At 36.8% G+C, this 279,516-nt stretch overlaps 3 protein-coding genes across 7 annotated transcripts; 2 read left to right on the top strand and 1 right to left on the bottom strand.

Annotated features, from left to right (window-relative positions):
* The first annotated feature begins 58,881 nt into the window (after positions 1-58,881).
* On the top strand, positions 58,882-70,459 carry zmp:0000000521 (spindlin-W). The gene is made up of 5 exons (XM_067362397.1): positions 58,882-58,985; positions 60,278-60,319; positions 63,154-63,401; positions 65,136-65,369; positions 67,605-70,459. The coding sequence occupies exons 2-5, from the start codon at positions 60,300-60,302 to the stop codon at positions 67,808-67,810; spliced, it is 708 nt and encodes a 235-aa protein (XP_067218498.1). The 5' UTR covers positions 58,882-58,985; positions 60,278-60,299; the 3' UTR covers positions 67,811-70,459.
* A 2,074-nt stretch (positions 70,460-72,533) lies between these two features.
* hsd11b1lb (hydroxysteroid (11-beta) dehydrogenase 1-like b) lies at positions 72,534-82,414 on the top strand. Its single transcript, XM_067363272.1, has 7 exons — positions 72,534-72,737; positions 76,446-76,576; positions 76,707-76,818; positions 77,720-77,811; positions 77,908-78,001; positions 79,197-79,362; positions 81,148-82,414. Exons 1-7 carry the CDS (start codon positions 72,662-72,664, stop codon positions 81,332-81,334), a joined length of 858 nt encoding a protein of 285 aa, XP_067219373.1. The 5' UTR covers positions 72,534-72,661; the 3' UTR covers positions 81,335-82,414.
* An 18,265-nt stretch (positions 82,415-100,679) lies between these two features.
* Positions 100,680-277,011, bottom strand: LOC137003917 (CUGBP Elav-like family member 5). 5 transcript variants are annotated; one of them, XM_067364213.1, is made up of 13 exons: positions 276,910-276,974; positions 276,608-276,807; positions 263,040-263,122; positions 191,384-191,432; positions 182,941-182,945; positions 140,989-141,115; positions 138,900-138,979; positions 128,817-128,975; positions 112,962-113,106; positions 104,993-105,202; positions 103,351-103,443; positions 102,738-102,881; positions 100,680-100,807 (listed from the first exon to the last, which is right to left on the bottom strand). In XM_067364213.1, exons 1-13 carry the CDS (start codon positions 276,972-276,974, stop codon positions 100,680-100,682), a joined length of 1,488 nt encoding a protein of 495 aa, XP_067220314.1. The 5 variants fall into 5 exon arrangements, with proteins under 5 accessions (XP_067220314.1, XP_067220316.1, XP_067220313.1 ...); XM_067364214.1 differs by lacking the exon at positions 100,680-100,807 and adding an exon at positions 112,728-112,731 and having other exon boundaries at positions 102,827-102,840; positions 104,993-105,109; positions 112,951-113,106; XM_067364215.1 differs by lacking the exon at positions 182,941-182,945 and adding an exon at position 112,807 and having other exon boundaries at positions 112,939-113,106; positions 140,989-141,117; positions 276,608-277,011.
* Positions 277,012-279,516: the final 2,505 nt, after the last annotated feature.

Genomic DNA, 279,516 nt, shown 5'->3' with positions numbered 1-279,516 from the left:
GTTCTGGAAAGAGTTAAGGAACAATGAGGCGTCACTCTTTTAATGATCTTAGCTGGTGGGTGGGAGCATATTGACTCATTCCAATAGGAATCCCCATGCAGATTTGACTAATTTTCAAGTGGGCCACTTGAATTCACCATACTGACCAACAAAAAAGTTCATGACATTTCACTGAAATATCACTAATGTGACCGCACCTTTTCCACTACTAGATTTAACGTCTCCGCTAGAGTCACGAGGTCGGATGCCTCGACTCCACCCGCTAGTGTAGCTAGTGCCGCCCCTGTACAGCTTCTGATGCTCTTAATATATTTGTCTTTATCGTCCCGAGTGAAAGGGAGAAATCCTGTCGTGTGTTACATGGTGTTTTCCATAGAGTTCCTACAATGCAATCGGGCGACTAGAAAATCAGGGACTTGCAAGAGATGACAATGATGCTTTGTGAACGCGTTTTGGAACGTCTCCATTCTTTCTGTATAAGCTGTACTTGTAGCAATCTAATTAACTGTCTTTCACTTTGTTGTAAAATATCAATGAAAAAACGTGTAATGGACCGCTGGTCGATCTTATATCTTAATGTAAATAAGGAGGTTAAAAAGGGAAAAAAAACAAACAAGTTATAATAGAAAACACACAAATTGTATTTACTCGAAAACCAAAGTTGAGCTTGAACACAAGTTTTGGTTGTGTCTGTGTCAACTGAGAAAAACAAGTCAAATGGAAACATCCTCTATTTAACTGCCTTGATTCCGAGTTTAGAAGCCATATACATGGTCTGTTTGTGCGCGTGCGTGTGTATTTGTGCACATATGCTTATTATTGTGTTTTATCGAACGGGAGTGTGATGCTTGCATTTTTACGTCGTTTCGTCAGGCGTGTCGATAAAGGCAATACTTCACTGCATCGGGGTTGCACTGAGAGTTGAGACTTGAATGCAATGGGTCTTTTGCAGAACTTGTTTAAATTAGCAGGCAAACCAAAATAATCATGCTGTTTTCTGTGATCCATGTTGATCTGTACATGCAATATAATTCTGCAATATCCTTGCCCTGCCTTTTATATGAAAGCTTCATATCGCGGCATAAGCAATTTAATCAGCGTCATTCAGAGAATGTTTGAAACCTCATCTTTTAAGGCACTGGATAAGGTTGTGCAGCTTTCGCAATATGTTATAAAGTTTGTCTTTGTTTTCTAAAGTCCAGCAGTACATGTAATTTGTCACTTTATGTTTGTAAGGGTCTACGCAGTTGTGCGTTTCAGTGATGAAAACGGGTTTTATGGTCTTTGTTTATTTATTTATTATTGCTGGGAAGCACTACAGTCACAATAAAATAAAAAAAGTCACAATTTTGAAAGTCAGAAAAGGTCAGAAAGGTTGGTAAAACGTAAGAAATCGTAATACTAATATAATATAAAATAATAAAAAAAGAGTATTATCTATATAATGTGATATTATTGTAAAAATATAATATCTTCTATATCTATTCATTTATATTATACAGTTTAACAGTGGCATTTTATAACATTGCGTGTTCTCCTATTGTCGCAAAAATAGATTCTGATTTGCACAAATGACTGAGTATTTAAAACATGCTGCATATTAATGGCCTGTAAACATAATACAAAGTTCATGTGTGGGCTCAGTTTGCAGGCCTGTGAGCGCTGGCTGAATAGTTAATTCGTTGATTGAATAGATGTAAACTATTGGGTTGATTTATGAACTCTACAAGAATGTAGTTGTGTTCGTTTTATTGTCAATTGCTGCAGATTTTTCTCACTTGAACTTTGAAATTGTAAATATGACGCTGTAAATTATTTTATGTGCAAACCCGGGCAGTAACCTTGAAAAAAAAAAAAAAAAAGATTTTAGAAAAACAAAAATGAGATTGGTGCATAATGGGTTTTGAATGTATGTCGAATGGCATTAATGATGTGACCTGAATATTAACAACTGCCATGTAAATAGATCAGTGATAATTCATGCAAAATGGAAATTGTGTGTATTTGCTGATTGTTTGTAGCGGTCACGTCCTAATTACTCTAACCAGAAACGTCTCAAATTCTTTTATTTTTCTAAGTCTTGTTTCTCTGACGGTGGTCCATATGTGGATTACCGTAACACAAAGCACACTGTGTCCCTTTATCGCCCTCTATAGGACAGGTATCACCACATTCCCAGGATGTACTAAATGATTTTTGAGATCGAAACAGGCAGCTTAAACAATTGAAACAAAACCAGCAAACAAACGTTTATCATCAACAAGATTCCCCGAAACAACAATTGATTACTATCTATTAACTTTTGCATGCCTGCATTTACACTAAAAAACCAATTCTGATTTTGTCTCACTGATATGCACAGATCAGATCATGTTGCATACATGCACAGAGCAGATCATATTTTCTACATCTGATCTGGGTCGCTTTAAATGTGGTTCTGGATCGATTATATATCTGATGTGTTTGGTCATCTGGTCGAAATCTAAACACTTGTATCCAATGGTCTAAAATAATCACTTGCTTAGTTAGTGAGTGCATTGGAATTTCTGCAACACCTGTTGAGTATTAAAGGGTTAGTTCACCCAAAAATGAAAATTCTATTATCATTTACTCACCCCTCATGTCATTCCAAACCTGTAAGCCTTTCATTCATCTTTGGAACACAAATGAAGAGAGATTTTTATCCCTCTACTCAAAAAGTTTATAAAAGAAATCCATATGAATCGAGCGGTTTAATCTAAGTCTTCTGAAGAGAACTGATCACTTTATAAGACGAATAGATTTAATATTCGTACACATCAAATATTTTGAAGCATCAGAGTGTTGGTGAATAGACCTTCAATGAAGTAACAAGAACTTTGTGTTCCAGAGATGAATGAAAGCCTAAAGGGTTTGAAGCGATATGAACTATTCCTTTAAGTGAATGCCAGCATTTTGGATCTGTGCATTAGGCTTTGCAGTGTAAATGCAGCACAACACCGTGTCTACACTGGAAACGCATATAAATTAAATGACAAGATAACAGAAATATCACAAACTGGCTTTGATGTAATTGTCAAACAATTAAATACATGAACTGACTTTACTTTTATGCATTTGGCAGATGTTTTATTCCCCTTCAAAGCAGCTTGCATTGCATTTGCTCAGTTCATGCATTCACTGAGAACCGAACCCATAACCTTGGTGTTGCAGCACCATGCTGTTACTGTTTGAGCAACAGGAAAAAATAATGCTTCCCCCGCCGGCATTTAAAAAAAAAAAAAAAAGTCGCCAGCCACTGCCAGCATTTTTGATCATTTTCACAAAACTTTGGCCTCCAGAATATTTTGTTGTTTGAACAGAGTTGGGGAAAGTTACTTTTTAAAGTAATCAGTACAATATTGCAGTAATCATTATTTAAAGTAATCATTACAATGTCCCTAAAAAAAGTAACTAATTGCTTTACTTAGTTACTTTGCATGGAAAGTAATGAGTTACATTACTTTTGGTAAGTGTTATTAAAAAAAGCAACATTTTGAACAAAAAGCTGAGAAAAATTCGTTTTTGTCAAAGAGTCTGTCCGGATGGGATTCAGAACAATGATTTCTTCCACCAACACCACCACAACAAGCTTCACAGTCCTTTCTCTCGCCCTGGGACAACATTTCGTTCAGTAACGTTTGGCAGTTTGGATTTATATGCTGTTAATGTTTGATTATTGCATTATTTTACATGTGCATAAGCAATGCTTCCATCAATTGTTTCTGCTTCTTCTTCTCCTGTGTTTTGATCTGGAGATTCTGTACTCTTTCAGAAAATGTGTAATAGCGCCCCCTACCATATTGGATTGCTGAAAAATTGTCATTGGCTGAGAAAGAGTTCATTAAAAACATTATTTCAGACAGAAATAAATGCTCTGTGCAGCATGCTAGAAATAGTAAAAAGGGCATTTGTCAACTGAAGACATTGCTGCCATTGTAAACAGCTCTGTTGATTATAATGACAGTTATTTGGTTTTGAAATGTAGCTACGCAGCGCTCGCGTCTGGTGTAGACACGGTGTAAAAGCATAATTTCAATCAGACCTAAAAATCCCCAATAAAGCCAGTTAACTGAACCTCCACACACATCTTCTGTAACATAAGAGTCTGATGATATTAATCTGAGAAAGGAAGCTAGGAAGTGACAGTCCGTCGACCAAAAGGCTCAATGAAACTTTATCACAGGTTTGCAATGTAATCTCTCTTATTTGGTTTCCCAGTAGGCACATTTAGTGCTGTTCAATTTCCTGCGAATAAACCTTTCAGTTCTGCTAGGGCTTTATGTTCTTTTGCCCAAGGACACAAACTGTGTTTTTATTTGTATCAAATGCAACATCCACAACCGTTGGTTGATAAGGAAGGGTATGGCAGTGAATGTACATGAATAACTGGACCGTTTTATTTACATATGTACACACACTTGCATATGTAACGGTTTTAGCCCTAATTAAGCTGCTGTCTGATTGTTTGAATGGAGATCGCAGCCAAATATGAGTATTTTAGCGTCGCTCTACAGCAGACTCATATTGTACCCGTTCACGCTCACCACAGGCCTCGTCTGCCACTGCTGTTAAGTCATCTGTGTGGAAAATGTGACAGTTTTATTCTGCTTTTCCAGCGCGGAAAGGCTGGCAGATGTGAGCGAGGCAATCTTCCCTGCAAGCGCTTGAAGGACAGGCGAACAGATTGACTGAACATTCCTCCATATTTCCCGGCATCAAATGTAAATCAGGGTACTTTATGTTTCTGTTATGAGAAGTGTTTTTTTTTCTCTCTCTCTCTGTCTGTCTGTTTATTTTCTGTTTTGACAATGTGCCCCAATGCACAATGTACTGTAAATACCTAGTGCCTAGTATATCTAGTTTCCAAATAGTCTATTTTTAGTCGTATGTGGCTCTACGAAAGACAAAATGCAAAGTTTATGTGTCTTTTCTTTTTTATGAAGGGAATGTTCACCCAAAAATTGTTTTAAAGCACCTTCATGCAGCTCTTTTCTGTACAAAGTTCATCATGACCAAGTTTATCAAACTCCAAATAAATAATAAAAAAAACATAAAAACATGCAAAAAAAAAAAAAAAAAAATTCTTACTCAGTATTTTGTCTTGTTTCCAGTACAAATATCTGCACATTCTTAAATCAATTTTAAGTCTTGTTTTTTTCTAAGAAAAAATAGAATCAAAATGAAGTGAGTTTATGCTTAAAACAAGAATGAATATCTGCCAATAGGTTAGAAAACTAAACTTAAAGTTTTAGTTCACCCAAAAATGAAAATTCTGTCATTAATTACCTCACGTCGTTCCACACCCATAAGACCTTTGTTCATTTTCAGAACACAAATTAAAATCCTATGGCCTGCATTGAGAGCAAGTTAATTTACACTTTCAAATGCCCAGAAAGCTAGTAAAGATATATTTAAAACAGTTCATGTGACTACAGTGGTTCAACCTTAATGTTTTGAAGCGACAACTTTTTGTATGCCAAAAAAAACCCCAACATAACGACTTTATGGCAATATCTAGTGATGAGCGATTTCAAAACACTGCTTCATGAAGCTTTACAAATCTTTTGTTTCGAATCAGTGGTTTGGAGCGTATATCAAACTGCCAAAAGTCGTTATTTAGTTTTTTTGCCGCACAAAAAGTATTCTCGACGCTTCATAACATTAAGGTTGAACCACTGTAGTCACATGAACTGATTTAAATATATTCTTAGTACATTTCTGGGCATTTGTTAATTAACTTGCTCTCAATGCAGGCCTCACAAGCCATCGGATGAACGAAGGTGAACGAAGGTTTTACGGGTGTGGAGCGACTTGAGAGTGAGTAATTAATGACAGAATTTTCATTTTTGGGTGAACTAACCCTTTAATTCTTACCCCGCTGACGTTAATTTAAATATAAACTCACTTTAGATTTTTAAATTTTGAACAAGACTTTACTTCTCAAGTGAAATGATCTTGATTTAAGAATTTTTTGATGTTTGTAATGGAGAACAAGACAAAAATATACATAAGAAAATCATTTTGTACAGATTTCATGTCTTCTAAAGTCACACAGATTTTAATTTAGGTTGTTATTTATGAGTGAATGAACCACTTTTTTTTGAAGCTTGACAGACATCGATCTATGAACTGCCGTTGTATGAATAAGCTGCGTGAAGATTCTTCAAAGTTTCTCCTTTTGTGCTCGATGGGAAAAAAACAACAGTATACAGATTTGGAATGCCATAAGGGAGACTAAATAGACAGCATTTTTATTTTTGGGTGAATTAATCCTTTTAACCTTGCAATATATGTACAGTAGCTGCTAATTAGTGTTAGTGAAACCAATAACCCAGCATAACCTCCTCATGTGAGGAAACACGACTTGCACATTTCTGTTTGTCTGGAACCCTGAGCTGCATGTCTGTGTACAGGACACTGAGTGAGAAGTTGTTTTGGATCTACCAAAAGCCAGACTTTGCTTTCTCACAGCTCTGGTAAGATGTTCTGGGGGTTTTGCTGTTGCAGATCATAGACATCACAGCAGATATAATGATGATGAGACTTTTCAGCACACAGGTTGTTTTTCAGGTTGTCTTATTAGTGATTTCGAGCACAATTGCACAAATAAACAGCAAATGCAATAAGATGTTAATATCACAATTGTATCACAAACCTTCTTGCATTTGTCTCGTTTTCTATTAAAAATTATGTCTAAAAATTCTTAAATCAAGATACAAGATACAGTCTTGTTTTCTAGGTGGAAAAAATCATCAAAATTCACAGGGAATACAAAATTATTTTTCTTATCCCACTGGCAGATATTTTTTCTTGTTTGCAGCATAAACTCTCTTAATTTTGATTATTTTTTCCAGTAAACAAGACTTAATATCTGAAGTCATTTTGCTTCTTAAGTATTTGTAACTTGATTTAAGAATGTTTAGATATTTGTACAGGAAAACAGGACAAAAAAAAAAAACTTTCAGTATCAGTGTTGGGTTACTAATTTATCAACATTTTTATTCTGATGAATGAATTTTACTTCCACAATGTGACGTATGAGTGCAACAGGATATTGGGAATTGCTTGGGCTGGTGAAAAATTCAGTCCACACCAGACATGGAAAGTGATTTTGGAGTGAATCATTATGAACTTTCTTGAAAACCAGAAAATAAAAACTGAAGGTCAAGTTGCTCAACTTTCCATATTACTGTTAACTGCCATCAGAAAGATTATAGCTAATTTGACCTACAACAGTTGCCTAAAACAACAGATATTTGGCTATTAGTTAACATGAATCAATAGCCATTTTTATGCAAGATTTAAGAGTTTTCACTTGGAATAACATACACCGCAATAAGACCAGGAAAGTAAATAGATTCAACATCATATTATACATTAAAATGAACTAGTTGTAAAAATTTAGACAATTTAGACTATTTGAAAGCTATTTTTAAAGTGCTGTCAGATGGGAGAACAGCAGCAAAGCCTTGTTTTTGTGTAATGTGGACCCAGTTCTGTTCAGAGACGTGATTTTATATGTAAAGCCAGATGACGGTTTTTGTGTGAATATTAATGCGGGAGCTTCCAGCTTTGTCAGAGTGTTAACGCAGCATCAAAAAGTGTTTAAACAAACTGACTTTGATAGCGCATATACATCCTTAGCGCCGTGACTTCTCAAAGCTGTCTCACTCTGTCTTTAGTACCGTGTGTCTCTCTTTCTATCCGCTGTCGTTTCCCATACAAGCCATCCAATTAAACATGGTTCAATGAAACGTCAGATTAGGCTGGTGTGGACTAAATGGATCCGGATTTGTGTCTATTTCTGCTGACCCAAACCTAGCGAAAGCTCTGATGTGACTAATGCTGCTGTGTCCTCTGCCTGTTATTCTTTTCGGCTTTAAAGGCTGTATGGAAAGTGAAGTGATATTTGTCTCACTTACAAAAACGTTCTGGGGCGGTACCAAGGTATCAGATACTAATGTCACTCTGTTTTGAAATATACAGTATATACTATGGTACTGATTTAGCATACCATGGTATATAATTGGTGCAAACAGACATAAATTTGGCTTAAAAAATATATATTCTGATTATTTTAACTATTGCAATTAAGATTTATATTTGTGAAAAATATTCTCCAATTCTATTTAGTTAGTTATTTGTTTTATTTTTAAATTATTTTATGGTACAATTTGATAAGGCTGTGACTCAAATAAATATAAGGGACTAAATAAATATATAATTTTCGATATATCGACCGATATATCATGCATCCCTAACATATCCCTAATATAAGAAATAAGAATATTATATATTTACATATTTAGCATCCCTAATATATATATATATATGCAATATATGGAATGCACAAAATATTGTATCGGTCGATAAATGTTCATTTTTAATGTTATCGTTATTGGCCCATTAAGAAAATTTGCTCGATGTATTAAATACGACAAATAATGGATTATTTCCTTCAGCTGAGACACTTCAGATGCACACTGTCCACCATGATGGTTTTGAATTGCTTGAAATATGATTGAAATCTCTTCAAAAAAAGAAAATACAGTTAAGTGCAACATGTGCATCGCAAGTCTGTCATATAGGCTATATAATATTAAAACGAGAACATTATAATTGTGTGCTTGGGACATGGCTTTTAATGGTGACATTTTTGTCTAAATAATCAGGCTCTCAAAAATTATATAAAAATTTGGATTTAGAATTATCGGCCAATATGTTGGTTATTGGCTTTCAGATATAAAGAATGATCGGTTATCTGTATCAGCCAAAATTTTCATATTGGTGCATCCCTAATATATATATAAATTTAGAATATTTAAAATATTTATTTAATTAAATCACAGCCTTTTGCCATATAGCAATTCGGATTGTATTTTGATGAATAATTAATTGTGCAATCGTAACTTCAAAGAAAAGCATGTATAAGTATCACTTTTTGCATGGTATATTTTTATGGTAAAACCATGATTCTGTTCTGTAAGCGATGAGTCTGGTCTGGCTTTGTTGCTGTACTCCTGCTGATAATGTGTTGTATTTTTGCGTAAGAATGCGTGTTCTCTGCATGGCCCTGAGCTTTAATCACTGTTTGCACTGTTTATGTGTGATTCCCTCCTCTGAATGTACTCTCACTCACTCCATTGTGCAGATATTAGTCAGCCGTCCCCTTTGAAGGTCACACGAGGTGCACTGGGCTAGAGCGGTTTTGGTCCAATTGGCAGCATGATGAGTCCCTGGCACCCACTTCGTCACTCCATGTGCCAGAATCATTCCTGCAGCAGACCCATCCCTCTTAGTATTAAACCATAATGGTTCCAACTCCAAACGCTGCTTACGTCATTCAGAGGGCTGCGACAGCTTTGTTCTAATAACTGCCCATAGTTCCAGCCTGTTTCACTGTGTTTACTCAACAGGACTGGAGGGAGAAAACAAAATAGCAGCTCATGAGACCTCCTGCAGAAGCGCAACATCATAATCTGCTTGTCGTTTATGACCTGTGGTGGTGTCGTGCCAAATCCGACCTCTCATCAAAATACAGCGCCTGTTGAACCGCTAATGGCAGCAGTGTATCTGTAAATACAGTCATTCATAATACGTGATATATTATCCCATTCAGCAAAAATTAGTTTCTGACCAAAATTGATTTCAGATAGATGGCTAAACATGCTGGAGACAGCACAGCTTAATGAAATATATTTTTCAATTGTTTAAACATTGAAATGCCAAATATATATATATATATATATATATATATATATATATATATATATATATATATATATATATATATATATATATATATATTAAAAGGGAAGGAAAATAAATAAATAATAAATTATCCAATGTACTGCAAGAGGCAAAAAAAAAGAAAAAAAAAGTCCAGTATTAAAATACATTTTCGGTAAATGCTAAATATTTATAGAGGAGAAGTACATTTAAAGTGAAACTATGAAAACTAATGGGGATATGCCAGCTGATGTCTATGACTGCAATACGCAAAGTCTCCTGCTAATAAATATTACCCCTTTTCAGTAATCTGATACATCAGTGACGATGTTGTTGAAGCGTTCCTTACAAATATTGACTTGTTGTGCAATAAAAGATAACATTGGCATACAAAATTACTTTGTTTTATTGTTCTCGCTGCGTCTTGTCATGTTTTTTTTAGAAGTCAAATTACTGTATAATTTGGTGTATTTACTCCATCAACCAATATTTTTATGTTGTTGCATGTGTAAACAGGAAATGGCTATCTGTGAATTAAGCATGATGTGGAGACAAAGAACGACTTGATGCAATGTGAAGTGCATTCACATCATTTAATGCACAGCTAGCCGTGGTTTATCCTGATTATACCATGGTCATTTGCTAGCATTGATAAGTTAAAACTGTTATTGATGTTTGCAGTGCAATAATTGACTGGAAGGGTAAAATGACAGTTATTTTCATCACTTGCTGCTCGTTAGATCTAGCATTCTGCCCACTTTAAATTAGACATAAAGAGATAAAGTAGTGCAGTACAATTACATTTATTTGAATGAATGAATAATAGCATTTATTTGAATTAATTATCAAAAGGAGTGTGTGTGAACTACCTGCGTCTGTTCAGCATCTCTCTCTACTAGCAATGAAACTGTGAGTTTAATTACTTCAAAAACAGCAATGTTACCTCCTCATTACTTGTAAAAAAAAAATGTAGCGATTTAGTAGCAAAGCTTTTTAATTAATAAATGCCACTGGGCAGTGTTGATAAAAAGTTTCTCCTGAATGTTTCCTGAACAATCTCTTGGATCTCTCTCTCTCTCTGTGTTTTTGTGTGTTCTTTAATGAAAGAAGCGCATTAATATAGAATATAGAAATATTACGCAATTCAGGTTGTATTATACTCATTAATACAAGCATTTTTAAAATGTAATAAAATGAAAACTAAAAGACTTTCAAATCACATGAGCCAATATTTTATTCACAACAGAACATAGATAACATAACAAATGTTTAAACTGAGAAATTTTACAATTTTATGCACAAAATGAGCTCATTTCCAATTTGATGCCTGCTACAGGTCTCAAAATAGTTGGGACGGGGGCATGTTTACAATGGTGTAGCATCTCCTCTTCTTCTCAAAACAGTTTGAAGATGTCTGGGCATCGAGGTTTTGAGTTTCTGGAGTTTTGGTGTTGGAATTTGGTCCGATTCTTACCTGATATAATTTTCCAGCTTCTGAAGAGTTTGTGGTCGTCTTTGACGTATTTTTCTCTATAGGTGAAAGATCTGGACTGCAGGCAGGCCGATTCAACACCCGGACTCTTCTATGACAAAGCCATGCTGTTGTAATTGCTGCAGTATGTGGTTTTGCATTGTCCTGCTGAAATACACAAGGCCTTCCCTGAAATAGGCGTCGTCTGCAGAGGAGCATCTGTTGCGCTAAAACCTTTATATACCTTTCAGCATTCATAATGCCTTCCAAAACATGCAAGCTGCCCATATTGTATGCACTTATGCACCCCCATACCATCAGAGATGCTGGCTTTTGAACTGAACACTGATAACAAGCGGGAAGGTCTCCCTCCTCTTTATCCCGGGGGACACGGTGTCCGTGATTTCCAACAAGAATGTCAAATTTGGACTCGCCATAGAACACTTTTCCACTTTGAAACAGTCTATTTTAAATGAGCCTTGGCCAACAGGACATGACGGGGCTTCTGGACCATGTTCACATTTGGCTTCCTTTTTGCATGATAGAGCTTTAGTTGGCATCTGCAGATGGCACGGCGGATTGTGTTTACCGACAGTGGTTTCTGGAAGTATTCCTGGGCACATTTAGTAAAGTCATTGACACAATCATGCTGATGAGTGATGTAGTCTCGTATACCACGGGCATCCAATAAAGGTCTTCGGCCTTGTGCCTTACGCACAGAGATTTCTCTAGCTCTCTGAATCTTTTGATGATGTTATGCACTGTAGATGATGAGATTTGCAAAGCCTTTGCAATTTGATGTTGAGGAACATTGTTTTTAAAGTATTCCACAATATTTTTACGCACTCTTTCACAGATTGGAGAGCTTTTGTTGATCTTTACTTCTGAGAGACTCTGCCTCCTTTTATAACTAGAGCAACAAATATGAAATGAGCCCATTTAGTGGATGAAATTGTAAAACTTTAAACATTTGTTTTGTTATCTATGTTCTATTGTAAATAAAATATTGGATTATGTTATTTGAAAGTCTTTTAGTTTTCATTTTATTAAAATTTAAAAAACGTCCCAACATTTCCGGAATTCGGGTTGTATGAGTAAACTGTCTGGAACCACCTGTGCACTAAACCATTTTAATGCACACCTTCCAGCCAATCAGAATTGAGCATTTAGTCAGCCCATGGTGTATGTGTGTATATGTATATATATATATATATATATATATATATATATATATATATATTGATTTGTGGCCTCTGCCATCTTGGTTGTTTTTTGTCATGGAGGAATCTCCGCATTTGTTGCCCAAAACAAGGTAACTTTCCATAACAGGTAAGATTCCATAACAGCCTTTGTGTGGGGAGTGCACCGATGATGTCTTAGAATGCTGCTTACGTAGGCAGCTTTCTCTGGGTTTTGCTACAGAGCCTCTCTCTCTGTAGACGGTGGCTGTGCTGCATCAATGATGAGGTGTCTATGTCTCAAAGCCTCCCAGCGGAGCGTGTCAGTGCTGAGGTCAGCCCAAGGACTCACTCCACTAGTGTGGACACCCACACACGTTTATGAGCAAGAACAATCACAGCGATGCACACACAAACACACATATGCAGGACAGCTCTATTAGTGGTCCTGTGAAACCGCGTGTGGCTCTCTGGGCCATGTTAGTCATACAGATTCATGTAGCAGGGAAAACTAGGCCAGTATTTACATCTCGGACAGCACGATGAATTAGAGATTTTGAGGTTTATCGCGCTGATAAACAAGGGCTAATTTATTAATTTACTCAACTCTCAAGGAAAACAACCCTCCCTCTCTGTCTCTATCTCTATCGTTTCTGGTTGTTTTCATCGTATCCTGTTGGCCTATTTCCATTAATCAGCTATCTCTTCCACTTCTGTTTGTCTTTTTTTTCCCCCTTCCATAATCCTTTTGATAAATAACAAAAAGATTTTCCAGAATCCAGGCAGACATTGCGGTGATCTACTCTGACGGTCTCCATCTCTTTCATCAGCCAAGTTCAGCCCAATTCTGAATGTCAAAATTAGCATTTCATCACTTAGCCCTAAAATAATGGGAGAAGTAGAGAGGACAGGCAGAAGACAAAGAGGACGTGACAGGGGGAATTTAATCATCTGCGATGTTGAGGAACTGCACAGTCTTATGTGAAGAGTACTAGTGTACTGCTTACTGCGCAGTATATACTGTATACTATTTTAAAAATATAGTGTTAACCTTTTCTCAGTATCTCTTAGAAAAAAGATTCTATAGAACCTTCAGACGTTCTGTCAGGTGCTTTTAGGAGTTCCCATCATGAGATAATTTTATGGATTTAATTTTAATTCATTCTTTTGTTTAAATTCATTTTCATATTAATGACATTTTGTGAATAAAAAAGCTTGTAAACATATTTTAGCACTAAAAACAAATTGAAATAATCCATTAAACATGAAAGTATTGTGCAACAATTTAAGACATTTCTCCTTATATAGAACCTTTTTGGCATAAAGGGTTCTTTAAAATTGAATCAAGAACTCAAGAGTTCTACAGTATATAGACCCTTTCCTTTTCAGAATGATGCAATGATAAACATTTTGTACAGTACTATGCTACATTTTGTACATGGAAATTAGTTATATTGCATTCTGTATCTTTGATCAAATATTTAGTAGAAGCAGCCGTTAATGGTAAAGTGTTTAATCCAAAAGTGAAAATGACTATTTTCAAACAGGTTTCCCAAAGTCAGACCACTAAATCAACCTGGCTATGTTTGGAATGGAGAACTAGTTTCTACACTGTAACATACAGTAACCTCATTATGATGCAAGTAAGTGGCTTCCATTAATTTTGCATTATTAGGGGTTCGTGTGCATAGCGCTTAAAAACCCTGTTGTAACTATTAAAATGTCCAAGCATCAGCATTCTCCACTAAAAGTGATCGTGCAGACCAAACCTTAAAGGATTAGTCCACTTTTAAATACACTTTTCCTGATAAATTTACTCACCCCCATGTCATCCAAGATGTTCATGTCTTTCTTTTTTCGTTCGAAAAGAAATGAAGGCTTTTGAGGAAAACATTCTAGGATTTTTCTCCATATAGTGGATTTCAATAGCTACCAGCAGGTTGCCTTCCCTATTCTACTTATGGAAAAAAAAACGTTCGTAGGACATTCAGCGTAAGCGTTATGAAGAATGCGGGAACGGAAAGTACGTTCAAGGCGATATTTTGTTTAGAAAGCATGAACTGTTGTATTTTTTTCGAAAATGAATGGAGAAAAATCCTGGAATGTTTTCCTCAAAAACCTTCATTTCTTTTCGACTGCCGAAAGAAAGACATGAACATCTTCGATGACATTAAAGTAAATTTAATTTAAAAAAAAAAAGTAAATTTATCAGGAAAAGTGTATTTAAAAGTGGACTAATCCTTTAAGTCGTAGAGACTTGAAACTTTGAGGACTGGTAGTACTCACACTGTCTACAATGTCACCAAGGCTCGCCCCGATCGGCCTGTCAAGGGCGCTACAGCAAGAAGTCAAATATACAAAATGGCTCATAATTCCTAAACCATTACGCTATAGGCTCAATTGTGTTTTCGGGTATTTTGGATTTATTGAAAAACCTACTTTTGCGAACTAGTCCTAGGTTTTTGACCCGATTGGAACCAAACCAGTGCAGCAAGATTCTGGAGTCTGATTGTCAATAGTTACATAAAAATAGTTTAAATCCTGATTCACGGTCCCTAAGGGCCGCCAAAACGTTCAAAGTGGGTGGAGCCACTTTTATTAAAATGGCTATAACTCGTGAACAGAATGAGATATTTTCACCAAACTCAGCACACCTGTGTGTGGTCACGTGAAAAAGCATGCAGCGACTGGCCACTTGGTGGCGCTATAACAGGAAAAAAATACTTCACAGTTAGTCTGATTGGCTTGAAAATTGGTATGCAGTGTCTTTGTCCAAGGTGCCATGACTTTCTATGAGGACATTGACGTATCTCAAAAAACATGTCCGTCATCAGCCACTGAAGTTTGAGCAGCTATCAGACAAGGTTAACAGAGGCCGATCGAAACAAAACTCACTGAGCCTGTTTGACTCACGGCCTTGGAGGCCTGTGAGAAATTCGAAATAAATCGGCCTTCGCGTTTAGCATGTGCGTAAAGGGTCGTGTATTGCATGATCATTCGTACCACATGGAAGAACTCCTCATTCTGAGCAGCTTTGCCTCTAAGACTGCCGCTGTTCACCGAATCATTCGTTAAATATTTGAGATTATTTCAAAAAACAACATTGGCGAACTAGTCCTAGGTTTTTGGCTCAACTTCGATAACTGTTAAAAAGCTTTAAAACCTATGTATTTCCTATGGTAAATTGCCTCTAATTACTGTAAATGGTCTTTTGCATCCATTATAGAGATGGTTACAGGCTTGCAAATCTAAACATAATACCTTTTTATGCATGTGCTAAAGACCTTAAAGTGCTTGAACCCCGATAATTTTTGGTCGCAGCTATATTATTTCATTTATTACTAGCAGCTTAGAGATCATCTAAAATTTATTATTTTGCCTTATGGAAAGTTGTGTGGATTTGGAACAACATGTATGGGTGAGTAAATAATGAAAAGTCATTTTTGGTGAACTGTCACTTTAAGAACATCCACAGGCATGTGACCATTGCTAGAATGCTTATTTTGTTTGGTTTATGAAATATTAAATCTGAATTGTTTGAATAACACAATAACAAAACTTCCTCTTTTACTTGTACTTCCTCTCATGTTCAACAATTTAAGACACAGAGCATTATAAATTCCTCTTCCTAATGCAGGTCATCTGTTAATGCAATAAGTCCAGTCCAAATGTGTGAAATAAAGCTCTGTCCAGAATTACTGGGTCATTACTCTATGCTCAAACAAGCAGAACACCGTAGTCATGCCATTACCATAATCAAAACAACATAATTCACCACAAGTGCTCCAATTCATTATAGAGCGGACGGCTAAATGGAGGCCACATTTCCATAGATTACAGCTGCATCTCATCTACTGTGCGGAGGCTCTGCCAGCGGTCAGCTGTACTCATCCACGTGGAGGACTTTTACGGTAATTAGCCTCATTGGCAGCACCCAATGTTTCTAGAAATAAACTGTAGCACAGAAAGAGAACATGTGTAAGGTGCTTTGTCAGCGGTATATGCTCCAGCCGGCAGGGAGAGCAGATAAATGCTTGACCTCCCTGAGGAGCCGTTCAGACACTGTAATACCTGTATTCAGCTCCCGCTGGTTGCCTCGTACAGATAAATACAGTACCCAGCCAAAAAAAGTCGCTGTTTAGATTTAAATAGGCAAATGCTTTAGAGTCTATATGATTGGATCATTATTGCAGTGATTATTAGTGTGCTTGATTATTATATGTGCTGGAGGAGACTTTACAGAGTGCTCGACTCTTGCATTGTCAATACAAGATCTTGACCAAAAATTGATGCACCTCTTGATGGAAATAACATCACAACAATTATTTCCATCAAGATGTGCATTCATTTTTGGTCAAGATCTTGTATTGACAATGCAAGAGTCGAGCACTCTGTAAAGTCTTCTCCAGCACATCCCAAAGACTTTCAATGAATTTAAAGTCTGGACTCAGAGGTGCCAATTCATGTGTGAAAATGATTCTTCATGCTCACTCCCAACCATTCTTTCACATTTTGACCCTGATAAATCTTTGCTTTGTCATCTTGGAATTGGAATTTTAACCCAATGTTGGGTTGAAACAACCCAGTATTTTTTAGAGTGGCTAGAAACATAGTATTCTCTGCAATAATGATCCAATCATCGACTCTTAAGCATTTGCCATTTAAATCCAAACAGTGACTTTTTTTGGCCGGGCAGTGTATGTAAGTGGCAATTACTTAAAGGATTAGTTCACTTCAGAATTCAAATTTCCTGATAATTTCCTCACCCCCATTCAAGGTGTTTATGACTTTCGTTCTTCAGTCAAAAAGAAATTAAGGTTTTTGAGGAAAACATTCCAGGATTTTTCTCCATATAGTGGACTTCACTGGGGTTCAACGGGTTGAAGGTCCAAATGTCAGTTTCAGTGCAGCTTCAAAGAGCTCTACATGATCCCAGACAACAACAATTGGTCATTTTCTAAAAAAAACTATAAAATGTATATACTTTTTAACCACAAATGCTCATCTTACACTGCTCTGCGATGCTCCACACAATACGTAATCACATTGGAAAAGTCACGCGTGACGTAGGCAAAAGTACTGCGGTAGGGCGAAAAACTTCACTTCATTTTCTCCTCCAACTTCAAAATCATCCGACATCACTGTTTTACCTTTTTTTGTAAAGGGCGTTTGACTTTGTAAACACGCGTGACCTTCCAACATGATTACGTAATGCGTGGCACACGCAGAGCTAGTGCAAGATGAGCATCTGTGGTTAAATATATATATATATATATATATATATATATATATATATATATATATATATATATATATATATATATATATATATATGAGCAATATCACACAAGTAGCCATGCCATATGGCTGTATATCAGCACGCTGCGATTCGTCCGTAGGCACGAGGCCGCAGGTAATCACAGCGTGCTGATATACAGCCATATCGCACGGCTACGAGTGTGATATTGCGTTTATACAACAGTTCGACGGCACGAGTGTGTAAATAAATAAGAACAACAACGGAGTGTCTTGAAAACCCTCTTTTGTGCAGCACTACTTCCTTCCGCCACGGATTCAAATCTCAATTTGACAGTTGGACCAAGCCTCCGTTACTAATTCTAAAACGTCACTTCAGAACTAGTAACGAAGGAACGTTTCAAAACTCAAGTTGTCAGTTGAACCAAGCCTCCGTTGCTAACTCTAAAATGTCACTTTAGAACTAGTAACGAAGGAACGTTGAGTCGCTTCATTGAAACACATGCTGCGTCCCAATTTGCCTACTTATACTACGTCCTAAAAATATGTACTGTTTTTGTAAAGAAAAAGTACATACTTTTGAGTGTGTAAAGAGTATGCAAGTTTTGGGACATACTACCTGGTCATAACTGCGTTTTTAACGGACGTTCTGTTGCTTAGTTACTCAACCTGTAACTGTTTAAACTACCCTGTCAATCATCTTGTCACAGTTAAAATCCTCCACATTGAATTAAATTTATTTTCCTACCGTTTCGGAGAGAAATGTAGTCGCACGTTGATCTGCCAGTCATGAGTCTTTCATGCAGAGAACTCTCCTCATCTTTGCATAATGATGCATTTAAAAGTTAATGACCAAACACATCGTTATAAAAGTTCACAATGCTGTTGCAGATGAAATATAATGTGGATAACATTGAATTTTCTACAGTATTAGAGAGAGAGAGAGAGAGAGAGAGAGCGAGAGAAAAATAGTAGGCAATTACCTGTGTCTGGTATATTGCATTACATTCATTCATCAAGTCGATGTCCATAATATTACATCCTTTATACAAGTCCGTTTGAATGTCCGCTGAGGTAAGCGATCTTTGTATTTGTCTTTTTTTCAGCTTTGGGAATTTTCCATCCATAACACCACAGCACTAAAACAACTTCCTTTTGCAAAAGTTCCTTTCAATTTAAAAGTCTCTTGTGACTCACTGACTAATTCTCCTGTAAAGTGTTGCCGCCATCTAATGGCGTATTAATGTAATGTTCACTCAATCCATATTACTTGATGGACATATTTATATAAAATAATATTTATTGAACAACCTAAGCACAATTGTACAGTTCAGTCAAACATAAAGCACTAGTTATTAAAACAAATTAGGTCACCTTGTGGGTTTTACAAATATTTAACGAATGAAAAGGATTTTAAAGACCTTGTGACAAAACCTCCTAACTCCATTGGATCCTCAAACTGTCAATCAAGCCTCATTAATCCGCCTCCCCTCCTGAATGAAGTCTGCACGCAGTTTGGACATCTCTGTGCAATGCAAAGGTAAATAAAGATCTGATGTTTGAAAAAAAAAATTGTAAAGCGTTTTCTTTACTCAAAAAAACATATGTTTATAAAGTTTAATGTTTTACATATTTGAAGCGGAGAAGAGTCTGATATGTCCCGTCTAGTTGTAGCCAATATGCTATATAAGGATGTAACGTAACGTTTATTATTATCAAATTTAATATAGCACAATTCGACTTGCTCTGTAACAAATAATAGATTAATAAGACCAAAGATCGCCCGTTCTATGTACTCAAATGGAATTATGTCTCGTGTTTAACCACTATAAGAGCCAGCGGCAAATCCCAGAGGCACTGGCCGAGATGAAGCTGTTCTCGGCGGTTACAGAAGCACTGAATGGCCGCTGACGCACTCGAGCTCGCATCTCCGAAAACATCAAAACAAATTGTAAAATAGGCGCTGTATATAATTTATTTTTAAATGGCCGATTGTTTCACTAGATAAGACCCTTATTCCTTGTCTGGGATCATGTAGAGGCCTTTGAAGCTGCACTGAAACTGACATTTGACCTTTATATGGAGAAAAATCCTGGAATGTCATAAACATCTTGGATGACATGGGGGTGAGGAAATTATCAGGAAATTTTAATTCGGAAGTGAACTAATCCTTTAAGACTGCATGTGATGGGAAGAATTTTTTTTTTTTTTTATACAGTGAATGGAGGAGTCTTTAACTATTTTTAATGTTTGAACTGTAAAAAAATTGTGCTCATGTCAAGAAATCCTGAAAAACAACACAATGCATCAGAGCAGTTGGATATTTATATAGTCAATTAAAAAGATATACTCAAGAATGTGTCCTATAGAGGTGTTTTGGTGGAGAATGCAGCTAATGGAGTGCTGGAACAGTGTGTGAAGAGCCTGTAAATGCTGTAAATGTCTCAGTATGACCTAGAGGACTGTAGTGTAGTGTCACTCTAATTTCTCACTGTGGTTCTGGAAGAGATAGACTTAATGAGTGAGAGATAGAAAGAGAGAAGATAAAAGTGCTGGTGTTCTCCCTAGGGTTTCTCTTTAAAGGCCCGACTCGCACAATCCACCGACAATACACTGAACGCCTGAATAAATCATGTTTGCTTCCCCAGGCTGACCCCTTTCCTGTCAGAGAGAGAGAGCGTGAGCTGTCGGTCCTTTTCTCCTCACCTGCCCCGTCCGTTTAAAGATCTGAGTGATGGCTTTTGGTTGGCTAATTACTCCGCAACAAAACGCAGCTTTGAACTAGGTGTGAGCGAGAAATGAATAGACGTGAGTGAGCATGCACACTTGCTTTTGTTGATGAGATATTTCGGCAAACGTGTTGCACCAGTCATCAAATGTGAAGTCTTATGATGTCAATGGTGAGTCAGACACCTTCAGGCCACATAAATTGATTTTCCCGCAAATCACCAATGCCACCTAATTCCATGAAACGGATCCATTCAATCAACATGAGGAATCGTTCTCGAGATCCTCTGTCCTTGATATTCTCTCTTCATGTGCTTGCTGAAATGTTTAAGTTTTTCCATCAGGGCTAAAAGGTGTTTAAAACCTATATATGCTTTGCAGTGACAAGGCAAACGGAGGTCATTTGTTCTCAAAGCGAGTCGGCAATCTTCAGGGACGTGAAAGACAGCAACTGTTGGCTGCTGCAACAAAGTTGAGAACAGTTTACTTTATGCAAATGAGCAGTGGTGCAGTGCGTCAAAGCTGTTTCAAAAGGTAAGATATATTCTTTCTTTATTTCAATAGTCCTCTTTAGACATTCTATAAGTAACTGCAACTGCATATAAACTAAATGGCATTAACTTGCAGCAACATGACAACTAACTCTCATTAGAGTGTTATTAGACTGTTTGGTTAGGTGTTAAAGGGTTAGTTCACCCAAAAATGAAAATGTTGTCATTAATTACTCACCCTCATGCCGTTCTACACCCTTAAGACCTTCGTAAATCTTCAGAACACAAATTAAGATATTTTAGTTGAAATCCGATGGCTCCGTGAGTCCTCCATTGGGTGCAATGGACACTTCCTCTCTCAAGATCCATAAAGGTACTAAAAACATATTTAAATCAGTTCATGTGAGTACAGTGGTTCAATATTAATATTATAAAGCGATGAGAATATTTTTGAAGCGCCAAAAAAAAACTAAATAACAACTTATTTAGTGATGGCCGATTTCAAAACACTGCTTCAGGAAGCATCGGAGCACAGATGAATCAGTGTGTCGAATCTGCTGTTCGGAGCGCCAAAGTCACGTGATTTCAGCCGTTGGCAGTTTGAACCATGATCTGAATCATGATTTGACACACTGATTCATTTGTGCTCCAAAGCTTCCTGAGGCAGTGTTTTGAAATTGGCCATCACTAAATAAGTCGTTATTTTCCGTTAGTCGTTATATCCTCCACGTTTATTGCGATCTCAGAATTCAGGCCAGTTGATAATACCCACAATATCAAAATCAACTGAAGGCGGCAGATCCTTCTCCTATTTAGCACCTAAACTCTGGAACAATCTTCCTAGCATTGTTCGGGAAGCAGACACACTCTGTCAGTTTAAGTCTAGACTAAAAAAACATCTCTTTGCTCTTGCATACACATAACACATTATCAATACATTAACATTTTTCAAATCCGTTAAAGGATTGTTACGCTGCAATAATTAGGTCGGCCGGAATCGAGAACATTTCCTATAACACTAGATATACCTGTACGTCAGAATAAGAATGGCATCTACGCTAATATCTGTCTCTCTGCTTATCCTGAGGTTTGCCGGGTGCTGGATCCAGGCCGTATCCAGATCAGATGGAGAACCTGTGTCTGGACCTGACTACAACGTAGCCCAGGAGACAATGGGCCTAAAGATCCAGTTCTGGCTGCATCTATAATTCAGATTTTTAATCCCTGTATCCGCTTACATATATTTATAAATAATCGATTTTTAATCTCTATAATAAAAATGTATAATTCAGATTTTGATCTCCATATCTATTTACATATATTATATATATCTTCCAAGAGGTTTTTTTCCCTCCTAGGACTTTTTTCCCAGTGCTAGCACGCTGGGTTTTTCTCCTAGGGTTTTTTTTTCCACCCCTGGGAGTCGGCCGACATTGGCTTAATTTAGCACCATCTTGTATATGTTACATTTTACCACGCTTGTTTGTACAGCTTATTTTTAACCACTTCCTTTTTTTCTGTGCTTCTAATATGTAAAGCTGCTTTGAAACAATTACCAATTGTAAAAGTGCTATATAAATAAATTTGACTTGACTTGACTTTTGTTTTTTTGGTGCTCCAAAAATATTCTCGTCACTTTATAATATTAATATTGAACCACTGTACTCACATGAACCGATTTAAATATGTTTTTAGTACCTTTATGGATCTTGAGAGAGGAAGTGTCCATTGCTCCCAATGGAGAACTCACGGAGCCATCAGATTTCAACTAAAATATCTTAATTTGTGTTCTGAAGATTAATGAAAGTCTTAAGGGTGTGGAACGGCATGAGGGTAAGTAATAAATGACAGAATTTTTCATTTTTGGGTGAACTAACCCTTTAAGGTTAGTAGATTAAGTAGACATACTTGCAAAGTTACTTACAGTCAATAGAATGTCTATTGGGGAGCATCAAAATAAAGTGTTATCAGATATTAAGCAGACAATCTACTAATACTCTAATGACTGCTAGTTGCGAAGTTAGTAGAAACTCTAAAGTGGAATAAAGTGTTACCCAAATTTGAAGGCAGATTTGTTGCTATACTTTGAAGAGAAAGCAATCCCATAATGCATTGTGCAAGTGAAAGCAAGTTCAGTGAAAAAGTCCATTAAAGATGGCAGATGAAGCAAGAGATCTTGTTAAAAATGTAATATTTTACAATTATTTCTGTGTGCGCTATGTATGCTTATTAAAGGGGACCTATTATGCCCCATTTCACAAGATGTAATATAAGTCTCTTGTGTCCCCAGAATGTGTCAGCTCAAAATACCCCACAGATCGTTTATTGTAGCTTGACAAATTTGCCCCTATTTGTCACGGTACACACGAAGACAAGGATAGTAGATCCAATCGCAGCATAAGCATTTATTGGGGAAATCCAGAAACGTAATCCAAAACCAGGCAAGGGTCAAAATCCATGTAGACAGTCCAAACAAACAGGAACAAAAAATAACACAAAGAAAACCAAACAAGAAAACCAGGGAATCAGAAGTACACATAACATGAAGACAACGAACCACACCAAGGACAGAAACAACTCAGTATAAATAGACAGACACTAATAACATAATACAAAACAGGTGTGTGCAATGAAGTGATCATGAGATAATGAGTCCGGCAGTGCGTTATGGGTAATGTAGTTCATGGGGTGAAAACAAGAGTCCAGGATGGAGTGCCCTCTAGTGACTGATACGGGCACTCTCACTGACGGTCGTGACACTATTTGGCTGTTTTTGTGTGTGTCCCTTTAAATGCAAATGAGCTGCTGCTCCCGGCCTCTTTCCAGAAGAGGGCGGAGCTTTAACAGCTCAACAACAAAGCTGGAGAATCTCACGCAGACAAAATGAGGATTGTCAGTAACGGTGTTCAGCCTTACATTGTTCAAACCGGAGTCGACACTGATGGAGAGACTCAGGAAGAAGTTACAACTTTTAGAATGAAACTGGACGTTTCTGAATGGTTAGTGGATACATTTATGTAGTTGCTGTGGAGTTGATTCAATTCATTGACTAGCATGTGTCGTCATGTTCATCTTTTGTGTTGAATTGACCCTCATTTGTGAAGCAGTCCAGCGAAAAATGACAACATGACAAAAACACTCTACTACTGCATCTCTTCCTCCTCTCTATAGCAACCCAACATGGCCTCAATTTTAGGGTTAGTGATGTCACTAACCGGGGAAGAAGCTTGTTGTAGTCCCTACCATCCTTTTGCATTGAACTTTTGAGCGTTGTAACTTTACAGATGTTGTTTATGCTCAAACAGCAACTTTACACACTAACTAAAGTTAAAACATTTAAATCATAATCAAGGACACCTTTAAAGGATCATGTAGAGTATCACTTAGCAACATACACTTGTAATAATTTAAGTCAATTCTGCTGTCTGCTTTGCACAAGAAACATTCCATGTATGATGCAGATTTGTTTATGTACAGTGATTCAAATCTCACTTTGGTTGTATTTTAGTTAGGATGTATTCCTGTAGCGAAGTCAAGCCTTTATTCCTCTAACTCAGTATAGTGTTAGGTCATGGTTTCAAGTCTCTGGCAAAGCATGAAATATGTTTACTGTACCTTGAATGCATTGTAAGTCATTATGGATAAAAGCATGTGCTAAATGCATACATTTAAATGGAAGATGCAACAGAATTAATGATGCATGGAAAAAGCATGTCAGAAATAGTTTTATTCTTGCTTTTATAATTGTTCAAGATCTGCCTCATTACGCACTGCTGCAATCTATATACAATTGCTTTTCCTGCCAAAATGTTCATGTTTAGTAGCCGGAGAACTGATTTATTGTTGAATTAGCCTGTTAACATGTTGTTTTTGTTCTGCAATACATCCCACTTGTGATCAGATTTTAAAAAGCTACAGTATGCCTGGTTGTGGTGTCCGCCAGTTATCAGCATGCTAATGTGCTCTATTCTGTCAGGATTCTGTATTCTCCACCTGCCTCAGCATGACGTGTTTTCCATACTAATCATTCCCTCTTGCATATCATTTGCATAAATGAGTCTCAATATTTGTCACTTCAATAATTTAAAAATTCAAATAGCATTGTGAGATATATGCAGTGTAAAGCCTGACGGTACGACATCAGCAGTCTGTGACACAAACTTCAAAAGGACACAAACTTAAATGACGGTTGATCTGTTTGATGCCACACTGTAATATTGTCAATTCTAATATCATTTAAAGTGCTCCTGTTATGCTTTTTCATATATTACCTTTCATGAAGTGTGTAATATAGCTGTTTTTGAATGTAAAAGGTCTGCAAAGTTTTAAAGATCAAAGTGCAAGACAAAAAAGTTATCTCCTAAAAGAAAAAATCTGCCGAAACGAGTCATCAGCAGTCTCGCTTCCCGTAACAATGTAACAAATTTGCATAATGCCAGCCTATGGTTTTCATTGGCTGCCCATGAACAATGTCTACTTTGCCCCGTCCTCAAACACTGTACACTCTAAAAAATGCTGGGTTAAAAACAACCCAAGTTGGGTTGAAAATGGACAAACCCAGCAATTGGGTTGTTTTAACCCAGCGGTAGGGTTAAATGTTTGCCCAACCTGCTGGGTATTTTTATTTAACTCAACTGTTGTATAATAATTACTGTATTGCTTAATTAAAATTAACCTAAAGTATGTTGGAAATGAACATTTATTAATGTTCAATGAATAATTATTAAACAATAAACATTTATTAAATTGCTTATTAATAAATGTATAGTAATAAACTATTAAATTTATATTAATAAAATATTAAAGCTTATTAATAAACATTCACCTTTTTGTCTATTATTGTTGTCTCTAATTGCATCCCAACTATTTTGGGTTCATTTTAAGCTAGCCATATAGCAATTTTTAAATAATAGTTGGTTTAAATAAAACTACCCAGCAGGTTGGGCAAACATTTAACCCAACCGCTGGGTTAAAACAACCCAATCGCTGGGTTTGTCCATTTTCAACCCAACTTGGGTTGTTTTTAACCCAGCATTTTTTAGAGTGTAGTTGTATCTGAGACTGGAAGAGTTTGCTTCGTGTTATCTGCATGTCAAGAAGACGCTGTTTTCAGTGCTGCTAATCCACTTTGCCGCACCTCTAAAGGATGAGGACTGGTGCTGGAATTGATACGGGAAAAAAACTAAAACTATGTGATTTTTACTGTTTGTATCACTGTGCATACAGGTGTTGATCATATAATTAGAATATCGTGAAAAAGTTCATTTTTTTATTGTAAATTATTTTTAAAAAATGAAACTTTCATTTATACTACAGTAGATTCCCTACATGTAAAGTAAAACATTAAGTAAAACAAGTTTTTTTTTTCTAATCAACTATGTTGATTAGAGCGTACAGCTAATGAAAGTCCAAATTCCAGTATCTCAAAATATTAAAATATTTACATTTGAGTTTCATTAAATGACCATCCCTACAGTATAAATTCCGGGTATCTCTTGTTCTTTGAAACCACCTTAATGGGGAAGACTGCTGACTTGGCAATGGTCCAGGAGACAATCATTGACACCCTCCACAAAGAGTGTAAGTCACAGATGGTCATTACTGAATGGGGTGGCTGTTTACAGAGTGATGTATCGAAGCATATTAAATGCAAAGTTGACTACAAGGAAGAAATTGGGTAGGCAAAGGTGCACAAGCAACAGGGATGACCACAAGCTTGAGAATACTGTCAAGTAAAGCCAATTCAAACACTTGGGAGAGCTTCACAATGAGTCAAATGAAGCCGGAGTCAGCGCATCAAGAGCCACCACACTCAGACATCTTCAGGAAAAGGACTACCAAGCCACTTCTGAAACAGAAACAACGTCAGAAGCATCTTACCTGGGCTAAGGAGAAAAAGAACTGGGCAGTGAACAGTGGTCGAAAGTCCTCTTTTCAGATAAAAGTAAATTTTGCATTTCATGTTGAAATCATGGTCCCAGAGTCTGAAGGAAGACTGGAGAGGGACAGAATCCAAGCTGCTTGAAGTCTAGTGGGAAGTTTCTGAAGTCAGTAATAATTTGGGGGGCCGTGACGTCTGCTGGTGTTGGTCCATTGTGTTTTATCAAGTGCAAAGTCAATGCAGCTATCTTCCAGGAGATTTTGGAGCACTTTATGCTTCCATCTGCTGACAAGCTTTATGGAGATGCTGATTTCCTTTTCCAGCAGGACTTTAGCACCTACCTACAGAGCAAAAACCACTTCCAAGTGGTTTGCTGACCATGATATTACTGTGCTTTATTGGCCAGCCAACATGCCTTTTCTTGAATCTATGGGATATTTTCAAGAGAAAGATGAGAAACAGTCGATCCAACAATATACAGATGATCTGAAGGCTCAATAGTGCCTCAGCAGTGCCACAGGCTGATCACTTCCATGCCACACTTCACTGATGCTGTAATTTGTGCTAGGAGCAAGTCATTTGCTGTAATATGTGCTGCCGACCAAGTATTGAGTGTACAAATGAACATACTTTAAAGAACTTGAAATCTTCTGTTTTGCAAATCCATTTTTTGATTGATCTTAGGAAATATTCTAATATTTTGATATTTTGGACTTTCATGAGCTGTATGCTCTAATCATCAAAAGTTAATTGTTTAAATGTTTTACTTTACATGTAGGGAATCTAGAATAATGAAAGTTTCATTTTTAAAAATAATTTACAATAAAAAATTATTATTTTTTTTTTTATTTGCACAAAAGATTAACATGACGACACATGCTAGTGGATGAATTGAATCAACTCCACAGCAGCTACATCTTTATCCACTAACCATTCAGAAACGTCCAGTTTCATTCTAAAAGTTGTAACTTCTTCCTGAGTCTCTCCATCAGTGTCGACTCCGGTTTGAACAATGTAAGGCTGAACACCGTTACTGACAATCCTCATTTTGTCTGCGTGAGATTCTCCAGCTTTGTTGTTGTTGAGCAACTGAAGCGTGACCCGGTAAAGCTCCACCCCTTTCTGGAAAGGGGGCCAGGAGCAGCAGCTCATTTGCATTTAAAGGGACACACAAAAACTGTGTGTTTTTGCTCACACCCAAATAGAGGCAAATTTGACAAGCTATAATAAATGATCTGTGGGGTATTTTGAGCTGAAACTTCACAGACACATTCTGGGGACACCAGAGACTTATATTACTTTGTGCAAAAGGGGCAATATAGGTCCCCTTTAAGGCTACTGTTTTTTCTCCAAAAAGTGTACAAACCTTATCTACACTTGAGTGAGCAATGCAACAGGAATATTAGCACTTAATTTTTATTTATATTTTTACTTTTCTTCTTTCGATTTATATTTTCTTTCTCCATCTATTCGTGTATATAAAAAAAAACAAAAAAACAAAAACCTTGCTACAAGCACTTTGCTGATGAAACTGGTACTTGACATGGCACTTACATTGTACTCATGTTGATTTGATTGCTTCTACTATTCTCATTTGTAAGTCGCTTTGGAGAAAAGCATCTGCTAAATGACTAAATGTAAATGTAACGAAACAAAACACTTAACTTGCTTGTGTCCCAATCACATTCTTTCTGTCCTAAATGTTGTATGAAATTAGAATGAATGTGCCCTAGATCATAGTATGTTAAAAAGAGTACGTGTGCATTTACTGTGCATGAATTCATGTATGTTTTTAGCAGTGCATACAGTACAGTAGTGGCCAAAAGTGATGTCTGGCCTTGAAAAATTGACATCTTCACCCTTTATTAAAATATTTTTAAACATTTGTTAAACATTTTGTAAGCATATTGCGTAGATGTGCTTGGAGGATGCCAGCAATGCATTGAAACATGCCATATTGTGTGGATTTTTGGCCAGGCTGTCATAGACAAAGACAATTATAATAAAATAATAAAATAAAATATTTTCCATATTTTCCAATATTTTCTAATGGACTGTTTGAAATGTGTGATTACAGACCTTTAGAAACCTGTAGAAACCAGCTTGGTTTACAGATAAGACAAGCAAGCAGTACATGCTTTTAGTGCATATTATGTGAATTGGGATGCAGCCATGAATTACCCAACATCAGCTTTACTGTGTCTGTCTTTGCAGTCATGTTCTGCTGCTTCACACAGAAGCTTAGATGATCATTTTCTGCCTGTTGGTGTATGTGCTGTCTGTGCCTGGTTCAGCACAAACAAACATCAGCTAACACCCTTGCATTTGCTGTGACAAGCTCTTATGTCCGATATCCACGTCTCTCTCTCTCTCTCCCTCGCTGTGTATTTTTCAAAGAGTTAGAGCTGATGTGATATTACATTTCATATTCACAGCTGAGCTCCTCTCTCTTTCTAAGACTAATGAGTTTTGGGACAGGGTTTTTGGCCCCTGGATTCATCTCATTTATTTTTCTGAATCAAGCTTTGGATGTTTACCCGAGACAGAGCCTCTCTTGCTCCCTAGCCTCAGATCCAGACGGCTGCTCACTGACCGCATTATGTATGCTGAATAGATGCATGACAGGAGCGATCAGAAATCACCAGTTCCAATCTGATTAAAAAAATTTTGCTGATGAAATTTCTTGGAATGACAGTTTCTGTTTTTTTTTTGTTTTTTCCAGACCATGCAGAAATTTCAAGGAAAAAATCATTAGATTTAAGAGGTGTATAACATTGACTCTTACAAAGATATTTGGAATGGGCAAAAATTCTCATCACAAGTCTACACACATTACCTAAGAATATTTCTTCATTGTTTGCTCTACAGGGTTCCACTCATGAAGACTGACTTTATTGCTCACTATTCAATTACTTTTTTTAATCATTTATTTTCAGACCTAAATGGCATTTCTCGCTTAGACACAACCACCACCAAAATTCTATATACTTTCACATCATTTTTCACATTTACATATTTTTAAAGCTGTAGTCTGTAACATTTTTTGGTTGAAATGTATCCAAAATAAATTTTTGAGCATGTACCTAACCAGCCAGTGTTCAAAACTATCTCCTTACCTTAGCCTGACTCACAGCAGTAAGCTTGTAATAATGTTTTATAATAAAATCGGTAATGGTGGGTTTCCGTGGGAAATTTGAGCCACTCATCTTTACATCATTAGCCTGCATCACATCTGTTTACATGAAGGAGTCCCAGACAGTAGGCTATATGTGAGGATGCTACTGATAGCGGATCATAGTGTTTTTTCACAGCAGCTGGAATAATTAAACTTATCATTTTGATGGCGATGAATCCAGAAAGGTCCAAACGACAACCATCAGTGACAACTGGAGATTCACCCGTAGTCAAAAGCAAAAGACTTTTCAACTGCGCAGTGGCTAGAGAAATTGAAATCTACAGATAACGCTAACACACACTAAATACAGTCATGCAATGTTGTTAACATTAACAATTTGAGAACAAAGTATAACTATAATAATAATTTGACGTGATCCGAGCTGAGCGATCGTTAGATTTAATCACCATTGGCAGCTAGATTTATTGTAATGCTTTTTTTTCTCCGTTGGTCAGAACAAAAGTGGCAGAAATGTTACTCAGATGACATTTTCCGGTGAAAATTCTTATTTTGATCATACTTCCAAGACTACAATCTGTGATTCCGAATTAAAGTATCCACACTGATGTGGTGACTGACAGCAAACATTGATTCATCCACGCTGAAGAGCCGCAATATCAAGGTCCCGCCCACACTCCTGCAGAATCGCTGCAATATGTAATATTTTTGCAGTAAAATATCCAAAAACCACTAGGCCAGTGTTATATATTTTGTTCACTTGAGTACTTACAATATCCTAAATGTTTGCAACTATTTGTAAATCTTGAGAAAATTGCAATTTTAACTCCATACCTGCGTTACCCTCGGTCTGCCTCGGTTTCCGGTTTTTATTTTGTAGAAACCATGGAAACACCAAAGACGCTTTAATATATTACATGTTTTAATAGACAAAGGAACAACTGTTTTGATATATTTATTGACAGAAAATTAATTATTGTTATATAGCTCAACACCTTTAGTTTTATTGTTTAAATCTAATTTTCTTGATTTTTTGCGAGTACCATGACTTACCATGCCTCAGAGAAAAACATTATTTTGTGAAGTAGCTAACATAGCATAATCAGATGCAGCTTTATTTTTTAGTAACAATAATACAGAATTTTCTCCATCATACCATATGTTTTAAAATGAATTGCATGCCATTTATCAACACAAGCCATCCAGCATTTAATATGATATTGTAAAATCGATCTATCTTACTGCAGTGTGTAACAGTGTCTCACAGCAGCTGCCGAGCGAACGCACAGAGTAACGTTATAACATCATTTTCAACACTCTCAAATGTATCTAATACGATAAACAGAGCTGTGTTACCTCATACTCATGACCTGAAAAGCGGAAGCAGTGCCGGCGACTGTGTCATAATAAAAGTTCTCCTGCTTGTGAAGCGCGTGTTGATCAATCGCTCCAGCTCCTCGTTCAGCTCCACAACACTCGCTCCTGCTCTGCTTCATACTACAGTAACTTGTATAGCATCAAATAACTAACTTAAAACTAACTTAAAGAAAGAACACTTTAACTATCAGTATGATTAAAAATGACAAAAAACATTTTTGGAAGAAAAAATATTTGATGCGTAATTTGACTGTTAAGTTTGTCTCATGTTCATTACATTACATGGAGAGGGCGGGGTTTATGACCTATACTGCATCCAGCCACCTGGGGGAAATGTAGACGCTTTGGCTTCACTTTTCAGGACTTGTGTGGCACGCTTGAACAAAACAAATATTGCGCCATTGCCTTTTGAGTCATTGAGTTTTTGTTGGTCAATGGAGCAGTTTATTTCAAATGCCTCAAAATAGCAACGCGCCAGCAATGCGCCTGAACACGCCTCTTTTTCAGACCAGCACTCCCATGGGCGCACAAATGGCCACAAATGCATTTGCTATTCAAACAACACTTGTGTCGCGCCTGTGTGCCAAACATTTAAGAGTGGAAAAATCACTGTATAGTCTCTTATTGCTTTATTTTAGGAAGTATAAAAACAGATTCATTCTGTTTTCATTCTGCAGCTGACCAGAATAGCCCAGTGTCTGTGAGCTCTGTGGTCATTATTCCCCGGAGAACAACCAAACTCGGTTTCTAAAAGCTGAGCTTTAGGAAACTAGACAAGGTAGAGAACATAATAGCAAACGGGACACTTTAGAATCGTCTACTGTGCCATTCAACTCTCTTTTCTATTGTTCTCCTGACATCTGCTTCATTCACCACACTGAGGCTGCTTTCATTGAGGAAAAATCTGGGAGCGAAACCTGCGAATGTCTCACTTCCAGAGTCCCACACTGTGAGGACAGGACACCCATGGTCCAGGAATGCAAAAACTAAATTCCTCAGAAACACAATGGCAGTTTGAAAACTACATTTGCAAAATTTCTGGAGAGAATGTGAGTGGTTTGTGCCCATGAAAACTGTACTGCACTCTAAAAAATGCTGGGTTAAAAAAACCCAAGCTGGGTAAAATATGGACAAACCCAGCAGGTTGGGTTAAAAGGCACTATTATGCCCTCTTTCACATGATGTAATATAAGTCAATGGTCTGGTCAAGTTTCAGCTTAAAATGCCCCACAAATTTGCCCCTATTTGGGGGTGAGCAAAAACATGCCTTTAACTATATTAATATATTGCTGGCTAAAAAAATAAATCCAAAATTGGTTGAAAAAAATGGCTGGGTGAAAACAACCCAATCCCTGGTTTTGTCCATATTTATAGCAGTTTTTAACAGTGTGAGGTGTTTTCAGCATGTTGGTATGTGGATGCTAGAGTACAAACTTTATTTTGGAAATCATTTCAGTCATGTGGTCTCTCTGTTTTTATTTTTATATCATTTTATTAGTGCTGAGTTCAATGAAATTATACATTTGAGTTAAAGAAGGCGATTGATTTAATCGACATATACTCAAAATATTATGTTATCTGAACCACATTAATTATATAAGTTTATTTGACAAAAGAAAAAATGCTGTGATAACAAATCATGAAAATATTTTTTTTACAGTGTAATATATATAGTGTAGTGTATATATATATATATATATATATATATATAAATATATATAAACTTTTATGTCACAATTAATCGATTTGTCAGCACTAAATTTAATACTTTATTTAACAAATGCATCACCAGATGTGACAATTTCATCAGTCGTGTTCATTTGTTGTGCTTTTGTCATTTTTATTAATTTTTAAATGTCTATAATTTTTATTAATTTTTATTTAGTATTTTATTTAAGTACATCAAGTTAAACAATGAAAATGAGAAATTTAGCTTAAATTGGCAACTAGCTGAATTTTATTTCAAGTAACATTTTGTTTTCATCATGCTTTTTGTTTTAGTTTTACTTAACTATAACAACCCTGCTGAATTGTGAAAGCTCTTCTTTCTCATATATATTTGAACAGTGAAGTATGATTGGTCTTTTCTTTCTGCTGCTGTTTGACCATCACCTGTCCTGCATCTGTTTAACCATCGTTGTCATGACAACAACAAAGCACCTCTGGTGCTGGATTTCATTTACACTGAACCAAAGATTAAAACCTAAACTTACCTGAACTTTGCAGGTAATGCTATTTCCTTCTATTTATTTTGATAGGTATGTTATTAATCAATCTAATTGAAATATTATGCACATGGCTGTTGACCACTGTTTATATATATATATATATATATATATATATATATATATATATATATATATATATATATATATATATATATATATATATATATATATATATACACTCATATAATATGCTCATATTAATATATATATAAAATAAACTAATTAATTAATTAATTAAATTATATTTATTTATTTTTTGAAGGTGTTAAGGGGCCTATATGACCCTGATGATTTGATATAGTTCATGCTCTGTCGATGTCCAGGGCTCTTGGAAGTGGATTAGCTGCAGATGTGTGTTCTGGTTGTTCAAATAGCCCTCAGCCATAATTACACACCTGTCCGCTCTGTTAATATGTCCATTTTAATTAAGAGACTCTGGTTCTTTGTAATGTGTCCTGAAGAGCGTCCAATCAACCGGCATCACTCAGCACTCTGCTCAAGTGCAGAGTTCAGATGTCTAAGGTTATATGAGTTTATTTCTATTTTATTTATCACACTATTTTCAAGGTGTGTTCTATGTATATTGTGCACATGTGAAATGTCTGTTTTCTTATCTTGACTCATTTCAGTGGACTGACTAAACTTATGACATTTATTTTCAAGATGATAAATATATGCTGTACACTCTTAGAAAAGTCCTTAAAAATAGTGCACAATGTTCTGTTAATAGGATGGAATTTTCTGACTGATTTTTCACATGTTTACCGTATTTTGAATTATGCATTGCACTTTGTTGTGTTTTAGGATTAAAGGAAATGTGTGTAAACTTGCACCAATGTATCGGCCGCCAATATGTATTGGCCAATTTTTGATCAATTTAAAACCAGCTTTATGGTTTATTAATTAACTGCATGAAGGCACTGAGTTTTATTATGTCTGTTGCATAATCCAATGGTTTTTCTGGTTAAAGCAATTAAATACTTGCCAAAACAAAATTAAATCTGTACAAAATACACAAGGGCTCAACAATAAGGACTGCCTGGGACTCGGGACAATTGATGGAACTGTCCCTGTCCCGATCAGGCCAGTGCTGCATCTTCATAGAAGTTTATTCTTTGTCTTTAAGCTGTACAAATTTAAATATTCAAATGCAAATAGACACACTGTTTATTTGCATCTTTGTTCTGTTGTATTTATGTATTTATTTATGCCTGTTGAATGTTAAATGGATCCAATCCATGTTCAATAGAAATTATTTTAAGATGCAGCAATAAATAAACTAGAATACCTTAATGCATGTGTTCTTGAACATTGCTGCTTCAAAACATGATCAAAACACTAAACTATTTTAATGACAATTAAATAAGAGAGCAAGTGACAAATATTGGAATCAGCTAATAGTTGTTTGTTAAAATTTGTATCAGACAAAAAAAAAAAACATTTCTATGGTGCAAAAAATAAAAACTATTGCTATTGCACCATAGGATTATAATTTTTTTATACAATACTGATTTTAAAGGCACAATATGTAATTTTGTAATTTTTGCCTCTAGAGGTCACTCCTCTAGAGGCCACAGTATGACTTGCTAGTTTGGGACCAGATGTTGGGAACTTTTCTAATAAATTAAAGAAAAAAAAACAAATTCAAAACAAAGGCATAACTTGATAACACCTTGATTTCACAGAATCATGGGAGGTGTTGTCTTCACGTGTACAGCCAGTGGAAAATAATCCGACGGGACTAGGGCAGAATTAATATTCATGGATGAGCAAATGTATTAAAGACTTATTATCAATACTGTAGTATGAAGCAGGGTTTGGCTGAAAACCGTTGGAGTGGAACGAGGCCACTGGAGCAATTGCTAATGAGAGACGAGCGCGACACACGGCTCAAGAGCTTCTGCTTCATATGGTGGGGTTATGCAGCGCTGTTTATCATAGATACATTTTTGTGTTGAAAGTTGCTATAGTGCTACTGCTAGGAGACACTTGTTGCACACTGCATTAAGCTAGATCAATGTCTTTGGTGTTTCCATGATTTTAACGCGGTATGATGTCATTGAATGGCTTATTTCTCCGGATTATACATTCTTGGAAACATTTGGGATCATGTAAGTACACATGTCAACCAAATATACAACACTGTTCTAGTAGTTTTTGGATATTTTAATTAAAAAATCTTACATATTGTGTCTTTAATAAACAACTATAGGCCAATTCTGATATTTGTCACTTGCTCTCTAATATAGAGTAGCGGCTATTACTGGCCATCATTTTTAACGCTGACGTCTAAATCTATAAAGCCACTGACATCTGCTGCATTACTACAAAATAAGTTTGACTCATATACATTCGAAACCTATTGCTCATTGTCTTATTTTTCTAAGATGCGCCAAACATCTAGATGAAAAATCAAGGCCATAAAGTGATTCATTCCCTCATATGGTGTTTTTTCTATTAGCATTCTGATATTCTTCTGCCCTTCACAGAACAAGAGAACGAAGGAGAGGGTTTTGTGCACGTGTCCCGTGGCTGGGCAGCAGCCAAATCAATTACCTGCGTTCGTTTGTCTTTCTGTCCTAATCTGTCTTTGTGGCTTTTGCCTTTACTTGATTTTGTCATTTCATTACTAAATAGATTTTGTTTTCTTATGCTGAAGAAAGGAGTGCTGCTTTGCCTGTGCAAAACAAGCTGCTGCGTTGCTGAAGTGTTCTGGGTGGATGCAAGGGCATTGCCTGTGTGTCCCTGTGCTGGTTGTTTTGACAAACATGACATTTCCTGTCATCTGGTCCATAACATTTACATAGAGCTGAGTCATACTGAACTACGACAGAAATCCCCCATCACTCACTCACTGCCCTCTGTAGTGTACACTACAAAGGCTTTCTATTTATGGAGCTGCTTTGTTCAGGCTCTGGAGGGAATCGCCATCCATTGTGTGACGAGACTCTCTGTAGTTTTCAGTTGTTCTATGATTGAAATTTCTGTTGTCTACAAAAGGGTCAGTGAAAGGATGTGCATAACTTTCAAAATGTATTGTTCATCCACATCAGGAGGTCAAACTAAAAATGGTACTTCTTGTTGTATTTACTGTTTATTTTATAAGAGGTTTGCTAGAATGGGTAACAGAATTTCTGATTTAGCTCAAGTTATCAGTATGACTCGCTAGTTTGGGACCAGATGTTGGAAACTTTTCTGATAAATTGAAGAAAAAAAAAATATTTTATATAATTTTCCTTACAATAACTTTGGTAAGAGGTCAAATGAAATGAGATTATTTACTGAATGTTAATTTTTTTAATTGGAGGGAAATGATGGGGAACACAGTGAAAAAGCACATTTTAAGTCTTTAAAATGTTTAAATTATTCTCTATTATAAGATTTTTTTAAACTATTGTCTTACTGATTTAGTTATTTAAGTAAATTGCCCCAGCTGTGCGTGAGTTACAACTTAGCCTAGTTTTGACATAAATGGGCACTAAGTTACAACTTGTACACAGTTTTCAAGTAAAAACGGTAAACGTTTTTATCTATTTTGGGCATTGCTTTGGGGGCCTAAAAATGCAAACTTTTGAAAATGGATTTCAAAGTGCAAGTTTTTGAAAACTATAGCATCTCCGTGTAAACTACAAAAACATAAACCTGTAAAAATGGTGACGTTGTGCATATGCATATTACGTGTTCAGTCTATAGACGCGCAGTGTTTCTTTACAAAGTGACATCGCCAACTACTGGCCTGGCAGCAGAATACAGCGTTTTTAGTTGTTTTCAATGATCTGTGAAAATGGAATAGTTTTGAGAACGCTGTCATCTGTATGAGCCCGGCACATGACATGCAAATAAAAATTTTGCGCACAATTTAGTAAATCGAGGCAACGAAATAGTAAATTGTGCACACGATTTAGTAAATTGAGGCAACAGAATAGTAAATTGTGCGCACAATTTAGTAAATCGAGGGAATGAAATAGTAAATTGTGCACACAATTTAGTAAATCGAGGGAACGAAATAGTAAATTGTGCACACAATTTAGTAAATCGAGGCAACGGAATAGTAAATCATGCGCACAATTTAGTAAATCATTTTGCGCACAATTTAGTAAATCGAGGGAACGAAATAGTAAATCGTGCGCACAATTTACTATTACTATTACAATTTACTATTCTCTGCTTCAATTTACTTAATCGTGTGCATAATTTACTATTTCGTTCCCTCAAATTACATAATTGTTTGCACAATTTACTAATCGTTCCCTCCATTTATAAGTTGAGGGAACAAATTAGTAAATCGTGTGCGCGATTTAGCCTACTATTTTTTTCCTGCATGTCATGTGCGGGGCTCCATAGCGAAAAACGCAAAGGAAAAGCTTATCAGGTTTTTTCTTTCCAAATCAACTGAAGAGGAGCGTGGGTTGTGAAGGAACCGATATGACCCTTGCATGTTGTTATTCACAGAAAAAAAAAAAACAGCATACAGGTTTGGAGCAGCAAAAGGTTGAGTCATTAACAGACAGAATTTTCATTATTTTGGGGTGAACTATTCCTTTAAAAAAGTAATTTGTACCCTACTTGTGGAAAGTGAAGAAGCTTAATATGTGGTGTTCTGTTGATCTAGAATATTTGGATGCTTTTTACAATATTTAAGAAAATAGCTTCAGACAGAATGCTGTTTCATTCCAAACCCAGTTGCTGAGCCATTCCTTTAGCAGAGTCTCTGTGCAGGAAAAAGCTCATTGCTTTCTCTGAGTTCACTTTTGACGTCAGTAATGCATCAGCACCTCAATGGATGAATCATAAGTCTTTGTTTTGAATATGCTGCTCTCTTCACACTACACACACACAAACTCACACAATTTGCTTGACCTTGCCATCCCTGAGTGAAATGTGCTTTGTTTAAGATCATTCAGCCATATTAAATGGATGATGCCAGCTTTTTGACGTTTGCCTCCATCAGATAAAGTGTGACGGCCATTCAAATTAAATATAAAACAATCAGTTAATGAAGTATTACAGACGCATCACTGCGAGTCGTCCATATTCTCTGTAAATAACCTGAAAAAAGTGCCAGATGGCCTTTGTCTTTATGTCAGTTTAGCTGAGAGGGTGAGAAATAGAGATTGTAAGCAAATGTACTGTAATTTTTCATAAAAGTGCTTGAGGGAGTCAGTCTGGTGAAGAGAAAGAGGAGGTATTCACCTCTCTGATACATCACTTACACTCCTGCAGATGAATTAAGTGAATGAACCAAAACAGATAACGTCTCGGTTACAAAGGTAACCCTCGTTCCCTGAAGGAGGGAACGGAGACGTACGTCGGACAGACCGACGAATAGGAATCTCGCTAGAGAGGCCAATCTACTTCGAGTGTAACTAAACGAGCCAATGCACATTGGCATGCAATCATATGCATCAGCTGCTCGCCTCGCAGCGTGGGTATAACCCATTCAGTGAGACTATTGGATAACGCTGGGAAAGTGTACCCTTTCGCTGGAAAAGGAACGCTGCGGAAGCCACATCCTTCCCCGAAGGAGTTATGTGGAGAAGTACATATGGACTAACCCTGTAGGGCTGTGCTACATATGGAAGAGCTGGGGTGACTCCAACCCGATGAAGGGTAGGTTCTCCCAGAGGGAAAGACACGGGCTTCGTTAGGAGCAACCGTGGAACCAACCATATGAGATCCCCGTAGGGTCACACATATGGAACCCAGCCTAAACCCGGTTCTCAAGGATACAACGGAGTATAGGCCTGGCGCCAGACGCTCCGCCACGTCGGCTGCCGAAGGGATATCGGAGGACTCGACAGGGTCTGCCTTGTAGGGACTCTCTGGAGAAAAGAAGCGCATGTAGCGCAGCAAGCCGACACTAAGCCGGGGCCTCTCTGTGCCTCTGACCTGTGGCGAGAACACTGGAGGAGACCGGCTCGACACGAAGGCTATAGTATCTAGCGAACGTGTTAAGTGTCGCCCAGCCCACAGCTCTACAAATGTCTGTCAGCGAGGCGCCACGAGCCAGCGCCCAGGAGGATGCGACACCTCTCGTGGAGTGAGCATGCAACCTGAGTGGGCAGGGCACGCCCTGAGCTTGGTAAGCCAGGGCGATGGCATCCACTATCCAGTGGGCCATCCTCTGCTTGGAGACAGCCTTTCCCTTCTGCTGGCCTCCATAACAGACAAAGAGCTGGTCTGAGGTCCTGAGGCTTTGGGTTCTGTCTATGTACAGTCGCAAAGCGCAAAAGCCAGGGCTGGGTCTGCTCTGCTCTTACCGCAGAGTAAAGCCAGGGCTGGGTCTGCCTCCTCCGAGGGCAGCGCTTGCAGGCTCACCACCTGGTCCCTGAAGGGAGTGGTAGGAATCCTTGGGCACATAGCCAGGCCGGGGTCTTAGTACCATGTGGCTATCACCCGGCCCGAACTCCAGGCACGATTCGTCGACCGAAAATGACTGCAGGTCCCCTACCCTCTTGACGGAGGCCAATGCCACCAGCAGCAAAGTCTGCTGACAGCAGAATCTTTAAGTCTGCTGACAGCAAAGGCTCAAAGGGAGCAATCTGAAGTGCTCTCAGCACCAGAGTGAGGTCCCAAGAGGGTATGGAGGGGGGACGAGGAGGATTTAACCGTCTCGCCCCCCTAAGGAACCTGATGACCAGGTCGTGCTGACCAATCAGATTTGCCATCTATGTGGTCGTGGTAAGCGGATATAGCAGCAGTATGGACTTTGAGGGTGGAGGGGGACAGCCTACGCTCCAACCCTTGCTGCAAGAAGGAAAGCACGACTCTGATCGAGCATCTTCGGGGGTCTTCCCGGCGAGAAGAGCACCAATCGACGAACAGGTTCCACTTCGAGGCGTAAGCACGTCTCGTAGACAGTGCACATGCCGAAGTGATGGTGTTAAGTACCTCAGGGGATAAGTCACCTAGAACCTCCGCGTCCCGTCCAAGGTACCAGACATGGAGTTTCCAGAGGTCTGGACGCGGGTGCCAAAGAGTGCCCCGTCTCTGAGAAAGAAGGTCTTTCCTCAGAGGGATGGGCCAGGGAGGGGCTGTCGTGATGAGTGAGGGTTCTGGGAACCAGGTCCGGTTGGGCCAGTAAGGCGCAACTAACAAGACCTGCTCCTCGTCCTCCCTGACTTTGCACAGGGTCTATGCAAGTAGGCTCACTGGGGGAAACGCATATTTGCGCAGGCCCCGGGGCCAGCTGTGAGCCAGTGCATCTGTCCCGAGTGTCCCCTCGGTCAGAGAGTAAAACAACTGGCAGTGGGAGGTTTCTGGTGAGGCAAACAGGTCTACCTGAGCCTCTCCGAATTCTCTCCAGATCAGCTGAACCACTTGGGGGTGGAGTCGCCACTCTCCTGGCAGCGCAGCTCGTGATAGCTCATCGGCCACACGGTTGAGCACACCGGGAACATGAATGGCGCGAAGCGACCTCAGATGCTTCCGACTCCACAGGAGGAGATGGCGGGCGAGTCGCGACATGCGACGGGAGCGTAGACCACCTTGACGGTTGATGTACGCAACGGTCGCAGTGTTGTCCGTACGGACCAGTACATGCTTGCCCCGAAGCAGGCCTTTGAGGCGGCTCAGAGCAAGGCGTACTGCCAGCAACTCGAGGCAATTGATGTGCCAATGCAGATGGGGTCCCGTCCAAACCCCTGAGACTGCATGCCCGTTGTACGTGGCACCCCAGCCGGTGGCAGAAGCATCTGTGAAAACCACAGCATGCCGGGACACTTGTTGTAGGGGCACACCTGCCCGGAGAAACAAAGTGTCCGACCACGGACTGAAGGTGTGGCGGCACTCCTGAGTGACTGGCACCCGGAACGTGCCGTGCTGCCACGCCCATCTCGGAACTTGGCCGTGAAGCCAGTGCTGAAGCGGTGTCATATGAAGCAGACCGAGCGGTGTTACAACACCTCCCTCCACGACTTTCGTGAAGATGCGGGGAGACAGGGCCAGCCCGAAGGGTAGGACTCTGTACTGATATGCTCGACCTTCGACGCAAATCTCAGGAATGCCTGTGTCGCGGAAGAATCGAAACATGGAAGTACGCGTCCTTCAGGTCGAACGCTGCAAACCAATCTCGGGGACGGATGCACTCGAAAATGCGTTTCTGCGTGAGCATTTTGAACAGTAGCTTGTAGAAGCTCCGATTCAAAACTCGCAGGTCCAAGATCGGTCGTAACCCGCCGCTTTTCTTGGGTACAATGAAGTAGGGGCTGTAGAACCCCGACCTCAAATCGGCTGGAGGGACCGGCTCTATCGCGTCCTTCGCCAGTAGGACTGCGATCTCCGCACGCAGGACAGGGGTATCGGCATCTTTCACTGTAGTGAAGAGGACGTCCCTGAACTTGGGGGGGATGCCGGGCGAACTGAATCGCAAAGCCGAACCTGATGGTCCGAAGGAGCCAGCGAGACGGACTGGGGAGCGCTAACCAGGCTCGCAGAGACCGTACAAGCGGGACCAAAGGGACCACTGGTGTACCCGCAGCAGGGCAGTGAGGTGGAACACAGGGACGCGGCTCGGGGGGCTCTCTTTGTGAGGCGGCCCGAAGCGGCGTCACAGTGTGCTAGGCAACACTTACCTGGCTCCACGGATGGACAGAGGGAGCAGTCGAGGCTTTGGCTGCCCGCTGCTGTCCGCTGGCGACAGAAGAGGGGGATGACAGTGGTGAGGTTTTTCTCCTCCCACTGCTCTCCAAACCCTCTTCAGACCTGGAAATGGAGGAACTGCTCTTTTAAATTTGGGTACCGCTGCCTCTTGGGTCAGTGGCGGAACAGAAACAAACCTAATAAAAGGATTTACCACTCGGCCCTCCTCCAGGGGTGAAAGAGCAGCCCCACCCATCTCTGGGTCGCCCGTCTCAGGGGTGATTCTCACCAACCACTTAAACAACTGCAGAAACGGGAGGCGTCATCTCCCCGCAATGGACACAGCAGAGCCTGCTGGGCCGGAGTTTCTTGCAGGGGACGACACCCTTGGCGACGAGCAGACTGAGGGGCGGCTCAAGAGGAACTCCATGGTTTGTCATGGGAAGCTCCCCGATCCGCTACTAACTGAGGAGAACCGCTGGGCTCAGTCCTCGACAGTGTCACCGAAAAGGCCACTTCGTAAGATGGGAGCATTGAGAAAGCATTTAGCTTGACAACCTCTCACACCTCACAAGGTAAGCCAGGGGGCACTTCTGGACCACTGAGGTGGACATCGTCTGGCTGAGGGCCTGCGCTGTGACTTTGATCACGGTTAGTCAACAAGCGCAGGTCAACCCCAGCACAGAACTACCCTCATGCAAAAAGAGTGCCTTGGTCTCACATGCAGGGTGGGTGTGCTCTGTGTACAACCACCCCATCCAAGAGGGTAGTGAGAGAGGAAAAACTTATGCAGATTTTGGCACCTTTGGCATTCCATATTTATGGCACCAATATACCCCCATACTGCCAAGTTTTCCATGCACATCTTCAAGACCCAGGAAAGCTTGGCTGTAAACTCCGAATCTGAGTCAGCATAAGCACACACCATTACAGTGGGCAGCGTCACCCTCATTTCCAGAGCATAACAGCACTCTCTCCGATGCTGCAATCGACGTCTGTCCCTCAGCTGGAGCTCTGAATGAAATGCTAGGTTCCCCTATGAGAAGGACCAGCAATCCAATCCAGAAACTGCACAGCTTGCAATGCGCTAGAGAGGGAGGGGCCCTAGGGGGTTGGTTCCCCGAAGGAACCCCTCAACCTCATGTCACCCAAGCCATATCAGCAAAGTAGACCTCTTCTGGTGCACCAGAGAGGGCGCTACAATTGAGATTACGCAAGGGAACCGCGCATCTAGAGCGCCGAGCGAGTGCTCCAGCTTCCCGGAGAAAGAAGAGTCACGACCGGAGTGTCGACGTGATCATGTTCTCGTATGAAAACATGAACACCCACGAACAACATTTCAGCACGCGCCCAGACATGTGAAACGGTGATAGTGGCCGTCAGTGAGGACAGGAACGACCGCATCCAGAAACACAAGTAGGATGTCATCTTTAAAAAGACGCGAATCTACTTGTGTAAGCTCTTTCAGGGACTTTACTCTTTTAGAAGTGCTGAAGCACGCAGGGGAACGGCCACCGCAACACAGACAGGGATTGTGTGCAGCCTGTCGTGTGCTCTCTCTCTCTCTCTTTGAAGGCGCTCACTCTTACCAGCCGTAAAAACGGCTTTTCAGCGCTCAAAAGCGCACCGTACCGGCCGTGAGAACAGCCTTCTGACGCTGTCAAACAGCTATTTGCTCAAAAACGGCAAACGAAACAAAAACAGAAAAAGAGAGGACTTCGACCCCGCTGCTGTGCTGTTCGCCCGCACTCGGAAAAAAAGAGAAGTTCAACCAAAAAGCTTGACTCGTCTTCTAGCAGACACTCGCTTGCAGAGAACAGGAACAAACACCGTTCGGCTCCGAAGCGAAAAGCTGAAGTTGCAACTAGGGATGTCCAGATCCGATCACATGATCGGAAATCGGGCCCGATCATGTGGTTTCAGACTCGATCGGAATCGGACATTACCTCCCGATCAGGACTCGGATATATATGTATTAGGGGTGCAACGGTTCTCTGTAAAAAATCGAACCATACGGTTCTCCACTTACGGACCGCACTTGCACTGCGGTCCATCTCGAATGACGACGCATCTATTGGTTAATATGGTTTGTTTAAAATAGCAACGTGGAATACAGACAGAGTTCAGATAATGTATGTTTCAGTCGATGGATGCGCAAAACGTTACAACAACGATAATCAGAAAGCGTGGACAAAACAGTCACTCTTTGTAAACTGTTAACTGCGAGTGCCGTCTGCTCTAATGTCCAGTCATTTACGCCGTCATCACCCGGGTGTTGACACACGTTGCACACGTTGCTGTCTGTATTTAAACTAACTCGTTTAAGCCTTGCTGATTTAAACCTTAAAGAACAAGACGCGAAAGAGAACTCGCACGCGCTGTGAGAAGATTTCTGTGCGCTCATCCGAAGCGCGCACACGCTTATTCCAGTCAGCGCGCAAATACTGAGTTCTCTTTCACGCCTTGCGCTTCGGCGGCCATCATGCCAACATGTCCGTCCTAGCGAGTATCCTAGCAAACATAGTCGGTTATGTCTTAAGTGAACGTATATTAGCCGAGAAAGACAGCGCATGTGGAACAGTAGGCTATATGTACTGGATCGTGCATGTCTTAAAGGGAAAACAACTATTCCTGCTGCCTGTATTTAATGTTAAATCAAACAACAAATAACAAAGAAATCACTCACTGCTCTTGACTGAATAGTTTTTGTAACTTCAATAATGATTAATCTTTATTTATTTTATACAGTAAAGATAATATGCAGTGATATTTTATATTTGATTACTATTTGAAAACCGAATACCTGAAAAACCTGAAAAGCACTGTTCCTGCATCTGTTTTTTTGCTCTTCTTTATTCTTTTTTATGTAGGCTATTAAGTATCGGATCGGGACTCGGTATCGGCAGATACTCAAAATCAAATGACTCGGACTCGGACTCGAGGGCAAAAAAACGTGATCGGGACATCCCTAGATGCAACGCACCTGCTGCTCATTATATACCCGCGCTGCGAGGCAAGCAGCTGATGCATATGATTGCATGCCAATGTGCATTGGCTCGTTTAGTTACACTCGAAGTAGATTGGCCTCTCTAGCGAGATTCCTATTCGTCGGTCTGTCCGACGTACGTCGAACGTGACAGACTGAATGGGAACTGAGCATTCACTAAGCCCCGCCTTAAACACATTACTGACCAATCCTGCTCTAGCAACATGTTGCTGTCTGCCATTTAATCAGACAAGCTTTTGCGGTTTTCTAACTATGTGTTTGAATAGCTTTAAAGTGAGAAATACTTTAAACTTGTTGAAAATTGTCATGCAAAATTAAATTACAATGTTTTTAGTGCAAGAACCTTTATTAACTTGTTTAGTGCTTAAGGACGTGTTTTATGAATTTAAAACATTTTAGCACATTTAATGCACTAATTTGTAGTAAAGAATTTTGTTTTTACATTAGTTTGTTTATTTTATACTATTTCCATGTGATTGTACATGATTGCTATTGTATAAATGGACAATTGGTGTTATTTGAAAGCACATTTCTTTAGATTCAGGACCCAAAACAGGCCAAAATATTTGATCATGAAAGTAACAAAAATGTTATTAAAGTCAAAAATGAAGAGCTTCAATATTAGCAGTAACTGCATACGCCCATCAATATGCAAATATGTTAATGTGACAAGCTGATTTTGTAAATGCATAAACAACCGCAGACGTGTGATTTATCTGCCTAACGCATGAAACGAACATTGTGCCAATTATTGAATTGCTATAGGCTATTACTATAGTGAATAACAAAACATAACTTCAAATATTTAACCTACTCTGAAGAAGCTGTTTCATTTTTTTTTTCTTACACCTTTTTTTTTTGTTTACTGGTGTGTCCTCTAAACAGCTGGCGCCATCCACATGTGATGTGACTGATAATGTGTGTCAAGGCCTTTGAGTTCCCTCTGGGAACGAGGGGAAGTTGTTTAGATCAGGGAGGTGTTCCTACCTCTGCCGTAGCCCACAGCTGCCTCGTGCAGGGGTCACGAACCTCAGAATCAATCAGAGAGCGAGTGCTACCACACAGATGGTTACACAGAGACGCGTGTGGCCCGCAGCAGGTGTGCCTAGAGCAGAACAACACCTGAACTGAGAGTGACCCGTCACCCTAACGCATGGATCTGAGCAGGGAATCCACCAGCCTGTCCTCATCTGATGAAGGCCTGGGACATTACAGCTTCTGAACAACAACTGATCTATCTATCTATCTATCTATCTATCTATCTATCTATCTATCTATCTATCTATCTATCTATCTATCTATCTATCTATCTATCTATCTATCTATCTATCTATCTATCTATCTATCTATCTATCTATCTATCTATCCATCCATCCATCCATCCATCCATCTATCTCTACTAGTGCAAAACCCTCGGCATTGCCCTCTAGTGCTGACACGATCACCAGCTCTGTCTCTACCAAATCCAGATGCATAAATATAGGCCCACTACGTCTTCTATTACCTGTGACAGTCTGAGTGTTGCAGGCTGGGAGGGTGGTGAGGTGAGTGTATTTTTAAGGCTGGAATAAGGTGTTCTGTAAGATACATGTGGAGAGAGAAAGAGAGCGAGCGAGAGAGAGAGAGAGAGAGCTGACAGATGGAGACACTGCAGACAGTGATTCAGCATTTGTGCTGGAAGTTTAAAAAAAAGTGTTTGTTTGTATATGAAACAATTCTGTCATCATTTACTGATCATAGAATTAGTTCATACAATTTTTAATGTTTTTAAATGGTTATACACTAAACTTGCCTTAACAACTCAGATGTCATTTGTTCTTCCAATATGCAATATACTGTATATGAAATCAATATTTACAAATAACTTCCACATATTTATCTTATGATAAATTGCTTGTGATGTTCCTCATTTGTAAGTTGCTTTGAACGAAAGCATCTGCTAAATGAGTAAATGCCTGCTTGTTTGCTTGCAAGGTATATGGAAAAGAGCAGTGTAAATATTGTTTATATATAATTTAGCATAAATATACACTACTGTTTAAAAGTTTGTGTCAGTAAGATTTTTTTTTTTTAATTAATAGTTTTATTATTCTAGATGCATTAACATTAAAAGTGACAGTAAGAATAATGGAACAGGTGGTTCAGAATAATATCTGTTCTTTTGAACTTTATATTCATTAAAGAATCCTGGGGGAAAAAGTATTCACAAACATATTAAGCAGCATAATTGTTTTTAACATTGATAATCATAAGAAGAAATATTTTGTTGAGCAGCAAATCAGCATATTAGAATGATTTCTGAAGGATCACGTGACACTGAAGACTGGAGTAAAAAAAATCAGCTTTGACCACAGGAATAAATTACATTTTAAAATATATTCCAATTGAAAAGTTATTTTAAATTGTATAATATTTCACAATATAACAGTTTTTACTGTATTTTTTAATTATTAATGTATTTTTATTATTTAAAAGCCTTGGTGAGCATAAGAGACTTATGAGACATTGAAAAATCTTAACAACTCCAAGATTCTTAGCTTCTGAACTTTATAATTTTGTGCTCCACAGAAGACAGTTCTACAGTTTTGGAATGATATGATGATGAGTAAATGACATTATTATGTTTGGGTGCACTGTCCCTTTAAATAGAATTCTCCCATTTTAATGACCACATCAATTCCACACAAACACTCAGAGACTTAAGACATAATCCCCGTCTTTGCTTAATAAGTTTTCACACATGACTAGGTAACCATCCCCTGAGCTTTTGTTACAGGTTAAATTATCTGTATAAAGAGGCGGAAGACCACGAGAGCTAATAATGAATCTATAAGCTTTGAAGTGTTAGAACGTTCCTGAATATCACAAACAAGAGTAATTACAAGCAAATCCATCGGTAGACTGACAGAGACCACCGGCACATGTGACAGAGACCAGTCCGTGGAAGTTAATGAGAAATGATTTACATTTTCAATGCTACAGAATTTGAACTCGTGAACTTTTCATCTGTAAAAACTTGTCAAGAGATGACAGAGAAAATCAGGCCATAGAGCAAGTTTGAAGGAGGCTGATGTCTTCTGACATCTACTAATGAAGCCACTTTTTTGTGTCTTTTTTGATATTTCATGAGTAGCTTTTGATTTTTAGTTATGCTTCAGGAAGATGTAAAATCTCCCTCGTTGTGTTTGCTCAAGCATCACCATTACTATTGCTCATGATGTGATCAATACAATGGCCGAGAGAGCTCAACGCACTGCAACTGAAGAAAACGCATGCAAACAGAAAAAATTAAGAAAACATCATCAGTTTTACAACATGTGCTGCATATACTCACAACACAACCAATTGCGCAGCAAATTTTCACAACACAACCAAATACAGAAACGCGCTGCGAATACTCACAGTGCAACCAAATACAGAAATGAGCTGTAAAATCTCACAACACAACCAAATACAGAAACGTGCTGCAAATACTCACAACGCAACCAAATACAGACACGCACAACAAATACAACACAACCAAATACAGAAACATGCAGCAAATACTCACAACGCAACCAAATACAGACACGCACAACAAATACAACACAACCAAATACAGAAACGCGCAGCAAATACTCGCAATGCAACCAAATACAGAAACGAGTTGTAAAATCTCACAACACAACCAAATACAGAAACGTGCTGCAAATACTCACAACGCAACCAAATACAGACACGCACAACAAATACAACACAACCAAATACAGAAACATGCAGCAAATACTCACAACGCAACCAAATACAGACACGCACAACAAATACAACACAACCAAATACAGAAACGCGCAGCAAATACTCGCAATGCAACCAAATACAGAAACGAGTTGTAAAATCTCACCATGCAACCAAATACAGACATGCACAACAAATACAACGCAACCAAATACAGAAACATGCTGCAAATACTCACAATGCAACCAAATACAGAAACACGCTGCAGATACTTACAACGCAACCAAATACAGAAACGCGCAGCAAATACTCGCAATGCAACCAAATACAGACACGCACAACAAATACAACGCAACCAAATACAGAAACATGCTGCAAATACTCACAATGCAACCAAATACAGAAACACGCTGCAGATACTTACAACGCAACCAAATACAGAAACGCGCAGCAAATACTCACAATGCAACCAAATACAGAAACATGCTGCAGATACTCGCAATGCAACCAAATACAGAAACATGCTGCAAATACTCACAATGCAACCAAATACAGAAACGAGTTGTAAAATCTCACCATGCAACCAAATACAGACATGCACAACAAATACAGCGCAACCAAATACAGAAACGAGTTGTAAAATCTCACCATGCAACCAAATACAGACATGCACAACAAATACAACGCAACCAAATACAGAAACGCGCAGCAAATACTCACAATGCAACCAAATACAGAAACGCGCAGCAAATACTCACAATGCAACCAAATACAGAAACACGCTGCAGATACTCACAACGCAACCAAATACAGACACGCACAACAAATACAGCGCAACCAAATACAGAAACACGCATCAAATACTCACAAAGCAACCAAATACAGACACGCACAACAAATACAATGCAACCAAATACAGAAATGCGCAGCAAATACTCGCAATACAACCAAATACAGAAAAAAGCTGTAAAATCTCACAACGCAACCAAATACAGACACGCACAACAAATACAACGCAACCAAATACAGAAATGCGCAGCAAATTCTCGCAATACAACCAAATACAGAAAAAAGCTGTAAAATCTCACAACGCAACCAAATACAGACACGCACAACAAATACAACGCAACCAAATACAGAAATGCGCAGAAAATACTCGCAATACAACCAAATACAGAAAAAAAGCTGTAAAATCTCACAACGCAACCAAATACAGAAACATACTGCAAATACTCACAACACAATCAAATACAGAAACACGCAGCAAATACTCACAGCGCAACCAAATATAGAAATGCACAACAAATACAACGCAACCAAATACAGAAACACGCATCAAATACTCACAACGCAACCAAATACAGACACGCACAACAAATACAACACAACCAAATACAGAAACGCGCAGCAAATACAACGCAACCAAATACAGACACGGACAACAAATACAACGCAACCAAATACAGACACGCACAACAAATACAACGCAACCAAATACAGAAATGCGCTGCAACTGAAGAAAACACATGCAAGTTCTGAAAAACACCAGCAAATTAAGAAAACATCTTCATCAGTTTGACAACACATGTGCTGCAATTTTTTTTACTATTGCTATTTTTTAGTATTATTTTTTATTGACTATTATTTTATATTTTTATTGATACACACTGATCATAAACATGCATGTGACCTAAAAACAGTTGCATTAGTAGTGGATGACTGTGTGCTCAATTTCAGGAGGTAGGAAAAAATGAGTCGTGGACACAGTTTCTGACAAGTGATAAATTAGAGTTAAAAACAACCATGCTAATTACAGAAGTGTGAAGAGTAGGAGAAATAACCTCAATTTAGCATCAACACCCACTGTGGGACAAGAACAGACAGACACAAACAGAGAGAGAGAGAGAGAGAGAGAGAGAGAGAGAGAGAGAGAGAGAGAGAGAGAGAGAGAGAGACTTACAGACCATGAGAGTTCATTCAAAGTTTGTGTGAGAAAGAATTTTCATTATTTTTGTGTGCGTGAGCAATGAGCATATGATTTGATTGAAATGCTGCAATTATGTAGAATGTGTAATAATCCCACTGTAAATAAACAGATAAATGTGTTGTGCCAAAACAACACAGTACACCCAGTATGTTTTCCAGATTCAAAAATTGCTGTCCAAATCTATTTAGAGGGATCTATAAACTAAAATCATGTTTGCTGGTTCCCAAGGTGTTCAGAGTGGATTTTAGTTTGTTGCTAGGGTGTTCTGGGTGGTTGCTATGCAGTGATATTCTTGTCTCTATAGCTTGTGTCTCTCCAAGGTTGTTATTTTTCCTATTCAAATCTGACATTCCACAACCAAATTAAAATGTACACAAGGTCCCAAAAATAATTACCTGACATAAAATTGGCTGACACAGACAATTATACTGATCCCCTATGACATCAGGAGTTTTTGTAAAATGTTTTCTTTTTAAAATTGAATGTGATCATTTATATTATATAAAGCATGAAGAGTGATTAAAGAGTTTGAAAGAAAATATCAAAAATATATTTTAATCAAACATATCAGTAATATTGTGAGATATTATTACAATTTAAAAATGACTGTTTTCTATTTTATTTTGAAATTTTACTTTGATATTATTTTTTTTTAAAAAGAAATGAATACTTTTATTCATCAATGATGCATTAAATTGATCAAAAATGACAGTAAAGATATTTATAATGTTAAATGCTGTTCATTTGAACATCCTATTCATCAAAGAATCACAGTTTAAACAAAGATATTGGTTACAAACTGATAGTTGGAATAAATAAAACTAGCAGTGACATATTTCATATCATTTCCATTTGTGCATTTCTCTGACTCTGCCAGTTGTCCCTTTTTATTTTGGGGTACTCCCAAGCCAGTACGGTGCAGAGTGCTCACAGGTGCAAAAACAACAACAACAACAACAACAACAACAACAACAACAAGTTCCAAAAAGGAAAAAAAAAAACACTTGAGAACAAAAAAGAGAGAAAAATTCTATTTAAATATAAACCAAAAACAACAGGGGAAAAAAACAACAACTTTGATCAGGTATAACAATACTTCAATATTCCTCAGTAGCTACTGCCCTCACTGAACATCAATCCTAGACTCCCTGACCACTTCATTGTGTGAGAATTTATACACATGGGTACAACCATTTCTCTGAAGTAATTTAACATGGAAAGTATTAAAGATCACATAACCTCATTTCCTTCAATACGCAAATATAAATAGCACAATACAACCTATTACCAACTTAATTTCACTAATAATTATAAGAAGTCAAGGGCAATAACTTCATTAAACAGTTTTCACCCCTTTCACCCCACCTTTGTATCTCCCATTCCCATGATGCATCCTAGCAAAGTGTAAAAATCATGATGAAAGTCCTTTCAGGTCTTTTACTCAGTTCAAGATGGCTGCCACCATGTATGCTGATCCAGGTAATAATCAACAGTTTATGAGAAAAGCTTAAATGTCCACTGGTTTAGTGCTCAGGTGGCCAGTCTGAAACACAGTCTAGTTGCAGGTGTGTGTGTATGATCCATTTCTCCACCTTGCTGACACATTAAGGTAAATAAAGAGTTTTTAAAAACCCGAGTACGTGTTCATGTCTTTATACAAAGGGGTTAAGCAAGGGGAACAGAGGGCAGCTCTGTGACAGTGAGAGTATTCTACACCGTGTGATCTTATTGTATGCTGCACACTTTGGCAAATGCAGTGAGTAATCTGAGGATTCCATACTTACTGAACATTTGTATATTGTGCATAGCACACTGCTAATCTAGCAGAAATAATATAGTAGTATGTTATTCTAAACATGCCTAATAATCCTTTAACGTGTCCAATGACATGCTGCTATCCTGTGAGGACACAGGAAGTCACTGTGAGAATCTGGATCAGATCTCTAGGGAGCGTTTTCCCCTCCCATCCAATTAATCACACCTCATCCACCCCATCCCTACTAGTCTTCAGTATTGGGACAGCGGGTCTGTCATTGAGGGATGGGGGTGGGTTTGCCCTGAGGGTACAGAAGACAAACACATGCAATGTTACATTTATCATACTGTATGCACATCGAACCGCCCCACGCAGAGGAAGATCCAATGATGAGGGAGGTGGAGAATGAAAGGGTGGGACGACCCAATGGGAAGACAAATACCCTTCGTAACGATAGACAGAAATGGCACAGGAGAGGGAGACAGAGAGTGAAGGAGGTGGTCTATTTCTGTCCAGCGGTTCTCAAGAGATAGTACGCTTGTATGGGTTCTCCTGGTCACATGACCCTGTTCCAACCTTGGAATGAACAGAGAGGAAGAGAGACGAGAGAGAGGAGGGTAAGAAATGGAAATAAATATGGAAATTGGAAGGAAAGAGGAAGTGGAAATTTATTTGGAAAAGAAAATGGCAAGAAAAGGGGAAATGGAGATATGTATATAAAAACACCCTTTCCATCTCCACATTTATTTACGTAAATAGCTTTCGGAGGAATGTACTTTTCCCACTGGGAAATGTTTTTCATGTAAGATCAAACCTGGTTGGTGCTCGATGGCCTGGGGGAACATTTATACTGCAGTATTTCTGCACAGAAACTTAAAGATGCAATTTTTATTTTAACGCTAGCGCTGTGACACAGAGGCTCACTGACTCTGAAAACACTAAAACAGGCAAACCCAGACTTGAAGACAGAAAGGGCAAGAGAATAAATAAAAATAAAGGGATGGACATGAAAAAATATGAAACCAGAAACATAAAAATTGAAGCTGTGTAAAATAGCTATAGAAAAAGTTTGACCGGTTGAGTTCTATATTAATGTATCGTGCCTAAATGTCACCTACAGTATTACATAGGCAAATTAATTACTATTTAGTACATATTATAGCACCTTTTAATGCCTTTTACTTAGAGGAAGAATTTCATTATTATTTGTGGGGCCTGATAAAGGATTTTTGCTAGGTGAATGATAAAACGGGTAAAAAATCCATAGATTATAATAGAATATATTTTTGACCTGGGCAAGAAAATCTAGCGACCACCCAGAAATCCCTAGCAACCCCCTGGTATCCACCTACATAAGAAGGCCCTATAGTAACAGAAGTGAGTTCTGCATGGCACATTTTATTCCAGAAGTAAAAAATAATATAATATTATAATACCTATAATGCCCCTTTTACAAGATGTAATATAAGTCTCTGGTGTCCCCAGAATGTGTCTGTGAAGTTTCAGCTCAAAATCCCCCACAGATCATTTATTATAGCTTGTTAAATTTGCCCCATATTGGCTGTGAGCAAAAACAAGCAGTTTTTGCGTGTCCCTTTAAATGCAAATGAGCTGCTGCTCCCGCCCCCTTTCCAGAAGAGGGCGGAGCTTTAACAGCTCACGCTTCAGTTGCTCAACAACAACAAAGCTGGAGAATCTCACGCAGACAAAATGAGGATTGCCAGTAACGGTGTTATACAGTTGCGTCATTAAGTATGACTGCAAAGTGACTGTAAATACCCCAATCTCTCCGAATGAAATTTCGATCCGGTAGAAAGGGGTGAAGACTGCCGAGGTGTGGTAAACAATCCGATCAACAGGAAAAAAATAACAATGTAAATGCTTGAATCTGACTATTTTCTCAATCTGATTAAAGAATACCTTGTACACGTGCAGTGCGCATGATGCTTGTGTTTACATGTTTTGCTTATTACAAACGTTATTATTTAGGCCTATGTCTTATTATTTGTAATGGAGGAGACTGAATATTTGCTAAAAGAATCACTTCTGACATTTAAGCAGCTTTCTTTTCAGATGTCAAGGCAAAAATGGAAAAAAAGGAAGCTCCTGTGACATTATCGCGGTGGTTCTGAATGCTAAGATGTAGCCCTAGTTTTGTTGAAATACCGTACATGTAAGCACACGTGAACATGGCAGGATTGCAACGTTTAGGGTTCATATAAGCAGTGCAGTATTCAGCATAAAGAATTCAGGGACAAAAACAGGAGCATTAATTTTCATGCAGGGAGCAGTTTAGTTTAGTTTTTGCCACCGCCTCAGGGAAACTGTTTTATTGCCCGTCGTTTATGTTCTGATGGCTTCGAGTCGCTTTATGGAGGATAGTGATAGATATTGACTGGCAGCATGACCTCCAAAAAAGCCATCCAATATGTCAGTAACTGCATTTTTATTAGCAGGATGAAGAAAACAACACAGGATGAGAATTTCGTTAGCGCTGTCTGAGGTATTTTGAGAACTGCACAAGGCCTGTAAACATGTCTGACTCAGTCAAGAGACATGAGACATCCTTCAAATCCCAGCGGATCTTCACTCATCCAGTGATTCATTGCTCAGCATTCAGGACCTGAAGTAACAGAAATTAAATAGTGAAAATAAGACAACACATTTATATGGAAGCTTGTTTAAAACAATTTAAAAGATAATTGCGACTTTGCAAGTTATAAAGTCAGAATTGCGGAATATAAACTCACAATTTTTCTTGCAATTTTGAATTTATGTCTCACCATTCTGACTTTTTTTCTCACAATTGTGCAGTATACTGTATCTCGCAATTCTGACTTTTCTCAATTCAGGCTTTATATCACGCAATTCGGGTTTATATCACACAGTTGCGACTTTAAATCATGCAATTCGTGCTTTATATCACGCAATTCGGACTTTATATTACGCAATTACGACTATATCATGCAATTCTGGCTTTACATCATGCAATTGCGACTTTATATCAAGCAATTACAACTTTATATCACGCAATTCACGCTTTATATCACGCAGTTGCGACTTTATATCACGCAATTTGTGCTTTATATCACACAGTTGTGACTTTAAATCATGCAATTCATGCTTCATATCATGCAATTCGGACTTTATATCACGCAATTACAACTATATCACGCAATTCTGGCTTTACTGTAAATTTTTTGTATTGCGATATAAAGTCGCAATTGCATGATGTAAAGCCTTTACATCATGCAATTCTGACTTTATATCATGCAATTGCAACTTTATATCGAGCAATTACGACTTTATATTGCGCAATTCTGACTTTATATGTGACTTTATATCACGCAATTCGGGCTTTATATCACGCAATTGTGACTTTAAATCACGCAATTCGTGCTTTATATCATGTAATTGCAACTTTATATCACGCAATTTGGGCTTTAAATCACGCAATTGTGACTTAAAATCACACAATTCGTGCTTTATATCATATAATTCGGACTTTATATCACACAATTGCAACTTCATGTCAAGCAATTACTACTTTATATCACACAATTCGGGCTTTAAATCACGCAGTTGCGACTTTATTTCACGCAGTTGCGACTTTATATCACGTAATTCGGGCTTTAAATCACACAATTGCAACTTTATATCACGCAATTTGGGCTTTAAATCACGCAGTTGTGACTTTATATCACACAATTCGGGCTTTATATCACGCAATTGTGACTTTAAATTACGCAATTCGTGCTTTATATCATGCAATTCGGACTTTATATCACGCAATTGCAACTTTATATCGAGCAATTACGACTTTATATCACGCAATTCGGGATTTATATCACGCAGTTGTGACTTTATATCACGGCTTTAAATCACGCAGTTGCGACTATATCACGAAATTCGGGCTTTATATCACGCAATTGTGACTTTAAATCACGCAATTCGTGCTTTATATCATGTAATTGCAACTTTATTTCACGCAATTTGGGCTTTAAATCACGCAGTTGTGACTTTATATCACGCAATTCGGGCTTTATATCACGCAATTGTGACTTTAAATTACGCAATTCGTGCTTTATATCATGTAATTAGGACTTTATATCACACAATTGCAATTTTATGTCAAGCAATTACTACTTTATATCACACAATTCGGGCTTTAAATCACGCAATTGCGACTTTATTTCACGCAGTTGCGACTTTATTTCACGCAGTTGCGACTTTATATCACGTAATTCGGGCTTTATATCACGCAATTGCAACTTTATATCACGCAATTTGGGCTTTAAATCACGCAGTTGTGACTTTATATCACGTAATTCGGGCTTTATATCACGCAATTGTGACTTTAAATTACGCAATTCCTGCTTTATATCATGCAATTCGGACTTTATATCACGCAATTGCAACTTTATATCGAGCAATTACGACTTTATATCACGCAATTCGGACTTTATATCAGGTAATCACATCTTCATATCATATCATATCAAGATATCTTTATATCTCGCAATTTGGACTTTAACTTGCAAAGGTGACTTTATATCTTTCAGTTCGGACATTTATAACTGGCACTTGCCAGTTTATATCACGCAATTGAGAAAAAAATCTGGATTGTGAGATAAAAGTCACAATTAGCCTACCTTTTTTTTTTATTCAATGGAAACAAGCTTCCATAAGTTTAGGCTGCATTTAGCACTGCAAGCGTTCAAACACACAAACACACTGTGCAAATTGTTAAGTAACAGTTGTCAGTGAATCACGAGAAAATATTATACAAAATAAACGTTTATTTAATTTCAGGAATTCTGTGTCCATCTCCTTTTCTCTCATTGTGGCTATAAAAAGCCTACAGATCCCTGTTAAAACAGCTTGGTTTTTTTTTAGATGTGAAAAAATTAAAGATTTGCAACTTTGATGTAAAACACAAAAACAAAGTGACACATTTCAGAGAGAGAGAGAGAGAGAGAGAGAGAGAGAGAGAGAGAGAGAGAGAGAGAGAGAGAGTAAAAAACTTGGAATAACACGCCCTATTATAATTGGGTATGTGGCTGTTCAGAATTAACTAATCATCAAACTCATGTGAAATAGTACATATGACCCAATTTGATTTTTATATGATCTTTGTTTCATTTTTACATAACCAAAAACAATACTGTTTTAATCACTGGTGTTGAGCCACACAGAAATCAGTTCAGTCACATTAAACCTTTCGGGAATGTTCTAATTTTTTATCTTACAAAAAAAAAAAAAAAAGCCTTACAGCAGGAAGAACTGTGTTTACTGGTTCTGGTACGTTTATGTGTTGGTAATATCCTGTTGATCTGAGAATGGAGCACTAGTGTCCTCTTGTGGAGAATATTCAACACTGCAGTGGACTCCTGATCCAAAAGCATTGCAGTAGAATGAAAAGAAGAGTCTGGCCTATGACTTTCAGTTTCAGGGATGCAAATTGCAATATGCAAAGCTGTAATGTGGATTTTTGTTTTGTTTTGCTTAATGAGTAGAATCATACTAATGCCATTAGTATGACAAACCAACAAAATAGTTTAGCCTCAATCTAGGCCTATACCTTGCATTTTTTATTTAAACTTCTTATCTCAAACAGTTTGACCCTTTTTTTATCATAATCTAATGAGCTGTGACTGTTTGACCAATGTCAGCAGTACAACTGTAAAACACCCCTCAAAATATTCTTTACATAGCACAAGGCTTATCATGTGGGTTATACATTTTGTATCTTTTAGATCATTTTAATGACTTAATACAACTATTAATCTTCAAGGAATAGACTTAATAGGGTTATGTGAAAAATGAATCATATGGATAGAATTATATGAAATACATAAGCTGATGTAATACTATGTAATTCAATTAATCATTTTTTGAACATGGTGTATATATATAATATATTATTAAAAATAAATGTTTAAGCATCCTAACGTTTGTTTCAACATATACACACATTTTGAAACACAAAAAGAAACGCTTTGAATAAAGCAAAGGCCCGTTCCCTCCCAAGCTGACCGAAGGAATGACAAAGAAAAGTCTTTGTGCATCTTGGGAATTGTAGTTCCATCAGTGCTGATAAAAGTAGTAAACATTTCCCACACATAAGATTCATAAAGATAATTTATTATCTCTCATGACTTTTATGCAGGTGTTTGCTTAATAACTCCTTGGCTTTTATTTTCTCATTTACACAGTTGCAGTCGGACACAGGAAGAATGCGTGTCCGCCCCTTTTCGAGTTCACGCATCCTCTCAACTACATTTCCCAGAATGCCCTGCCCGCTATGTGCTCTACTCTCCCTGACAAGGCACTCTGGGAGTTGTAGTTTACACAGGCCGTGCCAGGTTGTTGCCTGACGTCTGGACGAACATTATACATGAGGATCTCTGCAGAGGGAAGTCCATCATAGACATGAAAATAGAGGCCAGGTAATCTTGCTTTTCTTACTATTTATACAAAGACACATGTGCATGTGGAAATACGAATATGTGTGAAGAGAAAACACGAAGGTAAAGCGGACTTTGCCGGTTGCGCAAAGGACAGAAACGCCAGCGTTTTATAGCTGCGTTGGTGTTTTCCATGTGAAGCAGCGAAACGACCCGATTTTGTGGCTTTGTATAGACTCTATACACCCATTTACTTGCATTACTGATATCTGACATGTTAGTTGTGATATAAAGGTTATATTTTGGGAGATATATGTTGAAACAGCACAGCTTGCAGATGAAAAATAAACCGGCCTCTGTTATGCCGCAATATTGTGGACGTCTCATGTTCTGCGTTGATTTCACATCAACTTTAACGCGATATTAAACCTTAAACACATGAATACATGCCGCAGATTCGATGTAATTATGCAACACGGGCGCTGTTGAGTCATTGTCCAATCAGACGCCAGATTAATGTAGCAACGCTACAAAATAACAAAAGACAACGTGGCGTTACATATGTAACATGCACAGGTCACACCTGATTAACAATAATTGACACACTGTAACATGAACACTGTTGTAGATTTAGCTTAAGGACTGAGCTGTCAAAATCATGTGGTGAGCCACCATATGCTGACACTCCCATCAGTTTCTACTCTATGCTGAAATGAAAGTATTGTCTGCAGTTGTGTTGTGTGTATTGTTGCTCTTAACCCTAAAACATTCCTATATTAACCAAGGCAAAAAAAAAAAAAAAAAAAAACCTTGGGTTATAGGAATAAGGAAAACATTTCATATCACCTTAATTCCCCAGTTGATTCATCACAGTACAATAAGACAATTGTTGTGCATTACAAGTGTTGTGTTTAATAAATATGTAAATGAGGTATTATCTGATTAAATATGCACTAATTAGCATACATCTCCAGAACAGAAATCTGAACCTTGAATAAAATCAGGTTCAAAATTCTTGTTTCATTTGGTTGATGTAGTTTTACAGAAGTGATTCTCTTTTTATCACTCCAATAAAAATAATCGCCATGTTTTTAGTAATGAAATAAATCAGTTTTGTGAGGAAAAATCCTTCTGTAAAAATATAGATGAATAAAAGTGTAAATGCTTGGTGTATGTAAGTGGAGATTTCTAAAAACTCATTTTGAGAAATGGCCTTTAAAGAGAGATATTGTAATTGAATTCTACAGACACAAAAAAAGTGCAACACTTCAGTGTGTATGTTGGATGTAAACCTGTTGGTTTACTTTTAATTGTGTCATTTTTTTCTCTTCTAGACGTGCTTGAGGTTTTGGAAACATGTCCAAGAAAAGGGGCAGGTGAGTAAAAACAATATAAACGTGCTTTAACATTGGATAGTGATGGGATCAGTATGATGATGATGACGGTACTTTATGATATTGAAGAGATACTAATATTCATGTAACTTGTAAATACCATAGTAAATTAATTTTAGCATGATAAATATGGAAGTGCCATGGTTTACCATCACTGCAGTTTGTGGGTGAATCGTTCTCTCAAGTTGATTCTTTTCAGTGAATTGTTTGAATCAGTTCACAAGTAAGTCTGATTCATTAGCAGATATATTTGTTTGTGTTGAGTTAGGTTTCTAGGGATACTGAAATATTTTAAACAGACCGATTAATTGGCCAATATTTGGTCCTTTTGACATTATGTCACCAGTTACCAGGGCTGGTTCACGGATTAACAGAAGTGTTTGTTAACCCTTATATCAGTTCCACAATCTGTCAGTGGATAAGCCTCATTGACTTTCAGTCATCATGACTAGGTGTTCAAGCATCTCTTTTGCTGTGATTAAATTGCGTTATATACCACGTTGCTCTCCAGATATTTGTTTTCCGGTAATGTGTTTTCAGTGTTAGAAATGTTGAGTGACAGACGCACTCCAGCAGCGGTGAATGATTAAACTGAGCTCTAACTGAACTCTTGCACTTGGCTGAACTGAGGTCAGTTGTTAGTTGTTGCTAGTTTTACTTTAAAGGATTAGTTCACTTTAAAATGAAAATCACCCCAAGCTTTACTCATCCTCAAGCCATCATGGGTGTATTTGACTTTCTTCTTTCTGATGAACACACTCAGAGATATATTATATTAAATATCCTGATGCATCCAAGCTTTATAATGGGGGCAACGAGATTGAAGCTCAAGAAAGTGCGTCCATCCATTATAAACATACTCCACACGGCTCCGGGGTGTTAATAATGACTTTCTGAAGCAAAGTGATGCATTTGTCTAAAAAAAAAATCCATATTTAGCAAGTTATAAAGTAAAATATCTAGCTTTCGCCAGACTGCCTTCTGTATTCAAATTACGACTAAAGTTTTTTTTCCGTAAGTTGAATAGAGAAGGCGGTCTGGCTGAAGCTAGTTATTTTACTTTATAACTTGTTAAATATGGATATTTTTCTTGCACAAATGCATCGCTTCACTTCAGAAGGACTTTATTATCCCCCGGAGTCGTGTGGAGTACGTTTATTAAGTCTCGAGCTGCGCTATTTTTTTTTAGACCTGTTTGATATTATCGTCATGTGATCTTGTAGTGTGTGCAATGCAACGACAAGTTGGAACTAATCCTGCCAATCACAGTGGATATGGCATAGGAAAAAGCTTGTATGAATCTTGTATGCAATTTCATGAATTTATGTGAGAGAATTTTCTTTCGCTGTTGGTCAGGACTGCCTCTTGACCAAATGTCTTGCAGTTTGTGCACCAAGATGACAAGAACCCTTGTGTAGTGTGAGCACCACAGCGATTCATGTAGTCTTAATTGTCACAATTGCATGACGTAAACTTGCAATTGTGAGAAACAAAGTTGCAATTATATTTTAAATAGTTTTATTCCATGGGGGAAACAAGTTACCATGAGAAAGTGATCATCATGATGGATATTTAACATGGTGAGCAAGTGCTGCTTTGTTTACGGTTTGTATACCTTGTTTTGGTTTCTCTTTTTGGATGAGGAATATAGACAATTGACACCTGCTGATATAGACAGTTATTTCCTTAAACGCAGGCGCAGAAGCTAGTCAGCTGTAGTCTTTGTGGTGTGTTCAAGTGCAGCATTTGGACGAGAAGCAGTCGACGCGAGGTGACAACACAGTCAGCTTTCTTCGCTGCTAGTCTTTTTATGTCGGCTTGGTCAGCCTTGTGGCTGCTGTATGTATTTGTTGGGAAAAGTTATTAGTTAATCTTCATCTCATGTGAGTGAGTAGACATCATTTTCAATATTTTCTTTACTATTCATTTCTATAAGGCACCTGTAGAGTCAGTGTGGACCCATTTTATTTTGGTAATCGGATGTATTTCTGAGTGAAATAGGATATTCGAGAAAAATACAGGATGGGAATTGTTTTGGAATTGGTTGGATTGTGAAAAGTGGTCAGAATAGAGCAACATGCTTGAAAAATAAGAGGGCTTAACAAGTTATTACATTTCGATGCAATATTTAGTAAGAATTTGTACATTAGCATTTAAATGTTTAGATTCGGTAAGATTTATTAAATGTTTTTGAAAGAAGTCTCTTCTGCTCATCAAGGCTCCATTTATTTGATCAAAAATACAGTAAAAACAGTTCATATTATTACAATTTAAAGTAACTTTTCTTATGTGAATATAATTTATTGTTGTGATCAAAGCTGAATTTTCAGCATCATTACTCTGGTCTTCTTTAACATTATCCTTCAGAAATCATTCATATGCTGATCTGCTGCTTAAGAAATGGTTATGATCAATGTTGAAAATGGCTGTGCTGCTTCATATTTTTGCGGACACCATGATACATTTTTTCAGGATACTTTTGATGATCAATTTAATGCATCTTTCCTGAATAAAAGTATTTATTTATTTCAAAATATAAAATCGATAGTGTACTCTAAATCATTTTTATTTCATTCTTTATCAAAATTCAATCTTGTCTAATTTTGTTTAGCCAGCTGATGCTCATTTTAATATCACTTTAGATTACCGTACAGTATGTGTCTGTTACATTCATATCATCTAAGAGAAAATGCTGTGCAATATAAAATCAATAAAATCATAATCATCAGCGCTTGAGCGGTAAAACGATCCTTGATTAGCGAGTTATGCCAGACTTAATGCAGCCCATTACGCTCCTGTTTTCCTCTGCTCGGCAGGAAGCGCAGCAGCGGAGAGCTGAGCGACAGTCTCACCCCAGATCCAAACAACCTGCTGGGCCGACGGATCCAACACAGCTGGAGGGAGAAGGGCGCGCTGACCAAGTGGAAGGGCACCGTGCTGGACCGCCTCAGTGTCAACTCCTCCCTATTCATGGTCAAGTACGACGGCTTCGATTGTGTCTATGGCATCGAGCTCTTTAAAGATGAGAGGGTCTCTAACCTGCAAGTTCTCACCGAGAAAGTGGGTGAGTAGGTGGATCTGTTGTGCTGCAAACAGGAAACAAGTCAGTGACAGGAAATAGCACATGTGCAAGGATGAGGAGGTGTTAGTATTTATAGTGCATGAAATGTTACTAAAACATTCCTTGAGAGTGACCAAAATGGCACGGTATGAGTAACTGTATATCCAGTTAATGGTATATATCATGATTTACACCACAGTTCAGAAGTTTGGGGTCAGGTTTTTTTTAAGTACTTAATATTTTTATTTAGCAAGGATGCACAAAATAGATCAGAAGTGACAGTAAGGACATATAGTTTTAGGAAAGATTTCTATTTCATTTCATAAGTACACTACTAAGATTTTTTACAGGGTTTTTGCGGGTCTTAAAAAGGTATTAAATCAGAGGAGAAAGTCTCAAATTCATAACGCTATGGCATTAAATGTTGCATGCATTGCAAAAATGTTATATCTTCCTCTTTTATCCTGTTTTCCAGTACACATATCTAAAAATCTTTGATACATTTTCTTGAGAAGTGTAAAATTAAGTCTTGAAAAATGTAACAAAATGAAGTGTCTATGCTTGAACAAGAACAAATACCTGTCAATGAGTTATGAAAACTTCCCTTTGAATTAAGTTTATTTTTTTGAGCCCATTGGCAGATATTTGTTCTTTTTATGCATAAACTCACAGAAAACAAGACTTCACATTTTATTTCATTTGGAATCTCCAGTAAATGCATTTTGATTTAAGAATCTTCAGACAATTGCACTGAAAACAAGACAAAAATACTGTGGAAGAATATATTTTTTGCAGTGTAATCAGAAGATACAGTAAAAGTTATGTCCATATTCTAGTAGCTGGGAGTGGAGCAATTAAAGCTACTTAAAAATATATATATATATATTATTATTTAAAAAGTATTGGATATCTGTTTGAAGTTGTATTTTCAAACTCTGAAGTGTTGCTAATACAACTCATTGTGTTTCTCCCTAGACATATAGATTCATTGTTTTCCCTTAAATTTTCTTTACTTGGTCTGAAAAAGGTCTTGAAAAAGTCTTAAATTTACCTTCATAAAGTCTGCAGAAACCCTGTTTGAAGAATTGAATACTTATAGTAATTAAGATATTTATATGTTATAAAATATTTCAATAAAACAATAAATGCTGTTCTTTTGCTGCTGACAATTCTGCTTTGCATCACAGGAATAAATTACATTTTCAAAATATATTAAAATGGAAAACAGTTATTTTAGTTTATAATAATATGACACAATATTACTGTTTTTACTTTATTTTTTTATCAGATAAATGCAGCCTTAATGAGCATGAGACTTCTTTCATAAACATAAAAAAATCTTACCGAGTATTGTAGTGTAAACAACGCCTGTAAATCTGTAAATTTATACTCGCCACAAAAACAGAACGCTTACTTTTTATTTATTTTTTTATTTATGCATTTACCCCCATCTTTATACTATGCAAAACATTTTCTTGAAAATCATAAAAAAATTATCTTACGGACCCCAGACATTTGAACTGTAGTGTAGGTAACATTTATCATATTGCTGTTTATATTCACATTAATTCAACCAATCACATACATGCTTATTGAACATGGTTCATTCAATCCCACTCAGATTTTTAGAGCTTTTATCCCACAAGAGTTCTTAACCAGGATAAAATCACTGTAACACAACCTCTCACACTTAAATGTGCATTTAGTCATTTTGCTGTGTTTCCTAACCCTTCAAAGTGAACAACAAGATCAAGGTTCCTCATGACGCAGAGGAGCTGGTGGGAAAAGCCGTGGAGCATCTGTTTGAGAAGGAGGACGGTGAGAAGAACGAGTGGAGGGGGATGGTCCTGTCCCGAGCGCCCATCATGACCAACTGGTACTACATCACATATGAGAAAGACCCCGTGCTCTACATGTACCAGCTCTGGGACGACTACAAAGACGGAGACCTTCGGATTTTACCTGAAGCGGGTAAATAAGCTGATGTTTTTAATAAAACCATAATGAAGTTAATTCCATTTAAATGTTGTTGATATTACTCCGCTTTTGATTGATGGATTTTATTTTATAATACTAACTTGTCACATTCATATTTATGCAATTAGCAGACAATTTTAAATTGTTGCTTTGCCTTACAGAGCAATGCTTCAGAACAAAGAGTGTGTTTTTTTTGGTTCTGTGTGACTCTTATTAGGCATGTCTGAGAGATCTTTCATCTTTATCTATTTGGCTCAGTTTCTCTTTGGTCTGTCAGCTACCTCAGTATCTCTACCTCGATAATAAATGTTGTTCTTTTTAACTTTCTGTTTACCATAGAATCCTGACAAAATAAGACATGTTTTTTGAGCAGCAAATCAGCATAATAGAATGATTTCTGAAGGATCATGTGACGCTGAAGACTGGAGTAATGATGCTGAAAATTCAGCTTTGATCACAGGAATAAATTACAAAGTAAAATAGGTATTTTAAATTGTAATATTAAATAAGATTACTGTAGTTCTCACTGTAGTTTTGATTAAATAAAGGCAGTTTTGGTGAGCATAAGAGACTTCGTTTACAAACGTTTGAATGTTTTTTTACGTTTAATTTGATTCAACGTAATTTATTACACAGAAACTTTTAGGCTACAACAACCTGTATGATTCTCAACAGACAACTAAACAAAATTTATTAGAGGTTCTGACAACATGTTAATTGCTGCAGTCTATTTAAAATGTTTAATTAATCTGAATGAATTATTTAAAAAACTGTTTGAATGATTCAATGACTCATTCATAAATACTTCACTTGTTTCATTACTGGATGAATCTCTAATGAATGATTCAATGACAAATACATTTTTTACAGCCACTTGTTGCCACCTGGTGGTGTAACGATGTAATCAATACAATCATTATTTGAAGCACCAAGTTACTTTCAAAAGGTGATTTACTCTATTTTGATCTCTACGGTAGACATCAGTGTTTATTTCTGAAATATAAACATTTATCCTAGAACGTCTGTGTTAATATAAATATCTGTAACACAGAAACAATCCCTGATAGCACACGTACGTCTCAGAAACGTCTATTTGATGTGCGTGTTTACATCTGGAAGACGTATTTTTAGAGTGTTTGCTCATCTGCAATTGCCACAGACATATTAATACATCTAGGATGTTTCCTGTCAGATTTCAAATAGACATTTAGAAGATGTCTTTAAGATGTTTATGATTTAGAATGTATGTAAAACTGACATCTTAAAGACGTCTATCTGATGTTTGTCAACAGCAGATGCTTTCCAGATGAAGTGATCTTTTACAGACATCTTGCAGACGTACGTGAAACTGTGTGGTTGAAAAGACCGTATGTGAAGTGTTTTCATACCTATACATGACGACTGCTCTCTTCGGCTCAGCGGCAGTGCAAAAACAGACTTGAATATTCCAGTGTTATTTTGTCAAAGGTTTAATAGACACAGGCGAATCGTTGTCATTGAGGAATAAGATTGCCTGGGTGTTTGAATTGAGATCGGGATCTTTTAGTGTTTAATTGTGCAGCTCTATATATGGAAAAAATTTTTTTAATGAAATGATACTCTAAATAAGAAACTAAAACTGCCAGTAGGTGGCGGTAAATGTTTTAATGAATGAGTGAGTCATTCATTCGATTCATTCAAACAGCAAATTCATTCATGAATGAAATAAATGGCTCTCTTTATGAATGGATCATTGAATCTATGGTTCACCTGATTGATTTGTTCAAACAGCTGATTCATTCATGAATTAAGTAAAAGGCTCTCTTTATGAATGGGCCATTGAATCGTTGGTTCACCCAGTTGATTTGTTCAAACTGCTGATTCATTCATGAATGATGTAAAAGGCTCTCTTTATGAATGGGCCATTCATTGAATCATTGGTTCACCGGAGAGATTTGTTCAAACAGTTGATTCATTCATGAATGAAAGGGTTAGTTCACCCAAAACTGAAATTTCTGTCATTAATTACTCACCCTCATGTCATCCCAAACCCCTTAAGACCATCGTTCATCTTCAGAACACAAATTCACAAAAATATATTTTTGATGAAATCTGAGGGTATCTGAACCACACACAGGCAGCAACGTCATTATATATTAATAAAATAAGTAGATTTAATTCATTCATTCTGACTCATTGTGCAGTAAAGTGAAAATTAAGTTTACTGTTTCCATCTCTTTGTTTCCACAGAGAATAAACACCTGCTGCCCGCAGACAGGAAGCCCGGCGAGGAAACAGAGAGCCTTGTGGGTAAGCAGGTGGAGTATGTGACGGATAAAGGAGTGAAGAGAACAGGCCTCGTCATCTATCAAGTTCCCGCCAAGCCGTCTGTCTACTACATCAAATACGATGACGATTTCCACATCCACGTGTACGACCTGGTCAAGACCACCTAAAAGAAACACAGACAAAACAAAGAAAACCGAAACAAACCCACCGCTTCACCTCTTCGTAGCTTAAGTATCATCGCCTCTCATTGTACAGTCTGCCATGCCGCGCCGTGAAGGGCTGGCCGCGGAGGTACTGTATGAAGCGTCCGTGTACAGGGTTTGTTCTTTTGAGTTGATGTCATTGTCCACAGCTTAGGGAGACGATTTTTACAATTGTCATATCAAAAGAGTGTATTTATACGTGTGAGTTGGCCATCATTTGGTATGTTTATAATCCCTTGGAATAACCCGTAAGCCCCGGAAAAAGTCAATCTCGTCACATTTTCGAGATTTGGTGAGACTGCGAAGGAGTTTCTTGGTTTTGAATTGTAAATAGTTCTGGTCAAAAAAAAAAAAGAAGACAAATGAAAGAGACATTTGATTACAAATGAAACTCTCTAACTGACCTATTTATGTATTAATAGGCTTCATAACAAATGTTTGCTCTCAGAAACGCAGTTTGAGTTGGCGTTATGTAACGCATAGTGTCGCTCTTTTAGTTGCGTTTTCCCCTAAATCAGATCAGATCTGCAACGAGATAGAAGTGCTTTCCGCCACCTTTAAAAGGTGCTTCTTGATTTTGAAAGCGAAAATCCAGTCAGTAAAAGCACCAAACTAAGACTATATCTTGTTTTGAACAGATGTAGCATAGAAGCACTATTGGCAGGTTTCTGAAATGGTTTTCTGTAGTGATTTAACCTCAGAGGAGTATTAAATGACTAAAGCGGCGGCACCGAGCGACGTCAGGTCCTGTCTTGTAGCGTCATAAAATGCTCTACGAATAGGGTTGCCCATTTCCTGTGTGAAATCATTCGTGTTTTGTTACACATTTGTTTTGTTGATGACTAGAACACCAAGCCACATACTACAGCTGCGATTTTGAATGTCAAGCATAGCCTTTTTTTGATTTTAGTAGGATGACCAATGCAATTAGATATGACAATGCACAGCAGTTTGAATATGTTTTAACTGATGAACAATCACACAAAAGAGATTTTAGAGAGAGTTTATGTTGCGTAGCCCAGTCTGATTTGACCTTGGTTAAGTAAAACACGAATCCAATCCAGCAGGCTGGATAGACCTGTTAGACCTCTACAAACATCATAACATCTTCTCCATTGCCTTACTGCGAATTAAAGGCAGGTCTTACATGATAAGAAGCTCAAATTCACCTCTTGTTATTGTCCCAGCTGATCTGTGCACAGCTATTTTTGTTCTTTTTCTTGACTGCAGATAAGTTTCCCCACGACTCTGTGCGAGCTTTATCATCACAGCCCCTTAAACAGCAAATCTTTAAATTTCTTTTGTGACTATTTCTTGCTATTCTTGCTTTTTGCATTGCTTCACGTTTTGTTGTAAATAATGCACATGAGCAAGTTCATGTAGCTGATTTGGCCTTTTTTTGCTTGTAGTATTTGCACTTTATTCTTACGCTGTCAAGCATTGCTCCAATGTGTCTTGCAGGAAGTCAAAGATTAAAAAACACAGTCTGAAATTAATTTAGTTGATTTCAGTTACAAAAAAAATAAAAAAAAATAAAAAAATATACATGGAGTGTCTTACTATTGGCATCACCAAAATTAAATATACGGGAAAGATTGTTTGAAAGCATTAAAACATAATTTATTGGTTTTTAATATGACCATAGATTGCCAAGAAACTACTTAATTTTTATGCAAATTATAATATTTTATATTTTAATCCACCTCAATATTCTTTTTTTTGCAAATTAATTTGACTGATTCGATCACACCGAATTGAACCACTACTCACAATAGACCTGTACATAAATGAATTTGGTTATGTAAATGTAATGCAAAGAAATGAGGATTTCATATGTAAATGTTGGATGTTCAGCGCTGCTCTCTGATTGGGTGTGTTTGCTGATCTCAACTCATTTTCCTGCTGTGGTTTGCATGTGGTTATCATCTCTCTGACAGGTTTTAAATTTTTTCCAGTACATTAGCGCTTCGCACAGATTCATCAGTTGTTTACTGTGTAGTTTTATTCTTGTTAGATATTCAGTATGTCATTATCAAAAACACACAGCATGTTTATTTTTTTGGAAAAGATAAATTCTTTGTTTGTCCTTACGCCAGTAAATCTTTTGGGCAACCCACTTTGGGATTACGGGAAAGTATTGTTCAGTGAAATGCACACTTCTCTAAATGATTTTTTCAACTTTCAGCTGTGGATATGGATTGAGTTTCTGGTCCGTTTGCTTTGACATCAGGTGGAATATTTTCTGTATATTCTCCGTTGTGCTTTAAAAACACTTGTACTATATTTCTGCTTTCCCTGTAGACAAAAAAGTTTGATTTCAAAATGTTCGAAGTTTCACGACACTCAACAGGCTTCTACGGTTTTTCTTTCTCCTAACTGTGAACGAGTAATTCTCTCTCTGGCTTCTTAGTAACTGTGTTTTATCGTGTGGTCCGCGAGCTTCTGCCGGTTCCTCTGGTTCTTCTATTTAATCTGTTCTTTTGCTGCTTTTTTTTTTTTTTATTTTTTTTTTACCAAAGTTAGGTTTCAGTAGGTGACGTTGAGGAGTGTCAAACTATTCATCCTGTCTGTTTGTTTGATGTTATCGTAAATAATAAAAGAGATATTTTTTGCACTGAAAATGTTGTTGGTGTTTTGCTATTTATAGACTTTGTTGTATTTATAGACTAAATACTTGTATTTCACATACAGTACAGTCCAAAAGTTTGGAACCACTAAGATTTTTAATGTTTTTAAAAGAAGTTTGGTCTGCTCACCAAGGCTACATTTATTTAATTAAAAATACAGTAAAAAAACAGTAATATTGTGAAATATTATTACAATTTAAAATAACTGTTTTCTATTTGAATTTATTTCACAAAGTAATTTATTTCTGTGATCAAAGCTGAATTTTCAGCATAATTACTCCAGTCTTCAGTGTCACATGATCCTTCAGAAATCATTCTAATATGCTGATCTGCTGCTCAAGAAACATTTATTGTGTACAATTGTACAAAATATTTGTGTACAATATTTTTTTTTCAGGATTATTTGATGAATAGAAAGTTCAAAAGAACAGTGTTTATCTGAAATCTAATCTTTTGTAACATTATAAATGTCTTTACTGCCACTTTTGATTGATTTAATGCATCCTTGCTGAATAAAAGTATTCATTTCTTTTCAAAAAAATAAAAATACAAATTCTTACTGACCCCAAACTTTTGAACGGTAGTGTATAATGCTACAGAAGCTTTGTATTTCAGATAAATGCTGTTCTTTTGAACTTTCTATTCATCAAGGAATCCTGAAAAAAAAAAGTACACAACTGTTTTCAACATTGATAATAATCATAAATGTTTCTTGAGCAGCAGATCAGCATTAGAATGATTTCTGAAGGATCATGTGACACTGAAGACTGGAGTAACGATGCTGAAAATTCTGCTTTGATCACAGGAATAAATTACTTTGTCAAATATATTTAAATAGTACACAGTTATTTTAAATTGTAATAATATTTCACAATATTACTGTTTTTTACTGTATTTTTAATTAAATTAATGTAGCCTTGGTGAGCCGACGAAACTTCTTTTAAAAACATTAAAAATCTTAGTGGTTCCAACCTTTTGGACTGTACTGTATAAGATGCACACAATGTAAAAACACGGTTTAACTTTTTCCCCACCATTGACAGAATTTTCCAAGTGTGTCCGACTGTCTGCGTCCTGCAGTGCTACAAACCACACCCCTACAAATAAGCCTTACTACAAGATACGCCCCCTATGATGAGACAGCCAATTAGGGGATGTCATCAAAACCTCTCTCTCTCTGTGAAATGCAATTATGAAACTCTACAGTAAATTTTAATTTTACTAAAACGGTAAGGTTAAGGAAAGTTCTAGGGCTTTTAACTAGAATTACCAGATAGGTCTGTATTTGATTGTATAATTTATGTTTTAGGCTACTAATAGAAGTTATTTCATACTTCACAAAATTTGAAAGCAATATGAGTTAGCCTTACAAACATTTCATACATAAAACATAACATAAATATACTTAAAAAGATTGTTTCAAGTCAGGATATTTTTTTTTTTATGATGTGTTAAAGCAGAATTGTGTTGTAAATATGTATCTTTACTACAAATTGTCATGAGAGTGACCTAGTGCTATTTTTTATTTGTTTTATTAATATTTTGAATTAGCTTTTATTGTTTTAGTTTTTAAAATTTAGTTTAATTTTTAGTAATTTTGTTATGTGCTTTTGTCAATATTGCTATTTAGGTTTAATTTAATTTTATTTTATTTCAGTTTTAGTTTTTATTTATTTCCAGTTAATGATTTTAGTGCTTCAACTAAAACTTATTTCAGTTTATTGCCAAGGCAACATTTCTAATTTTCGTTTAGTTCAAGTTTTTCAACTAATATGTATTTTATTTTATTTCAGCTGTATTTCAATTAACAGAAATGTTTTAGTTAATAATAACCCTGATTTTGATCCATATGCTATGCATGAAGCCGTGAACTGTAAATGTTTTAGCTATTTAAAATGTCACACAGAACAATAGAGCACTTTGAATTTTCTACCTATTATGCATCAGTTTTTTCTTCTTTCATCTGTTTGGAAATGTAAACGGCACTGCCAGACCTTCAGCCTCGTGAGCATTGAACTGTGGGTCATCATCCAGAATGTCAGGCAGGTTAAAATGGGTGATCAGTCATGCTTTATGACTCTGCAGTAGGTGTAACACATGCAGACAGAAGTGGCTTCAGACGGGACATTTCTCAATGCACACGCACAGGATTCAGACGGCAAGCTTCTGATTGAGGATAGAAGTGAAAATGAAGGCATATTTGAGTGCTTTTCTGCTGAGCGCTGCCCTCACGGCCTACATGTGGAGAGATACGTTTGATCCAGGTCAGGACAACAGCTTCACAATAATATGCTCATTTTTATTATTGCATGCCATCTCTTCAGATATTCTAGTGTGTTGTAGCCTACTTTGAGAAATCCTGAAAATGAGTTTTAAAGCTATTTGTGTGGGCAGTTTATATATTTGCATGTAAAACACAATCTAGCATTAGAAATGAAAACTAACCAAGAATAAACATATAAAGCCTTGCGTTTTCCAAAGGCATTCATATTTTGTAGATGGTTTAAACACAGGCTTTGTAACCAAACTTAAACTATAAATACATAAACTTAAAATGTTTTTCAAGTATTTCACTAGAACATTAACCAGATAAAAGATTATATTGGCATCTTGTCATGAAAACTGTTGGCAGACTCATTTATCATGGTTATGTAACTTGTTCATATGAACATTGGTGAAAATACATGGTGATGATCTAGAGATTATAACTTTATGTAATATATAGAATTAAAAGGACTTTTTACTCTGTAAATCATAACATATGAAAGTCAGAAACATCTATATATTTTTAAAAAGTATATATATATATATATATATATATATATATATATATATATATATATATATATATATATATATATATATATATATTGGTGCAATTTGGTGCATTTACTGATATTTATATATTTATATGGCCAAAAAGTAAGATGAAATTCTGATAATAATGTAAATCAATGAAGTCTTTATAACAGTATCGCAGACTAATGACATAAAATGAATATAAATATCAGTCGTCACTCTATATCTCCAATAATATGTCATAGTAAGATGATATTTAAATGCTTATTTTTATGAATAAAGCCCTGTAATGCAATACAATGAGAGTGAAGGTAAAAACCTGATGGATCATATTTGACACTCGCATGATTTTTCTAAAAAATGATGTATTGATAATCAAATAAAGTTGCTTCAGTCTAGTAAGTGTTTATCTTGAAATATTACTAACAATATAAAAGATAATTTTATGATTACTTTATAAAAATGAGTAAAGATTTCACAGCAAAAAGACGTTTTTACATTTATACTAAACAGCCTTTTACTTGCCTTCTGTCGTCCAATTGATAGTTTATACTTTTTTTTTTTTTTTTTAGCATGTAGATTGTGTCCAACAGGGTTTTCAGAATTTTGATCATGGTTATAATTTAGAGGCCTTAAAAATGCATGGATAAAACATGATACAGTAGACTTTATAAGGATTAGTTCACCCAAAAATGGAAATTCTGTCAATAATTACTCACCCTCATGTCATTCCAAACCCATTCATCTTCAGAACACAAATGAAGATATTTTTGATGAAATCTGAAAGCTTTCTGTCCCTCCATTGACAACTACCACTTTCAAGGCCCAGAAAGGCAGTAAAGACATCATTAAAGTAATCCATGTGACTCCAATTTTGTGAAGTGACATGTGCTTTATTTGCACACACACACACACATTTTTATTTATTTATTTTTTTTTTACCAATTTAATATTTACATATTTGGAACAACATGAGGGTGAGTACTTAATAACATAAATTTTCATTTTTGGGTGAACTAAGCCTTTCAAGGATTAGTCTACTTTTAAAATAAAAATTTCCTGATAATTTATGCCCCATGTCATCCAAAATCTCCATGTCCTTCTTTCTTCAGTCCAAAAGAAATTACATACGTTTTAACCGGACGCTCATTTTGAACTAGCTCTCTTCTTCTTCTTCTTCTCTATTAGAATTCCGTCAGTGTAGACGCTGCTGAAGGCAGTATTCCTTGTCAGACACTTATTCCTCGTCTGGTATCATTTAAAGCTCTTTGAAGCTGCACTGAAACTGTAATTTTGACCTTCAACCGTTTGGGGCCAATTGAAGTCCATTATAAGGCCAGACCAGTATCCCTTATACAGACCAGTATCCCTTCTTCCTTTCATTGCTAAGACACTTGAGAGAGTTGTATTCAACCAACTGTCTACTTATCTCTCACAGAACAACCTCCTTGACAACCACCAGTCTGGTTTCAAGAGTGGCCACTCTACTGAGACTGCCCTGCTCTCAGTCACTGAAGCCCTGAGACTGGCACGAGCATCTTCAAAATCATCAGTACTCATCTTGCTGGACCTGTCTGCTGCCTTTGACACAGTGAACCACCAGATCCTCCTGTCTACACTCATGTCGAAGGGCATCACGGGAACCGCGCTCCAGTGGTTCGAGTCTTACCTCTCAGGTAGGTCCTTCAGGGTATCTTGGAGAGGTGAGGTGTCCAAGTCACATCATCTTGCTACTGGGGTACCTCAGGGCTCTGTGCTTGGTCCACTTCTCTTCTCCATCTACACGTCATCACTAGGATCGGTCATTCAGGATCATGGTTTCTCCCATCACTGTTATGCTGATGACACACAACTCTACCTCTCATTCCAACCAGATGATCCGACAGTTGCTGGTCGCATCACAGCCTGCCTGACAGCCATTTCTGCCTGGATGAAGGACCACCACCTCCAACTCAACCTTGCAAAAACGGAACTGCTTGTGATCGGTGCAAACCCAACACTTCATCACAACCTTTCAGTTCAACTTGGGTCTTCAACCATCACTCCTTCCAGGACAGCCAGAAACCTTGGAGTGGTGATGGATGCTGGTCTAACCTTCACAGATCATGTTGCAGCAACGACCCGGTCTTGCAGATTTGCCTTGTACAACATCAGGAAGATTAGACCCTTCCTATCTGAACATTCCACACAAATTCTTGTCCAAGCTCTTGTTCTATCCAGACTGGACTACTGTAATGCTCTCTTGGCTGGCCTTCCAGCATGCACTATCAAGCCTCTACAACTGATCCAAAATGCTGCAGCAAGACTGGTCTTCAACGAACCGAAGAGAGCACACGTCACTCCTCTCTTCATCAGTCTGCATTGGCTGCCAGTAGCTGCTCGCATCCAATTCAAGGCTCTGATGTTTGCTTACAGAACGACAGCTGGCTCTGCACCGCTATACCTTAACTCACTACTTCAGACTTACGCGCCCTCCAGAAACCTGCGTTCTGCAAGTGAACGGCGCCTTGTGGTGCCATCACATAGGGGCACAAAATCACTCTCACGGACCTTCTCCGGGACTGTTCCTGGCTGGTGGAATGACCTACCACGCTCTATCCGAGCAGCCGAGTCTCTAGCCATTTTCAAAAAAATGCTAAAGACGTATCTTTTTCGTCAGCACTTGACCCAGTAGTAGTAGCACTTACCTTGACTAATATTCTTCTCCTATCTGTGTATTTATTTATTTAAAAGAAAAAAAAAAAAAAAAAAAAAGAATTCGCTATGAGCACTTTACTGACATAACTGTGACTTCACTCAGCACTTATACACTGTTGTTCTCATGTTGATTTAATTGATTCTACTACTCTCATTTGTAAGTCGCTTTGGATAAAAGCGTCTGCTAAATGACTAAATGTAAATGTAAATGTAAATAAGGAGAATAATCCTGGAATGTTTTCATCAAAAACCTTTATTTCTTTTGGACTGAAGAAAGAAGGACATGGACATCTTGGATGACATGGGGGAGAGTAAATGATCAGGAAAGTGGACTAATCCTTTAAGTTGCTTCTAACCGTTATGTTTTAACCTTTGTTGGAGTTCAAGCCTTAATAAATCCTATGATCAAGTGGCGGGTTTGGTTAAGAATGACTTGTGCTGGATTACACTGAGAGACCAGTGTGTTCTTCACATAGAATCAGTTCGGGGGACCCGAGTGTTGATCACAGGGGCCAGTTCAGGGATCGGGGAGCAGATGGCCTATCATTACTCAAAGTTTGGAGCTCAGATCATCATCACTGCGAGGCGATTAGAGGCTTTAAAAAAGGTCAGTTCCACATAGTTACCTTGCATTAACAAGTACTTTCTTAATTAAGTACACTGTAAGTACACGTACTGTAAAATAAAGTGCAGCCAAAACTTTGATGAGCAAATGAAAGTGTGCTGTGGATGTTCAGGTGGCACAAAAGTGTGTGAAACTGGGTGCAAAGAAGATGATGTACATGACCGGAGACATGTCTGACCCCGCTGACCCCGAGAGAGTTGTTAAATATGCTGTGGAAAAACTGGGTGAGAAATGGTTCAATATATTATGCAATATATACATTACCAGTCAACATTTTTTTTGAATAATTATGATTTTGTCATGTTTTTGAAAGGTCTCACCATGGCTGCATTTATTTGATCAAAAAATACAGTAAAAACAGTAATATTGTGAAATATTATTACAATTTAAAATAGCTGTTTTCAATGTGAATATATTTTACAAAGTAATTTATTCCTGTGATCAAAGCTGAATTTTCAGCATCATTACTCCAGTCTTCAGTGTCACATGATCCTTCAGAAATCATTCTAATTATCATTCTAATATGATGATTTGCTATCAATTATTATTTTTGCTCAATTATTAATAATGGTTCTTATTTGAATCAATGTTGAAAATGTTTTTTGCTGCTTAATATTGTTTCGGGGGGAAACAATAGGACTTTAGTTTCAGGATATGAATAGAAAGTTAAAAAAAAACATTTATTATCTGAAATAGAAAACTTTTGTGAATAAATGTTTTCACTGTCACTTTTTAAACTATTTAATTTCTTCCTTTCTTTCTTTTAAATCACTTATCCCAAACTTTTGAAAGGTTTTCACCATTAATAATCAGAAGTGTTTCTTGAGCAGCAGATCAGCATATTAGAATGATTTCTGAAGGATCATGTGACACTGAAGACTGGAGTAATGATGCTGAAAATTCAGCTTTGCATCACAGGAATAAATTATATTTTAAAACATATTCACATAGAAAACAGTTCTTTTAAATGTTAATAATATTTCACAATATTACTGTTTTTACTGTGTTTTTGATCAAATAAATGCAGCTTTTGTGAGCATAAGAGACTTCTTTCAAAAATGAATTACTCCTGAATTATTCCAAACTTTTGTCTGGTAGTATATATCGTGTATTTGTGTCCTGCAGGTGGACTGGACTTTCTAGTGTTGAATCATGTTGGAAACACCAACGTTGAGTTCTGGAACAGAGACGCGGACCACGTCAGGTCAATCATGCAGGTGAAGAACGTGAGAGAATGGCTTTCTGTGCTTTTGTTGAGCCGGTGTTTCAACATGTGGATTTCTTCATTTTCTTTTCACACTGATTTGTTGCAGGTGAATTTTGTGAGTTACGTGCAGATGACCGGAGCAGCACTTCCTGTGCTGGAAAAATCTGCCGGTTCCATCATTGTAGTTTCCTCATTGGCAGGTGAGTCTAACTTTGTTGGTGCATGTTTAGTTCAAATTAATCTAAATTTAACTTAAAAGTTAAAAGCACTTTTATGATTCAGCTAGAGTTGCAGGTCCCCCAACCCCCCACCATATGAGGAAAAAATGACAGACAAAAGCATTTCATGCAATGTGACTGCAATTACTTCATTATCTCTGTTATTTTTTACATTTAACATCTCATATTTCACACATAATAGTCTATTTATAAACACATTCTAAGGACCACAATCCACACATTCTATCTCTGATGAAATACTTTTAAGTATGTAACTAAACAACCAGTAGGTGGCAGCAAATCATTGTCTCAACGAGTGAGTCATTGAATCATTCAGTCAAACGATTCGTTTAAAGTGGCTGATTCATTCGGGGACAAAGCTGTGTCCGAAATCACATACTCTCGAGATAGAAACTTATTTTGAATAAGTAATTACTTCACGACTGCTAAAAAGTATTTTATATAGTATGAGTGTGTGCAGTATGAATGTAATTCGTTCGCCATGTTGACACTATCATGTGACCTACCAGCGCCAGCTGCATCGCTTCACTGCCATTCACAAATCCTCTCCAGTCATATGTCCATCATATACACACTTCAGAATCTCGCCAGAAGTAGTAGGTCTACTCTTTTATAAGTACTGTGAATTCAGACATTCATCTTTTGTCACATACAGTTTTTCACCTACTATATAGTAGGGAAGTATGTGATTTCGGATGCAGCTTTATGAGTGAGTCGCTGAGTCATTCATTACAATGATTCATTCAAAAACTAACAAAACATTACTGTGTTGCTCTGAGATGCACAATGGCTGTGGATTTGTTTGGAATTATTTTAACTGGTGAAACTGAGAAAAAAAAAGGAAATGTAAGTCACCCAATAGTAACTTCTTTTTTTACTGAATTGTTAAATCAATATGACACTTCAAACGTGCTGATATTCGGGAAAACCGCACTCTTGCTTGTGTGGCATTGCTTAGCTATCCATTATAAATATTAAAAATAATTTAATATTTTTTTACATTTTTATTTTCTTTTTGGTGCCATTTTTTTGTGAACTGGGATGCATTGTTTTTTTGTGTAAAGGCATTTGTTGACTGAATTTTAGTGCTACTAAAGGTCAGTCACATTCAGTTATAAATTACTAAAGGTTAATGCTGTTTTCCTCCCTGATTCAGGTAAGTTGGCGACTCCATTTGTGGCTCCATACACCTCTACTAAGTTTGCGATGAACGGATTCTTCGGAGCGCTGCAGAATGAACTGGCAATCCAGAAGAGCAATGTGTCTGTGTCCATCATGATCCTTGGACTGATCGACACAGAGACGGCCATGAATAAGACCAGGTTTGTTTTCCACTACAGACAGAATTGATGACACTGACTAACTTTATCACTTCTGATACTGCAAACTTTCCCTTTTTAATGATTATCACCTTCATCAAGTAAATTATAATTGGTTAGGATCTTACAACTATTTTCTTGAATCAACATTTCTATCATATAGCAAACAGTATATCATGTTTAATAATGCTACAGACCTCTGAAGTTTACTTCTTAAATGTTACATCAGGTTGCTGGTTTTTAATAATCATTATTGTCATTTTATGGAATATCTTATCTTTAAAATTGTAAGAATGATTTGTTTACAATTTATTAATCATTGTAGATATATAAATATATTAGAAAACCCATTTCAACATTTACTACAACATTAAAATCAAAAGTTGTATTTTATTATTATTAATTAAATGTTTGTTCTGTTAAAATGTTTCGAGGACATGGTGCTGCGGTCCAAAATGCAATAAATGTTTCCATTCTATTCTGTGCGTCACTCAAGATATATTAGGAAGCAGTTTATGAACTAGTTTGTCCTCAGGCACATTTATCTTGTTACCTTGGTGATCTGTTATAGCGAACAGAACAATGTGCTAAACATAACTAAAATCTTGACACCAGATGCCATTCAGCTTCTCATGGATCATTCATCTTCACACACACTGACACGATTGACTGAGTGAAGCTCGACCGGCTCATATTTTTCTTTTCTTTTTTTTCATAACAGATTTTCACCTGTCAATTCACAGATGTTTAGTATGTTTTTGATGTTGTTATTTCAGTGATGCAATTTATTTATTTATTTATTTAATATATATAACTATGTATGAACATGATTTTCTAAAAAAAATACATTTTACATACGGGACATGCTGCTCACATATTATTGTAGCACAGTTTATGCTGAATTCAGTGTAATCAGACTTCTGATAATAACATTTTATAAATAACTGAAATAAGCAAAATAATTCAATTAATTAAAATAAGTGTTTTCTATTTGAATATATTTAGCATCATAACTCTGGTCTTCAGTGTCACATGATCCTTCGGAAATCATTCTAATATGCTGATTTGCTGCTCAAGAAACATAAATTCTGATTATTATCAGTGTTGAAAACATATTTTTTGTGGAAACCATTATACATTTTTTTTTCAATATTCTTTTAGAAAGTTCAAAAGAACAACATTTATTTGAATTAAATCTTTTGTAACATTATAAATGTCTTTACTGACACTTTTGATCAATTGAATGCATCCTTGATGAATAAAATTATTAATTAAAAAAAAAAAAAAAACACACTGACCCCAAACTTGTGAATATATATATATATATATATATATATATATATATATATATATATATATATATATATATATATATATATATATATATATATATATATATATATACAGGTTTCATAAGCATATTGTGTAAATGTACTTGGAGTCAGTTGTTTTATTTGTTTTATTTATAATGCAATAAAAAAACAACAGCCAGGCTGACATGAACACATGCAAAAACAAGAGAGAGAGAACCAATAAAATGTTAATAACTGGTTATGTTGTAGACAATGCATGCTTTTACCTGAGCTTTTTTCTGTTTTTTGTTTTTTTTTTTGCATAGTAAAATAAAACCTGTAGCTGTGGTTTGCCTTTTTTTATATCTTGTTATACCTTAATATATTTTGGCTGACGCTTTTAATCCAAAACAACTTAATTATGGGATGAAAATGACTTGAATGTGTTTTCATGAGAATCACCTATAATTATTCTCTCTCTCAAATCTTTCTGCAGAGGATTCACCACGATGACTGCCTACCCTGCCAGTGAAGCCGCTCTGAGCATCATCAAAGCCGGGGCGACCCGTCAGAAAGAGGCCTTCTACCCCTGGTTCCACTATTTCACCTGCCTGATCAACAACATCTTCCCCTTTGTGAAAGATCTTATGCTGGCAGGCCTCAGCGTGGAGAAAAAGGATTAAAACATGTGCATAATTCAGAGTTTCAGACATTAACAGGAATTTTTATTATTTTGTGAGAACATATGTATTGTGATGAGTGAATGTTGTATGTGCTCTTGAGTCAACTTTTGCCTAGGGTTGGTTTAGGAAATAAAGGACAGCAGGCCATTCTTCATATCATTATTTTTTATCAATTTTATTGTATTTGTACCCTGATTTATGGACCCAAATATAAAAGCCAATCATTGTAAATAATACTAAAATACAACCAATTCATTTTAAAATCAATTAAGAACAAATATAGGTAACACTTAACAATGAAGTTTCATTAGTTAATGGTGACCTATTACGCCCCTTTCACAAGATGTAATATAAGTCTCTGGTGTCCCCAGAATGTGTCTGTGAAGTTTCAGCTCAAATTCCCCACAGATCATTTATTATAGCTTGTCAAATTTGCACCTATGTGGGTGTGAGCAAAAAAACACTGTTTTTGTGTGTGTCCCTTTAAATGCAAATGAGCTGCTGCTCCCAGCCCGCTTTCCATAACTTTGCAGATGTTTATGCTCAAACAGCAACATTACACACTAACTAAAGTTAAAAAAGTGAAATCATAATCAACCATCCCTTTAACATGAACTAAGAATCAACAATACGTCTACCATTTTTAAGATCAAAAGTTATACCTGTTAACATTAATGCACTGTGAACACGGACATTAAGATTTTTATAAACTAACATTAATAAAGGCTATTAAATGCTGTAAATTACATTGCTTATTATAGTTCATATTAATGCATCAACTTATATTAACAAATGACACCTTACTGTAAAGTGTTACCCAAATAACATTCAGCACAAGATGAACAAAATGCTTTTAATCACAATTATGGAACTATTTTCACATTTTCTTTCTTAGACTTCTGAAAGAGCCACTTCTTAATTATTAAAAAGTTTTTGTATTTATTTGTCTGACATTTTCAGTTAACTTTTGAACTCCAAGACTCTATATGAGCTGGGGATTTTACATTTCCAGTGTTATCAAATCGTGTGTGTATGTGTGTGTACTAATTAAACACATCAGTCTGTGACTCTGTATGTCTGTATCCGCAGTCTTTGTATTAAAACAAATTCTGAAATAATAACGTCAGTCCTTTATCTCAATCTCATTCCTGTGTGATTTTTTTCTTCTAAAAAAGAAATCTAAATGGAGAGCCAGTTTCCCATGAGCGGCTGAACCACTGAAGCATGTGAAATGTGAAATTAAACACTTGTTCTTTTGCTTATTGTGACTCAAACTCAATCCAGACAATTATTTTCCATTTGTAAAAGTAATTTATAATTAAATATTCGAAAGTCTCCAACCATTAAAGGCTTTTTCTCTGTGCCACTATCAAAGTTTTAAAAGTATAATCATAAAACAAACATTACATGTGTTTCAACTTACAGGGTCATATGCTTAATGAGCGGCCACGACAGTAAGGTCAGAACGATCAGAAGTTGCACTGTCATTATCTGTCAGTAGCTGATAACATTAATCTACTGTATAAAATTCATTAAAAAGCAAATGACAGATCTGTGCTATTTGCTTTTTAATAAATTGCATATTCACTAGATTCTAGTACTTGATTTGATGTGCTCAGCTGCTGTATATTTTAACACTTATTTTATTTCTGCTCTTGTTTAATCTGTGATAATCTTTAAAGGTCAGTAGATCTACAGAACTGTGGGAAAGCAGATAAGAACCTCTGCAATCAGAGATTTACATGTGATACATGTGTGGTCAGACTTTCAGTGATTCGATTTCTAGTGATGTTTTGATGCAGTAACTTTCTGTACGGATGTATATTTTTGGACCCTGTGCGGACGCTGGTTTAAAGGGTTAGTTCACCCAAAAATGACAATTCTGTCATTTATTACTCACCCTCATGCCGTTCCACACCTGTAAGACCTTTGTTAATCTTCAGATAACAAATTAAGATATTTTAGATGAAATCCGATGGCTCCGTGAGGCCTGCATAGGAGCAATGACATTTCCTCTCTCAAGATCCATTAATGCACTAAAAATCAGGTCATGTGAGTACAGTGGTTCAATATTAATATTATAAAGCCACGAGAATATTTTTGGAGTGCCAAAAAAACAAAAATAAAGAATAGCCGATTTCAAAACACTGCTTCAGGAAGCATCGGAGCACAGATGAATCAGTGTGTCAAATCAGCGGTTCGGAGAGTCAAAGTCACGTGATTTCAGCAGTTTGGCGGTTTGACACGCCATCCGAATCATGATTCGATACACTGATTCATAATGCTCCGATGCTTCCTGAAGCAGTGTTTTGAAATCGGCCATCACTAAATAAGTCGTTATTTTGTTTTTTTGGCGCACCAAAAATATTCTCGTCGCTTTATAATATTAATATTGAACCACTGTACTCACATGAACTGATTTAAATATGTTTTTAGTACCTTTATGGATCTTGAGAGAGGAAATGTCATTGCTGGTTATGCAGGCCTCACTGAGCCATCGGATTTCAACAAAAATATCTTAATTTGTGTTCCGAAGATTAACGAAGGTCTTACGGGTGTGGAACGACATGAGGGTGAGTAATAAATGACATTATTTTCATTTTTGGGTGAACTAACCCTTTAAAGGGTTAGTTTTTTACTCAATAAGTGTGTTTTTGTTGCTTTCAAATATCATTGATTGCTGAAGTGAATGCATGTGAATATGAATGACAACATGATGGTAATGGCTTGTGTCAGAACCATTTGCAATTAATATATCGCTTGCATTAAACACACACACACACACACACACACACACACACACACACACACACACACACACACACACACACACACACACAAGCTTGCACTCACACATACACTCTCTCGCTCTCTCTTTCTCTCTCTCTCACACACACACACACACACACACACACACACACACACACACACACACTCAGGTTTGTTTTGCTATCAAATTGAGGACATTCCATAGGCGTAATGGTTTTTATACTGTAGCCTACAAACTGTACATTCTCCCTACACTACCCCTACTCCTAAGTCTAACCATCACAGAAAATATTCTGCATTTTTACATTTTTAATAAAACATTTTTTTTTGTATGTTTTTAAAGCTAATTTAAATATGAGGACTCATGAAATGTCCACGTCTACTTTTAAATGTCCTTTTAAATGGAGAAAGCTGCTGTTTAGACCTGACTGCCCGCACACAAGCGACAAGCATCAGGTTGTAATGAGGTCGCGACTGCCTCTAGTGGACAATCACGGGAACTGCGACCAGAACACGGAGGGTCCCTGTGCGTGACAACTGCTCCAGCTCGTTGCCATGGTGACCTCGCCTCAACCGCAAGAGTACTTTGCCAAGTGTGATGTTGCCAAAATTCCAAATCAGCAATGCAACCAAACCAGTGTTCAACACAACAGGAAAACAAGTACATCGAGCGATTAAAAAAGAGTGTTAAACATAGAATCAATATAAAATAGATCAATTAAATACATTGTCTTTCAAATGCTTTCATTGTTCATTATAGAGATGAATTAATGAAATTAGCAATGTTAAGTAATGAACAAAAACCCCAAACAATTCAGTCGCCCCAAAACAAATTTAGAGACTTAAACCTTGCTTAAAATGTCTGCATCAATGCATTAAATACAAATTATCAAGGCAAGTGTGGTTTATTGTAAAGAAAGATGCACACACTTCCGCCAGCATTTTTAAGAGTGCACAATCAACCACACAGTGGCACTGTAGGGTAAAAGATTTTTGTCCAAAGGAAATCAATGAGTTGGAAATTATATTTTTACCCCCATCACCACTAGTATTTCTTGCTCAAGGACATGTCAGAATTTACATCATGAGATATTTTTAGGCGGTGAATGCTGTTCCTCGTAGATTTGTGCTACTAATTTTCCGTCAGCTGAAATATTGAACTTCTAAATCACTGGAGTATTTACCTACTACCACATAAACTTTTTCTGTGATTAAGGACAAATCTGTAAGCTTATAGGCTATAGTAACATTTACTTGCCATTACTAGACATCTGGAGGTCACGACCTCGTACACCAGACTAACATTACGTCCCTGATAAAGAGATCGTAAACGGATCAATGTCTCATTTTAACAATCTCTTTACAAATGATAAAGAATAGAGAGAGGGGAATTGATTTTTCTTGTTGTCTTCTTCGCAGAGAGATTCATTCTGATCTAATGGGGCTGTTAGTGAGATGTATGGAGCGCCGCTGCTCTTCGCAGCCTCTGGTTGTGGGATCGCTGTCCAAAGCAAAGTTTTTGTTGATTCAAATCTGATCAGGATGGAGTGGCCGATGGCAGAGAGTCAGCACTTTGTTTTTGCAGAGTCAGCAAACCAGCGATGAGCAAATGAACACTTTATCAGAGCAGAGATCCATCGCCATACAAACACGCATCTGATATCTGCTCGATGTTTCCTCCACAGATATTATGTGCAAATAATTCCGTGCAATCTGATATGAAACAGTTTTCATTGCTTAATCACATGGATTTGAATAGGATAATCTTGTATCATAGTGATATAAAAATATAAAGAGAATAAAAACTTATCGACAACAGCATGAAGTGCATTAAACTTTATATTACTTTAGGGTTTCCCAAAAGTGGGTTTGTGGAGGAACTGCAGGTTAATAGTTTTTAGATAAAAACAACAAAACAATTTAATACAAAAATAAAACGCAAAGAGAGAACACATGCAAATGTGCTGTTAAATTATTGACTTAATTTTTAAGTAAAAAAAACAAACAAACAAACAAACAAACAATTTACGGCCATTGTGTGAATAACATGTAATGTAATCAATAAAAAGTAACTGAAATCTGATTAAGAACATTTTAAAAAGTAATCCAATTACATGTATTTTAGTTTTGGAATCTGATTAAGTAATCCAGATTACATGAAATTAGTTACTACCCAGCACTGTAAATGAGATCATGTTTGAGCTACAAAATAACCCTGACAGCAGCATAGTGCCGGCCTGGATCCGGCCCACATCTGGTCCGCATGTAATCCACATATACCAGATGTGGGCCGGATGTTGCTGTCTGGGAAAGGGCTGCAGCTATTTGCACTAAGTGAAAATAGCAATATATTCTAAGTGGTAGATGCTATTTACACTAAATGCCAATAGCAATAGATTGTATTTACACCATGTAAAAATATCAGATCTTTGCAATAAGAGTAAATAGTAATTAGATGCTATATTGGCAGATACTATTTGCACCTCAGTATTTTTGTACATTAAAAGGATGCAATAACATCAGAGTGTAAATAATTATATTAAAATTATTAAATGGATGCTGCCTTATTGGAAGAATAAAAACCTTCCCTACATCTTCCCCTAACCCTACCCATTAAATATTATTAAACAATCGTTCGCAGTTTATTTCCACTTTTAGAACATTATTTTAATTTTTATTGGAAATAAATGCAAGCTCGGCAAAAGGTGAATTAGAATTTGAGTCGATTGTTAAAAGCCAGATCTGTGAGCTGTATTCGCTACTGCTGCGCCACTGAAGATGTTGAATTCTGAATCTTTTTAAAACTTGAGTGGCCCAAGCAGACATTGGAGGGCGGAGCTAGAGTAAATAGCGTTTGCCAACAGGGGACGCACACTCCGTAAAAAGGAATGTGAATAGCAGCTCAAATTATTTGAAGAAAAATATGTGAGCTCTCTGACTTTTGATTGTTATGGAAGCTTTTTTTCCCAACTAAATAAAAAATAAAAAATAAAATTGCGACTTTTTATCTCACAACTGCGAGTTTACATCTCGCAATTCTGACTTTTATTAGAATTTTGAGATATAAACTCGCAATTGCAAGTTATAAAGTTCAATTCTGAGGAAAAAAAGACTTAGATCTTACAATTCTGACTATAACTCAAAATTTTTTGAGAAAAAGTCAGAATTGCAAACTTTGTATCTCGCAATTCTGACTTTATATCTTGCAATTGTGTGTTATAAAGTCAGAATTGCGAGATTAAAAAGTCACAATTACCTTTTTTATTTTTTATTCAGATCTCTTCTGAAAACAATTTTTTTTTTTAGGAGAAACATCTGAGGACACGTCATGGAGTCAAAATTATTTAACTCCAGTTGTTTTTTACTCCATAGACAGGATTTATAAGGATGCAGCAGACGAGATGCTTGTCCTTCATGCTCGACTCAATCAATCTGTCTGTTTATCGCTCTCCAGTCGTATTTCCTCTCATATCGCTCACAGGCCGCCGCACTCAAACTTTTAACTCGTGTCAGACTTTCACCTTCTGCTAAGAAAGGTTCATATTAAGACAATTCATTATGATAATCCTAATTCATAATTTGCGACCCTGAGAGAGTTCAGATGAGACGAGAATGAGATTGATTCTCATTAACTGACGGTAATAAAGATGAACTGATGCTTTCAGTCATCCACCACATCAGCTCTTCATTATAATTGGAAATGTATTTAACAAGCCATTGAGTCACTGCCACATTGAAAAGCTTTATTTCATTGGATAAATGTGGTAACGTAACTGCAGAGGTCATCTCTAATATCTTTTTTCTTTTTCACCCCAAAATAAAAAACCTGTCACCATTTACTCACCCTCTTGTCGTTCCAAACCTGCATGACTTTTTTTCTTTTGTCAAAGCTGCCTTTTTTCCACACAGTCAAGTTCAAAATCTCTTTAAAAACATCTTTTGTGAAAACCATTTAAACTCTTACATTCAAAATACTATATTATGGCATTAATGTTATAGTTAAAGGTCAGTGTAAAAATGGCTAAAATTGCCTTATTTTGCACTCCACACACCATTATACACCAGTGTTTTTGTACAAAATATATTTTGTCTAAATATAATGTCTTATTAACATTATAAGAGAAACTTGTTTGTGGTTCAAAAATATTTTGTTGATGTTTTGCTATATAATTACTGCATCAACACAGCAATGTAATAATCAAATTGGATGTACATATAGCTCTATGTAATGTTGTTCATTTATTAATCACATTTTATTGCCAATGTGTAACGAATATTAAAAAAACGAGACTTCCTTGGTTGTCTATAAAAGCTTGTAGACTGCACTCGGGTCGTTTTTGCCAGGAAAATCAGAAGGATGTGACGGTTACGCGCGCTCCCGAGAGGCTTTCTTCCGTTCAATGACACATGAAATAAATGTTCAGGATAATTTCGAAAGAGTCATTCTGTACTGTAATGTCAAAGTGTCATGCAAGGAAATGGGTTTAACTCAAAATAGTCTCATATAGATCTATAGCTATTTTACAATCAAACTATCATAAAAGTGTCATTTTCATTAGCCCCTACCTCATCTGATCTGTCAACATGATGCCGGTGAATTGCAGAGGTGGTCTAAACATACAGTGGGTACGGAAAGTATTCAGACCCCCTTAAATTTTTCACTCTTTGTTATATTGCAGCCATTTGCTAAAATCATTTAAGTTCATTTTTTTCCTCATTAATGTACACACAACACCCCATATTGACAGAAAAACACAGAATTGTTGACATTTTTGCAGATTTATTAAAAAAGAAAAACTGAAATATCACATGGTCCTAAGTATTCAGACCCTTTGCTGTGACACTCATATATTTAACTCAGGTGCTGTCCATTTCTTCTGATCATCCTTGAGATGGTTCTACACCTTCATTTGAGTCCAGCTGTGTTTGATTATACTGATTGGACTTGATTAGGAAAGCCACACACCTGTCTATATAAGACCTTACAGCTCACAGTGCATGTCAGAGCAAATGAGAATCATGAGGTCAAAGGAACTGCCTGAAGAGCTCAGAGACAGAATTGTGGCAACACACAGATCTGGCCAAGGTTACAAAAAAATTTCTGCTGAACTTAAGGTTCCTAAGAGCACAGTGGCCTCCATAATCCTTAAATGGAAGACGTTTGGTCGACCAGAACCCTTCCTAGAGCTGGCCGTCCGACCGAACTGAGCTATCGGGGGAGAAGAGCCTTGGTGAGAGAGGTAAAGAAGAACCCAAAGATCACTGTGGCTGAGCTCCAGAGATGCAGTCGGGAGATGGGAGAAAGTTGTAGAAAGTCAACCATCACTGCAGTCCTCCACCAGTCGGGGCTTTATGGCAGAGTGGCCCGACGGAAGCCTCTCCTCAGTGCAAGACACATGAAAAAACACCTGAAGGACTCCAAGATGGTCAGAAATAAGATTCTCTGGTCTGATGAGACCAAGATAGAACTTTTTGGCCTTTTGGCTCCCATTCATAGAGAATTCTAAGCGGTATGTGTGGAGAAAACCAGGCACTGCTCATCACCTGTCCAATACAGTCCCAACAGTGAAGCGTGGTGGTTGCAGCATCATGCTGTGGGGGTGTTTTTCAGCTGCAGGGACAGGACGACTGGTTGCAATCGAGGGAAAGATGAATGCGGCCAAGTACAGGGATATCCTGGACAAAAACCTTCTCCAGAGTGCTCAGGACCTCAGACTGGGCCGAAGGTTTACCTTCCAACAAGACAATGACCCTAAGCACACAGCTAAAATAATGAAGGAGTGGCTTCACAACAACTCCATGACTGTTCTTGAATGGCCCAGCCAGAGCCCTGACTTAAACCCAATTGAGCATCTCTGGAGAGACCTAAAAATGGCTGTCCACCAACGTTTACCATCCAACCTGACAGAACTGGAGAGGATCTGCAAGGAGGAATGGCAGAGGATCCCCAAATCCAGGTGTGAAAAACTTGTTGCATCTTTCCCAAAAAGACTCATGGCTGTATTAGTTCAAAAGGGTGCTTCTACTAAATACTGAGCAAAGGGTCTGAATGCTTAGGACCATGTGATATTTCAGTTTTTCTTTTTTAATAAATCTGCAAAAATGTCAACAATTCTGTGTTTTTCTGTCAATATGGGGTGCTGTGTGTACATTAATGAGGAAAGAAAATGAACTTAAATGATTTTAGCAAATGGCTGCAATATAATAAAGAGTGAAAAATTTAAGGGGGTCTGAATACTTTCCGTACCCACTGTATCCACAACACTATATATGATCAGATGATTTCTTGCTGTTTTCTCACCACTGTCATTTTTGTTGTTGTTTATTTTGTTATTGAGAGGAAAGCGCGCTGCACATATTTACATATTCATCAAACGTCACTCAAACAGTATATCAGCGCAAAGGTATTTCCAACTTCTTTTTTACTTCTAAGCAAAGAATGAAGAAGAAATTGGGCACGATTTTATTAAGGCCTAGTGCTCGAGTTTGAGCACGTGCAGTAAGTTGCTGGCTGCAGTTCACTTAACGGCCAACCAGTGTCGCTAATAGCAAGAGTTTTTGAATTCCACATATAGCCCCGTTAAATTATTTTAAAATGACTAAATCTTGTTGAATCTTGTAGAACGTATTAATACGGGTTGAAATTGCTTAAATTGCTTTCATTTGATGAGTTTAAGTAATGTAAAAATGTATGATGTCATGATTGATTGATAATATCATTTCATTTTTCACAGTGAATGATTCAAATACTGGTGAGCATTTATCATTTTTATTGTAAAATTGAAAAAAGAAGAAAGACAGAAAAAGCCCCAATAAGCATCATTTATACATATTATGTCAGAAATGATAAACTTAAAGTTCATACATAAATATATAAATAAACAAATGCAAATGATCAAATTCTAATAATAAAAATAAACAAATAAATTAATGACCAAAACAATAAATAGAACACCGTAATTAAAACCTTTTACACATTTAATTGTCAAAGCAGCAAGTTCAAGAGGGAAGATAATGGGACAAAACTAGTTTGTTGTTCTTCAAAAATGAAACCAAAAGGAAGTTTTGCTCCTTTACACCTCTTAAACTCCTCGTACAGATGTTACGGGAACATCTGTTTGTGTCCCACACTTCCCTCCATAGCATTTAAACATAGATTCATTATTTAGCTTACATCTGTTTGTATATTGTGCTAAGAAACCCTAAGATATAACACAATCGTCCGTATAGCAAAGCCGACCCGAGCTGTTTTCTGTCTCGATCCAGGTCTTGTGTTGGTCTCTCGCTCATATGTAGAGCCGAGCCTGGATCGGTGGTGACAGAAAACGCCCGGGAGCTTTTGCGCGACTCCCCGTTGTACCTGAAAGAAGCGTTCTGTGCTATCAATATCCCCAACAAATACAGAAGACAGATTTCATGAGCCCATCCCTTTGCATTCAATAACTTGACATATATAAAGAGTCCAACCATTCATAGGAATATCATACCAGTATAGATTAATCTATAACATCCAAAATCAAACCATTTTCTTCTGTACAAAACATTCCGTGTATTGGCTGGAACAAATCATTCTATCAAAAATGTGGGAAAAAAAAGCAAACATGGATTGAAAGCTTGAGGTTTGTATGTTTTGATACTGTATGCAGCGTTTGCTCTAGCAGAGGACTATGGCAGTATATGGGGAGTATGAAGGAAGAGGACATGGCTTAGTTCAGGTAGTAATATCATATGAATAAAAAAAACAAAAAACAACACAGTTTGTAAAACATACTCCCAAAATAGCCCAAACCCTGAAGAGCAGCGAGTCCAAACACACGGTGTTGGTTTGGACGCTCGGCGCAGCACTATGTTTCCATGATATCCTTACTGCATGATAGCACGCTAAAAACTATAAACCGCAACCTCCGCTAGTAGTCTTGAAGCTTTGACTGTTACCCGTGGAGGTATCGGCTGAAAACCAAAAACAAACAAACAAAAAAATGGTGCATTTTTATGTTTTCTATGTTGTCTTTTACTACAAAAATGTCTCTCTACGTCTCTAGCAATTAGCATGCACAAAGAGTGATTTAAAGAACTATAGGCAGGGCAAGCTATGAAAGAACTAGTTTTCTCTTCTTTTTTTTTTTTTTTGGCAATAAATATAATAAAAATTGAAATAGAGCATGAGAATTCACGTTTGTACAGCATGTATGTTAGTATGAGCCACAGGTTTAGAAACATCCAGACAAAACAAACAAAAAAATTGCATGTGCCACTGTGTGGAACAGCTGCCGCAGTACTAGGAATGTTCTGTTGTTACGCGGGATATGTTCGCTGCAAAAAAAAATAAAAAATTTATCTTATTTTCCAGTACAAATATCTAAACACTTAAATCAAGAGAAGCAAAATTACTTAAATGTGCAGTATGTAATATTGACAACTAGTGGTTGAAATGGGTACTGCAGTCCAAATACAAAAATATTGGAGAGAGTTGTTTCTCCCGCCCCGTGTCCTAACCTATGGAGCCCCGCACATGAAATGCAGGAAAAAAAACAGGCTAAATCATATGCATGATTTACTAATTCGTTCCTTCGATTTATAAATCATGCATGAAACGATTTAGCAAATCAAGGGAATGAATTAGTAAATCGTGTACAGGATTTAACCTACTATTTTTTTCTTGCATGTCATGTGCGGGGCTCCGTACTAACCAGACGCAACACGTGATAAAAGGTTTCTTTTCCATGTTAATCCGATTTTTTTTCCCTAACTAGCCACAACAGCAACATGTTATGATTCTATTTTTGAAACGGTTTCTATTTTTCTGCGAAGTCACGGCTGGAGCAACAACACAAAGTATGGCAATGATAATCTCAGGTACTATTTATGTGCTTTTGTTTAATGTTAAAAGCATCTAATGTAAGTTTGTATATCATTTTTTGTGTCTTTTATAGCCGCACTGAAAGCAACAATTGACAATTCACCGCAGATATTTTTTCTTGATTTAAGCAAAAACACAATTAATTTTGATTAATTTGTCAGATTAATTAAAACAATATTTAATATCGTATGCTTGTCATTTGCTTGCTTAAGTCATTAAATGTATCTTGATTTAATAATGTTGAGATATTTGTACTATAGAAAACAACTTTTGCAGTGTTCAGAACGGAATAGTATACTGCTTAATGCACACTGCATACTACCTACTGTTGTTTGTTTAAAATGTCAGTCTGTGAAATAATATGCAATGACAAAGTTTCAAACAAACTGCAAAAATTGGCAAGAAAATGCTATTTCAGTCTTTCTGCTTCGAAATTTTAACTCGGTGTGTTGCTTGCCCGTTCATTGCAATTATTTGTGAGATTTACTAACAATTTGAAAATTGTGAAAATTGATTTAAAGTAAATCCTATACCATTTTTCCCCCAGTGCAGAAATAAAAATACATTCTCTTAAGAAAATGTGAGTGATGATACCAATGCAAAACGGTTGGCTAGGGTGTACTGTGTGAATTTAATGGGCTGCTCTGCGGTTGCTAGGGTATTACTTTGTTGCATGCCATGTATTTGACAAATGTAGCAGATACAGAGAAGAACAGCATGCATACTGCAAAAAAGAGTATACACTATTCCAAACATATCCATGTTTCATTGGGTCCCGTCTCAGAATTATGATATCACTCTCCAGTTTAAAGGTTCAATTTTCGGTTCAATGTTACAAAACTGAATGAATGGAAGGTGCAGAAGTGAACAGAAGTGCCCTTGAATGCTGATTATATATTCACCTTCCACTCTGATCATCTGATTTGTGTTTAATTGAAAACCTGCTCTGTCCCTGATTACTAATTTCAGTTATGACAGACAGATGGCAGAAATCCCGCTTGAGCCACAGTAACTGGAATGTTTGTGCAACTATTATCTGCACATTTGTGTGTTTGAGGCCCTTTAAAACTAATTTTAATAATCAATTCTGCATTATGGATGAAAAAAGAAAGCTTATTTTAAGACCATTATAATTTTTGTTTTTTAGCCTTCTGACAATTTTCATAGCAATTTAGGACATTTCCCTCCCAAATTCTCATTAACATAATGAAACATTAACATCATAAATAATCTCATTCTCATCACCGTAAAAAAAGTCAAGTATTTATACATCATTATAATATTTGTTACTAAAGTAAGCTGATTTCAATTAAACAGCATTATATTACAGCTATTTTCACTTTTTATTTTGGATATTGTTACAGTAATAAGACTCTATCTGAGAATGGTATTAATTATAAAACTCAACAATTATATAATAATAATAATAATAATAATGATGAGATGTTTTTTGCATTATAGTAATGGAAATTTGCATGGCAGGAAAATGTGCTAAATTTAAATATATATATACACACACACTCTAGAAAAAGCTGGGTTAAAAACAACCCAAGTTGGGTTAAATGTAAACAAACCCAGTGACTGGGTTGTTTAAAAAGCAGTTAATAAATGTTTACTATTTAATTATTATTTATTAAACTTATTAATAAATGTTCATTTATTAATCATATTATTACATGTTAATTTCCAACCTATTTTATTTAATTTTAAGTGAGCAAAAAAGTCATTTTTAAACAATAGTTTACCCAGCAGGTTAGGTCAAACATTTAACCCAACCGCTGGGTTTGTCCATATTTAACCCAGCAATTTTTTAGAGTGTAGCATTGTAATATTTTACATAAATCTTGAACATGTTGAACATGTTTTGGTAAGATTCACCCATTCCTAAAGGAAAACCTGTCATAACAGTTTCACGTTTTGTGTTGACACATCAGTCACATTAACCAATACGGTCATCCATCCTGCAAAACTTTGCTCATTTCTGCCTTGATATTAAATCATTGACTATGTTTGACCTGTAAAGCACTTAAAATCTACTTTGTCCCTTGAATATTAAGAGAGTGAGTGAGTGCTTAGCAGGTCCCAGAGTGAAATGTGCTGTCCAGTCATTTTAGCTTCAACTCATAGACGAGCTTTTAGATGAGCTCTCTTTTCCTGACAAAATATTAATGGTGCAAGAGCACAGAGAGTAACTTCCCTTGCAAATCGCTTGTTTTGATTGGGGGAAATTGTGCTGTCGTGGCACGTGGCACATTTGCACGAGCAACAGATCATGGCAGGCTGTGCATGAAGTCAGAAATAAATTCTGCTATCTGATATAACAGGTTTGGTCCAAAAAGTTTGAACAGTTTCTGAGGGTCAAAACAACTAAGCATGATGGGAAAGTCAACATGAAAGGGCTTTTACTTCCGTAATCGTACTTCCTATAGAGAATATGACATATGGGGAGATTTTTGCAATTGTGTGCACTGATGAATCATTCAAAATAACACTGGAAACTAAACAGGGTCCATTTTGATTTCATGCTGACTTAAAATTAACGTTTGGCAGGTGGTGATGTGGCCTTGCTGGTTTGTTTCTATATGTTTTCACCTCTAAACACTATTTTTCATACATTTTTGTTCCTTTACATCGCTTCTCTCATTTTTCTTGGCCGTTTAGGCCGTGACTGTGGCCTGGCTCTACATAAGTACTACGTTTACATAGGCATGCACAATACAGTGTAACTATGAGCAATTACGAAGTTCATTTAAGTGTAATAACACATGAAATACCTGAATAAAGCATGAATAGAGGAGAACTACTGTCTTTAAAAGTATCTCTCAAGGTTATAGAAATTTTCTGAGATATGATATCTCTGTGTGCTGTGTTTTATGCTGTAAAATGGTTTGATTTGTCTAATATAAATGTTCTAGAAGGCCCTTCTGGCAAACAGCATATCAGTGCAAGCCACTGAAACAAATTCAAAGCTTTACTATGGCACGATTTTAGACTGTTTCTAAATGAAAGAGTTTCCTGAATTCTATCTCAAAACAGCCTGTTTTCACAATGGAAACATCACTGCAGCGCGCACCACCAGAACTGTTTTAACCTCGTTTTGGAAGATTCAGTAAAGCCTCATTTATCTTCAGATGTTATCACTTGTTTGGGACATGCAACACAGAAGTAGCTAGAGCAACAATTCAGTTCAATAGTTTTAAATAGTGATAGTGCTGTATGAATTGCATCAGTTTGCTGTGATTTTAGCACTATATGAAACACGTACATTAGCGGTAAGCAAGCTAACATACAATGTGGCAAAGTCAGATAAAATAAAACAGATACATTGACAGTAATGTTAAAGTTAGACTTGCTGTGTAATTTTATTTTATTAAAAATAAAACAAAATAAACTGAGAGTGATGTTAATGCAAGCCTTGTTGTGTACTTGGTAAGCTGACAAATAAAAAAAAAAAAAAAAAAAAAAAAAAATAAATAAATAAATAAATAAAATAAAATAAAATAAAATAAAATAAAATAAAAAGTCAATGTAAGCCTTGCTGTGCACTTGGTAAGCTGACAAAAATAAAATAATTAAAAAATGTAAAAAAGAGAGAAGTGATGTTAAAATAAAATAAAATAAAATAAAATAAAATAAAATAGTAATGTTAATGTAAGCCGACAAATAAAAATAAAATAAAATAAAATAAAAAATAAAGTAAAAATAAAATAAAATGAGTAATGTTAATGTAAGCTGACAAATAAAAATAAAATAAAATAAAAAATAAAGTAAAAATAAAATAAAACGAGAGTAATGTTAATGTAAGTTGAAAAATAAAAATAAAATGAAATAAAATAATAAAAGCTAACATGATCCAGTCAATAACAGTCCAAAGATAATTGAGACTTTACGAAATCCTCAGATACAATGTTAAAAACAGCCACTGGGAGTTTTGGTGGTGCAAGAGAAAATATCACCAGAGAGACATCTCCTTGTGAAACTGTGCAGCTCAAAAACAAGAGCTGTTGTTTGGCAAAAATATCTGGTTACTGTATATGTTCGCTGTGGTCATTTGTTTACAGTATGGAGCATGAGTTAAATGATATCGCGATGGATCGAATGCCCTTTTCTCCAGCCGGCACAAGACATGGAGATGAACAGCCCAATTCAATATCAACACACTTCATAGTCTATAACAATAGCCTAAAATACCCCACTAAACATAATCTATCAATGTCCTTTAGACGGTTTTGCACCGATAACCTGGAAACTAGTTTTTCGCAAAAGGTTTTCAATAAAACACACCCCAAGTCCCCGTATACCTACACTATACACCCTGATTTAATTGCGTCTAACTCTTAATTGTCATATTATATGAAGTAGCATGTATGTAGCGTAAGATAATCGATCGGTGGTAATATTGTACATGGTTACGGTACCGACAGAGATTAAAAAGATTTGGTCCTCTGGTCCCTACGGGTGAGAGCGAGAGAGTTGTACTGCGTCAGTGTCATATACACATTTTACCCTTAAACCCTCATTATTCCTCGCAAATAAAAGCTACGACTGTCTTTTGATATGTGCATGGATCCGTCTTTTGCTTTAGTGAACTCTCCCGGTCCCAGCCATGCACTGTTCTTCCAAAGTGTTCGGTATATATCGTTTTTCAAAAGAGAAAAAAAGTTTTCAGTTTGTTTGTTTTCGTCCTCGTCTTCGCCGTCGCTGTCGTTCCCCGTCACGCCAGTCTTTCATCGCTTTGTGGAAACACACGCTTTCGTTAAATGCGATATGCTTCTCAAAACTCCCTTATGCGCTTGTTGTTTGCTTCTTCGTGTTTTTTTGTGTCGTTTTTTTTTTTTTTTCGTGTGTTAGTTTTTCAAGAAAAGTTTCCATCCGTCAAAACGTCAAGACTACAACTGTTCAAAACCTGCCAGAGAGAAAGAGAGAGAGAAATGTCAGAGTTTGACTCGGGAGACAGACACCAGCAGCAGAGGAGGAAAAAAGCTCCGCTACATGCTGACAGCTTGATACCTGGATGTCGAACCAGGAGCCATCAGTCACAGCGAGAGCCGTGTGAAGCTAAAACTCAGGCCTGCGCTCTTGACATCACATTAAGCATGATAGAAGGATTCAGAGAGATGACATGATACAGGTGTGCTGATAGATTGCATCATCCACTCTGCAGCTTCCAGAAAACATTTGACTGTTTGCCGGAAGAGTTTATCGGAAATGTTTGAGAGATTACTTCATTCAGCACACTCTTTTAAACTCAAAACTTGGGATGTAGTGATACAGACATTTTGGCTGATAATAATAACAACTGATAATGATATGTCTCATTGTGACCCTTTAGAATGGCTGATATAATGAATAATAATAATGATAATAATAATAATATATTAACTTTCAATTACTAATTATTAATAAAGAATAAAAATAACAAACACTAGATGTTTGTCACATAAATGTGTGATTTTGTATATTATAAAACAATATTATGAGTTGCAGTTATTATTTATAACCAGTTTAATACTTGGTATACAATATGGTATTTAGAAAAATGATAAAAAAAAAACAAAAAAAACAAACAAGGCCTTATAATTACAATTAATAAATAATATTACAAAATTGTAAACTGTATTTAATCTTTATGGCATGCTTCTCAAAATCATTATTTAAGCAGAACATAAAAACATCTTTAGTAAAATTGTTAGTAAAAACTGCATTTGCATGACTGGTATCATTTTTAGTATAGGTAGGTCCAGGGCCTAAAATTAACACTCGCCAAAAGCCAAATGCGAGTAAAAATAGGTTTTGGCTAGCATATGAAATTGTGTCAATCATCAGTCTGTAACATTTTTATGAATTCTAACCATGTAAAATTGTAAGAACGTGAATGTAAACAAACATGAATAACACTAGGGACAGCTGATGGGCCAGAAATGTAACTCTATTTGTTACCCAGAAAGCTGCACTTTTAGACAGCTTGCGAATACTGAATTGAGTTCTCCTTCATGTCTTCTTGCACTTGAATAGACATTCAAGCAAAATTATGTCAGAATGCCCATCTTGGCAAGTATCTTTGTAAACATATAAGTCAGTTTTGTCTTAATTGAACATAAACAGTTGAGAAAGAAAACGCATGTGTATCAGTATATTGGATCAGTGCATTAGCTCTTAAAGTGACAGCAGCCTAATATTCCTGCTGTTGTCTGTGTTTTTAATGTTAATCAAACAACACAAGACAAAGAACAATCTCTTATTGCTCTTGACTGAATAACTTTTGTAATTTTAATAAGGATTAATCTATGTTTCATGGCTGGTAAAAAATATTTATGGCCAGTAAATTTTCTTAAAGGGACAGTTCACGGCAAAATGGAAATAATCCTACGATTTACTCACCCTCAAGCCATTGAAGCTGTTTATGACTATCTTCTTTCAAATGAACACAATTGGAGATATATTTAAAAATATCCTGGCTCTTCCAAGCTTTATAATGGTAGTGAATGGGGGGCATGATTTTGAACCCCCCAAAAAATGCATCCATCCATCATAAAAATAATCAATACGGCTCCAGTCAGGTAACAAAGTCCTTCTGAAGTGAAGCGGTGGGTTTTTGTATGACAAATATCCATATTTAAAACTTTATTAACTTTAATAACAAGCTTCCGGCAGACTTGTGGCGCAAGTCAAGTTGCGCAGTATGTGTATAGTTGTCTGCCGGAAGCTAGTTATTTAAGTTTATAAATTAGTTTTAAATATGGATATTTTTCTTCTTTTTGCTTCTGAAGGCCTTTATTAACCCCCTGGAGCCGTATGGATTATTTTTATAATGGATGGATAATTTTTTTTAAAAATCTCTTTAAAATCTCACCCCTACGGAAGAGGATTAGGGCCAAGCAATAATACAAAAATAAAACCATCTCGAGATTAAAGTTGTTAAATTTCGAGACAAAACTCGTTAAATTTCAAGAAAAAAGTCGAGATAAAATGTTGAGAATAAACTCATTATTTTTCAAATTCATTACGAATTTGTTCTCATAATTTAACGACTTTTTTCTCGTAATTTAATGACTTTATTCTCAACATTTTATCTCGACTTTTTTTCTCGAAATTTAACATTTTTCTCATGATTTAATGAATTTGTTCTCATAATCTAACGACTTTTTTTTCTCGTAATTTAACAAGTTTATTCTTAACATTTTATTTTGACTTTTTTCTCGAAATTTAACGAGTTTTTTCTCTTAAACAACTTTAATCACAAGATGGTTTTATTTTTTTATTATTGCTTGGCCCTAATCCTCTTCCGTACACCCCCCATTCACTACCATTATAAAGCTAGGAAGAGCCAGGATATTTTTTTTTAAATATATATCCCCATTTGTGTTCGTCTGAAAGAACACACCTGGGATGGCTTGAGTGTGTGTGCATAAATCATAGGATAATTTTCATTTTTGGGTGCACTATCCCTTTAAGTCACCAGCCATTGGCAGGTGTGGCAAAAAGTTAGTTTTAGGCCCTGGATAGGCCCACTTAGAACAGTATAACTACATTTTTGCAATAGAGGGATGATATATTCTACATAGAATGAGCCATGAAAGCCAAACACCTGACATAAGCCAGCAGTATGTTATGATGGACAGCTCTGGCATCATTAAAGTATTGACGTTTTGATCTGTGTGCTGTAGCCTACCTCTCCTAATGGCTGAGAGTGCACGTATGCATCCCTGGTTGTGGTCAGTATGGACGGCTGGCATCCTTCGGCCGTTTCAGCTGCACTTTCAAGCGTTTCATGCCGATCTGGAAGCCGTTCATGGCCTGAATCGCAGCCTGAGCGCTGGCGGGGTTATCAAAGCTCACAAAGCCTGCAGAGAAGAGGGAAACAGAGCAGCAGAATCTGGATAAGACTGTGCCGTTTATGTGTGTGTGTATGTTGTGTGTATATTATAGTCCCTGCGGTATAACAGTATTAGGCCACGTCCACAGTTACTCATTTTTAATTCATGTGGAAAGAAATGGACAACAAATCCTCAAGGAAACAAATAGACTGAGAAGACTGAATCAAATTAAACTAATGGGAGAGAGTGAAGCAGCTTGATTTCTGCGCTGGGATCGTGTTCCAGAGAGCCTATGTGGAGTGTGGAGAATGAATATAAATATATGTGATTCCAGACAGTCAAGGCTCTCGGTGTGAGTGAGGAGACCAATAAACCTTCATTAAACTCACATCAGTCACACACTGGTTTTTTTTGTGAATTGTGGGGACATTCAATAGCCGTAATGGTTTTTTATACTGTACAACCTGTATTTTCTATCCCCCTACACTACCCCTACCCCTAAACCTACCCATCACAGGAAACTGTGCACATTTTTACTTTCTCAAAAAAACTCATTCTGTATGATTTATAAGCCTTTTGAAAAATTGAGACATGGGGTAATGTCCTCATAAGTCACCCTCTCCTTGTAATACCTATGTCATACCCATGTCATTATACACATTTGTGTCCTGATATGTCACAAAAAAACACACACACACACACACACACACACACACACATACACACACACACGCGCGCGCACAGGCACCCTGGGTCCAAATTTAACATTTGGCAAACACTGACAAACATTTGGCAAATAAAAAGGGTTAATTGCCAATTGGCTGGTAATATGTTAGGAACTGAAAATAATGCATGGTTTAAATCACAATGTAAGAATGATAGTCTAACATTAGGGTGTATTTAAAGGAAGAAGGTACATTAGATGTTAAATGTTTTGATGTTAAATCCATTATTGATTTATATAGAATTGTTCTATACAGTATTTAATGCAATTACATCAGAAGTAGCTGTAAAGAAATTACAGAAAAATTAAGAGAAATCCCTATACACTACCGTTCAAACGTTTGGGGTCAGTAAGATTTTTTAATGTTTTAAAATAAGTATCTTACCTTTTCAAAATTCTTCAATGAATAGAAGATGAATAGAATATTTTCTAACATTATAATTGTCTTTACTGTAACTTTTGATCAGTTTAACTCATCCTTGATGAATAAAAGTATTGATTAATTTTATTTCTATCCCCCAAAAATAAAATTATAAATTCTTACTGACCCCAAACTTTTTGAACGGTAGTGTTTAATGTTACAAAAGATTTAGATTTCAGACAAATGCTGTTCTTTTGAACTTTCTATTCATCATAGCATCATGAAATAAAAATGTAAATAACGGTTTTCAACATTGATAATAATCATGAGCAATTCTTGAGCATCAAATCAGCATATTAGAATGATTTCTGAAGGATCATGTGACACTGAAGACTGAAGTAATGATGCTGAAAATTCAGCTTTGATCACAGGAATAAATTACACTTTACTGTATATTGACATAGAAAACAGCTGTTTTTTAAATTGGAATAATATTTCACAATATTACTGTATTTGTTTGTATTTTTAATCGAATAAATGCAGGCTTGGTGAGCAGAAGATACTTCTTTTAAAACATTAAAAACTCTTACTGACCCCAAACTTTTGAATGGTAGTATATATACATAAATATATATATATATATATATATATATATATATATATATATATATATATATATATATATATATATATATATATATATATATATATATAATTGAAAAAGTATAAAGTGCCAGTACTGGCACATGTGACAAAAAGTTAATTTTGGACCCTGATATTTGATCAACTGATTAGAAAGATATAGAGTATATATATATAGAGAGAGAGAGACAGATATAGAGTGTGTTTGAAAGCAGGAAGTGGTGTCTGACCGAAACATTTGCTCTGATTGGTGGCTCGATCCATGAACACCTTTGACGAGATGACGGATCCGAACGGAAGAAACATCTGCATTAGCTCGTTATCGCCAAACTCCTGTGGCAGGTGATAGATAAACAAGTTGCAGCCCTCGGGACCTGAAACAGACGCACGCATATTTAATATGCTGTGGCTAACATAACTTGTATTTTTAGACTTCATGAAAATAATGAAAACACAAATGAAATGTATGATAGAAATATAAGAATTAGCTGTAAGGTTTATTGTTTATTTACTGCATCAGTGAAATACATATGCATTTTACACAAGCAACATAACTAAACAAATCATAACATGCTCCACTGAGATATTTTCTTTTCATATTTTGGGATTTGCGGCATTTACAACGTTCAAATGTGACGAGCCAATCAGGAAACACCTGACAGTGATGTAACTGAAAGTGAAGATTCTAAAATGGAACTCAGTTGTAACAGAAAAACAGTTGAACTTTTGATGCTTCCAGATAGAAATATCTAATCTGAATTTCATTGGCTCATAGTAGAGATGTCTGTACAACAGAGACAGTGTTTAGTGAAAGAAATGAAGGTTGCGATTTCTGTCACTAACCTTCCCGCTGCTGCTGCTGTTGCTGCTGGATGATTTGAGCAGGCTGTGGCAGTGTCTGACCTATAGGGGTCAGTGTTGTGGCAGGATATATGGCTGCAGACATATGCATAATAATACAAAAGAGAGAGAGAGAGAGAAAGAGAGAGGGACAGATGAGGCAAGAATAAGGACAAGACGAAGGTTGACCTTTATATGCTAATGAAATATGACAGGATCACAGTGCAATGAAATCTGAAAGCACGTTCATCATATATCAAACTGATTTAAAATGACAGATCTCTAGGCATCCGTATGATAGCTGTAATATCCCGAAAATTCGAATAGAACTTGAGGTTTCAATCACAGCAAAGTCACCTACCAGCAATAACACTCCATGAGCAAAGTTATTTTTTCTGTGACATCTGAGAAAATATCTACTGCATGGGATGAAAAAAATCAATCACAAATCTCTTTAACATCACAGTTGTTTCTGCTAAACAGCAGATTAAATGGAGAGCAAATGTTTCTGAACAAATGTCTCAAACTGTGCTCAGGTTTGGAGATGATATACTGTATCTATGGTTTCTCCTAGACAACTGGAGAACAAACTCCTGAGAGTCTCCTGATTCTCAGATGTTTCTGCTAAGAAAAAACACCCCAGTAATCTCACACATATCTCCTCCAGAGTTTCAGATGAGATCTCAACAATGTCTCAAACTGTGCTCAGATTTGCAAAGATACACTATATCTCAAATATACCTCAATGGTTTCTCCTAGACAATGAGATTAAATGGAGAACAGAGAGTCTATATCTAAAAATACCTAAATTGCTTCTCTTAGACAACAATGAGATTAAATGGAGACCAAACTGAGACTTCTAAGATGTTTCTGCTGAGGAAAAGACCCCAGTAATCTCACGTCTCCTCTAGAGTTTCAGATGAGATCTCAACAATGTCTTAAAATGTGCTCAGATTTGCAGATACACTATTCCTCACACAATATCTAAACATTATAATATCGCAAATACCTCAATTGAAAAAGACTCCAGTAATCTCACACGTGTCTATAAAATAATATCTAAAAATGTTAATATCGCAAATACCTCAATTGTTTCTCTTAGACAACAATGAGATTAAATAGAGAACAAATTGAGACTTTTCTTAAGTTTCCTGCATCTCAGATGTTTTTCCTGAGAAAAAAGGACCCCAGTAATCTGACATATGTCTCCTCAAGAGTTTCAGAAGAGATCCCAACAATGTGCTCAGATTTGCAAAGATACACTATACCTCAAATACAATATCTAAACATTGTAATATTGCAAATACCTCAATTGTTTCTCCTAGACAATGAGATTAAATGGAGACCAAACTGAGAGTCTCCTGCTTCTCAGATGTTTCTGCTGAGAAAAAGACCCCAGTAATCTCACATGTTCTCCTCTAGAGTTTCAGATGAGATCTCAACAATGTCTTAAATGTGTTCGGATTTGCAAAGACAAAGTCTGCATTCCAAAGTCAGAGATCTCAATATGAACTCGAACATTTGTCATCAAATGAGCTGAGCTGCTCCAAAATCATTTTAGAGCTCTATACTCTTTCTGGATTACAACTATTGACACTTGGATGAAACATAACTGAGATCTCCACTATTTCTCCTGAGCACAAACCTGTGTATTGCTGGACGCCCGTGAATGCCTGCTGAAGTGTGTCGGCTGCGGTCGGGCTCTGGGTGGAGTACGATGGCAGGCCGTTGGTGTACATCGCCTCTACTGGATGACCGTTGGCTTGGTGAGGGATTCCGCTGAATCCGTTAACAATGGGAGTCACGATGCTCGGCACGCCAGAGGAGGCCAGATTAGCTGGCGGAGAGCTCAAACCTGAGACGGACACAAAAATCACTGATCCGAGACCAGCATCATGTTGAAACTGAACTTCACAAGCTGGATCACTTTTAATTACTGCCGTTTTAATGATATTTTGCTGTTTCAACTCAATTTTCCATATTGATTCTACATCGGAATTGATTCCATGTCAGAATGTGCTGACAGCTGATATTGATTCAGCACAGTGTGGATGTAACCAGTTTATGCCTGGAGGGCAAATTCAGCCATGATCTGGGGTTTCTGCACACCAATGTGTTCAATCTGAATTCTAAGTGAATTACACGCACACACACACACACACACACACACACACACGTTTGTTTCTCTATATTAGTGAGGACATTGCATAGACTTCCATTGATTTTATATCAAGTTAATGATATTTTCTATTGTGTAACCCAAGCCCTACCACTAAAACATCACAGAAACATGCGCAAAACACTAGATTTAAATACAAACATGCTTTGGCCGATATAATAAGTCTTTTTAGCTATTGAGGACCAGTAAAATGTCCTCGCTAGTCAGTTGTCATGATATTTCAGTACATAAGTGAGGATATTTGGCCCTCAAAAAAAGCTAAACCTGTACACAAACACAAATGTTGGGTTTTATGGGGACTTTCCGTAGATATAGTGATTGTTTATTTATTTATTTACTTTTTTACCGTATATTCTATATAAACTTTATATTCTATCCCCTTCCCTGCATTTTTAGATTTTCAAAAGACATCACTTAGTATGATTATAACTTGTTTTCCTCATGGAGACCAAAATGTCAAAATTCACGATGCTGCTCTGCTGTACTCCATTATACACCGCTCTGTTTGTTGCCTCAGCAGTCTAACAGCGCTCATCACTGTCAGAATGAGTGAGCTGGCCAATCAAATCAAAGAAGGCGGGGCTTACTGTTCACTGTAGACAAGTGCAAATTCCAATGTGATGCTTTCGTTTTAGCAGTGAAAGAGTATGTGGTGAGTAAGTAGATAACATTTAATATTTGCTACTGTTTTGATTGAATATTCAGCGACTGACAGTAATATCCAGTGATGCAAACTACGCAACATTTTTATAAAATGTAACCGTTTTGAATTTAAAACATGCTATTATTTGATGAATATGATATGATTAATGTAATTCAACTCAATGTGACGAGACAAGAAATGTTTTGTGTGTTTGACTTATTAGACATACAAATATGAGTGAATATATATTTAAAAAAATAAATATTATTTGTAAATATTTTAAATTGATTAACTACAATAGACCTGGAACTTTTACCGTTCTTATGTCTTTTTCTTTATTCCCTTAAATCCCTTTTGATATTTTAATTATCTAATTCCTTTTAATAATAATAATAAAAAAAAAATAAAAAAAAATCACGGTTCCCCCCATATGTTCAAGACATGGTTAAGGCCTTGTCTGTAAATTTAAATGTATTATTTAATATTTTTTAACTGATATTTTTAACTTTCTATTCATCAAAGAAACCTAAAAAAAATGTCACAGTCACAAGTGTTTTCAACATTTATAATAATCAGAAATGTTTCTTAAGCAGCAAATCATCATATTAGAATGATTTCTGAAGGGTCATGTGACACTGAAGACTGGAGTAATGATGCTGAAAATTCAACTTTGATCACAGAAATAAATTACATTTTAAAATACTCAAATATAAAACAGTTATCTTAAAGTGTAATCATATTTCACAATATTACTGCTTTTACTGTATTTTTAATCAAATAAACGCAGCCTTGGTGAGCAGAAGAGACTAACCCTAAACTTTTGAACGGTAGTGCAAGTACACTGTACAGTTATATATACAGTGTAAATGTAATATAACAGGTTTCAACACAATAACCCAAAGCCTCACAAACAGTGCAGTACAGTAGACGTGTGATGCAGAAGCGTGATTATGAACTGGTGTCTGATGTGCTGCTGGCTGTGTCTAATATTGAACAGATCAACACGCTTCAACTTTACTGTCAGTCAAACTGTGGAAGAGCAGGTGGTTAGAAGAGGGGCAAACACAATCCAACATACACACACTGCACGGATAAAGGAATAGTCACCCAAAAATGATCTGTTTTGTTATAATTTATAATTTCTTCTGTGAAACACTAAATGTTATGCAGAATGTCAGAGCTTCAGTTTGCTTCAAGTGTCAAATTGAATATATAGCACTCATGATGAAATCACAAAGAAACACAAAGCTATGAGAGAGCCAGAGAAATCTCATCATCTCTCCTGACTGTTGTCTTTGTGTAGTGTACAGTGTGATTTGTAGACTTTGAAGGGTGTGTGCTGGTCTCTCTGAGGACTGGGCTCTTTAATGTCTGATCTACAGTCAAATAGAAAAAAGCATCTGAGTCAAATCAAACACATCATGTATTTCTGTGCTGTCTGGTCTTATGTAACACTCCTGTTCGTTGCTGGAAAATCCAGAGAAAACCAGCTTAAGATGGCAGTTGGATTTTGGAACACAGTGGTCAGTTTCTAGCTAGTCCAAACTGGTTTAAGTCATTGAATTGCTCAGCCGGTTAAACTCGCAGATCATCTTGCTTAAAGGTGCCCTAGAATCAAAAATTGAATTTACCTTGGCATAGTCAAATAACAAGAGTTCAGTACATGGAAATGACATACAGTGAGTTTCAAACTCCATTGTTTCCTCCTTCTTATGTAAATCTCATTTGTTTAAAAGACCTCAGAAGAACAGGCGAATCTCAACATAACACCGACTGTTACGTAACAGTCGGGATCATTAATATGTACGACCCCAATGATGTATGATCCCTCATTTGCATATGCCAGCCCATGTTCAAGGCATTACACAAGGGCAGCCAGTATTAACGTCTGGATCTGTGCACAGCTGAATCATCAGACTAGTTAAGCAAGCAAGAACAATAGTGAAAAATGGCAGATGGAGCAATAATAACTGATCCATGATAACATGATATTTTTAGTGATATTTGTAAATTGTCTTTCTAAATGTTTCGTTAGCATGTTGCTAATGTACTGTTAAATGTGGTTAAAGTTACCATCGTTTCTTACTGTATTCACAGAGACAAGAGCTGTCGCTATTTTCATTATTAAACACTTGCAGTCTGTATAATGCATAAACACAACTTCATTCTTTATAAATCTCTCCAACAGTGTAGCATTAGCCATTAGTCACGGAGCACTATCAAACTCATTCAGAATCAAATGTAAACATCCAAATAAATACTATACTCACATGATCCGATGCATGCATGACGAACACTTTGTAAAGATCCATTTGAGGCTTATATTAGCTGTGTGAACTTTGTAAATGCACTGTATTATAGTCGAGAGCTCGTGGGGGGAGGGGGGGAGGGATCTTTGGGGGCAGGGAGCATGTGATTTAAAGGGGCCGTAGCCTGAATCGGTGCATAGTTAATGATGCCCCAAAATAGGCAGTTAAAAAAAATAATAAAACAACATCTATGGGGTATTTTGAGCTGAAACTTCACAGACACATTCAGGGGACACCTTAGACTTATATTACATCTTGTGAAAGAACATTCTAGGGCACCTTTAAGGGTCCTGCTGGAAAAACCAGCTCATACAGTATCAGGAACATGCATGATAACTGGTTTGTTTCTGGTCCAGGGTTGTCTACCAACTAATCAACTTCATGTTGTGCTATAGCAATCACCAATCTGGTTTTAGCTGGATTTTCCAGCAGGACTGAGAAAAGGAAAGTGATAAAGGAGGAGTATAGAATGAGCGTAGAGAGAAATGTAAGTGTGACAGTGAGTCAGAGAGTGTTAATAACACATCCAAACACCTGACAGTGAATTCACAAGCTCAGTGAAACACTGAGATAAATCAGACTGCTTAAGGGAAGAGCTGCTCTTTTACTCTAATGTATAACATGAAATTCAACCAGCAGAATTAGACAGATTCATTCGAGGGCCGTTACCACAAACACACACACAGGTTTGTTTTAGTGAATTGTGGGGACATTCCATAGGCGTAATGGTTTTTATAAATGAACAAACCATATTTTTTATCGCCCTACACTACCACAACCCAGGAAACTGTGCACATTTTTACTTTCTCAAAAAAAAAAAAAAAAAAAAAACCTCACTGTGTATGATTTATAAGCCTTTTGAAAAATGGAGACATGGGGTAATATCATCATAAGTCAACCTCTCCTTGTAATAGCTATGTCATATCCATGTCATTATACACATTTGTGTCCTGATGTGTCACAAACACACACATGCACACACACACACACGCACACAAAATCCATTAAAATACAATTTCAATTTTTGGGTGAACTATCCCATTTGTGACTACACCTAGAGAAACACCCTTTTTACTTACGATAAAAAAAAAAAAAAAAAAAAAAAAAAAAAACTGTAGAGTGCGGTTCTTGGACTGCAAAAACTGCAAATAGGAACAAATTTTATGCTGACAGTCAAAAGTCTTCTCTAGTCGCAAGACAAGACCGAAAAAAAAAAAAAAAAAAAGCTGTGAAATTCTGCCCTATAAAACTGGAGGAAGTCGCTCAGGGTATTGTGTACGTACAGGATTTGACTGCTAGCTAAACAGGTAATGACTGTATTTGCATTTAATGTCACAGAAAGCCACATCACAGCACAGCTGTAGCCAAATATTTACTCTTTATGGAGCAGGGATCTTCATGTGCACTGAGTGTGTGTGGGACAGCACAGGCCCAGGAGAGCTTTTGTATCTTTTGCAGTGCTTTGTGCATTGTGGTCCCATGGAGCCATGATGAATTAGTCTGCCATGTCTACTACTGTCTGTTCCAGAGACTCCAAGATACTCTCTGTGTCTCTGCACACGCGCACACACACACACACACACACTCACACACTCACACAGGTTAGAAGCAACAAAGGTCAATAGGCGGTCAGAGTAAAAATCAAATCAATACAGAGAGTGGATGCTGGGCGAGCGTATAGTGTTATTGTGTATATAAAAGTGTGTGTGTTCACAGTATCTGACATGGTCAGTGAGGAGAAAAAAAAATTGTGTATTATAACACACTCTTATGGGGAGACACTTAGTGTGCAGTATGCACGTCTTATATGATATAATGCTAATAATATAATTTGAATTATATAAATATACGCAAAGTTTTAATAAATCAAAGCAAGACGGGAAGAATGGGAGTCAAACTCTGTTAAATGTGATCAGTAGCTGTTTGTCGGAGGGGAAGTGACCCCGGACACATTTGCATAAAGCATCAGAGCGCGCTGGTCTCAGATCAACTTCCTGCTGGTCACATCATTAGTTTCATTAGGATATGAAAGGCAAACTCTGAGCCCAGAACAGCACCCAGACTAAAGGTCATCCTCTGCACAGATGAAAGCATCTGTTCTGTGTGGGCACAGATCGCTCGAGCGTGAGATGATTACGGTTGTCAGTCAAAGGCCTGGCATTTCGAACAGCGTGCAATTACAGGAGACAAACAAATGTGGCCGCCTAAAATCCATGTGCCTATTTGGGAGCTCCATGTATACATAATTAAAGACCATATGAAATCAAAACTGGAGTATTAGTACATGTGTGTCAGCTTTGACGTCAAATATGGCTAAAAATGGTCAAAATAAACTTTATATCTGCACTGTATCTTCTGAACATCTACAGTGAACTTCAGTGAACATTCCAAAAATGACTACAGTCTAAATTATGACCGGAGAATGGATTTTAAAATGCTTCTCAAATTCGGAGCTTATTTTCATCTTGGACCCAGTGGACTATCCTGTATCCCATTTTTAAACGTCTGCTAAGAAGAGCAAGACGCTGCAGCTGTTTGTGTGTGTGCGGGACCAGCGGTCACTATCTGAAACACATCCGTGAGATGTGATTCACATCCAGCTCATCGATTCCTGCAGATCAATAGGAATCTCTAGCGTTCCAGTCCATGACACTGATCAGGTGAGTTGGGAGTGAAAGCTGATATTCAGTGTGAGATGTGGTTTGAGTGTAAATCAGGGATATTTATTGCCAGTAAACCGACCTAATGTAACAAAAATGTAGCGTATAATAATTTCACAGAGCTGACTTTTTTTTTTTTTTCAAAGTTAAATAAAACAATTATTGGAGTATGTTTTATTTAAAAAAAATACTATTTAATTTTTTTAGTGTATCTACACGCACAAAATCATACATTAAAGCGATCAAGGTAATAAGGTCTCATTTGCTGAGCAATATATTTCCTACAGCATTTTTTAATCATTTTTAAAGGCACAATATGTAAGTCACTAGAAGTCGCCTATTTAAAACAATAACAAAGGCATAGCTTGATGATGGTGTGAGCGAGCGTGGGATCACGGGAGTTGACCTCTACAGCCGATAGAAAGCAATCCGACGGGACTTCATGGCAGAAATCTTGAGTTAATGTAAAATTGCGGATTTCTCTGGATTTAAACATTGGAAACGTTTATAAAAATGTAAGTACAGTACACAAGTCAAAAAAATATATAACATTATTCTAGAGGTTCTATTCTTTTGGACATTTTAATAAAAAAAAATCTTACTTATTGTGCTTTTAATGTTATTTAATAAAACATGATTGGTCAGTATTCATTCATGGGTAACACTTTACAATAAGGTTCATTAGTTAAACATTAGTTAATGTATTAACTAACATGATAACTTAATCTGCTTAAAATTATTTTCAAGTATTTAAGCAGAAAGGATAAACTTGTCTTACCCTACAATTTGTTGAGTTAAATATCCAAAATTAACTTATTAATGGATAAAATTAAAAAACATATTGTGAAATATTATTACAATTTAAAATAACTGTTTTCTATTTGAATTTATTTCACAAAGTAATTTATTCCTGTGATCAAAGCTGAATTTTCAGCATCATTACTCCAGTCTTCAGTGTCACATGATCCTTCAGAAATCATTCTAATATGCTGATCTGCTGCTCAAGAAACATTTAATGTGTAAAATTGTACAAAATATTTGTGTACAAAATTTGTTTTCAGGATTATTTGATGAATATAAAAATTGTAAAGAACAGTGTTTCTCTGAAATCAAATCTTTTGTAACATTATAAATGTCTTTACTGATTTAATGCATCCTTGCTGAATAAAAGTATTCATTTCTTTAATTTCTTTTCAAAAAAATAAAAATAAAAATTCTTACTGACCCCAATCTTTTGAACGGTAGTGTATAATGCTACAGAAGCTTTGTATTTCAGATAAATGCTGTTCTTTTGAACTTTCTATTCATCAAGGAATCGTGAAATAAATAGTACACAACTGTTTTCAACATTGAAAATAATCATAAATGTTTCTTGAGCAGCAGATCAGCATATTAGAATGATTTCTGAAGGATCATGTGACACTGAAGACTGGAGTAACGATGCTGAAAATTCAGCTTTGCATCACAGGAATAAATTACTTTGTCAAATATATTTAAATAGTACACAGTTATTTTGAATTGTAATAATATTTCACAATATTACTGTTTTTTACTGTATTTTTAATTAAATGTAGCATTGGTGAGCAGACGAAACTTCTTTTAAAAACATTAAAAATCTTAGTGGTTCCAAACTTTTGGACCGTACTGTATATATAAAATATCTCTTACCCTACAATTTACTGTGAATGACCGGTTTCACAAACTATATCACATTAGTGAAGTACTGAACAGTTCTGCTAAATTTTAAAGATATTTTAGGAACATCCGAAACAAAGTTAAATGAGGCAGAACTGCAGTCACTGAAAGGTGTGCATCAGTCTCACCTGAAACAGGTGTCATCGGGGTGGGCGGCAAGCCGTTCATGTTGAGCGCCCCCACCTGGTGAATCTGTGTTGCTGGAAACGCAACACTGGGCGCTAAATAACCACCGTGAGAAGCAGCCATGATCGCCGCCTGCTGCTGCATCAGCTAAACCAATCAAAGAACACAGAGAGTTTATGTTAAAAAACTTTCTACAAAATATGTCCAAAAACATAGTATTACCATGGTATCTTGTTCACACAAAAAATACCAGTGGCATGGTACTTCTCTGTACTTGTTAGTTACACATCTTGACTCTGTCGGAGATCCAACATGTGTCTGTAGGTGTTCAAATAAACTGGATCAAACTACAATCCTAAAACGAATTAACGAACACAAATGCACTGTAGCATAGCTAATTACTGTAATTATGTCACTATGGCAACAACCATCTGTGCAAACACAACAGTACAAAACAGACATGTGGAGTAACTAATAGATCATTGTTTTATTCTGCCCCCCCAAAACATGAGAAACATATTGTAGAAAAAATGGCCCAAAAGTGTATATATATATATATATATATATATATATATATATATATATATATATATATATATATATATATATATATATATATATATATATATATATATATATATATATATATATATGGGTCAATGATGTGACAGACACATCTCTTTTATTGAGTCCTAAAGGTTTCATTATATTTTGCTACATATAAAGGTATTTTAAAGATTTTGAAGTGTCAAAAGGTCATTTGGTTTAACCATCCAAAGGTCAATACAGACATTTCATTTGCGATTAAAATATCTTAAAATGTAATAAATGTCTATATTTCTTATTCTGGCATGATTTTATAACATCATAAATCAACATAGTGCAAAATGGTATTGAAATTATGTGTAGAAGTCGTTGCTTTGTTATGAATTTCATTGATGTCATTCGGAGTAACCAATATAAAGGCACCATTTTTGATCAAGTCATGCGGTCAATATGATGTGACAGGATGTGACATCATTCAGACACCTGCAAAGGTCCACATGGTCATGAAGCAAAGTAACTAACTCTCTCTTAATTATTTGAAAAATTCATGTTTTCACTTGCTCGTACGCATCAACATCAGGTCATTCGGTACAACCGCTATAAACATGGAAAATGTTGTAATATTTTAAAAACTTGCGCTAAATATAAAATGTTTGATTGCCCTTTTGCTAGCTCACTAGCAAGCTAACTAGCAAGCTCGCTAGATATCAGCCTGTTGGCACTGTTTGAAAATATCGTCATTCGGTATAACCAAAAATGTCATTCGGTAAAATCGAAATTTTGGTTAAACCAAATGACTTTTTAGGAGACAAATTTTGTACATCTTGTAAAAAAATGAGAGAAAAAAAAATGTGTTCATTGATTATAAAGACCACAAAATCTCATTGTTAACACTTATAAACTATTTTTTTTAAATGTGTGTATATATACAGTACATATATAATTATTATTGTGTGTGTGTCTCTGAACTGATGCAAATTAGCCTTCTAGAAGATGCCTGTAACTACAAACACCAACTGACCACATGTTGACACGAAGTGTAATCTATACATGCATCAATACAGACCACACTGATCTACTGGACAAACCATTAGCATGCATTCTTAATGATGGTGCTGTGTTCAGCCATGATGCTGGAGGAAGAGATGCTTTATTATCACAGAATCCGCATTCATTTGAAACATTAGCAAACATATACAGTAAATAAAAGTACCATGGTATTCTCTGAATTACCATGGAATATCATGCAAATCCATTGTACACTACTGTACATGAATATGGTAATCGTTTAGCATAGAACATAACAAAAACTCATTATTTCAGGTTAATCATAACTCTGCTGACAGCATCTGTTGCATGCTTTTTATTATAACAGGGAGCAATTTCAAATAGTCATATGTGTTGAATTGGTACCGTAATACTTTTGTAAGTGTAAAGCGTGCGCAATTTATTTCCGCATTTCATTTCAGCAAACCCTATAAAAATGTCCAAATAAATTTGTACTGAATATCAGTAGTGCTGCTTTCGTTCAATTTAAATGAATTGCTAACACTTCTGCTGACCAAAATTCACAGCGCAAATAAACTCCCGTGCAGCCTTGAGACACAAAGACGAGGAGAGAGCCTCAGTGATAAACTCATTTACAGCAGCCATGTGTGTGTATTTGTGTATGCATCTGCGATTTTATTGAATGCTAATGTGTGCTGAAATCCCCAGGTACTCTGAGGCAATCAGCGCTCCATCATGGGCCAATTACTCGTGTAGTGCCGCTTCGAGAGGCTCGCGGCTCAATGCGAAGCCTTGAGTCTCTCACATGGAGAAAAGGAAGATGACATGCGTGTTTGTGCATGTTTGCGAGGACGTGCTGACACGTGTTAGGGGGAAGGGTTGGGAAAATTGAAGTGTTTGGTGTAGGAAGAAATGAGATGTCCAAACGGCTGACAATAATCACCTGCTTTCCCATTCGTTCAAACTGTAGCTGTAGTTTAAATGGTTGGGCGGTCTCACCGTACGACAATAAAAATGTGTCAACCGATCCTGCTGTAGCTTTTATATCCAGCAGACTACTATAGCATGCAGATGACTTTTTTTGTCAATTAATTTATTACAAACAATCGGATCTTTTGGTTTGTGCACTGCAAAAATTATTTTCTTACTTGGTATTTTTGTCTTGTTTTGCCATACAAATATCTCAGCATTCTTAAATCATGATAAGATCATCAAAATGAATTGAGTTTTTACTTAAAACAGGAAGAATATCTGCCAATGGTGTAATTAAAAAACAAATCTTGTTTTTACTATGAATTAAGTTTATTTTTCTGACCCCACTGTCAGATTTGTTCTTGTTTTAAGCGTAAACTCACTAAATTTGGATACATTTTTCAGAAAAAAATATCTCAAGTGATTTTTTTATGTTTCTTGATTTAAGAATGTTTAGATATTTAACTGGAAACCAAGACAAAAATACTAAGTAATATATATATATAAAATATAATAATAATAATAATAATAATAATAATAATAATAAATAATATTAAATCAAATAGAATGGAACAAACAAACAAACAAACAAACAAACAAACAAACAAACAGGCATTAAATGTTGGAAAGTAAGATTTTTTCATGTTTTTAAAAGAAGTCTCTTCTGCTCATAAGGCTACATTTATTTGGTCAAAAATACAGTAAAAACTGTAATAATGTGAATTATTTTCACAATTTAAAATAACTGCTTTCAATTTAGATATATATCTTAAATGTATTTTTTTTTTATAATGGAAAAGATGAATTTTCAGCATCATTACTCCAGTCTTCAGTATCACATGATCCTTCAGAAATCATTCTAATATGCTGATTTGGAGACATTTATTAATATTATCAATGTTGAAAACAGTTGTGCTGCTTCATATTTTTGTGGAAACCCATTTTTTCCATATATATAAAATAACCACGATATACAATTTCCGGCCACCCCTAGCTGAGGCTCATTGTTGCTGGTTTGTTCGTGTGCTCTAGTCTAGTCAAACAAAGCAAGCACAAATGGATTAGAATCAGAAAAATCACATCAAACAGCAAATATGCTGAGAACAAATCATAATTATCATAACAAATACTTGCGTCAGGTTAATATCATCTGAATTGTTTGCTTATGATTTGCAAAAGCTGAGTGTCTGAGCAAGAGCCAGGTGGTCCATGTCTGCAGTTGTACTGTGATCCACCAGGAGGCGCTGCAAACCACCACCAGCGTCTCCATCACAACACAACACACCCACTTACGGTGTTTTCAAACTGAAGCATGTTTTTACATCACTCTGGAGCTCTGTTCACAAAATGAACATCATTATCGTGCACAAACTCCCTTCATGGTCAAAAGTAAAAGCCTTTCGATTGAAGCGTGACGCAGCAGAATTGCACTGCCGTAACATGGATGAATGAAGTGGATTTGTGGCCTGTTCTTTGTTTGCACTGAGAAAGGTTTCTGAAATGCCCTTCAGTGCTCGACTGCTCGTGCTTTGGTTCTTGAGCAGCGCGCACGGGAACATTACAGCCTCCAATCCTCTTCCGCCTTTATTTGTGTTGTTTATTCCAGTGCCAGGCCTTTAAGACATCAGTGCAGTTCCAGAGAGTGCTGGAGCAGAGCATTATGGGATATAGAGTACAGTGTCCCATTGCAGTGTCAAATAATCCTAACTAGTGCAGTTTCAAACCACACAGTCGTGGCCTAATGGTTAGCGAGTCAGACTGGTAACCCGAAGGTTGCGGGTTCAATTCTTAATACATGCAGGAAATGACTGAATGACTGCTGGTAACCCCCAATCGCTCCCCGGGCACCACAGCAAAAATGGCTGCCCACTGCTCCTGGTGTGTGTGTTCACTACTCACAGCTCCTAATGTGTGTTAAATGCAGAGGACAAATTCTGAGTATGAGCTGCCATACATGTCCCTTTCACTTTCACACTACATTTGTGTATATATGCCTAGTTCTGTCATGAAACTCTAGATGGCGCAGGCTGATGGGCAGAGTTGCCAGGTTTTCACAACAAAACCCACCCAATTTCTACTCAAAACTAGTCAAAAACTAGCCCAATTGCATTTCAGGGGGGTCCCCTGGTAAAATTAGTATTCCAGGGGCTAAATATCATGTTATTTGGCGTCACTTCAACCCACAGAGACTTGAAAAACAACCTGGGGTACCAGTGTTAAAGTAGCCCAATTCCATGGGAAAACCGCAGACTTGGCAACACTGATGAGTCCTTAATGCAGCTGATGATATTTATTGTGTTAACTACTTTGCACAAGTTGATTGGTTCATGTCGCATCTGAAGCCAATCATCTTTCTGCTCACAATATTTAAATAGCTGGTTAGCATTCACCTTCCCCAGCTCCACTTGTATAGATCTGCTATGGGTAATTTATATTAAAGCAATAAGGCCGTGTGTCCACCAGAGCGTATTTATCCAGCTGAAAATGCCCGTCTGTGAGCGCTTGAGAGCGCTTCTGCAGCGCAGCGTTTTTTTCCGTTGAGACGCTTCGTTGCTATGATACGGAATATCCGCGTCACTGTTACTTATAACTGATTTTTCAGGTCATTTGTTTCAGACTAAAAATGTTCACACAATGTGGAATTACTTGCTATGTATTTTCGGAGACCAGCAATATTAATTTCTCCATATAAAATATCCATTTTGTTGCTGTTTGTTGATGTCGCTGTACAGCAAGAGTGTGACAGTTGGCCGGTGTAGTATTTGTCCCGCCCCTCCTCCACTCTGATTGGACGGCTGGCTAAAAAGTGACAGTGATGAGCGCAGCGTTTTACTCAAAGTTGAACATTCTTCAACTCGAGGCGACCAGTAAAAAACGCCGAGCTCTCAGCGCTTGAGCGTGAAAAAGACGCTCAGCGCCTCGTTACGCGCCTGGCGTTTTAAAAACACGGCGTTCCCATTGAAAACAATTGAAAAAGTACGCTCGGAGCTGGAAAAAACGCTTAGGTGGACACACGGCCTAAGCCCCAAGAAGCTGTGGTTTACAGTGAATTTATAACAGCTAAGTGGCGTTGTTAGGCATGACGTGGAGTAGAGCAGAAAAAATATGTATCAAGGCAGCTTTCATGAAGTAAAATCATTAAAAGACTTCCTTCTGCTGGACAAAAATAGTCCTTGACCGTGAACAGCAACAGAAGTTACATTTTTACGACATTAGATGGCGGCAAAGCTTGTCTTTATGCGTGAGTCACTCAGTCGCAAAGACTTTTATATTGAAACTTGTTGTGAACACAGAACAACTTGCGCTGTCAGTGTCAGCAGGGCACGGGGAAACCCATTAACTGTTAAAAGGACAAGATCGCAGCAGACATTCAAACTGATTTTTTTATTATGAACATTGGACTGACCTGAAGGAAAATGCTAAATCTGAATGCAGGTGTTCAATCTATATCTCTCTCACAATACTCTTCTACATAATGCAACTTCAACGAACAAAATCAGTTGAGAATAAACATGTGTTTACGTTGCTAAGAGTGGTTGAGCAGTGAGACTTATGTAATGTGGTCAGCTGTATGTTTTTGGGAATTTTATCCGTTTTATAAATATGCTATTTGTGCAGCAGCAGTATGTCTTACATATTCACAGAAGCAGCAATAATCAACAGCAACTGTAATTCATAACTTTTAGTTTTGCACTGCTGCTGAAAGTATTAAGACTAAAATTAAAATAAATGAATGAATAAAAATCGATAAACTACTTGACTTGACTAATCTATGTTGGTTTCTGGAAGACTAGTTAGGGACCGTTCACATGTCGCATCTTCTGCATGCTCAAGTTTGTTATTTCAAATGTAGAAGTGCACTCATAATTGAAGTGACGTGACATGCGCTTTTCAATGACAAGAAACTTTTCAGAATGCTGCAAGTTCACCACAGGTCATGTGACAAAAACCAACCAATTAGCTTCGGCCTTTCCATAACAATACCGAAAGCTCAGTCGAGATGGACGAACAGCTGATCATAGCCGTACAGGGCGGGTTTTTATTTCTCATCTCCATAAATATATCTAATAGTACAGCTAATGCAAGAGCTAGGAATCAATTTATCCTTTGCTGAAACGTCATCTTCATGAAGAACGTGGCTCATGATTGCTTAGTAACAGCAAACACCACAGGAACGCAGGCTCCCTAGCGCTTTTGAAAAGATGAGAAAGTGTTTTCCACACGTTTTTAGACGTGATGTGAACAGCTCCTTAAAAGGAAAGTTCACTCAAACATGAAAATTCTGTCATCATTTACTCACCGTCAAGCAGATCTCGCCCCCCACTGACCACCATAATAGGAAAAAAAAATTAATAATAATACTATGGCAGTCAATGGGGGGTGAGATCTGTTTGATTACAAACATTCTTCCAAATATCTTTGTGTTCAGCAGAACAAAGACATTTATACAGGTTTGGAACTACTTGAGGGGGAGTAAATGATGACAGAATTTTCATTTTTGGGTGAACTATCCCTTTAAACAAGCCTACTTAAGGGCAATCATTACTTGATTCAACTTCCATGTGCATACATTTCAAAACTGCTGTGGCAGCCTTGATGAAAAGTAATTTGCTATTTTATAACTGAAAAACTCAATATAGAACCACTGCAAACTCTCATCTGTAGGCAATATTAGCTGAAAAATAATGCATGAATACACACTTCAAAAATGCATCCTGGAAACTTAAGCACACTATTTTTTTTTACCATATTGTACTATGATTTGTTGGGATGCACTGATCATAATTTTTAGTGCACAAATTGAGATGTTACGCCTCCTGTGCCAATTCTTCATGGGGATTTCTTAACGGTTCTACGTGGGGATTTTTTGGCCTTAAATGAAGTAAATATGAAATTAGAATAGAGATGAGATTCTCAATCCATTCTGAGCATGAAAGAAAAAGAAAAACAACCACAGGCTGATATTTAGGGATAAGCTACCATTTCTAGCGGTTATTGTTGGCCAGCTGTACTGCAGGTTAAAATGTAATTATTTCATGACACAGTCAAGCTGCAGAATCAAATTCCACCAACCCTAGTTTAAATATTCTATTCTATTCTATTCTATTCTATTCTATTCTATTCTATTCTATTCTATTCTATTCTATTCTATTCTATTCTATTCTATTCTATTCTGCCGTTTTCCATTCTACACTCACTCGCTGGAAACATTCCTCCGATATTTCATTGACATATAGTATCATGCCGTTGCTGCAGATTTGTCTGCTGCACATCCATGAGGCGAATCTCCCGTTCCACCACATCCCAAACATGCTCTACTGGATTGAGATCTGGTGACTGTTGAGGCCATTTTAGTATGGCGAACTCATGGTCAAAAAACCAGTTTGAGATGATCTGAGCTTTGTGACATGGCATGTTAGGGGCCGTTCACACAGAACGCGTTTTTCTATTCCATTGCGCTACTTTCCCATTATTTTTCTATGTAAACACGCGCTTGACGGACGTGCATGACCGTTACGCTCGCGTCTCGCGTCTTTTGCAGCGCCTCTCACATGAGCGCCGCGTTTTTAAGACGCCGTGTCAAGTATAAAATAATTTCAACTTTTACACGCAGCGCCGCTCATCAATGTCAGTTCCAAAACAGTGGACCAATCAGAAGAACTCGGAGGCGGGGCAAGCGTTGCGAGCTTCTGTTTACAGTAGCAAGTTGGCATGACAACTGTTTTATATGACGGCAACATGGCGGAGGGGGCGCTCATTATTATCTTATTTTCTTTTTTTACATGTCAAAATTTGTATCTGTCAATTCTGCTGTTTGCCTATTTCTATTATTTCCGTTATTGTCGTTATTGCCTATTGGGTCTCGAGACCCTCGCGTTCTACGCTGCGCTTTTTTTAAAACCACTCCTGAGAGCCGCGTCTCGCGTTTTTAGACACAAAGACGCGTTCTGTGTGAACGGCCCCTTATCCTGCTGGAAGAAGCCGTCACAGTGGTCATAAAGGGATGGACATGGTCAGCAACAATTCTCAGGTAGGCTGTGGCGTTTAAACAATGCTCACTTGGTACTAAAGGGCCCAAAGTGTGCCAAGAAAATGTCCTCGACACCATTACACCTGATAAAAGGCAGGATGGATCCATGAACTTTCATGTTGTTTACGCCAAATTCTGACCCTACCATCTGAGTCGCTGCCATGTGATTGGCAGGACAATGAGCAGGTTTGGACACCCCATATGGTTCTTTTCTGTTCTGTTTTATTCTGTGACTCTGCTTTGTTAGATTTTACATGGTTCTGTTCAATTCGATGTGGATCTGTTGTATTCTATATTTTACTGTCTTCGTTTGAACCCTTTCACTGAGTCATAGTTGGCAATCTTCATGAAACTGTTCTGAAACTACAGCACTCTTTTCAACCAACTCAACCCAAACCGCTGACAAAAAGAAGCACGATTCTAGACTGTGTGGAAATCTTCCTAAAAAGCTCTCATGCTATTATGCAAATGCTGTTGGCAGGATGTATAATCCCAACACTTCCTGTGTGCTGCTGTATCACACTATGACCAAAATGAATAGCCTGTTTCACTTAGTGTGTGCATGTATGTGTGTGTGTGAGACAGTGTGTGTTCGTTTGCTTCCCCTAGGGCAGGATTTCACTATTTAAGGCAATGTTTGAAGTGCTACTCATTCCCATTTAAATAATCCACATGCAATTTAAATCAGTCAGGTTACAACTGAGAGTCTGAACCTGCTGAGAGAATAGGGGTTGTGTCTGTATGTGGCCTGTAATGTACTGTGTGTATCTAGAATGGAAATACTGTATGTTTGTATCTTATTTTATTTCTGCTACTTGCCAAGGAATTTTTTTTTCATTTTCAAGTACTAAAATAACTAAAACTAAGTAAACTAAAAATAAAAACTAATACTTAGTTTTTATTTTTAATACTTAAATATTAAATATAAAATTAATATATTAATATTCATAATAAATTATTAAAATATATATTTTAATTTAGCTAGTTACCAAGACAATACTTCTCATTTTCGTTTAGTTTAGGTTAAATTACTAAAATAACTAAAACTAAATAAACTAAAAACTAATATTTAATAAAAAATTATATAGTCAATTATTAAATATAAAATATTAAATATAAAATTAATACTAATATTCACATTACATCTAAAAAAAACTAAAACAAACTAAAAACTATTATTTATTAAAAATTATACAGTCATATTTATATTAAATATTACATTTAAAATTAATATATTAATATATTAATAGTCATGTTAAATAATAATAATAAAAAAAATCAGATAGATGCCAAGACAATATTTCTCATTTTCATTTAGATTAGATTTAAGTACTAAAATAACTAAAACTAAAAACTAACACTTAATAAAAATGATATCATCAATTTTAAATTTATTAAATATAAAATTATTACATGTATATATTTAAATTAAATATAAAAACAAACTAAAACAAACTAAAAACTAATACTTAATAAAAACTAAATAGTCATATTTAAATTAAATATTAAATATAAATTAATTAAGATTAATATTCATATTAAATAAAAAAAAAACGTATTTTATTTAAGGTTGAATTACTAAAATAACTAAAACTAAAAACTAATATTTAATAAAAATAATACAGTCCATTCAATATTTAATAAATATAAAATTAATATATTAATATTATAATATAATATTAATATTAAAAACAAACTAAAAGCTATTATTTAATAAAATTATACATATTTATAATAAATATTAAATTTAAAATGTATATATTTATATTTATATATTAATAGTCATTAAATAATAATAAAACAATTCAGCTAGTTGCTATTTTCGTTTAGTTTAGTTTAGTTTGAAGTACTAAAATAACCTATAAATAATACTTAATAAAAACAATATAGTCATATTTATAAAAAAAAAAATTAAAAAAATGACAAAAACACAACAAAATGAGTAAGACCTTAACTAAAATTAAAATGAAACCAGAAAATATACAAATAAAATATAATTAAAAGTAATAACAAAACTATAATAGTATTTCAATGAGTAAAATAACACTGAATATAGCAAACTTGCATTTCGCTTTGCATAGAATTCTGACACATTTTGTGAGGCAACAGAAAGCGTTTGTGTTCCCGCTGTTAAGAGTATGCCTTAGTTATTTGTGTGTGTTTATACATGTGTGGTTGTATTTACTGTGTACAGGGACACAGAACAGGTGGATGATGGGATACCTGGGGGTTTTCCTTCTGTTGGCTCCATGTTTAGACGTCACAGAAGGAATTGCACACAGATAGCCCAGTATGTTCACGCACCAACAGGATAATAAGCAGCAAGCTGCTAACATGGCGAGGAGGCGCACACGGTCGTGGCGAAGGATCATATGGATTATAAAATCAAAGCTGTAGTTTGAAATGTCACACGCACATATGCACACACTTCAGCGCAGTGTAATTAAAACCGAACTCCTGCAGGGTATATACTATATATAGAGCGTGGCGCTCCATCTGACACGTGATACGGATCCTCAAACTTCCCACTTCTGTGAGACTCCATGAGCTAAAAAGTATTTAAAATAGCAGCTAACTTCCACACTATCAGATCACAGGCTTAATCTGTATCTAATGCCGTTATCGTTTCTAAGTAATACGCTTATGAATATGCACAGAAATCCATGTGCTTTGAATACATTATCCATTCCATAAATGAACTGGGATTCATTTAAAGATGACGAATTGCTCAAAGACGCGTTTGGCTTTTCTAACCAAACTGAGTGTGCCGAACTAGGCCAGGATGATGAAGCTAATAAAAATCATCTTGATATTTTTCAGCCTTTTGATAATATTTGATATATATATCTCTATATTTATGTATTTTCTCTGAAATGGCTTAAAAGGAACTATCATTTCAATGAAACACCCATGGCTGCCAAGTTGATTTAAATGATTAACGCAAGAAGTAAAACAGCAAAAATCTCATTAAAAATAATCTTGTTTTTCACTAAGCTCTGCAAAGAAGAGAGGTATTTAATCATTTTCATTTATATGCACCTAAATAATCATACACAGTACATTAAAACATTCAGCTGCTACATTCAGCTGATTCAGTGAACTTTTTGATTGATTGATTGATTGATTGATTGATTGATTGATTGATTGATTGATTGATTGATTGATTGATTGTTGCAAATCAGAGTTTTGAACTGATTCACTATGGAAGCTTGTTTCCACCACTAAATAAAAAAGGTAATTGTGACTTTTTTTCTCACAATTCTGACTTTTTTTCTCAGAATTGCGAGATATAAAGTCAGAATTGCGAGATATAAAGTCAGAATTGTGTGATATAAATACAGAATTGCGTAATAAAGTCAGAATTGAGTGATATAAAGTCAGAATTGTGAGATATAAAGTCAGAATTGAAAGTTATAAAGTCAGAATTGCATAAAAAAAACATAATTGCCTGATATAAAGTCAGAATTGAGTGATATAGTCAGAATTGTGATATAAAGTCAGAATTGCATAAAAAAAATCATAATTGCCTGATATAAAGTCAGAATTGAGTGATATAGTCAGAATTGTGTGATATAAAGTCAGAATTGCGTGATATAAATTCAGAATTGTGATATTAAGTCAGAATTGTGTGACATAAAGTCAGAATTGTGATATAAAGTCAGAATTTTGTGTTATAAAGTCAGAATTGCGAGATATAAAGTCAGAATTGCGTGATATAAAGTCAGAATTGCGTGATATAAAGTCAGAATTGTGAGATATAAAGTCAGAATTGCGTAATAAAGTCAGAATCGAGTGATATAAAGTTAGAATTTTGTGATATAAAATCAGAATTGTGATATAAAGTCAGAATTGTGTGATATAAAGTCAGAATTGTGTGATATAAAGTCAGAATTGTGATATAAAGTCAGAATTGTGAGATATAAAGTCAGAATTGAGAGTTATAAAGTCACAATAGCATCTTATATTGCAATTCAGATTTTTTTTCTCGAGATATAAACTCGCAATTCTGACTTTATGACATGCAACTGTGACTTATAAAGTCAGAATTGTGATATAAAGTCAGAATTGCATAAAAAATCACAATTGCCTGATATAAAGTCAGAATTGAGTGATATAGTCAGAATTGTGATATAAAGTCAGAATTGTGTGATATAGTCAGAATTGTGATATAAAGTCAGAATTGTGTGATATAAAGTCAGAATTGCGTGATATAAAGTCAGAATTGTGATATAAAGTCAGAATTGTGTGATATAAAGTCAGAATTGCGTGATATAAAGTCAGAATTTTGTGTTATAAAGTCAGAATTGCGAGATATGAAGTCAGAATTGTGAGATATAAAGTCAGAATTGCGTAATAAAGTCAGAATTGTGTGATATAAAGTTAGAATTTTGTGATATAAAGTCAGAATTGTGATATAAAGTCAGAATTGTGATATAAAGTCAGAATTGTGTGATATAAAGTCAGAATTGTGTGATATAAAGTCAGAATTGTGATATAAAGTCAGAATTGTGATATAAAGTCAGAATTGTGTGATATAAAGTCAGAATTGTGAGATATAAAGTCAGAATTGAGTGATATAGTCAGAATTGTGATATAAAGTCAGAATTGTGATATAAAGTCAGAATTGTGTAATATAAAGTCAGAATTGTGTAATATAAAGTCAGAATTGTGATATAAAGTCAGAATTTTGTGTTATAAAGTCAGAATTGCGAGATATAAAGTCAGAATTGCGTGATATAAAGTCAGAATTGCGAGATATAAAGTCAGAATTGCGAGATATAAAGTCAGAATTGCGTGATATAAAGTCAGAATCGAGTGATATAAAGTTAGAATTTTGTGATATAAAGTCAGAATTGTGATATAAAGTCAGAATTGTGTGATATAAAGTCAGAATTGCGAGATATAAAGTCAGAATTGTGAGATATAAAGTCAGAATTGCGTAATAAAGTCAGAATTGTGTGATATAAAGTCAGAATCGAGTGATATAAAGTTAGAATTTTGTGATATAAAGTCAGAATTGTGATATAAAGTCAGAATTGTGTGATATAAAGTCAGAATTGTGAGATATAAAGTCAGAATTGAGAGTTATAAAGTCAGAATTGTGAGATATAAAGTTAGAATTTTGTGATATAAAGTCAGAATTGTGATATAAAGTTAGAATTTTGTGATATAAAGTCAGAATCGAGTGATATAAAGTTAGAATTTTGTGATATAAAGTCAGAATTGTGTGATATAAAGTTAGAATTTTGTGATATAAAGTCAGAATTGTGATATAAAGTCAGAATTGTGATATAAAGTCAGAATTGTGTGATATAAAGTCAGAATTGTGAGATATAAAGTCAGAATTGAGTGATATAGTCAGAATTGTGATATAAAGTCAGAATTGTGATATAAAGTCAGAATTGTGTAATATAAAGTCAGAATTGTGTAATATAAAGTCAGAATTGTGATATAAAGTCAGAATTTTGTGTTATAAAGTCAGAATTGCGAGATATAAAGTCAGAATTGCGTGATATAAAGTCAGAATTGCGAGATATAAAGTCAGAATTGCGAGATATAAAGTCAGAATTGCGTGATATAAAGTCAGAATCGAGTGATATAAAGTTAGAATTTTGTGATATAAAGTCAGAATTGTGATATAAAGTCAGAATTGTGTGATATAAAGTCAGAATTGCGAGATATAAAGTCAGAATTGTGAGATATAAAGTCAGAATTGCGTAATAAAGTCAGAATTGTGTGATATAAAGTCAGAATCGAGTGATATAAAGTTAGAATTTTGTGATATAAAGTCAGAATCGAGTGATATAAAGTTAGAATTGTGTGATATAAAGTCAGAATCGAGTGATATAAAGTTAGAATTTTGTGATATAAAGTCAGAATTGCGAGATATAAAGTCAGAATTGCGTGATATAAAGTCAGAATTGCGAGATATAAAGTCAGAATTGCGAGATATAAAGTCAGAATTGCGTGATATAAAGTCAGAATCGAGTGATATAAAGTTAGAATTTTGTGATATAAAGTCAGAATTGTGATATAAAGTCAGAATTGTGTGATATAAAGTCAGAATTGCGAGATATAAAGTCAGAATTGTGAGATATAAAGTCAGAATTGCGTAATAAAGTCAGAATTGTGTGATATAAAGTCAGAATCGAGTGATATAAAGTTAGAATTTTGTGATATAAAGTCAGAATTGTGATATAAAGTCAGAATTGTGTGATATAAAGTCAGAATTGTGAGATATAAAGTCAGAATTGAGAGTTATAAAGTCAGAATTGTGAGATATAAAGTTAGAATTTTGTGATATAAAGTCAGAATTGTGATATAAAGTTAGAATTTTGTGATATAAAGTCAGAATCGAGTGATATAAAGTTAGAATTTTGTGATATAAAGTCAGAATTGTGTGATATAAAGTTAGAATTTTGTGATATAAAGTCAGAATTGTGATATAAAGTCAGAATTGTGATATAAAGTCAGAATTGTGAGATATAAAGTCAGAATTGAGAGTTATAAAGTCACAATAGCATCTTATATTGCAATTCAGATTTTTTTTTCTCGAGATATAAACTCGCAATTCTGACTTTATGACATGCAACTGTGAGTTATAAAGTCAGAATTGTGAGATAAAAACTCGCAATTCTGAGAAAAAAATTCAGTCTTTTTCCCCTCAAAAATGGACTATAACATGCAATTGCAAGTTTATATCTCACAATTCTGAGAAAAAGTAAGAATTATGAGATTTAAACTCGCAATTGCGAGTTGTAAAGCCAGAACCATGAGATTTAAACTCGACGAAAAGACAGAAAAAACTGGTCTTTTGACATTGCCTTTAGGCAACTTAAAGGCCACATAAAAAGTGCATGTTTTTTGCTTATTTTCATAAATCCCCTAATATATTACGAATATTTGATGTTCTACACTCAGCTCTACACCAAACACATGAACTCAAAACCACAGGTTATAAAAGTGTCCTTTATAATCAAAGCCAAATATTCAAAATGCAAATAAACCGTAAAACTGCACTCAGGATCAATTTGATTTCTGTTACTTATATTCTGAAGAGTCCGATGGGAGCAAGAGTTCAAATTGCACAGGAGCTCTTGCGTTTTTCTGCAAGTATTCATGGGTCGGGAATTGAAATTATGTTAATGCATTATTCAGCAGCGTAGTGAGAGAAAAAACGGCTACAGACAAGGACAGTGGTCATTAATCTGAGGCTGTTAGACTTCAGAAGCGCTCTGTACAGTGCATGTAGACGGAACAACTTGCGTTTCATTCTGCAATGCATGTTGCGTGTGCTCACCGCGTGTGTGTAGGTACTGTAGGTGCTGCTGTAGGTGCTGAACGGCAGGGCCACGGTGGGGTTGAAGATGCCAAACTGGCCGACCATCTGTTGCATGCGGCGTATGGTCCTCTCTTTATCGGTGTCAGCGAACTTTACCACCAAACTCGACGAAGCTCCCTGCGAGAGACACATGAACAGTTGTACATATAGTTACATAGTAGGGTCATTCTACAGTTTGGTGGATTTTGGACTGAGCAGGTTTGCTGAAAACATTTTTAAAATTCAATTATTTTTTTGTCTTGTCAGAGGGAGAAAATGTCTATCATAAAAACACACTTATCAAGCTCAGGCTAGTATAACCTAATAATCCTCACCAAATATTGCAAATTTCCCATTCACATTCTATGGCATTTGTCCACCCTGTAACATGTCATATTTACAATGCAATGTGTAACGTTTTAAGCTTTTATTAGCTTAAAATGTCCACCCTGTTAGACATTGCATTGTAAATATGGCATGTAAAATGACATAGAATGTCAATTACTTGCTAGGAAAGAACAACATGATAGAAGATGATTAACGTTTAGGAAGATTTTTATATAAAATCTATTTTAAAAAATAAACATTTTCATGTCCAGTATAATTGGTCACAACAGGGTGGACATGTTATGTTTTACTCTATTTGATAAGTCACCTAAAAATGGGGAAAAGACAGAAAAGTTTATAATTGATTCTCACTTTCCCTCCAAGTAAATTATGTCATTTCTAGCAAGTCATGTGATTTAGGGCATACGCTTAAGATTTTAAAGGGCAAATAGCACCAATGTAATAGGGTGGGCTGGATTTTGAGGGGCATAAAGCAATTTAATGGTTTTACACATTAAATAAATATGTATTTTATGTTCAAGAGAATAAGTAAATGTACTAATACCTAAAATTGCTATTTTAGAAATATATATGTAACCTTAATTTCAAAGTGAAGTTGAGAAAATTGAATGATTGGGGACATGGGAATTTGCCTGTCAAGTGCTTCAAAAAGTTTTTTTTTTTTTTTTTTTTATATTCTTACATAATTTGTTTTAATTGGTGTACATCTATGCATTAAAAAACATGTGGCATGAACGATTTAGGTAAAATATGCACTGAAGGAATGATCCTGCAACATACGGAGCCCCTAAAGGGACATGTTGATGGAAAAAAATATGAAATTTAATGGCAGAAAACATATATTTCAATGCTTTTGCATTTGCTTGCAAAAGTTTTGCATTCGTTTTACGGTTTCTCGGGGGATGCAAACATTTTGTGAGCCAACACAATTTTTTTTTTTTTTCAAGGGAATGCAAAACATTTGCGAGAGAATGCAAAAGCACTGACAAATAATTTTTCCTCCAATCTCTTATTTGTCCCTGTAGGGGCTCCACAGCAACATGCACAAGCACATACGCACGAATAATAATAATAAAAAAAAATCTTCTTTTGTTGCACTTTTCATTTTGTAGCATTTTGTAGAAATGTTAGTTTCTTGCACCAGAAACAACTAATTTAGTTTCCAAATTTACATCTTTATTCACTGATAAAGCTGTTATAAAAGCTATTGTACGACTTAAAGAATAGAAATATAGTCTTATACGTTGCATGGAGTACTTTTCGGGGTTATTATTGTTAACTAAAACTAAAACTATGAGAAAAATTTTAATTAAAATAATGCTGAAAGAAAATAAACTATAAATGAAAATTGAAAATGATGGCTTGACAACCAACTGAAATAAGTTTTGGTTGAAATTACCTGGATATAAATAAAAACTAAAACTTAAATTCAAATAATAATAAATATAACATAAATAGTAATACAAAAAAGCTAATAAAAATTACAAAAGCACATTACAAAATTACAAAAAAAACAAAACAAAAAAAAAAACCTTCTACATATTAATACAATTAATACAATTTCCGTTTGAAGTTTAAGTCATCTTTTGTTAACTGTATGCAAAAGAATAACCAGATAAAATCTTATGTTCCACAGATCATTCAGTTTTAAAAAACATCATACAGGTAATCATCCGTTCTGTCACCATTTTTCTTGCACTTTCTTGGCGCTAATAAAAAGTGCAGTGCGGCATCACACAATCGCTCACATGCAGACTCATTAAAAGGCTCTTGATGATTTTCTGCACCACTTGACCTTTCGCCCCTAAAGGTCAGAATATTCCCCTCGTCTGAGAGACTGAGAGAGAGAGACCCTGAAGATCTGGACCTCTGGGGAATTGTAATGCCTGATCAAAAGCCTACACAGCACTTCAATGAAGATAATGTGTGAGAGTGAGCATTACTCTGAGGGGCCGAGCACTTGAAGTGAGCACTTTGAAGGGTGCGGGCCATTACGGTCTTGTACGTGTACGTATGTGTGCATCCTACACAAAGACATATACGTCACTGACACTTTATGGTGAATTAGCATTTATTTTTAAGATGCACTAATGTATCGGCCAATAATCAGTAATAAAAGAAATTATCCTCACTATGAACGGACGATTGCTTAAAAACTGCTGATCAGGGCAGATTATATGCTGTCAATCAAAAGGAGGCGCAAAAATGCATTGGAACTCATGCTGTAAGTGAAGACAGTGTCTCTTGTGTGTAATTACTAATTCAGTAGTGTGCTGTGCAAAAATTCATAATGCTTTTACTATGTTATGCTTTACTTTTTAGATATCATATGTAGCATTTGGACCAATCAGACACACAATTATTCATTATATTTAATGAATAATCCAGAAAACTCTCCCTCACAAGTTCTGTGAACCCATCCCCCAAAACTGCAACACACAGGCAGAACCAGGTGTCCTGTTACTGATAACAACTATTTTATGATCACAAAGAATTTGCAGAGACTTGTGAATTAAGACTTGAGACTTAATTCTTTCTGAGAAGGACAAATAAACCCTTTTAATCCTATATATTCTATATATAACCACTTGAGAAAGTGGTTATATATCCAGTTTTTATCCTTTTATAGGCTTTGGCCTAAGTATTCATTTTCTCTTTTGAACTATTTTGGTATTATTGTTTCAGAGTTGCATACTATGGATAACTAAAATCACATGGGTAGCATGTTTGGTATCGATGGACTCCAACTTTCGTTTCCTATTTGGTAATTTATGTTACATGTTGCTACAGTCCCCTCCAAAAGTATTGGAACAGTGAGGACTATTCCTTTATTTTTTCTGTAGACTGAAAACATTTGGGTTTGACATCAAACAATTTATATGAGACAAAAGATCAACATTTCAGCTTTTATTTCCGGGTATTTACATCTGGATCTGATGCACGACTTAGAAGATATAACCTTTTGTTTGAACCCACCCATTTCTCATGTGACCAAAAGTATTGGAACAGATTAACTTAAAATAGATTAAAGTGAATAAGACTTAATATTTAGTTGAAAATCCTTTGCTTGCAATAACTGCATCAAGCCTATGACCCATTGACATCACCAAACTTTTGCATTCTTCTTTTGTAATGCTTTTCCAGGCTTCCACTGCAGCCTCTTTCAGTTGTTGTTTGTTTTGGGGGGTTACTCCCTTCAGTCTCTTTTTTAGCAGGTAAAATGCATGCTCTATAGGGTTTAAGTCTGGAGATTGACTCGGCCAGTCTAAAACCTTCCACTTTTTGCCCCTGATGAACTCCTTTGTTGCTTTGGCACTGTGTTTTGGGTCATTATCTTGCTGCATGATGAAGGATCTCCCAATCAGTTTGGTTGCATTTTTCTGTAAATTGGCAGACAAAATGTTTCTGTACACTTCAGAGTTCATTTTGCTGCTGCCATCATGTGTTACATCATCAATGAAGATCAATGAGCCCTTCCCAGAAGAAGCCATGCAAGCCCAAGCCATGACATTACCTCCACCGTGTTTCACAGATGAGCTTGTATGTTTGGGGTCATGAGCAGATCCTTTTTTTCTCCAAACTTTAGCCTTTCCATCACTTTGGTAGAGGTTAATCTTTGTCTCATCAGTCCATAAAACTTTGTCCCAGAATGTTTGAGGCTTGTCTCTGTAGTTTTTGGCAAATTCCAGCCTGGCCTTCTTATTCTTCTTGCTAATGAGAGGTTTGCATCTTCTGGTGTAGCCTCTGTACTTTTGTTCATGAAGTCTTCTGCGGGCAGTAGACTGTGATACCTTCACTCCTGCCCTCTTGAGGTTGTTGCTGATGTCACTAACAGTTGTTTTAGGGTCTTTCTTTACAGCTCTCACAATGTTTCTGTCGTCAACAGCTGATGTTTTTCTTGGTCTACCCATTCGAGGTCTGTTACTTAGTACACCAGTGGTTTCTTTCTTCTTCAGGACATTCCAAATGGTTGTACTTGCTATGGTCAATGTTTGTGCAATGGCTCTGATTGATTTTCCATCTTCTCTCAGCTTCACAGTTGCTTGTTTTTCACCCATAGATAGCTCTCTGGTTTTCATGTTGGTTACACGTCTAACTATAAATGCAGTCTGCACAGGCAAAACCCAAATCTGAAACTGAGTGCAGACATTTAGTGTTATTTATTGTTTGAATAATCATTATATCTTCTAAGTTGTGTATCACATCCAGATGTAAATACCTGGAAATAAAAGCTGAAATGTTGATCTTTTGTCTCATATAAATTGTTTGATGTCAAACCCAAATGTTTTCAGTCTACAGAAAAAAATAAAGGAATAGTCCTCACTGTTCCAATAGTTTTGGAGGGGACTGTAACTCTATGACACACTATTATTATAAGAATCTAGAAGGTTCTTCTCTCATGCATCCAATCCAATGTCTTATGCTACAGAACAAAGACTTGTAAAAGTTCCCTCCAAAGGGACAACTCCTTATTGGCTCAATCACCTTAAGAGGGTGTGGCATCTTCACACTTTAAAATCACTGATCACAAGATCACAGTGTGCTCTTTTACTGAGAAAACTCTGATGTGAAGATGATGCTAAGAAGCTTCTGAGGAACCCCAAGCTTGTGCTAGACTTCGGCCTAGACTTTTCATTCACCAAAGATCCTGTGAATCCAACTGGTTCTCTTTTATTAAGACAACATCAATGGGAGCCTCCACAAATTTCATCAGGACAGTTTAATTCAAATTGGTGAGACATGCAAGTATCAGACTTAGTCTCATTATTTGATACATTAAGTATCCCTACCCCTTTTAAAGAAGGGCGTGTTAGAACTAAACTGATGGTTTGCTCAAGGCTGTTGATCTGCTGAATTTCAAACAATTCTGTAACTTCTTGCTTTCCTGTATTCTGCTTCAGCTCTCTCTTTCCCTTGGTAAAATGTATGCATGTATGTGTGTGAATGCTAGAGTAGTTTAAGTGTTTAGTTAATAAAGTCTTGTTCATGTCACACGTAAAGTTGTCCATGTTTCATGCTCATTTACTGGAGTCCCTAATCATGCAGCTCTTGACTACATGCTCTGAGTAGTACTGTACAATAAAAATATTATTTCCCATTACCTAAGAAATGAACATTTCTAGGAATTAATAAAAAATTAACACTGAGTGTTCATTGGCCAAACAGGTTAAAACAGTACATTTTTTTTAACTGATCCAAATATTTATAATTAATTATAACTAGTTATGATTCAATTCAAAATTTCTTTTGAGCTAATTTGCTACACATACAACAACAAAAGGCTCACATATACAAGTGGATCAAATTCAGAGATGCTTTTGCATTTAAAGGTGCAGTATGTGATTTCTGAGAAACATTGTTGATATTTGAAATCAACCCAAACAAACACGCCCCTCCCTTTATTGCTCCGCCCCAGAATATATGAACATGAACATGCAATGCAAGAGCCTTTATCACAACTGAAGCAAAACAAAATGTGCAGATGATGATTGAAAGACAAGGAAGAACAAAAGATTAACATAAAAGAGTATATCAAGCAAGAGTTTGTTGTTAGTCATGATGTCTTACTCTCTCTCCTCCCACATCATAAGTGGACACGCCCCATACTGCTGAGTGGCGCACTCTCTCTCCACCCACATCATAAGTGGACACGCCCCCTACTGCTGATTGGCTCACTCTCCTCCCCCAACAGTGTTTCTCAGAAATCGCTTACTACACCTTTAATTGAGGGAAATGATGAGTGATTGTGAGCAAAACAGGTACATTTTAGAATTCAATTATTTGTGTTTATGTTAATGTGAGTTAAGAGCATCCAAAAAGTTAGAAAAATCATTTTTATCAGTAATAAAAGTTATTCACATTTCTTTCGAAATTGTGTAATTAATTATCATTAATTTGGATATTCCAATTGGATATTGGTTTCAGATATTTCAATCGGATATTTGTATCAGACAATTTTGTATTGTTACATACCTAATATATTTAGAAGTAGTAAAAAGCATAAGCGCCTTTTTTTTTTTTTTTTTTTTTTTGTAAAGGTGTATTAGAGATTGCTACTCTGCAAGAAGCTGGACTGCCAGGACAGGTTTGAGATCTGACATTGAACATCATTGTGACAAGCTGTAAAATGCATTTTAATGCATTAAAATTGGTATGGTGGAAAGTTTCACTCTGCAGGGCTCAAACAAACTGTAAGGCTGAGCTGTTAATGAGGCCTTTGCTAACTCAATGCATGGCTCTGAATGTGTAATGAGGAACTATTAAAATGTCCCTGAAACTCAGTACAGCTAAACGCTCTCTCACTGGCTCTAATCCAAAATCTAGTGAGCTTCCTCGCTGTCTACTGCCTACACACACAGCAGCCTTTACATGCAGCATCTAAACTAAAATGGAACCTCAAAAGTAACCAGTTTTGAATGCACTACATTAGCAGCAACTTCATCTAAATAAATTGCTATGTAAATTGCAATCACCATCAGTTTTGATCAATTTAATGCATCAATACTGAATATTTTTTTTTCAATACTGAATTTTTTTTTTCAAACACAATATATAAAATATATACATAAATACATTAAAGCACTGATATAAGTGAAGATCATACCTGATCATGTTATTGCAGTGGCTGTTCTGAGCAGTTTGTGATCAGAATCTCCTCACTGATTTAATTCTCTTTTTAAGTCAGATGGGATACCATCAGAGCTAAAACCGCCAGCTGTTCTTACCCAGACATTTGGCAAAAGGTCTAAATCCATAATGAAGGTGCACTAGGCAGCAATATAACAAAGATATTCGATAGGTCAAAATAAACGAGGAGAAGCTTTGTAAAAAAATTATACTGTAATCACAGACATTGCGATCCGGACAGGATTAGATTTCTCAAAATGGGTCATTTGCTCTGTAATTTTGTGCAGGAAAAAAAACAGACTTGTTTGATTTAGACAGAATTACAATCACAATGCAAGTCTGTGAAACACGCATTTACCTGACCTTCATGGGGAAACTAGTCGAGTTCGAATTTAAAAGAGGCCATATTATGATCTTTTACAAAGTCTTGATTTTGTTTTCAGGCTCTACTAAAACAGGTTTTCATGCTTGAATGTTCATAAACATTTTTTTTTTTTTCCAGATATTCTCCATTGTTGCAGTTCCTCTCTTCCTAGTCTGTCAGTAACAATGTTTAGTTCCTCTATGAAGCCCCTCCTTCTGAAAAGCACAATGTGCTCTGATTGGTCGACTGGAGCAGTGTGTTGTGATTGGTCAAGCGTGTTTTGGAAATGTCCAGCCCCTTACCATAAACATGAGTTTCAACACTCTACTAACTAACTCACCCAGGCCCCGCATCTTTGTTTTGCGTATGTCTTGGGCAGGAATTATTTAAATGAGGGATATTGTGACGTGTTTGTTCCTGGAAGAAAACTCAAGACTACAATGGAGGCGTTTCAAGGAGATCAGAAACAGTGACACTGATATAGAGAATAACTCTCTTTGGATTGCTTTGTAACTTTGCAGACCTTTTTCATGCTCAAACCGCAACATTACACAAGAAAGAAAGAAAGAAAAAAAAAAAGCTTAAAATGGTGCCTACGTAGGCTGCTCACTAGTTTTGGAACAAGCCTTTCAATCTCTCATTCTGTCGTCGACTATGTAAATGCTTTAATTATCGGTATGCAAAGTGTGTGAGTGTGAGATACGGCCTTGAACGTTTCATTTGAGGATAATTACTCTCAAGGTTGGGCTGATCTCTAAACACACATTTACAGTGGTTCATCAGAAGCATTTCTGCACTACCCATCTTCCCTCTCTGTGACAGTTAGACACTGTGTTTTCCCTCTGTTTGATCGTCTGTAGCCTTCCCTGTCCTTTTCTTTCTCTCTACTTGTCCTGCTCTCAGGGGATGGAGAAATACACCTCTTTATCTGTCCTTTCAATGTGTGGCAGAGGAATTATTCATTTGAACCTCCGAGTGAGAGAGAGAGAGAGGTGGGAAAACATGCAGAGTGTGATAAAAAGAGTGTGAGCTGTAGAATGGGAAGGGAATGTTCAGAATAGCGTACTAGCATACTGCCCGTACTATATTGCCAAATACAATATGTATACTGTAAATTTTTCTATGTGAAAGGAATACCCAGATGGCCCATGAAGAATCTGCAGCATTTTTGGTGCTGATTTTGGTGGAAAAGCTGCATAATTCTGCAAAATAGACTAGGAACGAAAATTATCCACTAAAATTCGGAGAAAATTCTGTCATAATTTATCCACCCTTATGACATTTCAAAACTGTATGACTTCCTCTATACAGCAAAAAAAAAAAAAAAAAAAAGGAATGTTGTAATAGTGGTTCTTTTCCATGCAATTAGACCACAACTGCGACTAAAACTTCTAATATTTTGCAAAACCATCATACAAGTAGCTATTCAAGTCCTCTGAAATCATATACTAGCTCTGCTGTTTGTGGGAAACAGGCTGAAACTGAATATTTATTATTATTAAATATTAAAATGAATATAAAGCAGTCTCCCAATTAAGATTATCATTGTTTGTGCAAGTTAAATATTAAATATTTGTATTAATATAAATAAATAAATAATTGTATAATAATAATAATAATAATATAGTAAATACATAAACAAAATAGTTTTAAGATGGTTTATATATAGTTTGTTATTTTGATATTTGTAAAAAGATAGTGGTCTGTAATTTTTTATGTGCAAGTAAAATATTAAATATTGTATTTGCATAAATAAATAGGTTTATGATGAATAAAAAATAAATGAAAAACAAATAAATAATAAAATACCGTTTTAAGATAAAATAAAATATTTCTAAGAGTTTGTTATTTTGATATATTTAAAAGACATTACCCTTTATTTAGCTACTTTTTTTGTTAGCAGATTGAAAAATAAATAAAATAACTTTTAGAATGTTATTTAACAATTTTAACTATTAAAATTAATATCATGCAGTCCCCCTAATTAAGATTCTCAGTTTTTGTAAGTAAATAAATAAATAATATGCACTGCAGTATATGCTGTGTAGTAGTGTTGTAGTACTCGAGACCGGTCTTGGTCTTGAGAGCATTTTTTGAAGGTCTCTTATGATGCTGTTTCTCTTGTGAAGCACTTTGGTCAGTCTTGTGGCTGTTTTAAATGTGCTATATAAATAAAGTAAACTTGAAACTTGAAACTTGGTCTTGTCTCAGTCTTGTCTTGGTCTCAGACTAAGAGGACTCTCCGAGGATATCACTATATTGCCGGTTTATTATCTGATTTATTTGTTAACATAATCAGTGTCATTGGATGTAAAGTCTTGGTCTTGTCTTGGTTCCAACACACTCTGGTCTTGGTCTTGATTTGGTCTACACTACTGTGTAGTAAGCAGTAAGCTAGTACTCTATTCAGAACAGTAGGTAGGATGACAGCAGCTCACTGATGCTGTTTGAGCTCAACACATGACAACTGCTCACTGCCTTCAACATCAGCTGTGCACGTGTGAGCTCGCTGTCACATGAACATGTGTGTGCACAAATGACATAGTGAGTTTATGTTCATGCATATCATATCCATTCATTTATTCAATATTTTGTGAATGTGTTGGAGAAAGTGTATATTTAGGTCACTTTACTTTGTTTAAAAGTACAAATATTTCTTGTCATCTCTCAGTTAATCCGAGCTCATAAAAGCTGCATGTATGATAGTGTGTGGTTGTACTCACAGGCATGGTCTGACTCCCGTGAAGCCCGCTGATGGCAGACTGAGCCTCAGTGTGTGTTGAAAACTTTACAAAGGCACAACCTGCAAAACACATGCACACACACACACACACACACACACACACACACACACACACACACACACACACACACACACACACACACACACACACACACACAAAAAGAGCATAGAAATAATGAGGAACAGCAGTGGAGGTTATCTGCAGAGGACTGTGTGTCTCTGGTGAATGCAACACTGGAGATGAGAGAGAAGACGTGAACATGCACACAAACACTCACTGCAGTTTCTTACAGCACCACATTATCCTTATAAGAACACCATGATATCTCTTAGAAGAACTGTTTTTAAACCTATGAAGCCGTATTGTATTTAATAAATACATTTCTAAATTACCAACATGATCAAAACTTTGCTGCAAAACCTGTTGCACACCATCTACTACATGCCTTCTGTTGTTTAAGTAAGAGGCCCTTTAGCATATTATATATATATATATATATATATATATATATATATATATATATATATATATATATATATATATATATATATATATATATATATATATATAGCTTGTCAAATTTGCCCATGTTTGGGTGTGACCAAAAACACGATGTTTTGTGTGTGTCTCTTTAAATGCAAATGAGCTGCTGCTCCCGGCCCCCTTTCCAGAAGAGGGCGGAGCTTTAACAGTTCAACAACAACAAAACTGGAGAATCTGACGCAGCCAAGATGAGGATTGTCAGTAACGGTGTTCAGCCTTACATTGTTCAAACCGGAGTCGACACTGATGGAGAGACTCAGGAAGAAGTTACAACTTTTAGAATGAAACTGGACGTTTCTGAATGGTTAGTGGATAAATTTATGTAGTTGCTGTGGAGTTGATTCAACTTTTCCACTAGCATGTGACGTCATGTTCATCTTTTATTCAAATCCAGCGTTGAATTGATCATCATTTGTGAAGCAGTTTGGTGTAAAATGACGACATGACGACAACACTCTACTAAAACAACTCTTCCTCTTCTCTAAAGCAGCCCAACATGGCCTCACTTCCTTTGCTGCATGCTCTCGGGGGCGGGGTTTATGTAAATATTAGGGTTAGTGATGTCATCTTAAGGAGATAAAATAGGATATTTATAAACTGATATTTATATGCATTTTATGTCAGTAGTCTGATATACTGTTATAAATATCTCATTGATTTACATTACAAGCTATCAGAATTTCATCTTACTTTTAGACCATATAAATATCAGCAACTGCATCAAATTCCATTTTTTTGCTATATTTTGGGCCTGTGAATAAAACTGAGTTTTCACTATATTCATACTATTTGAGCCATTGTAATATATATATAATATATATATGTAATATACAAATATATTAGATTTTGTCAAAAGATTCAGCATAACTGTTCCATTTAAAAAAAAAAAAAATTCCTGTCTATTATTTAATATGTCAGGCTGTACAGTGTTGAGCATCACAGGACATCTGTGCAGTGGAGGGTCATGTGACTGGACGGATGCTGATCATCAAATCTTCATGATTTCATGTCGACTTCAAAATCTCTTACGTCGATTCTCTCTTCACACGTTTCAAACACGATTGACCTTTCTGACACATTTTCCCTCTTGCAGTCCGTTAATGGACACAGCGATTGGAGTCCGTGTAAATAATTCCCGCCTGGACCGCGCTGGGGTTTGTCAGGTGATATCGGCACCCTGCGGCGGAAAGGCTTCACCTGACGCCCTCCAGAATGGATTCTGCCACGTTAGCGATGAGAAACCCATCTCAAAGTGTTTCAGCAGAGCGTCGGGTTGACGTGCGTGTGTTTGAATAGACTGACGCGGTGAAATTGAATGTGTAAATGAAAGCACTTCTGCTGCGGCACTCAAGGTTGAACGCTGCTTTTCTGTTTGTTTGTTCTGACTTTGTCTTTTTCTGTAGAAGGTCACTATTCTTTAACTGCTCAGAATATAAAGTACATCTCAGACGAGAACACGCGGATGTCTGTCATTCACTAGCAAGCACATAAAACTGCTGTGAATGCTGAAGAGAGATGAACTCACCTTTACTGTTTCCATCAGGGCCTCGTAATACAGTGCACTCTTCAATGACTCCATAGGGCTCAAAAAGGCGGTACACATCCTCTTCTGTCTGCTGCTTATTCAACATGCCCACAAACAGCTTCCTGTCCTCTGAAATACAAGCACAAATAGAGAATGCTGTATCATCTCAGATTTTATCTGCTTTCACAGTTAAATTTTGCAGGCCGTCATTGAGACTTGGGGCAGATCGTATTCATTGTATCAAATGTGATGAAAAGATAACCCTGGATCTTGTCAAATAATCCCAAAACAATAAATAAACAACATATCTTTCTGTTGCATCTGCACTCAAAAATAAGCATAACGCACAAGCGGTGCAGTCCGACCCACAAACAAATGACTCTTTTGAGCTGAGACTTTAAATCAATGAATCAAAAAGACTCTCAATTAACCGGTCTGAATCAATGTACTGAATGCTACAGTGAATCAATCAGAGCAGTTACTGAATCAGCTTACTGACTATGAATCCTGTCTGGCTCAAAATTAACAACACTGTTACAATGTTAAGTGCACTTGGTTTGAGAGACTTGAATCAGTATAATTACTGACTGAATGCTCATATGAAACATGTTTCACATTCACAAAAGTAGCTTCTTTAGTAGTTTATATACAGTCAAACCACATTTATTCAGACACCTTGAACATTTCATTCATTAATACAGTTTATTCACTATATTTAAAAACAAATGGTGATAAAAAGATCTCAGAGTTAAAGGTGCCCTCGAATGAAAAATTGAATTTATCATGGCATAGTCAAATAACAAGAGTTCAGTACATGGAAATGACATACTCAATCTCCATTGTTTCCTCCTTCTTATGTAAATCTCATTTGTTTAAAAGACCTCAGAAGAACAGGCGAATCTCAACATAACACCGACTGTTACGTAACAGTCGGGGTGTACGCCCCCAATATTTGCATATGCCAGCCCATGTTCGAGGCATTAGACAAGGGCAGCTAGTATTAAATGATTAGTCCACTTTTAAATAAACTTCTCCTGATAATTTACTCACCTCCATGTCATCCGAAATGTCCATGTCTTTCTTTCTTCAATCGAAAAGAAATTAACGTTTTTGATGAAACATTCCAAGATTGTTTTTCCATATAGTAGACTTCAATGGGCACCAAACAGTTGAAGGTCAAAATTAGTTTCACAGCAGCTTCAAATTGTTCAACACAATCCCAGATGAGAAATAAGGGTCTTATCTAGAGAAACCATCACTCATTTTCTGAAAAAAAAAAATTGAAAATTATATAAGTTTTAACCAGAAATGCTCATCTTGAACTAGTTCTAGTTCTTCTTCTTCTTCTCCTCTATTAGAATTCCAGCAGTGTAGACACTGATAAGTGTATTACTGCCCTCCACAGGTCAATATTTTAACTAATTGTTATATACTATTGAACTAGCATATTGCATATAAAAATTAGTTCAAACTTTGACCTGTGGAGGGCAGTAATACACTTAACAGCGTCTACACTGCTGGAATATAAATAGAGGAGAAGAAGAAGAGAGCTAGTTCAAGATGAGCATTTATGGATATTACTTATATAATTTTCAATTTTTTTCAGAAAATGAGTGATGGTTTCTCTAGATAAGACCCTTATTTCTCATCTGGGATTGTGTTGAACAATTTGAAGCTGCAGTGAAACTAATTATGGCCTTCAACTGTTTGGTGCCCATTGAAGTCTACTATAAGGAGAAAAATCCTGGAATGTTTTCATCAAAAACCTCAATTTCTTTTCAACTGAAGAAAGACATGGACATCTTGGATGACATGGAGGTGAGTAAATTATCAGGAAAAGTTTATTTAAAAGTGGACTAATCCTTTAACGTCTGGATCTGTGCACAGCTGAATCATCAGACTCGGTAAGCAAGCAAGAAAAATAGTGAAAAATGTCAGATGGAGCAATAATAACTTACATGATCCATGATATCATGATATTTTTATTGATATTTGTAAATTGTCTTTCTAAATGTTTCGTTAGCATGTTGCTAATGTACTGTTAAATGTGGTTAAAGTTACCATCCTTTCTTACTGTATTCACGGAGACAAGAGCCGTCACTATTTTCATTTTTAAACACTTGCAGTCTATAATTCATAAACACAACTTCATTCTTTATAAATCTCTCCAACAGTGTAGCATTAGCCGTTAGCCACGGATCACAGCCTCAAACTCATTCAGAATCAAATGTAAACAATATAACAGTATACAAAACTCACATAATCCGACGCATGCATGCCGCATGAATGAATAACACTTTTTAAAGATCTATTTGAGTGTTATATTAGCTGTGTAAACTTTGTTTATGCACTGTTCAAGGCAAGCGCAAGCTCTGTGGGCGTGGAGCACGAGAATTAAAGGGCCAGTAGCCCTGAATCGGCTCATTTATAATGATGCCCCAAAATAGGCAGTTAAAAAATGAATAAAAAAAACAATCTATGGGGTATTTTGAGCTGAAACTTCACAGACACATTCAAGGGACACCTTAGACTTATATTACATCTTTTTTTAAAAAAAGTTCTTGGGCACCTTTAAACTGTCAGAAAAAATTATCTTAATTATGTCAGATAACACTTAAACAACATGGTCAGGACAAAGTATCTGAATAATTTTTGGTTACAAATTTTACTGGTAGTCCACTGTATGAAGAATGTCACAGTTTATTTTGCTATCCTCACTTACATAAATGAACTATAGTGTCCTGCACCCACTAGTAAAAATATATAAAAATATGAAAATTTTTTGGTTTGAAGGTATATGCTGTATATATTGTGCCGGGTATATTACTTGTAGACACTCACTGATTCCAAATTACACGACAAAAAAAATGTAGTTAGTAGTGTAAATCCATTACATTACATACACATTGACTAAATTTGAAATACTTTTAGATTACCTTTGGCCTTGTTTATCACATTCATTTCAATAGGATAATCTTGTACCATATTGATATAAAAAAATACAAAGAGAAATAAAATATATTCATTCTTTGTTATCAACAACATTATTAAATATTACTTTACGTCAGAGTTTATCAGAATTTCTCAGAATAATAAAATACAATCAAAATAAAACAGTAAGGAGAATCAATGAATTGTGAATAATTTAATGCCATTTTCAGAATTACGTAATCATGTAATCAATAACAAGTAACTGTAGTCTGATTATGAGTATTTTAATAATTTATTTTAATTATATATATATATATATATATATATATATATATATATATATATATATATATATATATATATATATATGTTCTCTTTGACTGTTTGCTAAAGCTAAGTGAAAGCTTCACAGTTGTAACACATCCCAGAGGAGAGGTTAATGAAGGATGTGCAGCCTTTACTGTTTCCATCAGGGCCATAAAGTGTATGTGATTGCGTGTGTGTGTATGTGTGTGTTTGTGTGTGTGTGTGTGCAGGTTTTGGCCTTGCATGGTACTTGATGGCGTTTTACTAATGCTTTATATAGATCCAGCTCCCGTCTGTGTCTCTGGCTGTGAGTGTGTTGCTGTATATAGCTCAGTGCTGATGGGGAGAGACCAGACCTTGACTCATAAAGATGATAAAGTCTGCTGCGGCGTCAGGCCTGGACACTCAGAGAGGCCGTGAGTGTGAGAGAGATGCTCAAATGCACAAACATCAGTGCTTACAGAATTCAGTCTCCATTATGTTTTAACTATATATCCAAACAAAATAATGTTTTCTCAATAATTTTATTTTTTATTTTGAAATCAAGCAGGAATATTGTAGAACTGGAGTCACCAATCTCAAATTCTCACTGGTCAGAGGATCATTCTCCATGAGATTGTGAACTTCTGGCCACATGATGGAGTGTCACAAATCCTTGTGTCGTCCTTGCCATGCACCATCCCAATTGAAGTCAATGGATTCGCAGCATTCTTTAAACTGTAGTGTGTACGTGCCCACAGTTTTAGTGTAGTTGTTGATGCACTGCTTGTGTTACAGCTGTAAAAATAAACACACACCATCACAGCATGTATAAAACAACAGACTCTCGGCACTGAAACGCTCATACATACAAACATCTCACAGCAACGTGCGCGTTTTTACCATCCAAACACACATTCCCAGTGCTGTTTACCCTTGAATCCAAGTTGCATCATCTCTGTGTGTGTGTGTGTGTGTGTGTGGGTTCAGTGCTTTGGAGGCAGTAAGTCTTTGAGATCTTTCTCTCTCTGTCTCTCTGTGCTTCTGGTTGCAGACTATTGCAGTTGAGTTGCAGTGCTATGGATCTCTGACCTGTAGCCTTTAATGAGAGGAACCACACACACACACACACACACACACACACACTGCCTGAAACCAGGCAATACACAGAAATTCTGCTTGGTTCACTGACGCTGATGCTCTCTAGAAACAGACTCATAGGAAAGAGAAATCACAATGAGATCTCTATTATCACAATTGTGTCTCTTCAACAGCAATAGAAATAAATGGAAAATAATTGAGGATGAGAGGAAGAGTTGTTGTAGTAGAGTGTTGTTGTCATGCCGTCATTTTACGCGGGACTGCTTCACAAACGAGGGTCAATTTAACGCTGGATTTGCACAAAAGATGAACATGACGGCACATGCTAGTGGATGAGTTGAATCAACTCCACAGCAACTACATAAATTTATCCACTAACCATTCAGAAACGTCCAGTTTCATTCTAAAAGTTGTAACTTCTTCCTGAGTCTCTCCATCAGTGTCGACTCCGGTTTGAACAATGTAAGGCTGAACACCGTTACTGACAATCCTCATTTTGGCTGCTTGAGATTCTCCAGCTTTGTTGTTGTTGACGGCCGGGAGACACACACAAAAACTGTGTGTTTTTGCTCACACCCAAATAGGGGCAAATTTGACAAGCTATAATAAATGATCTGTGGGGTATTTTGAGCTGAAACTTCACAGACACTTTCTGGAGACACCAGAGACTTATATTACATCTTGTGAAAGGGCATTTTTGGTCCCATTTAAATCTGAAGAGTACATTTTCTGCGCTAGTAGTGGAGCCAAATGGAATTGAACAACTCCTAAATATTTACAACTAACAGCTAATCCTGCCTCCTCTAGTTGAGATGCTCAAACAAAGCAATGTTTTGTAAGCTCCACAGTCACAGTGTTTTGGGAAATCAACCTTACTTAAAAGTTGTCTCTGCATAATAAGCTGGGACAGAAGAAAGTATTTTAACATCAAATCTCTCGAGCTGCGAAAGAGCAACCTGTGAGCAATAAAATGCTCCTCGCGGGAACTGTCACTTTGATTGACAGGCAGACTCAATTGCTGATGATGCAGATAAATTACCTTATCCATCAATAAACGCATACTACAGAGACACCATATTTACAATTTATATTAGACCACTGAAGCGTCTCTCTCTCTCTCGTGCCAGATCCTGCTGGCCACAATTCTAATTATCCGCACAGACCCCTTCATTTGCTTCTCATTAGCATGTTGAATATTCATGAATCTAATCTGTTAGCCCCTCCCTCCCAGGGGTCCGTTGGAATCTACACACACCAGCTTTGTTCCAAAACCTAGTTAGCTGCATTACACACATGTACGTTGCATCTCAAAAGTAAGTGACTTATTTGATGTCTTAAAATGCTGTCTTGGTAGGTTTTGGAACAGATCAACTTGTTCTCTTATTGGTGTTAAGGCACGTTCACACCAAGAACAATAACTATAAAGATAACTAAAATGATAACTACACACCAGCTGACGTTTATTCATTCTGTTTATTCTAAGCTCATGCTGCAGTGTGGATGTCTGTCGCTTTAAATGCTCGAGCTCTTTAAAGACTGTTGTATTCTGATTGTTTGTCAATGTTTTTATCGTTCATCAGCTGGAAAAAAATCATTCTGAAAGTGATTTAAACAATATAATTTCTCTCTGCAGTCATCGTTATAGTTGTGCTGTGGACTCTGCTATATTTTTATATTTAGAATGATTTTTAGAACTATATCTTTATCGTTATCGATATAGTTATCGTCCTTAATGTTTGTTACTTAGAATAAACATTAACTGAAAAAAATATTTCAGCTACTTGTCAGTGTTATTTTAGTATCACTGAGATACAATTATTATTTTTTATTAATATTTTAAATCAGTTTTTATTTTTATATTTTTCATTTCAATTTTAGTTAAAATTTTAGTCATTTTGTTGTGTTTTTGTCATTTTTAATTTTTTTTAAAAATGTCTCTATAGTTTTTTTAAATTTTTATTTCAGTTTCAGTTTTAGTTTTAGTTACTTTAATACTTCAAGTTAAACTAAATTAAAATGAGGCATTCAATAAGCTTAAGTTTTATTGTATTTCAGATAATGTTTATTTTATTTCAAGTAACTAAATTTTTCAATTTCAGTTTATTTTCATTTACTAAAATAACTATATATTATATATATACTGCATATATATATATATATATACACATTTAAAAATAATAATACTACTATAAAAACGACAAAATTACTAAAACTTTAACCAAACTTAAAATGAAAATTGAAAATATAAAAATAATAATAAAAAAACCTTCAAAATGTAAAACTATAATAAAACTATAATAGTATCTCAATGATACTGAGGTAACACAGAAAGTTAATGATCAGCTTTAATGAAACATTTACTCTGAAAAGGTTTTTAACATTGGAGAAGAGCTTTCATTTTTATTTCTAGCAGTATGTGCATTTATGTGTGAGGAAAAAAACCACTGGTTTGTGTTCTGTCAGAGAAAGGCATCAGAGAAATGAGAGGAAGAGAGAATAGAGAAGCGGGAGAGGCTGAAGGGACATGGGGAAAAGTGGGAAAGGGAAGGAGAGATGATGCAAGAATGAGTTAAACGTGTGTAGTCCAGAGCTGCGCTTCTTTGTGCCGGAGGGAACTTTAATGTTCAAGACCTATTTGGCAATAAAGGACACACACACACACACGTTTAAAATGTGCCACTGGGGTTTGGAGTAAAAATTGGAAGCAGTGTGTGTGGACATCATCTGAAGGATGAGTTTATAGCATGCCTGGATAACATCTGGAGCTGAATTGCCCAAAAAAAACTGAACAGAAGTGAACGCAAACACTTCTACTTAAAGTCGGCATTAAAAAGAAGTTGCAATGGTCTTTTCTTCCCTGTTGTGATGTATATCCATGTTAAATGGCTATTCAAACAAGAACAAATGTAGGGAGGGGCTTGATTTTGCTCATGGATAATTGATTGGATGGTTGTGGTTTGCTATTGGTCGATAGCATGTGAGTGACAGATTGCTCCACCCTCGCGCCAGTGAACATGTCATCAGAGAAGAGAATACGCTTTACGAGGCATTTAAAAAAAATAAAATATATACATATGATTTGCACGGATAAATCATTATAATAAATTCTGTATTATTCCATAAAAAAACAAAAAAATGTCCATTTAAATTGTTATGGTGACTTTAAGCATGCTTTAAGTGGATTATGAAAGGTGCAAGACTATACTTTTTTAATGTAATGCAAGTACATAAATGCATTCTCAGTGTTGCCACAAGAGGCACTAAAAGACCAGATTCTCTGATAGGCTAAACAATAGTGTGTTTTGTGCATTTTCCAGGACCTATGGCTGTCACATAGACAGCTGTGATTTCTCAGGACACTTATTTCACTGATATCTGTCAGGTAGTGGGACGTTTTCTGTATGCTGTTGTGTCAAAATATTGCTTACGGCACATTTAAATAATACCTACAGGATTTCACACACATATACGCACAGTGTTTTGCTCAGTATGTAATCTCGGTCTGCCTCGGACTGACAGAAAACTCGCTGCAGATCAAATAAATGCCTTGATTAATAAATCAGGAGACATTAGAGTCTGTCAAACAGTGTTTGATGATGACAGAGCAGCGGACAGAGACTCCAACGAAACGCTGAGATTTTCTATGGCGCTCGGACCCTCTTTTTCTCATCCATAAAGCATTCTACCAGATGATTTGAACTGTTTAAAAGATGTGGCCAACACATGGGTCAAAGAATTAGATTTTGAAGTGACCTTAAGATTTCAGAAGAAGATTTCAATTTCAAATAAATGCTGTTCTTTTGAACTTTAGTCATCAAAGAATCCTAAAAAAAAAAAAAAAAAAAAAATCAGAGTTTACACAAAAATATGAAACAGCACAATTGTCTTCAACATTGAAAAATGTTTGTTGAGCAGCAAATCAATATATTATAATGATTTCTGAAGGATCATGTGACACTGAAGATGGAATGATGCTAAAAATTCAGCATATATATATATACACACACACACACACACACACACACGCACTCATAATTCACTCCAGTACATCTGTATATCATGTAGGTGCCATTGACCACACAACAACAACTCTCTGATGGACTCCTACAGAAATAAATGAGCTGCCCTTTTCACCCTAATCTTAACAGACAGCAGGAGCGAGACACTCCTCACAGCTGCAGATCCGGGACAGTCTGTCCGGCAGGTGGAACGTTACAAATCTGCAGAACAGCATGATTTCAGACTTTAAAGTCTTTATGTGTCTGTTCTCGACTGAGACGGGAGTATAAACCTGCTCTTGACACAGAAATCAAACCGGCTGTGTGTGTTTGTGTGCAGACAAAGAAACAGAAAGAAAAACCTTTAATCTGCAAGGAGAACAGTCAGCATTTTACATGGAGAGAAACAAGGAGGTTTATTTCATGCATGGAGTTTAAATTCTGAAGCCTAAAGCTCAGATTAACCTCTGACCTTGAGTCCAAATCCTGATCAAAACCACAAAACACTGATCACATAAACAGACATCAAATGAGTGCAAAATTAGCTTTGCATAGATGGAACGGTTATCTTAAAGTCTCCAAACTTCAACATTGGTGCTTATGCGGGCTGACCTTGAATCCAGTCTGTGTATCATTTTACTCCTTCAGTGGTACCTGACAAAATACACTAGTCATATTTCAGAGACAACGTGTAGAATTGCAGCAATACAGAGAAGTGTTAAAGGATTAGTTCAGTTCTTTATTAAAATTTGTCATCCAAGAAGTTTAGGTCTTTCTTTCTTCAGTCGAAAAGAAATGAAGGTTTTTGAGGAAAACATTCCAGGATTTTTCTCCATATAGTGGACTTCAACAGTTGCCAACGTCCAAATGTCAGTTTCAGTGCAGCTTCAAAGAGCTCTACACGATCCCAGACGAGAAATAAGAGTCTTATCTAGTGAAACCATCGCTCATTTTCTAAAAAAAAAGATAAACTTTTTAACCACAGATGCTCATCTTGCACTGCTCTGCGATGTGCCACGCATTCCGTAATCACAATGGAAAAGTCATGCTTGACATAGGTGGAAGTACTGATCCAGTTTCTAAAAAAAAAAAGGAAAAAAAAAAAAGGTAAAAACAATATCAGATGATTTTGAAGTTTGAGTTTTCAGCCCTACCGCGGTACTTCCGCCTACATCACGCGTGACCTTTCCAACATGATTACGTAATGCGCATCGCAGAGCAGTGCAAGATGGGCATTTGTGGTTAAAAAGTATATATATATATATATATATATATATATATATATATATATATATATATATATATATATATATATATATATATTTTTTTTTTTTTTTTTTTTTTTAAATGACTGATGGTTTCTCTAGATAAGACTCTTATTCCTCGTTTGGAATCATGTAGAGCTCTTTGAAGCTGCACTGAAACTAACATTTGGACCTTCAACCCGTTGAACCCCAGTGAAGTCCACTATATGGAGAAAAATCCTGGAATTTTTTCCTTAAAAAAACTTAATTTCTTTTCAACTGAAGAAAGAAAGACATAACATCTTGGATGACAATCCTTTAACTAAAACTATTAAAATGGTTTAGAATTTTTTTTAAAAATATTTAATTTTTGTTTATAAATATTAGATTAAAAACTTAAAAATGATAAATGTTGCTTTGGTAACTAACTGAAATAAAATAAGAATAGTAATAAAATTACACACATTAAAGTTAAATAAAATTAAAGTTAAATAGAAATATAAAATGTAATAAATGACAAAAGCACATAAAATTACTAAAACTGAAACTATAAATTTGAAATGGAAACTAAAAAAATAAAAATAAAACCCAAATCAAAACATTAATAAATACTACAATAGTATGTAAATAATACTAAAATAACACTGTTTTAAGTATTGGCACTATATAAATAATGCGGACAGTTTATCAAATCTTTGATGTTGTTGTTGTTTTTATTTCATCTATCACTTGTCATTTTTTCTTTATTTTCTTACTGGCTGTTTATTTGTCTTGAATAATTAACTTCAAAAGCCTTAAGCAATGTTTACTGAATAACACTTGAAGACTTCTTATATTTGCTTTCATTTAATTTCTTAATATTTGTATTGAAACTTTAAAAAAAAAGCACAGTGTTCAATAGTATATTAGTGTTGCTCAGGTATTGACGCTGATATTCTTCTGGTATTGCTATGAACTATTGAAATGTCGGCAACATGACAACCCTGGGTGACGTGCAGGTATTGAGAAAGGAGTGCGTGTCCTAGAAACTAAAAACAGAATGGCAAATGTTCTGACGCACCTGTAATGCTGTCATTTCAGAACCGAGGAGGATCAAATATTCATCCTAGCAGAGAAATCTAGCCGAGATCCCATCCCGCGCTCCTCTATAAAACAAGATCAGCTCAATCTCTCGTCCCCAGCTGAGCCCGGCACACATTCACAGTAACTCCCGTCTCAGATGGCCTGCTGGGAAGGTCCCGCTCAGAGCTGGAGTGTAATTATTCTATATCAAACCATCCGCTCCCTGGGAATAGAGTGAGCTTACGGTGACAATACAACTGTATTTATAACACACACACTTTGTTTTAGTGATGTTTATTTGTACGCTACAAAATCGTCACTCTGTGGCCTTTTGAAATTCACAGGAGATTCCGTAAGGAATTTTCAGTTATTATTGTGTTCAAATGACACAGAAAATGGAAATAGCTACAGCCACAATATGATGAAACATTTTTATAACAATATTGTATCAATTATATTTTAGTTTGTTTGATTACTGAAAATTCTGTGCACACAAATTTAACTTGCTAACATACGCAAAGCCATCAAGGTGGTTGAAAATACATCCAGAGAGTTAACAGCATTCCCATTCATCTCTGTGAGTCATTTAGCAGGCACTTTTATCCACAGCGACTTATAAATAAGCAGTTGCTCGGCTGGTTTATTCAGCCTTGGAACTATTCAACCACGTTATTTATTTATTTTTCAAGACAATGAGTCTTAATAAGTCATAAATGCCATGTGACTGATCACACTGTATGAAAGCTCCTTGCAGCAGACAGTGAAAAAACATACATTTATTTCACTGGAGGGAGGGGGAAATATATTTATATATATATATAATAAACTACAAATAAACAAAAACACTGGCAAAACATCTAATATAATATAATGACATTTTACTGTACAAATTTTACATTTTAGATTGCAAGTGCTAGCGACTGATCATACTGTTTTAAAACTCCTTAAAAAAAACTAACTAAATAAATAAATAGATAAAAACTAACCAGTAAATCATCCACTTTAATATTTTTTCCGCATTTCACGTGCGGCATGCTTTTTGCCCACATAATGATGCAGTTACAGCATCTAACCAGCAGGAGGTTACTGCAAAACTAACCAACCAACACTTAAAGGTTCATGTTTTTCATAAACACTTGTTTTACTGGTTAAAGCTCTCTTCACATCCTGATGTGAATGTACAAAAAATGTACAAATATCTTCTGTAGAAGTCTCAGGACCAAAAAATGTTCATCAAATAATTGCATTCGGTCCGAACGCAACGAGAGGATGTCCTATCTGCCTGTCAACCTATGTATTTCCTTACCTCCGCGCACCTGCTTAAGCAGACATCACATGTCATCAGTGTGATCCATGAGGTTATGCAAACAAACAGCAGCTGCCTTTTACAGTTACTCCTGAACCAAAATGAGCTTATGCTGTGCTTAAGCCATCTCTTAATTATGGTAATTACAACACGTGAAGATCTACTCGAAGCTGTTCACGTCCTCGGATCTGGATTTATGCATTTCTACCTCAACACTATCCACACCGAAATGAATCTGCATCAGTCAGCCCTGTTGAATAAAACAGCACATGCTGCTTAGGCATGTTTTGAAGCATGACAGCTGGTTTGAGCTGGTTTATGCTGGTCCTAAGCATTAGCTCCAGCTCATGACCAGCATAAAGAGTTGTTAAGACAGACTTGTTTACATTCATTATTATTAGCTTTGCAGACTGGCATTGGAGATGCTCTAGGATCTAATGCATTCAAAGCTAGCTTGCTATTGCTAGCCTCTCTGAAATTGCCTACCCTACCTTTAATTTCCGTGCAGACAGTAAACAGGCAAAAATATGACACGACACAAAATATTTATATAAAAGGTAAAAACAAATAACTGACGGCAAGGTTACCAAAGGCCTAATACAATTTCTCATGAAAGATACTGCCAAATCCTGCAAAAGTCACAGGCGAAGACATGAAAATAACCCCTGCTCAATGAAATCCTTCAATATGAGATCTAGAGATAACCAAATCCTTCAAAAGAAGGTTAAAATGAGAAAATATATCGTGCAACTCAGCAAACACTCACAGTAAAATAATGTATTTTAAGCGTGCTAAAATAGCACAGTGAATTATAAATGCCTTGCCATTTGTAACCAGATATTTTGCATCTGCGTAATATTACAGCAAAACTCAAATTTGAGCATTTCACAGGTTTCACAAGCATCCATGTGCATGACGTCGAGTCTTTTATGGATGTGCACTGACAGATGTGCAGTGCACTGACACCTGGTCTCTGAACGCAGACCGCTCTGAGTCGAGATATGAATTCCTCCGAGAGCCCAGCGCCGCTCTAACATGAATGAACTCACACTTGAGTCAAAGAGACAGAGAGAATGGGCTCTCCCATCCATCATCGTCATGACAACCTGACAACAGGCCTTATGAGGGACCAAAGATGCTCATAGACGCCTCGGACACACACATGTGCTCCAGGAAAAGCAATAGAGGCTCGTAATGAATCTGCGGAAGGGAAATACGGAGAGAAAATGAATTCATTTGTTCATATTATCATACACTGACATGTGCTGTGATAGGAATCACTACGTTTATAAACATACAAACACATACACACACACACACCCATGCACAAGGATGTGTGTCTGAGAGAGTGAATCTACTGACACTTAAAATAGACACTTGTCTATTCTATAACATCTTCCTCCATCTTCATCTGCGATTCACAATCATTCATCAGATTGTTTGTCAAAATGAAAGATTTTCATTTTCTTCTTCTGTGTGTGTGTGAGTGATGCACAACAGTGGTCCAGCTGAGTACAATGCCACAAAAAGCCACATCAAAGAACACCTGTGAACTGTCAATTGCCTCTGTATTTTATAGGTGATGATTATAGAGAACGCTCTTAAAGTTACAACGCTCAAAGTTCAATGCAAAGGGAGATATTTTCTTTTACATAAATCATTTTTTTTAGGGACTAATCAAGCTTCTTTCTGGGTTAGTGACATCACAAACCACAACATTTGCATAAACCCCACCCCTGAGAACACGCAACAAAGGGGGTGAGGCCATGTTGGGCTGCTTTAGAGAAGAGGAAGAGTTGTTGTAGTAGAGTGTTGTTGACATGTTGTCATTTTTCGACAGACTGCTTCACAAACGAGGGTCAATTCAACACTGGATTTGCACAAAAGATGAACATGACGACACATGCTAGTGGATGAGTTGAATCAACTCCACAGCAGCTACATCTTTATCCACTAATCATTCAGAAACGTCCAGTTTCATTCTCAAAGTTGTAACTTCTTCCTGAGTCTCTCCATCAGTGTCGACTCCGGTTTGAACAATGTAAGGCTGAACACCGTTACTGACAATCCTCATTTTGTCTGCGTGAGATTCTCCAGCTTTGTTGTTGTTGAGCAACCGAAGTGTGAGATGTTTAAGCTCCGCCTTCTTCTGGAAAGGGGGCCGGGAGCAGCAGCTCATTTGCATTTAAAGGGACACAAAAAACGGCGTGTTTTTGCTCACACCCAAAAATAGGGGCAAATTGATTGGATGGTTGTGGTTTACTACTGGTGGACCTCATGTGAGTGACAGGTTGCCTGCCCTCGCGCCAGCAAACACATCATCAGAGAAGAGAGGAGATGTCACTGCAAGAGGGAGGGGAAGTTGTTTGGATTAAAGATTACGAGGCACATGCATTTATTAATTATAATAACGATGTGCACAGATAAATCATTTATGATTTATAATATTCACTCTACTGTACATGAATATGGTGATCAACAGTGATTGGTTTCTGAGTTCAGAGTTCAGATTTAGACGTTTCCCTCTGGCTCTTTTCTCTGAGGTGTAGCCTAATGAATCCGAGAGTAGGATGGACACTGAAAGCAGATGTTTAAATGGTTCCATCTCAAAACATTTTTTTTCCTATTAAAGGACTCGAGTGAATCTCACAAAGACAGAGTGAAACAGCTCATTTACCAAAGCATCTCCCAGGATCCTCATCTCAAACTAATGACATAACAGCCAGAAGGACCAAAGATCTTTCTAAAACTCTCTTTATTCTGTAGAAGACAGCAACAAGGCCCTTTCCTGTCTAAATGGACAGTTATAGTTTAGAATAAGCAATCATGTGGCCTAGATTTGGTCCAAAGTCAAAAGTCTGGCTCTGATGCTAAGGGAAGTGTTTAAAGTGTTTTTGTCAACTCAAACCATCAAAGTTTCAGTCTTGTGTTGATCTCTGAATGCCTTTTAGCTTTGGCACTTTCTGTCTTTGTCTTTCTCCTTCAAAAACACTCACTGTCCAGCCGAACGGCTCCCTTCGCAGACGTAAATCCGGGCGTCTCCCTGCCCTTCACGCTCCGCGCTGGCCGGATCAATGAGCTCTTACATCTTCCATTTATCTCAGGAAACACTCGCACTTGGCCAACATGCATCAGCCTGTAACAACCTCAATTACCCCTACTGAATTTAAGGGGTCTGTGGTAACTGTTTAACATGCGAAAGAATGACAGAAGCTTGTTTAATTAAGTCTTCTTATGACCTAGAGTGTTGTTAGAACACTCATTTGATTATAGAGAGCCACTGTATCTAATGAGAAACATTTGCCTTATGTTTGTACCGCCTAATTAGCATTTTTAAAATCGGGATTGGGAGGTTGGTGTAAATGAAAGGAATATTCTGGGACATTTTCCCCTTAATGTCTCTTTACAACATCTGTGGCATGCTGTTGATTACCACAGACAATAATTTCGTCCTGTCCCTCAGTTTGTATGAACAGAAATGTGTTTACACACGTTTAATGGAAGACTAGCAGACTATAGCTGGAAGCACAGCTAATACAGTTTTAAAATAGGCTATAATACTGTTTAATAAAATAAAAAAAATAAATAAAATAATAAAATAAAATAAGAAATAAAAAATAAAATAAAAACTATTATAAAAAATAAAATAATACAATTAAATTAAATTAAAATGAATAGAAAAAACAATAACCTGAAATAGGGAACAAAGTCTCCTATTCTGTTTAATGTTATATTTTACAAACAAAATAAAAAAAAATAAAATAAACAAAACAAAATACACAACATATAAAATATAAAACAAAATAATTTAATTTTAATTTTAAATTAAAATGAAAGATAAAACAATGTAAAATGAGGAACAGAATCGTAAAGTTAAATTGCTTTTCAGGCATGCCGGAGCGTTTAAAAGCAGAACAATGAAGAACATTGGTGAATTATTCCTTTAAATTGAAAATAAGCCAGAAAATCCCTTTAAATTAGAAGTGATTCTGTTCTGTAAACTGTTGTGTTTCTCCCAACACGATCAGAGTATGGTGACGGCCTCTCTTTACATCCTGTATCGTGCTAATTTGCACCTGTCCAAAAATATCACCCAACGGCGTGAAAAGCGCAGCAAAAGCGGAGGCGCGCGGCATGATGGGACAGGATATACATCTCGGAAAACAGCTCTGAATACCTGACGACTCCAGATGGAGAAATACTATTCATCACTCTGTTTTCCAGGAAAATAAATAGGGTGAAAGGTGACTCTTTTAGATTATGATTTTAAAACAGCAAATACTGTATCCCAGGGAGATTTTATATGAAAGCGACAGACAGATGCTCTTGAAGCAAAATAATTAAAACCATTTTTTGTAATTTTCTACGAATCTCTCTCGCCACACATCCCTGCAGTGTGTCTCTTTGGAATGGCATGGGCAGCCCAGAGCCTGCTGGGAAAAATCATTATGTATAATTACTGTGTCTCTGCCTATCACTTTCATTTCAAGCACAAATACAATTTCAGCTCTCATAAAACACACAGAGGAAGCGACAGAGATGAGGAAAAAAAAGAGATGTTTCTGTTCTCCAATGTTTCTCTGTCTCACGGGATAATGTGTGTCTGAATGCTGCTATAATGGAGCACAGGGTGAATGCTTAGGAAAACAAAACAGCAACAGGATGGATATTTACAGCAAATATCAACTGCAAATTAAATTGTCCACCATATTATGTTGTAACAGGCTCTTATGGTGCTCTCATAACAACCAGCAAACCTTGCTAGAGTCTGAGATAAAAGATGGACTGGAATACGGCTCACAACAGTGACCGCCAGGGGCGGAGCCAGACAGTGTAAACATCCGGGGCTTAGCCCAAATCTATATTTGTCCAAAGACATTTTAATTTTCTATTAACAGCTTTACTGACATGAAAGGAGCTTTTGTTGTCGTATTCTTGTTCAGCAAATGTACATAATTTGACACTGTAATTTGTAAAACTTTATTGAACGTACCAGCTCTAGGGGGTTCCGGGGGCATGCTCCCCCGGGAGAAAATTTTGTACATTTTAAGGTTAAATGCATCAATCTGGTGCACTCTGGAAACTCAAAATTAAGAGCTTCAGCACATGTACAGTGTGCAAATTGAACAAAGAAACAGCATTGACTTGTACCTGGACATTAAAAAGGGTTCAAACATCTTTTTTTACAATACTTTTGTACTCATTTCTTTTTAAAAGATAAATCCTTGAGCTTTTATTTTGATCATCACCAGCTGATCGTGTGCAGAAATGTGCGAGAGAGAGAAAGCGCGGCCGGTGTATGGTCGGATACTGTAGAAAAGCGGTATTGAACTGCTTAACGTATTTTAATAGAGAGATGTGTTAAGAAAAATTATATTTTGAGAGCACTGTTAAGAAACCTCTAACCTGAAATTCCTGCTTGCTGACTGTCTCGCACTCTTTCGGTTGACTGTGCTAGCTCCTCCCCTACCTGCTGCATATTCAACAGAGAGGAAGAAACGGAGTAGCCCATAGGCTACCGACAGCAAAGAAATGTATTCTATAGGCTAGATTATTTTTAAGGTCTATTTTTACAGGCTGTATGCAGTATATGCAAAGCCAAAGCGCAATGAAATAAAGCAACTTATGATTTCGGGGGTTTACATAGGCTATTGTCCAGTTTCATATTTTCTCAGTGACAGTCATTACATTCGGGGCTTTACTCAAAACATTTGGGGCTGAAGCCCCAGCAAAATCGGCTGGCGCCGCCCCTGGTGACCGCCCTCCCTGAATTAGCTCTGAGATGAACTACTTTACAAGCTTTGATTGAAGCAAAAAGGTACAAGACTAGATTAACTGACACCACAAGTTAGGACATTTTAACATACAATTAGATTAAAATGCTGAGACACCACTTTCAAAATGTATCGTTGCATATTTCCTCACATACCATAGTTATACAGTATATATTAGGGGTGTAACATGTAGCTACATGTATTCGTCCTGAACTATATAGTACCGACGTCACAGTTTGGTGCATACATTCAGACAACAAATACAGTCAGTCACACTTGATTCACACTCCAATCCAGAAGGGGGCGCGCTGTAATGCAACGCTGTTTGCTATGCGTGTAATCTCTCAACCAGTGTATCAACCCCGGAAAGACATCAATAAAACAGCTTGAGAATAATATCTCACGCAGCATTACATCCACCTCAGGCAAGTCAGTCAGTGTCCACAGCATGTTAGTTCACTAGGGAAATGAACTCTATTTCAATAAATATATGCACTATACTAGCTTATATATTCATTATATTTACTTTACCTCTTAGTAATGTCTTAATTATTCAATTTATGTTTAAATATATTTGTCATGAAAACAAGTTATGACAGTTACTGTGAAAGTGATTGATTTCCAAAATAAACTGGAGTAATAATTTTATAATTAGATTTAGAAGTTGTTGTTTTTTTTTTTTTTTTTTTTTTTTTTTTTTTGAGTTGATTATTATATCTAAAAATAAATAGCAGCTGCATTTATTAGTTTGGGCTCTGTTAACCGAAAACATGACCTCTGGTATATATATATATATATATATATATATATATATATATATATAAAATTGTGCAGTATATATACAGCCACAGTGTTCGAATACTAGCACATTATCCCGTCTAGATCTACCGATGATTGTTAATGTCAATCTGTTTTAAGAAACAGGGCGAGCCAAACGCGTTCATCCCATGGTGACCGGTTCCCAATTACAAATAAGATGCACATGCATTCTGTTGTCCTGGCGATGCCTGTATGTAACGTGTAAAAGGCAGCAAACAGCTGGTCGTGTTTGTTCCGCTGGACCTTGACTGTTTCAGAGGCCTTGACCTCTGGGATTGTTACGGGAATTGCAAGAGCTTGTGCATATTAAAGGAGTAAGGGGAACAAATAATAATAAAATAACATACACATACATACAGTCTAGTTCCTTGGTAGAGACTCTCATTTTTGCCCTGAACTCGACAAGCATCAAAGCAGAACAAATGTCGGCTAATTATATCCAAAATAAAATGAATGCATTCTGTGACCATGAAAAATTCCCCATTGCTCCGCTCAGCAGGACACGCACACAGCTCATTCTTAGGGCTTAAAGGAATAATGCAAGCTGTGGTTACATGGCAAAGTGTTCAATGAGAGCGTTAAACATGTCAGCCATCTGTCCTGCAAGGCTCAACCACGTCAGCTGATGCTATCGTTTTCACCTCCGCCACATGCAAATCACCTCACAAAAGCCAACGTTTCACTGGCAGGCCAATTGGGACAGGGGCAGTTCCTCAATCATCCGCAGCTTATAACATCGGGGCATTTGTTGGGTGGAAGTCATGCACTGAATATTCCGTCGGCCTATCGCTGTTAATTTGTATGCAATTATGATAATACTCCTCATTCCGTGTGGCTGATAAGCATCTCTTTGCAAATGGGAGGAAAAGTGAGTGAAAGTGAAATGCGGATGAAGGGAACGCCGTTGAGAGACTCACTAATGAGGGTTTCTCTGGTCTCTCTGGACTGATGTGGTTGATCCCTAATGGAAAGCAAATTGAAAATCAGTGGTCCCGTCGGGAGCTGTGTTAACCTCTGGTCCACGTGAGCATACGTACTCCAGTCTTGCTGCAATCAACAGTCCCATCAGGGATGACGTTAACGTCGGGAAAGCAGGGTTGCCGTGGCGATCTAACCTCTTAACAAGCAAAGATTGCCAGCGGCCCTCAGATTATTGTTGTTCAACATTCACTGCTTCTTAAAACGTCACACTCTTACTTGATCTGATTTAAGATTTAATGGCACAATAAGTAAGATTAGAATAAAAATATCCAAGAACCAGAACAGTGTTATATATTTTGTTGACTTGTGTACTTACATTATCCAAGATGTTTCCAAGAATGTTTAAATTCAGAGAAATAAGCAATTTTAACCGCACGTCGCCTATCAATGACATCATACCCGCGATATCCTCGATTTACGATTACATTTTGTAGAAACCATGGAAACACCAAAGACGCTTTAATATATTACATGTTTTAATAGACAAGGGAACATCTGTTTGGATACATTTATAGACAGAAAACTAATTATTGATATATAGCTCAACACTGTTAGTCTTATAGTTTCCATGCGTACCATGTTTTCACCATGCCTCAGAGAAAAGCACTATTTTGTGAAGCTGCTAACATAACATAATCAGAGGCAGTTTTATTTTTAATAACAGTAATACAGCATTTTCTCCATCATACAGTATGTTTTAAAATTAATTGCATGCCATTTATCAACACAAGCCATCCAGCACTTATTAATATGATAATCTAAAATCTTACTGCAGTGTGTCTCAAACAAGTGTCTCCCAGCAGCCGCCGAGCGAACGCTCAGCGTAACGTTATAACATCATTTTCAACGCTCAAATGTATCTAATATGATAAACAGTGCTGTGTTACACCACATACACTTGACCGGAAGAAGGGGAAGTAGTCGTCTGCAGCATAATATAGGCTATACTGCTTTTGATTAGGCGACCTCTAGTGGCAAAAATTTACATAGTGTGCCTTTTAAGATTCCGGTTTCGATATTAGACCACTGTTTATGATAAAACTCAGTTGCAGTGACAATAAAATTCTTAATTTATGTCAGGACTACAAAATAATCAATGAGTAAATTTGATATTTTGCATAGAACACATTCACTGAACATGCGTTCACTAGGGATTTAGTCAAAAAGTGCTTATATCTGGATAAATATTGATATATTTACACTTGTTTACTTCTTGTTTCTTTAGACAGAATCATAATTTCTATTCGATTTCCACATGATCTGATGAGTATTAGTGGCTTCCAGTGCTACCTGCAAGTGTTGTTCCGCGATCGCTGTTAAGACTCAGAAGAAGATGTAGCCCCGCACCTTTTCAGCGCTGCGCTTGTTGTGTTCTGTCTTCCGGCCTGTATTTCCACAGCATGAAGTTAAGATCATACAGATTTATGAACGAACCGCTAGTTTTCAAAATCTACTGATATTTGTAATGACATCTGCTTCAAACATTACAATTCTCATGATAACTTTTGTTAACTCTACAATAAGTAAATCCACTTCACCAGCTAATTACTCTTCAACAGCGATGCCATAGAAATATACAGAAAAAAAAAACTATATATATATTTTTTTTTTACTGTTAAAATGTGCTTAATATTTATTTTCTCAATTTTTTTTGCAGCACAACTTGTTATATGGGATGCAGGAGGATGAGAAGAAAAAGGGAGGAGTACAAAAAATAACTCATGTTCTTTTTGTCAAACAGCATTCGTCATATAAGAAAAGTCAGATTGAAAGAGAGGGACGCGAGAGCTGGATTTTAATAGGATGAACACACTTCACTGCTCATTTACATGAGCAGCCGCTCTGAAAATAAAGCTTCAGTCGTGCCGCCCTGCAGCCAGGCCACTGAACCCAATTAACAACAGCCAGACAAAGACACAAAGAGAAACAAAGAAATACAAAGAGAGAAAATGAATGACAATTCTGATAGCCATTAGAAAACGCTGGTTCCATAATTTAAGAGAAATTCCATTATTTTCCCAGACCTCCCCGCAGCGTGATGTGTTAATTGAAAGCGGGCAGCTGTTATGTGTGTTTACACGAGCGCTGCTGTAGTGTGTTACGGTTGGGGATTAGAGTGTGCCGTTCCCTGGATCTGGGATGTGCAATGGAGTCGATAAACCTCAGAGGAATTCTCTACATCAGTTTTCCTTCAGTCCTTTATTTCATTCTTTCCCTATTTCTCTGGAAGTTCTCACTATGCCGGTGGAGTATTTTCATGTATCCATTTCCTTCAATTCAGTAGCTTTATCACAGAAACACACCAGCAGGGACTCATTTTCATCAATAATGCAGCTAAAGTGCCTCGATTTTTCCTGAGCTTACACAAATCACCTGTGCTGTCATGTTGCTGCACTCGCCAAGTATGAGTAATAAGCTACTTCAGATCCACGCGTGTGTATGTGTGTGTGTGTGTGTTCTGCGCGCTGACCTATATTTAGAGGAAACCGTGAGGCATGCGCTGATTAAATAATTTTGAGAAAGTGAGCACAGACGCACAGAGATGTACAGACAAAACATGGCGTGTATCTGCTGTCGGGATGGGAAACTGTCAGCTCATCCCCACAGTTCATATGGGTGATGCAACATTTCAATACTTCTTTCTTTCTTTATGCATTTTGCCTTTATAATTTTTTTCTTCTACTATTAATAGTACTACATATGGAAGCCTATTTCTGCCATATAAGAAAAAAAAATCATGCATAACTATGAGATAAAAGTCAGAATTATAACCTAAAAAGTCAAAATTATGAGATACTAAGCTATAATTATGAGTTAAAACTCAAAATTATGAGATAAAAAGCTGAAATTATGATAAAACATTGACTTTTTGTCAAATTTGAATTGTTTTATCACGTTACTATTACTTTGTATGAATACAATTGTACTATTTTATGTCATAACTACGGTACTATTAATTCTAGTCACCTTACAAAGCAATTTCCACAGAAATACTATACTACTACAACAAAACATTTACTAGTACCATTACTTTTCCAACAGCACAATTACTAGCGCTACTGGATTAAATTATTGTACAACAAATTATTCCTTTCCATCATTATTTTACTGCTACTAGTACTACAGCATTAAACTACTTAATGTTTCTTTCTGGCCAAATTGCCAAAACATGTCATTTGTTTTGTCTTTATCCCTTTTTATTTTTGTCACTATCAATATTCCTAATATAATAAAACACTACTTGTACTACTTATACTAAAGTCCATGACTTGACATTAACTTTTTTGCTCACCAGCCACTGTGTTTTCCAAAGTTACTAGCCACTCAGCATTTTCACTTGCCACAATTTTGACAATGATACCATGGGGAAAAAATGCAATATAGATATTTTTAATATTCTTTCATAATTTGGCAGCAGGTATATTAGGCTGCTGTCACTTTAAGACCGGACGCACAGATCCATTATACTGTTACACATGCGTTTTCTTTCTCAACTGTTTACATTAATTTCAAACATAACTGACTGTGTTTACATGAATACTTGCCAAGTCCGGCATTTTGACCTTTTTTTTGTTTGTATTTGACTGTTTAAGCGCAATAAGTAGAGAAAATAAACTCAATTTAGTACTGAGAGGCAGCTTTATGTGCGCACACGTTGGGTGTGAGCACAAAATCTGTGGGAATTAGTAAAATTATACGCAATAAGTGCAATCCCACGCCGAAATTCAAGCCCTGCAACACCAAAAATATTCATCTGTAGCAAATGAAATGAGTGAATGAGGGGAGACGGGTTTGTCAACTCTCTGTTGGAGAGACGAGATAGAGAGAGAGAGAGAGAGAGAGAAAGCGCAGCCGGTATCATGTAGCTATTCTGCACAAAATGAGTATTGGAAGCATTTCCATGAATATTGGATATGTATCAAAAAATCTATAGTCTTGACAACTACATTGCACTTAGTTTATTATTTCAGATGCCTTTTTAAAAGACTACAATTGAAAAATGCATAAGTTATATATAAAATTCAACCCACAATTGACTGCACTACACACCACTGCTACAGTCCATACACCGTAGCTTGCTTTCTTTCTTATGGCTTTGTCATGTTCTATTATTAAAGGTAAACTATGTAAATCCTATGTGAAAACATCATGAATCCATCTTCCAAACCAGGTTTTTGTCTTATCTTGAATCACAACAGTACACCTATAATAAGTGTTAATATTCAAGCTATTTTAGACCGAGCAGGATGACAACTGTTGTGGAGTATCCCAGTGCCTGCGCGACTCGTCATATACACAAACAGAGAGAAGTAGCTCCAGCTACAATGTGCTTCTGCAAGACGCATGCAGTTTTGTTTATTGAACGCTGGTGTACCTTTAACACACCTCACATATAAACCCCTAATTCCTCGAGATGCTGGAGTTCACAGCTCAATTGTTTAATTGCATTAATCTCACTGCATTAGCGCACAGATACGAGGGCGCCACGAACGTCATCCAACAAGGGACCGTCCCACGCATGTATTCATGTGAAATATACACAGCGCAGTTGCCTGGCCCAGTTTGTGCTGTTTGTTAACGCTCCACGCTAATGTCGAGCGAGCCTTCGTGGCGTATCTCTAGCGGAAGGAAGAAGAGAGGTCATTACATAAGCGTCTAGACATCAATGACAGTTCAAAGGATTCATTGCAGCAAAAAGTTAATTAGCCAGTGATTCCATCCCGCATATTCTCATCAGCTCCTCTCCACCTCTGTCTTTCATCTCGGTGGCTTTTGAAGCACACAGGCCTGTTTCAATACCACACGGGATTGTGGCTCCCGCTTTCCGGTGACATACTTGCACAACAGAAGTGCTTTTCAGGCGAGAGACAGTGAGCTAAACCTCTGAGCTATTTCAGCGTGCAATTTATATTTACGTATTTCGGGAGTTATGTAAGGTAAGGAAGACAGGCTTTTGGGACTGATTCACTGTATTGCACAGAAGGAATCTCTGACAAAACATGCCAGTTTAAACTAAAACATTTGGTCTTTTATCACATAAATGTTTGTGATATTTTTTCCCTGTGGAACATAAAGGAGAAATTGTCACACACCTGACATAGACTATCAAGCTCCAAACAGGACACAATCCACCATAAAAACAAAATTGTTATGAAGTCTGATTTTTATTTTTATTATTTTTTTAAGAAATTAATACTTTTATTCAGCAAGGATGCATTAAAGTGACATTTATTTCAAATAAATGCTATTCTTTTGAACTTTCTATTCATCACAGAATCATGAAAAAGACATGAATCACCGTTCCCATGAAAAAATAAAGCAGCGCAACAGTTTTCAGCATTGATAATAATCAGAAACATGACCAGCTGAACAAGACTCACATAAAATAAAGGGGTTCCCTTTCATGGGAACTGTCGACGCTACGTCATATGACGTGATGTAGAGTCTCGTTCCCTTATTCAGGGAACCAGGGTTACACAAGTAACCCGAGACATTTTTAAATCGAGGTAAAATGGTGGCACCCTGTAGCAGATCTCAACAATGTCTCAAACTGTGCTCAGATTTGCCAAACTACCAAAGTGTCAATCAAAAGTCAAAGATCTCAATATGAACTCAAACATTTCTCATCAAATGATCTGAACTGCTAGATGTTCATTTTATAGCTCTACACTCCTACTGCATGTCAACAAAATAATATTTGAAGAAACTCTTCCTAGTTAATAGCTAAATAAAATACTACTGAGAACTCCATTAAGTCTCTATAGGTGTCCAGCGACCAACCTTTGAGCAGTAAAATGTCCCTCTGGTAGCTCTGAGTTGACTCTGGGAGACATCTTTGTGAAGGTCAGTGAAAACTCAACCTGGAAACATCTGCACAGCCATCTGGCAGACATCTCCTCACCTCTCCAAAGACATCTGCTGCTCCGGGGAGCCACGGCAACTTTCCCATGAGCTGCCCAGGGTCCTGAACTCAACATAGGTGTCTGTGTTGCTGCCTGCTTGGTAACTAATGCTTCCTGCGGGAGGATAATAGACCAGGCGCTGGCTGTCGTACTCAAACACTCTCACAATGGACATGTGCCCTTCAATATTACCCTTGATCTGGGGATCAAATTCATACGACTTCACATGATTTTAACCTGCAGACCACTGAGAGACTCCTTAAAGATTCATATTCATTGGTTACTTCTGAGTCTAAGAGACTTAATATGAAATGGATGCTTAAGGGTTAGTTCACCCAAAAATGAAAATGATGTCATTAATGACTCACCCTCATGTCGTTCCAAACCCGTAAGACCTCCGTTCATCTTCGGAACACAGTTTAAGATATTTTAGATTTAGTCCGAGAGCTTTCTGTCCCTCCATTGAAAATGTATGTACGGTATACTGTCCATGTCCAGAAAGTAATAAAAACATAATCAAAGTAGTCCATGTGACATCAGTGGGTTAGTTAGAATTTGTTGAAGCATCGGAAATACATTTTGGTCCAAAAATAACAAAAACTACAACTTTATTCAGCATTGTCTTAAAGTGTTGGTCCCACTTTATATAAATAGTATGTACTAATATTTCAATAAATAATTTGAAGGGGTTGTCAAAAGTACTGACTACATACTACGTACTGAAATTTTAAAAATGTTACAATGCCAGCATTTTGAGTGGATTCTTAAACATCTCTGATAGGCCATTGTGTTCACACGCTCAACAGATATGTCTGTGATTTGCTACAATGATCAACACTTCAAAAACATGTTATGAATAGACATCTTTGACACTCTTCACCCTGCGCTTATACACACGGGAGCATTTAAAAGCAGGCATCTATCAGCGGATCCATCTATCAGCAGATATATTAGAGATCCGCTGGTAGACGCCTGCAATGTGTATGCTAGCTCTGTCTTTTCCCATGATTTTGTTGTATTTTTCATGGGAAGTAAAGTATTATTAATGTATATACTGTACTCTTTCTCTGTGCACACATTAATCTTGCATTATGATTGTTTGCTACGTGTAAGCTACACACTTACACTTATCCCGAAGCAATGGTTCAAAACGCTAATGTAAAGTATGAGCGATAGGGACAGAGATGCTTGACTCAGCAAACACCACTAAATATTTCGCTTTTGAAACTATTTCTATCTCAATGCATCAAAACATGCTAATATCCAAATAATTCAGAGACTTTGCAAAACAAGGCTCCTGCTGTGAAAATGGGCTGAATAACAATATATTTTACAGATCTGGAGCTGAATGAATGATCTACAGCATTAGTTTGGGACAAAATCATACCGTTAAACGCTGAATTAAACGCCGAAAGTAGATCGACCACTGTGTTACTCTGTTTTATTATTACTTAAGCAATACTGCAAATGCACAAAAAATTTTCAAGAAATGCTTTGTTGTTGTTTTTTTTTCCTTTTTTTCATTTTTGTTCAGATAGAGAGAGAGAGAGATTGGGGGGGGGGGAGAGCTCTAAGCCGATTAAAAGCTGTAAATAGGCTTAAACATTGACACAACTGAGAGCCCAAACAAATATGCCCCTTTATTTCTCAGCAGGACTCATACGGAGGATTGTAAAAGCCTGAACGTACAAACCCTTTTCCCTCTTTGCAACTAAATCCTTTTTTTTTTCTTGAACAGATAAACAGACTTTGTTCTATCCCTGGGTTATATTTTTCTAATATGCTAAGCAGTTGTCCTACAAACAGAAGCATCTCGCAGGTGGAGTGGTAGTTTACACCTTCATCATGTTCAGTGTGTTTTGTTTGCTCAGAGAGCAGTCAGATGGGACTGGCATGAACGCAAGAGCTTTTTTATCTTTGTTTGTTTTTAAAAGCAATGACAGCGAACGTCAGTGAATGTTTTTATTCCATGCAAACGCACCGGAGCGTGCGTATGTGCTGCAGCTGAATTAAAGCGCTACCCCGTTTAACCCACATCAACACACTTTTGACTAGATGGTTGGAAAGAAAATCATGATAAAGTTAACTTTATGATACAGAAAACAGCGCTGACACATGCAATGATCACAAAATAAAGCATTGAGTCGTGAGAGGCAGTGTGTTGCAGTGATTTTACTATAGTTAAAGGGTTGGAAAACTGTGGCAATCAAATTAATAACAAAACCAATGTTCAATATATATATATTTTTTTTACATCCTACAAATGAAAAAAAGCTAGCTCATATCAAGTCGCTGTCAAGTTAGTAGGCTGTTATTATGAGTGGTTTATAGAGTGTTGCTAGGCGGTTGTTAGGGTGTTGTATGTGGTTTCTAGGGCATTACTAGGTGGTCGCTAGGGTGTTTTGGGTGGTTTCTAGGGCGTTACTAGGTGGTTGCAAGGCTATTGTGGGTGGTCACTAGGGCATTGCTAAGTCCAAATGATTAATTTCTAGGACACTGTTATATGGCTGTGAGGATGTTGTGGGTGGTTTCTAGGGTGTTGCTAGGATGCTTTGAGTGATTTCTAGGGTGATGATATATTGTGGTGAGGGGCTTGTGAGTGATTTCTAGGTAGTTGTTAAGTATCTGTGAGGGTGTTGTGGGTGGTTTTTAGGGCATTGCTAAGTTGTTGTGAATGATTTTTAGGGTGTTATATTATTGCAAGGGTGTTGTAGGTGGTTTCTAGGGAGTTGTTAAGTTTCTGTGACAGATTTATAGGGTGTTGTCATATGGTTGTGAGGATGTTGGGGTGGTTTCTAGGGCGCTGTTCGGGCACTATGAGTGATTTCTAGGGAGTTTATAAGTGGCTGTGAGGGTGTTGTGTGTGGTTTCTAGGGTGTTGCTAAGTCACTGTGATTTAAGGGTGTTATTAAGTGGCTGTGAGGGTGTTGTGTGTGGTTTCTAGGGTATTGCTAAGTCACTGTGATTTTAGGGTGTAATTAAGTGGCTGTGAGGGTGTTGTGTGTGGTTTCTAGGGCATTGCTAAGTCACTGTGATTTTAGGGTGTAATTAAGTGGCTGTGAGGGTGTTGTGTGTGGTTTCTAGGGCATTGCTAAGTCACTGTGATTTTAGGGTGTTATTAAGTGGCTGTGAGGGTGTTGTGGGTGGTTTCTAGGGTGTTGCTAAGTCACTGTGATTTAAGGGTGTTATTAAGTGGCTGTGAGGGTGTTGTGTGTAGTTTCTAGGGTGTTGCTAAGTCACTGTGATTTAAGGGTGTTATTAAGTGGCTGTGAGGGTGTTGTGTGTAGTTTCTAGGGTGTTGCTAAGTGACTGTGATTTAAGGGTGTTATTAAGTGGCTGTGAGGGTGTTGTGTGTAGTTTCTAGGGTGTTGCTAAGTCACTGTGATTTAAGGGTGTTATTAAGTGGCTGTGAGGGTGTTGTGTGTGGTTTCTAGGGTGTTGCTAAGTCACTGTGATTTAAGGGTGTTATTAAGTGGCTGTGAGGGTGTTGTGTGTGGTTTCTAGGGTGTTGCTAAGTCACTGTGATTTAAGGGTGTTATTAAGTGGCTGTGAGGGTGTTGTGTGTGGTTTCTAGGGTGTTGCTAAGTCACTGTGATTTAAGGGTGTTATTAAGTGGCTGTGAGGGTGTTGTGTGTGGTTTCTAGGGTGTTGCTAAGTCACTGTGATTTAAGGGTGTTATTAAGTGGCTGTGAGGGTGTTGTGTGTGGTTTCTAGGGTGTTGCTAAGTCACTGTGATTTAAGGGTGTTATTAAGTGGCTGTGAGGGTGTTGTGTGTGGTTTCTAGGGTGTTGCTAAGTCACTGTGATTTAAGGGTGTTATTAAGTGGCTGTGAGGGTGTTGTGTGTGGTTTCTAGGGTGTTGCTAAGTCACTGTGATTTAAGGGTGTTATTAAGTGGCTGTGAGGGTGTTGTGTGTGGTTTCTAGGGTGTTGCTAAGTCACTGTGATTTAAGGGTGTTATTAAGTGGCTGTGAGGGTGTTGTGTGTGGTTTCTAGGGTGTTGCTAAGTCACTGTGATTTAAGGGTGTTATTAAGTGGCTGTGAGGGTGTTGTGTGTGGTTTCTAGGGTGTTGCTAAGTCACTGTGATTTAAGGGTGTTATTAAGTGGCTGTGAGGGTGTTGTGTGTGGTTTCTAGGGTGTTGCTAAGTCACTGTGATTTAAGGGTGTTATTAAGTGGCTGTGAGGGTGTTGTGTGTGGTTTCTAGGGTGTTGCTAAGTCACTGTGATTTAAGGGTGTTATTAAGTGGCTGTGAGGGTGTTGTGTGTGGTTTCTAGGGTGTTGCTAAGTCACTGTGATTTAAGGGTGTTATTAAGTGGCTGTGAGGGTGTTGTGTGTGGTTTCTAGGGTGTTGCTAAGTCACTGTGATTTAAGGGTGTTATTAAGTGGCTGTGAGGGTGTTGTGTGTGGTTTCTAGGGTGTTGCTAAGTCACTGTGATTGAAGGGTGTTATTAAGTGGCTGTGAGGGTGTTGTGCGTGGTTTCTAGGGTGTTGCTAAGTCACTGTGATTTAAGGGTTTTAATAAGTGGCTGTGAGGGTGTTGTGTGTGGTTTCTAGGGCGTTGCTAAGTCACTGTGATTTAAGGGTGTTATTAAGTGGCTGTGAGGGTGTTGTGCGTGGTTTCTAGGGTGTTGCTAAGTCACTGTGATTTAAGGGTGTTATTAAGTGGCTGTGAGGGTGTTGTGTGTGGTTTCTAGGGCGTTGCTAAGTCACTGTGATTTTAGGGTGTTATTAAGTGGCTGTGAGGGTGTTGTGTGTGGTTTCTAGGGCGTTGCTAAGTCACTGTGATTTTAGGGTGTTATTAAGTGGCTGTGAGGGTATTGTGTGTGGTTTCTAGGGTGTTGCTAAGTCACTGTGATTTAAGGGTGTTATTAAGTGGCTGTGAGGGTGTTGTGTGTGGTTTCTAGGGCATTGCTAAGTCACTGTGATTTAAGGGTGTTATTAAGTGGCTGTGAGGGTGTTGTGCGTGGTTTCTAGGGTGTTGCTAAGTCACTGTGATTTAAGGGTTTTAATAAGTGGCTGTGAGGGTGTTGTGTGTGGTTTCTAGGGCGTTGCTAAGTCACTGTGATTTTAGGGTGTTATTAAGTGGCTGTGAGGGTATTGTGGGTGGTTTCTAGGGTGTTGCAAAGTCACTGTGATTGATTTCAAGGGCATTATTATATGATTGCTAGTGTGTTGTGGGTGATTTATAGGGTGTTGTGTTGTGGATGGTTTCTAAGGCACAAGAATACTGTAAGAGTTTTCTAGGGCATTTTTAGTGGTTGTGAGGGGTTGCCAGGGCATTGTTTTGTGGTCAGTCACGTGTTTTTAGCGCATTGCTATGCAGTGGTTTGTGAAGTACATACTGATATAGTGGCTTTGAAGCAGTTCAATCAAATTTTGAACCAGAACTATCTGCTTAACAATGTAAATGAAACATGATTGTTTATTTATTTATTTTTTTATTTATTTTTTCTTCTGTCTTACACACACACACACACACACACACACAAACACACACACACACACAGTCCAGTGTCAGTGAAGCCTGAATGTTCTCTCAGTGCTGCAAATACTTCACATGAAATCACGTCAGCCCGGTTAAGCTCAGAACACACAGGAGAGTCTAGATTTACCTGCTAATGCACACGACAACAAACACAGCTCTGAGAAGGTCATTAATCCTTTTTCTGGTCACCAGCCCTGAAATACAAAGTTCTTTCATGAAATTCTGGATGGCACAGGCTCATAAGTCCTTAACCCAATCTGCTTGCAATTACATTATTCTCTATAGGGCACAGCTGATTGGTTCCCGTTATATTAGTAGCCAGTGAGCTCGCTGCTCAACATTCAAATTTTTGCCTATATCGTTTGCTGTAGCAGTTGCAGCGCTTTCAGAAACCTTCCAACTTCCCCAGCTCCACCTGTATAGATCTGCTATGGGGTGATTCATGTGTGCTTGTACAGCAGCAGCATGTCTTGCTTGCTCATAGCAGCATGTTTTGTGTATTGGCAGTGGCAGCTATAATCAACAGCAGCAGCAAATTAAAGCAGCAACCTATTCAGCCAAGACCAAACACATTAACATTGTCATACACATTATCATGCCAAACTCTCTGACAGTTGTCTTGACAGATCTTCATACGCCATTTTCAGAAGCCCAATATGTTACACTGATGAAAGAAAATCTAAAATAAAACTGGGTTGGTGGTGAACTCTGCAATTCCCTTTGCCAAATAGAAGCAGTGGAATGTCAATGCTGACAGCATCCGTGTTTCATTGCATACAGCACGAGTGAAGACAGATGAAATCCAGTGGCATAACGTTGGCCAGATCCCATCACAGCAGGAGAATATTACAGACAGAAGGCTAGAGAAGTCAGAGCAGAAGAGCTGAAACACATGCACCTACAGAGCCTATATACTATATATCATCTATAACTCTAACACAACAACAGATACACCTCGCCGTACAAAAGACGTGCAACACTCATGACCTTACTGGATGCAGCTGAATTGCATGATGCGAGTGTTGCTTGTTTACAGGTGTATATAGCTGGTTAGACCCATTAGACATTATCTAGCTGGTTAGACCAACTGGACTACAAGAAAACGACTGTTCCAAGTGTCTTGGAAACCCTTAAATGTTATATATATATATATATATAAAAAAAATAAAATAAAAAAAAATTAAAACTGTTGAAGCAAACAGCCTTACAGTAATAGAAAAAGGCAGTTACTTTGTGCAAAACATTACTCATTTACAGGTAATTATTATAAATTAGAAACAATTTGTTGCATGTAAACAAAACATTTGCATAATTTATTGCACATGAAAAAGTAGGCAGGATAAGAAAAATATTAACTACAGACAGAAAAACTCCTTATTGTATAGTCCTGCTGCTTGCTGTACACTCAGCAAGTTAAAATGTAACACGCTAACATCTATAATGCAACACACAAGTCAGCAAGATAGCATACCTGATGCAATGCAATGAAAGGAATAAAATGCAGATAAAATGACAGTAACTTTAAAATCCCAATGAGATCCTTGATTTTTAAAACAAATGTTACTGGTTTACATTTATTCAATGCACATTATTCTGAAGAAAACAAAAATGTTTGTAATAACTGTAATAAGTTATTCTGCCTCTGAATGATTTTCATTCGCCCCAAGGCTTCAGGGAAGTAGTAACCGAATATCTTTTTAATCATTGTTTTTGACTACTGTTGTAGGTAATGCAGCCTGTCTGAATTTCATTACATTCAATGAAATGTAAATGTTACACTACTGTTGAAAAGTTAAATAAAAAAATCAGTAATAATGTGAAATATTATTACAATTTAGAATAACAGTTTTCTATTTAAATATATTTTAAAATGTAATTTATTCCTGAAATACAAAACTGAATTTTCAGCACCATTACTCCAGTCTTCAGTGTCACATGATCCTTCAAAAGCATATTTGCTGCTCAAGAAACATTTCTGATTATCAGTTGTGCTGCTTCATATTTTTATGGAAACCATGATATTTTCAACCTGGTCTCATGACGAAAACGTACCCGTGGGCACGTTTTCGCGAGTCGCGAAATACGTACCAGTGAGTACATATAGCTGCCATTTCGCTCTGAAATGTCCACTGAGCGGCGCCAAAAGCATGTTTTTTTTTTTGTTTGTTTTTTTGCCGGAGCAGATAATGGGGTGAATTCAGTACGTTTTTATGACATTGCTTTTTAGACGAATCGCCGCGGTTCTTGATTTGACGTTTGTGCTCCGTTGCGTTTTAAAATAACTTCCCACCGACGCTATGCCTAAACCTATCCGATAGTGTTACAAAAAGCAAACGCGACGTAAGAAGCGTCCGTTTTTCAGCTCGTTTATATCTCTCTTTGAGCTCTCTTTTTTTCTTTTTTTTTTTGTTGCCGTCAGTCGCCTTTCACGGGATTCGTACCCAGGCAGGGGAAGTCGACTCCATAGAAGTCCAACTCCGTATCGGCCGAGCTACCGAGCAAGCTTGGTCACGGTCAAAAAAAGCGAAACGCGTAGAGCCGGACAGTCCAAAGTACGTTCGTTTACAAATTGGGCACTCCGGTCGGATGCGTTTTGAAGCCGTGACGTGATATTGTGCGAGGAGACGCCAAAACGAGTCTTTACGAATCCATAATCTGACCCCGGCCGTCGTCAAAACCGTGCGTGAAAACGAGCAAAAGCGTTCATCAACGTTTTGCCGGCCTCTAGCGTTCGTTTCTGTCGGAAACTGCGGCGAGACGTACTCGCCGGTACGTAATTTTGTGTCTCGCCAAAACGTGCCCATTGGTACGTCTCTCCCATGAGACCAGGTTGGATATTTTTATTTATTTTTTTTTTTTTTAAGGATTCTTTGATTATAGAAAGTTCAAAAGAACAGAATTGAATTGAAATAGAAACTATCTTTTTGTCACTTTTGATCAATTTAATGCAATTCTGCTGTAGAATAAAAGTATTACTTTCTTTAAACTTTTGAACAGTTGTGTAAAATCTTTTCAATTTAATGTAAGTTAAAACAAGGCTGCAAGGTTAAAAACAACCTGTGGAAAATCTATAAAATCATGGTCTGCGTTCAGAGAAGCCGGCCGGAACCGTTCAACTGAATTACACAGCAATGGCCGTTCCATTAAGGCTGTATTGGTTTCTCGAAAGAGCAAGCAATAACCAGTCTAAACCCACATTTACGTTTCACTCAGCTAGTTCTGTCTAATTCAATACATCATGAGCCAATTAACATAAAAAACAAAATCTATGATGCAGACTATAATACAATAATAATGTACAATTAGCTACAGTTTACATCATTAGTTTGCATCAGTGTAGTACAGAAAATCTTTCCATGCGAATGCAAAAGCTAATGTTCAGTCTAGTGACCCTTAAAGAGTGGAACAAAATGTCAGAGTTTAACAAGCGTATAACAAATATCCGTCCTCATCTGGGTGTGCTGTGATTATGAGATTTTAATGGAGGTTCTGCAGCACGACCCCGAATGACACGGTAGACCAAGGTTGACCAGACGTCTGGATGGTGTAACTTCCGGGACACACATTTTTACACAATTATTGGCCTGAGATTTATCTTGCTTTTGCATTACTATAAATAAAAAATACGCTGTCATTGCAGCGATTTTTTTTTTTTTTTTTTTCACGCCATGAGAAACTAGCAGAAGGGCAATGTGCAGCCTTAAAGGGATAGTTCTCCCAAAAATGAACATTCTGTCATCAGTTACTCACACTCATGTCATTATGATTTTCTTGATTCTGTGGAAGATAAAAGAAGATATTTTGTCTATACAGTGAAAGTCAAAGAAGTCCAATGTTGTTGGACTCAAACATTCTTCTAAATATTTTACAGGCTAATCAGACCAGTTTGAAACAACATCTGGGCAAGTAAACAATGACAATTTAAATTTTTGAGTGAACAATCTCTAGGTTATGCAGTTATTCCACCCATTTAATAGTATAGAATAGTAACTATTATATTAAGAACTACGTCTGTTGTTTTCCAATGCATATTACTAAGAATTATGTTGAAAACATCTCGTGTGCATGTGCACAGTTGCACGGATGAAGGAATTTTTGTTTGGTTGTAAATTAAATAACATCCTTCTGGGATAAAACTTGCTTTTGGAAATTTCCATTCCTAGTCATCTTAAAACATTAGAATCAAAAACCTTAATGCTTAAAGGATTAGCTCACATAAAAATGAAAATTCTGTCATTAATTACTCATCCTCATGTCGTTCCACACCTGTAAGACCTTCATTCATCTTCGGAACACGAATTAAGATATTTTTGATTTTGATGTATATATGACTCGTCCATAGGCAGCAATTTAACCACCACTTTCAATGTCCAGAAAGGTACTAAAGACATTGTTAAAACAGTCGACGTGACTGCAGTGGTTCAAACTTAATTTTATTAAGTGACGAGAATACTTTTCATGCGCAAAAAATATGACTTTATTCAACAATATCCTCTCTTCTGTATCATTCTCTTATGCCAGTGTTTCTCAAAAAGTGGTACGCGAGGGGACAAAAGGGGGTACGCGAACAAAATGCAGAGTAGTTAATTTAACTCTACCATACCTTAAAATAATATTAAAACGAGCATGTATTTCTAACTGGTAAAATGCCGTAAATCTGTTACATTTAATCAAATTACCTCATGTTTTGCAGTCTAAAATGACAAGCAGCATGCATATGATAGATTGCGTGCAGTCTGCTGGCTTAAATCGCACTAAATTACTGCCGTTCTCGACAGTTCACCTTTGTAAAAGTGGGGATTTAGCACTTGCATGAAGAACAAATATAGACACAGATAGTGGATTTATATCAATTTAAGACTCAAACTTTCTTCGATACAAAAACATGCCTTGTGTGAGTTCTTGTATTTAATGTTGATAACGAGGAAGAATGCAATTGTACCCAAATATCCACATGACTGCAAACATGCATTATTATACAACAGGTCAAAAAACAAAATGTACATTTTAAACACAGTACTGTCAGTATTTACTCTATTTTGCAGTGAAAAAATATTTCTAACGAAAACCACAGCAGAACTACAACACACGAATGCGGCTTTGAACGAATTGTCAGAGTCAGTGATTCAATGATTCATTCACAGCCACTTGCTTCGTTACTGAATGAATGACTCAATGACTCACTCATAAAAACAGTGATTTGCTTTCACCTACTGGCAGTTTTAGTTTAATATTTAAAAGTATCACTTCGTTTTACCATCATTGCATTTTTCTCTATTAAACATTTTTTATTTAAAACATTATTTATTTTATAAAGTTATTCAAAAATGTAAAAATATGCACTGGAAAATCAATTTACGGGGCAAATATTGTCCCTTAATGGAAAAGGTGTGACTGCAGTCGAAGTGGAAGGATGGGAATGAGAACCACTGTCTTATGCTGTTTACGTCCAGTGCTTCCAGGTTCTACGTCAGAAAGCGACTCATTATTTGGCCAACTCATTATTGCTCATGTGAACAGCGTCAGCCAATACTGAGCTGGCGTTCTACCATTGGATAATTTACTAATTAGGCAACCAATCAACTTTTGACTTAATTTTAAGAGCCACTCCCTCATGCTATAGTAGATGATACTGATAACTGATTTGTTATTTTTATTTTTAAATGTCACTCCCAGGCCATACAGGTTAACCATCCAGTTTTTATTATGGTCATCTGGTCACCGTATGCATATTGAACCATGTTGAGTCCATTGTGTCTTTCCTTCTCTCTCTGTATAGTCTCTGGAACCAGACAAACCCGCGTCACCCGTCCCAACAAAGCACTCGCTAAAATATGAATCACAAGGAATGTGGAGAAAAGGAAAAATGTAGGATTTGAAAAAAGAGAACGCACCACACTAAGATTTTGATGAGGGTTTTCAAGGTGCCTATTTAGCATTCTAAGACGATTACTATTTCTGTGGCGCAGAGGAGTTTCGCAATGGCTCCCAAACGCACAGTAAAACTCTAATGTCTCTCCCCTCCTCTAGTATCCATTTTCCTCTGTTCTCCTCACATCTATTACTGCTTCTCCCCAAAAAAACCCATTACCAACTCATGGACAGCTGTGATAGGTGGCCCTATTTTCCTCTGTATACCTCGGGGATCCATAGCACGAGTCCTACGCGGCCCGACGAGTGCCAGAGCACGTCCCGCATTGGCCGAGAGCAGGCCGAAGGCACGTCTCTGAGAGCGCACAGCCCATTTGCTTTGATTTTAGATCAATAGCTAAGAAAATGAAGGTTTTCTTTATTACGGCCATAATGTGTCAGGTCATCTGTTTGGTGACTCCACTAATGACCGAAGCCGGAGCTCTCGGCTCATATCATCTCTAAACTCCATCCATCACGCCGGCCAAACCAGACACACACCGCTGCCCATGTGCAAACACATCTACAGGACCTGGACAATGACCTGTCAATGGAATCAATTAATAAGTGGAGAAATGATCATGTAGAAAAAGTATCCGAGCGTCATCGTATTATTACTTTTACTACTGCTCATTCGAAGCGTTATTGATATGAACAATACCATAACAATGACACACATTTTAATATGTTCCTTGAGGTTCACTTATAATGATAAAGTTTTTTGCACAATAAATAAATATATATATATATTTTTTTTTTTTTTTTTTTTTGTGCAAAAAACTTTATCATTATATATCATTTTGCACAAAAAATAAATAAATATATATATCTGGAAAAATGATTATTTTCAACCCTCATTCTGAGCTTCTGTCTGAAATGATCTGTTTTTAAGTCGCGGCTCCTTTAAGGCTTGTCAGTAAATGGCCACTGTTAAGACTGGCTAACGTGATTGCATAGGAAACAGTATCAATGGCCACTCGCTATTGCATGTGAGTAAGTGTTTTGAAAACATTTTCCATATAAAACCATCATTTACAGACAAAGCATTATGAAATCATTTACTTACAGTTTGTGATGCAGCTGCTATCGGCTCCTTGATCTTTCAACAAAAGTTTTGGTAACACTTTAGTTTATGGACCAATTCTCACTATTAATTAGTTGCTCATTTACATGCATATTATTAGGATATTGGCTGTTTTTTCAGTATTTATAAAGCACATATTAATGCCTTATTCTGCATGACCATATTCTACATCTCTTAATCCTGCCCAATACCTAATCTTAATGACTACCTTACTAACTATTAAAAGTTTTCTCTTAGTCTTATCAAGTGTAAACAATAAGTGTAACTGTAATCAAAGTACTCTCACAATATTCAAAGTGCAAATAGGGACCACATTTTTCTCCAAGCATGATACAGAGCTGAGAGACGGTTACAACTACACAGCCCAGATAGCTTTCATATTGGGAGATATTTGCATGCATCACGCGTTTGAATGCACACTCGCGTTTACTTTAGATTAGGCGATCGCACATTGTCATGATCACAGGTTGGAGTGCCCTAGTTAGCCACTAGAGGGCACTCCAACCTGGACTACTGCTTCACCACTTTTGGACTTCATTTCCCATAACCACTTTCCGGACTCATTATCCCGTCATTGCATTCAGCTGTTTTGTGTTTGATCATTTGTGTCTGTCTATTTATACCCTGTTTGTTTCTGCTTTGGTTATTTTGGTTTCATTTATGCTCACTGGCTTTTGTTTTGTTTTTCTTGTGTTGAATGGACTGTTTCTATGTTTAACCCTTGCCTGGCTGTGACTACGTTTCTGGATTACCCCATTAAAACTGCTCTTGGATCTTACCTTCTTGTCTCTGTGCCATCCGTGACACACATACTCTGTGAATATGGTGCTGAGCATGCATTCTACAAAGCATTTATCAGACGCTTAGGTTCTGTTGTTCAACAAATCCTCTGCCATGGTCTTGTCAGTCATCTCATCACTTACTCTCGTCACGTGATCAGTGACTCCTGCTGGACTAGGAATAATTCTGCAGCTCATGTGGGATGAGCTGGATGAAATTGAAGCGATTGTTATCCAACTGAATTAAATTACTTTTATTTCTATAAAAAGCAAATCGACAGTGGAGGCGTAATTTAAATGTAGCGGTGAAAATTGTTAAGTTTCTTTGCGAACTTTCCATTACACTGTGCCTCGTTTAAAAAAAAAAAACAAAAACAATCTGGAAACATATTCTCCGAACAAACATATAATCCACCGATGTGATTCCAGTTTGTCATTAAAAATAAACCATCCACTTGTTCCTGATGCTGGTATCTTTCTGAAGTTTCTACAGACTTTCAAACAGGACGCGTCAAATCAAATGTTCCTTTACACTTCTATTTATCTTCAAATTGTCCTGTTGTCGGCAGACTCAAGCACGTGGAGTAAAGCTAACATGCATCTGAATACTGTATCCAGTGTAAACAGCATCAGTGATTATAATTTGTTCTATTTGCTTGTGATGACACACAGCGCACGCATCCGGTATAGGCAAGTGTCAGCCAATTCGCCTTATTCACCTGGCGGCCATTTTGAAAACTCGAACGCCGTTCGAGGTGTGCATCGTAGCTGACATGTAGATGAACACTTTACAGCTGGCTTTATGGCTGTTAATTCTTCCCTTCAAATGTTATTGAGCATTAAATTATGGCATATTTATGTATGAGCATATATACAGTAGTGAAAAATAGCCATATTTACACATGATTTGATATTTTATTTGAATAAATATTAAAAATATAAAAGGTGTGCATCATAGCTGACATGTAGATAAACACTTTACAGCTGGTTTTATGGCTGTTAATTCTTCCCTTCAAATGTAATTGAAGTTAGAATCGTGCATACCAATGTCGGATGTAACTTTAGAGACAGTCCTTAAATTTGCGAATATCAAACATCTGACGTCAAACCAACTTTATGCCAGTGACCAGGATACCTTCTAATATTTTTTATCCACTCTCGACGTAGTCCCTTATCCTCTGGAAAACGATGAAAGGTTTGTCCACTGTTGGATTTTTTCCTGTGTGACGAGCACTGGGAAACACAGCAGTGCCGCGCCATTGGCGCGCCATTGCCGCTAAGAGAAATCACAACGCGAGAATTCCCGGAAGTGGTAGGTGTACCCCTCAAGCTCCTCAGAACATTTGAGGTGAATAAGGCGAATAAGCGACTGTCATGATCACTGTGGGAGTGCCCTAATCAGCCACCAGAGGGCACTCCAACCCGGACTCTTGTTTTCACTTTTGGACTTCATTTCCCATAACCACTTCCTGGACTCATTATCCCTTCATTGCACCAGCTGTCTTGAGTTTTGTCATTAGTGTCTGTCTATTTATACTGAGTTGTTTCTGCCTTTGTTTGTGGATTATTAATTTGTGTTACATGCACTTTGTATTCCTGGTTTTCTGTTTAATGTGGACTGTTCTGTGGAGTTTGACCCTTACCTTTATGGTCTCTGTGCATTACGTGACAGCGACTGAACACTTGTTTTTTTTTTTTTTTTTTTTTTTTCTCAGTTAACATTTATTTTATTTCATGTAATAAACAAGTTTTTTTTTTTTTTTTTTTTTTTAGTTATAGATAGCTATAATAAGTATTAAAGTATCTCAATAATAGTGAAATAACACTGGTTAATACAAGTATACTCTACTATACATACTATTTTACTTTATTTTACTTATTTTGCACAGCTTTTTGTCAAGCAAAAATTGAGAAATAAGAAAAAGAATGACAGAGAGAGAAGACAGGTGAAATAAGTACAGTGATTAAAATGTATTCTGAGCTTGCTGAACTGGACATAAATGATGTAGCAGCCAGTCAGATGGAGTGAACTTCAAAGAGAGAGAAGGAGGGAGGGATGGGGGTTGGGTTTTCATAGAGAGACTCATTTAGCATCATTCTCTCAGAGCTTTGAGGGACGGGACTCAACCGGCTTCACATCTCACACCCAACCACTTTAATAACACGAGAAAATGAAACACATGAGAGAGCGAAAGAGAGTCGCTCTGTTCTGAAACCCAGTGTGCTGCCTTCATAGACGGCACTTCAATGCATCACAGACCTGAAGGCTTTTCAGAACGGCTGCCTTCTAAGGTACTTTCATTTGGCCAAAATTGAGGCACAATCATTTAGGGAGGAAATTATCCAAAATGCATTGTGTAAAAATCCATTCAAGATTGCATGTGAGACAAATGTTGACTATAAATATAATTTAATTTACAATAAATGACAAAAAATATCGATTAAACAGTCAATAATTGAGTAGCCTACGTCAGCATCATGCTAACGTCACTCTCTACTGGAAGCAATTGTCTGTTCCAGTGTACAGCATTCAAATCAGGCACTGAAGAGGTTTTATTTACATTTATGCATTTTTCAGACACTTTTCTCCAAAGTGACTTGAATTGCATTCAAGCTATTCTCACTATTTCAGTTAGGATGTTGTCTATGTAGGCAGTAGACAGAAAGGCAGCTCACTAGAGCTTTGTGCTTCTCTTCTTCTCCGTGTCTGTCCTACTCCCTCCATCTGTCTGTCTCTCTGTGGTATCCATCCTAAAGACAGCTCAGAGAATCCGAATGGCGCTCAAAACCGACAGGCAGAAAGGGTGAGGGAAGATAAGGGCTCTCCAAAACTAGGGCATAAAATCAAACATTAGGCCACGGCCAGCCAGAGAGAGAGAGACATAATAACATCTCCCTTTGATGCAGCTGCACACACATACACACACACGCACACAAGCACACACACACGTTTTATAGGGACTTTCCATAGGCATAATGAATTTTATACTGTACAAACTGTATATTTTTTCCCTCTAACCCTAAACCTACCCATCACAGAAAACGTTCTGCATTTTTACTTTTTCAAAAAAACATCACTTAGTATGATTTATAAGCTGTTTTCCTCATGATGACCAAAAATGTCCCCACAAGGACAAGGATTTCGGACACTTGTGGACACTTTTATGTTAATAAAGTATTAAAAACCAGGTTGAACCAGCAAAAATGTTTGGAAGAAGTGTTTGTGAAGCAGATTCCAATATCACTTTCTGTACAGCTGTATCATGTTTTGAGCAACACTGCCACTGTACACGACCTCCACTTGGGCTGTTATCATGTAAATCTGTCCTCCACGCCTCTAAACCCTGAGCTCAGCAAATGAGTTCACTTCATTATAACAGAGTGTTGCTAGATTGGAGCAACAGCGCTTTTACTGTAGTATCAATGAGACACGAGCCGACGATAACAGTGTTACACAAACACACGCGCACGGACACACAATCATACATCACCTAGATAATTGCATATAGGAAACAGAGCGAGCCCCACCCATCCACAATGAGTAGATCCATTACGGCGGTAATCAATACTCCACTACGCTTTATCACTGCACAGAGACAAATAGAGCTTCATGATGAATGAGACGTTTGGTTAACGATCAGGTCAGGATGGTAAAGGTCAAATCTTTATGGGGATTTCTTATGATCTCAGAGCAGGAGGTGCAGGGAGCACATGACCGCTGACATTATGCTTTAACTACCAGAAGAGAAATTCAGGCTGCATCTCCATTCACATACAATCACACATGCCACAGGAGTTTTTTTTTTAAAGTCATGATCCAAAATGAATACTTTTTGTTCAATGCATATGCAAATATTTGGTGTAGAACATTTGTTTTCACTCAGAAATTGCTAGTAAATTTTACAATTCATTACAAAGACTGAATTAAACATGAAAATATGAAGTAAAAAGACTGAAGTGTTTTCTTGTAAAACACTCCAATAATCTCTCTTTATTTACAACTTTATTAAATCATGTACAGCCTCAAGTGACTTTCAGATTGCTTTCATAGAACAACCACAGCAGCAATATGATAAAGTCACCAGTACTCAATATATTTTTGATAATAATTCAATTAAGAATAAACCGCTTTTTTTTTTCTTTTTTTTTCTTTTTTTTTTGAGGTAAATAATATTGTCAGGGCTCCCACACTTTATCATGATTTTTCTAGTCATTCATGATTAAATATGGTGCTGATATGGACTATATCCGGCACAGTTATATTTCGGCCTGAGACAAAGTATGTCAGTGCAAACCAGAGTTGAATTCAGAATAAACTGGGAACAATCGTCCAGAATTTGAATTGAATCTGAATTGAGGTGGATGGATGGATATATTGTGAATGATTTCACAGAAGTTCATTCTGCTTGTGTTTCATGAATAAGGCCTAGTGTCAAACACAAATGTTCAAACAATGTCAGTGAGATGTTATTTTGGGCGCAGTGCAGGTGCTGATTGAGTAAATGTCATTTCCCAGCATAGTAGATCAGTATCGAGCTGCTAATTGACCCTTTGTTAATTACAAATAATTAGTTTAAGCTAATCTGATAATGTCCTTCATCGCTGGTTTTCTGATAAGCTATTGACAGGAGCTTCTCTTCCGCCCTGGACTACCCACTGATCTGCCAATATCAGTGACATCAGTTAGTGAAGACACTGTGCATGTAGTGTTTGTGGCTACATTTGAGAGGCTGAAGAACTATAGAGGGCAACTGTGTGATCAGCATTTTCTAATAGTCTGGTATCATCAATAGTAAAACTCATTTATTCACCCTTAGAGAGCAATATGGATGCTAAATAGGGACGTTCCAAATAAAAGTAAGCAATGGGATGTTTAGAGAACAAACAATAGTTAAAGTATGAAACAGGGGCCATTTACAATTGAATTGAGAATGAATTGGAATTGAAGTAGCACATTTGAATGTAAGGAGGAAAACTTACAATTATTTGGAAATTATTAAACCATACATACAGACAGAGGGATGGATGGATGGATGGATAGGTAGAACAACATAGAATTGTAGAACAATGGATGGATGGAAGGAAGGATGGATAGATAGAACAAGAGATAGAATGGTAGAATGGAATGGATGGATGGATGGATGGATGGATGGATGGATGGATGGAACAACAGATAGATAGATAGATAGATAGATAGATAGATAGATAGATAGATAGATAGATAGATAGATAGATAGATAGATAGATAGATAGATAGATAGATAGATAGATAGATAGATAGATAGATAGATAGATAGATACCTGTAGGACAAGACCATGATGGATGGATGGATTGAACAAAAGAAAGACAGATAGAATGGTAGAATGGAATGGATGGATGGAACAACAGATAGAATGGTAGAACAATGGATGGATGGAATAAAATGACAGATAGAACAATAAATAGGACAACAGATAGACAGAACGGCAGATAGAACAGTAGAATGATGGATGGATAGATGGATGGAAGGAAGGATAGATAGATAGAACAAGAGATAGAATGGTAGAACGGAATGGATGGATGGATGGATGGATGGATGGATGGATGGAACATCAGAGAATGGTAGAACAATAGATAGATAGATAGATAGATAGATAGATAGATAGATAGATAGATAGATAGATAGATAGATAGATAGATAGATAGATAGATAGATAGATAGATAGATAGATAGGACAAGACCATGATGGATGGATGGATGGATTGATTGAACAAAAGAAAGACAGATAGAATAGTAGAATGACAGAACAAATGATGGACTGAACAGCAGATAGATAGAACAACAGATAGAATGGTAGAACAATAGAAGGATGGATGGATGTGTGTGTGTGACTAATATAAATCGAATTCACACTCATGAATTGAAAGAGAGGAAATTCTAAATGTTGTGGAACCCTGATGCAAATGCTTCTAGTTATGCTAAGATAGCTCAAATGAAAAAAGTTTCATCAGGTTTAGAAGTTTTTTTGTGATTTGTTCAAATCACTCACCCCTGGTATGAGAAATGGTAATAGTGATGCCACCCTAGCATACACCAGTAATGAAGAGCTCACTGCATGTTCTCCATGTAAGCTGCATTCAAACATCAGACGTTCAAAGATTGAGACCTCAAATCAGGGCACAAAAGATCTCTCTAAATGGTGGTGCATTTGGCCTATCAGAGCTTAGATTCGGAGACCCATAAGCTGAGAAAGCTCTTTTGTTTGGGGTCGCTAAAAGCATTTCAGTATTTTAGACACATCCCCTCTATTTTCTGCTTTGGAGTGGGCGGCAGGCGGGGGATAAACACCGTTTATGACAGAGAAGAGTGAATTTGGCCTTGTGACAGAACGCTCTCGCCACAGGTTTTCGTCCATCCAAACATTACGAAAGAATGGGCTGTTTTCTTTGAAACATAGCTAGGTATGGATCTACATGTGTGTTTTTTGTCGGTTGCTTTGCTCTCTACCGTTTAGGCAATGAGCTTCTGATACAAAATCCTAAAGGCCTGAACACACCAAGCCGACACCGACGAACTAGTGATGGCGAAAGCAGACTGCGGGGTTGGTTCACATGGGCAGCGTCTGTGTCCAAAGTTGGCCTGACACACCAAACCGACGCTCGACACCTGACGGCCAAGTAGCACGTCATTCTGCGTCTGCGCAAGATGAAATGCCTTTCCCGACCAGCAGGTGGTAGTAACTGAACGGCCAATCAGAATGATCAGATGGCCCGACGGACCGACGAGCTACGACGCCAATTTAACATTTTGAATCGGCCGAAAAAAGCCGACGAGGACCAACTTCAGTCGACTGTGCGGAACACACTGAGAAAACTTAGTCGGCCGACGAATAAAAACTGCCGTGTGTTCTGGCCTTAATGGAAAAGGAACCTCATAAATGGCTGATCTGAAACATATTATCATACGGATCATACAAAAAATATCTGCCATCTTTGATTATATGATTGCTGTACTGCTCTAGAACTTGGACAAAAGAAGATACACTACTGTACAAAAGTTTGGGGTCAATTTTTGTTTTTTGTAAGAAATCAATACTTTTATCAGCAAGGACTTTGAAAGTTGGCTCAACAAAGTTTTCAAAAAAGTTTAAACAGCTTTGAAGTTTGAAGGTTTATAAGCCTTAGGAAAAGAGAGAACGATGGATGGATGGATGGATGGATGGATGGATGGATGGATGGATGGATGGATGGATGGATGGATGGACAGACAGAACAACAGCTAGATAGAACGACAGGTAGAATGGTAGAATGAGAGATGGATGGGAGGATGGATAGATAGATAGAAAGACGGATAGAGCAATAAATAGGAAAAATAGAATGACAGATAACAGTAGAACGATGGATGGATGGATGGATGGATGGATGGATGGATGGATGGATGGATGGATGGATGGATGGATGGATGGATGGATGGATGGATGGAATGACAGATATAGAACGGTAGAATGATTGATGGATGGACTGGGATAGATAAGGATTGGACAAAGGATAGATAGAATGACCGATAAAACAGTAGAACGATGGATGGATGGATGGATGGATGGATGGATGGATGGATGGATGGATGGATGGATGGATGGAACGACAGATAGAACAACAGATAGAGAAAGAAAGATAGAACTGGATGGATGGATGGATGGACAGACAGAACAATAGATAGAACAACAGATAGAGAATGACAGATAGAATGGATGGATGGATGGATGGATGGATGGATGGATGGATGGATGGATGGATGGATGGATGGATGGATGGATGGAACGACAGATAGAACAACAGATAGAGAAAGAAAGATAGAACTGGATGGATGGATGATGGATGGATGGATGGATGGACAGACAGAACAATAGATAGAACAACAGATAGAGAATGACAGATAGAATGGATGGATGGATGGATGGACAGACAGACAGAACAATAGATAGAACAAAAGATAGATAGAGAAAGAAAGATAGAACTGGATGGATGGATGGATGGATGGATGGATGGATGGATGGATGGATGGATGGATGGATGGATGGATGGATGGATGGATGGATGGATGGATGGATGGATGGACAGACAGAACAACAGATAGAACTACAGATAGAGAAAGAAAGATAGAATGGATGGATGGATGGATGGATGGATGGATGGATGGATGGACAGACAGACAGAACAATAGATAGAACAACAGATAGATAGAGAAAGAAAGATAGAACTGGATGGATGGATGGATGGATGGATGGATGGATGGATGGATGGATGGATGGATGGATGGATGGATGGATGGATGGATGGATGGACAGACAGAACAACAGATAGAACTACAGATAGAGAAAGAAAGATAGAATGGATGGATGGATGGATGGAATGACAGATAGAATGGAAGAATGATGGATGGATGGATCAGAACGATAGATAGATAGATAGATAGATAGATAGATAGATAGATAGATAGATAGATAGATAGATAGATAGATAGATAGATAGATAGATAGATAGATAGATAGATAGATAGATTATAGAATGACGGAACAATAGATAGGACAATGGATAGATGGAACAACAGACAGAATGGTAGATGGATGGATGGATGGATGGATGGATGGATGGATGGATGGATGGATGGATGGAAAAACAACAATAGATAGAACAACAGATAGATAGAACAATAGAACAAAAGAACGCTAGACAGATTTCATAATGTTCCAAATGTTATAAACGTTCAACCTTTGAAATGACTTCTTACATTTCAACATCCATATCTCAGAGGATAAAATCAAATCCCACACTACATCATTTCCCACTGAATATTCCGTTTCACTCTGAAGCACAAGACATACACACACAACCACTACAGATGCAAATGCAGGACGCCATGATGGTGTCAGTGAGACTGAGATATCCGTCTTGTGTCGGCTCAGAAATGTCACATCACATTGAAAACATACCACACTTATTCAAGTAAAGTGTCATCTCCTCTCTGTTTGTGGTCATGCATTTTTACACATGCAGGCACATGACACGTCCGTTTTCCTGCGACCTCTTGACAAACACACAGAGAAGCTACAAAGAGAGAGACACACACACACACAGAGAGAGAGAAAAGGCTCTAGTATTTTATTGATTGAACGTTCAAGCCCGCCTCACTCCAGCTTGTATATTTAAGAAAAGCAGGCCGGGCATTGGGACCACAGGGCCCCCCGTCACAGCAGCCGATCGAATGACTATTTCATTTACAGTCTTATGCTAATGCACTTGGCAGGAGCGGGACGAGGTCTGTGCACACATCTGCACTCAATAACCCAATCACTTTAACCAAAATGAATACCCACTAACAGCAGAGAGAATGCCGAAGGGAGTGGACACACTCAATGCGTTCAGAAACAGCGACAATGCAAAAATATAGAATTCCTTAATCAGAATTATCTTGTTTTCAGTAAAAATATACTTGAAACAACATGCCTTTACTTGAGAAGCAAAACTGTATAAAATATTAAGACTTGCTTTCAGAGAATATACAGAATATTTTGAATATAAAAAAAAAATAAGTTTATTATTCTTATTATTATTAGCATAAATATTAGTATTAGTACATAGTAAATAACATCATTTAGTATGATTAATTAAGCTGTTTTCTTCAAAACAAGTCCCCCCCCCACACACACACACACACATATAGGGTACAAAGGGGCTAAAGGCACACCTTAAAGGGATAGTTTACCCAAAAATGAAAATTTGATGTTTATCAGCTTACCCCCAGTGCATCCAAGATGTAGGTGACATTTTTTCTTCAGTCGAACACAAATGATGATTTTTAACTGCAACTGCTGCCCTCTGTCATTCAAATCATTGCAGTAGATGGGAACTTCATCTATAAGAGTGAATAAACCTTGCTTAGACAAATCCAGATTAAACCCTGCGGCTCGTGACGACACATTAATGTCCTAAGACACGAAACGATCGGTTTGTGTGAGAAACCGAAAAGTATTTATATAATTTTTTACCTCTAATACACCACTATGTCCAACTTCGTTCAGCTTCCGGCTAGTGAGGTCTGATCGCGCTCTGACAACGGAAGTGATGTCTCGCGCTCATTGAAGTATATGGGCGAGACATCACTTCCGTCTTCAGAACGCGTTTTTTGACCTCACTAACAGGAAGCTGAACGGAGTTGGACATAGTGGTGTATTAGAGGTAAAAAAATTATATAAATACTTTTCGGTTTCTCGCACAAACCGATCGTTTCGTGTCTTAGGACATTAATGTGTTGTCACGAGCCGCAGGGTTTCATTTGGATTTGTCTAAGCAAGTTTTATTTACTGTTATAGTTGAAGTTCCCATCTACTGCTATTATTTGAATGACAGAGGGCAGCGGTTGCAGTTAAAAATCATAATTTGTGATCGACTGAAGAAAAAATGTCACCTACATCTTGGATGCACTGGGGGTAAGCTGATAAACATCAAATTTTCATTTTTGGGTGAACTATCCCTTTAAGAGAACATGTGCTTTTCACTACTCTCAAAGTGTATGATTGCCGGAAAAAATGTATATGTTTGTATTGAACATTGATGGAGCAACAGATTTTGTGTGAAAATAAATCATAAAAGTGGTTAATTTTGTTTAATAATCTTATAAATATATGAGCTGGTGAGGGGAGCATTTTACCCCACACATGGAGACAGCATAGGGTAAAAGGCACACAGAATTGATACAAACACTTTAGCTAAAATAATATGTTTTTAAGAATGTCTAGTTTAATACTTGTTGAAAAGAATCACTTTAGTAAAAATTGTACAATTTTTAGTTTATTTCTGTTTATGTGATCATAATTTCAAAGGTTTAATAGACATAGCGGAATCATTGTCATTTAGGAATAAGATTGTGTGTTTGAATCGAGATTGCGATGTTTTAATGATTAATCATGCATGCATATGGGCCTACAGCCTGTTTATTTTTGTATGTCGTATTTGTTCCAGACCTCAAAAGTAACCTGGGCCCAGGGCCATCTAAATATGAATGGTAATGAGTTATTGAATTTTGTCCATGTTTATTAAATGATTCAATTTATTTAATTTGATGAAAACAAGTATTAATATCTCATTCAATTTTGCTTCTCAAGCAAATTTAATTTGTTTTAAGATAAATGTAATTTTTCCATTGCAGATGGAGGGATCTTTAGACACAAGGTGTGTTGTCAGTTATGCAGGCTAGCTGGAAACAACAGTAAAACAATATTGCTTCCATAAATATTAATATGCTTAATATGCCACACCAGCTTCCTATGATTGCTCTATACATGTGAAATTATTGTTACAAAGTGAAACTGTTTGCAACTTGATATGGAATCTTGCATGGTGTGAGTACCTGAAAAAAAAACAAAAAAACAAAAAACAGTGCAACAACCCAAGATGTGCAACTTGTGCACAATTGTACATTTACTTGCAATAAAAAGGTAAAAACGCTGCATAGTGCACATGCTGTTGTGTTGGAAATCAAATTCAACCCACAAATGTTTCCTGAAACCCCAACAATCAAATAAATCTAATCAAATAAATAGCATGTGTAGGGCCCCGAACAGAGTGAGAACACTTCCAGTCAAAGCTAATATCACCGGCACAAAACAACCGAAAGAGAAAGTCAGTGAGTGAGGAAGAGAAAATAAATGAGTGTGGAGCAATAAAGTGAGATAGAAATGAAATCTCTTTACCTCCTCGACTCTCGCTGTCAGCTGGCTTCACCTGAATAGGCCGTGTCATCTGCGGGAGAGAAAGAGAGAGAGAGGAAGAAATAAAGGTTAATGTGGAGGTGTAAGACAGAGACAGCCAGAGGAGCAGGATAGGAGCGTGCCGTCTCGCTCCTGGATTCACAGCTGTCAGAGACACTGAAGCTCAGAGACGTCAACTCCCAGAAGCCCATGGGCTGTGAGAGACTGCAGCCACTGGCGTATACCTGCGCTTACATGAGTCATTTCAGCGTCAGGCGCATATCATGACTTCAGTTCATCTGCTGTGCTTTGAGTTAGATTGAGATGCTGCTGGTGCATGTGAGATCAGAAATCAGAAGACAAGAGATTTGAGAACTTTGCATACGTCTCCTGCTTCTGAGATGATTCTCCTGAGAAAAGCCTTCCGGACAAGATCTCAATAATGTCTAAAACTATGCCAAGTTTTTCCAAGATACAACAGTCTGCAATCAAAAGCCAGAGATCTCAAAATCATCTCAAAGATGTCTCATCAAATGACATGAGCTGCTATTCACTTTCATTTTAAAACTTTATTTTTAGAGCTGCACAGTTTGGGGTGGGGGATTTATACACCAATCAGGCATAACATTATGACCACCTTCCTAATATTGTGTTGGTCCCCCTTTTTGCTGCCAAAACAGCCCTGACCCGTCGAGGCATGGACTTCACTAGACCCCTGAAGGTGTGTTGAGGTATCTGACACCAAGCAGCAGATCATTTAAGTCCTGTAAGTTGTGAGGTGGAGCCTCCATGGATCGGACTTGTTTGTTTAGCACATCCCACAGATGCTCGATTGGATTGAGATCTGGGGAATTTGGAGGTCAACACCTCAAACTCCTTGTTGTGTTCCTCAATCCATTCCTGAACAATTTTTGCTTTGAGGCAGGTGCATTATCCTGCTGAAAGAGGCCACAGCCACCAGGGAATACCGTTTCCATGAAAGGGTGTACATGGTCTGCAACAATGCTTAGGTAGGTGGTACATGTCAAAGTAACATCCACATGGATGACAGGACCCAATGTTTCCCAGCAGAACATTGCCCAAAGCATCACACTGCATCCGCCGACTTGCCTTCTTCCCATAGTGCATCCTGGTGACATGTGTTCCCCAGGTAAGCGACGCAAACGCACCCGGCCATCCACGTGATGTAAAAGAAAACGTGATTGATCAGACCAGGCCATCTTCCTCCATTGCTCCGTGGTCCAGTTCTGATGTTCACGTGTCCACTGTTGGCGCTTTCGGGGGTGGACAGGGGTCAGCATGAGCACCCTGACTTGTCTGAAGCTATGCAGCTCCATACACAACAAACTGTGATGCTCTGTGTATTCTGACACCTTTCTATCAGAACCAGCATTAACTTCTTGAGCAATTTGAGCTACAGTAGCTCATTTGTTGGATCGGACCACACGGACCAGCCTTCGATCCCCATGTGCATCAGTGAGCCTTGGCCACCCATGACCCTGTCAACGGTTCACCACTGTTCCAAAATGTTCACTTGCTGCCTAATATATCCCACCCACTAACAGGTGCCGTGATGAAGAGATAATCAGTGTTATTCACTTCAACGTCAGTGGTCATTTTTTTATGCCTGATCGGTGTGTAAAGGAATTGTCCAAAGGAATTTTAAGAGAAACACAATTTTAAAGAAGCCTAATTGCCAGTTAAACAGAGCAACCTCTGAGCAATCAGATTTCTTCTGTGGTGAGATGAGGTCTGTACCATCTGTTTAACCCTGCTTTGTTCCATCGCTCCATCTCTGCATGCACTATTCATTTCTTAATTTCCGTCAAAACTTCTCTCTCTTCATTGCATTTTTTCTTCATTACGGTTCACACTTAGAGATTGATGTTTTTGAATTCGTTAGACGCCTTTTTCCTCGAGCACAGGGGCACAAATTCATTGTGTCTTTCATGAATACGAAGCGTGTGCTGTGATGCACAGAAAAGCCCAAACACGCACATTTGCATTTGTTTAGTGTCTGATGTGAGGAGGAAGACAGGAGAGAAAGACAGCCTTACACATCTAATAAGTCAACACTGAGATGTTTTGTGCGGAGCAGCTTTAAAATCTGTAATCTGATAAGGGCGAGAATGAAAGCTGATCAGATCACGACAGCATTATGCATCCTGTACGTGACTCTCCCCTCAACAACAGGAAATCACAGCACCTCCTCAAAATCAAAGCCGACAGGCCACCGACCAGGAACGTGATATAGTAAACCAAGCAAACAAGCAGAGAGGCTGAATGACAAAAAGAGTATAGAGTAAAGTTAAGAGTAAGAGTATAGAAGTATTACACTTCAGTGCTTAACTCAACCATCACTATTTGTGTTTCAGACATGCATGATTTATGACCAGTTCAACCAGTCACAATACCCAGAAAACCACATAGTGATGCACTAAAACTAAAAACACCTAAGCAACCCCATGGCAACCACCTGAAACACCCTAGCGATGCCCTAGCAACTACTCAGAACACACTAGAAACCACACAGCAACACCCTAGCAACCACCCAGAAAAACACATAGTACTGCACTATAAAACACTCAAAACACCTTAGCAACCCCATGGCAAACACCCTAGTGATGCCCTAGCAACCACTTAGAACACACTAGCAACCACACAGCAACACCCTAGCAAAACCACACAGAAAAACACATAGTACTGCACTATAATACACTCAAAACACCTCAGTAAACCCATAGCAACCACCCGAAACACCCCAGTGATGCCCTAGCACACTAGCAACCACACAGCAATGTGCTATGAACCACCTAGACCACAGAAATAACACCTGAACCACTGCATAGAAACACACTGGAAATAACCAGGCACTTTGGCAAACACCACAATTCCCTCAGTAAATATAAAAATCTAGTTTTTAATGTACAATTACTTCATTAAATATATTATTTAAAAAAGCACACAAACTTACAATGAAAGAGGGGCCTGAGAGACCAGAATATTATAGCAATAATATACTATCAAGCAACCATGAGAACACCCTAGTAACCACCTAGCAACACCTTAGCAACCACCTAGAAGCCCCAAGTAAACCGCATAGCAATGTACTATAAAACATTCAAAACACCTTAGCAACCCTGTGCCAATCACCCAGAATACCCCTTGCGACCATCTAGTTATGCCCTAGCAACCCCACACAACACCCTAGTGACCACATATCAACCATCCCAAACACCTTAGCAACGACCATAACCATAGCAATCAACCATATAGCAACAAGCAATTAACTACCTAGATCAGCTTAGCAATTACATAGCAATGAGCTAAAAACACTCAGAATAATAATAATAATAAATACACATAATAAATATACAGATCATAATGATAATAATAATAATAACATTCAATCCCCATTGCAACAACCCAAAACACTCTAGCAACCACCTAGTGATACCTTAGCAACTGCTCAGAACACCAACCACATAACAACCTCCTCAAACACGTGAACAAATGCATACCAAACACCATGGAAACCACCTAACCCTAGCAATGACCTACACTCTAAAAACTGCTGGGTTAAATATGGACAAAACCAGGGATTGGGTTGTTTTCACCCAGCCATTTTTGTTTTTCAACCAATTTTGGATTTATTTTTTTTAGCCAGCAATATATTAATATAGTAAAAGGCATGTTTTTGCTCACCCCCAAATAGGGGCAAATGTGTGGGGTATTTTAGGCTGAAACTTGACCATACCAGAGACTTATATTACATCATGTGAAAGAGGGCATAATAGGTGCCCTTTAACCCAACCTGCTGGGTTTGTCCATATTTTACCCAGCTTGGGTTTTTTTAACCCAGCATTTTTTAGAGTGTGATGCCCTAGCAACTGCTTAGAACATCAACCACATAGCAACCCCTGGCAACCACCTCAAACATATGAACAAATGCATAGCAACTTCCTGGGAACCACCTAACACTTGCCACAATCTTTTGACACCCTAGCAACTGCTCAGAACACCAACCACATAGCAAGCCCCTGGCAACCACCTCAAACACATGAACAAATGCATAGCAACCCCCTGGCAACCACCTCAAACACATGAACAAATGCATAGCAACCCCCTGGCAACCACCTCAAATACAAAAACAAATGCATAGCAACCCCATGGAAAACCTAGTTTTTTTTTTTTACTTCATAAAAACTTCAATTACAACAAAAGAAGAACAAAAATAAACAATTATAAATAAAAGCAATGAACATTTATCCGAACTTGCATGTAAAAAAAATATATATATTATACAACATTAGTTCAATGTAAAAGCAATAGCAATTCTTGGCAAGGAGAAAAGGGAGGGTGAGGAGAGCAGGAGCGAGCAAAAGCGGTACAGTTAGAAAAATGAAGATGTACAGAGAGCAGGTGAGCTGTGTGGTTGCCCGTGGCGACATCGCTGTGGCAGTGGTGATGAAAGACTCTCCTGTATGGAGTTGTCACGGCGACGGCACACAGGGGGCTGAGTCGCAACAGGAAGCAGCAGGTGAGACGGGCCACAGCCGCGACAGGAAGTCAACATCAGCGCTAATGGGGACCTATCGCTCACTTAGGAGACGAGCCGTACAGGAGCGATACACAATAACAACACACAATACAACCCTGCAGGCCTACGCAGACCTCAAAAAGGGTTGGATTCTCACAAACCATTTTTTCTACATCCCGAAACAGGATTGCTATACTTTCACTCAGGGTCCAAAATACATTTCGCGCCACACTCACCAATGGGAGGTGAATTGAGAAAATTGAGCCGTTTTCTCTTTCCATTTGCAGCATACATCACAGGTTGTGGTGTCAATAGCAGCACCATATATTACACAGGATACATGTACTAGTCGGAAGGTCTTTCTTCCCACTTCTGAAGTCGTAATTAGGAATGTCACATTAAAGAGCTTTGTTACAATGCATGCAGTCTGGTGAATACAAAATATTTCTGAAGGTACATTTACACAATAATGATGTGCTAAAAATGGAAAAGTGGTTCCTTTGCTTTTTTCGCGTACAGCGTTGTCAAAAAGATCCCAGTGAACTATAATATTACACTATATTTATTTAATAGAATACCATGGTTAGTCTGGGTAAACCCAGCCTGATCTGCTGGCGATTTGATTTCGCTCGGCAACTCAGTCTGGAAGCCCGTGCATTCATTTCTTCTGCGCTGTTACACTTTTGCGGGAACCAATCACAGACTGGCTTATCCACCTTGCTCGCTATTAGCGGGTATAACACGATGACGATAGAGAAGTGACGGCAAGCAGCTTTCAAACTCTATCTGATCTACCCGTCTCTCGCACAACCGTCACTCCAAAATAACAATGCACAATCACAGTGACACCGATTGTGTTAAGCATTTACCTTATCTGAGAGAAATGTAGCAGAGCGTTGATCCGACAGTCTCTTCATAGGAAGATTACAAACAGCGATTAATGACACACAATGATTCTCTGTTGTTATTTTGGTGGTTTGCTTCACGATGTGAGTACAGGACTCTTTTACTTCAATGCCCCTTGATGATAGACAATATTTTTATTATTTGCTCTATATGTTTCGTCTCCCTGCTTCTTGAATCTTGCACCGCCTGAGCTGACTGGAATTCTTTTTGGTTGTCATGACAATGACGTAGTTTAGGGCGGCTATATTCCGCATTCATTTACACTGAACCAGAATAGTATCAGAGTCGCCTTTTAAACTCTCGACGATGCTGAATGACTTCTTTAGTTAGCAAACAAATTGCTCGAGTGGGTGTAAATACCGATCACTTTCATGTTTTTTTGCACAACCTGCAAAAATCGCTCAATGCCATTGCTGCTTCTGCAAACCGTGGATCAATGCTACAAACCAATACAAAATAAGGCCCAATCCCAATTCTACCCCTTACCCCTTCCCCTTTGTTTCGCGCGTTCACGTGAAGGTGTAGGGGTGTCCCAATTCTCATTTGGTTGGAGGGGAAGGGTAGGGGGAAGGGCCAGGTAGCCCTTCAAACGAAGATTTTTCGGGACCACACTTCAGACGAAGGGGTATGATAAATTTCCAACATGGCAGAGAGAGCAGAGAGACCCATAAATTTAAGATTTTTTTTTACGGTAAACCGTATTTTAGTAATAAATAATCACTTGTTTTATGTTGCCTTTAATCTTGTGTTCATGTATACGGTTATGTTCTCTGAAAAAAGATTTGTTAAAATCGCTATGAAAACAGTTCGCTAATGTTTTTTACTTTATAGTTCCACAACATATTTTTTTATATTTTATTGAAACCCGCGTTGATTTGACAACATAAATTCAAATCCGGTGGCAGCTAACTTGTCTTTTTGCTGCATGCCTGATTAATGTATTGTTTTGTTGTGGTTACGTCCATAAATACGTGTACGTTTCATGATATAAACAAAAAGTGCATTCAGTTTGCGTGCTTATTCATCAGTATTGTATGTTCTGTATAAACCAGGGTCTCCTGAGGAAACACGCAGGCTCGTCTCCTTTGTCTTATGCGAAGAACTGAAGACAAATGCAAAAAAATAGCTGTCGCCCAAGCAGCAGAGATCACTAAAGCTATCGATGGCATCTTAAAAGGCCAATTCACACCGCACCAACAAACAATTTTTTTTAGTGCGAGCCTTTTTATTAACGAGACCCATAAGCATATACAACCATGTAGCTAAACAAGCCAAAACGAATTATTAAAAACGAAACTGAAGGTAAACCTGCGTTGCTCTCATGGTTAACGTTACCTCTCTCTTTCGGTGAAGTGGAGCAGCTGCTCTTGCTCAATGGCACGGATTGCACTATGGACTATTGTACCTTTTGTATATTTTATTTTTTTTTAACAGTATTTTATTTTTTATAATGAACAAGCTGCGATGTCAGGTTTCCACTGCTTTGCTGTGTGTGTGAGGCGCAGGCGCGATCAAACAGCTGTCTTTGCAGGGGACTTGCCTCATCGTCATGGCAACGGTTAGTGGCCAGGTCAGATTACGCCAGAGTTTGTTGCCGTCTGTTGGAAAACTGTTCACACCGCGCAGACATTCCACGACCCGACAAACGCCGATTAAACATGTTCAGTCGGGTGAAAACCGACTCCAACAGACGCCAACAGACGAGTGTTGTCGGTGCGGTGTGAATTGGCCTTTAGAAGTGTGTGATAAACATCGGCGCATCTATGACGTAGGAGCTAGCAACGACTTATGATGACGAGTTTTCGCATCGCTCTGCAAAAGTACGTCACCCGGACCGTTGATCTGATTGGTTGAAGGACTATCCAATTGCGTGACTAATGCTCGTTGATCACGCCTCTTGTGCAGTAGGAAATACATAGCAAACTCCCCAGACCAATGTTCAATTTTAAATTGAGCTTGGTCTGGTGATAGCCAGACTATACAATGGTACCATATTCAAACAAATGTGTTCTTATATGTCAATAAAACATGGCAATATGAGCATATTTTTTTGTAAGAAGAGGGTTTAATTGTTGTAAACATCGTGCCTCAATAGAACAACATTTCAGAGAAATGCTCAATAAACCACATACTGTCCAAAAAAGAAACAGCATTGAAGACGGCAATGTCTCAACCACAGACAGCAGAATCACACAGGGGACAGATTTTTACCCCACACTGCCAGACATCTCGTCTTCGATTCATATCGTTTCTCAATATATATTACAGTAACATTATCTTCAATGTACAGCCTGTTACCACCAAACTGCTCCCACATGAAGCGGCTCAGTGTTTTCACAGACCAGCATGCGCCTGTCAGTGCTCAATTATGCTTTATGGTGCTCATTTTATAATAATAACTGTCATAAAAGTGCTGTCATAAAGACAAACGATCCACCTGTCTGCACACACACATGCTATAGTAAATACATAAATCTGGACGCATGTAATGTTTATTCTCATGTACTTACAGCTGCCCTGTATAACTGATGACCGCAGCACAATTCTGGGCAAAAACACAGACACCACATAATTTATACAGGACTTCCACTTTACGGAATCCCTGTTTACAAATGCTTTTCCTGTGAGTGAAGGAACACACACACATTTTGTCTTTGAGCTCTACTAGAATAGTTTTTCATGCTTGAATGTTGAAAAAACGCATTATTTTTCACATATTTGACATTGCTGCAGCTCCTCTCTTCCCAGTCTGTCAGTAACACTCTGTTTAGTTCCTGTCCCTATGAAGCCCCTCCTTCTGAAAAGCACAATGTGCTCGGATTGGTCGGCTGGAACAGTGTGTTGTTATTGGTCAAGCACTTTAAGCATGTTTTGGAAATGTCCCGTCTCTTACCACAACTGCAAGTTTCAACACACTACTAACTAACTCAACCAGGCCCTGCCCCTTTATTCTGTGCGTGAATTATTTAAAGGAGGAATATTGTGACGTGTTTGTTCCCGGAAGAAAACTCCAGATTACAATGGAGGCGTTTCAGGGAGTTCAGAAACACTGACACTGATGTAGAGAATCACTCCTGCTGGAGGGACTTTGCAACTTTTTCATGCTCAAACAGCAACATTACACACTTTCTACTAGTTTTTTTTTTTCTTTTTTTTTTTCAGCTCACTCTTTTCAATCACTGTACATTTAGTATAATTTCTTTTAGTTTAATTTACTAGGAATAATCTGACTGCTGAACACATTTGGGCAGAAATTCATGACAGTAAATGAACAGTTGATGAGCTAAATAGATCAAATTATTGATGATACTGACGCAACCATCACTTAAACCCCCGCCTTTGCTTATGTAATGAGATGTAGCACATAGACACAGGTGTCTGCATGCACACATCAGAGCACAAACACTTTCATGTGAATGTACACACTCTTGTGTGAGGATGCACAGGTGAGAGCGCATTGCGGGTCACTGATTGGGTCGCTCATCATCGGGGGACGTCCTGTGAGCGGTGACCCCTCACGGCTGCAAGGAAACCACTCATTTTAATGTCTCCAGAGCGGGATGAAAACCTATTAGCATTTCACTGCTGCTAACACTTTCAGGAAAACACACACACACACACACACACACACAGGGCTGTGTTATCCAGCAGGATGACATGTCAAGGCGATGGTACAGTTATGGTATCTCATGGTAACATCGCGGTATAGCCTATTGATACATGACTTAAGTAAACCCTTATAATCTGAATATAATAAAAAAAAAAAAAAATATATATATATATATATATATATATATATATATATATATATATATATATATATATATATATATATATATATATATATTTACTCAATGCAATTAATCTCTCAAAAAGGTGATCCAATTTACGGAATATGGTTGATTTAACCATTTTATTATGGTTAAGTAGTTGCAAGTGGACATGTAATGAAAATGGTCTTGCTTTTCATCAATAATTTCAACTGAAGAAAAGGTAAGCATTACTGTGAATGGGCAGCAGTTTTTCAGCTCCCAAACTGTCAGTAGAGTTCATGTTGGAAAGATGACAGTATTTGTTTTTTTTTTTAACTGACATAATACAGATAAAAAATTTAGGATCAGATTTTTTTTTTTTCCTAAAAAAATTAATACTTTTATTCGGCAAGGATGCATTAATTAAATTATATATAAAACATTTATAATGTTACAAAAGATTTCAATTTCAAATAAATGTTCTTTTGAACTTTCTATTCATCAAAGAATGAAAAAAATAAAATAAAATAAAAATAAATTATATATATGGGGGATTTTTGAAGGACATGGGACACTTACAGTTAAGTACAGCATAGTGTACAACAGACTCAAGTGGATGTTCAGTGGTGAGATTCATTATCTTGTTATTTAGAGAGTGAAATGAAGGCTGTGATGAAGAAACGACTCGCCATCTGTCACATGTACGCATAACCTGAAATGCATTTACAATGAAAATCAAGAATGCAAACAAAGCAGAAATGTGAAGCTTGTACTTTTGTTAATGAATTCTTCAGTAAAATCTGTTATTTGAGCTGTAAAGTTACCATGAAATTCTGATGACGTGTTTACTGGCGCAGGGGCGGGACAACCCAGCACTCGCATGAGAAATCATTCTTCTGCATGGATACCATGATCAGGTAAAGTTTTCCATTCATTTTACCAATTGAAGAAATAATGTTTTTGGAAAAATATACGAGGTTGAGTAAAAAAAGACCAAATTTGGATTTTTTGGTGAACTATCACTTTAAGCCATCCATTGCAGAGCGCTGCGTCCCCCTCACTCAACTGTCATGAATACAGCGGATCAATGCGAGGGTCTTGGCTTCAAAAGGTCAGCCATTCAATCGCACCTGCCTTTGTGTGGCCTCCAGCCCCTGGTTGTAGCGCACAGCGCAGCTAAGTAGAATTAATGGACGTATTGATTGCGCTCCCTACAACTCAGATTGAACAGGGTGAGAGGAGCTCTCGGTGAGCCGGCGGCCACTGAAAGACGTCCAAGACCTCAAACTCACTCAGTGAAAAGACTTTATTTAGATAACACCACAGCAGGATTGATTAAAGCAGATGGTTGGAAGCAAAGGTGAGGCTGTTGTGTGGGTTAGTGAAGGATTGAGGCTTAACACAAAAAAGAGTTAATCTGAAATCATGAGGGTCTGAAAGTCTTCCAGAATTGAGCGCTCACTATCAAAACTGCACTTGATCACATTTTATTAGGGACTTTTGTTCATTATTGATCATTAGAAGTGTCTTTCCTACCTGTCAAATGATAGCTCCCTCGAGTCAGACATCTTGAAGAAGCTGTTTGTAATGCAACATCAGTATTTCAGTGGTGTTAATATAGAATAATATAATTTGGAATTCCGGATTCTGATTGGTCAGATTTTTTGAATAATGACCATAGAGTGCAACAGCCAGGTTCTGGAAGTAAATCTCCATTCATTCGATCCAGTGCATTTCTGTGTTTGAGCTCTGCAGAGCATCAAAGCTTTCTATTTTAAATGTGTTTTTGCAGCGTTGAGCAATGTACCCAATCACAAACATATCTGTTGATCTCTTGAACGCAATGACCAATCAGAAGTTTGTAAGTTAGCACTGAACAAAAACCAAAAGGCACCAAAAAGGCACCGTTACTGACTTTATAACTTGCAAATTGCAAATTTGTATCTTGCAATTTGGACATCATAAGCCGAAACTGCGAGCTGATATCATGCAATTCCGAGAAAAAAAGTCAGAATTGTGAGATAAAAAGTCGACATTACCTTTTTTATTTTTTATTTAGTGGCGGAAACAAGATTCCACAATTTTGCTCTGAATCTTTATTGCTTTTGGCTGAATTTATTTGCCTATTTATTTGATTTAAAAAATGGAGTAAAAACAGTTGTATTTTGAAATAGTAATACTAATTAAAAGAACTGTTTTCTATAGGTATATATTGAAAAAAAAAAAAAAAAAATATATATATATATATATATATATATATATATATATATATATATATATCATTACTCTGGTCTTCAGTGTCACATGATCCTTCAGAAATCATTCTAATATGATGATTTGCTGCTCAAGAAACATTTATGATTACCAATGTTAAAAACAGTTGTGCTGAATAATATTTTTGTGGAAACCATTATGCATTTTTTTAGCATTCCTTGATGAACAGAAAGTTCAGAATAGCATTTATTTGAAATTGATATTTTTATAATATTATAAATGTCTTTACTGTCACTTTTGATCAACTTAATGGACCCTTGCTGAATAAAAGTATTAATTTCTTAAAAAAAAACTTACTGACCCCAAACTTTTGAATGGTAGTGTACATATACAAGCACTTCTGCTTCAGGAGCTCATTATTGGTGCTAGTGACAGCACTGGAATCACAGTAATAGACAGGTGTGTGGATTTTCATGTTCATGTGATCTGCTGACATCAACACCAACACTAGCTGTAGGCGAGTGAGCCGCTCTCTAGATTTCTTCTTCTCACATTCTCTGTCTCTCTGTTTGTCCCTCAAGGCCCAGCTAAAACACATCCTGCTCTGCTCCAAAATAAAATCAATACAACAGAAACACACACAGACACACACACACGGCTGTATACAGACACATGGAAGATGACTGCATGTGACTGCAGGCAACAACAACACACTCCTCTAATCCAGGTCACACACACCGTATGAGAGAGTTAATGAAGAGAAAGACAGCCCATAGGAGAAATACAGATAGAACATTAAGATCTCTTTTATATCTCGGTTTCTTCTTCTAGAAAATGATAATAATAATAATAATAATCAGTTTTGCAGATGTTGCTCCTTAGAAAAACATAACATTAATTAGCTTAAAATTGTCTCTAGAGTTTCAGAAGTGGCTCGGATTTGCCAATATACTATAGTCTGCAAATCAAAGATCTCGATATGAACTCAACTAATTGTCTCATTTTAGTTCCTTTAAGGAATTTTAAGAGAAATATCTGAGGTAGAGATGTTACTTCAAAAGAAAAATAACTGAAGCTATGAAAGCATGAAAGCATCTAAGCAATAAAATTCTCCTCTACAAGTGTTCAAGAGAGACAGAAAGGGAGAAAGACAGCCAAAGACACACATGACAAGACTGAGGTAGAGCGAAATCAAGGAAAACTGATGGGATTGAAGGAGGGAAGAGGAAATGAGAAGGGACGAGAGACTAGATAGTGGTTTGAGGCGAACGGAGGCCAGATCCTACACAATGAAAACTGTTTTTACACCAGATTTCATATTCACACTTCTGTAAGACTCAGCAGAGAGAAATGTCTACATAGCAGAATGGAGAATAGCCCGGGGAAGAGCTTCTGCTGCGCTGCAGATCTGCTTGTTTGTACTCTCACCGTGTTAATTCGCCTTTGCTCTGCGCACAGCTTCCTCCTCGGCTCATGTGCAAGTCAAACAAGGCTGTGAATGTATGCAATATTATGAGTGTGTGTTTAAACTGTGGAAGACAGAGATGAGAAGGTAACACTGGAGGGATAGTTCACCCAAAATGACTCTTCTGTCTTCATTTACTCCCCCTCATGTTGGTCGAACACCATGTGATTTGGATGGATGGATGGATGGATGGATGGATGGATGGATGGATGGATGGATGGATGGATGGATGGATGGATGGATGGATGGATGGACTGACGGACGGACGGATGGAGATGGATGGAGATGGATGGATGACGGATGGACGGACAGACTGACTGACGGACAGACAGATGGATGGATGGTTGGAGGGATGAATGGACAGACAAACCAATAGATAGATAGATAGATACATAGATACATATATAGATACATAGATAGATAGAATGGTGGTCGAATGTATGGATGGATGATGGATGGACAGACAAACAAACCGATAGATAGATAGATAGATAGATAGATAGATAGATAGATAGATAGATAGATAGATAGATAGATAGATAGATAGATAGATAGATAGATAGATAGATAGATAGATAGATCGAATTGTGGACATATGGATGGATAGATAGATAGATAGATAGATAGATAGATAGATAGATAGATAGATAGATAGATAGATAGATAGATAGATAGATAGATAGATAGATAGATAGATAGATAGATAGATAGATAGATAGATAGATAGATAGATAGATAGAATGGCGGATGGATGAATGGACGCAGTTTCCTTCGGCTCCAGTGACAGAGCGCATGCTTTGGCTGCAGGCTTATGCATATGTGTTTGCATTTAAACAGCACAGCTGTCACTGAGAATTACATCCCCTCACGTCGCTCTGCCCGAGATATGACAGCTGTGATGTGAGAGGACGAGTCGAATCGAGAGAGAGAGAGAGAGAGAGAGAGGGCGAAGTCGACAGCCGGGGAGAGTGACGGGTGAGTCTGTAAGAGGAAGGACAGGATTACACTCATTCACACTCACTCCTGTTTACACCCGTGACGAGAACTAGAGCAGAACGCCTCTGAGGAGAGACTTCTCTGACACGTATCTGCTGATAATAAAAACTGATTTGTTTGTTTTTTATAACCAGATCTGCATTTCCCGAAAGATGTACTGTCTTGAAAGTGCCTCCAAGGCAACAAAAGAATAGTGATAAAGTTTCAGATTTTAGTCCTAAGCTTTCATACAAGATCGCAAGTCCACATCAAGCCTGCCATTTTAATGAGTAAAGCAACTATAAATGATTAAATATATGCAAAGAAGACAAGACCAATCACTATTCTGTATGCATAAAAAATGGCAATATCTGTATGCAAATATTACAATGATGTCATCACTTTAATATACAATTTGAATGCTACACATTCTTTAGTATAGGCCCTAAATTCTCCCATCAAGCTTCCTCTAGTGACAAGCTTCTCACGCATCAGTGCTTCTGACGAAAACACAGGCACACATTACACACTCAAGTATGAAAACACACACACACACTTCCCACTTAAATGTTACACTGATTGGTGCCAAGCTATAATGCGGCAGACGCCAAATGCCAGTGACCTGCTCTTTGCACCCCTGACTTCCTGTCAGGCAGGAAACGCATCACAAATGAGTGCTGGGTGCTGGAGGGCGAGTGCATGAGTATAATTTCAGCGCCAGTGGCACCTGCCGCACTGAGAGTGTCTGACCATCAGAATGAATGGGGTCATAGCACATGTGATCAGCAAACTCTCATTTATATGTAAATGATGCTAGCTCTACCTCCACACATACACACACACACACACACACACACACACACTTCAACACCCGCTTACTCGTTTTAGCTGGAATACACACACACACTTCAACACACAAAAGATGTCTCACTACAGCTACCTACTAAGGATGCTAGACGCAGTGGATCCGATTAGAACCAGGGTCCATGGTTGTTTATATTCCCCATAAATCATAAACAGCGTCTCAAAATAAGTTGTTTGCATTTTCTATACATTGTGACATCACAATGTAACAGGCCCCACCGACGACTGGTGACAGAATCTGCCCTATTTACTTAGCTCCTCCCCTGAGTGAGCTTTACACAGTCCGCCATGTGTATCTCCTCACTAGAGCAGCTAGTGGAAACACAAAAATGTCTCATCTACTTAATAAACAATCTAAATGTTTTGTTGTTGGCTGTTTCAATGAACACATACCGTGTTTTTACATTCCACAGCACTATATTTCCATCGCTTTTCTATGTTAAAGCGCTAGATAGAAGCGTTTGATGGAAAAGCAGCACAGTGGGACGCAAAAAAAGTGTTCTGTGGAAACAGCCCCATACTGTTTCTTCTGTTTTGTTGTTGCTGGAGTATCCGAGACAAGAGCTGTAAAGGCACTGCCCTCTTCTGGAAAAGGGGGCGGGAAGCAGCTGCTCAATTGCAAAAAAAAAAAAAAAAAAAAGTGTGTTTTTGCTTCCATGGTATAGTAAATGATCTGTGGGAAATTGCATTGTCACAGAAATACTCTGGGGACACCTAAGACTTATATGACATCTTGAAAAAAGGGGAGTAATAGGTCTCCTTTAAAAACCTTGATGCCTAGATAGACAGCTCCTTTAGAGGACAGCAAAACAAACACTCACTAACTCCCACTTTAACCACAAAGAAACAAGAAAATGGGTGAAGAAAACCTCTCAGATGAGGGATGTGAACTATCTGTCTAACAGGGAAAGATTGCCTGATATTCCCTGGACACGTCAGAAGTCTGTTTAATCAGAGCCGGATCTACAGTACATGGCTGCATCTTAACAGCCTATTTATTCAGGCCCAGAATCCAGTAAACACATCCATGGATCCTTTAAAACGCTTTGGGCTCTTAATGCTGCAGATTTAAGATCGGTAAATAATGAATGTGCTATGATCTTCAAGTCCACACCATTACTGGACCTCTTTCTACTGCAGGGAAATCGTTTGTTGAAAGAGAGAGATGGATTCTCTAACTGAGAATTATGACACGGACCCGAGTGTGTAAAATATGCATATGGTTTCATGTGGCTGGAACGAAGTCTATTGCAGGCAGTAATGACTTCAAGCATTAGTGCTGCAGTAAAGTGAAGCAGGTAAACGTTAAAAGGCCATATTCTGTGCTTCCCTGAAGTCCATTTATAACATTAGTCAAGGTTTCTTGTGCTAAAAACACTCGTGATATAGTTTTACATGACCACTTTCAACCCTCTTTCCCACTTTCATCCTGAAGGTAAGACAGGTTATTTAGCACCTCATTTGTAATAGAAAATGCTTTACATAGACATAATAAAGAATTAAGAATAATAAAGAAATCTAAATATATTTAAACTAATTTAACAATTGTATATATATATATATATATATATATATATATATATATATATATATATATATATATATATATATATATATATATATATATATATATATATATATATATATATATATATATATATATATATATATATATATATAGGCTTGGCTAATGTTACTAAGAATTCTATATGTAAATCATAAAAAAAAAAAAAAAAAAAAAAAGAATGTTACTATACTTCAAATAGAATAAAAGGAATGAATAAAGAATAGGAAATACAATTAGAGTAGAATTCCTATTCAAACATTTATTCATACATAATTTATTAAGTAATTTTATAATACTTTTATATGTAAATTTACTTAATGGACATACTAAGGAAGAAGAATAATATAGTCAAACATAAAAATCTAAATCATATAAACCATAAAAATAATTAAAACATTGAAAAAAAATAATTTAAAAGTAAGATTAATATGACTAATATGGATTAAAATGAATAAATATGAAAACAAAATAATATGAAAACATAAAATTATAGTTGAATAAAGAATTAAACCTGTTATAGACATAAGTAATAAATGTAAAAATATAAATATATCTTCATATTAACCTGACTTTTACATGTTAATTTAAAATGAAATTAAAAATAGTGAATAAATTATTTTAAAATGGCATGCAATCAAATCGATTTACACGTTTTTACTACCGTACCTTCAAAAAGGTCTATTTGTAAATGACCTCTGTTATGGCATAGTTCATGCTCTCGTTCATCAGGATGGGTTGAGTTGTTGAATAATGAATAGGTTGTGTGAATGTGGGTGGTCACATGTTAAAATAAGCACATCTTTAATATCAATATAGTGACAAATGGGTGGAGCTTTGTGCAGAAATCACATCTGCATGTAAAAACTATTATTGAAATCGCATGAAAAAATAAGCAGATGATCAATGAAAATGAGGTAAAGGAATAAGAAAGCAAACATGGAAAGAAACAACTGACCCCTAAAAGACAGTGACATATGATCATCCCCAGTGGACCGTCAGGTCAACAAACATACTATCACACCAGACAACAGCTTCTGAGGGAATCAACCTGTCACTCAGTACAGTGTCAAGTCGCATTTATTTATAGCGCTTTATAAAATACAGATTATTTTAAAGCAGCTTCACAGTAATAAAGAGGGAAATAATGCAAATTAAAAATGCAGCTCAAGTCCAGTGTTGGTCCAGGTCAGTTCAATAACTGGGACAACGAATTACACAACAAATTATTACATATGACTTTTACATGTGATTATTACATTGAAGACTGGTTTAATTTGTCTGCAACTAAAGCTTCTCATCATGATCTTCATCAGCACCATTAGATTTTCTTCCTCCACGACATGGCAGTGTGTCTAACCTCTCTAACCCATAATTACACCGTTTCAGCCAAACAATAGCCGGCTTTTTAATAAGGAGCTTATTTTCTTTATGATTCCCCAAAATTGAGGGTAAATAAACTCCCAGGACTATATCTTGCCCTGCTGACTCTATGAGCTCTGTAATTATGTTCAGGAGAAAGCGCCGGCCGCCTATTGATACAGCACAAAACCAGGGGAAGCATCTAGAAGTGTGGCGTTAATGAGGAGAGGGAGGGTGGATCTCCAGAGGGTTCTGCTTATCTTCCGTCCCCGAGGGCAGAAACCCAACACCGCCTGTGTGCATTTAAACCCTTTACAAATGCTGTAATCACCTGAACCAGGGGCTTTAATGGACCCTCTGCCGCTCAGATAAAACTACAGCTACCGGAGACCTGACAGTGTGAAAGACAGCGAGAAAAAGAGAGACGTGAGCTATCAGGAGGAAGACTTGCACTTAAGCTCTGTATTCAACCCTAGTCATCTGTCTATGGTCTGCATAGTCAGCTACCTTCTAAGAAAACCATTCAGTACCGTTCAAAAGTTTGGGGTCGGTAAGATTGTTTTTCTTATGCTCACAAAGATTGCATTTATTTGATCAAAAATATAGTAAAAACAGTAATATTGTGAAATATTATTGCAATTCAAAGTAACTGTTTTATATCTGAATATATTTGAAAATGAAATATATTTCTCTGATGCAAAGCTGAATTTTCAGCATCATTACTCCAGTCTTCAGTGTCACATGATTTTAACTTGTATTGAATCTGGAACATTCCTACAAAAAGAAAAATTGACAGAGGTCACAGATGTTTAATGTATATGAACTACAGTATAGGAGAGGAGACCTACAGAGAGCGAGAGACAGCCTGCGGTTCTGTTCTTCAGAAATATTTCAATCCGTCTGACCACACATACACACAGAGCTGCCATGTCAGATAACCACAGAGATGAGCACATTTCACATCTGACACCTTCAAGACAGACAGACACAGAGAGAGAGAGAGAGAGAGAGACAGATGTAGGGTTTGGGGTAAACATCGCTCCTCCTTGTCCTGTTCATCTCTCCTCCATCACTCAGATGAAGGTGAGATCAAAGCAGGTGTTAAATGCAGTTTGAGAACAACAGCATCATTCAGAAGAGAAGTCTCCACCCCTCAGGCGCTTTAGCCAATCAGAACATCAAACTCCTGCTCCGTTTATCAACACTTAGCCTGAGGTGACCAATGACGGGAGCGTTTGATGGATGGCGTATCTATAGATTGCGAATCCAGGCTGACTGACAGCTCTCGTAACCCGGATCACTGAAACCCACATCACATCATGACAGATAATCGTTGATCATCTAGCAGCTCGTGGCAGTAAAAACCTTCCTTATTTTTCTAATATAGTTTGAGATGCATTTCTCTTCTCCTGAACATTATCTATAAACATTTTATTTATTCAGGTCATCACAGAATTTTGCGTAACATTCACCACGTGTGTTACGGAGATCTCTATGAATCATCTGGAAAGATATACATTCTATTTAAATGATCATATTTGTGTACAAAGATCTGATAAAAGTTCTAAGAGAGCGGATGTATACATAAACATCCCAAAAACATCTGAATATCGCTCTAAACAAGGACGTATGCCGATACATTCTAATGTAGCCGGTCCTAGTCGACCCGCTCCGAGCAGGATTCGAACCGGAGTCCGCGGCATGGGAGGCGGGCACGCCAACAAGGATGTCAAAGACCGCAGCCTCTAGTGTGAGTCGCTAGCGCACCTCTTGAGGCCAGGGGAGTGAGGTTTACATGCACAGCTCTTACTGGCTTACATTACACTCCCCCCCCAAAACCTCACTCCCATCCGGGTCACGGCACCAAATGTAACCTGTCCTACTCGACCCACTCCGAGCGGGACTCAAACCACTGTCTCTGGCATGAGAGAAATAAATGGATTTATTTATTTAATGGTGTAGTTGACATGTTGAAAATATCTCTATTTCAGTTCGTTTGTAAACAAACGTGGTCTATATGAAGAGAAGGAAGTAAGGGATCTCTCAAGGTCAACGAAACATTAAAAATACATGTCAGTATAAAACTCCAGACACTGGCTGTGAATATCAGACATGACCATGAAGACAGTGCAACCCAATGAACAGTAACTGTAGTTGAATCCCTCACAGCCTCGTTGTCATTCCCATCAAATGAAACACACTGTAGCTTGACTAGCATCAGCTGTGTCATCAGAGGCTGCTTTCTTTGTTGGGCTAGAGGTTTGGTGGAGGTTGATTTTCCATCAACGTGAAGCAGCAACGAGCCGAAGCGGATGCGCACAGACACTGTGAGATATTTCCTGATATTGACCCTGCTGTCAGGACGTTCCTGTATTTGCAAAATAAGTGTCTTTGATAAAGCAGGTTAACATTGATTAATCCTTGAGAACTCTGGGCTTCAGAAAAGAAATTAACGAGCAGCGTTTTCCTGCCTTCTCCCTCAGGAGCAGGAAGTCTGAACACAACACAGCCACTCATCTCATTACAGAGCCACAGACAACAATGTGTCCGAGCGCTAGCCTGTTAGCGCTCCGCCAGCATGTTCGTTTGGGAGGGAAAGAGAACAATCGATGCTCTGCTGATTTGTCCCTGTAAGGAGTTTACAAAACACACTTTCTTTCTTTCTTTCTTTCTTTCTTTCTTTCTTTCTTTCTTTCTTTCTTTCTTTCTTTCTTTCTTTCTTTCTTTCTTTCTTTCTTTCACCTTTTTTGAACATGCAGACTAATGACGATGTTTACATCTATGTTCTTTTTTTTATCCTTTTTTTCCTACCCCAACATTCATACCAAGAATCTAAATAAATAAATAAACAAATAAATAACAATGCTATATCTTTTTTTATCCTGTTGTCCTATACCCACTCCAATATTCCAGCCAGAAATAAATAAATAAATAAATAAATACATTTAAATTATTATATATTAATATATTAAAAAATAAATGTTCTTATTATCCTTTTTGTCCTTTTTCTTAAATAAATAAATAAATAAATAAATATTTATAACAACATTGTTCTACCTTTTAAGTTTTTTTTATCATTTTTGTAATTTTCCTTATTTTATTTAAAAAAAACAAATACATTTTTTTTCTCATAAACTGCATATATTTCATAGTTTCATATTAAATATTAAAATGAAACAGCATTATATTATTCTCTATAATAATTATCATTATTTATTAAGTATTTTTATTTATTTTTTGACCTTTTGGCTCAAATTCATATTACACAATAAGCTCAGCAATATTGTTTGAATTTCTTATATCTGCTATCATTACTTTGTTTTGGTGTGTGTGTGTAATCTGACTACTTTTGGATTACATTTACATTACTTTTGTACAAACCCTTATTTGATGTCACATATATTGTAAAATAAACTTGTACTATTTTGACTGATAATATATATATATATATATATATATATATATATATATATATATATATATATATATATATATATATATATATTCCAAAAATCTATTCTATTCACCAACAGCCTCAAAAGATTATTTTTAAAGTGCACACTAATGTACTTCAAAATACTAACACTAATGTACCTGTTAGTGTTTGCTGATAGTAACACTGAATAAAACAAAATCACATCTTATGATTTTAAAACATATTTACCTAATATTAAGTAAATTTAGAAAACAGCAACATTACAAAAACAAATATTCTTGTTGTTGCTGATTTCTGTGCACAATTCCACAACCCTCCCCCTCACCCCCAGAAAAACTTGAAGACGAAGTCACGAACGTATATAAGTGGCAGGTTTATTATAAAATATATATATATAAACGTTAAAAATTAGGAGAATCAATGAATTGTGAACAATTTACTGCCATTGTGTAAATATGTAATTATGTAATCCATAAAAAAGTAACTGTAGTCTGATTACGAGTATTTTAAAAAGTAGTTTACAGAGTACTCAAGTACTTGATTTTTGGAATCTGATTACATAATCCAGATGTAATCCGTTACTACCCAGCTCTGTAAACACATATTATATTTATATAGTTCAGTCATTCAAGTTAATAGGTCATTTACATGCCATCTGCAAGCAATCACTTCATTACCGCATCACACAAGCTGATTGGCCCCTGCTGATTTTGCAGCCAATCGGATTGATTGCTCAACATTTAAATAGTCTGGTTCATTGTTTGATGTAAGCTTGTCCTACAGCAAATCAGAATCAGAATTCTGAAAAGCAAATGAAAATCAGAACTTCTCTGAAACCCTCCACCTCCCCCAGCTCCACTTGCCTAGATCTGCTATAATAGACAGATATATATAGAAATAGTAAAAAAAAAAAAAAGTTAGAAGAAAGAAAAAAAGATATGGACTTTAGAGAGCGATTTGTACCTCCTGGAGTCTTTCAGAACTTCACATTCTGAATAACCTGATTCTGGTCTCAACATCATCGTCTCAGTAACTCAATGACTAACATGACTAAATAATTAAAAAGGTTGAAGAATAAATAATAAATACAAGAAAACTTATCGATGAAAATAGTAAACCATCAGCATGGTTGAATACTTTAATATTTGAACATCCCACAGATATGGACTAATGCACCATCATTCAGAGGTCACTCACACACAGACATGCAGGGTGACCAATTTCACAAATACAGAAATGTACAACTAAAATAAATAGTGTTTGTTTCATAGAATGACTCAAGTGCATATTCATCAGAATGTACCACAAGAAAGGATGCTGAAATGATGTTGAAGCAGCTATCCTGCTTTAATAGGCCCTTATATAACATATAATCCACTGAAATGGTAGGTGTGCATAAACCCACCATCCGTCTAGACGTCAAATTATGAGGAACAACAGGAGAGGAAGATCTGGCGTAGCGGCATGCACTAACTCAATATAATGAGATTGTAGAAATCTGCTGCTTGGGATGCATCTCGCCTTCTGTAGTGACACATTTGAGTACGTACTTGTGTAAAGCAGCATTTAGGGGCTCATCTCGTTACATGTACAGCAGCACTCTGGTTAACTTTTAATTCAGTTTGCAAATTTAGTTTTGCAAGTTTTGTTGGACGCTTCTGCTGCTGATTGGATCCTATTAGCAAGTGTTTCTGGACGGATCTCTTTCACACATACAGTACACTTTATAACAAAAGCCTATTTCAATGGTTGCATCCCAATTATATACAATACATTGCCAAAACGTTTTGGGACGCCTGCCTTTACGTACACATGAACTTGAATGACATCCCATTCTTAATCCACAGAGTTTAATATGGAGTTGGCCCACCCTTTGCAGCTATAACAGCCTCAACTCTTCTGGGAAGGCTTTCCACAAGGTTTAGAAGTGTGTTTATGGGAATTTTTGACCATTCTTCTAGAAGCGCATTTGTGAGGTCAGGCAATGATGTTGGCGAGAAGGCCTGGCTCGCAGTCTCCGCTCTAATCCATCCCGAAGGTGTTCTATGGGGTTGAGGTCAGGATTCTGTGCAGGCCAGTCAAGTTACTCCACACCAAACTCACTCATCCATGTCTTTATGGACCTTGCTTTGTGCACTGGTGCGCAGTCATATTGGAACAGGAAGGGGTCATCCCCAAACTGTTCTCACAAAGTTGAGAGCATGAAATTGTCCAAAATGTCTTGGTATGCTGAAGCATTAAGAGTTCCTTTCCCTGGAACTAAGGGGTCAAGCCCAACACCTGAAAAATAACCCCACACCATAATCCTTTACCAAACTTTACACTTGGCACAATGCAGTCAGGCAAGTACCGTTCTCTCGGCAACCGCCAAACCCAGACTTGTCCATCGGATTGCCAGATAGAGAAGCGTGATTGGTCACTCCAGAGAACACGTCTCCACTGCTCTAGAGTCCAGTGGCTCGTGCTTTACACAACTGCATCCGACGCTTTGCATTGCGCTTGATGTAAGGCTTGGATGCAGCAGCTCGGCCATGGAAACTCATTCCATGAAGCTCTCTATGCACTGTTCTTGAGCTAATCTAAAGGCCACACAAAGTTTGGAGGTCTGTAGCTATTGATTCTCCAGAAAGTTGATGACTTCTGCACACCTCGGCATGCACTGACCCCGCTCTGTGATTTTACGTGGCCTACCACTTCATGGCTGAGTTGCTGTTGTTCCCAATTGCTTCCACTTTATTAAGATACCACTAACAGTTGACCGTGGAATATTTAGTAGCGAGGAAATTTTACGAATGGACTGCACAGGTGGCAACCTATCACGGTACCGCGCTTGAATTCACTGAGCTCCTGAGGGCGACCCATTCTTTCACAAATGTTTGTAGAAGCAGGCTGCATGCCTAGTGCTTGATTTTATACAACTGTGGCCAGGGAAGTGATTGAAACAACTGAATTCAATGATTTGGAGGAGTGTCCCAGTACTTTGGCAATATAGTGTATGTCTTCTACTCTCTAAAAATATGTCTTTTGCCAGTAATGAAAAAGAACATGTTTTAGTACAAGTTCATATTACTTTGGATTTTAAAAAAACATGCATGTTTTCATATTTTATTCTTTCTAATAAAAACATGAAGCTTTTTTAATGCAACAAAATGAATAAAAAATAAATGTTCTACAATTGAATTAAAGTGTCCAATGCAGTCTGCAGTCCAATGGGTTGTGGATAATAAAACGTGCAATGCAATAAAATAAAACATGCATACAATAAAACATTCACCCAAAAACATAGATTCATAAATATTTTAAATATCATCTAAAAATAATATGCATTCAGGGAATCTTTAGGGGTTCAAGTGTGTATCAAAAAAAAAGTTGAAATTTCGATTCACGGTCCCTAAGGGCTGCCAAAATGTTCAAAGTGGGTGGAGCCACTTTTACTAACATGGCTATAACTCGTAAACAGAATATATTATTTTATTATAATATATATATTATAATTTAGATATTTTCACCAAACTCATCACACCTATGTAAGAGCTCATTCTGTGGTCAGGTGAAGAAGGATGCGGCGACTGACCACTTGGTGGGACAATAACAGGAAAAAAAGATGAAAATGGCTATAACTATTTCATCGTTAGTCCGTTCAACTTGAAAATTGGCAGGCAATTTTTCACACACACCCACAACATTCCTACCACATTGTAGAACTCCTCATTCTGAGCAATGTTGCCTCTAAGACCGCCATTGTCCATCGAATCTTTCGTTAAATATTGGAGATTAGTTCAAAAAACAACTTTGGCGAACTAGTCCAAGGTCAATAACTGTTAAAAAGCTTTAAAAACTGTATATTTGCTACGATAAATTGCCTGTATTGGCTGTAAATGGTATTTTCCATCTAAGATTGAGATGGTTACAGGCTTGCTAATTAAAACATAATACTTTTTTACACATGTGCTTAAAGGCCTTAAAGGGCTTGAACCTCGATAATTGCTGCTTGCAGCTATATTTCTTTCTTTTTTTAAACATGCAGACAAATGTTTACAACAACAATGTTCAAAAATATTTTTATCCTTTTTTGTCCTTTTCCTTATTTTAAATAAATAAATATTCTCCCATTCCCTGCATGTCTTTATTATTTTCAATGTTTTGAAATTTTAGGATTTTTTTTAATATACTGTACTATCTTGGCTTGGGATGCACTAATCTGGCATATTATATAGGAGGGACAGTATGTGAAATGGGACACATCGTAACAGGTCAATCAATCGTACAGGCCAGAAGACAGGTGGACAATGCTAATATACCCTGAGGTGAAATAGTGAGACAATAACTCTGTAACCCTGGGCAAACACAGCCAATCTATCAGTGTCAGCTGACCTTTCATGATCTCAAAAAATATATGACACGATCCAAAACAATCAATGTTTGATCCAAAAGCAAAATCAATAACCCCAACGGTAGCATTCAAAACCTCAATAAAGACTCAAATGCACTTGTGTTCTCATATTAAGGCATACGAGTCAGCTCAACCATGAGAATATGTCCAGAAATCTGATACTCAAAATGAGACTTCAAATATTTTTCAACAGAAATGACCCTGTCTGTATGGTCATTTCTAGCATGAACTGATTGGTCATTCACCTGTTTTGAGTGTAATAATTCCAGAGCGCCTTTAATAAAGCATGATTTGAGAGCGGTTTTATCTCTAATCTGTTTTTGCACTCTTACAGGATCAATACGAGGCAGCTTTAGCCGTGTGAATCAATGCGCTTGCACTGCTGGACTGCTACCTTGGCCCGATAACTCTGCCCAGGTTCCACATCTGTCACAGTTTGATCTAGATACGTCAGAGTCTATTCCCACCAAGGAAAGTGACCGAAACACTCTCTTTATGCAACCTTGAATGGTTATTTGCACCTTTAAGAGCCAACAGCACATTTGATAGGCTACAGGGACCTGGGTTATTGCTCCATCGCCATTCCATGGAGGTCAAAAGACCATTTTAGACTACTATGAAAAGCATGTTGGCACGTACAATGGTGCGTTCATACTGACTGTAATAAAGGACCTTGGCAAGACTCAATTGCAGCATTCCTCCACTATCCGCACTCCCATTGGTTGCCGTTGCATCACATCACTGTGATTCTGAATAAAGTTCTACAGCCCTTGTCGCTCATGTCACCACAAATCTCCAGCTGTCATCGAAAATTAATGACTTCTAGTGGCTTTCATGCTTCAAATTGCTGTCAGTGTGAATGATCTTTACGGCTTTATTTGGAAATCTGGAAGTAATATAAACAACCAGTAAAATGATTGGACACACTTGACTGAATTTATGTTTCTCATGATATTACAACATCTATCTAAAGTTTTCTGCTTAGATGCTTGAAATTAGTTTTTTAGACAAATGCAAATGGACAATAAATGTAAAAGATAAACTTCTTCTTTTTTTGGGTGTAATTCCAACCAAAAACAATTTATTATTTTTGTAATATAATTATACATGTAATAAATGATTATAAATATTAAGTTAAATAATAAATGATAAATTAAACAAAATAAATAATTACAAAATTTTATATATATATATATATATATATATATATATATATATAATTTATTATTATTATTATAAACTATATTATATTATATTATATTATATTATATTATATTATATTATATTATATTATATTATATTATATTATATTATATTATATTATATTATATTATATTATATTATATTATATTATATTATATTAAAACCTCAGGGAGTTTTTACTATTTTCCCTATAAATCAGAAAAGAGAGAAAATATTCAGACTCTCATATTTGTCTGTGAACAGAGCATTAAAATGGATGAGGTGTTGTGTGTATGTGCGGGTCAGTGAAGTGACCCATGGGGAATTGTAGTGTGGGTAATAAACAAGGCACTAAGTGAGTAACCACACATTGTTTTGGTGTGTGTGTGTGTGTGTAAAGAGAGAGCTGTAGAAATGTGACAGCATTGTGCTGGACCTCACAGTAGTTCATCTTAACAATAGCAGCTCCCTATAGACCACATGCTTAATGCCAGTTATTAATAGACATGCACACATACATACAGTACAATAATAATAGCTCTGCTCCAAAACCTAGTGAGCTGCCTACCTAGACAGCATTTTAAGGCCAAAAACATAAGCAAGGCAGCATCAAATATTTCCTTTGCAGAAAATTCAATTCAATTCCAGAATGCATTGCGCTATTCTTAGAGAATGAAAATATATACAAAAAGGCTGATGATAAATATAATACATGCAATACCAAAAAGAAACCAATCTAATTAAAGATGGGCAATTTTAGCCAGTATGATATGCATATTTAAGTATCATATGGTTAACCTGGCGAGATGCACTATTTGTGCACCACATGGAGTTTCTGTCTGTGTAGAGCGTTCCAAATAACTCACTTATGAGATTCTATTTCAGTTTAAATGCTGTCTTAGAGGTCTACTGCCTATGTAGATAGTAGGAAGCTCACTGAGTTTTGGAACAGAGCTAATAATACCTCCATAAATATGCATGTAAACAATAAGATTAAAGCACAAGATTAAACATGATTACACACATCTGTTCCTCTTTCTGTTTTACATCATCACTTTGCTTAAAGGGCACATCTATGTTTACTTCTGCTTCTAATAAATAAAAATGAAATATAATTTAATCAGTGAGCTAAAACAAACACACGCGCACACACACACATGTTTGTTTTTGTGAATTGTGGGGACTTTCCATAGACTTCAATGCATTTTACACTGAACAAACTGTACATTCTATCCCCCTACCCTGCCCCTACCCCTAAACCTAACCCTCACAGGAAACTGTGCAAACTTTTACTTTTTCACAAAAACTCATTCTATATGATTTATAAACCCATTTACATTGTGGGGACCGCTGGCTGGTCCCCACAATGTAGGTGAACTCAGGTTTATATTACATCATGGGGACATTTGGTCCCCACAATGTAATATAAACAAAAGCACACACACACACACACACACACACACACACACACACACAAAACAAAATCAGATAGTTGTGTTCTCAGACATTTTACACAAGGATTTTGTTTACACTTTACTTAAAGCCTTTATGTATAATGCATTATAAATGTATTCATTATATATTTTCATAAATTGAAACCAAAGTTAAAATGCTTAATATTATTTGCAGATTCCTTGTTACATCTGAATTTGGTTGTTTGTCATGTGTTTTAAAGAATTATACTTCCTAAAGGTGTAACAATGAATAGATAAGTATTATAACTGTGGTTACAATTATTCATGAGGCCATGTGAAGGTGCATTACAAGTAATGCATTAAAATAATTGTATAATGCATTATATATGTAAGTGTTAGCAGTATTTCACATCATATTGCTATATGGTGCTGTATATACATGGGCTGTATGGTGAGCTGCCTGAGGAATCATGGGTAATGTTATAATTTAAAGCTGGCTGCATGTTGGCTTTCCTCCAACAGCAAGAACTCAGCTTTCACTTCAGTGTACAGTCGAGCATGTGAGCAGAATTCATTTGAATGTAATCAGGATGCCTGTGTTCTGTAGGAACGGTTCTGGATGTACAGAATGACCTTACTACCATACTGCTGCTGGACCATTTGTACAATTCGCAGCACATTGTTTGCACACAGTATGTGAAAATACAGTAAAATATTGAGAAATAGTACTTTTTTTTTTAAATAACTGCTTTCTATTGTAATAGATATTAAAATGTAATTTATTCCTGTGATCAAAGCTGAATTTTCAGCATCATTACTCCAGTCTTCAGTGTCACATGATCCTTAAGAAATCATTCTAATATGATGATTTGCTGCTCAAGAAACATTCTGATTATTTTTTTTTTTTTTTTTTCAGGATTCTTTGATGAATAGAAAGTTCTACAGATCAGCATTTTGAAATAGATCTTTTATAAATGTCACTTTTGATCAATGTAATGTGTCCTTGCTGAATAAAAGTATAATAATAATAAAGTAAAATAATAATAAAATCGCACCGACCCCAAACTTTTGAACGGTATTGTAAGCTATAATACAGCCTAGCGATAGCATATGAGCTTCTTGATGAAATCCAACGTTCATTTTATGCAACATTTACTCAAAATTAAGTACTGGAAAACATTCATAATGTCCTGACACAGCTGTCAGCGGATTCTGGAACTAACATAAAGAAGAGCTGACAATTCTGTTAATTGACTGTACACTAAGACCCGTCCCCTTTAGTTACTGTTGCTAGGTCCGACAAGCCATGCCCCTCTCACGCCACACATCATGTTCTTAAAATGAAAAACACATGCCAACGCATCGACAGGCAAGACAGAGCAGGTTACTTTTGATACGAAACAAAGTCTCAAATTTCTAATTTTTCAAGTTCAAGTCCACCAACGTTAATCTACCAATCTCTTAACACTTTGGTATGGGGAACATATTCACTATTAACTACTAATTTTGCCTCAATAAAGTCTTTATTTACTGTGTATTAATAGTTAGTAAGGTAGTTTTTAAGTTTAGGTAATTGTTCCCCATATTAATGTGTCATCATAAAGACATCATTAAAGTAATCCATGTGACTCCAGTGGTTTAACCTCAGATTTATGCTTTGTTTGTGCAAAAAAAAAAAAAAAAAACTGACAAAATATGAATCTCCATGTGTGTTGGAGATTGATATTTTGTAAATAAAGTGGTCAGTTATGTTTTTTTGTGCAAACAAAGCACTTGCGTCACTTTAAAAAAAATTGAGGTTAAACCACTAGAGTCATGTGGATTACTTTAATGATGTATTTACTACCTTTCTTGGGCTTGAAAGTGTCAATGGAGGGACAGAAAGCTCTCAGATTTAATCAAAAAGATCTTCATTTATGTTCTGAAGATGAACGAAAGTCTTATGGGTTTGGAACGACATGAGGTTGAGTAATTGATGACATTTTTTTTTTCTTTTTTTTTTGGGTGGACTATCCCTTTAAATGTTTAGTTCACCCAAAAATGAAAAAAAAAAAAAATAATAATTAATTACTCTCCCTCATGACTTTCCAAACCCAAATAAATGCAATCCATAGGTGAGGTGTGTGTGTGTGCAACTGGAAAGGCTGTCTAATTTCTGCCATATAATATTGATGTCTTCACTTTGAGCACACAGACGGGGCATGATCTTGTGTTTATAATTCATGTGTGAGTTTCTCACACAGCCTCTCCTCTCCCCATTATGAGCTTCTCATCAATATTTCACTGCTGGAGAGGGTTACAAGACATGTGAGTGTGTTTGTGGAAGGATCCATTTGAATGCACAGTCACAGCGCCTCTGAGGAGTGTTTCAGCACCACATGTGCTGGACAGCTCCCCTGCGACGCCACTACAGCCCTGATTTACTGGGCCAGAAGAACTCCTGAAGAGTGCTGTGCACGTGCATGTGTCCCATCATGAGAGTGCGCACGTGCTCGTGAGTACATATGAACGTGTCCGTGCTCAAGTCTGTAAGTTAATTTTGCTAATTGAAAATCATAATGAGTAAGCTCTACTATGGTAATATGGAGCAGCGAAATGTTGTAGAGTCACAGATGAAGTCAGCAGAATGTAAGAAACCATTCAATAATTTAAGTCTGTTTGCAGATTTACTAATGTACATGATCCTGATAGTAATGCACATAAATGTATAGTTGGTTCTGACTGATGGATCATGGCATTCCATGGTAAAATATTTTATTTATTGACCACTATACATAATTAAACAAAGTATGACTGTCCCAGGCAACTAATTGCCCACATGTGCTACTGTAGTTACATGTCTCTCGTATCACTCCACACTCTCTTTCTGATAATCTGATAATGTCAAAATGTAACTTCAATTCAAACCAATATTTCATATCCATTCATTCATATAAGGATCTGCGTAAGAAGCAAGATTATGTACAGCCACCCAGTTATTATCACAAAATAATGATTTAATTTGTCTAACAAAGAGTGGATATACAATTCTGTAATCTATAATTTTCAACAAAATGATTTTTGTTTGTTAAGTGGAAATCATGCCATAACTTTCAGTGTTAAAGGATTAGTTCACTTTCAAATGAAAATTAGCCCAAGCTTTACTCACCCTCAGGCCATCATAGGTGTATATGAGTTTCTTCTTTCTGATGAATACAGTCGGAGAAATATTAATAAATATCCTGAGGCATCCAAGCTTTATAATGGCAGTGAGCGGGATCAACGAGTATGAGCTGAAGAAAGTGCTTCCATCCACATCCATCCATCATCCACACGGCTCCGGGGGGTTAATAAAGGCCTTCTGAAGTGAATCGATGCATTTGTGTAATATTTAATATCCATATTTAAGAAGTTATAAAGTAAAACATCGAGCTTCCGCCAGACCGCCTTCAGTATTCAAGTTACAAAAAAAACAAACAGAACTGGCGTCGCTGTTGAATTGGGAAGGGAATAGGACGTAACATAAGCTTTTTGAACTGCGAGAGGCATTGCACTTTCTTTGTAAGTAGAATATGGAAGGTGGTCTGGTAGAAGCTAGATATTTTACTTCAAAACTTGTTAAATATGGATTTTTTTTTTTTTTTTTTTTTTTTTTACACGAACGCATCGCTTCACTTCAGAAGGCCTTTATTAACCCCCCAGAGCCGTGTGGAGTACGCTTGAGGATGAGTAAAGCTTTTCATTTGAAATTGAACTAATCCTTAAACTGTAAAAATCTATCATACAAATGCCAAATGTGAGTTATGTTTTAAACTTTCCAAACAAAGAGTAAATTAATCAAAAAAAAAAAAATATATATATTTTAAATTATAAAAATATTAATATATTTATTAGGTAAAAAATATTTCAAATTTTTACAAAAATTAAGGCATCATTTGCATAACAACAAACAAAACTATTTTCCAAACGGACTATAATTTTGTCAATTTATGCTAAAGTGCAAAAATATTATTTTAATTTGTATTTAGTTGTATGTAATACACAAACTGTTAGCTATGAAATGAATTAATAAGCTTTAACAAGAACAAAGAATATTCTCAAAAAGTTTAAAAGATCATTTCCTCTACAGAAATACAATACCATTTGAGATATGTTAAAAATGATTGTGATGGTTCAGAAGAAACATATTTAATTGAGCATATTTAATATAAATAAATTGCTAGCTAATGAATTAGCCTCAACAAGACAAAATAGATTATATTTTCAACTCATAAAGTTTCAAATATAATTTTCACTACATAATGCTATTTTATACAACACATAATATGAGATATCGTGAAAATGATCATGATATTTTCATGAAAAAAGACATATGACAATTATCATATTACTGTATGACACTGTTAATGGGAAAAAATGAGAAAAGTGTGTTGCAAAAATTACCTATAGATGAAAAAACACATATAGTATAACACAATGTAGCAAAATGTACATTTTGTATATTGTAAAACAGAAACTGTGCAATATCAACTGAAAAAAGCAGACTGCATTGTAACTTAATGAAGCTAAAACTACTGTTAATCAGCAAACAACAATCACAAAAAGGCCAAATACTGATCGATTAGTCAATATATCAGTCTCTATATACACAATAGACTCCAGTGGTCATTGACCCAACACACTCACACTCACACACACACACACACACAGGCCTATTGCAGTCGTATAATGGGGCGTAGGCCCTGCTGAAGTGAACCCTGATTGGTTCTGATTGGATCCGATTGTTTTCCACATGATAACCAAGTCGCAGGCTCAAATAAAATGGCAGGCGTGACAGTGGATGAGGCGTGACATTATAATCAGGAGCTATAGAACGGAGCAAACCCCTCTTCACATGTCTTTCTCCCTCGCTTCTTTTCTCTTTGACACGTTAATCACTGCAGAATGTCACGCTCCCCTTCCAGACAAAGGACAATCATTGCTGTGATAATTTGACCTCTCCTTCAATCAGTTTCACTGTAATTGCATCAGCCTTCGTCCCTGTGTCATATCTCTCCACGCCACTAATGAGAGACTGAGACAGAAAGAATACGAGAATAAGTACGACTTCTGGCCCCTGAGGAGTTTCACTCGCATCATCTATTTTTTGTCTAATAAAGGGCCAAAAAAGTGTTACAGCCTGATGTCAAAGGAACCACTTTATATTCTTTACATTATTTTTTGGCATTCATGGTTCCACAAAGAACCTTTAACATCCATTGAACCTTGCCATATTCCACAAAAGATTCTTTATAGTGGAAAAAGGTTCTTTTAAGAATTGTTCACTGAAAGGTTCTTTGGGAAACCCAAAATGGGAACCTATTTTTAAAAACGTAGTCTTTTAGGAAAGCATCTGCCAGTGCTTTAAGAGAATTTAAAAACCAAAACACTGATCTGGTGAACTTTAAAGAAGACCAATTATGCCCTTTTACAGAGTCTTGATATTGTTTTATAGGTTTTCATGCTTGAATGTTCAAAAACTTTATTTTTCCACACATTTACATTGTTGCAGCTCCTCTCTTCCCAGTCTGTAAGTAACACTGTTTAGTTCATGTCTCTATGAAGTCAGAATTGTGTGATATAAACTCACAATTGTGAGAAAAAGAAGAATTGCAAGATTTAAACTTGTTTCCTGTTTCTGACTTTATAACTTGCAATTCAGACTTTATATCACACAATTCTCTGATATAGTTAATATCACAATTCTGACTTTAAAACTCTCAATTGCATGTCAGAAATGTGAGAAAAAAATGTCTGAATTGTGAGTTTATATCATGCAATTCTGACTTTATAACTTGCAACTGTAAATTTGTCTCGCAATTCTGAGAAAAAGTCAGAATTGTGAGTGATAAAGTCAAAACTTCAAGTTATAAAATCAGAATTGTGTGATATAAAGTCCGAATTGCAAGTTATAAAGTCAGAAACAGGAAACAAGTTTAAATCTTGCAATTCTAAGAAAAAAGTTAGAATTGTGAGATAAAAAGTCGCAATTACCTTTTTTATTTTTTATTTAGTGGCAGAAACAAGCTTCTTCGCCAAAGCTAACAACCACTGAACTGTCAGTTCAAACACTCTGTTTGCGTGAATATGTGCCACACTCATTCTATAGCATAAAATCACCAGAAATAACCCAGAGTGTGAGAGAGAGACGGAGAGAGAGCAGGCGAGAACATCCACACTTCTCCTGCTGTGCCACACCGGACACACAGATCAATTTAAATGATCTATGAGAGATATTAGTAATGACATTTATGAATACTTTATGGAATGTAGAAAATGTCATCATAAATTTTTATTCGGGCAAATGAGGCCGCAGCTGAAAGCAAACAGCATCAATGTTTGAGTACAGACACAAGGAGGAAATGAGAGAAACGAAGAGAAACATCACACAGGCACCCCAAACACACACACACACACACACACACACACACACACACACAATGAATGATTCTGTATTATAAAATATGCTTGCATTTTGTGCAGCATTAACACTCAATGAGGTTGTGTGTTGCAAATTTTACTATGGTTAAAGAGGTGTTGTTTGACACAACATGAAAATGCACTCCATAACCGTAGTAAAACCACTGTAATTTGTGGTTTAGAATTTTATAAGTGCAACAGCAATATGATAAAAGACATCAATGCTCAATAAATAACCAGATTTATTAATGATAACCATCTCAAAAAGCTATTCTTCCATCAAATAAAATAGTTCATTTCCCTAACTGTAAGAGTTTTATTGGTTAGTAGCAATTTGCTGCATTAATATAGTCACAGATCTTTTTAACTGCGGCTTGTTCAATCAGATTTTACAGCCCAAACTATTAATTGTATAAGTAATGGATACTGTACAGTCCGTCAGACATTAAAGGAGACCTATTATGCAAAATTCACTTTTATAAGGTGTTTGAACACCGATGTGTGTCCGCAGTGTGTGAGAACAACCAGCCTATAATGGTAAAAATCCACCCACTTTTTGTTTTATAATTCCCATAAATCAGAAGCAGTCTCGTCAAATGAGCAGATTCAGATTCTCCCATATGATGACGTCAGTGTAGGGAGAAGCCCCGCCCACAGCCAGAGATGATCTGCCCTAGACACAGCCCTGAGTGAGAAGCACATTTCTATATCCTCACTGTAGCAGCTGGAGTTTTACAATGTCTGTGCCAAAGAGGCATTACAAATGTTGTGTTTTGGGATGTACCAATGCACATAAGAGTCTCCCGCCATCTGAGTGACTAAGGACATTGTGGTTAAATTCAATTTTTGAAGGAAAAGTAGGTAAAGTCCTGTACGTTTGTGCCAATCATTTTACGCCGGACTCAACGCTGGATGTTCACAAAGGTTGATTATAAAAGATGGGCCAATACCAATGCTTCGTGCTCAAACTTCACATCCAGAACTGATGCTGCTCTCATGTGCTATCGGAATTGTCATAAACAAGAGTTTCCTAGTTAAACATTGCACATGAATGCCCTTTCTGACATTTTCAGTTAGTGAGATGGTCCTGTTTTGTTGTTGCCGGTATGTTGGAGCATGAGTTCTTGAAGCTCCGCCCTCTTCTGGAAAAGGGGCCGGGAGAAACAGCTCATTTGCATTTAAAGGGACACACCTATTTAGAGCTAATATTTCACATACACAATCTGGGGACACCAGAGACTTATTTTACATCTTGTAAAAATGGGCAAAATAGGTCCCCTTTTAATGTGAAAGAAATGCATTGGTGTCTTGTATTACAGCTGACTGTATCTTCTTTATTGCATGACTACTCACCAAATAAATAAATAAATGGGTGTGAAATATTGATTTGAGCTCAAATTATTTGACAATGTGAGAAGAAAGAAACTGCAAAACAATAAAACAAAAAGACATGGAATTAGTGCAGCTGTGTAGGAAATAAGTTGCCTGGGACAAATATTTATGCAATCAGACAGCCAAAACTTGTGCAGCTAGGAAATCAGTTGCCTTTTACAAAAATATGTGACTATAATGCTGTAATTCACCAATCAGAATCCAGTTTTTCAGAGCAAAACACTTTTGCTTCAATGTCCAAAATGTTCAGTATAAGAAAACAGCTGTTTGTGTTCTTGTTTATACCCATAAACCTGCACATGTGTGTAACCACCACAGAGCTCTTACTGTCCAGTGTGAAGGCATGCTGTTATCCACAGGAACACACATGCACACACATACACACACGGCTAAAAAAAATTATTTATCCCATTTTACAACAACAAAATGAAGCGTGTGCCGTGAATTCAGCACAGCAGGGAAGATGGAGGAGTCAGATTTCTCCTGTATATCTGTGAGTCAGGTTTTGACTACATTGTGGGGACCAAATGTCCCCATAAGGAGAGTAAAACATGGAATCAACTACATGGTGGGATGCAACTATAGTCCCCATGAGGAAAATGGCTTAATGCACATGAATAATGAAAATCTATAAATGCAGAAAGGTTTGTGTGAAGTTTAGATTCAGGGTTAGGGGATAGAAATTATCATTAGCTCAGTAAAAAAAATCAATACAAAATCAAGTCAATGGAAAGTCCCCATCACACCGAATCAATGTTACTTTAGTATCAATGTGATATAGCGTAGTTTAATTCTTGCCGGCAAAACGATTAATCAAGATTAATCACATCTAACATAAAAGTTTGTAAATAATATAGCAGCATTTTAAATGAGTTATATATATATATATATATATATATATATATATATATATATATATATATATATATATATATATATATATATATATATATATATATTTCCATAAACTAACTAGGAATGAGAAATGTTGCTTATTAATATCATTATTATATTTCAGTTAACATTTATATTATTTCAAGTAAAAACTGTTTTTTTAATGGTTTTAGTTATTGTTTTAGTACTATAATAACCCTGCACAGAATTTAAGAAACAAAGTGAAATAAACAATCAAAAATATGATGTTCTGCATGAAGGAAATGCACTGTTGCCTGTTGATTCACACTGGGTCTCCTTGGCAACCCTAAGCTGGATTCAGCCTGCCTTCATATTGTTCCCACAGGAGCCAAACACTTGCCAAGAACCAAATGCATGTAAAAAGTGGCTTTGGCAACTGTTTAAAAAAAAAAAAACACACACACACACACAGCAAAAAAAAAAAAACTGACCAGTTGGCCTGCAACTATGAATAGAAAAAATACTGCATTCTAACCACACATAAAATATCCTTACTGATTTATAGATATTACTGAAATTATTTATATGCCCTGATAAATTATAATTGTTTATTATAACTCAGTATAACAACAACAACTAATCTAAAATCAGTCCTCAGGTATTAGCCAATCAGAAAAAGTGGAGGCGGTTCTCTTACTATTTTGCATGTTCGGTTTAAAGCTCAGTTAAAAATCTGACTCAAAGGGATAGTTCACACAAAAATGAAAATGATCCCATGATTTTCTCACCCTCAAGCCATCCTAAGTATATATGACTTTCTTCTTTCACCCGAACACAATTAATTGGAGTTATATTAAATAATATCCTGGCTCTTTCCAACTTTGTAATGGCATTGAATAGTGCATGAGTTTTTGAAGCTCCAGAAAGCGCATCCATCATAAAAGTAATCCATACTACTCCACTGGGTTAATAAATGCCTTCTGTGAGAAAAATATCCATATTTAAGACAATAATCACTGGCTTCTGGCAATGGCAGTTTAAATCGAGAAGTTTTAAACAGAAAATTTTCAGATATAAGAGAAGAGGAGCTGCGTCATACATCGGGTCAGAGGTCACACTCGACTCTCTCATGAACACGCAGATGGCCGCGATAGAGCTTCAAAAATTTGGGCACTATTCAATGCCATTACAAAGCTGGGAAGATCCAGGATATTATTAAATATAATTGTGTTCAATTGTGTTCAGCAGAAAGAAGAAAGTCACCTAGGATGGCTTGTGGGTGAGTAAATTATGGGATAATTTTCATTTTTTGGTGAACTATTTGTTTAACTATGACTTTTACCTCAATAAACTCCTAATTTACTGCTTATTAACAGTAAGGTAGTTGTGATTGAATGCAAGAGAAAAACCAAAAGCACAAAGGCTTTTTGTAAAAAGCCACCGTTTCAAACTGAGCAACACCTAAACCACCTACATTTTTAAAATATATGCAAAATACAGTTTGATGTCCAGGAAAAACTAATTAGGTAAATTTCTTCAATTCACTCGCCAATAGCAGTTAGCAAAAAGTACATTTTGGCCCTGTAAACATGCACACACATTTCATATCAGCACCTATAGATGCATTTATAGATTGCAGAACTGCAGCTCATTGAGAAACTGACCTAAGTTGATATCGATTAACTCTGTGTCTCTCCGTCTTCAGCGAGCATCTCTCCCTTGGGTCTGTGCGTAGACCAGAATATTCCTCCGAGGCACGTTTGCATGGCGAGACACGTTTCCATGGCGAGACATCGATGATTGGTGTTAAGGATGTAATTATGCAAAATGAATAATGGCTTGTCACTGGTGCCCACCATGTCTGGAGATCAAGTATGAGTATGCAAGCTATCAGAATACACGCCGCATTCTCTGCGTGTGTGTGTGTGTGAGAAGTTAACAATACTGACCTTTAACCTCTGCCAGGTGTATGATTGACAGTCTCTGCATGATCGCTTCATAACCTTATCAACAGTGTGTATGTGTGTGGAGAGTTAAGCTGTCAATCAGTGGTCTAATGGAATCAGTGCAGCGTTTGAAATGCACCTGTCAATCGGGTAAACTGACAGATCTGAATCCAGTGTGACGACCCTGAAGTGACCTCATCCAACAGGAAATGGAAAAGTCACCCACAGATTCTCTTAGAGTTACAAAAATAACAAAGGCTGTGTCTGAAATAACCCCCTACACCCTTATTCACTATTCCCTACATTACTCCACTAATATAGTCCACTTGAGGGAGTGAATGTAAACGAGTGAGTGAATTCAGACACTGAGTGCGCTGAAGGGCTGCTGCTGCTGTTGCATAGTTTGTGCTTGTGCTGTTTAATAATTATATGAAACTGGCAGCTCCAGTAGTAATGAAAAGATTTAGCATAAAACTCTGTCATGTTTTTATTACCTTTCTGGACATGGACAGTATACCGTTCATACATTTTCAATGGACTAAATCTAAAATATCTTAAACTGTGTTCCGAAGATGAACGGAGGTCTTACGGGTTTGGAACGACATGAGGGCGATTCATTAATGACATCATTTTAATTTTTGGATGAACTAACCCTTTAAGGGTGGTTGCCAAGGCGTTGCTTTCTGACTGATCTATTCCTTCCAACTTATCTAACCATCCGTTCTTGAATCATTACTAAATGTTTTTTCTCAGAGACAGAGAGAAAAGCAAACGCTGTCTGTTGCCTGTCGGTCATCTGCAAAGTTATGATTTATACACAAATAAACAGGCAAACAAAGAAATGGCCATCCTTTATGCCCTGGCGAGGAACTGCAGACGTTTCATTAGTCTGGGATAAAAGAGCGGCAAGATTTTGACGGACATCTGCGATTCATTTGCTTTCACACAGTTGTCATAAATTACCATCGTTATCAGCCGTCAGCTCTTCCCGGGACTGAAATAAACGAGTCTGTCAGCGTGTTACATGCTGATGACACAGTATGCAACAGAATTCAAACAAACACACACACACACACACACACACACACAGAATGAACTTGGTTAAATTCCCTCTCTACAATTATCAGAGATGCATGTTAAAAGGAACTACTGTATGTTTAGATGTAGTGAAGTGAACACATAAATAACATTCATCTTAGTTAATTGCAAACACTTCTGTATTGCAATATTAAATTATTTTTAAATTATTTGGTTTGTTTGCCACTGATATCAGTAGATTTACATGACAGGACTAGATCAAATTATATATATACTGAAGATCATGCAAACTAATATATCTTTTATATTCAGTATTTGGCATTCCGTAGCATTACAAGATGTTAAAAACACATGAATATCACAGTATCAGTATGAAGAGATCATGCCAGAATAAAAGCTTGGTAGCTCGACATCTCTGTGTTTGTAATCCCTGGAGATCCTTGTCAATGCAGCGTTGAGATTGTGAGCAGTGGTTGTGATCTGATCTTAAAAAAAAATATATATATATATATATATATAACAACCCTGCTTCTCTTTCAGGAAACCCCGCCAAGATAACGACACCCTCCGCTGTCTGCGGTGAGAGAGAGACAGATGACAACTGCTGAAAAACCATCCAATTACAGTCCAGTGCTGCTATCAGAGATCCATTACTGCCTTATCATTGAGAGAAACACTGTGTGTGTGTGTGTGTGTGTGTGTGTGTGTGTGTGTGTGTGTGTGTGTGTGTGTGTGTGTGTGTGTGTGTGTGTGTGTGTGTGTGTGTGTGTGTGTGTGTGTGTGTGTGTGTGTGTGTGTGTGTGTGTGTGTGTATGTGTGTGTGTGTGTATGTGTGTGTGTTGGCAGACACACAGCAGGTGAAAATAAGAGTGTTTGTATAAAGGGCAACCGCAAGACCATGCATGGAAGCGAGTGTGTGAGTGTGTGTGTGTGTGTGTGTGTGTGTGTGTGTGTGTGTGTGTGTGTGTGTGTGTGTGTGTGTACAGTATACACTGTATAAGACACACACTTTCTGTATCTCTAGAATACTCCTGGCAACACAATGAACACATTCTGCTTCCATTACAACAAGCATACATTGGTTGTACACTTGTTATTGCGGTGCATTGTGGGAGTGCATTCGATAACAAAAATTATACTGTTTCTTCAATCATTCTTTTAGACTTCATTCACAATGCAATTACAAAGAAATTCATGAAAAAAAGCAAGGAATCACTGGTAAATACTATACTATACTATACCACTAACATAATAAATTGTATTACATTAATTTTACATTTATTAATTTATATGAATTCTAAACTATATATTTTGTTTTATGTCCTATTCTTAAAATTACATTATTTTTATTATTAATATAATAAATAAAGCAATAAATAATCATAAAAACAAAGTGATACTTTGAAATATCAAACTAAAACCACCAGTAGGTGGCGGCAAGTAACAGTCTAAATGACTAAGTCATTGAGTTATTCATTTATTCATTCAGTAATGAAGCAAGTGGCATTATTTATGAATGAGTCAGTGAAACATTGACTCTCCCGATTCATTCAAAGCTGCAGATTTGTTCGCTAACGACTGGATACACACAACAGTTCTGCTGTTGTTTTCATTGGAACTATTATTTCATTGCAAATAGAGCAAACAATATTGACAATACTGTGTTTAAAATGTAGGCTACACCACTAAATATTAGGTCTACATTTTTGTTTGTTAAACTGTTGTATAAAATCAATGTCATATTTTTAATCATGTGGATATTCTGGAATAACTGCATTCTTGCTCGTATTAAAAACAAGACCTCACACATGATATGTTTTTGTATTGAAGAGAGATTGATTCTTAAATTGATCTCTATGCATAATCTGTGTCTAGATTTGTTCTTCATGCTAGTAAGTGCTAAATGCCCACCTTTACAAAGGTGCATTGCCGAGAACACAGTAATGTAGTGTGAATTGCTAAGGCAGCATACTCAAGCTGCTTGTATGGATGCAGTCATTTTTGACTTCAAAAGATGAGATGATAATTTGGATGTCATGTATTTAACCTTTTACTCCACTACATTTTTCCTGTTTTTACACTAGATGCAGTATTTTGCCTGTTAGAAATACATGCTCTGTTTAAATGATGGGGTAGAATTAAATAAACTGCAAAACTCAGCATCTCGTACCCCTCACCTCATGTACCCCAGTTTGGGAACTACTGAAAGTAGTTAGTCAGTTCTTTGATGAACCTAGTTGGCTAGATGGACATTAAAAACATTCTAGATGTTCGATTGCGGGTTCTTTAGATTATGGTTTTGGTTTCTGGGTAAGATTTTGTGCAGTTTTTGTGTGTGTCCTTAAATGCAAATGAGATGCTGCTCCCGGCCCACTTTCCAGGAGAGGGCAGAGTTTAACAGCTTGTGTTTCGGTTGCTCAACAACAACAAAGCTGGAGAATCTCACGCAGCCAAAATGATGAAAGTGTTCAGCCTTGAATTGTTCAAACCGGAGTTGGACACTGATGGAGAGACTCAGGAATAATATGCAACTTTTAGAATGAAACTGGACGTTTCTGAATGGTTACTGGATAAATTTATGTAGTTGTTGTGGAGTTGACTCAACTCATTGACTAGCATGTGTCGTCATGTTCATCTTTTGTGCAAATCCAGTGTTGAATTGACCCTTGTTTGTGAAGCAGTCCCGAGTAAAATGGTAACAACACTCTACTACAACAACTCTTCCTCTTCTCTAAAGCAGCCCAACATGGCCTCACCCCCTTTGTTGTGTGTTCTCAGGGGCAGAATTTATGTAATTTTTAGGGTTAATGATGTCACCAACCCAGGAAGAAGCTCGTTGTAGTCCCTACCAGCCGTTTGTTGTAGTCCTTAAAAAGCTATTTCCTTAAAAGAAAATATCTCCCTTTCCATTGAGCTTTGAGTGTTGTAACTTTGCAGATGTTGTTTATGCTCAAACAGCAACATTACACACTAACTAAAGTTAAAAAGGTGAAATTATAATCAAGGACCCCTTTAAAGCACCAGACATAGGCAGCTCCGACAGACGCCAACAGACACAGACAGGGGTTCTACACTGAACTGGCAAAACCTGACAAAATGTCTATTGGCACAGAGTTAATCGGCCTTAAAGAACTACAGAGATTATAAAGTTCTTTATGGAACTTAAAACGGTTCTCAAAAGCCTTTCTGGTTCTAACTGGAATGTGCAAAGCTCTGAGATGGTGAGAGACAGACCGAGGGAATGTCAGAGAGATGTTTACAGAGCAAACATCGATCGTGTTGCCTTGACGACGGAATCTGGCTGCAATGCTCTGGCATTAGGATGTTCCTGGACTTGTTGCTGATTGTTATTCCTGTGCTTTTGCATTCAAGACACTGAAAAGGAGACAAACACTTATTATGTTCCTGAAATATTTTGACACCCTGTCCACAAACCAGGAATAAAACTGAGAAGGACTATAAGAACAGGATCTTTTTATAATCTGAGTACAACATCATCTCATTTAAAAGCAGCATGTATCGTTGTGTTACATAAGCACTGCTAACAGACATGCCCGCTTTCTCTCTCTCCAGAGCAGATGGTGCTGTGATATGATTTTAAGAGAAATAACTAATTACAGCCAGTAAACTGGGGACTTCAGAACCTCTCAAACAGCTAAAAAGATCTCCATTGAACTTTCTCGTTCTTTCGTGGTTTCTCTTCCACTAGTTGAGCCAAATGGAATTGCAGCCTGTTTAAGTGAGCTGGTGGGCATTGTTTCTGTTTCATTGATTTTGCATTTATGTACAGTGGTGCTATAAGTAGAGTGTAACGGTACATGTATTTGTTCCGAACCGTCACGGCATGGACGTCACGGTTCATTCAGTCAGGCGATGAATACTGTCAGTCACAGGCGATGCACACTCCAATCCAGAAGGGGGCACATGTGGTAATGCAATGCTGTTTGCTAACCGCCACAACAAGGAAAAGCACAGAAGAAGAAGAACAGACAATCTATGCATAGATATGTTTACGTGTAATCTCTCAACCAGTGTTTCAACGGCGGAAAAACATCAATAAAACAGCTTGAGAATAATATCTCACATAACATTACATTCACCTCAGGCAAGTAATTTAGTGTCCACAGCATGTTAGTTCACTAGGATAATGAACTCTAGAGGGCAGCATTTCACTAAATATATGCACTATACTAGCTTATATATTCATTATATTTACTTTAACTGTTAGTATATGTCTTAATTATTTAATGTTTAAATAAATTTGTCATGAAAACAACCTATGACATTAACTGTGTAAATGATTGATTCAAAAATGAATTGGGTAGAAAAAATAAATGAAAAATAATTTTACAATTAGATTTAGATGATAATGCAAAACCTACCTTATGTGCAATTTACATGTTTTATTTTATTTTATTTGAGTGTTGATTATTATATCTAAAAATAAGCAGCTGAATTTAATAGATTGGGCTCTGCTGTTAATTGTAACTTTTAATATTATAGTAAAGTGCAAGAAAGGGCTCCCTGTTTATAGTTTACAGCATTAGTTGAGATAGATTTTGTTTTTATCCCTAAGAAAATGTTAATTATAATTGAATTTATTTAAAGAGACACAATTTGTTCAATAAACCACTTTAAAAAAAAAAAAGAAAGAAGCAATTGTATGTTTAGTTTTCTCCCCTCTGCCATACCAAACCGTGTCTTCAGTACCGAGGAACGTACCGGACCGTCATGTTTGTGTAGTGCTACACCCCTAATACACACACACACACACACACACACATATATATATATATAAATGAATTTTATTCAAAAAAAAACGTGAACGTACCGAGGAACGTACCGGACCGTCATGTTTGTGTAGCGCTACATCCCTAATACACACACACACACACACACACACACATATATATATAAATGAATTTTATTCAAAAAAAAAAAAAAAAACCTTTAAAAAATGAATTCTTGTAATTATTAAGTGGTTAACTGATCTTTATAACTAATGAATATGAATTCTGGATCAAAAGTATGAATCATTATTTGTACTTGCATTATAAAATGCATTATGGGCAAAAGTACCATTAAAATAAATACATTTATGATTTATTTGTTTTTAAGCATGAAAACAAACCTATTTTATTGTTGATTATTAAAATTTGCCTGATTTAGAGATATAACTGCCCACACTTACATAAACACACAGCATAAGTGCGCACACATGCGCTCGCTCACACACACACACACACACACACACACACACACACACACACACACACACACACACACACACACACACACACACACACAAACCTCAGCCTATTCTATAATTTGATGAGGAGACCAGTGTCAACATTCAAACCCACAATGCATTCTGTTATCTGTGCAACGGCATTAATCGATAGTGTTATAAAATGACCCTACAGCGTATATGTGTGTATGTGTGTGTGTATGTAGCTCAGATAATGGCACACTGCTTCAGTAAAAGCCAGAAATGGTGAACTGTACTCAAACTGACCTCAAACCAGTTCTAACTGCTCTCAGAGAGAGAAAGAGAGAGAGAGCACGAGCGGATGTCAGTTGGTGGATGAGCATATGAACATGCATTACAGCAGAAATATGGCTCATGAAAAAACATCCTGCATTAATGTAAGTTATGAATATATTTGAATTGCATTTCGGAGACATTTGGGTTGGACTGTGCTTCTAGAACAATGACACACACACTTTTCACAATACCAACACACACACACACACACACACACACACACATGGCTGAATGCAGCGTGACTCTGTCTGACAGAATTAATCAGTTGTGTTTGCTAAAGTAAGCATCACTATAATGCTCACGTTTAAACAAATCCCGAACCCTGAATATTAAAATTCACTATGTAACTCATCCTGCACTTCTGTTTGTATGTATCTCAATGAACTCAGTGATGCACACAGTAATATCCAGCCTCTATTTGCAGACATGATACTTTCACATTATCTGTGCAAAATACAATTTTTTTTTATGTGTTTGTATTCTGAAAGAGCAAGCACAACAAATTTAAATATTTAAAATATATTCAAGTAGAAAACAGTTATTTTAAATTGTAATAATATTTCACAATTTTACTGTTTTTATTGTATTTTTGATCAAATAAATGAAGCCTTAGTGAGCAGAAGAGACTGAAAAAAAAAAAAAAACCTTTTAAAAATCTTACCGATGCCAAATTTTAAATGGTAGTGTAATTAATATATACTTCTTTATATTTACACCAGGGTAATTCTATTCAAATTCCCACTCATCAATTGAAAAGAGCCATTTCTTCAATTCTAAATAGAACTCAAACCTGGTCCTAACAACCACCCGGAACACCTTAACAACTGCACAGTAACTCCCTGGTGACCACCTTAGCAACCTCATAACAGCAGCCTGAGTGTCCACAGAATACTGTGGCTGTGTGTTTTGTACAGGTAATACCACTTTGTTTTCTTCATAAAATCTAAAAATGAAGTTATTTCTACAACTCAAAACTGTAATCTGTCCATCTTCAAGTCTCCCCCTCCTCTCTTCTGCTTTTTTCTTATCTCATCTCCTCATCCTTTCTCTTTTATTTTCCTCTGGTCTCCTCCCAGTCTTCAGTGATCTGTCGCTCTATTCCTCTTTGTGTTTCTCTTCATCTCATGACACATCCTCTCTCTAATCTCAAACTCTCACTCGTCTCCTCCTCAGGCTATATTCATGCTCAGCTCTCACTCTCCATCTATCTGCACAGCAAACGCTTCACCCACGCAGGATTACTAACCCCCTACACACACACACACACACACACACACACACAGAAATACTCACGGTAGAGCTTGAAAACACACTCTTCAGAAGAGCTTCTTGAGTGGGGGCTAGAGAGTGTTGGAGGAAGTGTGAGGAAGAGAGAAAATGTGTTTGTGAAAGAAAGACAAGACGAGAGAGAGAGAGACAGTCTTCACTTCTTCATGGACTCACAGCAGTGAAGAAGAGAGGAAGAAACGCAGGAGGCAAATCAACAGGAGACGACAGTCCATGTGTCATGCACAAGGCGTAAACATGGATGCAAACATGCAGACTCTCATGTTGTAACAGAACTTAAGGGAAATATCAAGTAATTAAAGGGGTGGTTGATTATGATTTCACTTTTTTAACTTTAGTTATTGTGTTATGTTGCCGTTTGAGCATAAACAACATCTGCAAAGTTATGATGCTCAAAGTTTAATGCAGAGGGAGATATTTTATTTCGGGTTGATGACATCACAAACCCTAATATTGACATAAACCCCACCCCCGAGAACACGCAACAAAGTGGGTGAGGCCATGTTGGGCTGCTTTAGAGAAGAGGAAGAGTTGTTGTAGTAGAGTGTTGTTTCATGCCGTCATTTTAAGCCAGACTGCTTCACAAACTGCTTCAATTCAACGCTGGATTTGCACAAAAGATGAACATGACAGCACATGCTAGTGGATGAGTTGAATCAACTCCACAACAACTACATAAATTTATCCACTAACCATTCAGAAACGTTTACAAATTGTAACTTCTTCCTGAGTCTCTCCATCAGTGTCGACTCCGGTTTGAACGGCTGAACACCATTACTGGCAATCCTCATTTTGTCTGTGTGAGATTCTCCAGCTTTGTTGTTGTTGAGCAACCGAAGCGAGAGATGTCAAAGCGCCGCCCTTTTCTGGAAAGGGGGCCGGGACCAGCAGCTCATTTGTATTTAAAGGGACACAGAAAAACGGCATGTTTTTGCTTACACCCAAATAGTGGCAAATATGACAAGCTATAAGAAATGATCTGTGGGGTATTTTGAGCTGAAACTTCACAGACACATTCTGGGGACACCAGAGATTTACATTACATCTTGTGAAAGGGGCATAATAGGTCACCTTTAAACCATGCATTATGCTGCAATTACTAAAAAAAAAAAAAACACACACACACAAGAGGAGCCCTTTATACCATGTTTATACCAATAATTGTCTCTGAAAACCAATTTTTATTAGCATAAAACCAGCATGTTCCAAAAGGTCTAATTTTTAACTGCAGCCTGTTTGAAGAGTTTCCAGATGGTTTGCTAAAATGATCTCCCCTTTTCCACGTGCTTGTTATGCATTATACAAACATCTGAACGTGTGAAACATAAAGATAACCTGTCAGGTGGTTTGAGCAGCAAATGTTCCGTAAGAAATCACACATGCATCTCAGCACGACACACTTTTCACACTTTTGACAAAAAAAAAGTGGAAAGAAAAGCAAGAAGAGACACACACCGCTGACGCACTAAGCGGATCCCCACACAGGAGCACAAAGCACAATGTATTAGCGTCTCAGATTGTGCGTGTTCCCCACAGACCCGAGACCAACTGTTCGCTGTCGCACTGATGCATTGTGGGAGGTACTTCTATAAGGACAAACAACACCTCTATACCACACATTCTCACACATGCCTAAAAACAACTCCCAAAACACCGGCACCATTCAGAAATGAATTATGTAAAGTACTGACATATTCTCTTTTACTGATCTAACACTTTCCCTTTCCGCTCTGAACGTATTTGACTTCAGTGAAATTGCCCTGAATAAATGATTTTGTTTTCCTGAGCTTGAACTCACATGCCATTGAAACTATAGTGAATTATTCAGTGTCACTCACACGGACACACATGCACATATTCACACGCAAACATGCACACCATAATGAGTGGCCGGTATGATCAAACCCTTATATCAGGGTTACAGAATATAACACAATATTAGTGAATTTTACTATATTTTAACGCATTAGAAAATGGTTTATATATTAAATAACCACATGCTTTTTTTGGGATTATCCAGCAAATTATATTCTTTATAAATGAAAAGTGCTTTTTTTTTTTTTTTTTTATAAATCACAAGACATGATTATTCATACCAAATGAATCATAAATCTGGCATGAGTAACATCTCCACATTATGCAACACTGAGAAAAATAGAAAAAAAAAAAAACTCTCTATTTATTATATTATATTATATTATATTATATTATATTATATTATATTATATTATATTATATTATATTATATTATATTATATTATATTATATTATATTATATATTATATTATATTATATTATATTATATTACATTATATTATATTATATTATATTATATTATATTATATTATTGTATATTATAGATTGTTCTAACTCCAAATTCTGATTGGATGAGTCTTGTTTAAAAAAATAATAATAATAATAATAATAATAATAATAATGAAAAAAATTATATATATATATATATATATATATATATATATATATATATATATATATATATATATATATATATATATATATATATATATATATATATATATATATATATATATATATATATATATATATATATATATACAAAATAGACAAATAGATAGATAAAAAATAAATAAATATAAATCATTACATAATAAACATCTATAAATTAATAGATTACATAAGTAATATATAAACAACATTAAGTTATAAAATAGATTAATAGATCAATAAAATGATAAAATTTAAAAATCTTGTTTTATCATTCTCTACTTGTTTGCTACTTGTTTGTATGTTCTTCAACTGTAACTGTAAATGTAATGTAAAATGTAAATATTCTATACTGTAAATACCCTGGGATATATTTAAACATAAATATACCACATACCATCCTTCTAACCTGAATACATTAAGACATTTTTTTTTTAGTTAAAAGGCAGCTAACCATTTATTTGTGGTTTCAACTTCAAATCTCTGTAAATAATTTACACAAAATCAATCATAATCATTAATATTCATAGTCTATCTCTGTATTCCCTACCATCCTCTTTAAAAAATCCCAACTATGTCATCATCTTCAAATAACATTTAATCTTCATCTCACACACACACACACACACACTGTGCTGGTGAAACCAATCATCTTCAATGCATTTATGACAGCCAATCAGATACAATGAAAGGACTTCACCGATTGGCCGAATTCAAAAGTGCTATACTCTAAAGAGCCCCAGAGCGCACAAATAAATCACATTCGAAACGGACATAAAATGTTATGTGATGAATAAGAAATTGTATTTTAAACAAGACCACCACCTCTGTGCTAACATCCACTCTGTGGTTCTTTCTCTCTTCTCTCAACGGTTTAATTTTCGCCTCTTCGTTTCTCATTCTTTTAGTTTCTTTTCCCCTTCTTTCTTTTCATTAGCCATTCGTTTAATTAACGTCAGCAGCATGCTAAACACTCGTACATTAATGTGAATCTGTCTCTAACCTATACAGTACCAATGTATTATTAAATGCAATTAATTTTGCATTACAAAATTACAGATGAATAAAACATTACAAGAGAAGAAGGAGAAATGGAGGATGGTGCAAGCGGCCAATTAATTCTGATTAAGCTGTCAGTCTTTCAGCACGGGGCCGACGAGATGAAAAAGGAAAAAATGCAATTATAAATGAGAGGAATGCTGCAGAATATGGAAAGAGAGAGAGTCAAAGCAAGAGGCCTGCTGTAATCGAGGGCCAATTTAAATGAATATCTATTCAAGCCAATATATACGCATCTCCTCCTCTCTCGACCGTACTGTATTAGCAGCTGATCAAATCTCTGTAGGGAGAATCACAGAACACACAAACACACTTAAAATCACTTCAAAAACAAGACTTTTACAATTTGTAGTCCATGCAACTCAGCTGCCAAGCCAGGATCATGAAAGGATTTTTTGTAAAAAATTATATTATGTTGCTTCTTTCATGTTTCGTGGCAATTTCAAAGTAAAATGTCTAATGAGTGGCACTTAAAAGCATGTTCAGTTTTCTTCAAAACAGATAAACATAACTGTGCAGAGATTTTATTAGTTGGTTCATGCATGTACCGCGGCAGTTGGGAAATGAAATGGTAAGAGGATAATAATGCACACTAAACCCTACCCTAAACCCAACCAACAGTGTTAAAGTAAGAAAATGTGAGATAAAAGTGCATTTTCTGAAGCAACCATGCCATTTTACCTTGTTTTTACACAGCTCTATGGAGCTTATTATATGTCAAATGCCAAATTTACACCGTAAAGGTGGCACAAAAGCGCTTCTGAAGTGGCAACAGGCTTTACACAGACTGGCATTAATGCATTTACATCAAAATTTCACTAGTAGGCTACACTTTTACAGGTGCATCTCAATAAATTAGAATGTCGTGGAATAGTATATTTCAGTAATTCAACTCAAATTGTGGAACTCGTGTATTAAATAAATTCAATTCAGACTGAAGTACTTTAGGTCTTTGGTTCTTTTCATTGTGATGATTTTGGCACATATTTAACAAAAACCCACCAATTCACTATCTAAAATAGTTTCAATATTCTAAAAATTAGAATACTTCATAAGATCAATAAAAAAAAGATATTTTAAACAGAAATGTCAGGCTTCTGAAAAGTATGTTCATTTCTGCACTCAATACTTGGTTGGGCCTCCTTTTGCATGAATTACTGCATCAATGCGGCGTGGCATGGAGGCGATCAGCCTGTGGCACTGCTCAGGTGTAATGAAGCCCAGGTTGCTTTGATAGCGGCCTTCAGCTCTTCTGCATTGTTGGGTCTGGTGTCTCTCATCTTCCTCTTGACAATACATTCTCTATGGGGTTCAGGTCAGGCGAGTTTGCTGGCCAATCAAGCACAGTAACACCATAGTCATTGAACCAGCTTTTGGTAGCTTTGGCAGTGTGGGCAGGTGCCAAATTCTGCTGGAAAATGAAATCAGCATCTCCATAAAGCTTGTCAGCAGAAGGAAGCATGAAGTGCTCTAAAATGTCCTGGTAGATGGCTGCGTTGACTGTGGACTGCAGAAAACACAGTGGACCAACACCAACAGATGACATGGCAGCCCAAATCATCACCGATTGTGGAAACTTCAAGCAACATTGTTTGTGTGCCTCTCCACTCTTCCTCCAGACTCTGGGACATTGATTTCCAAATAAAATGCAAAATTTACTTTAATCTGAGCAACAGTCCAGTTCTTCTTCTTAGCCCAAGGTAAGACGCTTCTGATGTTGTCTTTGGTTCAGAGATGGCTTCGTACGTGGAATGTGACTGTTGTAGCCCATTTCCTGAAGACGTCTGTGTGTGGTGGCTCTTGATGCACTGACTCCAGCTTCAGTCTTTTGAAGCTCTCCTAAGTTCTTAAATCGGCTTCGCCTGACAATCCTCTCAGGCCTGCGGCCATTCCTTTCACTTGTACACCTTTTCCAACCAAACTTTTTCTTTCCAGTCAACTTTCCATGAATATGCTTTGGCACAGCACTCTGCGAACAGCCAGCTCTTTCAGCAGTGACCCTCTGTGGCGTACCCTCATTGTAGAGGGTCTTGATGAACGCATTCTGGACAACTGTCAAGACTTCTCCATGACTGCTGTTGGGATTACTGACATAAACCCAGTATTTATACCCTGAGAATGGTAATTTAATAGATCTTGAAATTAAATATTCTAATAATTTGATGAGCAGCAAGCCGTAACCATCAAAATGAAAACAAAAAAGTCTGGAAATATTTTACTTTATAACTAATAAATCTAGAATATATTTAAATTTTACTTTTTGAATTAAATGACAGAAAAAAAAAACAACTTTTTCATGATATTCTAATTTATTGAGATGCACCTGTATACAAGGGACTAAGGTGGGTCAGAGCAGGAATAATTTAGTCAGGCTTTTATGCAACATTTTAACTTTACACAGAATTTTAAGCAGGCACAGAGTTCTCACACATAGCTATCGTATGATATCAGAAGACTTGGTATACAGCATTCAGGTCATATGGACTATATGGTGTTTTTGGAGCTTGAGGGCCCCAGTCTCCAATAACATTCATGATTATGACAGAATGTTCATTTTGGGATGAGCTATTCCCTCTTTGTTTTCTGGCTTTATGTGTTTCTTTTTATATCTTCAATAGGGAAAGGCATTTTTTACCTGTGCATTAGAGCTGCAGTGAGACTGAGAGGAGAAAGAGAGAGAGAGACATTCTTCCCTCCTGTGGGCTACATTATCTGTCGCGATGTGGACAGAAAGCGAAAGCAAAATGAATAGCTCCATCTTTTGTGAAAATGAAAAAGGCCTGCAAAGGCAAACAGAAGAAATGAAGTTCAGACTAAAGCAGAGATGTGTGTGCTTATGAGATATTCTGGGAATGATAAAGCGTCTCAGACAGTAATGGGGTCTAAGACAGTGACCTTTAGGTTGTAATATTCCCCCGTCTCTCCAAAGCTCCCGCCATCAACAAGTGAATCTGCTTAAGCGGGCTGGAGAATATGACCGCAGAAGAGAGACTCTGTGTGGCACATCAAGGTTATTGCGTTTTCTGTTGAAATGACTTTCTGTTTTAAGGAAACAGCTGAGGAATCAACAAAACATTAACAGTTATTTACATAAAAATAACAGGGTCATTAGTGTTGACTAAATCAAAAACCAATGATTTTAAGTATTAATTAATGAAATGTAAATGATATAATTGCAGCAGTTGGAAAACAAACAAACAAATGTTTTGCTCATTTTTTAAATTTAAATAATTTTCACTCACAGTTTAGTTTACCTTTTCATTTATGTGTGCCACTAGTGCATGATTTCATATTACCAGAATTAAACTGAGGCAAAATTGAAGTCGGTTTACATCACTAATTCACTATTTTCCCAGTTTTCACTGTAAAGCTGCTTTGAAGCAATCTGTTTTGTATAAAGCGCTATATACAGTAAAAAAAAGGTGACTTGACTTGAACAGTTAGTATTGGAACATAAAGACATAGATGCCCAGTTGTGTGTGTCTATTTCATGGATGAAATTAACATATTCTCTCTCTATCTGATTCTGGCAAAGCCAAACGACAGCACACACACAGAGGAAAATTAAATTCTCATGTCTCGTTATAATTCAAAAAGCTAATCAGGAACAAAACAGTCCATTTATAGCAGGATTCCTTTAATCCTTCCATGGCTATCTTTTCATCCTCTCTCACATTCTCGTGTTTTTGGCAGAATAATTAATACACAAATAAGCTGGTGGATGGGGTGGAGGAAAATCCAGTTTGTGCTTTGAGATATTAAAGAAATAGATCAACCAAAAATTAATATTCTGTCATCATTATCTAAACAAGATTTACCTCCATTTTCTGTCATATTCCTTAACGCTGCTTTTCGTGCATGTATCTTTAAATGCAAATGACCTGCTCCCCGCCCCTTTTCCAGAAGAGGCCTTTACCACTCATGCCTCTATACTCTGCCAAAAACTAACAAAACATCTGACATTGCAGTTCTTCATCATCATGAAAGTGAATTATCTGCATGCATTTTAAAGCCATATCAGTCTAAACTTCTGATATATGGTTTTCTAAACGCATACATCCGAAGCACACACACAGAAAGCTGGATGTCAGCCGGCGGGCCGGGGGAGAAGAGCCTTGGTGAGAGAGGTAAAGAAAAACCCAAAGATCACTGTGTCTGAGCTCCAGAGATGCAGTCAGGAGATGGGAGAAAGTTGTAGAAAGTCAACCATCACTGCAGTCCTCCACCAGTCGGGGCTTTATGGCAGAGTGGCCCGACGGAAGCCTCTCCTCAGTGTAAGACACATGAAAGCCCGCATGGAGTTTGCTAAGATGGTGAGAAATAAGATTCTCTGGTCTGATGAGACTGGCCTTGAACTTTCTGGCCTTAATTCTAAGCGGTATGTGAGGAGAAAACCAGGCACTGCTCATCACCTGTCCAATACAGTCCCAACAGTGAAGCGTGGTGGTGGCAGCATCATGCTGTGGGGGTGTTTTTCAGCTGCAGGGACAGGACGACTGGTTGCAATCGAGGGAAAGATGAATGCGGCCAAGTACAGGGATATCCTGGACAAAAACCTTCTCCAGAGTGCTCAGGACCTCAGACTGGGCCGAAGGTTTACCTTCCAACAAGACGATGACCCTAAGCAAACAGCTAAAATAATGAAGGAGTGGCTTCACAACAACTCCATGACTGTTCTTGAATGGCCCAGCCAGAGCCCTGACTTAAACCCAACTGAGCATGTCTGGAGAGACCTAAAAATGGCCGTCCACCAACGTTTACCATCCAACCTGACAGAACTGGAGAGGATCTGCAAGGAGGAATGGCAGAGGATCCCCAAATCCAGGTGTGAAAAACTTGTTGCATCTTTCCCAAAAAGACTCATGGCTGTATTAGATCAAAAGGGTGCTTATACTTAATACTGAGCAAAGGGTCTGAATACTTAGGACCATGTGATATTTCAGTTTTTCTTTTTTAATAAATCTGCAAAAATGTCAACAATTCTGTGTTTTTCTGTCAATATGGGGTGCTGTGTGTACATTAATGAGGAAAGAAAATGAACTTAAATGATTTTAGCAAATGGCTGCAATATAACAAAGAGTGAAAAATTTAAGGTGGTCTGAATACTTTCTGTACCCACTGTATATGGTACTGTTTTTACAAGCAAGCTGAATAAGCTACAAGAGGACTGCTGTGGATGCAAGTAAGTCAACGTTAATCTGATACAGGCTCCTCCTAAAAACATGTGTATGTCTACAATACATTTTATTTTACAGATTTAATTACTGGTCAAATAAACAAATTCAGTCAGATAGGATTGTTTACCCACTGTAAACCAAAACCCCAGTATTTGAGTCGCTGCTGAGAGCATCTATCAAAGCGAATTGAAGACAATATTGATCATGAAAATATGATGAATTATGTTGATAATGTAACACTAGAGGACATTAACAAAGGCAAAACTTGTTCAGTCCTGGAAAAAAAAAACAGGACTGGATTTCAAATGTGGATTTTATCAGTGCTAAAGATTCATTTACATAAATCTAACTGTTTAGTTGCAATCATGGTTTCACTTAATATTAAGCAATATCAGAGACTATATATATTCAAAACCCAAAGTACAGCAATATTTTTAGCTATATATATATAATGCAATATTGACAACGATGGCCATGTGGGCCAGTAGTGCTCACTCAAGGCTGGACAAACACTGTGAGGTGTTGCAGAAAGCATCTTCACGTCAACTTCACTAAATCAAGCAGAACAGTGAAAGCTTTGCATCACACTCACTAACACAAACAAAATGACAGCGCTACTTGGTGCCAAACACTGCAGCTCTACATCATGCGTTTGGCAGCCATGAGCAAGACCTAAAATAGCTGCTTGTCAATAACATTTACCACAGATCCACTGCGCCTCTTTCCACGTTGTAGATAGAACCAGAGGTGGCCTTTGCAATTCGAAGTCACGTTTCAAACAAACATCACTGTCTCAGCCCCTCAGTGAGCACCTTGGACAGTATAATGACCAGGCCATGAGAAAAACTAAATAGAAATTAGGAAACAGGGATTAGGTAAATTATTTAGTACAATGTGAATATGAATAGGCTACATCATGATGAAATGTTTTATACTTAGGCTACTCCGATTTTGACGTTTAAAACTTGGCTTTCCGATAATGAGTGCATTGATTTTTTTTACAATGATTGGAGAAAATCTGATTTTATCTGAATATGTAAGGACACTCATTGTCCAGGACAGTGATTGTTATTTGAAAAACCAGATTGGCCGACCCTTACACGCTCACTCAATGGATTGGATTGAAAATCTGACAGGATTACCTCCACTGCCCTTATGGCAGCTCTAGTTAGGGAGACAACAGTTTCCTCTATGTTTAGTCTCTGGTTGTTAGCTAGCAGTTACCTAACTTATAGTTGTACTATTAACAAAGTTAGCTAACATACGTGTTAAAAAAATTAGCGTTACGTGACAGATCACTTAACTTGTTCCCCAATTTCTGATTAGGTGGGCATGCATGGAAAATCTTTAGACTTGTAACTAAACCATAATCCAAACAAAAGACAATAGTTTATTTAGCCTTACCTGATATGAAGTGTGCGCTGCAAACGCGATTATTTTTGTTGATCGTTTCCGTCCAGTCCGCTCATTTTATTGCGTTTAACCCAAGCGGCAACCTCCCCCAGTTTCTCCCCCAGCCAATACGGAAGTGACTTAAACTGCAGTTAATCAACTAGCCGCTAGAGACAGGCTCCAAAAGAGAGCAGAATCTCATTGAGTCCCATGTTAAAACGGCCAACTTTACAGCAGAAAAAAACATGTTTACAGCCTGAATCAAATTGTGGTTTTGGCCTATACTGCTAATTTTGTCCTTCATGACAACTCTGAGGGGGGTGATTTTTTTTATTTTTATAACTCGTCCGTTTAAAAAATATTAAGCCTTAAAGTTTTGCATAATTAAGGGCGTGGTCACTTGAGCCGTCACTTTACCTTAGTTAATTCCAGCCACTGAATTTGGCATCTCTGCCATCTCTTTTTACAATTATAAAATAATAATATATATAATAAAAAATAATATGGCTTGCTGCATTAATGGTCAAAACTTGAGACAGATGTGCGTCTGTGTATATGTGCACGCATGCGGAAGATAAACAGAACTCACGTTGGATCGTGGCATTGGCTAAAAGTTTTGTTCTTGAGATTTACTACAATGACAATAACAGGAGGATATAAAACTCAGACAGCACTGCTGGGATATTATAACTAAAACTGCTGCACTATTTTGAAAAATTATACTTTGGACGCGGGCTCATTTGTTTGTTAGATATGATCATATACAGTTATATACACCGCGTTCCAAATTATTATGCAAGTGACATATCAGTAAGATTTCAGTAGAATAAACATTCAGATTTTAGTTTTTCTAAGAATTCATTCACCAACCATCCAGAAATCCATCCATTTAGACCATCCATTGTAGCACGGCATTATTCAGTGAATAAAACTATTTAAAAATGAGTCTTCATGTATTTCTATACCCACTGTAAATGTTTCTCTTTGTGAGGTTTGGTTAGTGGTGTCTAAAATGCATCTTTACACACAACTGCCAGCCTGCATGAAGAGCTTCTTGAGACTCCAGAGACACCAGCAGCTTCAAATACCTGTTTGCTGCTCTGGCTTTTTTATAGCTGCCCTTTTAATACAATTAATTTTTTGACCAGAACCTTCCTTAATAAGCCTTTATCTGACCGAGTTCTGCTGTGCTCTAAATCACTCACAAATCTTTTGATAATTTGATAATCTCCATTCAGTTTTCACAAAATATTAGTTGTTTTCATGCCTTTTGAACAACATTGCACCATTTCATGCTTTTCATCTTCAGAAAGATCTTCCTCTCCATATTGCATGAGAACTGTGACTTGCTTAATAATGTGGAACAACCTCTAAGTAGGGTTTCCATAGACCTGACAAATTATTTTCTCTGAGATTGATACCAGTAATCTAAAAAGACATGGATAAATAAACAAACAAACATTTTCTTAGAAAAACTAAAATCTAAATGTTTATTCTACTGAAATCTTACTGATATGTCACTCGCATAATAATTTGGAACGCTGTGTACTGTATATAACAAACGCTGCTCAGGTTGCATAATTTCTTGACGAACGATGATGGAGAACAGATCATTCAGAAGAAATGTGATGCAAACAATGGATAATTTATCAATATTTCATGGATTTAAAGCTTTTGTGGACAAAAAGTACTGTTTTTTGTTTTTCAATGGACACTTATGGACATTTTACCCAAGTGCCACAGATTGGATTCATCTTGTGATCGCTATTTCATGATAAAGGTATGAAGTCCCGTTTGATTTTTCATGTTGTTATTTGCACACCCGACACAAATTACAATAACTGTTGCTGGAGCATCTATATTGTAGAATTTTAGAATTAGAATTTTCAAATAATATAACTTATTATTTTATTAATCTTTTAGATAGATAGATAGATAGATAGATAGATAGATAGATAGATAGATAGATAGATAGATAGATAGATAGATAGATAGATAGATAGATAGATAGATAGATAGATAGATAGATAGATAGATAGATAGATAGATAGATAGATAGATAGATAGATAGATAGATAGATCGCGTCCCGCCTCTTTTCCCATTTTCAGTTATCCGGGAGTGACGTGCTGTTAAGATGGCAGCGGCCTCATTTTCGCTTAAAAAATGCTCTTCAGAAATCAACGGGTGACGTCACGGATACTACATCCATATTTTTTTACAGTCTATTGTCATGCAAAATGCGATAAAATTTCAAATTGGAATCTGTACTCCGTCGATTCTGACACCCAACAACACAACAAGATGACATTTTAAGCTTCTTATATAGGCGATTATAAATATTAATAGCTGACAAACTAGCTGGTTTGTATTGGCCACCTCCACTTTTCCCTTCGTTTTGCCTCCAGCTAATGCGATGACGTCAGCACAATCAAATCACATTAACAATCGTATAAACATTAAAAGCAAGAACTCATGCAGGGATATTTTTGCCCCATATATCTTGATTTTTGGGAGGCATTTTTGCCCCAACCCCCCTTGATTTCTGTGATAACAGAGGCCCCTTCTTACTGATGCGAGACCGTTTTCAAGTGAAACGAGTGAAACATAGCAGCTTTTACACTGCAAAGGTGGCAGCGATGTAGCTCTGAAGTGGTGTTTAGATGTCAACTAAGACTGTTTCTGCTAAGTGATGGCATAAATGCATTTACATACATTGTCTACTTTGATACTAGGGCCAGAGGTGGGTTAGAGCTGGGATTACTTAGCCCATCTTTATCCGGCATTGGGTCTGTAAACTGAATTTTGAGCAGGCACAGAGCAGCCTTATCTCAGCTGTATAAAGACACCTTAGGCTGAAAAAGTGCAAAAGTATCCCAAATCCAATTTTTTTTTTCATATGTGACACAGACCTGTTGTTGTTGTTGTTTGTTTTGTTGTTTTCATACTATTGTCAACATTCATTACAGTTCTGCTCTGATGGGAGTCACTCCTAAGATTTTAGTTCTTTGGTCTCTCTGTGAATACGGAAGACAGCAGCGAAGTTGGTCAGTGGAGGGACGGTGGAGCTGTTATATATTATGGTGACAGCTCTATACAAGAAAAACTTGAGGAAAAACTGTACAAGAAAAACTTTGTTCCTTTCTCCTCCTCGTCTGCATTCTCATTATTGCCTAAGCACAAATTCGCTGGCTTCCACGGCACATCACCTTATAAATGAATGCATAAATGCTGACTTCAGTAACCTCTTGGTTTACTTCCGTATAAATGCATGCTGCATGCTGTCTTTGTTATTGGTCTTTAGCGCATATGGGTCAGCTCAGGATCATGACTTATTCACACTAGAATCCGATACTGGCCGCATTAAAAAAATTATGTGAACCGCAAAACAACACCAGCAACAACAAAAATTGGATCTGAGAAATAAATCAGAATTGAGCACTAAGGCTCTCTGAATTATTTTATATTTATAAAAATCCAAAATGTTCTCAATAAATTTGTGGAGCCTGATTCCTGGAAGTTTTTCAAAGCCATTTAGATTGGAGCTTGTGATTTTGAATATAATATTGTCATTCTTTGCGTGTCTGTGGGCGAGCCGTATGAGACTACATCAGTCCTAATAAAACCAACACAGCACTCACATGCTGGATTTTACCCATCAGGACTAAATAAACCAACATAAGAGCAGGAGATAATGATGTAAAAGAGAAAAAAGACATCACAAATATGATCATATTAATATTGCAATTATTTCTCCCAGGCAGCAATGAAACAAAAGTCAGGAGTCAGTAAGATTTTTTAAATGTTTCTGAAAGAAGTCTCTTATGCTCATCAAGACAGCATTTATTTGATCAAAAATACAGTAAAAACAGTAATATTGTGAAATATTATTACAATTTAAAATAAGTGTTTTCTATTTAAATATATTGTAAAATGTAATTTATTCCTGTGATTGAAAGCTGAATTTTCAGCATCATTACTCCAGTCTTCAGTGTCACATGATCCTTCAAAAATCATTCTAATATGCTGATTTGCTGCTCAAGAAATATTACTAATTATCAATTTAAAAAAAAAAAAAAAAAGAAAGGAAAAAAAAATCCTACGTACCCCAGAATTCTCAAAGGTAGTGTACCATTATTTTATAGTTCTATATTCTTACTGTATTATCAATATGGACTCATTTGTGTCTATTTTTCCAAAGGAATTTTAGGAGAAACATCTAAGACAAACCTGATACTTGAAGAGTTCTTTGAAGTTTTTATGTTCATTCATCACTGTCACAAGAAAATAGCTTAAAGCAGTATATGCCATCATACCATCCAGCCCTCATACTGACACACACACACACACACACACACACATGAACACGGACAGACCTATTTGTGAGGCAGATGTGGTGTGACCACTGAGGATGAAGGACAACATGGAGAATTTGTCAGCAGAAATCACCTCTCCAGCTGCTGAGGGACACACACATGCACACACACACACACACACACACACACACCAGTAATCCACAGCATACATATGTATAAACGCACGCTCATAAACAAACGCGCACACACACTTGCCTCGGGCCAACTCCAGCAGCACATCACATTACTGCTGCACTTTGAAATGAAAAAAGAAAAACATGCATGGGGGCGGGACTTAGTGACCTAGAATTCATGAGCGCAGCATTGGATCGTTATTCGTTTTGATGTGTGACTGTGTGCGCCTACATTGTAGGTCATCGCCAAGTGGCAGCAACATGGAACTCTCTCTCTCTCTCTTTATGACTTGTTATGTAAAAGGCCTCATTCTCATATTCTCATGCTTCATGCCAATGCAGAACACAGGAAAGAAAAGACATGAGCTGAGAAGAGCTGGAGAGCAGTTCAGATTTACTCAGAAATAGTTCAGTTTACTCTAGTGGCTCATTAAAGCAATAAACTATTAGATGTTGTGCTTTACTGTGATTTTACCATGGTTAAGGGGTGTTGATAGGCATGTTCTTCAAACACAATGCAAAAACCATTTAACCTGTTGGTGCAACTGATCCACACTTTGTTTACATTCACTACATAAACAACTGTCTACAAATGTTAGGACTGTTGGAATGTTAAAAATGGTCTCTGTTTTATGAAATTTTATGAACTGAGACATGATGTATTGCTTTATATATATATATATATATATATATATATATATATATATATATATATATATATATATATATATATATATATATATATATATATATATATATATATATTCACAATATAAGAAAAAAAATCTAGAATATAAATGAAGAGATTTTTGCTTCTCAGACGTTTCTCCTTAGAGTTCCCGCACTTTATGACCTAAATTTTGCACAACTTTTCCTGCATTACTGAATAAGGATTTTTAAAAATAATTTTAACAGAGACTCACTTAAAAGGAGCTATTTTTAGCCAATTAAATGCTTTAGAGCTGAGCATGACTAAAGAAATGTCCATAACATTTTAAGATTTTATTCATTTTCATGAGCAGAGATCTTAAAAGTTGGTAGCCCTGAGAAAAAAAAATCCCAGTAATCTCAAATGTGCTTCCTCTAAAGCTTCAGAAGAGATCTCAACAATAGTTCCTTTTACCAAAAAATTACCAGAATGATTACTTGCTGTTGATACTTTATTTGAACCAATTATTATTGCCAATTATTATTGCCAGATAAACAACATCTGCAAAGTTACGACGCTCAAAGTTCAATGCAAAGGGAGAGATTTTCTTTTACAGAACTCACTTCTTAAGGACTACAACAAACGGCTGCTAGGGACTACAAGCTTCTTCCTGGGTTAGTGACATCACAAACCCTAAAATTTACATAAACCCCGCCCCCGGGAACACACAACAAAGGGGGTGAGGCCATGTTGGGCTGCTTTAGAGAAGAGGAAGAGTTGTTGTAGTACAGTGTTGTTACCATTTTAAACCGGACTGCTTCACAAACGAGGGTCAATTCAATGCTGGATTTGTACAAAAGATGAACATGACGGCACATGCTAGTCAATGAACTGAATCAACTCCACAGCAACTACATAAATGTATCCACTAACCATTCAGAAACATCCAGTTTCAGTTTAAAGGTTGGTCCTGAGTCTCTCCATCAGTGTCGACTCCGGTTTAAACAATGTAAGGCTGAACACCGTTACTAACAATCCTCATTTTGGCTGCGTGAGATTCTCCAGCATTGTTGTTGAGCAACCAAAGCGTGAACAGTTAAAGCTCCGCCCTCTACTGGAAAGGGGCCAGGAGCAGCAGCTCATTTGAATTTAAAGGGACACACACAAAAACAGCATGTTTTTTTTTTTCCCACACCAAAAGAAGAGAAAATTTAACAAGCTATAATAAATGATCTGTGGGGTATTTTGAGCTGAAACTTCACAGACACATTCTGGGGACACCAGAGACTTATATTACATCTTGTGAAAAAAGGGCATAATAGGTCCTCTTTAAAAAAAAAAAAATTCAGAATGCACCTGCATTGGTTTGAGGATTTCTTAAAAATAGTGTTAAAATATTTATTGTATCTCGTATCATCTCGTCTTGTTTAGTGAAACCCAATATCATGTATTGTATCACCCCTTATAAAATATAAAAAAAGATCCATCTAGCACATATTTACATAGTAAAAATGGTCAAAGATGTCCATCTAGCATATATTTACATAGTAAAACGGTCAAAGATGTCCATCTAGCACATATTTACTTTAAAAAATGATTAAAAAGCTGCAGAGCTTACTGTAAACAGAGCAAAGTTATCACGTCTTCTCCAAAAGAACATTACGATTGGCCCAAAGCAGACTTAGGTCAGCACGTTCAGACCTCGTACATCCTTATATCTTCATTGTTTGTTCACACACAGAATTATACCAGTAATTTACTGGCAATGTTACATCTTCTCCTACTGGTAAACTGCCAGAGCTGATTTACCTGTATTTTTGAAAAGTGTGAAAGGGGCTAATATATCAAACTGTGCTCAAACCAAGATACAATATGAAGAAACAGATCAAGTTGATCTCAATATGAACACAAATGTTTCTCATCAAATAATCTTATCCATTATTCATTTTATAGCACTATACTCTTACTGTATGACAACTATTGACTATTTGGGAACTATTTGGGTCTGTTTTTATTCTTACAAATCTGAGACAAAGTTGATACATCAGTTCAGATAGCAGTGCTAAAACAGCTGGCTCTGTTCTATGCAGATTAATTTACACTGAACTCAACTGAATATGTCAGAAGAATATCTACGCCTTTTGTTAGATGAGCTGTAAAACGAGACAGCGTAGCAAAGCAAAGGTGGCACTACGGTCGACCACTGGCAGTGTGTTTGCGTGTGTGTGCATGTGTGCTGGCTGAAATTGCATTTTTTCTCATTACACGTACACTGATAACAGGCTTGCTGCCGTTTCTATGGCAACTATAGATCCCTCAAGCTGTGCCTCGCTGAAGGATGTCGAGAACAGCGGATAGAGAACACACACACAAACACACACGTAGAGATCCTGTGTATCTACAGCTGAGCTCTATTGAGATTCGCTCCCAGCTGTGATCTTTCCCAAAGCCACAGAGTTATTGAAAATACACAAATGCTATTTACAATCTATACATGGTGACGAGTACCATTATAGTCACCTATATTCACATTATACACTAGCGGTTCTCAACTAGTTTTGCTTTAGAATCCAGATTTTACATTGAACATCAAATGGCGACTCAAAACCGTATCAGAATTGTTCATACTCTGGACCAATAACACCAATGAAGTCCAGGCCTCCCTATCTACAGTATGTTTCTCTCCTCCACTCCTTAATTTCCTTAAATATATGCTGACTGTGGTCCACAATCATTTTCCCTGTTATCTCTGTGAATCGGCCCCTCAGGGATTCATAAGATGCTTTACTGAAATTAATGTAAGTTTAGTTCAGTTCAATCAAATGGAATTTGATTCAACTGAATTTAAGTGATCTGAACTGATTTTTAATGAGTTTAACAGAATTCTGTCAAAAGGAATAGTCAGCAAATTGTTACAGATTAGCTGTACGACGCACACAGAGGGTCATCCCGACTCTCATCTGCTCTCATATCTGAAGATGGAAATACAGGGTGTTAAAATTTACAATATTAACTACCTTGACTCAATGGCATAAAATCATATTTTTGTTTCACTCAAAGATATGTCAGATTACAGAAGTAAAACAGGTTGCAAACGGCATTGTCAGGGTCCGTACACCATCTGGCCAATTAATTTCAGTTAAATTAAATCAGTTTTAAAGCCAATATATAAATCAGTCATTAAACATTTTTGAGCTCAACATAAATAGAAAAAAGAAAAAAAAATGTTACAAGAGAAATTTTAGTTAAATAACAAGAGTTCAGTACATGGAAAAGACATACAGTGAGTCTCAAACTCCATTGTTTCCTCCTTCTTATGTAAATCTCATTTGTTTAAAAGACCTCCGAAGAACAGGCGAATCTCAACATAACACCTACTGTTACGTAACAGTCGGGGTGTACGTCCCCAATATTTGCATATGCCAGCCCATGATCGAGGCATTACACAAGGGCAGTTAGTATTACACAAGGGCAAAACATCTGGATCTGCACAGCTGAATCATCAGACTCGGTAAGCAAGCAAGAACAATAGTGAAAAATGGCAGATGGAGCAATAATAACTGACATGATCCATGATATCATGATATTTTTAGTGATATTTGTGAATTGTCTTTATAAATGTTTCGTTAGCATGTTGCTAATGTACTGTTAAATGTGGTTAAAGTTACCATTGTTTCTTACTGTATTCACGGAGACAAGAGCCGTCGCTATTTTCATTATTAAACACTTGCAGTCTCTATAATTCCTAAACACAACTTCATTCTTTATAAATCTCTCCAACAGTGTAGCATTAGCCGTTAGCCACGGATCACAGCCTCAAATTCATTCAGAATCAATGTAAACAATATAACAGTATACAATACTCACATAATCCGACGCATGCATGCAGCATGCATGACGAACACTTTGTAAAGATCCATTTTGAGGGTTACATTAGCTGTGTGAACTTTGCTGATCACTGAAGCTGTGCATACTCGTGACTCTTTAGCTTCGCCCACGGCACGCCTCTGGCAGCTTGGCTGTTTTCGGAAAGACTCGGTACATCGTATCTGTCTTTTATAAATCTGATAAAACTAAAGAATCTTTGGAGATATGAAGGATGCAATACTACTCTATAGGTACTCATGATTAACATGAGATTGGCAGAAACTGTGTGTGTTATGTACCCTTTAACATCAGTAAATTATGGAGTGCCACAAGGGTCTATTTTAGGCCCTCTGCTATTTTCAATATAGAGTTTCTGCCTAAATGAATACATGATGTTGGCCAACTATATGATTTGTATTATTTTAGAACTGTACATTTCTGACACATGGACATAACTTGGACACAGTCACATCTGATATCAGATTACTCTAAATTGTAATGTAGACACATGTATTTTCTGTAAAGCTGCTTTGAAACAATATGTATTGTGAAAAGTGTTATACAAATAAATGAATTGTCTACAACTTTTTAGGATTGTACTACATTACATGACTTTTCCAGGCCTGGTAATCCCATTTAAAATTCCCTGGTACTTTCCATGTTTTAAATGACCTTGCATTTCATGTTGACTATAAACAAATGTAGAAAAAAATGTAGAAAGATGGGAAAATTACACGCCAAATGTCAGGATAGCACCAAACGCGCCATCGGCAGGGATTCATGTGTATTTCTACAGCCTCTGATCCCATTTTACTCTGTTCTTTTATTTGAGATGAAAAAATAATGGCCCCTCTGTCCCAGCTGTCCAATAATGTCTTGTACGAATGCAAAACAAGTGAAAGAAACTGTTTCTCTGTCTCTCTCATCCTCCTCCTCTGACCTCTCGTGCCCTGATGCCTGCTTCTCTGCAGACGCTTAATGGAGATGTGGGAACTCTGTCGGCCCTTTGTGGATTTCCGTTCAACACACACATGCAGAAGTGCACATATATGCCTGGGGCTGTCAACATGACCCTCGTCACCCTGTTTGCGTATACCATCTCTTTTTTTCCTTTATTTTCCTGTAAACTCGACGTGCCCCGGCGTATTCCTGCACATATTACTCTATTCATCTTCTAGCTCCCTCTATTTACATTCTTTTGCGCTCTGTCTCTCTCCTCTTCCTGCTTCCCAGACATCTCTCTGATAAATACCCTAGTTATGAATTATATTGTAGTTCTTGTGGCTGAACCAACCAGAGCGCAATAATTCCTCATTGTACAACAATACAATCTGACAAGCCGATAGAGCTCTTAAATAAAAGGAAAGTAAGGAAACGGTGCACGCACACACCATAAATTTTCTTCAGACATTTCAGTTGAGTCGTCTGACTTCATGGGAAATCGTTGAATTGTACAACAGGGTTGACTAGCTCACACCCTTGATAACGATACAACATACATTAATCAATATTAGTGAACGTCTCTGTGATTGACTGTCCCCTCATTTCATCTGTTTTGCATTAGATCTTAGAGCTCAACTGGTCCCGTGTGTTTTAGTTGAACCTGCTGACCTGATGCATACTGGACTGGAAAAATTGCAAAAACAAATACTGCAACGGTATCATTTCATGGCGTCAGCATACACTGTCTGCAAAAAAGTCATGTTTTTACAAGTTCCCGAGTTATTAACACATCTGAGGATGAACTTAAAGGGATAGTTCACCCAAAAATGAAAATTTGATGTTTATCTGCTTACCCCCAGTGCATCCAAGATGTAGGTGACTTTTTTTCTTCAGTCGAACGCAAATTATGATTTTTAACTGCAACCGCTGCCGTCTGTCAGTCAAATAATAGCAGTAGATGGGAACTTCAACTATAACAGTAAATAAAACTTGCTTAGACAAATCAAAATGAAACCCTGCGGCTCGTGACAACACATTAATGTCCTAAGACACGAAACGATCGGTTTGTGCGAGAAACCGAACATTATTTATATACTTTTTACCCCTAATACACCACTATGTCCAACTTCGTTCAGCTTCCTGTTAGTGAGGTCAAAAAACGCGTTCTGAAGACGGAAGTGATGTCTCGCCCATATACTTCAATGAGCGCGAGACATCACTTCCGTTGTCAGAGCGCGATCAGACCTCACTAGCCGGAAGCTGAACGAAATTGGACATAGTGGTGTATTCGAGGTAAAAAAATTATATAAATACTGTTCGGTTTCTCGCACAAACCGATCGTTTAGTGTCTTAGGACATTAATGTGCCGTCACGAGCCGCAGGGTTTCATTTGGACTTGTCTATGGAAGTTTTTTCGACTCTTATTGTTCAAGTTCCCAATCACTGCTATTATTTGACTGACAGACGGCAGCGGTTGCAGTTAAAAATCATAATTTGCGACTGAAGAAAAAAAGTAATCTACATCTTGGATGCCCTGGGGGTAAGCAGATAAACATCACATTTTCATTTTTGGGTGAACTATCCCTTTAATCATATAATAAAAACAACAATCACAGTCAATGAGAACATATTTTATGAATAACATACACTACCACTCATAAGAGACTCCCGTCTGAACTGTAGTGCAGTTATTCAAATTTATTTGGAAGAAATAGCTTTTTATCACTTGCCACTTTATCGTGTTGCATCTGATTTGGACTCAGTCTAAAATTATGCCAATTGTCAAATGTCTGGCTCAGCATGAATCATGAAGCCTAAACTAAATCTTGCAAACTAGATTCACTAAAACCCTTCGTCCCAATCCCAGAGCAGAATGAAACTCAACCGGCCAAAAAAAAAAAAAAAAAAACAAGCCAGTGAGTGACTGCTGTTTCTTGTTTCTAAACCAGTTCAGGTGTCACATGACTGACTGTTATTCCACTGACACCCCGTCTGCTCCTGAAATAGTTTCTCCAGCCTAAAATTACGCTCTACTGCTCTCTTTTACAGTGACCCCACTCCAAACACATACACAGGAACACACACACACCTCAAAGTAAAAGTAGCTCATTCTTTTTTCAGACACCCGGTTCTATAATTGGGCTCCATTCAGACACATTCGGGGTTCATAATACACATCTTAATCTGAAAATGATGAACAGTATTATCATAATTTATGGTGCTACACGTACCATTAAGACCAGCTGGTTTTCTTGGAAATCAGAGTATGAGTAAATCTCAAGAACATGTCCATCCTATAACTCAGTACTTTAATGTGTATATATATACATACACAAATATTTAAACAAAATCACTTAATTTAAATATGAACATTTAATTTAAAAAACTTTTTACCAGCACAATTTAAAATGTGACCTTGTACTTGACAGATTTCATGAGATACAGCTGTGTGTATGTGTGCATAAATCTGTGTGTAATATGTGCGTGCGAGCCAACAAGGTTAATGTTCATAACCTTTACATAAATCTACAACCGCTCTTTTCCACCATTGTGGTTTCCAGCAGCTGGCCCACGGCAGCGATAAACCCCATGGAAGTGTATGAATGTGCAGCCACATGTCTGTTCGTGACAGCCGAACATGTGTACATGCACTCGCACGAGAGCCAAACAAACTCTATAGCTCACCTCTGATTAATACACGCTACATTGCTCATGGACCCCACGTCACGTAAATATACAGCTCCATTCACACACATGGGAAAGAGAAATCTCAAATGAGTTCTCTTTAATATCTCAACTGCAGACAGCAATGAGCTTAAATGGAGATCAAATGGAGACAAAAAGGTTTCCTGTGATGAAGACCTTGGTAATCTCAGTGTATCAGCTATATCATTCATGCAACATTAAATTAGCAGGAGAGAAACACATAATGAAACAGCATTTCCTTTGTATGAGGGTCAACCTGAGCAGGCTGACAGTAAAGAGCCAAAGGCATGATGAAATAAAACAAGTCTAACATCTGCCACAAAAAAAACTTCTGACGGACGTGTTTTACTTCAGTACAAATGACCAACGAACGTTACAGAAATGTTACAGGGGTGAAAATTTTAAGGAGGCTAATAAATACTTTCAGCATTGGAAAAATTAAAAGTCTACCATCATCTATTCACTTCAACCTCCTTCAGGCCACAAAAGCAGACGTGTTATCAAAATGTTCACGTTCTTAGTTTCAACACAATGGAAGTGGATGGTGACCAGAGGTTGTCAAGCTCCAAAAACAACCAAAAAGTACCATAAAAGAGCTTATGTAAAATAATTTATATCACAGTATACTCAAGATATCTCTTTTTTGATAACAATATGGGCCAAATCATAAACTACACAATTTTATGAAAATGGGATTTCTAAAAGAAACACTCGGTGGAGTGCCTGTAACACCCTTTAGCTTCTGTCTGCTATAATGAATATATAGCCTCAAATCGGCTAACGTTCTGGAAATAGTCTGGAAATATTTTTTTTTAAATGTTACTTCTTGTTTCAGAATGTTCAGAGAAAGTAACGTTCAAAAGTGATGTTCCTGAAATGTTTGCAGAATGATAAAATGGAATGTTTCCTTAACTATTACATAACCAAGAAATGTTTTTTTAAAACATTTGAAAAAACTTGACATTTTAAATGTTCACTTCTTACACCATAGCAAATCAAGGGAATGAAATAGTAAATTGTGCACACGATTTAGCAAATCGAGGGAAGAAATAGTAAATCGTCTGCACAATTTAGCAAATCGAGGTAACAAAAAAGTTAATCATGCACACAATTTAGTTAATCGAGGGAACGAAATAGTAAATCGTCTGCAAGATTAAGCAAATTGAGGTAACAAAATAGTAAATCTTCCACACGATTTAGCAAATCGAGGTAACAAAATAGTAAATTGTCTGCACGATTTAATAAATCAATGGAATAAATTAATAAATACATTTTGTGCATAATTTAGCAAATTGAGGGAATGAAATAGTAAATCATCCTTAAGATTAAGCAAATCGAGGTAACGAAATAGTAAATCGTGCGCACGATTTAACAAATTGAGGGAAAGAAATAGTAAATTGTGCGCACGATTTAGCAAATCGAGGGAACGAAATAATAAATCTTCCACATGATTTAGCAAATCGAGGGAACAAACTATTAAATCGTGCGCACGATTTAGCAAATCGAGGGAATGAAATAATAAATCTTCCACATGATTTAGCAAATCGAGGGAACAAACTATTAAATCGTGCGCACGATTTAGTAAATCGAGGGAACGAAATAATAAATCTTCCACATGATTTAGCAAATCGAGGGAACAAAATAGTAAATCGTGCGCACGATTTAGCAATTCGAGGGAACAAAATAATAAATCTTCCACATAATTTAGCAAATCGAGGGAACAAAATAATAAATTGTCCACAAGATTAAGCAAATCGAGGTAACGAAATAGTAAATCGTGCACATGATTTAACAATTCGATGGAATGAAATAATAAATTGTGTGCACAATTTAGCAAATCGAGGGAATGAAATAGTAAATCGTGCACATGATTTAGCAAATCGAGGGAACGAAATAGTAAATCGTGCACATGATTTAGCAAATCGAGGGAACGAAATAGTAAATCGTCCGCACGATTTAGCAAATCGAAGGAACAAAATAGAAAATTGTGTGCAAAATTTAGCAAATCAAGGGAACAATTTAGTAAATCGTGCGCACAATTAACTTTTTTTTTCTTGCATGTTATGTGCGGGGCTCCGTAAATGTGTGTTTCAGAGAGAGAGAGTTAAAAGAAACATAAGACTGATTCTTGGGTAAACTATTCCTTTAAGCTTTCCTACAAATATAATCTTGATTACATGTTGCAAATAAAGGAATATATATCAGGAGAACACAGAAGAACTATTAAAAAAAAAAACTGAAGTTGTTTCTGAATTGCATTCAATGGTTAGACCATTTCTGCCTGAAATAGATAAAACAAACAAACAAAAAAAAGACATTAGAGAAAGAGATTAAAAGAGACTTACCCCTGGTAGAGTCTTCTGTTCATGCAATGCATTCTGGGCTTTGATGGCTGATTCACGAGCACAGTACGTGAGGAATGCACAGCCTGTGAAAATGAGATGAGAATCAGATCTGAAACAAAACACACACTCGTGCACCAAAGCTGAAAGTTACGCTTTCATGCTGCCATTTATCACAAAGACTCTCTACACAGGTAAACACAGTTGGAAACGGTTGGATTTTTACATGTTCTGAAGAAAACATGCATGATGTTTGCCTGTGTGAAACTTGCTAGGGTGTTCTGGGTGGTTGTCAGGGTGTTGCTATGTTGTTGCCAAGGTGTTCTGTGTGTTCTTAACATGTTGCTATGGCGTTCTAGGTGGCTCAAGTCAAAAGATTAAAAAATAATTATATTCTGATCACTAATAAAGCTAAGCAATAGTAATTGTGACTTTGACAAATGAATGTCATTACAAACATTTTGTCAGAACACAACACACGTACGCCACGTTTAAAGTATAAAGAAGATTTTGAACTGAGTTACAGTGTTTTGGCTGCCCTGACCTTGTAACCTCAGCTCAGTGCCTCTGCTCCCAAAAGACTCACTAAAAATGACTGTCAACCGCTGTGATCAGACATCAGTCACGTCTGTCATTCTGTGCACTCTTAAGTTCAATACTAATATATTAGATTTAATACAGAATCTTAAAGGGTTCTGTCAGGCAATCCATTAAACATCAAAGTATTATGCAATTATTTATGACATTTCTCCTTACTGGCATAAAACGTTTTTTAAAATTAAGTCAAGAACCCTAAAGGATTCTCTATAAAACCCTACTGAACCTGTGTGTGGTTTCTTTTTATACTATACTATACTATACTATACTATACTATACTATACTATACTATACTATACTATACTATACTATACTATACTATACTATACTATACTATACTATATCATTTTGAACAGTGCTGTTCTTAACTAAAACTAAAACGTCTTCTTCTGTCTTCATTAAAACCATTTTTGTTTATTGAAATAAAAATGTAAACATTTGAAATACAAAAGTTTAAGTTGAAGCACTAAAATGAGTAAACCTAAAACTTAAAAATAAATTAAAGCTAAAAAGAGACAAAATTAATAAACTTAATGTAAAATAAAAATAAAAAAGTACATATAAAACAAAAAGCTAATTAAAAATAGTATTAAATAATATAACAGTAAACGAATAATACTAAAATAACACTGAATTTTGGATTTTTTGCTTAACAACCTTAAAGTGGTAAGTCTGTCTAGAAAAGTAGGGCATTTGAATTGAAATGAATGGTAGGTTTGTCCCAAATTACCTGAATTTACCCTATATACTGTATGCATATTTTGCCTAGAAATCAACTTTATTAGGGAGATTTTCAATAGTATTTTGAAACCCTGAATAATCTATATTCTGTCTTGCAAGTTAGCTTTGTGCTAATCAGAAAGAGCAAAAAATAATGTTAAAAAAATCTAAAAATTTAATTAAAACTATGTTAAGAGACTTATTCCTTTCTATTCAGCCTCTTTTACAATTCTTCATATTCACATTCAGCCTTGCCCGAACATTAAGACATGCATGAATTAATTATTTTCTGAATTAAAACTATTGCATTGCCCCTTGGAGTCGGCTCTCAAAAATCAGAGAAATAAATGGACAGGAATAATAAAGCAGTTAGTGATCTGGAGAGGCCCAGCCTGTTCGCGTTCCCGTCCATTGTTCTGATATTTTCACAGCTCCAGTAGAATTGGTTTGTAATGATTGCCGTTATAGGAGCAGTAGTCTAGCGTAACCTGTAAACCTTAATTAAACCAGTCACATTCAGATGGACCCAAACCGGCCCTCCGAGCGAAGCCTCATGTAGATCATGTAGAACTAATCACACACACACACACAAGGAATGGCGTTTTTTTATAAAGAGCAAAGAGTGTAACAGCTCTCATATGTATTCGTGTTGTCCACCTGTGTCCGTTCAACAAGAATATCATGCTAATACATGGACACTGGCACAGCATGAAGACAACAAACACACTCTATAAATCAACACAATCTCATTAGCAGCTCACCCAAGCCAGAACCGATTAGGAAGGTTGTAAAACCAGTTTTAAAGACCCCATAAATTGTTTTGACACGCACACTTTACTTCCCTGCATTGATGTACAGTATTATCTGTTGAAACAAGACATTGAGCTGGAAAATATTCAAAACACTTTAGAATAAGATCCCAATAGTTAACTTTAGTTAATGCATTAACTAACATTAACTAACAATGAACAATTAATAATCTTTGTTAACATTATTAATCAAAAACAACTGTTTGTTGTTTTTTCATGTTAGCTCAGGTCCATTATGTAATTATTATTTATACAGAATAGATACAACTTTTGATTTAAATAATGTAGGCCTATTACTAAACGTTGACATTAACTAAGATTAATAAATGTTTTAGAAGTAGTCGTCATAGTTAGTTCACGTTAACTATTAGACTATTAGTTCTGGCATGAAACTCTAGATGGCGCAGGCTGATAGGTCTAACTCATTTGGTAGCGATCATGTCATTATCTACATTGCACAGCTGATTGGTTTTTGTTGCATCAGCAGCCAAGGAGCTGCGGCTCAACATTCAACAAATACGGTAGTGTTTGCTGTTAGCAGTCTGCAGCGCGCTTTTTAGAAACCCTCCACCTTCCCCAGCTCCACCTGTATAGATATGCTACAGGAGTTCATTCATGTATGCAGCAACAGCTCCATGTCTTACATGCTCACAGCAATGTCTGTAAACGTAGTGGCAATAGCAAGTCTCACTAACTGCTCTGCAGCAGCAGCAGCGTAGCAGATTTATTCCACCATGACCAAATCCATTGTCATTGTCATTGCCATATCCGTTACCATGCAATCTACCATACCAATCTCCTGAGAGTTGTCATGACAGAAATTTAATTATACAACATATTATAAAGTTTTACCAGAATGGCTTCTCTTTTTTTATTAGCATCCAAAAGCCTTTAGGTTACATTATAGCCTGGCAACTTGACAACTTATACCAATGACAAAAACAATGTCAAAACTTTCTTGTTTTCCTGGTCTGTCTTTGTAAACTTTCATCAAAATGCAATAACTTGCTCCTCCATGAAATGGATGACATCACTAAATCGTCAAAGGCTCCCTTTGAACCATCTGTAAGGACACTTTTCCCATCGGAACAAATTCCTGGGATAAAATCAAGTCCCACATTTTTTCCTCTCTTTTAATGTCTGAACAAAGTCTTTTTTTGCTCACCAAGACTGCATTTATTTGACAAAAATACAGTAAAATCAGTAATATTGTGAAATATTATTACAATTTTAAATAAGTGTTTTCTATTTGAATATATTGCAAAAATGTAATTTATTCCTGTGATCAAAGCTGAATTTTCAGCATCATTACTTCAGTCTTCAGTGTCACATGATCCTTCAGAAATCATTCTAATAGCTCAAGAAACATTTATTATTATTATCAGTAATGAAAACAGTTCTGCTACTTATATATATTTTATGAAAATGCTGATACTTTTTTCAGGATTTTTGATGAATAGAAAAGTTCAATGAACAGCATTTATTTGCATTTATTATTATTATTATTATTATTATTATTATTATTTCATTAAATGTAATAAATAATGTATTAAATAGAAATCTTTTATAACATTAACAAATGTCTTCACTGTCAATTTTGATAAATTTAATGCATCCTTGATGAAAGAAAGTATTAGGCATAATTCATCTTTTTTGCATTGTTAATCTTTCACCAATGGTCTCAAAAATGTTAAGCAGCAAAAACTTTTTCACATCATGTGATCATGTGACACTGAAAACTGGAGTAATGATGTTGAAAATCCAGCTTTGATCACAGGAATAAATACATTTTTACATTTATTAAAATAAAAAACATTTAAATTGTATTAAACTCACAATACTACTGATTTACTGTATTTTGATTAAATAAATGCAGCCTTGGTAAGAATTGATACCATTGACATTTCTTAATTCGTATCAACATTTTCAATATCATAAAAAAACTAATACTAGTCTAAATGAAAAAAAAAAAAGCTTACTGAAGAAAAGTAAACAGTGTTAAAAAAAGAGAAACCGATTACAAGCATATAAGAAAAAACTCCAATAGAACAAAAACACAAATGTTCACTTAAGACATAAACGACTGTTTACTTGCAAAGACATAGTCACTTTGACACATAAGTGTATTTACCCATTCAAGCCCAATTAGACAACAAAAAGAACTCATTTCAGTACTCACACGCTCTATGAGCAGTGGCTTCATATGCGCACATCTCTCAGACAGGCTCAGAAACCATCTCTTAGACAGTGATACAAATAGTTTTTAAACCACAATGCTCAAAAAAGCATGCAAATGATAAGCTTTCATGACCGCGCAGCACAGCAACGTCACGTGACATAACCGCGATAGAGACGATAGTCCAAAATCTCTACCGGTTGACACGTTTCTACAGGTTAATCGTGTCTAACCATATATCAGTCACCCCTAATGTTAATGTAAAGTGTTAATGGTAATGTAAAACAGGCAATCAACGCTGTGATTCAGTATATTCGGGACAGTACACCACAACTACAGCACTAACAAAAAGAACACTGTGTTTGGCTTTATACACCAGAGGATTACACGCTGGCTAATTTAAGATAGAGAAAGAAAATTGGATTCAGGCAGTGTTATTCTGTGCATGTGGTATCTATGTTGTATCAAGCTCAGATCAATACATTCTGGGAGCAGAAAATGATAGTTATCTCTTTATCATTTTCCATTAAAATCCTCTTTTGATAACATTTCATCACAGGCTGGTGGGAAGGGATGTGAAAAGCGAGAGAGAAGGAAAGAAAATGATAGGGAGATGGGGCAACAGGGAGATAGAGAGAAAGAGAAAGGTTTTTGTAGCCCCATAAAAACAACTTTATCTCCTCTGTTTGCCCCCAAACGCTCCAAAAGCAGGCCGCACTGGATTAAGTTCTATAAATTATATTAAAATCTCTCCGTTGTAGTAATTTCATTTTCTCCCCTAAAATAAATCTCGGCGCAGGAAATACAAAGCGCTGGATGCCAAAGAGTTTTTGGACACCGTTAAATATAGCCACAGAGGTTATTTCTGAATTAAACTACTCTATTGGCAATTATTCATGTGTGTTTTAACTCAACTTGACTTCATTACGTCCGAACGACTTGGGCGTAAAACAGCTTTAGGGTTGGAATAAATTTAGATGAGTGGCAGTCATTTTTAACCAACATCTAGTTTGTTAGTTGTTTGTTCCCATGCAAAACTATGTTTTATCATCAAACCAACATAAATCGAAGTGCTTAACACACCTCAACAAGACACATGATTTGAAGAATCATTCATGGACATGCGGGATGCACAACATGCTGAAGTTTAATATTTATGGTTTATCATTAACACATAATGGACTGTCCACACAGAGATCATAAAAACACCTACAGTTTTTCCACAAGCTCAGAAATGTTCAAAAACGACACTCCATTAACCTTACATTAAATAACCATTACATTATATGGCTTTATCTTTCAAGTATATATAGTTTGTCTGTCCAAAAATGTAATTGTGACATAAGTCGAGTTCGGCCTTCTTTTCGCTGAACTGCCTTAATGGCCTTTCACATAAATTGATTAATTGATTAAACAAACATACTGTGCCCACAAAATTCATACTTTTTCAATTAACATTGGCTGTTGAAAGATTTCTAACTTCTGTTATCTGAAAACAGATAAATATCACCCGATACATCTGATATATGGTCTATTGCTGAAATAGTTTGAACATCTACCCCCGGTTTCACAGAAAAGGCTTAGGCCGTGTGTCCACCTAAGCGTTTTTTCCAGCTCCGAGCATACTTTTTCAATTGTTTTCAATGGGAACGCCACGTTTTTTAAACGCCAGGAGCGTAACGAGCCGCTGAGCATCTTTTTCACGCTCAAGCGCTGAGAGCTGGGCATTTTTTACAGGTCGCCTCGAGTTGAAGAATGTTCAACTTTGAGTAAAACGCTGCGCTCATCACTGTCACTTTTTTGCCAGCCGTCCAATCAGAGTGGAGGAGGGGCGGGACAAATACTACACCGGCCAACTGTCACACTCTTGCTGTACAGCGACATCAACAAACAGAAACAAAATGGATGAGAAATTAATATTGCTGGTTTCCGAACATACATAGCAAAGTAATTTCACATTGTGTCAACATTTTAAGTCTGAAACAAATTACCTGCAAAATCAGTTATAAGTAACAGTGACGCGGATATTCCGTATCATAGCAACAAAGCGTCTCAACGGAAAAAAACGCTGCGCTGCAGAAGCGCTCTCAAGCGCTCACAGACGGGCATTTTAAGCAGAGCACCTAGCGTTTTCAGCTGGATAAATACGCTCTGGTGGACACACGGCCTTAAGCTAGTCCTAGACTAAAATGCATGTTTGAGCTGTTTTAACTGAAAGCAACTTGCACTTACATATCTTAAAATATGTCCCTGCCATTGTTTTTTCTCAAAATGCACACAAGTTGTTTTTTTTTTCTAGTGTACGTTTATAAAAGCTACTTAAATATCAAATAATAACGAAAGTTCATTGTACTTAATAGAAAAAAGTTGCATGAACTCAAAATTTCATTGTAGTAAGCTGAACTTAATATGATTGAGTTGAGCTGCAGCAATAATTCTAATCCCCAGCATACTTTGCGTCAGACCATATAAATAACTGTTGAAATTAAGTGTTATTTTGTGTCTTTTTGCACAAGATTAACATATGTAGATATAAGTTAATGTTTAATGTTGTGTTATGTTGGGATTCGGGGGGGTTATGTTATGTTAGTTTTGTAGGGTTACCATTGTGATGAAGAGTAGAGCCTGTGGTTAGGTTGAGGATGAGCTGCAAAACATTTAAGACCACATATGTTGTTTGATTACATATATATATGCAAGTATATAATGACAGTCTCTCTGATAGTTATAATAGCATGTGTTATTTGCTATGTAACACTTAACCAAGATCTGAATGTGATGTTTATGTAAATTAATTGTATGTAATTAACATTATGATGAGTTGGGCAACGGATGCCGGTGACGGGATTGTTAGTGAGAGACACCTGTGCACCACACTGGCCTTGATCCCCTTCCACGGCTCTCGGCCTCGCCCCGCTTGTTACAAAAATTTTAAGTTTACTTAAATGTTTTGAGGACTAGTGAGTCGAAGTGATCAAAATCATTACTTTTTGATAAACTGGCGCTATATACCACTAAGAAAATTAGGCGAATCCACTGTATATAATAATTTTTGTATATAATAAATTACTTGCAACTGCTTGTCATCCTGCCTTCGAAGGATAATGCCTGCTGTTTGAGAACGCAGTCATGTAAGACTGGGAGGGAATTATACCAATCAACTTTGACGTCAGAATTTGCTTAGGCATTTCAGAATGACCAAAAGAGCATTTCAGATGTTATGCAATGAGTTTGCTCCGCTGGATAGTCCAATTATGCCGTCACATCGCAAAGGCACGTCTTTTTTGTTGTGCAATGAGGCATTTATTTGGTAAATCATAATTTATGCGCATGTTTTCTTATCGGATAAAATATTTATCTGACTCAATTGAGCGCATACGTTTTTTTAGAACTTATGCACATATTAGAATTTCCAGCAGCGTTTTTATGTGATATCCCAAAATGCCCATAAAAATAGGTGGATGGAAACATAGCTATTGAGAGAATCATCATATTATAGTGATCATCATACTATACATATTAAATATTCAATTCAAATTAATACAGTAATTGGTCAAATCACCCTAACATGACACTATCTGCAGCAATTTTCATGTGGGGATCATTAGAAACACCATTACATTTGACATTACTCTTCCATAAGGAAAACTTTATGCACATTACAATATTTACATGCACTAAATACTTTCACATCCACTTGAAAGAGCTCAACAGGTAAGGTTACCTTAATAACATAGAACTCTTAAAAATAAAGGATACATTTTATCCTCTAATTCTTTAGAAAACCATCTATGTACTGGTACTTTAAAGAGCCCCAAACCATCTGAAGATCTGAAGGACCTGTAATGTAAAATCAAGAATCATATAGCAACTCAAGAACCCTATACAGCTAAAAATGGTTCTTGATAAGAAGAGGCTTCGATACTGAACCCATCAACCACTGAATAAACTTGTTTTTAACAATGTACTTCAGATTTTGAAGATGAAATGTAGCTATCAAATGCATTATACTGTATAAAATAAAACATGCAGAGATAGAGAGAGCTAGATAGAGAGAATCATGACTAATAGTATGGCCTGAAGGCTACCATTACCCTTAATTTCCTTCTCAACAAAACCAATATTCCCTATAACATATTTCATAATCTGACATCATGTTAAATAGTAATTACCTCAATGTTTCACCTTGCATTGAGTGTGGACGTTAGTTTAAATAACAAGCTTTTGCACACCTACTCGGACGGCACAATCCAGGCATTTATTGACAACTCTGATTAAATATGTGCATGTGAGCGCAGGTCAAAGGGAAGCCTGTAAACCCTCTGGTAGTGATGATTAATTTTTACTGCAGTGGCTGTTTGTCTAACTGATGCACACACACATACATAACCACTCTCTTCTAAAAACTAAATGATTTCAATTGAGTTCACTGTTATCATGTTGCTAAGCCAACAAATTGATATTCCAATAAGTGTAAAAAAAAATAGCTCAAACAAATATTGGGTAAAAGTCTCTTTTTAAATACACTGAACTGTTTTTATGGTCTTCCATCTCGGATTGATTGTCATAATGCATTCTGCGATTGCTGTAAGGGTGCATGTGATTCTGCCTTAAATTATTGTATCTTAGATGGCAGAATAATCATCTCTACAACAATTTAAAGCATCATGGCTAGTAAAAAGCCCAACAGCATTTGCATCATCCTGGTGATGCTTTAAAATGTGTCTTATGTAGAAAGATTTCACTGTGAAATGAAAATTCACCCACTTTCCATTCCCAAGTTATGAGCAAAAGTTGCCTGAAAATAGCACTCATCTATGAGGGCCACCATTTTGAATCATGCCTGGAGGTTTTTGGCAAATATCTCTGCAAAAACAAGGCAGATCGTCCTGAAATTTGAACCATATATAAATTATTGAGACTGATCTTACGAAGGTTCGGGAGTTATGGACTTTTTCCTGCAAAAATTTGAAAAGTCATATCTCTGCCCCCCTGGGAGGCATGAACCCTACAACCAGGCTCAATGGAAAGGAAATATAGGATTCAAATTTCAAGGGAATCTGTGAATGGGTTCTGGAGTTATGGCCGGTAAAGTTGCACCCTTCCCGATGTAATTCAGATTTGCCCGCGACCCTGGAGGGCAACCGTGAGCCTAGGGTCTACGAAGACCTACCATCAGGGTGCTAGGGACCGGTGACCAACTGTCCCTAGGAGAGCAGACCCAATTTTGGAGGTTTGGTCAGACCTCCATGCTCTCCATCCTCCTTCCCCAGCCCAGGAAAGTGGCTCATTCCTGGGCAAAGTCAGATCCATCCGCCCTCTCTGGAGGTGGTTCACGGGCCATCAAGGTGTTGGGAGAGGAGGTGGAGGGCTCTCCCCAAACCGTCACAAGACCCACTCAGAGTCACTCTGGGTGGGCATAGAATTCAAATTTGATCTTGATGGATCACTGGAAGTCTCAACTTAGAGTTTTTGAGCTCTGGATCTCTGAGGTCAAGGGGCTCAACGGCTGATGCTGAAGCCGCCCAGGGCTTACCCTGGATGGGGTAAAAATTCAAATTTGACCACGATGGATGACTGGAAGTCTGGACTTTGAGATTTTGAGCTCCCTGGATCTCTTAGGTCCAGGGACTCAATGGCTGATGCTTTTTTTTTTTTTTTTTTTTGTTGAGGGTCAAATAGATGTTGTTTGTGGGCAGCCAATGAAAACCATAGGCTGGCATTATGCAAATTTGTTACAAACCTACGTAGGCTCGTGCAGGAGGTGAGACTGGACTCTTTCGGCAGTTCAGAACCAATTGTTTATTTTAGGAGACAATAACTTTGTTTGTTGTGCACTTTTATCTTTAAAACTGCAGACCTTTTAAATTCACAAACAGCTACATTACACACTGCATGATAGGTAATATTCGTAAAAGCATAATAGGGGCACTTTAAAACCCCTGAAAGCTCGTGTTCATCTGCCACTTTTGAGTGCAACGCCCACATCTCAACATCCAATAAACACCTGATGCATAAAATCAAGTCCCTGTTCTACATTTTGTCTTTTTGATAATCCATTGAACTCAAATATATGTCACAATATATGAAGATCTGTCACTTCTTCAGTTTCATTGTGACTTTAAAAAAGCCTAAAGAGGTTAGCTGGTCTCCCAGTGCAGCCAAGCTGACTTGTATGGTTTGTTTTGCTGGTTTTCAGGCACTTATCACCTATTCAGTGTGGGATACCTGTTAAACCAGCATAAACCAGTTAAGGCCAGCGAACCACCGTAGGAAGGCTTTTCTCAGAAGTGTTGTGAAAAAGAGTAATTGAAATGTGCATCTAATGCTGTTTTCCATTGATTTCACCCTCAGCCTATTGCGGCAGGTCTTGCACACTTATAAACCACATTTCATAGCAGTAATTTAATGTCAATGTAAATGATAATCTAACAGCACTGTACTAATAACGTCCCACTGAGATAGCAGTCAACAGAGAGTGAGGGTGTGTGCGCGTGTGTGAGTGTGACAGGCCTCCTACGCTGATTCATCCTCCCTCTCGCACCCTCCTATGGGCATAAACCATTATTCATTTGTGCGGTGTGTGTGTGAGCATGTGTGTGCCTCTGAGCGTGACAGAAAGAGGGAATATTTCGAGCAGAGGAAGGGAGGGGGCGCGCAGATACTCACAGAGGAGTGTGTTGCTTTAAATGGGATTTCAAGTTCAATTAACATGACGGTTTTAATGAATTAGAGGACTAAGTTTTCTTTCACTAATAAATGAAATAATCACAGAAAACCTGGGCAAGAAACTGTCTGTTTAAAATGCATATGAAACGTATTACTTCCCACTAGCACTGCTCTCAAATCAAATTAGAGCTCAGTTCAGTCAAGCGAGATGACCTGCGTAAGACTAAAGAGAAATCGAGGAATATTTTCAGAACTAACACTATTCTAAGCTTTACAAAAATACAGGAATATTTATATTTTACATATGATACAATATATATTCAGTATTGATCCTTATAAAAAATACAAATAAAAAAATGAGATCTCTTTAAGATTTCATTTCTATGGAAGCTTATTTCTGCCACTACATGAAAAAATAAAAAGCAATTGTGAGTTATAAAGTCATAATTGCATGATATAAAGCCAGAACTGCGAGTTTATGAGTATGAATTTTCTCGTAATTGCGAGTTTAGATCATGCAATTGCGAGAAAAAAAAGTCAGAATTGTGAGATAAATAGTCACAATTACTTTTTTTCTTTTATTTCATGGGGGAAACAAGCTTCCATTTCTTACTCCAAGATGAAGTTAAATGCAAAATGAGACATTTATTTTAATCCTTAAAAAAAGACCCCAGGAATCTTACATGTGCCGAATCTAGAATTTCAGAAGAGATCTCAATATAAACTATAAATGCTTACCAAATTCATTTTATAACTCAGTACTCTTGCTATATGGCAACTATTTGTCCCTGGATTTGACTATTTGCAATTTGCCAACTTGACTGAGTATAAAAAGAGATCTCTGAGCAATATATCTTTATCTTCTGGCCTATACTCTGAAGAACATTAAAAATTCATGGAACCCACTACAGGTTCTTTATAGTGAAAAAAGGTTCTTTAGTTTATTAAACACTAAGATAAAAATAACGGTCTTTCAATGAAAGGTTCTTTGGGAAAACAAAAAATGGTTCTTCTATGGCATCGCTGTGAAAACCCCTTTTTGGAACCTTTATTTTTAAGAATGCAAAAAATCATTACATGGATCCATAACAAACCACCTACTTCTTGAACCATCATGCCCTAATTCCCCTTGCCGCATTCATTTGGATGAGACTTTGTTTGGGAATTTGGAAAAAAGAATGCACGCGTGCTCAAATGAAATGCTCAAATGCCAAACAAAGGAGCACAGAACCTTCTGCGGGTTTGTGATGTCTTTAAATGCATAAATTAACGTATAATGCAAGGCTCACGTTTTGCTGTGAATGAGAAACATCACACCAAATGTTTCGTTTCACATGGCACACTGGGAGTTCTTAGTATGCATCATCTGCGCGCAAAGCGGGACTGCCCTACTTCTGCGAGCACACATGAAAATATGAGATGATACACAAGTGGGAGTGACTACAGTACATCCAGCATCTTTTTTATTGTCGTGACACTGAATACAAGCGGAAAAACACAATGCATTAGTGTACTGCATGAGAAATACAACAGACTCAAAACTAGATGAGTCTGAATGACATCTGACAGCATGCACTGATGGAAATCAGTTGCAGTCATACTGTAATGTGGGACACATATATGTGCGATATAAATATTTTAAGTAAACAATCATGTTCTTCTATTGCATATCTTATAATGCATAATAAATGTTAACCAGCTTCACGGGGTGAACCAGCACAAAAACAATGCATCATGAGAAATAGACCATGTTACTCTAAAAAGAGTGACAGAGATAGGTTTGAATGACATCGAACAACATGCTCTGATGAAAATCAGTTGCAACTGTACTGATTGTGCTTAAAAATACTGTGAGGGAGGGTAAAGAGGGGAAAATGTGGCATGGACAAGAATACACAGTGTGCATGATGAATAAATTATGCACAATAAAAAATTGATCTTGTTATTTTAAGTAAACTTTAAACTATGTTACTCGAAAAAGTGTGCAGTAGATTAGAATGACATCTAAAAGCATGGACATCAGTTGCAATCTGACTGTGGTTCAGTATTGAATAAAGGAGTACAATGAGTTAAAATATGTAAAGACAGGGATAGCCTACACACAGTGTGTAAAGAACAAATGTGCATGCAACTGAACTAATCTGATGCTTATAAAGTAATAAACAGTAACGTGAAAGCTTATGTTTTCAATCACACATCTTATATTTCATAAGATTGGTTAACCGGGTACGCAAATATGAAATCACAATCCATCAGTGTAGTGGATGAAAATTAGACTACGTTAGTCTAATTAGACTATTAGACTAAAAAGACAGGTTTGATTTCCATTTATGCATGCTGTCATATCACTCAAATGTCAAATCACTTGCAATCGTACTGACTGCTGTATGCGAGACCAGAATGAGTGAAAAATAAGACTACAGAACAATAAACGCTCTGCGCGTAAAGAATAAAAATGCGCAACAGAAGGAAATTCATGTTTGCAGCGTTGAACAGTAACCAGTAAACATATATTTTCCAAGCTCACACCTCGTAATGCTTCATATAAAAGGTTACCCATGTGGCCAAAGCCCTCAACACCCATTCAAAAGCATCGTTACCTTTGTGCATGCCGGTGTAACGGTCCTTGAGGACAGTCAGTTCGTGGATCTTTCCAAACTGTTCGAAAAGAGGCTTCAGGTCCTTCTCCTCCAGGTTGCGCGGGATCTGTCCTATAAAGAGCTTGATGGCATCCTGGTCTTTCATGGTGCCGTTGTCGGGGTGGATGGAGATGGGCTCTGAGCCGTTCATGGGCTTGGGGAAGGTGATGTGCGCGTACTGGGGCTGGTGCGGGATCAGGAGCAGTGGTGCCGCTGCCTGGCTCGGTACCGCCCCCGGTCCGGTGAGGAGCAGGCTGGCGTGGGCAGGCTGAGGATGCTGCTGAGGATGCTGCTGCCTCCTCGCTTCAGTCTGGGTGAATCTAGCCATTCTGCGCGCGGCGGAGAGCGCGATAATAATAACAACATACACACGCACGCACACGCGCCGGGAGAGAGTACGCGCTCAGCTGGAAACGAGACGCTCGCTTTCTATTCGAAACATGTCAAGCTCGCGCCCCTCGCACCTGGGAGGAGGAGGAGGAAGAGGAGATGGGAGCAGAGCGCGGTCACGACTCACGTGCGCGGCCCCGTAGCGCCATCTGCCGACTAATACTTCACTGCACGGATGGATAGATTTGATAGAATATTTTATTTTAATATTTTCTGTTTTCGTTTTAATTTTAGTAAAAGTTTTAGGCTAATTGTGTTGTGTGTTTTTGAGATATGACAACAAAATCATAAAGTTTATCATATATAGGCCTATTGGTTTAGTATCTTCCAAATAAAATTATTCAAATTGCCAATAAGAAATCAACTGAACTGCAGTTTCATGGCATCTGTTATTTGGGTTTCTTTTTAAATGCTATTCAGCAAGGTAAATATTATGACTAGACCTTTCAATTTATATCCTATCAACTGGGGATAAAGGGACCTTTTTTTCCTAAACAATATAATCTTTTAAAAAAAGATCCTAATATGAAATCATATTTGAACATGAAAAAAAGGCTCTTTTGGATCTATTATGGTGATGGACAGAAAAACAAATTTCACCTATGTAGTATGTTTTATTATTATTATTATTATTATTAGGCTAAAAATGTTACAGATGCATCAAAATACAATATATAACATCATACATGTAACAAACAAATGTACACTAGAGAGGGCTTTATATAAATCTACATAAAAATATTAAACAGTTTACAAATTTATGAGTGCTTTTTGCTTCATAGAAAATCGTATAGAGTCAATATAATGTTCAATTTCTTTCTTGAAAGATGTAAAACAGTTTTTTTTTTTTGCAAGAAAACTTACATTTGTGAATATAGAATTTTGCTATTAAAAGTATATATATATATATATATATATATATATATATATATATATATATATATATATATATATATATATATATATATATATATATATATATATATTTTTTTTATATAAACCTGACTGCTCTTGTCTGTACAGTCCTCCATAAGAGCAAATAATAAATCTTTCAATGACAACATAGATTGGTCATCATCAATATTCTTTGCCATAAAATATTTTACCAAAATGGTCTTACAAAAGTAGTATATCTGATTTTTTTTTTTCTTTTTTTTTTTTTGTGATTCATCTTGCTCTATTTATTATTATTATTATTATTATTATTATTATTATTATTATTAAATGCTTGAGAAAAAAACAGTAAGTAGTATAGCTGATTTTTAATGCTTTATTCAGTAAAAAAAAATAATTAAAAAAATAAAATAAATATATATATATATATATATACATATATATATATATATATTACACACACATTACATAAAAAAATAACAATAGTACAAAAATATATTAAATTTGAAAAATGAATAAAAAATAAAGACAGATAATACAAGGATAAATAACTATACACACAGGGGTATTGAGACAAATGCATATCTCTAATAACAAAATAAATACAAAGATTCTTAAAAAGGATAAAATTTCAAGGCCTTACAACAGTCTGTAGTCTTTTTTGCTTTGGTGTTCCTTACACCCTCCAATGATTTAAGATAATGACAAAGCTCAAATTTAAACTGTATTAAACTAGGCATATTTTTTTGCCCATCAACATTTATGAATATGATATTTCCCTAAAATAATACACAAATTAAGAACAAAACAAATGTTCTTTTCTAAAGGCTTGTCATAAAAAAATAAAATATTTTTGTCCTCCAGATTAATGTCAGTTCCAGAGATCTCCTTAAAAAAGACCTCAAAATCACACCACAATTTAGTGCAAATATACTAAAAAAAATGATAAAGAGTCTCATCATACAAATTACAAAACAGACATTTCAAATCAATATCTTTCTTAAATCATTTTATAACCTGGTTAACTGGGTAAATGAATCATTTTAAATGAAACCTCATGGATCTTATTGGTGACACAGTATCTCCTGGAAACTAAAAAAACCTTCTCCCACTGAATGTCCCAGAATCGTGAATTCCAAAAGCTTTTAGCTGGGGGTATCCTAAGTGAATGACAAATCTGTCTAAGGAAATTGTTGCATTTTTTATCAACAATACTTTTACCATCTAACCTTAAATTAAAGTTCATCCAAATCAACAACATTAGCACCTTGCAACAACTGAAGGAGACCAGAAGGTATAGCATCAAAAACAACTGCATAATCCTTTGCCGATATAGGAAACAACCGTGTCACCAATAAAATGTTGTTCCTAAACCAATGTATATATATATATATATTTTTAAAAAAGTGTTTTATTCTTATGTTTAATATCCTTATTATTCCATATCAAACATCTGTGGGTAGAGAAATTGTGTTTATACGCCAATAACCAGGATAACAGAGCTTGCCTATGAAAGTTAGACAGCTTAATGGGGATTTTATTAATATCAAAGTTACAATTGATGAGAAATGTAATACCGCCAATTT

Source organism: Chanodichthys erythropterus, chromosome 16 (genome assembly GCF_024489055.1).
Source record: "Chanodichthys erythropterus isolate Z2021 chromosome 16, ASM2448905v1, whole genome shotgun sequence".
In the NCBI taxonomy this organism is placed as follows: domain Eukaryota; kingdom Metazoa; phylum Chordata; class Actinopteri; order Cypriniformes; family Xenocyprididae; genus Chanodichthys; species Chanodichthys erythropterus.
This window is presented reverse-complemented; position numbering and strand designations above follow the sequence as displayed.

Coding starts and splice junctions, on each gene's coding strand:
- hsd11b1lb (XM_067363272.1), top strand. CDS start 72,662: ATGAAGGCATATTTGAGTGCTTTTCTGCTGAGCGCTGCCCTCACGGCC. Junction 72,738..76,445: donor GAGAGATACGTTTGATCCAG/GTCAGGACAACA, acceptor TTCTTCACATAG/AATCAGTTCGGGGGACCCGA. Junction 78,002..79,196: donor TGTAGTTTCCTCATTGGCAG/GTGAGTCTAACT, acceptor TCCCTGATTCAG/GTAAGTTGGCGACTCCATTT.
- zmp:0000000521 (XM_067362397.1), top strand. CDS start 60,300: ATGTCCAAGAAAAGGGGCAG. Junction 60,320..63,153: donor ATGTCCAAGAAAAGGGGCAG/GTGAGTAAAAAC, acceptor TCTGCTCGGCAG/GAAGCGCAGCAGCGGAGAGC. Junction 63,402..65,135: donor AGTTCTCACCGAGAAAGTGG/GTGAGTAGGTGG, acceptor AACCCTTCAAAG/TGAACAACAAGATCAAGGTT.
- LOC137003917 (XM_067364212.1), bottom strand. CDS start 276,974: ATGGCTAGATTCACCCAGACTGAAGCGAGGAGGCAGCAGCATCCTCAG. Junction 263,123..276,607: donor TTACACCGGCATGCACAAAG/GTAACGATGCTT, acceptor TCATTTTCACAG/GCTGTGCATTCCTCACGTAC. Junction 105,224..112,961: donor CCCGATGACACCTGTTTCAG/GTGAGACTGATG, acceptor GTCTCGGATCAG/TGATTTTTGTGTCCGTCTCA.